The sequence below is a fragment of the Heterocephalus glaber genome, unplaced genomic scaffold (assembly GCF_053883595.1).
Source record: "Heterocephalus glaber isolate CG9 unplaced genomic scaffold, H.glaber_assembly_v1.0 deba00001608, whole genome shotgun sequence".
NCBI classification, from domain to species: Eukaryota; Metazoa; Chordata; class Mammalia; order Rodentia; family Bathyergidae; genus Heterocephalus; species Heterocephalus glaber.
In genome coordinates, this window is record NW_028258379.1 from 32435164 (window position 1) to 32672598 (window position 237435).

At 47.6% G+C, this 237435-nt stretch overlaps 1 protein-coding gene across 4 annotated transcripts; it reads right to left on the minus strand.

Annotated features, from left to right (window-relative positions):
• Positions 1–7772: 7772 nt before the first annotated feature.
• Slc24a4 (solute carrier family 24 member 4) lies at positions 7773–160873 on the minus strand. Of its 4 annotated transcripts, none has more exons than XM_004837023.3 (17): positions 160017–160859; positions 158082–158192; positions 55998–56074; positions 51114–51188; positions 50182–50266; positions 49368–49471; positions 48612–48686; positions 45252–45277; positions 43311–43364; positions 41712–41854; positions 39059–39228; positions 37633–37837; positions 16958–17124; positions 13550–13664; positions 10047–10159; positions 9590–9655; positions 7773–8614 (listed from the first exon to the last, which is right to left on the minus strand). In XM_004837023.3, the coding sequence occupies exons 1-17, from the start codon at positions 160147–160149 to the stop codon at positions 8462–8464; spliced, it is 1872 nt and encodes a 623-aa protein (XP_004837080.1). In that variant the 5' UTR covers positions 160150–160859; the 3' UTR covers positions 7773–8461. The 4 variants fall into 4 exon arrangements, with proteins under 4 accessions (XP_004837080.1, XP_004837081.1, XP_087051632.1 ...); XM_004837024.3 differs by having other exon boundaries at positions 7912–8614; positions 41769–41854; positions 160017–160802; XM_087195506.1 differs by lacking the exon at positions 51114–51188 and having other exon boundaries at positions 7912–8614; positions 41769–41854; positions 160017–160873.
• Positions 160874–237435: the final 76562 nt, after the last annotated feature.

Genomic DNA, 237435 nt, shown 5'->3' on the forward strand with positions numbered 1-237435 from the left:
CGTGCTGCCTGCCTTGGACTCTCAGGTCTGTGGCTCTGCCAGGAAGTGCTCTTTTAGGGGGAAGATCCCTTTAACGCCTTCCTTCCCCATGGCAGCATTTATCTTACACGCGCTGCCTCCCAGGGCAGAAATTCCAGAGAAGGCAGTGCAGAGCCTCCCACCCCACCTCCCTGGCCTGCTGCCTACTCCTCCACAGGTGCGGGGGCTGAGCCAGAGAGTGGGGAGGATCTAGCAGCCTCCTTTGAAGATCTCACTGGCTGCTGGGTGGGGGATGGATTAGGAGGAGAGTGTGCAGTGGAGGAAGGAGGGCCGGCTGGGACTCCTACAGCAGGGACTAGGTGGGCGCTAACAGTGGGGAAGACGTGGCTGAGCAGAAAGGGGAGACATAATCAATAGTTGTGTCCCACACGGGGGGTGGTGGGAGGAGTTGACAACTGGCAGTGAAAACAGTGATTCTCCTGACTCAGTGCATCCAGGGAGAAGGAGGAGGTTTGGGGTTGAAGGATGAATTTAAGTTTTCCCCCTAAATTCTATGAAAACTTTCAAACTATAGAAAAGTTGAAACAGTTATGCAGTGAACATTTACATTCACCAGCTGCATCTACCATGAACATGTTCCTAAACTTGCTGTCCTGTATCTTCCCATCCATCCATCCCTCCACCCATCCACCCATTCATGTTTGGATGCATTACAAAATAAGTTGCAAAATAAGTTCCAGCACACTTTAGCCCTAAATGCTTTTGCAATACCTAGAGTTCAATAATTAAGGGTTTGTTTTCTAAGTATGTAAGTGTTTCTTTTTAGATTTAGAATTTATTCTCTTTCACTCCATTCCCTTGTTGGTATTTGAGCTAATTTTGGGTATTTTTGAATAAATTATTGAGAACATTCACCCATTTAAAAAAAATCAGATTTTTGCTCATTTAATTTTGCTTATGCTGATTTTGGAGGGCTTGGGAGTTATCTAGCTGGGGAGCCCAGGAGGAAGTTAGATATGGGGTGGGGTGGATCAGAACCAGGAAGTCTCAGAACCTTGGTGCTAGAAGTGTTGATCCTGGGGACAGGAGCAGAGGGGCCAGCCCCAGCTCCATCTGGGAGGACCGTGAGCCCAGTGTGCTGAGCTGGATCATTCCTAACGTTGGATACACATTAGAATCACCTGAGGAGCGTGAACTGTCCTCATGTCCAGGACAGCTGGCTCTTCTGTGGGGTGGGGCTGGGCACCTGTGTGTTCCACATGTCTGGGGAGGACTCCAGTGGCAGCCAGGATCAAGAACCTCTGGGTAGAAGGAGCTCCAGGATGGAATGCAGGGAAAGACTTTCATTTATGGAGAAAGTAGAGGAGAAGCCAGAGAGGAGACAGCGGAAGACAGGGAGGAGAACCAAGAGAGAGGGGCTGTCGGGGAAGGCAATCCTCACAGCACTGATCCTGACAGAGAGAACAAGGGCCCAGCGTGTTGAAGGTCTGGACACACACTCAGGATGGAGAGTAGGATGTGGGACCTCAGAGGCAGGGTGTAGCTGAGGGTCAGAAGAGAGTCCATTGGTGAGAACAGAGAGATGGCAGAAGCACTCCTGATCGCTCCTTGCTCCTCCTCTTTGTTTTTCCTGTTGGACACCAGCTAGCAAAGGTGAGTGACAAAAACTAGGTTTCTCCAACAGTGAGCCAGCAGACCACCTGCACCAGGACCTACGGTGGACTTGGAATTGCTTAGAAAACTCTCTCTCCATCCACCATTTATTCACTTGTTTGCTTACTTATTTTTGCAGTTCTGGGGACTGAATCACACCAAACTACATCCCCAGTCCTTTTTATGTTTTGAGACAGGGTGTTGCTCATTTGTCAGATGCCCATGTTGCTAGCATGGTAATGTGCATCTATCACCCCAATACTCTGGGCCACTGAGGCAGAAGAATCACAAGTTCAAGCCCAGCCTGAGCAACTTAGCAACTTAGTACGTTAGTGTCTCAAAATAAAAAATAAAAAGGGGCTGGGAATGTAGCTCAGTGTGAAGGATCTGGGTTCAATCCCCAATACCTGTCCCCCCCCCCAAAAAAAGGATGCCCACATGAGTCACATGTACGTTGAAGTCTGTGGTGGCATTCAGGGCAGTTGGGACTCACAGGATTTTGCAGATGGAAGAAATTAACCAGAACCTCTACCCACCACCCTCCACTTCCCATGACACAAGAGCCAGTGACAGAAACTTTCTTCCTGATGAGCTGGACAGCTACATAATTTAGAGTCCAGTCAAAAGTGCAATGTAGGATCCTCTTTAAAGAATCATTAAGATTTTCAAGACAGTGACACCAAGCTAGGGCCCTTCAGATGTGGGGTGAGGTGCAGTGTGACTGTCCATGAAGCTGACAAGGTGGGAGAGGGGGATACTTGGGATCCATTCATGCCAGTCCACCAGATACAAGTTCTTCTTTGCTTTATTCATTTCCAACCGTTATAATCAAAAGCTCCAACCTCGCATCCTTTTTGAAGTTTATTTTTTCTCAATATGCAAATAGAAATGGTTTCCAATGGCTGTTATTCCAGTGTAATTCTTTCAAAAAATACAAATATGTACGTGTCTCTGAAAATCTGAATGGAAGCTCTACATGGGGCAAGATGAATTGTGCTCCTTTATTTTATTGACAGTGTACAGATTTTTGATATATTGCGTTACAATACTGACTGCTAGGTTTCTTAGGAAAGTTTAGTTCATATTTACTCTAGATTTTTTTCTTCACAATAAAAGTAAACTCATGCCAGTGTTTAGGAACCAGTAATATCAATTCATTCAAATTTGATGACAGTTTTATTAAACTAAGAATCTCATTATCACAGAGCATTCACAGTGCAAGAGGCCACAGGTATTGAAAAAATAAATAGCGGCATAAATATATTTATTATTTACAACTTTCTGACCCATCGCCCCTGCTCTGCCTGTCAAAGAGAATGAACAAAAATGGTGGCACTCAGCCTACCATGCCAGAAATATGTTGTGTGGGGCTCAAGCTGTGTGTGGACAGCCCCAGAAGTTGGGTTTGGGTTGTTTATAAGGATGTTCCGGCTGTGCCCCAATAAGATCCAAACACTCTGGGGAAACCTTGCCAGCCTTCCTCTCCACCCTGCTTGGCCCTCACTTTGGCGATCCTGCATCTGCCCTGGGCCTGGCCCCAGCTGGCCAGCAGCCTCTTTCCTCTCTGGGCAATCAAAGCTCTCTTTGTGTTCAGACACCAGCAACTGCTCCTAGCTGGATGGAGACACAGGCAGAGGCACCCTGCCAGGGTGTCAGTGCTGTGAACTGAAGGCCCAGTCTTATGCACGAAGGGACCCCAGGAGCCAGCCACAGTGGCTCAGCCACAGCTCTGACTGCTGGGTCCCCAAATATCCCTCATGTGAGCCACATGGGGAAGTGGAGAGTGGGTCATGGGGTCTACAGCTCAAAGGCGCCAAGATGCCATGCGAGGCAGGATGCCCTGGGGCCAGAAGAATCCACTGGAACACTTGGGGAAACAGAGCACCCTTGCTCACAGCCAGATCACCTTCAGGAGGAGGAGAGGCCTCTTCCTGTTGGAAGGTGATTCTGTTGGGAATTGTGGAGAGATGGGAGGGAGGGCTCTGTGGTCTGGGACCCTCCTTTTGTATGTAAAGCCTGACTATTCTAAAGCATGCATGTAGAAAACCAAAACCTGCACGGTCTCTCTCTGAAAAAACTGTTTTCCAGTGACCAGATGTAGAGACTATGTGCTTTCTCCAGGAGTGAGGGTTTCACTGGCCTTGTCAATGGAAAAGTCCCAACCAACATTGGTGCATAAGGAGCAACTGTGTGGATTCTGGCAACAGAGTGGGAATAGGTGTGGGCAGGGCCCGTACTTGTCAATGGGCTTTTAACTAAGGAGCAGCCACACAGACAAGGCCTTGCCCTTCACACAGGCAGCGTGTGTTTTCACCTCTCACAGATACTTCCTGCAGCCCCCAGTCCTGAGCCAGGGCATTCAGTCTATAAGACAGCAAGTTTTTAGCCCCTGCTAAGAAGTGAGAGGAAGATACACAACTTGGACAGCTGGACACTGACACCACAGCAGTGGACAAAGTGTCTTAGAAACACACAGGTAAAACATGACACAAAGCAGAGCACATGTCCTTGGCAGTGTGTGCCTGGAAGTGTCTGAGGATTCAGCAAAGACAATTGCAACCTGGAAGCCATTTGCTGTTGAGATTTTTAACCGCTCCCCCCACCCCCCCAATAAAACATTCAAAGCTCTTCTACCACTCATCTGGCTTCCCTGAAAAGACAGCTCCTGTGGGTGGCGGAAGGGGAAGAAAGGCCCCTTCTCTCAATTGTACAGGGGCACCCACTTGCTCACAATGGGCAGTAGCGAGATGAGCCACACATTCTCCTCTCTGCCACCAGACCTGACGTGCAGCTGTCAAGCAACTACCACCTTGGAGCTCCCTTGCCACACTCTGGACCCTGTGCTGTGTGCCCTTCGGGGACTTCCTCTGCTGCAAGTCACAGGCCCACACAGGCAGCCACAGAACCCTCATTCTTGCCTTGTGGGTCGGGCCTCTCTCATTCCCATGAGTGACAGCTGGGGAGGGAAGATTCACCTAAAGAATAGATCGGGCCCTTTCTCCATGCCTAAGAAGGCCTGGCGGGAGATGGCACTCTTGAGGGGCACATGCGACAAGCTGCAGAGACCAAGAAACCCAGAGATCAAGTGCTTGGCCTGGAGGTGTTCAGGGGGTGGGGGTGGGGGTGGAGCTCTCAGACTTCTCAGCCGCTGACTCCCAGGGGGAAAACTCCAAAAGGTGTAACAGGACCCCGCTGGACTAGTGTCTTAGCCCCATGAGCCCACTGCACACCGGAGAAGGAAGCGGAAAGCGGCCTCAGCCAGGCTCTGGGCTCCTCTCCTGCTTTTCCCAGGGGAAATGAATGACCCTCTCCTGGTCCCTCCTGCCCTGGCCCTCCCCCCACATTAAGGTGAGGGAGGGGCTGTAGGATTCAAGGAGGAGGAAGGCCAGGAGGACAGACGGGTACAGTGCAAGGATGCACTCGTGCCCTTCTGAGTCCGCCTGCAGGGGCTCCAGTGCTCTGAGGTGTGGCAGCAGCTAGGATCAGGCTTCGAGGCCTCACCACCAAGGAAGAGCCAGCACCTAAGGATGGGGCAGCCCAGGATGGGGGTCTTTGGTCAGGTCTGCAGGATGCCCTTGGGTGGGATATGGACCTCACCTGGTTCAACCTGGCTGCGGAAGGTCTGTGCCTTTTCAGTGCCGGGTCTGCAAAGGCTGGGGGCAGCTGGGCAAAAGGAAGAGGCTGCCCTCACAGGTGAGGGGGTAACGAGCAGGTGAAACTCCAGGGCGCCCAGGTCTGTGCACAAGGCAGAGACACAGGAGACAAGGCGGACGAGCACAGGGCCAGAGATGAGAGACTGAGTTCCGGGAAGGATGGGGCTGGGGCGGGGCCAAGGCTGACCTGCCCACAGTGCCCTTAGCTTTCAGTCTGTCAGGGCCGCTAACCCAGAATGATCCCCAAGGCCAGCTTCCCAGGACTGTGCACCGTCCACCACTGCGCTCAGGCTGGTGAGGTAAATTCCCAATCAGAAATAGCCAGGGACCACCTGCTCCGGCTTCTAGAGACATTTTCCAGCTGAGCTACAGGCAGTTTTTAACTGTCTATTTTTGTAGCAGAAGTAATTACCCTTGCTAATGAGCTAAGTAGCTGTGGGATAAAATAAAGGAAGTAATCTTGCGTAATGGTGAAAGTATTGTTTTAAAAAATGAAGGCCTAAATCATCAAGGAATCCTTTAAACTTCTGATGGAAAAATATTTAGTTAAAAACAGAATTTTCTGACTAATGTGTACATATAGTTTCCTAGTTATAATAAATGCATAGAGCCTTTAAGGAAGTTACATTGGCACATTGAAGTCCAAAGGAAACTAGCCGAGAGGAGTATACTATATATTAAAAATATAATTTCTTAAACCTCTAACTGCAACTGCAGTATACTTTATAACCTCAAATGGATTCTGCAGAAGATGAGGGTAATTGGGAAATGTTCTCTGAAAGCTATACAAGGATTTCAGAGAATTGAAAACCAGTAGGGAATTCTTCAGAGGTCATGTGGCCTGTGTCATGCCATAACTAAAAAGAGGTTTTGGTCTTTTACAGGAAAAAATAGGAACATTGGAGGACAGATGTTCGGAGATGACCTGGAGAACCAGGAATCAATTAGATACTTGATAAAGTTTTGACCCAGACGAGGGCAAAGGCATAGCCTTCTGCAGCCACACCCACTACCCCACACTGGCTGACCATGTGCCCTGGCTGAGCTAGGAGGGCACTGGGCTGGTGCCTGGCTCAGCTCTGCTACTTACTGGCCAGTAACTAGAGCCACTTGACCTCACCAAGATTAAACTTGTACCTATTAACTGGAATAATCCCTACTTACATCACAGGGTGGCTAGGAAAATCCAAACGGAAACGAAAGAACTCAGAACCTGCATAAGTCTGTGAAATAGGTGTGTGTGTGTGTGTGTGTGTGTGTGTGTGTACCAGGTGACCTAAGCTATTAGCACACACAGTGGTCCCCGGTGGCTCTGAAACCCTATGAAACTACAGTTCATACTGCTGCATCTACAGGCTCCCTCCTTTCCTGCTCAGCTAATTTCTTAGGAAAATCACTCTTACTCCAATCTGAAGGCTGCAGAGCCCAATATCCAGGGAGAGGAACAAAAAGCAAAGCCTTGACTTGGTGTAGCTACTAACACTGATGTGAACCCCGAAGAGAAGCCTGGTGGTGGGAATGAGGTCCCTTGGGGGGGTTCATGCTTACAGGGACTTAAGAGACACAAGCTTGAACACTTCCTCCTTTGGAAACTCAGGACGCCTTAAAGAGCATAGTTATAAATTCCAAAGTGGCTCATGAGCCCTGCGTCTCAGGAAGGGATTAGCTACTGGATTTCGACTCATCATCACCAAGTTTAAAGCAATTTCGGGTGAATCACTAAAACCCTTTCTTCTCACATCATTATGGGTCAGTCCCATACCTCCTTCTGTGCAAAATATCTCAATATTAAAAGTGCATCAGATCTGATAGACTTTTGCAATAGAAACATTAAAAAAATAAAAAAAACCCACTCCATATAAAATTAATTTGTGCTTTCTTGTTAGAACCCAAGAATGGTTTATGTTCATAAATCTTTAAATATATATATATATTTTAGAGCTATGAAGCAGCTTAACATTATTTCATATTTCCTATCTATTTTTGAATCAACTCCCACCCCCCCATTTTTATGTGTTGCAAACTATAAGGTTCAAGAAACTTAGCTCTAAACACTCTAAGATAATGGTTTTCATACTTGCCTTCAGCTAGCCAGAGAGCAATCTGCTGTGTTTCAGGAAATCTCTCTCCTTGTCATGAACCATCACTTCTGAAATTTGTTGGGCATATAAACAACTGGGTCTCTCCAAGGTGACTTTGAAAACAGTGCAATAACAAAGAAACAACACGCTCGAAGGGACAGTGTGTTGCATCACGCAGAAAGTCTGGAATGTTCTGGGATGTCTAGCTGTAAACACTGCAGTTTACCCTACTGTGTCTCTGAGTTAGCACCTGATTCCATGGTGGTCTTTCACCTCTTTCTAAATTCCAAACCAAAAGTCTTAGAGCCAAAGGAGGATGATACACACAGGATTCACTTTTTACAAGGACTACTTTTTTGGTTCCCGTCAAAATCCTTTTGTGTGGAATGATATTTTTCAAGTATGATGATCTATATGACATTTTACTTTTAATAATAATTAATCATTCTCTGAATGCATCAATAAAAAGGATAAGAGTATTTTGTTTGCTTTTCTCTCTTCTGCTGGGGAAAAAAAAGTTTCCATTCTTCCATTTTTTTTTTTTTCCAGAAAAAGGAGTGGAAAGTCAGCCATCATGGTCTCAAACCCCCAGAGAGCTGATGCCTTGCCTCCTCCAAACCTCAAGAGCTGCCAGCTGGTGGCATGTGCTGTCTAAGGGACTCACCCCGTGGCCCACAGGGGACACTTGAGAGCAACTGTCCCATTTTGCATTTGCCCCAGGAGACCTCACGCTCACTGCCTGCCTCATTCCAAGGCTGCCTGTGTGACAGAAAGAAAACTGTACGCAGAGGTCCTCTGACTGCAGCGTGACAGAGATGAGACATACATCTCTGTGGCTGGCAGCTCAGGGGTCCGAGGAGCTGCTCAGCTCAAATGAACCCCCAAACCTGCCTCGAGTGGGGCAGGACCCAAGGTGGCACAGGTGCCCAGCAGGTGGCCTGTGACCACACAAAGACCACAACGGCCCTTCCTTCCAGCTCTTAAAGAACAGACGGTGGCTGCTGAGGCAGGACAGACCTGTGGTGGGGAAGGAGAGAGAGAAGAGGTCGCCAGTGGCACGGGTGCCCAGGGCAGCTCCCGAGGAGGCGACTCTGCTTATTTGTCATCTCGGCACATGGGCAGGTTAACGAAGGTGAAGACGTTAAACTCTATCATTATGGAGAAGCACAGGAAGACGGCGTAGAGGACAAGCACATAGACGCCCAGCTTGCGGTCCAGTCGCCATTTGTTGAAGTGGATGCCGAGGACCTGGGAGGACAGAGTTCAAGAGCTCGGCTTGGGGGGCCAACAAACAACAAGGGCTTTTTGACTAAAAATGGACATGTGCATCCACACCCTTAGAACTTCCTGCATAGTGTGAACAAGTGCAAATGGGCCCCGCCAGGCTTATCCTCAGGTTGACCAGAATCAGCCCTGAACGTTTAGACTTGACAACAGCAGGATGAGTCTCCATGCAGGCCCACTGACCCCGGCACACTCAAGTTACTCTCGTGGCATTGACCCTCCCCAGGCAGCAGGCCACTTCCTCAGGGCTCACAAGTCCCAGGCCTTCTCTAGGGACGAAATGGTCGTGCCCTTTGCTTCAGAGCACTGTGGTCTTTTTCTCTGAGCAAATTTCCCAAGGCTCCTGTAGCCCACTCCTGGCAAACTGCAGCTTGGGTTTTGGGGAAGGGCCTGCTCCCTTGCACTTCCCTCCCTCTTGTCCCCGAATCAGGCTTCCAGGGCTGAGCCATGGTTACCTCTGCAGGGCACAGGGCTATAAAGACAAATTGACCTGGGTGCGAGTCCTAACATTTCCACCTCTGTGACCTTGGGCAAGGCACAGAACCTCTACTTCTTCGAAACAGGGATGATAATACCACCTAGGCACAGGGAGGAAGGAGGCCTTGACGATTGTCAGGTGGTCTTGAGGTCCATCATACCCTCACTTTCAGCTCAGGTGGAAGGGGGAGATTTCTCTCCCACTAGCACTTGAGACAGCAAACACTGGGCCAGGCACCAAGAAGAAAAAAAAGGGAATTCACTTCCCCTGGTGACATCTTCTCTGTGCAGGGAAAAATGCTATGGTGCCTGCAGACGCTCTTGGCAAAACTGGGTTTGGCTGTGTCCCTCACTGACAAGGGCAAGGGATGGGGAAATGTCTGGAGTCATGCCTGGGATGAGGCAGGGTCAGACGCCACACAGCATGCAAGAGGCTTCTAATTTGGGAGAGTAAAGACTCACGGTGAGCGCCACGGAGCCCAGCAACAGCACCACGGAGTAGACCAGACCCCGGCTGTTGATCTTCACCTGGAAAATCAAGCACATGCCTGTGAGTCTCAGGGCTGCTTGGCCAATCCACTCTGAAAGCCCAGCATGCTCCAGCTTTCTCATCCCCTCGTCAGGAAGATATGGGGGTTCTTAGGTAAGCGCTTGGCTGGGGGGGATCAGGACAATGTGGGTTCCAGTTTGGACTCTGCTCATCTGAGGACCTGGCCTAGAAGAGGGACAGCTGCTGGAAGGCACTGACCAACCCTTGGTGAACACTGCCTCCCTCCTGGGGCCACCCATAGGTTGTCCTGGTAGCTGTCAAAGAAAGAGGGTGCCAAGGTGCCAAATCCCTGGGCCAGAACAGGGAAAATCCCGCTATTCTATGTAACCTGCCTCTATCCCATTTCCCTATGTGGTAAAAAGAACTTACCGTGGATCCATAGTTAATAACCATGGTCTGCAGGCCCCACGGGATGCCGAGTCCCACTAGGATGTCAAACACGTTGCTTCCTATGGTGTTAGAGACTGCCATGTCTCCAAGGCCTGGGGGGACAACAAACATATCTCTTTCATCAAGAGCAGGTCACTGAAAACCAGTGTTCTTCCTTATAACTGTTTATCAGTGCTATTGCTTAGAACAGAAGTCCAGCTTCATAGACCCTACATTTCTAAGACCATTTTGTGAGGTCAGAGATCCGTGCCCTTCATGAAATCTAAAGGGCCCCATTATGGATTGAACTGTGAGCCTCAAAATTCAATGTGCAAGTCCCAGAGCACTGTAATGCTGCAAGATGTGACCGTATTTGGAGGCAGGGCCTTTAACAAGATAAAGGGTAAGGATGAAGTCTTTAGGGTGGCCACTTACCCAACTGGTGCCCTTGTGAAAAGGAGAAATTTGGACGCAGCACCCAGGAGGACCCCAAGTGAGGATAAAAACAGCCAAGGAGATGGTCAGGAGAGGGACCTGGGAAGGGTTCTCCCTCCCAGCCCCAGAGAGGGCCAGCCCTGCCTATACCTTGACCTTGGACTTCTGACCTTCAGAACTATGTGATGACACATCTTAGCCATTTATGCCACCCAGTCTGCAGTAAGTACAACCTCAGTGAATGAATACAGGGCCTTCCATTATTTCTCCTGCCAGGTTTGTCAGCTCAGATTCTCTGAGGACCCACCACGTGCTTTGCCCCATTTAATCCTTCCAGTTACACCAAGGAGGGTGGTGACATCATCTTCATGCAGAAGGTGATCGAGGGTACACTGTTTGCAAGTGGCTCAGTCTCAGGACACCTGGTCCAGCATTGTCTGGACCCAGCCATGACGCATATTTGTGGCCAGGCAACAGCACCCATGAGCTTCGCTGTGATAATAGGGCAGCAGATCTTATATTCTGGTAGTTTCTGAAGGGTAAACTATCTTTCTCCTGCCAGACCATCTCAGAGGCTGGAGCCATGCAGCATCCTTCCCTTTCCTGCCCAACCATTCAGCATCAGGCTAGCCACACAGGTGGAAGAGCTCGATCACTTGAGGTGTATTAGAAAGTAGAGAGCAAACCCATACACATAAATCTCATGAGAGCTGAAATCTGTGCTACTTGAAATGCCTGTCTTCAGCTGCACACACACAAGTGTTTGCTGGATGACAGGCCTGAAACACAAACGTGCACACACCCATCACATCGCCTCAGTAGCTGCAAAGCTCAGCACCACTCCAGCCAGCTTTGGAGATGAATGGCCCATCTCTGTCTGCATCTGTCCTCCCTGTGTGCCAGGCCACCTCCTCCTCTCATCCTGTCCTCGTTGCTGGTGTCTGCTGACCCCAGCATGTACATCTTTCAGGTGGGCTGACTCCCTCCTCCCTGCCTGCCTCAGGCGCTCTGTGGAGCAACTTCACACTCTGCAGCTTGGTCCCTTCCGGGCTCCAGTCTGGCAAAACATGGCAACTACGGAGCAGCTATTTGTACTTGGAGAGGAGGTCAGGGTGAAGGGGTAAAGATGGTTGACCACGGACAAAAGGAGATAAACTTTTCAGGCTGATGGAATCCTTGTACTGCACAAGAAGCCATGGCAGCTGTGTGGTCCTTTGAGGACTCTTAGGGCAGTGACTCAAACTTCAGTGAGTGTGCAAATCACCCAGGGATCCAGTTAATCTGAAGATGCTGATTCAGTGCAGCCAGAATAGGGCCTGAGAGTCCATTTCTCACATGAGGTCAGGTCGGTGCTGCCTGGGCCACATTTTGAACTGAGAGTTGGCAGGGAGTCTGGGGCATAGAACCTCCTCAGAGCTCCTGCGTGGTCTCCTGCTTTGTGCAGTGGTTTCTGAGCAAAGTTTCTGTGCTCTCTGTCATAAGGAAGCTGTCTAATCTTAACCGTGTCCGTTGGACTCTCTTATTAGCCACATCAGTGCCACCCTTATGACCACTATACCACCCCTCTCCCAGCCTCAGTCATGCTTCCTCCATCTCCATATACTCACAACCCCCTGTGGCCACTTTAAGATGGCATCCTGCCTCAGAACCCTACCTGTCCCTTGTTCCTAAAAGAGATTTCACTGATCTCACTGGGACCCCTGAAGCCTTTAAGCTTCTTGCATCTCGACCTTCCCCCTCACTAGCTGTTTAAACTGCACATTTTCTTACCCTCCTGGCCTGCCACTGTGTCCCTCCAGTTGGGGATGAACTTGTCAGCTGGAGCTGGCATGACTGATCCCAAGCTGCTGAGTTCACACTGCTGAACATCAGCCAGAGCCTCAGTGTGCATCAGCTTTCCTTTCACTCACTGTACTGCGACGAGAAATCCCCCAATTCATGTCCGCCAAGAACCAGTGGCCCTGACTTTATTTGGAAACAGGGTCTTCGCCGATATCAACACATTATGATAAAGTCACTCCGAATTAGGGTGGGTTTCAATCCTGCAACTGGTGTCCCCATAAGAAGAAGGAAGTCTTGACAGAGACACACAGCAGGGGAGGAACAGATGACATGGGATGACAGGCAGCGACTGGAATGGCAGTCAGTCACAGGAGCTGGAAGAGGCCAGGAGCTCCTCCCCTCACCCTGCAGGGGGAGGCTTTGTCCGTATCTTGCCTCCACAGAGCTGAGAGGTAAATTTTTGTTGCTTTAAGCCATCTAGTGGTCATGGTTGCTCTAGGAAATTAATACACTCTTGTCCAAGGTTACCCAGTTAAATTCCACTCTTTTCAGCGCTGTCCCCACTCTCTGTAAGGCACCTGCCCAGGGCCCGACATCTCCACACACTTCCCTTCCCCTCAGCTCTTTCTCAGGCCCCAGCCAGTCTGTCTCCCTTTGCTGCTCTCCTCTCCTGTCTCCGCCCATGACTTGCCCTTCCCCACACCCAGACTTTCAGATGCTCCTCTTCCCAGAAGATCTGCGGCAAAGCCTGCCATGAAACTACCTCACTGGCAGAAAAGGAGTAGCATGTCATGGCCAGGTTCTTCATGGCTTTTGTTCTACCTTCAAAGACTGTAAATTCCCACTCATCCTGCTCAACCTCTAAATAAAGCAAAAGATTACAGATCTTCTAGAAGTCATAAGAAGAATGGGAGAATAGTTGGATTTATAGGAGACTCTTTCTGCTTTCCTGAGTCTGGGACATGTCTCAGATCATTTGCTACTTGAAGTCTGGGGTTGGGCTCTGTTCAATCTCACACTGACTGGTGATCTCAGGATGTGTTCATTTTTAGACAACCATCTGAGAAAAGGCTTCCAAAGATCTGGAGAAGTTCATCTCGTCTCAGTAGTGTTTTCTCCACAGATGGACTCTAACACACGATGCTTTTAGATGTCATGATCTCCCTCATGGCAGACTTGGCAACTGCCAACCAGAGGAGCCACAACCCAGCCACCAAGCTGGTGGGGAAGATGAGGGGTCAGCAGGCTGATGCTGATGGCTGTGGAGGCTGAGGCACGGTCCCTACCTTGTCTTGCCACAATCAAGCTGGCCATGCAGTCTGGAACACTGGTGCCCGCTGCCAGGAAAGTGATGCCCATGATGACATCGGGGATCCCGAGTGTGTATCCAATGATAGTCACCTGCAGGAGAGGGGGGCGGGCCAGTGAACTCACAATGGAACACCCCTGGGAGCTTCCTGTACCCTGTGAGCTTTTAACTTGAATGTGGTAACCAAGAGAAAAATCTGGAATATGGTTTTTAAAACATTTTTTTGTGCCCCCCCCCCCGGTGACATGAGTAACATGTGTTTATTATTTGAAAATATTTATAAAATAAAATGAAAATAAAAATGACCATTTCTCAAGACCCACGGAGAAGAAAAAACACTTCACATTGGCCAGTGGTTCTCAAATTTGAGAATACAGAAAGTCTCAGGGGAGACTTGTTAAAATGCAGACTGCCAAGCTGTGCCCCCAGATTTCCAGGGTGAGGCGTGAACGCTTGCATTCCTGTTAAGTTCCTGGGAAGTGGCACCCTGACGCTGTGGGTCTGGAAACTCATTTGCAAATCACTGTTTTGGACTGTATGCTTGACCTTGCTTTTGGTATGTGTTAGAAAAAAATGCCATTAGTTTATACCATCAGTATCTGTTTTGTAATTATACATCGTGAGTCCCACTCCATCCAGAATCTTCATCTATAACATATTTTAAACTGATAATTACATTTCATTGTATTTCTATAAAGGTTTCACCAATCCTACATTCTTGTGTATTTTAGACGGTTTCTTTATTCTTACAGTATCGCTGTAAGAACATTTGTTGAGCACTTACTGTGTGCCAGGCATTCTACAAAGTCTTGCTCTCATAATCTCATGTACTTGATTATTCACTACCCACTTATGGAGGAGGCACCTTAATTATGCCAACTGAGGCTCCAAGAGCTTAGTAACAATGCCCACGGGCACACAGCTGGGAAGCAATGGAGCAGGGATTCCTGGCAATGTTTCCGATCCTACTTCGGGAGTTCCAGCCTCTCCATTGTGCATACAACTTTGGCCTTTCATCCTACTACATCCTTGGGATAAATCCCAAAAGATAGAACTCCAGGATCAAAGGATACAGAGGCATTTTAAGATCATGATGCATGTACATGGCTGACACTGGAGAGATAGTTGGGACCTGAGCAGCAGCCAGATGGAAAGCTCTGGAAGCATTTGGCCCTTCCAGTTCACAGCACCCCTCTTCTCTCTTCATCTAGAGATGGGGAATGGTTTAGAGCTGCTCTCATCTTGGCCGATCGCTCAGATCCCAGCAAATGGCTATGTGACTTTGGATAAGCGAGCCTGCTTCTCTGAGCTCCTTTATCTGTAAAATGGGCCTAACAAGGATGAGATAAGAAAATGTAAGGTACCTGGCCTGGCTGTGCCAGATATTCACAGCAGTGTATTTCCCTTCTATTGCATTCATTTGCTTGCAATCGATGGGGGCAAATAAAATAAGGGCAATCAACTTCACAGGGCTCAGGGAGTCCCAGATGAACTACACTTCCTAGGTGCAAAGTTCAGCCCTGGCTTGCAGCCAGCATGTATGACTAGATACTTGTCTATTAGCAGGAAGTTTGCAGAGGGGTCTGATGACATCCATGAAGATCTAAGACACTGCTTAGCTCAGCAACAGCAGTCTGAGCTCACTGATGAGATTTCCCTGGGCCAGAAAAGGGGGGAGACACTCTGAAGGCAAAGAACAACAATGGATCCAGCAGTGCTTGGTCCACACTGTTCACAAAAGGGATTTGCACAAGCCAACCAGGGGTGGTTGACAAGTTTTTAATTCTAAGTGCTGGGGTTACAAGTGTGTGACACCATGCCCAGCTTGTTTACAGATTTCTATTGTCAAGTCTATGCTAGTCCCCCAACTGAGGCCATTTGAAGTTCAAATCCACGGGTCAGAGTGCCCCAGTAAGTGGTTCCTATGACTCCAGGCCTGATGGGATTTGTAAGTCAAAGCAGTGTGCATGGGAGTGTCCCACCTCACTGCTAATTAGAATTGATTTAACACTACTGTTATTTTCAATAATTAGAGAAGAAAGAATTCACACATTCCTTAATTGATCTTCCTAATTCTCATATCTACACAAATGTCATGAAATACCTTTTCTTTTTGCTGTTATTTGGGAACACACATTACTAAGAACAATGGGATAGTTTCCTTAAAATGTAAAGATGGGCTGGCCTCTGTTCAGAAGAACTAAGGTGGGCAAATTCAATGCATTTAGGGTGTGCTTTTTATTATCTGTATCATCTTTTGCTGGGGAGCTTGGATAGTAACTATTTTCAGTTCTTCCCCGATACTGGCAAAATGGCTCCATACACACTCACACCACCCACACTTACACACACACTGCACTCATGGAGGAAATGGGGAAGGTGTATTGAAGCTGGTTGGGCACAGCACTAGGCCTCGCCATGCACCTGCCATGTTGGAGGCTCCCCTTCCCTTCTCCAGTGGCCTTGGGAGGTCAGTGATCACCCTGCTTCAGAGAGGGGCTCACCCTGGCGCAGGCAGTTGGTTGCTTGGGTTTCACGGCTGCTCAGAGGTAGAAGCAGGGCTCAGATCTGTCCTCATGTGACCCCCAGGGCCCTTCTGTCCCCACAACACTGCACGCTTTCTCTGGAGCTAGGGATGGGGCTGAGTGCCTCTAGGGAATTCCCTGGCCTGGCTGCTTCTCAAGTCAGGAACTCGAGCCATCTCAGCACTGGGTCAGATGTAAGGAGGAGAATGGAGTGGCTCAAGGACAGCCACGGAGGCAGGGAAGGCTGGTGGGGTCTCCTTCACACTCACCTGACCCACAGCTATGCTGTAACCGTGTCCCCTCTTCCTCCTCACTCAAGATGAGGAGGAGGAGGGGCCCTGGGGGTGGATCACAGGCACAGGGGAGAGGGGACTTGCATGGCCCGGTCCAGCTTGGCCCAGCCAGTAAAAGGTCTGAACAGGAGCTGGCAGGCATGGCCAGAGGAGCTTACAAGAAGCCTCACCAACACCTCTCCACCTGCAAAACCTCTGCCCAGTGGGATCTGAGGATTCCAACACCCAAGTGACAACCAGCTCAGGACAGTGGCTGAGATGGTGGACAGGAGGCCAATGCCTGCACCCCATCCCACCTCTAGCACTCGCTAGTGGGGTAACTTTGAACACATTGCTTTCCCTATCTGTAAAATGGGGGCAATAAAATACTTATCTCATGAGATTACTGTGATGATAAAAAGGCATTTATAGAAGTGCACACAGCATGGCGCCATGCATCCTCATGAGAACCCTTTCCCCAGAGAAAGAAACTGCAGTCAGTCAGGCCAGCGACTTGCCCAAGGTGGCCCAGAATTTCCCACGGTGCCTTGAGCCCAGGTCCTCCTTCACCCGCCACTCCTCACTCACCAGCCACACCATGAAGTAGGAGAAGATGGCGATCCACAGTGTGGCAGTGATGAAGGTGACCATGAAGAACTTCTCCCAGCGGGGCTTACTGCAGTTGGGGATGGTGATGCACAGGAGGAAGATGAGTGGCCAGGTGAACACCCACTTGGCCTTGTCCCCTCTGGCCTCTGCAGGGGACAGGGGAGGAGCAGGGTGGCAGGGGAGAGAAAGACACTGGGTTACACATCTGCTGGTCTGCCACTGGTTCGTCTGTCAGGCTGAACAAAAGAATGTCACCGATGTGACTCCAAGCAACTGACAACACAGAATTACAGACCTCTATGTCACCTCTATGGAAGCAGACAACTGAGTCTGTGTTTGTTGACTGGATGACTTTCATCGGTTCAAATCCTTCATCTGGCAGTATAAGGAAGGTAAGACCTAGAGCAGGGGAACTGCAGTGGGGATGTGGACAATGGGTGGGCTTTGGAATCAGATGAACTTGGGCTGCAATTCAAGTGACCTTGAGCAATCACCCCCACTGTACTTCTTCCTCTGTCTATAAAGTTTACACTAATGGAAGAGCAACAGAACAAAGACATACAGAATATTTGCCACATGCAGGACAGTGCTGAGTACACTGTATCTTGTTAGTTTCTTCATCTGTAAAATGGAGACATTATCTCTTTCAATGTCACATTGTACCAGTTTCTTCATCTGTGAAACAGGGGTATTATCTCTGTAGGTGCAAGGAAGATACAGTATACATAAAGCACTCAGCACTCAGCCTGGTACACAGTAGCTCAGCTAAGCTCAGCTCCTTTGCTCCAAGGTCATACAGTCACTCTGCAGCAAATTCAAGACTAAAGTGTGGTGTCCTGGCTGGTGGTCGCCATCTCACTGGACCCTACCAAGGAAATCCACACAAGGAAAAGGGGCCTCATTAAGCCACCGGATGCAAGTGTGGCGTCCTTAGTAAGCACAGAGTATGTGTGTGTATGGATGGACTCAGGACCAGGATGCTGGTGATGTTGGTGAGAATGGACAATTCTCTTTGGTGTAAAAGCAATGGGGACAGTGACAAAAATGGCCACAATCTCCTTTTTCAGAATTCTAGAAATTAACCACAGGCTATGGCAATCTGAGAAGTCTATTTAAGAAAATCAGCTGGATCTCAGTAAGACCAGGGAGCTCTACGCATCTTAACTTCTCATTTTCCCTTCCCTCCCACCTGCTTAGGAATAGCCTTGAAAACCAAGAACTGCCGTGCCAGGGAAAAAGGTAGCCTGGAAGCCACCAGAGGAAGCAGACAGGGGCGAGTCAGTTCTGGTTCATGTTTCCAAACCTTCTGTGCATACGGCTGATAAAGAGCCTCTACAGGTTGTCTATGTGACACTGTTGGTGGGAATGTAAACTGGAACAACCACTGTGGAAATCGGTATGGAGATTTCTCAAAAAACGAATAGAAATTCCATTTGACCCAGCTATTCCCTTCTAGCTATCTTCTTGAAAGAATTAAAGACATTGTATTATGGTGATACATGCATACACCCATGTTTATAGCAGCACAACTCAGAATAGCTAAATCTTGGAAGCAGTCTATATGTTTATCAACAGATTAATGGATAAAGAAAATGTGGTAATTATATACAAAGGAGTACTACTGTGCTATAAATAAAGCACATTTGAGTTATTTGTAGGAAAATGGATGTACCTTGAGATCATAACGTTAAGTGAAAAATATCAGACACACAAGCTTAACTATTTCATGGTTCCTCTCATATGAGAAACCCAAAGTATAAGTAAACTAAAGAGCAGAATAAAAGATAGATAACAAGAAATGGAGATAGATCTTTCATAAATGGGAAGAGGACTAAGGGGTGGAGGGAGGAGGAAGGAGAGGAGGGGAAGGGGACATAAAAAGAATTAAGCCGTATTATGTATATGTACAAACTCCCCCTGAAGAATGTAATCATTATGTACTGCAAACATGTACTAATAAAAATAAAAATTAAAAAGGCTCTATGAGCCCTACGTTTGCAAAGCATGTTGGATGCCTGTTTCCACAGAATGACTGTTACTCAGCCTGGAAGTCCCCACTTCCATTCTCAAGATGGATTCTGCCTGACCTGGAGCTCACCAGTGTGAAGAGTCTTTTCCTAGGGGTGGGGTGTTTGTGGAAAGCAATCGGAGGCAATGATTAAATTATGCTGCCTGATGTGGAAGATCACAGTTGGGACAAATGGTAGGCTAACCAGAAATACAAGAAGGAAAAGCTGTGGAACAAAGTTCCGGCTGGCAGGGCCTTTGCAAAGGTCCCTCCTGCTCCTGGGAATCTAGAGACCCTGTTGCCTGGTCAGGGCTGTGTCAGTGGTGGCCGAGAGGCTCTGCACTAGACAAAGGGGAAGCCTGATAAAGAGCTGCAAATTGTCTGCACTGAGTTGAAGGTGCAACCCCAAACACAGAGCCTCTTAGTAAAGACTGGGAGAATGACTAGATCCAGGCATCTGAAGAAATCTCTTTTCAGTCATCAGCTGAGCTGGGTGTGGCAGCACAGGCCTGTAATCCCAGCACTCTGGGAGATTAAGGCAGGAGAATGGCAAGTTCAGGCCCAGCCTGGGCAATTTAGTAGCTCAGAGAGGGCCTGTCTCAAAGAAAACAAACAAAGAAACAAACAAACAGGTTGAGGATATAGCTCAGGCCTGGGTTCAATCCCTAGTACCAAAAAGAAACCTGTAGCTGACTCTAGGGTAACCTAGTGGAGATTTCAGTGACTGCATACACCAGAGTACAGATTTTCCAGTTAGTAACTAAATAAAACAAATAACAACAATAATAAAAAAAAGACCCTAGTAAGGGGGGAAATATGAATTCTGTAACTGTCACATTACATTGTTTAAACTGCTCAGCTTTCAGTAACATTAACAAAATTATGAGACATGCAAAATAAGTATTGCCCATACACAGTCAATAAACTCCTACTGAGGAAGACTAGATGTAGTGTTTATTAGACAGGGTTTAAATCAGCTGTTTAAACATATGTTCAAAGGAGTTTTTAGCGACTCAAACACAAAAGTATGAGAACCATACTTCACCAAAAATCAATAGAAATAGAAATAAAAGTGATTTAAAAAAACAAGCAGAAATTCTGGAATTAAGAAGTATAATAACTAAAATAGAAAATTCATGACAGGGGTTCTATAGCAGATTTGAACAGGCAGCAGAAAAAAAATTGACAACCTTGAAAATAGGTCAATTTAAACACTCCAGTTTAAGGAACAGAAAGATAAAAAGAATGAAGAAAAGTAATCAGGACTTCAGAGAGCTGAGGGTACTCTCCACAGATCAAATATGCAATGGGGTTACAAGAGGAGAGGAAAAGAACGACATAACTATAATACAGAGAAGCAGTATACAATCTTCTCACGTGCATACAGAACATACTCCAGGACAGACCATATGTTAGGCCATAAAACAAGACTTGGTACATTTAAAAGGACTGACATTATGCAAAGTATGTTATCTAACCTCAGTGGAATGAAATTAGCAATCAACAACAGAAGGAAAACTGGAAGCATCACAAATATGTGGAAGTTAAATAACAGAGTTCTAAATAACTCATGGGTCAAAGAAGAAATCACCAGGGAAATTAGAAAATACTTGGAGATGAATGAAAACAAAAATGGAACCTTCCCAAACATATGGGATGCAGAGAAAAGAGGGCTTACAGAGAAATGTGTAACTGTACATGCCTGTATTACAAAAGGGAAAGATTTGAAATCAATGACCTAACCTTCTTCTTTTAGAAAAGAAAAAGAATGCAAATTAAGTTTTAAAAAAAAGCAGAAAGAAGGAAAGATCATGGTAGAAATAAATGAAATAGGAAAAAACAATGTAGAGTATCAACAAAAGTAAAATTTCATTCTTTGAAAAAACTGATTCTGTTTGCACAAAAATGTTCAGAACAAGCAAATCCATGCAGACAGAAAGTAGATTAGTGGCAGCCAGAAAAGGGGAAGATGAAGGAAATGTGGAATCAGTGCTGGTGGGAATGGGGTTTCTTTCCGGGATAATGAAAATGTTTTGGAATTATATATTCATCACAATCGCACAACTCTGTGAACAAAAGAACACTGAATTGTACCATTTATAAGGGATTGTACCATTTATGTGGATTTTATGGTATATGAAGTTTTAAAATTGCAACATAGGCTGGCACTAGCTGTTTTACCTCTGTAAATTTGTGCTTTTTATTTTCCTAAATAATTAAAAGTACATTTAGTAAGAAAAAAAAACCCAGTCTGCTTACAATGAGCCAAGAGAATATGGTTAGCTAGTAGCTGACAAATCAATTCGTGTATCCAACATAGAAGTTGCATCTAAAAAACATCTTCTTGGATCTTTCTGCACACACACCTTTCCGTGTCCTGCCCAATGGAAGAAAGGTTTTCTGCCTCACTGCCTTGTTCAAAGTCCCCGGCTGTCCCCTGCCCATCCACATCCCAACTCCTCTGGGTTTCCAGGGAAGGCTGAGGGCATTTCTAGAACTAACCTCTGTACAAAGGGGAAAAATCCACTTTGGGGAATGTGACCCTGCATACTTGCAGGCCGAGGAACCTCTTTGTAGATATATGCAAACGCAACAGGAGGACAAATTTATTTCACAGACAGGATGTCTTGCATCCGCTGTCTTTGTCTGGTTGGTTTTGACATCCACCACCATCTTGGCCCTACCCAGGTGGCCTGAATCAGGGGCTGCCACTGTCTCCTAGAAATGCTCCTCCAATGGACCCTGTCCACAGCTGAGCTCCTCACTGTGGGCTGAGATGCACTGGTGGTCTAGGAAATCGATGAAGTGGATGGCAACTAGTGCTCTCTTAAAAAGAAATAGAAAATATTACAGCCGTCCCTCACAGGGACAGGTAAATGCTAGTGCATAAAACCTGTTTCGTTTCCATAGATCACGGTGTGTGTGTGTGCACGCGTGTGTATGTGTGTGGATTATTTATGACTGTGGCCAAGTCACGGCCAAGGTGTAGACACATCCATGGCACCCACTCTGGCCCCCTTTGTTCCCTCATTGTTCTGACTCCTCTGCAAAGCCCTGAACCCAGCCAGCCCACAGTGACCTTTCCCTTCTGCAAACACCTTGCATTTTAAGAATGTTTAGGAATGACTCAAAGTCTGCCCCACTGACCTATGTATGGCCTTACCACTGGAACCTACCTTTCCATCTCTCCTGGCTGGGTGCAAACACAGCTGGCCATGGCTCTTGGGGAGGGGATACCCTGTCCTGTTCCTAGGTCTGCTCTGTGAAATTTGGCATTCTGTTGACTGTACTGTTACATAACTGCTCTAAATGTTGAAATTCAGTGATCAAAGGGCAAGGGTGAGACAGGCCATAGCAAAGCGCAGGTGTCTGACCTGGGGTTCAAGTCCAGGCAATTTCTCAGCTGTGAGGACCAGGCAAGCATTTCCCCTGAGCTTAGTTTCCTGCCTTGAAACGGAGGTGACAATAGTCCAATGGGGGCATGGGAACGTGACAGCACTGTATTTGTCAATGCCGTAAAAGAATCTCACTTTTATTATGGAGGCAGTGCATTTATACCGACCTGGTTCAGGTGCAGCCATCACTCCCTTGCTCTTGGTGATTTTATTTTTGTGGCTACACTGCCAGCCCCTCACAGCCAGGCCCAGTGGATCCTTCCGCAGTTGTGGGACAGCAGAGCCTCTAGTCTAATCCCTGACTCGTGGCAGAACTCAGAACTAATTAAATGCATGGGAGGCTACAAAGGCTCCCTGGAATGTGAGGACAAGACCCAGAAGAGAGCAGCTGAAAAAGAAACAAACCTAAACCACTTATAATAGATGCAAAAATCACTGTTAGAAAACACACTCCCAGCAAAGGAGTCCTATGTACTATGTGGATGGAATGAGGTATTTCCTAAACTTCTGCCAAGAGGCCAGAACATCACCAGGAAACACTACCGAAACGGGAAATTAGAGACCCTAATTGCACAGGGCTGAAGTGAAGAGGCGCAGACAGCCTGGGAACACTGTCCTGATTCAAGCCACTGGGGCCAGGAGTTCTGATGCAGTGAGACCTTCAGCAGTGCTGACCGAGCTCCCCTGACTGAGGGCCATCTTCTTGCAGCCTGTTATGGTTTGGGTCTGGATGTCCCCTCGAAGCTCCATTCGGTCAGAGGTGGCTGAATCTGGAATGTGCGATGCTGAGATTAAGGGCGTGTGATTACTAATCCACTACACGTGAGTGAGTATTTTAGTCTGGATGGGACAAAAGAGGCAGAAAGACATGGTCTCTCTTTTGTTGCCTTTGCTACCTTGTGCCATGTTGTTTCTCCTCTTCAATGCTTCTTTGTCCTCCCTGCCTTGGACCCAGCCTATTACAGACTGAAAACTTTAAGAACTATAAGCCTAATAAACCCCTTCCCCTCTAACTCTGGGTGTCATGTATTTTGTCTCAGAAATGAGAGAAAAGGAACACACAGCCCATTTGAACTCTGCCTGTGAATGGCCAGAGGCTGGGGGTGTGCTAATCAGTCTGAGTCAACCACAGTCTATTCTAAAGTTTAGGCCTATTGTGTGTGTGTGTGTGTGTGTGTGTGTGTGTGTGTGTGTCCCCATCTATCTCTCTTGGTTGTGAAATCAAGAGAGGAGGAGGAGAGGAAGTGGGTCTGAGGGGCAAAAAACAGAAGAAGGAAAGAGACAGAATGTTTCCTGGACCCAGCTAGCTCTGACACCCACCTGCACCAGCTCCAGGAAACACCTCTATAACTTTCTCTCAAGACCCCCTTTCCTGCTTAAGCAGACAATGGCTGGTTTTTATTACTTGTAACCAAAGGGTCCCAAGTATAAAGGTTATGAAGATAGAGGCAGGAAGGAAGGGCTTCTTCCATATGCCCCTTTGATATGAGAGCATCTCATATTTGTTTTAATTGAGCATCCTCCTGCCCTAGGATTTGGTCTTCTGAGGAGACCTGACCAGTAGGCTGGGCCTTGACTGCTTCATCTGCAAAATGAAGCTCCAGAAGAAATCAGTTGTGTTCTAAACTAGCTGAATGCCAGCATCACCCTGGGCTTGCAAACACACAGATTTCTGAGCCCTACTGAGATCCTAAAGACTCCTCTCAGACCCTCAACTTCCAAGGCTGTGCTCAGATACACACTATCTCACCAAACCCACATTTAAGCTTTAAAAGTTGCTTGAATTGGGTCTGGAAAGACACAGACACGGAAGTGACTATTGTGGAGGAACATGTGTCCATGCTCACAGTATCCAGAAGCAAGAGGCCATGGTGGGGAAGACCCAGGGCTGGTCAGGAGGCAGAAGGAGCATGGGGAAGTGTGGACATATTTTCTTATTACATATGCCTACTTGTGACATATTCTATACTGCTAACTTTATCACCTGACTTCTGAGTCTATAAAGTTTTGCTAATGGGATCTGGTCTCTCCAGGACTGAGCAGTCCTGGGTTATGGTGGGCTTCCATTGTTCTTGTCTGGCCAGCATCGACTGTCCTTTAATGGTAACTGCACACTAATTTTCCTTTAGGGAACCAACCTTCCGTTCCACATTAGTTCATGTGGTTTAGGCAGGACTGACTCCACCTGTTTTGCTCTATGGGGGGGTGTAAGACTGAAGCTTGGCTAAGAATTTAATGTGTTCATTCTTCATAGCAGGCACTGCTGTAGGTGGAGTTTAGTCAAGTTCTGGGGTGGATGCATGACTCAGTAAGATTAACCCTGGGGATTCCGCGAGGAAAAGATGGCCACTTCTTCCTTACTAACAGAACCCTACTTTGTGTGGGACAGTAGGTCTTAACCTTAATTTCTTAGGCTCACCTGCAAGAATGGCTGACCCTGGGCAGCTAGACAGTGTGATGGAAGTGGAGATCTATTTGATGCACCTTCTAGAAAAATAAGTCTTCCTGATAAGGAGACAGACTGTGTGGCCTGCGCCTCCTCCCCTTTGTCCCTCCTGATTCCTGCCTAGAATGATGATACAGTGGAACTGAGGAGTCACTTGGCAACCAGCCATAGCTACTGGCTGAAGACAGATGGCAGAAAGCCATGCTGTCCCTTGACCATGACATCTCATTATAGGAGCAAAAGAAATCTTTCGAGTTTCAGGCTCTGGCACTTGAGTTTTCTGTTACACAAAGAGCACAATCCTCCACTCAGCGGCACCATCTCTTTGCACCTGATGGCGCCCAATGGGATGAAAGCATCTTGCAGGATGGCAGCGGAAGGGAGTGACAAGGAGAGCAGTGCCAAGAGGCAGTGTCTGGTGACCTTGCCCAAGCCCCGTGCACAGCCCTGCTGAGATGAGCGCTTGGTCACTCACAGCTGCCTGACCGGGTCCCTGACCCTAGAACAGCGGCACTAACGCATGCTCCATATGACAAAGAGAGAGGGGTGAGGGCCAGAGCGGTGACAGGACAACGTCCTTCCAAGAGACGCCCCCAGTGCTCCAGGAAGCCCTTCCTGGTCCCCTCCACCCCTTTAGGTGCCACCTCAGGGAGAAACGCTCATCCCAGACTCTGACCGCTGTGCACACGTGGAGGAGAGAAGGGGTGAAGGGCGGCTGCTGGCGTTTCTTCCGCCAAGCTCTCCAGTTCCCCTTGTGAAGCAGAACATTACAATTTCTGTGACAGAAAGTACTTAAAACGAGCTGGAACAAGACAGATGGCTAATGCTACTGAAGGGACAAAGTAAGAACAGATGCCGCGGCTGAAGGAAACTGCAGATTAATTGGGACAGTTAACTAATTAGACATTCCAATCAAGGCAGGGTATATGGGGGTGTCTATGTCATTGGCTGTTATAGATCTCCAGGGCCCTGGAGCTAGGAGGGTCCACACCACCTGGAGAATAATCTCCTAGAGGACTGCTTCTGACTGCGGGGGAAGGCAGCATTCGGGGGAGAGGTTAGATCCCCAGGGCTGATGATGCGGTGGTTCTGGAATGAGCGTCTGAGAATTTGCATTTATAAAAAATAGGAGAGAGGAGAGAGAGAGAGAAAGAGAGAGAGAGAGGGAGAGAGAGAGGGAGAGAGAGAGAGCGCTTGAACTCCTGAGTTCCTTTTGCCTCAGCCGCCCAAGTAGCTGGAATTATAGGGCTGTACTACCACGCCTGGCTTGAGAATGTGCATTTGTATTTTTTTTAGTACTGGAAATAGAACTCAGGGCCTGCGCACTGAACTACATCCCTAGCCCTTTCATTTTGGTACCGGGGATCGAACTCGGGTCCTTGCACTTGCGAGGCAGGCACCAGAACCACTGAGCTAACTCCCCAGTCCTGCCAGCCCTTTTATTTTGAGACTCACTAAGGTCTCACTAAGTCATCCAGGCTGGGCTCACTTTTGTGATCCTCCTGTCTCAGTCTGCCACAGTGCTTGTGCCACCACAGGTCGCTGAGAATTTGCATTTCTAACAAGTTCCCAGGGGCTGGTGAGGCTACCAGGCTCTGGATCATACTTTGAGAACCATGGCTCTCTATTAACTCCATTTGAAAACAACTGAGATAGAATTACCGTATCATAAAATTTGCCCATTTAAACTGTACGGTCAAAAGTTGAATAACCATAAACAATATAAAATTTTCGATGATTTCCATCTCCCTCAATAGAAACCCGGTGCCGATCACTCTCTCACCCCTATAGCTTCTATTTTCTGTTTTCTGTCTCTCCTGGGCTTTCCATATAAATGGAATCACACAATGCAGCCTTTTGTGTCTGGCTTCTCTCATTTAGCATAATGTTTCTAAAGTTCATTCACATTGTTACACATACCAGTACTTTATTCCTTTTTTTCAGCTGAAAACATCTTTACACACACACACACACACACACACACACACACATAAATATAATTTGTTTTTGCAGTTTTGAGGATCAAACCCAGGGCCTCACATGCACATGCTAGGTAAGCACTCTACCACGGAGCTACATCCCCAGGCTTGGATATACTATATTAGCTTATCCATTCATCACTTAGCAGACATTTAAGTTGTTTCCACTTTTTGGCAATTACGAACAGTGTTGCTATGAATGCTGGAATAAAGGGTGTGTGTGGACACAGTTCCCATTTCTCCTGTGCATATAACCAAGTGTGGAATTTCTGGGTTAACTCTCTGAGGAACTGTCAGGCTATTTTCTAAAGCGATGATAACATTTCACATTTCTACTAGCCATGTATGAAGGTTCTTCTTTTCCCATCTCCTGGCCAGTATTTGTTATACTGTCTATCTTTTTTTTATTATAGCCGTTCTGCAGGCTGTGAAGTGGTATCTCACTGAGTTTTTAATTAGCATTTTCCTATTAGCCAAAGATGTTGAGCATTTTTTCTGGGCTTATTGGTCATTAGGAGAAATGTCTACCAAATCTTTTGTCCATTTTCAAATTCGGTTGTCTTTTTACAGTTGAATTGTAAGACCTATTTTGTATCTATATTCTAGATGCTGACTTCAGATATATGAATTGCAAACATTTTCTCCCATTCTGTGCATTGTTTTTTCTCTTTCTTGATAATGTCCTATGAATCACTAAAGTCTTAAATTTTGGTAAAGTGTAACTCATGTCTCTTATCATTCCTTTTCTCCTCACTCCCTTCCTTCCTCCCCTCCTTTCTCATTTCTTTCTCCTCTCCCCTCCCTCCCTCCATCTGTCCCCTCCCTCCTTCCTCCCACAGTGTCTATGTTGCCCAAGCTGGCCTCAAGCTCATGATCCTCCTGTCTCAGCCTTCTGAGCACCTGCGATCAGACATGAACCACTGTGCCTGGCTTTTATTTCTTCTTTTTTGCTTGTTTTTGGTGACACTTAAGAATCTGCCTTCTAATCGAAAGCCATGAATTCTATACATTTTTAAAAGAGTTTTGTATTTTAAGTGAATATTTAAGCTGTTACATTTAAGCTATTAAATTTTTCATATTGAGCTGACTTTTGTTTGTTTTATGAAGTAGGAGGGTCAATTTCACTTAAAAAAATATGGCTCTCCAGTTGTACTAATACCATTTGTTGAAAGGATTATCCTTTCCCCCACTGAACTGTCTTGGTAGTTTAGCCAAAAATCAGGCAAACTTGGGCCGGGGATTTAGCTCAGTGGCTGCCTGCCTTGCAAGCACAAGGTCCCGAGTTCGATCCCTGGTACCCCCCCCCCCCATCAGGCAACCTTAAAGGTATGTGTCTTTCAAAATTCTCAATTCTATTTCATTAATCCATGTGTCTATGTTAGCGCCAGTGTTTGTTTTTTTGAGACAGGGTCTCACTATGTAGTTTGGGCTGCTTTGAACTCACTGTGTAGCCTAGGCTGACTTTGAACTTACTGCAATCCTCTTGTCTCAAGTGCTGGGATTACAGGTGTGTGCTGACACATCCAGCTTTCAGACAGCTTTGGTTATTGTTTTCTTTGTGTTAAGTTTTTTTTTTTTTGGTACCAGGGATCGAATTCAGGACCTTCTGCTTGCAACGCAGGTAGGGGCACCACTGAGCTAAATCTCGGCTCTTTGTGTTAAATTTTGAAGTCAGGAAATGTGAGTCCTCCAACTGGTTCTTTTACAAGTTTGCTTTATCTATCCTGGGTCCCTTGCATTTCCATATGAGCTCCTGAGAAAAGCCAACTTAAGTTTTGATAGGGATTGCATGAATTTATAGATCAATTTAAAGACTATGTCGAATCTATGAACACTGAACATCTTTCCATTTATTTATACCTTTAATTTCTTTCAACAATGTTTTATAGCTTCAAGTGTACAAGTCTTATATTACTTTTATTAAACTTGTCCTAAGTATTTTACTCTTTTTGATGCATTGGTAAGTAGAACTTTCTTAACTTCATTTTCAGATTAATTGGTAATGTATAGAAATAAAAGTGAATTTTGTATATTGATTCTGTCTTGTATCCTGAAAGTTTACTAATTTTGATAGGGGTGTGTGTGTGTGTGTGTGTGTTCCTTAGGGTTTTCTATACATTTAAGATCACATAATTTTAATAATAATCTTAGAAGTTTTACATTTTCTTTGTTGAAGCCTTTAATTTTTCCTGCCCATTTGCCCTAGCTAGAGCCTCCAGCACAATGTTGAACAGAAATAGTGACACTGTTGTCTTGGTTCTGATCTAGGGGGAAGCTTTCAGTCTCTCATCGTTAAACATGATGGTAGTGGTAGGTATTTCATTGATGCCCTTTATCAGGTTAAGGAAGTTTGCTTCTGTTTCAAGTTTGTTGATTTTTTAAAAAAAATTTTCATCAGAAAAGAGTGTTGTACTCTTTTCCTGTGTCTAATGAGATGATTTCGTGGTTTTGTTCTTTATTCCATGAACATGATGTATGATATCGACTGATCTTCATATGTTGTCTCAAACCTGCATTCCTGGAATAAATCCCACTTGGTAAGCTCTATTTTATAAAGGGGAAAAACGAGGCCAGTGAAAGTTAATGAACTTCCCAGACTTGATGGGAAGCTAGCGGCAGGGCCCCAAGCACACCCTGCTTCCCCAGCTAGTGGGTGCTGGGCTGCCTTTTGTGAGGAGGGCGGAAGGTGTGGAATGGACCACAGTCAAAGTTGGATTAATGAACAACAGCTCGTCACTGCCTAATGTTTGTGTTGTGGCTCACATGATAGAGGCTATTTTTGCAAATACTCTCTTTGCATTTCATATCTCTTTTTTGGGGGTGGGGGGGGTCCCTATTTTATAGGTAAGGAAACAGGTTTGGTGAAATTCCATGACTTACTTAAGCATCTGAGACAATGCGGGGTAGTAAAAGGTCTTGAATGCACTTCTTCAAAATCCAAGTCAGTGATGGGGAACCTTTCAGAGATGAGGGCCCAAATTGCAACCCAAAACCCACTTATCTATCTCAAAGTGCCAACACTGCAATAAAACCTGATTCCTGAGGTTTTAGTTTAGAAAAAAACCTGCTCATGTAACTTGCAATGTCATTGAAGAGAGGCCTCTGTGTGCTCCCTGCGGTACTCGGGCCACAGATTTGCCATTGTGGGCCTAAGTCCTCAGTGCCACTCTGCTTGTCCACCTCTAAGACCCACAGTTCCCAGGCCCATGGAAGTGCCTCTGCTATCCGCTGGCTGGCAGGTGTTGACTGTCAGATTAGAGACCTTTGATCTCAAAAGAAAAATCTGACTGATTGATTGGTTTAGTGGTGTAGGGGATTGGACTCAGGGCCTCTGCACTGAGCTACATCCTCAGCCCTTTAAAAGTATTTTTTAAATTTTGAGACAGAGACTTGCTAAATTGCTAAATTCCCCAGACTGGGCTCAAACCTGTGATCCTTCTACCTCAGGCTCCCAGGATGCTGGGATTATAGACGTGTACCATCATGCTCGACTAGAAAAATCCTCTTGAAGAGGAGAACTATTTAAGTTTTTCCAGTCTTTGAATCCTTGTGGGCAAATGAACTTTAGAATAATCTTTAGTTCTTTTTATTACATCTCTGTGGTATCTTTTATCTTAGATTTATCAAATCGATTTCCTTTGTGATCAGCTAGATTTTCCGGTTTGAATCCCAGCTGACAAACCCCAGCTGTGTGACCCTGAGAATGTATTTAACCTCTCCATATCTCAGTGTCATATCTCAGCTGAAAAATGGGGCCAACAGGAATCTCAACCTCACAGCACTATTGTGAGACTGAACAGAAGCCAGCACAGGGATGAGCCAACTGTACTTGGTGCAGAGTAAGCACTCAAAGTTTGGTGCCTTCTGATGCCCCGTAACTTCCGCTTGCTGAGCATGTACACTGTCAAGCTCTGGGCTGGGGTGTAAGAGGGTGGATTTTGATCTGGAGGACATTAAAGAGTGGGAGGAGGGCCCAGTAGGAGGTAGACAAGGTCAAGCTCTGCAGTTCAACCAAGCTGGCACGCTGAGGACTGGGGGGGAAGGGAAGCCAGCCAGCCCTGGTGTGACAAAGCAGAGGGCATCAGCCAGGTCAGAGCCGGCCCTGCTGAGGGCCCACACACAGCAGGCTGACAGGGTTGGGTAGAAAGGGACACTGATGACCTAGGAAACGCTTCCCTTCCCGCTCAGCACAGAGGCCTTCTGGAAGAAGGCAGCGTCGGCCTGGTCTCCCCATCATACTCCACGGCCGGGACCTCAAGGCTGTGACAGGGAGCACGGTCCTGGCCTGTCATTCTCAACTGCGTGGCACCAAGGGGACCCTTAGCCTTGCTGTGCCTCCACCTCCCCATCTGTGAGACAGCAGTAACTGTCCCCGCCCCTCTGTGAAGAGCTGGGAAGATGAAAGAGAGCTACCCGCTCAGGGCACACTGTCCTGACTCTGAGGCCCAGCCTTGAATCTGGACACCCTGGGGAGAATTAACCAGGAACACAGAGAATCCCAGTGCTTGCTGACCCCCACCCCACCAGCGGCTCTGGGGTTCACTCGTTCAGCAAGCTGGGGTGGGCCCTCCAGGTCTGCTGTTCACCCAGCCCCCTGACCTGGCAGCTGGCCTCCTCCTCCCCTTCCTTCCTGCCGCCCCTCCCAGGCCATCGTGGATGTTCCAGACCAGGATGCATCCTCTTGGCCAAAGTCAACAAAGGAACTGATCAGAGGGCAACATTTTGGGGTCTGGCCAACCTGGGTACCAGCCCTGCCTGCAGTGGCTACTCACTGATGTGGGGCTTCCTGAGCCCCGTCCTCCTCACCGAGGGGACCCCCAGCACCCTAGCAGGGCTGTCTGCAGACTGAAGCACAGATAGAGGATGCTCAGCCAGTCTGCAGATGCAGCAGGGCACAGAGAAAGCTGCTTCTGCGAAGCTTCAGGTACCTTGTCCTTCTGCAGCATCACTAAGAGGCCCGAGCTGCTGCCTGCGTCCCTATTCGGGCCTCGAGTTTAGTCTCAGAGATCCGCTAAGAGGCTTTACTGCTCTTCCTCAATGTCTCTCCAACTCCATGGGAGCAGACAGGCTGGGCTGGTCCCCAGCAACTCCACAGCAACCTCCTTCTAGGGGCCTGCAGAGGCTGTGAAGAAGTTTCCCAGATTCAAATGTTTGGATTCAAAGCAGGTTCTTTCATTTGAAAAGCAGGACGGAGGTGAAGTGGGGCTGCCTTTCTGGGCTGTGAGGCTGTTGGGTTTGCTCCTGCAGTCAACTCACCCCGAAGCTTATTTTTAAATAAGTCCTCCTTTTAGTCTAAGGGAGCTATGTGGCTCCTGTCACCGCCACCTAAGAGGTCGCAGGTCCTGGATGGGCCCAGTGGGTGCCTCCCTGACCTGGCTGGAGGGGCCTCATGGAGCAGATTTGCAGGCCAGGTGGCCCGGTTCTGTCTGCTTGGAAATGCTTTTTGGGCATTCATACTGCCCTTCTCCCAGTTTTAGTTTCCCACTCTGGAATATAAAGAGGCTTAGCTTAAAAATCCCCAAGATCCCCTTTAACTCTGGTATTCAGAACTGCTAACCACAGAGAACTTGGTGAGATCTTGCTTTCCTTGAGATAAAACATTCTGAGCCTCCCTCTATACAATGCCCTATTAGCTCTTTCCAAAGCCAAAAGAGTAGAAACAACCCAAATTTCCGATCCACTGATAAATGGGTCAAATGTAGTATATTTACCTAACGGGACAGTATTGGGCCAGTTTAAAGTGTCAATACCTGTTGCCACACAGATACGCCCTGAAAATATCACGCTAAATGAAAGAAACCAGCCACGAAAGGACGCATATTGCATGATTTCATTTCTATGAAATATTCAGAGTAGACAAATCCGAAGAGACAGGAAGTAGTTTAGTAGTTGCCAGGGCCTGGGGAAAGGGCAGAGAAACTAAAGGGAGGAACTGCTAATGGGTATGGGATTTTTGAAGGGAACAGAAATGTCCTAGAATTGATTATGGTGATGGCTGCACAACACTGTGAACACACCAAAAGCCACCGAACTGTAGACTTTACAACTTCTCTTTTTTACAGTACTGGGGGTGGAGCCCAGAGTCTCTTCCTCACTGTGCAATCTGTGTACCACGGAGTCACACTCTGGCACAGAATGGTATGAATAATACTCTAAGGGAATTATGTCACAATAACGCCATCGTATCAAAAAGTAAAAAATGCTCAGCCAACATTTGTTCATATGAGCACTGACACTTCAGTGATACGAAGAGTAACTGGCTGTGCATCTTTGAAATGCTGACCTCGGCTTGTGACACAGTTGATGAAATGTCTAGGGCAATCTCTAAGGCAGCTGCCACAACTGAAGCAAAAACAAGGTCATTTCCACCCTAAGTGCTGTGTGACTCGGGCTAGGGCCAGACAGAGTCAAGAATGGAATTGCAAGATGTCAATGAGCCACAGAAAGTGCAGCTTCTCTATGGTTTTCCCAGTTGAGAGGAAAGAAAGGTACAAGGATCTGTGAAGGGTCCCATTTCTGTACTACCCGGTTCCTAGGTTTAGAAGTCACCCTCTTCCCAACCAGCAGGACTCTTAGAAGCCATCTAAGCCTGAGGAAGATGGGAGTGAATGCGGAGAAGGACATCTCCTGACTGCCAGTTCTGGGTTTTATTATAATACAGGAAGAGATGGGTGAGTGGTACCATCCAAGCCCCCAGGATCCTCAACCTGACTCAACACAACACAGTGGACTTAGCACATTCACAGTTATCTGTGTACAAGCTGGAAGACACTGGCTTCCTGGACAGAGGCTGATGGCAGCCACAGTCCGGGTAGTGCAGGGCGAACAGTCGCTTCCCGTGTCATAGCTGTGTGACTCAGGGTGCCTCATTGCCTCTCTGAGCCTCAGGTTCTCTCTCTGTGAAGTGAGGATGATGGCACTACACCCTAACAAGGTAGCTGTGAGGAGTAAATGGAGGTGCCGAGGGTGCAGAGGCAGCACCAGAGCTAGCATGAGCCACTCAGGCGGAAACTGCTTTCCAGTTAGTCACTGGGCGACCACAGGCAAGTCATCCAACAGCTCTGCGTGCTTCCTTCCTCTTTTGTAAAATGAAGATAATCGTCATCCCATCTCATGTTATTTTGAGGCTTAAGTGACAGAACACACACAAAACTCTTCAAACAGGGCATGGCACCCAGAAGCCCCCAGAGATCCTGCGAAGGACTGAACTGCGACCCTGCTACCCTAGTGCGTATGTTGAAGCCCTAACCCCTAAGGTGACTGTATTTGGAGATGGGGCTTTTCAGACATACTTAAGGTTCAATGGGGTCATAAAAGGAGTCCGAATCACTACAAGGAGAGAAGAGAGACCTCGCTGGATTTGTCTCCAGGTGCGTACACAGAGACAGCCAGTAAGAGCACAGCCAGCAAGAGGCTCTTAACAGAACCCGACCACGCAGGCAGCCGATCTCAGACTCCCAGCCTCCAGAACTAGGAGAAAATCAATTCTGTTGCTAAAGCACCAGCCCAGGCCATTCTGCGATGATAGCCCCAGTGGGCTGACTCAGAGCGCCATAAGAACAGTCTGTTTTGCCCTGTGCCTGGGACAAGGCAGGCCCCCAGTGGGTCCTAGCTGTTCTAACAATAGGGGACAGGAAGCTCAGCATCCTGGTGAGCCCAGTGTGATTTCCTTTCACTAAGGAGCAGGAGAGGAAGGTCATATTGGAGGGCCAGGGAGAGGTCTCCGAGTACTCACAGGACATCCCAGACTGTAAGTCAGCCACAAATAACAGCTTGTGCCAGGGGCTTTCCCACACTGAGCCCAGGGGCAGAGCCGGGGCTGCAGTCCATAGCTTCCATGGGAGACAAAGCTCCTCCTTTTCCCTTGGAAGCCTGATTCCCAACCTCTGGGACCCCAAGTGGGAAGAGCAGTCCAGCGTCAGACCAGGTGGCTCCCAGCCAGCGAGCCACTGGATGCTGACCGTGGCCTAACCTGCTCCCCTCAGGTCCCGGAAGCCCGGAACAGAGTCTGATAGCTGGATATTTACTGACCAAGAGACCCTGAGCTTGCAAAGTACCTGGCGCCCGGTGCCTGGCACAGAACAGATGCTCAACACTTGCTAATTTCCTCCCCTTGGCCCCTGGAATGACAGCCACAGAGGTCCCCAGAGATTCTGACACCTGTGACCTTTCCAGGACACTGCTGGTGGTCCAGACCAAAGAAGTTGCGTACTGTATGTGGCCAAGGTGCACTTGGGTACAAATGAACATTTACAGAGCACCTGCCATATGTCTGGGCACAGGGACATTGTTCAGGTTATCGGACGGACCACTCACAGCGACCTCAGAAGCTATGTGCCATCACCCCTGTTTCATGGATAGAGAATGGCGGTTCAGGGAGGTGAAGCTGCTGGCCTAGGGCCATGGTGCTGGGGAGCTGGAGAACTGAGATTCTGATCCAGAGCTTCTGGACTCCAGAGCCAGTGCCCCAGGCTTCCTCTAGCAACACAAGAGCTGACATCGGTCTGTCCCAACCCCGCTCCTTGACCCCTTGATGCTCACTGGGCTTCCAGTGAGCCCCTGGGATGGCTTCTCCCACGGCCATGGTCCCTGGTGCTCCTTCCCTGGTGCTATGATCCCACTTAGGGGCCTAGGACACCATCACCCCTAAGGAACACACCAGAGTCACCCTATATCCCCTGCCATCATGAATCCAGAACCAGAGATTAGCTGAAAAGGCAGCTAGGGAAGGGCCTGGGACTTTCTCTGGCCACGAAGCCTCACTGGCTTGCTCTGACTTCCTGTGAACCTCTGCCTAGGCTGCTCTGATTGCCCCCGGCTGCTGTACACCCTGAAACAGCAGCTGCCTCACTCTGTTCCCACCTGCTGCTCTGCCCACAGGACTTGGGAGGAGGAAGTGACTTGTGGTTTCCAAGGGCAACCCTAGAAACACATCTGCAGGACAAAGGGAGCTGTCCCTGGGACACAGGAACCCTGGCCTGTTCCTGAGGACAGGAAGGAAGCTCGCTGCACTTGGCTCAGAGAGGACGGACATGATGGGGCACAGGGGACCATCCCAGAGGCCTGGGCCTGGGGAGGAGGATGGGCCAACCCCAACCACAGCAAGGAAGGGCAGCCTTAGAGGAGGATTCCCTAGAGCAGAGAGCCTGGGAGCAGGAGGACGGGGCCACCAGATCCCCACCCTTGCAAGATAGTTGCACTCTAAGCACCCCCACCCTGGGAGATGACCTGCCTGGAGATGCTACAGCCTGTCTCTGACGAGGACCAGATCCCAAGACAAAGGAGGGTGGCTGGCCCGGGGTCTCCTCACCCACTCCTGCCACACTCCAGGATGGAAGCATACTGAGAGACATCCTTCTACCTGGTGGTCTCACTTTATAGAGCAGGAGCTGACCTCTCCCTTGGTTTTCCTGTAGATGCCTGGCCATGGCAGCATGGGACCAGGGTGGCAGTAGATGGGACCAGGGTGACAGTGGAGGGTGGCAGCTGAGATCCCATTGGGCCCCATGCCTGGGCAATGGGGATGCAGAGCTGAAGAACACGCATGCGCATCTTCACACGGCAGCCTGGACCTCTTCACCCACCGGCTGGCTGGGTTGTTTCTGAAACCCCGTCTGCACCCCCCTTGCTGTGGGCATGGTTCGGCCTTCCCTGGCATTGATCTCCATGCCCCAAGGAACTGAGACTACTTTGGTGACCTCGGTTACATTTCGAGTCCCTTTACTCAGCCCTACGCAGACACAGGAGAGGAACTGGGCTAGCATCAGGAACCACAGGAAGGAACTACCGTATCAGGAGCCGTATCGGGAGCTACCTGGGCTGTCCCTGCTCAATGTCCCCACCACTGGCTCTCTTGGGGGACCTGCTGCCCACCCAGGACCCTGCCCTGTGGAACTCTTCCCTCACCTGTGTGTCCAAACAGCTCACTCAACTTGGGGACTCGGGGTCTGGAGAAGGTGACTCCCTCTGCTCTCAGTGTCCCTGACATCCCTGGAGAAGCCGGTGACCCCAAAGGACAGCTGCAGTGCCCCAGCATGGCATGCCTACACTGTCCATGTAGAGTCAGGGGTACCCTCCAAGGCTGGGTGAGAGGTGCAGCCTCCAACCCTCCAGACCCCCAAATCAGGTACTCAGTGAGCCTGATGCTAAACACAGGGTTTTTTTCAGAAAAACGTCACATTTGGGATTTGAATTCTGCTGCCTCTCAGTATGGTGGACACCAGGAAAGAACCTCTAAGTCAGACCTAACTCAGTACAGGGACCCAGGATCTGAAGACCTTATTTCCTGTCTAGGACTTCGGAGGACCTCATGGATCCTGGGATCTTCTCCTACGTGAACTCCTGAGCTCATACATTCCACAGGTACCTGCTAAGCAGTTACTGTGTGCAGGCACAGGTGACGGGGGTGTGGCGGTGAACAAAACAGACAAAGATGCCTGCCTCTGTGCAGCTGGCATTTTAGTTGGGGGAGACATGCAAGATAAGGAAATATAAAGTGTTTTAAATAAAGTGATCTGGGAAGGCCACACTGATAGAGTGACCTTTAAGAAGAGTCATGAGGGTGAGGGAATGAGCCACACAGGTAACGGGGGAAAGTATGCTCAGGGGAAGGGCAGTGCAAAGGGCCTGAGGCAGGAGAACAGCTGGTGTCTGGGAGCAGCAGTGAGGAGGCTGGTGTGACGGGGGCAGAGGACACAGAAGGAGCAGAAAAGATGAGGTCGCCAAGAAGCCAGCAGCCAGACGACACTGGGCCCACAAGGCTAACTCCAGTGAGAAATGAGGATACTGATACCTGGCTCCATGGCCTGGCAGCCCCCCAAACTTACCTGGCACAGAGAAGGGGGACAGGAAGACAGTCTCCACTGTCTCCGGCTCCGGGGGTGGTGGCTGGGATGGGGGCTGCTGCTCCTGATCCTGCTGAGGGTCCTCGGGGTTTTCCCCGGGGACATTCCCATTCTCCATGTTCTCGTGTCTCCCGTTCTGAAGCGGCTTGGTGCTCACACTGTTGGCCGAGTTGATCAGTCTCTGCCGCTGCGTGGACAGGAAAAGACAGACACGGGGACTGCTGATACAGTGTCACACAGTCACCCGGCTCCCCATGTGCCTCTCATTATTACAGGTTTTTAGAACAATCCCGTCCATTACTTCCCATCCTTTCAACACTTGATATTGTCAGGGCTTTACATTTTAGCCACTTAGGTGGGTGTGGAGCAGTATCAGAATTGTGGTTTTAGTTTGCATTTCCCTGGAAGACTAATGTCACTGGGTATCTCCCTGGGTTGCTGGCCATTTGGATCACATCTAAATGTCCTTCCCTTCTGAGGACTGTGGATGTCCTTGACCTGGCACTGGTTTCCAAGGTGCATGCCCTCAACCGAACCCAGCCCCTTACTTCCCTCCATCCCATAGTGACTGCTGTTAAAGGCGACCTCTGTCCCACCCACCCCAGGCTGCTCTTCCTTGCCTGGCCTGTGGCTTTCTGCTAACATGCCAATAAATCAGCAGGCCACTGGCTCAGCTCATCTTTATCTGGCTTATTTATGGATCAATTGGAAGCCTTGTGGCAATGATCATCACATGATGGACACATAAATCCCTTCTCATCACTTCTGCAGGAAACCAAGGGACAGCAGATGAGCCCCAAGGCAGTGACAGCCTCTAACTGTGTGCCCAGCACCTGTCCCTGTGGTTATGGGAAGAAAGGCCATTATCACTGAAAGTGAAATCCTGTTATTGCTCTAAAAGAAAGGCATTGACCATTTAACTGTCTGCATGTTGGCTTTTGGCAGGGACCCCTACAGCACAAAGTGTAAGGCAGCATGGAAAATTTTAAACTGTTTTCTACAGAGTCCACAGCACTTAGTCTGCCACAGAACAAAGGGACCTACGCCTGAGACCCAGACCCAGGCATGCAGCCATACATTCTGCTATTTAAGCAGGATTAAATGCAAGGTCATCTTGGAGTCCAATTAGCTGGGCAAAGACAGAATTATGGGAGGAGTGCAAGGCTAACGGTGGTGATGGGGAGGGTTGTGGCTCTAGCTTAGTAGCAGTCAACTGAAGATTGTATAAGATATCTTATCTTACACAGATTGTATAAGATAGCTATCTTTAGATGTTTTTCCAGGTACAATCTTCATAACATTCTGGGGTTAACATGACTGAAGCAGGTGCAGGGGAAATGATGAAGGAAGAGGTCTAACAAGCCAGGACCATCCCCAGCCATTGGCTCTTCCCGTGTTGTAGACTCACCTCGTTAATTATGATCCTGCTGGCCATCCGTAGTCGGGTCCTGGGCCCAAACTTATTGGTGATCATGATGCGCAAACCGGCCTCAGGGAAGCTGAACTTGGGAGGGCTGGAGCTCATGATCTCATCCACCATCACCACGGGGTTTTTGCCATATTGTGGCTTCTCCTTCACTATGGAGCACAACGCCATGATTAGTGCTGAGCTCTCTGAGGACAGCACCCCAGGCCTGGGACCACTGGCTTCCCCTTGCCTTGTGAATGTCTAGGGCCCGGGACCAGAAGCTCATGGCTGCCTGAAGGTCTGGAGGCCTGGCTTCAGCTCCTCCCATTTTCAAAGTGGATTACTGGTTCTGCAACCCCCACGTGTTGGACAGAGCCCAGCTCATCCCCTGCTACAGGACCGTCACAGGCAGACGTGTGACATGTGACCTCTCCATCAACTGATGGCCCCTCCCTCTCTTCTGGGCCAGCCTTTTTGATGGTCAGGGCCTTTCTGCTCCTCACCTAAGCCTCACAGAACAGTGTGCTGGCCATTTAGACAGCACCCTTCACCTCAAGGCGGGACCTTTTTCCAGGAGCTCAGATGAAACTTTACAAATCAACCAGGGTCCCCAGGAATCGAAAATGCTGTGAAGCAGTCGACAGCACTGGCTCTAAACTGCCCCTAGGCCCCTTGCTTGGTCTTGGGGTTGCCCTCCCAATGCTGCTTCTGACTTTATTTTCTATAATGCTAGCAGTGAGATGGAGGATTCGGATCCCAGGCCCTACACTGGGCAACAGAGACCCAGGGGAAGAGCCTGCTTATTCCAGGGTGCGCGGTGGCTGCTCTGACAAACCCCGACATACCGGGTGGGCTGTGTTCTCTCTGACCCTTTCCTTCTCCTCACAAGGCTGAACAGAACTCCAAGCCCTGGATCTCTTCTTTGCCACCTTCCCAAACATGCTGAGTGCTGGTGTCCTGAGGGATTTGACGCCGGCCTCCAGAAACCCCGAATTGTTCATGAACACAGTACACAGACACAGGCAGTGATGTCCCCTCTATGGGGCTGACCCTGAGCACTGGTTATCGGATCCCATGTGGTAAGGTAGCCGGGAAGGTCCAAACAGCAAACCCATGCAAGAGTTAATGGCACGAAGATGCACACACTGCACACCACACACACACACACCCCCACCACACAGGCAGCAAGGCTCAGCAGACAGGAGGCGTGTGGGTTAGAAGACACAGCCAGGAGGCCCATGCATTTGTGGAGGTGGACACTAACCTCCAACGAGGCATGTGCTGTTGGGCTGGGCTCGTGGTGGGATTATTTATTGTTTAAATGCAGGTGTTATTGCTTGCATGAGAGCAGATTACTTACAATTTAGAAGAGGAGGAGAGTTAAGGAGTCAGAGGCCGACAGAGATTGCTAGAGATGATTAGCATGTGGTGGAGCCTGGGCAGCATTCTTGATGGGGCGAAGATGCCAGGGGGTTACTGAAGGAGGGTGTTAGTAGCGGGCTCCTTCCCCAGGGAGCCTCAGTGCTTGAGCCTCCATTTCGGAGGGCAAGGACACCAGCAATACTGCAGGCCCTATGGATCCATTCTGTAGAACCAGCCCTGTCAAAAGGGCTGCCTGGGGATGGATAGGCTCAGAACGAAGGAGCCCATGGAGCTCTGTGAGGCAGAACCCATAACACCTACTCATGGGACACCCTGTCCTGGTGCCATCCATCAAGTGACACCACGAGGTTGTGTGTCCAAGCCAAGGGCAGCTGTACAGAGGGCCCCATGATGACAGCATGTTTTCCCAGAAGCTCAACCCACTGAGTACCGCCTCCACCTTCCTGTCCCAACCCAAGTCATGCCTGGGGCAGGCTGTGTGTCCTCTGGTGAGCTCTCTGAGCTAGACCAGCTTGGGACACATGGCAGCTGAGGGTCAGGTGACCCAGGCTGTGAGCAAGGCTCCCTGGAAACCAGCCAGCACCTTGATCTAGCGAGCTGAGCTACGTGATCACTAAGAACATTTCAGGATAAAAAGATATTTTATAAGCGAGGTGGGGAAAGGACTTTGCACCCCCTTCTCCTGCCAAGAGGGTGGGCTCTGCATTTTTAAATTTTACAGGGAAAACACTCCAAATGATAAGGTTGAGTGACAGTAGGTTCTTTTTTAAAAAAAAATTATTTTGTGGTGCTGGGGATTGAACCGAGGGCCTCATGAATGTTAGACAAACACTCTACTCTGAGCTACATCCCCAGCCCGAGAGTGGTTTCCTGAAAGAATCCACCAGCTGGCAGTCCTTGCTCTCCTTCTGGTGTGGTGGCTGTAGAGCCACTTGCCTGGAGACTGAGGATGAGGACAGAGCTTTGATGTTACCTCCAGCCAGAAGTTTCCATAGCAACATCGTTAGAAAAGGCAAGGCCTCTTAGCCCTGGGCAAATTCCCACAGTTGTAACTCTGGGCTTTCTTTCCTGCTGTAGCCTCCCTCCATCCTTCCAACAGCTAAACAGACACCAATCTTAAACTGTGATTCTCCCTCCTCCTTTGCGGTGATTGTGACCAAAGTAAGAGTGTGACAGTGTAGGAGTGTGTGTGCATGTGCACATGTGTGTGTGAAAGGGAAGCAGGTGGCTTCCATGACAAATGTCCCCACTCCTGTCTGCTCAGCCTTACCTTGCCCCAGCAATGGCACAGAAGGGTCATCATAGCTACCATCATAGAAGTCATTACCATCTTCCAGCTCGTTACTGGCGGGGTTGCCATTTGCAATGCTCTTTTTTTTGGTGGTGAAAAAGGCTTGCATCTTCACATTGTACCTGCAAGTCAGGTGAGGCAGGGGGTTAGGAGGGGGTCCCCCTGGACCAGGTGGGTGGCATCTGTCCAGTGGATCTTGCACCTCAACCTGGCCTGTGGAACTGGCATGGTCCAGGCTCTCAGCAGAGGTTGTGGGGGTCTCCTTACAGGAACCCTGGAACAATGTGCAGGGGACACTTGCTCCTATTGAGCTATTAGGGGGCTTCCTGGGGGCGGCAGAGTCCTTTTGCCCAAGAAAATGACTGAGTCCTATTTATGGTAGGTCATAAGCCTGTTCTAATGAAAGGCGTTCAGCTCACCTTAAAGGACAGGCTCAAAGGAGGCATTAGTGGCCTGTCCCCTCGTCCCCAGCAGTGACTCTTGTTCACATGGGTTGCATCATTCACAGCCAATACCATGAGCCCCTGGGAGGCTTCTCACTGATGGACACTCAGAGAGGGGACTGCTTGAGGACAATTCTCTTGCATTGTGACATTTACCACCCATTTTAATAAAACACAGTAAGTGTTCTGTGAAAACATCTAAATATGGGGATTCTCCTAACACCCAGAGTGCTCTTTCTTCATTAATTACCTACCTATGAGGGAGAAGGGAAAGCAGAATGTGGCTTAGTCCATGGATAGTTTTGCGGTGGAAAATAATATATAACCAAAATTGCTGCTATAACTAGTCTCCATTTCTAAGGGTACACTTTGGTGGCATTAATTACATTCATACTATTGTACAACCATCACTAATATTTCTAAGACACATGTATGACCCCAAACAGCAACTCTGTACTCACTGATCAAAACCCCTCATTCCCCGACCCCCCTCTGTGACCTCTAATCTAGCTCTATAAACTTGACTCTTCTAGATACCAGATGCACATGGGATCATGTAGTAGCTGCCCTTTCTAACTGGCTCCTTCTACTTAGCATGGTGTCTTCAAGGTCCGTCTACCCATCCATCCATGCATCCATCCAATCCATACTTCAAGGAATGGGTCAGAATTGCATTCCTCTTTAGGGCTGACTAAGGTTCCTTGTGGGAGCTGTGAGATGGTGGTTTGGGTCCAGGTCCCCAGGACTATGAGTGGGGGCCCCTGTAGTTGGACAAAGTAGTGGCCCTGAGAAGTTAAGCTGCCTGGCCTTTGGAACAGTGGTACTGAATCGGAGTGGTTACCCTGCCAGATGGGGAAGCTTCCCAGAGCACAGTGGGACCGAGGCCCTTGCTGGTGACTCATCTGGGGAGTAGCATCACCTTCACACACTGGCCACTCAGCTTGACTCTCCCGCCTGGCTGTAGACAGCACCTCCAAAACAGTGTCTGATCATCTGTCCCCCACGCTGGCTACCCCGAGCAGAGTTCCACCAGACAGCAGGGGCTGCTCCAGAGGGACTCAGAGATCAGACAGGATTTTCCCTGCTCTAAGCAAAGACAGGGGCAGGATGGGGATGGAGAAGAAAGGGCACTTACTTCATGATTAAAATGTAAAACACGTACAAGATGATGAGCACCAGGCCTTCCCACCTGGAAGAGACAAGGGGGGGTCAGTCTGGGATTAAATGGTGCAGGGCGGGTGAGGGCTGGATGTCCTTCCCTTCCCTGGCTCCAGTGTCCCGCCCTGGACCAGGCGAATGAATGTGGTACCCCAGCTTGAGGCTGCCTTGCCACTGAGACTGAGTGAGAGAGGCTGAAGGGCCCCTTCTCAACACTGGGGTTCACAGGCCTCAGGGAGAGCCCCTACATCCCAGAGACCTAGCAAAAGGAAGAACCAGGGCTGCCAATCCTGGGCTTTGGAGATTCAACTCTAAGGAGACTTAAAGAAACTGGAAATTCTGGTCAGGGCCAGACAAGCTGTGGGTGCAGCAGAAGGGGCCCAAGTCCCCAGGAAAAGGTAGCTCGGGGCACATGTGCCTCACAGTTGGTGGTGAGGGAGGTTTTTCTTGAAAGCGCTATTGCTGTTCTCTTGCAAATGCAGCTCATCCCACGAGTGAGGGTGTCCATGCCTCTGACCACAGCCCGAGCCTGTTCGTTCATCTGACAGATGTGTACTGAAGCCCCTGTGTGCCCCGTGTGGGTGACAGTCATCGGAAGTGCTTCCTTTACTACCACGGAGCCTTCGGACCATCGAACCACCACCTCAACTCCCTCTGCACTTCAGGAAAGCGAGACTAAAGGTAGAGAGGCTTTACGGGGTCATGCAGTAGGCTAGGGGCCCAGATGAGACCAGAACCAGGTTTCTGTGGGTGCACAGCACTCAGCTGACACCGTGGCCCGATCATCTGAGTATTTCCACAAGCAATCACCTACAGGTGCAGATTCTCCATCACAGCCAGGAGCAGGCAAACTGTATAGCACATGAGATGTATTCATGTGCTTCCGAAGAGAGTTCACTATCAACTTGTTTCTCAGAGGTTTGTGCTTTTTTATCTTAAGGAATTAATTCCTACGTGGATGTCGTAAAAAGGAGTTCTTATATTTTCTTTAAATTTTTTTATTTTAATGTAGTACAATATAAAGAAAATTTTAAAAAGTATCCTTACTTCTATGAAAAAATAAAACAAAATTGTATAATGAAATATTTACAGAATAACCATACTTAATCCACCATGTATCATAATCTGAAAAGAAAGGCCAAAGAGTCCCTATATTTTCTTCTAAAATTTCTTTTTTTTAAACCGGGAGGGGTGCATAAACCTGTAATCCCAGCACTCTGGGAGGCTTAGGCAGAAGGATCATAAATCTGAGCTTAGCGTGGGCAATACAGTGAGACCCTGTCTCAAAATAAAAGGGCTGGGGATGTAGCTTAGGGCAAAGACCCTGGGTTCAGTGCCCTGGACCCCCAAAATAAGAAAATTAAAATTTTGATTTTGATGGACCTTTAATTCACCTGAAATTGATTCTCATATAAGGCAGGAGGGGAGATTCGATGTGTGCTGTTCTGTCTGCTCCGCCAGCCGTCTCTGCGGCACACAACCCCAGCCCCAGCCACTGCTCACCCTGACCTCTGCCACCGCCCCATCCCCCAAATAGGCACATTCGTTACTGGGGTCTCCATCAGCTGTGTTAACCTCTGTGCAAAATACCACAATGCCGTCATTATTTTAGCTTTATAATAAATCTTGGCATTTGGCAGGGTGGGGATGCAGAGGGAAACAATTTTTCTCACTTTGAAAGGATGAAGCCAAGATTTCTCAAGATGATACCCTTTCTCAAGTTATAAGCTTAAGTTTATAAAAATAATATATATATTTTTTTGGTACTGGGTATCGAACTCAGGGCCCTGCGCCTGCGAGGCAGGCAGCAGAGCCACTGAGCCACTGAGCTAAATCCCTGGCCCTATAAAAATAATTTTTAGAAAAGATTCAGCAAACACAACAAAAAAGCAATGTGAAATAAACTTTAAAAACTTACCACACAATTTCTTCATCATAGATGAACTAGGAGACAAAAGAAACAAAGGGAGACACATTTATTCCACATGAAGGACAATGCAAATCCCAAAACACCCAGAGCCAACTCACAGTGGCCTTGTGCTGTGTGTTACAGGAAGCAGGGTTCTCGTTCCAGTTCTCAGTGACTGTCCTCAGCTGGAACCCAGGCCAGCTGGGCTGCAGCTGTGGCTCTGGCCCAGTGGGGTCTCCCCAAGAGAAGGAACCTGGGCTGTCCTGCAGTTCGAGCTGCTTCTGGGGACTAATCTGGAAGGACCCTCCCCTCATTATGGGGACAGAGTTGCTAAAATCAAGGAACCTCAAACACTGAAAACCTATTTCTATACATATGGGTGTGTGTGTGTAGGGGGTTAGCTTTCTTAAAAATAAAAGGTAACTCCTTTGGGAATTCCAAAGGGGAAGATCCAGCTTGTATAAGTGAAGGGGAGTGATCCTGGGGACACCGGCATTGTTCACTGTGAAAATTAAATGTAGGTGTCAGCTTGTCTAACTTAAGGAATACCCAGAAGGTCGGTACAGTATTATTTCTGCCTATGTCTGTGAAGGTGTTTCTGGAAGACTCTGGCATTTGGATTGGACCGAGTAAGGAAGACCTGCCCTCACTCAACTGTCTAATCAGTTGAGGGTGTGGAGAGAGGAAAAAGAAAAGTGAATCTCTACTTGTGCTTTTGCCCTCTGTCTCCTCTCTGTCTCGCTCTAGGAGCCTGAGCACCTTCTTGCTCTTGCCTTTGAACTTCAGAATTCCAGGGGCCTTGGTCTTGGGACTCCAGGACTTGTACCTGCAGACCCCTGTGTCCTCAGGCCTTTGGCCTAGGCCATGCTACAGATTTCCCTAGGTCTCTAGCATGGAGAGGGTCTCATGAAACTTCTCACCCTAAAATCACAAGAGCCAACTACCAAACAAATCTGTCCTCATCATTCATCTGTCCTTCCATCCATCCATCCATCCATTTGTTGCTTATTGGTTCTGTTTCTCTGGAGAACCCTAATTAATACACTCAACATTGGGCTGGGGATTTAGCTCAATGGTTTCACCACCTGCTACGTAAGCACAAGGACCCGAATTCAATCCCTGGTACCCAAAACAATACACTCAACAACTCCTACAAAGCACAGATAAATACTCTTTTTTCAGTTGGGGGAGGACTCCTGTGACCACCCCAGCATCACCCAGGATGGACAATGATGGGAGCCTGTTCCCATCAATCTGATCTTGGAAACACAAGGATCCCAACATATGGTGCCAGGATAGGCAAGGGAACATTGTTTGGACTTGTTCCTCTCCCAACTGTCACAGCGGGCAGCACACAAAGGAGCTGGTTCAGGGAGTCATTTCGGAGCAAGTCACCAAGTCAGGCAACTTCTGGACTTGAGCCTTCTGAAGGAACACTCAACAGAACAGAGAACTGGACTATCCCTGGGGAAGCTAGGGGCATTTACAGGGACAGTTTTAGCTGTTTTACCCAAAGGAGGGCCACTGGCATTTAGAGAGAGTGAAGGACAGAGATATGACTCAGTGTGAGGCATGTGAGACAGTTCTTGTGCATGAATTTCTTGGCATTTGGCACAAATCTTAAATGTCCTGATAAATGTTCAGGCAACTGAAAAACAATGACTGGGGCCTTAAACTTGTCTCTAATTTATAAATCAAAGTATTTTTACAGAACTTTAGGAAGTGCTGAATTTGCTAGTAAGGTTACTATCATGTGAAGTAAAGGATGGATGCATTTTGGTCTATTCAGAATCATTGCAGGAGTCATTTAATATTTTGGAAACGTGTCATGATGTCAGGACCACCTGGGGCTTAAGCCTAACCCAGCGGACATCAGTCTGCATTTGTAGTCGAATGGCTCCGAGATTGTACAGGGGCAGCAATTGCTTCATTGGATTTCCTACTATCTTCATGCTGAAACATTTATGTACTGAAAGATGGATTATTATTATTATTATTAATAATAATAATTATTAATATTTTAAAACAGGAGCTGCTTCTTTTATTTATTTCTTTTTTTTGGTACCGGGGATTCAACTCGGGACCTTGTGCTTGCGATGCAGGCAGCAGAACCACTGGGCTAAATCCCCGGCCCAAGACGAATTATTTTACTACAAATTAAATGTATTTCTCCCTTGTGGTACAGTTAGGGTCCTGTATTGATTTTTTGACATTGTCTTTAGGTAGATTATTTTACCTATCATTTTTAATTTGGGATGTGGTAGGCATCCCTAAGATGGCTCATTGACCACACTGCCTGGCATTGATGCCTCCTTAAATGTGGGCCAGACCTGATGACTTCCATTAACAAAGAGAATGCAGTGAAAGCGATGGAGGGATCATGTGTGAGATGAGGGTATAAAGACTGTGGCTTCCACCTTGGGGCCTTTTCACTGTCAATCCGAGGGTAGTCATCTCTGAGCAGCACTATGGAAGCATGGGGCCTGAGGCCTGAGGCCAGCCAATAGCCATGTTGGGCCCTGAGATCCTTCTATCTGGGTTGACACCTTGACTGCATCTTGTGAGAGACCCTGGCCTGGAGGCTCCAGCTGAGCCACTCCCAAATTTTTGCCCCACAGGAGCTCATAAGTGTTGCTGGTCTTAAACTGCTATGTTTGGGGAAAATTTACTACACAGCAGTAGCTAACAAATACACGGGGATGGCTATCACATAAACTGGCTGTATGTCTGGTGAGATTGGGAAATGATCTATTTCCTACCCTAAAATCTACATATGCCCTCATGCCACCACTTCAAAGCTCTTTTGGGTCAAAGATGTTCCCCTGTGGATGACATGCTCCTTGGCAGTGCGCTTCACTGCCACGTGCCACGAGGTCACCCCCACACATGCAGGGACCCTCAGGGAACTTCCCTTTCTGGCTCCTGCCTGGCTTCCAGCTGCCCTCCCTGCTGACTCTCAGCTGCCCTCCCACTCCTGCTCGCCAGTGACAGTGAACCCAGACAGCTCTTCTGAGACCTGGGTCTGGCAGAAGAGCAAGTGGCCTACAAGGGGGTTGGAAGGGACTTAGAGGAGCACAGTGCTTGGGGTCAGCACATGGACCATGTGGTGTGTGCTTTCCAAGGCCTTTGTGCCATGAAGCTGCTTCCTGGGTTTGCTTGATAACCAAGATGTCAGCTATGAGTTTCTGGGACAGGGAGGCAAAGAGGAGGCAGAGGGGCACGTGGGACTGGCCACTGTGACCCCAGGGCGGGGCTGGCACACTTCACTGTGGAGTGCTTGACACAATGTCAGGGACAGAGATGGGCAGGGCTCTGTGCCTTTGCAGGGTGCTGGGCAACCTGCCACCTGGGGCGGGAGGGGCAACTCACCGCGATGAGCACGACGACAGAGAGCGTGTAGTACGCGGAGTCGCGGCACACGGCCCACCACGTCAGACGGACCACCTGCGGAGCAGAGGCAGCAGCTGCTATTGGCGGGGGCTGGAAGTGTGCAGTTGCCACCTAGACCCCTGCAGATGCGGGTCCTCCCGGGCCACCCCAGGACCTTCATGATACTAGTGGAAGAGGAAAGAACCAAATACTGTTCTCAAGCAGTAGTGAAAGTGCCCTAATCCTCTGAGGTGAGGATCAGGCACGTCTGCGGCAGAAGGCGGCTGAGGAGGGAATCAGAGGTGCCACCTGTCCCTTTGGGAACAATGAGCTGGCCACCTCGAGAGGCAGGGCCTGACCATGACCCTGCCTGCCTGAGGTCAGGTCCTTCCCTGGACCTGAGGCTACGGAACAAGGCACCACCAACAGCCAAGTTCATGCCTGTGGGAGGCCAAAGCTGCTCTCCTTGGGGACGAGGTTACAGGTGGCACTGGTGAGTAGTCACTACCAAATGAAAGCTTGCCCTGGGACTAGCCAAGGTCACTGACACTGTCTGTGCCCCTCAGGCCTCCAGACTTTGGAGGGGAGGGAACATTAATTCCACTTCCGCCAGGAGCAAACCAGCTCAGAAGGGGAAGTCAGTGCAAAGGAGTGACTGGCCTGGCCTCAGCTGTGTCCCCAGGGCCACCTCTCCTGAGAAGCTTGTCTCCCACAGTATAAGCACTGGCCCTCCAGGCCGAGAAGTCATCCACCGACCTGGCCGGCGAACAATCCACACACGCCAATGATGCACAGGATGTTGAACACAGCAGAGCCCACGATGGTGCCTACCCCGACGTCCCCATGGGTGATGAAGACACCTGGAAGGGGAAAGACAGGAAACTGGCATGGAGACGCACACCTGTAGTCCCAGCACTCTGGGAGGCTGAGGTAGAAGGATTACAAATTTTAGCTCAGGGTGGGCAACTGAGCAACTTAGTGAGCCCTATCTCAAAATAGAAAAAATGGAAAAGGGGGGGGTGGTTCAGTGCAGAGGCCCTGGGTTCAACCCCCAGTACCACCATAAAAGAGAGAGAAAGAAGAAGGAAGGGAGAGACATGAGTCCTACACCCTTGGCCGCATGGCCTGGCCGCCCATGTGTCAGTGTCTCCACTCTGAGGGAAGCAGGTCCTCCTTAGTGTCAACCACAGCACTGCGAGTGCAAAGGGCAAAACCAGCCAGGTGGAGGGACCCTCAGGAACCAGCCCCCCCAATGCTCCCATATTTTAAACAGCTCTATGGAGATGCAATTCCCATGCCATAAAATTCATCTGCTTGAGGAATACTGTCCAGGGCTTAGTCTGTTCCCAGAATTATGGAAGTAAAATCAGGACCTAATTTTAGAACATCCTCATCATCTCCAAAGGAAACCTCACACCCTTTAGCATCTCCACCCTGAGAAGCCACCAATCTACTTTCTGCCCCTCTGGATCTCGGGATTTACAGACAAGAAACTCGGGGCTCAGAGCTAACAAATGTCCTTGCGGGTGTGGGTGTCGAGTGTGGGCTCTCCCTGGAGCCTGTGCCTTACCAATGACAGAGGCAAACAGCTCTGGAGTCGAGCTTCCCGCAGCCATAAAGGTGGCTCCAGCCACATCTTCGCTCAGATGAAGTCTCTGAAACATAAGGGACCACAGGCCCTTAGAGTGTGACACAGGGGCAGTGGACAGGACACCTAGGTGGTTGAGGAGCTGAGGATGCAGGAAGCCATAGTGGACTGAGCCCATGTCTAGGGCAGAGGTGCAGCCTCTCTTCCCTGAGCCTGAGCACAAGCTTCCCACCCCCCAGGCCTTAGCTCCGAAGCCCCTGTCCCTCCCTGAGCCATCTACTTCCTGTTCACTCTTCCAGCTTCTGACTCAGTAATGGCCCCTTGAAGCCTTTCCTGCATCTTCCCAGAGCCAGCTGCTCCCCCTTGGACCCTGGCCTGTTTTATCCTCCATTATTCAAACACACATTAGAAGATGAGGGCATGTGGTGCCCACACTTGCTTCCCTGCTGGAGCACGATGGCAGGGACTTTGCCATCTTTGGATCCCTGACTCAACAAGAGCCCACCAGGCCACCCTGGGGCCTGTGCCCAGGGCCCCATATGAAAAGATCAGGGTTGTGGGACACCTGGCTCTTGCATCTGGATTTCTTTGCCATGACAAGTGTGTCGCCCAGCTGCTCACAGAGAGTCAGAGCTCCCGTCCCCAGGACTGAAATGCCAGGGCTGGCACACATGGTACACTGATGCCAACATTCTGGATGGTGACTTCATACTGGCAGTGGCTTCCTTTGCCAGGCTCTGGGGGAGGACACCATCCCTCTCTGCTGTTAGGTGGCTTCAGCACCACTGTGGGCCAACACTGCGTCCAGATCACTCCCCACCCAAGACCTGGCCCTCTTGCCCTGTCATTTACATGCCACTTGTCCTTTATCATTCTGGGGCTTTGCCAAGGGTCCCCAAGTCCCTTCCAAATACCTCACAGATCTTCTCTAACGACGGAACAAAGAAGTCGTCGCACACGATGGCCAGGGCGTAGAACATGTACAGAGCCTGAGAAGGAAATGAGACAGACTGGGTTGGTGTGGGCCCTGCCACCGAGGGGACATGCCACCCAAGCGGGCTGCCTGCACAGATGCCAGGGACAGGATGTGGTCGCTATCTCTGCACCGACAGACAGGGAAGCCGAGGCCCAGAGAAGAGAAACAGCCTGCTGAGCAGCAGTGGGGACTAAAACGCAGGCCACACGGGCTTGTGATTCCTCCTTTCCGTGGTACTGTGACCTAGTAAGAAATGCAAATTTGGGAAGGATTTATTGAGAGAAAGACAGCTTCTGTATAAGAGAGACAGAAAGGGGGATATAGGGGGAATAGATGTTACTCCCATCATGATAGATGTCAGATATGCTGCGTTTGTCTACGGAACAACAGAGGTTAAGAGGAGGAAAATTTATTGCAGAATAAGAATGGAGAATAAGAATTAGGAGTAAGAATAGCTCCTGGGAGACAGGAGGGGTCCCAAATAGGATATTTATACACAATGAAGTACCACTCTATTCTAAAGAAGGATAAATATGACTCATTTGTAGAAAAATGGAGGCACCTTGAAACCATACTATTAAGTGAAATACTATAAGTCAGACACAAGCTTAAATATCACATGGTTTCTCTTATATGAGAAACCCAAAGTATAAAAAATTTAAAGAGCAAGTTAAAGATAGACAATAGGAAACAGCTTGATTTTTTGCAAATGGAAAAGGTACTAAGAGATAATGGAGATGAGAGGAAGAGAAGAAGTAAAAGGAATTAAGATGTGTTTGCTATGTACAGGTACCAATTCCCCACGATGAATGTAATCATTATGTACTACAAACATGTACTAAGACAAATTTTTAAAAAATTCTTCCTACTCCTAACTTCCATTGTACCTAGAATTCATTCTTCGAGTTTAGAGAACACGAACTCGGCATTTCGGATGCCTAGGAGGTATTGAAGCCTGCATGCTATGGGGATACCCACATACCCACGTTTACTACAGCACCACGCACAGTGCTGATCACATGGAGCCAGGCGAGGCACCCACGGACAGTTTTAGCAGATGCAAAAAACCACAGCCCTCAGCGAGGACACACCCCTCCTTAGGTGGCTAAGACCAGGTATACGTCCAGCTGTCTCCACCTAGATACAGGTGTGCCATGTCCTCACACACAGAACACAGAATGGATGTTATAGAAAGGAGAAAAGACCACAAAGTCCAGCACACTGTCTTCCTGGTGCCAAGTGAACCGACAACACCCACACATCTGCCCTGACCGCTGGGTGGACCCTGACCACAAATATTTGCTCCAACCCCTGTACGTGCCAGACCCCTTCCCGATCCCCTATAAAAATCTCTGCCTGTTCTTTGTTCACCACTGACAGGTTGCTCGCCCTCAGTCGACCTGCACCCAGGTGAATACAGTCTGAGCCTGGTTGCCTTCCAAACAACAACAACAAAAAGAAATGCAAATTTGGTCTCTGTTCCGGGTCCCCGGCACACAGCTCCTGCGGCCCTTGGATCTCTGGGGTGGTAAGACAGTCTGCACGCTGACGAGATGCCAGGTGGCTGGATCCCCTGGGTAGCTGTGGGATGGCCCTGGTCACCAAAAGGCCCAGGCAGCATCAGAGGCTTGGGACTTGGGGGAGGGGAGAGGGAAGGAGAGAGGGGCTGAAGGCTGAGCTGGTCACCTGTGGCCAAGGATGAAGGCTCCGTAAAACCCAAAAGGACAGGTTTGGAAGAGCTCTGGACAGCTGACCGCATGGAGGTCACCCTTCTCCCCCACCTCGCCCTGTGTGTCTCTTCCGCCTGGCCATAACCCTGTACCTGTGTGACATCCTTTACAACACATGGAAACTTAAGCATGTGTTCCCTGAGTTCTGTGAGCCACTCTAGGACATTATTCACCCTGAGGAGGGGCAGGCAGGGACCCCGGTTTGTAGCCAGTTAGCCAGTTTGCCAGTGTGACCACATGGCTTTGTGACTGAGGCCTCCAGCAAAGGCAGTCGTGGGACTGAGCCTCAGCTTGCTGGGCCTGGCACTGCCTCCAAGTAGATGGCATCTAAATTGAACTGAATGATGGGGTACCCGGTTGGTGTCCGCCTACAAACTTCCTGGTGTGTGGGAAATCGTCCTCCACACACTGGTGACCAGAGTGTGACAGCGGGAGGCACACTTTACCTCTCCTGTCCTTTCTTAGAGAAGCAGCTTTCTTTTCTAGTACCAGGGTCTGCCTTCAAAAGGCCAAAGAGGGAAAGCATCTCAAATGACCACTTAACAAGTCTAAAACACGCATCACCCTGCTGTGCCCACTTTACCTGTAGTGAGAGCACCGTTTCCTTGTTACCACCCACCCATGCCCTGCTGAAACCAACAGCTCCAGTCCCTGGAGGGCCAGCCTGGGGGCCTGCCGGAAGTCGGCTGTCAGCCCATGGGAAAGTACACAGCCTGTTTACATTGGGAGGTACGTGTGCACCGACTCTTGGGCTTACTTGCCCTATGACTTTGGCTAGGTCATATCCATCTCTAGGACTCAGTTTCTTTATTGGTACTTTTAAAATGGTTTTCTAGCTGGAATCTCTGCCTGTTCTGTCATTTCTCCAGACACCCAGCCCAGCTTCAGTGAGCTCGTCCTGCGTGCCAGGCACTATTGTAGGCGGCAGGGTGACAGTGGTGAGGATGCCAGGAAAAGCCTCTGACTCTTGTGACTTACCTTAGTGTGCGACAAACACAAACAGGCAAATGATGTGCCTGTAACAATCCAGAGACAGCAAGTACAAAGGCCCTGAGGCAAGCGTGTGCCTGACGGCTCTGAGGAACAGCAGTATCATGGGTGCACGAGGAAGAGCGTGAGGGAGGTAGAGAATGGAGAATGTCAGGTTGGAGGGAAGGGCAAGGGTTAGGGCTCATGGGAAGGAGATGGGTTTTACTCTGAACAAGGTCACGGATGCCCTGTTCGCAAAAGAGAAAGGCCAGGCAGTTTTAACCAAAACAACTTCATGAATTATAACTGTGATGAAGTGAAGTAGAAGATACAGTATCTTTGGCCACGGCACCTGGGGCAGGTGTCTCCTAAAGTCCAAGAGTGACTGTCCCCAGATTTGACTCATTATCTTTTGGGCCAGAGCAAAAAGGAAATAAATGGTGAAGATGTAAGGGGAGTGAGCAACTGGGAGACCCCACCCCAGGGCTTGGGAGGCTGATGTGAATTTATACCCACAACACTGCCTCCCAGGCAAAGTATGAACAACTTAGCAGGGCTGCAGACAAAACGGCTTCTGTGCTGAAGTTCTCCCGCCAACTAAAGAGGTCAGCAAACTTTCTCTATGAAGGGCCAGAGTGGAAGACTTTGGGCTTTGTGGGCCAAAAGGTCTTTGTTGAAACTACTCTGCTAATGTGGATCTGAGGACTCCTTGTATGGGTATGGCTGTGTTTTAATAAAACTTTATTTATAAAGTCAGGAAGTGGGCTGCATTTGGCCCTCTAGGCATATTTGGTAACTCCTGTTCTAAAAGGTTCCTGTAAAATCTCTGAGGGAGTCAACAAGAAAAGGGGTTTTCTTTGGGGAACTGGGGAACAAACTCAGGACCTTGCACTTGTGAGGCAGGCATGGTGCTACTGAGCTAAATCCCGGCCCAACAAGAAGAGTTTTGCCACAGTTATGCCAAGACTTTCAGGAGCCAGGGCCAAGGGACTATGGGACCAATCAGTCAAACTCACTCTCCCTTAGTGAGAAGGGAAGGAGGGTAAAGCCAGAGACTCTAGGGAGATAATGATTTCATTACAGAAAAAAATATACAGGCCTGTAGTTTAAAATATGCCTGTGACCCTTATTCTAAACCTGCATTTTCATAAGTGGTTTGTTCTGTTAATTAAAAATTCACACATTCATTATTCTGATTGTTGCTCTCTGTGTGAGAATTCCAGATTCCACTTTCTTGATTATCTCTTTAAAAACACTGTTACTTGGTTGGGTTTAAATATACAATAGACAGTGCTGGGTGGTTGGGAATTGTGGTATGGTTGATCCAAAGTAGAAACATCAACCTGGACCAGATGTTTTCCCACACCATTCAGTACAGTCCAATGATGGTTCCCATAAAGGACTAGAAAGTAAATATCTTTGGCTTTATGAGTCACTTAGTCTCTGATAAAACTGTTCTTTCCTGGCACTGAAGCTCAAAAGCCACTATGGCTCCCACAGCCCTGAAAGGGAAGGGCTGCATTCCAATAAAACTTTATTTATAAAAACAGGCATGGGGGGGGGATCTGGGTGGGGCTAGTTTGTCTACCCTATCAGGGTCCGGAGACCTGTAATTTAGGTTCAACTATAACTCCTTTTTGAACTGCTACTGAACTCTACCACACGTCATTAGGGTCTCTCTGACTACTGAGGGAAGTTTTAGAAGCGCATCAAAGATTCCAGCTGCAGTTACAGTGCAGTGGTACAGTTTGAGGGCAGTTGTGGTAATCATGACAAACATGGAGGACTTATGCGCCATATGATATCTGATGCCCTTGGACGCACATCCACTCATGTTTATACTCTGGAACAGGAGGTGACATCCCTATTTTATACAAGCAGTAAATGAGGCACAAGAAAGAGCACCATTCTGTGTGGGCTCGGGGCCACTAGCCACGTGACACTGGGCATCCCCTAACATCTCAAAAACATCGCGGAGAAAGTGGACCAGTCAGCATCTGCTCTCCTCCCAGAGCTGCTACAAACACTAAACAAATCTCAGATGTGCTACGGCTCTGCCACACCACACAGACAGGGTTCACAACACCAAGTTAAATAATGTCACACCCACAAAGACTACTTACACCGAGGATATGCAGCAGGACAGCTCCATGCTGTCGCTCCTTATTGGAGAACAGGTCCGTGGGGAACTCGTGAATCGCTGGAAGACAAGAAGAGATGGCAGAGTGTTAGGTGTCGAGGTCCCAGAACAAATCTCACTTGAGCTCTGGGAGTCCACTGAGAAGTGAGAGTCCACCGGCCTGGATTGAGCAGCAAGAGGGGCAGCTGTTTCCCAGCCCAGGGTAGACCAGTAGTCTTAGGAAAACATTGCCAGATACCGTAAATCCCTGACTTATGAATGAATTCTGTTCCAGAAAAACATTTGCAACTTAGATTCATTTGTAAGTCTGACAAAGTGAGTCTTACACACCTTTGACACAAATACACAAAGTATTACAAAAACAAACGCACTCACAAATATGGTAAATAAATTATTTTTACTTTTGAGCATGGTAAGCAAACAGCAGTGCAACTGTGACACATGCTTCTGTGATTTGTTTGCATCTACAAATGTTTGTAATGCAGGGTCCGTTCATATCTGTGAAAGCTCACAATTCGAATGTTTGCAAATTGGGGACTTACTTATTGAATTACTCACATAGTCTAGTACCTTAGAATGGATCAGGTTTTAGATAAGCTTTGTGCTTTGAAAATAGTATACAGTAAGTCCCTGACTCAGGAATGAGTCTTGTTCCGGGAGAATGTGGTTAAGTTGGATTTTTTCATAACCCAACAATGCGTGTCTTATATAGTGCCCTTGTGAATCTTCTACAGTACACCTCTGAAAGTCTGCAACTCAAATGTTCATAAGTTGGGAACTTATTGTAATAACATTTCACACTCAGTAGGATGGCTATCACCCAAAAATCAGACAATAACAAGTCTTGACAAACACGTGGAGACAATAAAATCCTCAGCCATTGGTGGTGGGAATGTGAAATGGGACAGCTTTGGGGGTTCATCAGTAAGTAACAGTTACCACAAGACTCAGCAATTCCACTTCTAAACACGTATCCCTGGTAAGTGAAAACCCATGTCTACACAAAAATCCGTGCACAAATGCCCACAGCCACATTATCCATGATAGCCAGAATGTGGAAATGAGTGAAATCAAACACTTGCGGTTTCAGTATCATCTCTGTAGCTCCTAGCAGCTCTAGGCAACTTGTCTGCCTCAGAACACCCATGGGTAGTGGAGGACTGATGCTTTCTCACCTGCCCTACCTCCTGAGATGACCGATGGAGAAACACTTCCATGAATGAACACCATTTCCACAGTCCCCAGAAAGACACTCCCAGACCTCTACTGGTCTGTATCACTCCAGAAAGGCTGGAAGCTTCCAGAAGGCAGGGATTCATGCTACCTGGTTCTCCACTGCATCCTCAGTAGGTTCTCAATAAACCTTAATCAACTGAATAACCAACGGTAAAATACTAACCAAAATAATAATCTAGATCATCTCATCCTGTTAGAATGCTCTTACCCTTCCCAACTGTCTAGTACCTGGGATGCCACCAGGTTGGTAATAGGAACTTGATAAATGCCTGTTAAATAAATGTTCAGGACAGAAGTCCCTTCTCTGTAAATATAATTTGATGCTAAGCTCTGAAAATGATAGTTTCTCCATTCTATGGAGTTAAAAAATTTTTTTTTAAACATCAGATTTTTGCAAGAAAAAAGAGAAAACAGCAGCTCCTCAGGCACCCAGAAAATTTTCCCACTTTGAAACAGGAAGCATTTAATGAGGCCAGGCATGGTGGTGCATGCCTGTAATCTCAGCATTCAGGAGGCTGAGGCAGGAGGATCGTTGTGAGTTTGAGGCCATCCTGAACTACACAGTGAGTTCAAGGCCAGCCTGGACTACATAATGCGATCCTGTCTCAAAAAACCAAAACAACAACAACAAAAAAAGGATTTAATAAAAAATAGATTCTTAAAAAAAATAGATTCTGTCACTTCTTTTTTTTTTAAAAAAATCAAACTTCTTTAACAGAATTGCTGTTGCCAGTTCAAGGGCAGGCTTTGCTTCAAGGTTTGTCTGCACATAGATAGAGAATTATAAAGAGATCTGGCATTCTTGTGGCCAGGATCTTGTTTCCAGGAGAAATGGAACTGTCTGGGATGTTTTCTGCCGATCAATAGACACTTCTGCCAGGAGAATTTGAGACATTTCCTGATCTCCAAACCAGTGTTTCGAGAGCGGGTGATTTATCCAATCTTACGAATTCTTTAGGGTAAGAATCAAGTCGTGCTGCCTCTCTGCCACTGAGGATGTATCATCTGGCCTCCAGCAGACCAAGGGTGTGGGTTATAAATGGCTCTGTCCTTGGTAGGAACAGACTCCTCTATCAGCCCTGCTGCCTTGCTCTGGACCTTGGAGTGCATGCTGGGTGACCATGGAGGACAGCAGACACCATCTACGGCCTTGATTTTTCCAGAAAAGACTGCAGGTGACCAGCAGGGCTCCCAGCTGCTTATGATTCTCCACTCTCGGTGTTCACTCACATTCCTAGCACATTCCAAACCCAAGAGGGAGGAGCTGTAGCCGTACATGTCTCTGCTTTCAGGTGAGGCTCAGAGAGGGAAATGAACAGCCTTACACACTGAGACCAGAAATCATGCTGCACTGTGGATTGGGATCTTGGCTCAACTACCTGTGAGCTTGTCTGGCAGAGTCACTGTACCTCTCTGGTTCTCAGCCTCTTCAGTGGCAATAGCTGCAAAAACTCAGTGTGATGACACAGCCGTCCTCAGTGTGGGTGGCACGTCCTGGCATGGACATCAAAGGCTGCAGCAGGCAAAGGGCCACTTGCTCTCCCCAGTTGTTGGCTTGGACTGAGCCCAGTCCACCCACATCTTTAAGGTAGGAGCCTCCATAACCTGGCAAGGTTTGTGGGGGGACCCTGTCCCTCCACCTTTGTCACCAACAGCAACGACTGGGAACTGCCGACAAGTCATGCGTCCAGCACAGAAGCAGACGGACTGAGGCTTCAGGAGGTGCCTCTGCCCCTTTGGCCTCTGTGACCCTGGCATGTTGCTAACAGCTAAGGGGTGTTCCCTCACCTAGGAGTGGGGATCACAGCAGGCCCAGTGCTGTAAGGATTAAATGAGGTAAGTCAGAGAACTGTCAATATATAGGAGCATCCTGTCCCCACGGCTCACATGTGAGGACAGGAGAGAAAACAAAAGTGGCTTCGAGGGGAAAAGAAAGCAAGACACAGCGAGAGTAATAGGTTACCCAGGCCACAAGCGGGAGCAGGGTCACTCCATGTCCCCAGGGAGACCTCTGCGCTCCTCCCACCGCTTGCTGAGGTGAGGAGCCCTGGGCTGTGTTCAAGTGCGTGATGTTCGCATCTCTACTGCCCAAATCCCCACTGGGGAGGAGGGAAGCCTCAGCAGGGCACACACATGGCTTTTGGGGGTCACTCCTAAGCCTTTAAACTGCAGAAATCCAGGGCTGGGGTGTAGGGAAGGGACAGATTTATCTGCAGGTGGAGCTGAGATCAGGGAAGCAGGGATGATCCTAGAACCCTACAGATCCTGGGGCCGGAGGGGAGACAGGGAAAGGGGATGGAGGAGGGGCGGAGGAAGGAGCCCTCTCTTTAAGGTTCTTGCCTTTGGAGCCTGGTTCTGGGGATTGGGTACTGGGAACTGAACCCAGGACCTCCACACTGAGCTATCTTCCCAGCCCTTTTTTATTTTGAGGAGGGTTCTCATTAAGTTGCCCAGGCTGGGCTCCAACTTGTGTTCTTCTTGCCCCAGCCTCTCAGAATGCTGGGATGACAGGCATATGACATCATGCTTGGTGACATTGCAGTTTTTGTTTGTTTACATACAAAAAGGCACATAAGATGATGTTCTGAATTAATGATGTCTCTTAGAGGCTTTACAAGTTTTGTGAATATTGTTGCTAGTTCTCAAAATGAATACATTTATTCACCTAGTACTTGTGAGGTACTTATTCTGCAGGCACTGGGGAACCATCAAATGAGATTCTGTGTATTCTGAGCATCTTGACCAACTTCATCTAAGATGGTGATGTGACTTTCAGAGGGCACCAAAGGTGTTCAAAAAGCAGTGGGTTAGAAAATACCTGGATCCTGAAAGAGTAGCAATCAATGTGTGTTTCTTGAGCATTTACTATGTACAGGTACTAGGCAAGGTGCTGAGTCTCATGGATGTGTACTTACATCCTGTCTGGCTCAGTGCAGATGGACAGGTAAACACATGATAGACAAGCTGGCCGTGATGGTGAGGAGCAGACCAAAGCAGCAGTGACTGACTTGGCGGAGGCAGGTGCGGCATAGCAAGCTCACAGAGACAGCGGCACCCATGTCAAGCTGCAAAGGGTGCGATACTAACTTTTCAAAGCCCTTGGATCTCCTAGGCAATCCTGAGCAGCTTGTGGTCCCTATTTTGCAGATGAGGAAGCAGAAGCTCTGAGTGGCTAAAGGATTCACCTAGTCTTGCAGACAGTTTTGGATGGTGAGAGAGGCAGCTAAGTTGGGGCCTAACCAATACCAGGCTCTTTTTGGCTAAGCTTCTACCCACAATAGGTATGCCTCTCGGGGCCAAGGCCTGCTTTCCTGGAAGCCCCAGGGTTCGTGGCAAGAAACTCTGCTCTGGAAAGAAGTGGTGGACATAGCATCTTGTAGGTCAGTTTCACCCATCACCCAGGAAACATTCACATAGAGATCTAAGGCATCAATCACTCTATGGATCCTGGGAAACCTGTCACTCACCTCCCTTGGTCTCTTTGAAACACTTAATAGAATTGATCACTTCTTATTTACAAAATAGTGAATGTATGTGTGAAGGAATGAATGGAACTGTCATTCACCCACCCATTTGTACATCCATCCATCTACCCACCCATGCATCCATCCATCTATCCATTTTTACAGTTGACCCCTCCCTGTTCCCAGGGCCTTGCACTCCCACGTTTCCTCTCCTCATGGTCTCCCCTCTCCAAAATGTCCAACCAATGGAACCATGTCATATGTAGCCCTTCTGCTTGGCAGCTTTCACTTAGAAAAATGCTCAGGGATTCATCTGTGTTGTGGAAGCTGACCTTGAAATGTTCCCATTTAGCTTCTTTGACCCCTCTTGCTCCTTCCTTGACTCAGTCTCATGCAGAGGTTCCCTTTCCTCTGCAGAATCCCTGAATGCTGGTGTCCCCAGGGCTTGTCCCCAACCCTCTTTTCCCTCTACTCATTTTCCCTGGCTTTGACTTTCCAGTCTCCACAGATCTCTCCCAAATTTCATACTTTGCTGAGCTCAAGACCTAACACATCCAGCATCCAATTAAACATCACTCCTTGGCTGTCTTAGAAGCAGTCCATCTTCAGTGAATGGCCCACCCCAATCTTGGTTAGCAGGAAAGAAATCCCAGTGGTATCCTCAATACTTCCTGCTCCCTCACTACATGAGATGGGTGAACAAGGCAAGAGGCATTCAACATCCATCTCAACATCTTCTGTGAATCCTCCCATGGAGGACACTGGCAATGAGTGCCAGGCTAGGCCCTGGTCATACATATCAGCCCTATTTCTCATTCTGAGGTGCCCCGGCTCCCTTGCAGCTATGGTTCTGACCATAAACTGGGTTCTGTCAACCTGTATGGTTTGAGGGCAGGAAAGAGGCACAGTATTCTTCTTGATGCCATTTCCATGGGCAACCAAGGCCACAGAGTCATATTGAGGGGCTCTATTTGCCATGGCACCCCCTGACTTATTTCTGTGTGGGATGTTTTTGAATTTGATCATTCCATTTCCCTCTTGTCTTTGTCCATTCAGGCTGTAATGATAAAATAGGCTAAAATGGGTGGTTTATAAACAACAGAAATTCATTTCTGACACTTCAGGAGGCTGGGACATTCAAGATCAAGGTCCCACTTTCCATGTCCTCTCTTGGTGGAAGAGAACAGGCAGCTCTTGGGACCTCTTTCATATGGGCACTAATCCCAATCACATAGACAGAGACCTCATGACCTAGTCATCCCAGAGGCCTTGCCTCCTAATGCCATCACCTTGGAGGTTGGGTTTCCCCACAGGAATCTGGGGAACAAACATTCAGACCATGGCACCACTCTTTTGGCTATTCCTGAAAATTTGTGAGCATTTAATTCCCTGAATTAAATGCCTTTCTGTGTAAATTACTGAGGGTGCTTCTATGTCCAACAATGAACATGGACTGATACACCTGCCCCCCTATCACCCAGCCCTCCCTGGGGCCTGGCAATTCCACAGCTGCTGGTGTGTCTCTTACCCTGCAGCATCTCTCTCTATGCCACTGCACAAACTTCCTAACCAGCATCCCAAATCCTTTTACAATCTCCTTCTGTCTGTTTTCAACACAGCATCCAAACAGCTTATCAACACAGGAAGAAGATAACCCCCCAAAACCTTGCCTGTCCAGCCCTGCGGGCCCAACCTGGCTCTTTCCAAACTGCCCCTCGGCCAGTGCACAATGATTCTCCGAGGACAGAGCACTGTCAACACAGATGTGCTTTCTGGTAAAAATTCTGATCTTTCTTGAACCTTTCAATTAGTTGATTCTCTTTACAGAATATAAACTGTGAATTGAATTTTTTTTAAAAAGAAACTGCCTCCAAATTGCTTTTTACCCTGGCTAAAAATAACCTCTCATTCTAAGCCCTGACGTATATTCTGAAACTAGGAAAACTAGATAGCAAGGCTGGGAAGTCATTTAAATAGCTTCAAATTTCTATCATTTCAACTTATATAATGTATGTGTTTTAGAAACCACCCAGGCACCACAAACCAAAAGCAAAAAATTGTGATTTTTTTTCCTCCTTAATTCTCTGATTTAAAATAACTTTGCTAAGAATCTAATACCTTTCATGGGGAACAGCTGGCATGTCTTGGGTTTACCCCATCACTCTCCTGGTCCCAAACAGGAGTAGATATAACTACATTAAATCATTGGCTTAAGCACCATGAAAAGGAGTCTAAAATCCTATCTTTCTTTCAGTACATTCCTAAAGAGATTATGCACGGCAAAAAAAAAACAAAACAATGATCAGAAGCCTCATGGATTGTTCTTTCCAGGAGCAGCCACATGGAATTTTACAACTGGACCAGGCCCCAGGTATTACTTGGCTCAGTTCGCCACCCAGGAGGGGACGAGGGCTCATTGATGTCACAGGAACAGTGGTTTCTTGGCTGTTCCCGACATCCTCACCTCTCCCTATCTGATGCCCAGTATCCTTGCGCTGCCCCATGAAAAGTCCTTGAGCCCCCATGTGAAACGGGAGGACACTGTTGTCCAGAGAGGTCAGTTGCTCTACTCGGCCCCACAGCTGGTGAGCCACAGACCTACAAGAGCCTAAATGTATAAGTGGACAATGGCCCGGACAGGACCACAGAACACGGACCCGCAGCGCTGGCAGCAGCCATGCAGGGGACCACAACCTCTACAGCTGTTGGCCTCGACGGTCACAGCTTGGTCAAGGACACCAGCCTTGCTGCTGTTGGCTCCCACTTCCAACTCAAGACCAGCTGCTACAGTTGGGGAACTGAATGCCCCTGAAGATTCATGTGCTGAAGCCTGGTCCACAGGGAGGTGCTATTGAGAGGTTTGGCCTCCGTAAGAGGTGGGGCCCAGTGGGAGGGCCCCTCATCACTGGGGTTGCGCCCTTGAGGGGAACTGTGAACCCTGCAGCTCTTTCTTTTTCTCTCTCTTTTTGCTTCCTGGCCATGAGGTGAGTGGTTGTGCTCTGCTAAGTGCTTCTGCCATAATGTGCTCATCTGTCACTGGCTCAAAATGTGGAGCCAATCCAACACAGATTAGAACCTCCAAGATCAAGAGCCAAAATAAACTTTTTTTCTTTGTACCCTAATTACCCTAGCCATTTTGTTATAGTGACAGATGACTACCATACCAACCACAGAAAGCTGAAGAGGCCCCCTAGTGAGCTGAATTCTGTCCTCCCAAATTCAGGCCTCCTTTCTTACCACCAAGAACCTGAGACTATGACGTTATTTGGAAATAAGGTGTTAAATAATTTTCTCGAGCTACCAAAACAAAATGCCAAAGACTGAGTATCTTAAGCAACAGGAAAAAAATGACTTTCTCATGATTCTGGAGGCTCCAATTCCAAGATCAAGGTGCTGACAGACTCGGCTTCTGGTGGGGTCTCCCTGCCCACCTGCAGACAGCCACCTTGGCTGCGTGTGCACTCCCCATGTCTCTTCCTCTTCCTTCAAGGGTGCCAGTCCTATTTGATTAGGGCTCCAGCCTTCTGACTTCATTTAATGTTGGCTATCTCCCTAAAGGTCCCATCACCAATATCCTCACCCGAGGGAATAAAGGCTTCAGCATATGAATCGGGGTGGAGGGATACAGTACAGTCGATGACAGAACACAACATAAGGTCTTTGAAAATGTAGTAAGTGGCTCGTACTAAATTTGGGCATCCTTATATGGAAAGGAGAGGACACAAAGAGCTAGAGAGAACAGGCTATAGGACAGCAAAGGCAGAAATGGGAGTGACACATCTAGGAGCCAAGGGACACCAAGAATTGCCAGCAGCCACCAGGAGCCAGGGAGGGGAGAGGCATGAACAGATTCTCCTCCAGAATGCAGGAGGAACAAACCCACGCACATCAGCACCTTGCCTTCCAACTTGAGCCTGCTGGACTGGGAGAGAATAAGTCACTGTTGTTTAAGTCACCTCATTTGTGATTGTTACAGCAGCCTTAGGACAGGAATACACTCCCCACCCAATGAGATGAAGTGTCCTGCTTCCGGTTCACTGCCCCCACTTCCGCATGCCGTCACCCTCCAATCTGTGTACACTGGAGGCCTCCTCTTCACTCCACCAGCTCCCCCTTGCTCTCTGACCCGGTACAGTGATGGGAGCCGACTTCCTTCCGTAATAAACTCTGGATAAGTGTCAGTGTTTGTTTTCATTTCAGTGGTCTCCACTTCCACAATCAGCAGTACACTCTAGTTGTGTCTTACTGGTCTTTTTTCTGTACCAGGCTTAGCACTCTCAGAGGGTGACAGCGATGATTTGTTGATCCCTGTATTGCCCTCACCTCTACCAGATGACATCCAGCTAGAACATTCCACAAGGCAAGTGCTCCATATGTAAAGTGAATTAGGAACCAAGACTCTTTCCTACAACAGACTCACTGACAGGTGATACACAATTCTACTGAGTTTATCAAAAGGGACCATTAAGATAACCCCCTTTTCATGGTACTTGGGATTTTATGGTACTTAGGGCCTTCATACTGAGCTACATCCCCAGTCCTTTTATATTTTTTTGAAGCAGGGTCTCACTAAGTCACTGAATTGTCCAGGTTGGGCTTGAACTTGTGATCCTCGTGTCTCAGTCTCCCAGAGTGCTGGAATTACAGGTGTACACCACTATGCCTAGCTGACAAGCCATTTCTATTTGGAAAAACAGGTACAACTGTTTAGGATGACAAATTATTCTAGGTATAAAATGTAAATAGCAAATACATATACAAGGCTTACCACGTGCCAAGCAGTCTAGGAACCTGGTATGGTTTGGATTGTAAGTGTCTCCCAGGGGTCCCTGTGGTAAAGGCTGCAGCCCAGGGTGACCCATGAGGAGGTGGGACCTAGTGCGAGGTCCTTAGGTCACTGGGACCTGCCCTCACAGGCGATATGGGACCCCAATCCCTTTCTCTCTCTTTTGTTCCCTGGCCATGAGATGAGCCCCATCACGTGTCCCCACTATGACATGCTGCCTCACTACAGTCTCAAAAGCAACGGGCTGACTGATCACAGAGTGGAACCCCCAAAACTGTGCACCAAAATAACCCTTTTCTCTATACCAATTCGTTGCCTTTGGTATTCCATTACAGTGACTGAAAGCTGACTAACGCAGGACTTTACACACAGTATGTCATTTAGTGAGCCTATGAAATACTGTCTTAGTCACGTCCTTGTCATTGCGAACCTGACACCCACAACTTAAAAGAGGAGAGGTTTATTTCGGCTCACATTTTTAGAACACAGATGGCGGGTTCTAAGGCAGGACAGCATGGGAGAGGGGCCTGACGGAGGAGAGATGTTCAAGGCATCCAGGAAGCAGAGAGAGAAGGGAGGAGCTGAGGAGGGAGATGAATACTTCCCAGTGGCCATTCTCTTCTGGCCAGGCCCCACCTCCTAAAAGGAAGTCAGCTACACACCCCATAATCCTCTTAGCTTCCATGAGCCCTGCCTATGAGTGCATGAGGCCTTCGGGAACATTCCAGACCCAAACACAACACTTCTATTAGCTCTATTTTGTTGATTAGGAAAAGAGTACATTTGCTCAAGGTCACACAGCCAGTAAGTTGCAGAACCAAGATTGAAATCTGGATAATCTATCACTCAGGAGTACTTGACTGTACATCAAGAGTCAAAATAAGTTTCTTCTCTTTGACACAACACTTCCTTTGGAATTTATTCTAAGATGTCATTTGTAACATGGGGAGACCATACCAGTGACAGCACTTGTAACCTCTAATTCTAAGACAGCAGACCCCACCAATTGCACAGAAAGAGGCGAGCGGCCAAGCAGTCGTGAGATTGTGCTCTGGTCTTTCTGCAAATGCTCACATGGCCCAGTATTGCTCCAGATTCTGGAACTCCATCAGTGACAAAGCCCCTGACCTCCTGGGGCATCCTAAGTACTGTAGAGTATTGTCTCAAAGGGTAATTAAAGACACCGGAGGTGGAAAGAATGTTTATCACAAACAACAAAACACAACATACAAAATCACTTGTGGTTTGTCTGCAACTCTCACGCTCTGGAGTGTACATCTTTCCTTTTTTTTTTTTTTTTTGGCCCAAACTTGCTCTGCAGAACATGTTTTTTCTCCTACCTTCAATAAATGTAAAACCTTGCTACCTTAAAAAAAAAAAAAAGAATTAAAGCTCAGTTCTGCCCGTTTCAGTGAGTTGAAGGAATACAGTTCTGTCGTTAGTCTGTCGATGGCAGAAAACGTCAGACACACAAACAGCCTGGAAATTCTTTGAGTTCTTTTTCACCTTCTGTACATGTGTAGAATGGGTTATTTTCTGAGGTCAACACTTGGCAAAGATTGAGAAGAAACAAGAAAGTTCTTCCGTAGCAGTATGTTCAACATCCTTCAAAGGAAGCACGAAGATGAAGAATCAGAAGGGGAGAAGAAACATGGCTTTGGTACAATTCAGGAGAATGATGGCAAAATGCCCAGCAATTAAAAAGGCATTAACATGCACTCTCCAGTCCCATCTACTCTGCTGCTGTCTCTCAGAGAAAAAGCTCAGAATATTGTTGAGAAAAAGTACCACGTAGGCATGAAACGTTCAGCCCAAGTGGGGAAGTACATGTCGAGTCTGGACTCTGCCCACACCAGTGTAAGTGGCCCAAGGAGAGAGATAGGAAGACCCTAGTGTCGCTGCCTTGGTTGGCCCATGAGGGGCAGGGGCTTGGGCGCTGTGCCTGTGACAGATGGCTGAGCATGACCCTGTCTTCCCCCTGCCTTCACTCCTCTCCACCTGTTTCCTGTCCAGAGCATCTACTTACACCCATCTAGACCAGGGAAGAATGCTTGAAAGTTAAGCTAGACTCCAAAGTTCTAGCTTGGAGTAAGTAGTGAGTAACAACAGATTCTTTAAGGCTGAGGTTTTTCTATTATAAGAATCATCTTTGGGATATATGGGAAGGGGCAGTACAGAATATTGTTAGGGACTGAGTTTTGGACTCATATATAAATGGTTGTTCTTGGGAATGGGACACCTTTTTTTAAAAAAAAAAAGTGTGACCATGTATTAGTCTTAGCTTTAGTATACACATGCACACACGTGCATGCACACACAAAGGCAACCACAAACACAAGGACAGCCACAACCATGCATCTCAGTCACTGGCCTTACCCTTCAGCTGTACCAACAATTCTTTTCACAAAGTTGCCATCTTGGGGGAGCCATGATATCTCTTCAACCCCTATGCCCTTCTCCCCATTGAACCAGAAGCAAATGCAAAAATCATCTGGAAGAAATTCCTCCCTGATAGAAATAACACAAGGATTCAGGACACACTGGCCTTAGTCATGAAAAGACTATCTCAAACAGCATGTCCTAAAGAACCTGGAACATTCCCTGTCTGTAATCAAGTCCTTGTATATGAAGTAAACTACTCTGACTTAATTTTTTTTAAAAAAAAAGCAATGTTCTTTGACTCAGGTAGTGATTACAGGGTTATGCACATCTGTCAAAACTGAAACTGTACACTTCAAATCTGTGTATATTATTGTATTTAAGTTACACTTCAATGAAGAGGCACCCACTGAGTGTCTCGCAGCCTAAGGAAAGGGGCTGTCATTACCAACAAACCAGAGCTCACCACTGGCGTCCTTGTCTCCCTGTCCTCGAGGAGGATGAGCAAGTGATTGGCACCAGAGCCACGCACATAGAGAGGACACACGACAGCCATTCCTGTGCCTCCTCCTCATGGAGGATCCTGGAGGGATGATGGCCCAACCCCTGCAGCTGCTCCTGGAAAGGTGAGTTTATCCAGAGGTCAGAGGTCAACTGCAGGCGCCTGGGAGGCAGCAGGAGCTCCAACATGGCAACTGTTCTCAGGTACCGTTTGTGTCACTGGCACTCTGCTTTCCAGGGAACAACACTAGTCACCTGAGTCATCTCCCCATTACCGAGGACAGGAATGGGACCCAATTTTCAGGGGCCCAAGCCCCACATGGAAAAATACACACTCACTCTGTCTCCCCTCAGGTAGCACAGGTAGGGCCACCGTGTGAACCTGGGCTGTGTTAACTGGAGCTGTCTGATCCACTCGCAGAGACAATTATTCATTGTCTGGCAAGGCCATATGGCCAGCAGGCTGTGACAAGTCCCAGAAATGGGACTCCTTGCAGGGTGCTTGCATGAGAATGAGCTGTTTCCACTGCTGGTCATGATGTGCTCCCAGCAGCACATGCTGGTCACCTGGGTTAGGGATGTGATCAAAGGTTTTTCTAGGACTGTCGCAGCGAAGTGCCACATGCTAAAAGCATCTGGAACCTATCCCATCACAGTTCTGGAAGTCTGAAACCAAGATGCTAGCAGGGCTGGTTTCTTCTAGAGACTGGGGAGAATCTGTTCCATGCCTCCTCCTAGCTTCTAACAGCAGTTGGCAGTTCCTGGCATTTCCCAATTGTAGCCACGTCACTCCATGGTCTACCTCTGTCTTCACACAGCATTCTCTATGTTATAAGTGACTTACAGTCGGGTTTAGGGCCCACCCTAAAGCCATCTGATCTCTCTTGACCAGTCACATCTGCAAAGACCCTGTTTCCCAACAAGGGCACCTCCACAGTACCAGGGGTCGGGACCTCGGGGAAACAGCTTAACCTGCAGCCACGCTCGGCACTGTGGACTTGCTCACCGAACACAGGCACTGAAAACACCCAGTGCTAACGAGCTCTCCAGAACAACAGCAACAACCACGCTCAGGTCTTTCACATGCTTTGGTTTCTGGGCACAGTCCCGACTCACACCTGCTGTCCAGCATAATTAAGTGTCCCCTTCCCTCTCACAAGTGCCCCAATTTGGAAGATTGTCACTCTACTCATTAGGAACACAGTGACTTGGAGTAGAACTTAAGCCCAATTAGCCAAGCGAGTTCAAATTAACTAATGGCAACATGCCAGGAAGAACCTCCATGGATCCCACACAGACACTAGGTCCTTCCCAGTGCCAGGCAGCCTTCCGTTCGGCAGGGTGGGGATGTGTGGGGAGAGGCAGGTGCTGCAGCTTGGGGCTGGGTCTCAGGAACATCTCTCTTCCTGGAGTTGAGGGAGGCAGATGATCTGCTGAGAGCAAGCGGTCCAGGCCCCCACTACCCGGAGAGAGTCCTGGAGCAAGGCTGGAAAACTCCTCCCTACTCCTCTGCTCTGCTCTGGCCCTGAAGGAGGGCTGGGCTGTGGGGTGGGCAGTTTCTGGAGCTAACGTGGCTTGGCTGCAGCCACCAGTTATAAATGACATGTAAATCTAGGCACTGCTCTGCAGGTATTGTACACAAGTGGCTCCCATCTCCAATCTGTTTAGTTTATGTAAAAGAGACTACTCCTGACAACGTGGGTGTGAATTCAACTCCACTAGAGTTAGTCGAAAGCCTTACAAGCAAAAACTAAGGTTTCTGGGAGAAGGAATCCTGCCTCAAGACTGCAGTGTCCTGCCCGAGTTTCCAACCCACTTTATGGCCCTGCAGATTCTGTTTGCCAGTCTCCTCATCATGTAAATTAACTCTTTAAAATAAATCTCTTTGTGGACACACACACACACACACACACACACACACACACGTATGCGTGCACACATAGCACGCATACACAGAGATATGGCTTGGCTGAGAATCCTGCAAAGGTCCGTCTGTTAAAGGCTAGGTTCCCAAAGTGGCACAACTGGGAGGGCCTGTGGACCTTTAAGAGGTGGGGCTTACAGGGAGGTCTTTAGGTCATTGGGGGCATGCCCTTGAATGGTGGGAGTCATAGGTCTCTTTCTCTTCTTCTCAGGCCTCCTGACCTACATGGTGAGGAGTCCGTCTGCCATGGGTACCAACCATGATGTGCCAACCTCATCAGAGCCCAAAGAAATGGTGCTATTTGATCTGGGATTGGAACTTGTAAAACTATGCTATAAGCTAAGTAAACTTCATCTCCCTCTGAATCTGTCTCTTTTTTTCTGTCTCTGGTAGTACTAGTAGGATCGAATGCCTGCCCTTTTGTGTGCTAGGCTAGTACCCTAGTGCTAAATTATGTCCCCAGATTTTTTTATTTTGTGACAGGGTCTTGCTAAGTTGCCCAAGGCAGCCTTGAATGAACTTGTGATCTGCCTGCCTCAGCCTATGGAGTAACTGGAATTATAGAAGTACACCATCATACCCAGCTTAAACATTTTCTCTTTATAAGTTAATTGCCTCAGGCATTTCATTATAGTGATGGAAAGATGACAAACACACATATACATGCATATCCTATCTCTGTGGATTTACAGACTTGTATATCCATGAGGTGACATAGGACAAACCTGCGTGTACCTCTCATCCTGTTTCTCTGAAGAACTCTGGGTGTTACACTGGGCTACAGAAAGCTGAGGATGGGATGTGAGGAGCCACACATAAGATAAGGCACGACCCAGAGGCCAGGTCTGGTGAGGGGAAAAGCTCATGGAGAGCTCACGGAGGCATGTCAGGGTTCTATTGCCACCTGGAACCACGTCTGTGAGTCAGGGTCACCCCACCTCAGCCCTCTCATCTCTGACCTCACATCCAAGTCTGAATAACCATCTCTTTCCTTGGCATAATCCTGCCTCCTCCCCCACCCAGCTCCTCCTGGTCCCAAAGAGCCACAAGGCAAGAAGTCCCTGGGCAAGACCAAGCACAGACAGGGCCTGAGTTCACCAGGTACAACTGAGGGGGCCCCTAAGAACTTTCTAGAAAGGACAGAGCAACTTCTCCTTCTGCAGAATTGCATGCACAGATGGAGATGGCAACTCCACATGGACCCCAGCTGGACGTATGCGTGGTCCTTCTCAGTGTCTATGATTCTAACAGACCATCTGGCTGCACAGTTCAACCAACAGTGAAGCAAAATCACAGGTAGAGATGAGGAAGCTGCCAGGCTTATTGGGTTTCCAGGTGTGCCTCACACAGCAATGAAACACTTGTTGAAGGGTTGGTGGTTGTAACTGGGACACATAATCTCTGCAACCATTAATCTTGATATGTCAACTTCATTGGATTAAGAGACACCTAGGAGATTAGTAAGCAGCCAATTAATTAGTAAGCTGAGTGTGTCTGGTTGGGTCATAGAGGCGTGACATTGGGTAGTATCTATGGGTCCTTGGTCCTTCCTCTCTAGTGCTTTCCCCTGCTCTGCTTCCCAGCCACCATTAACTAAGCAGCTTTGCTCTGTCATACTCTTCCACCATGTCTCTGCCTCAAAGCCAGCCAACCATGGACTGAACCCATGAGCAAATTAAACCTCTCCTCCTTTAGACTGTGAGTGTTAGGAATTGTGTCCAGCACCAGGGAAGCTGACTAATATTTTTCCTAAAATCTCAGAAAAATGAAAAGTCTACATCATTTGTTCTAGGTTCTGTACTTATGGTTATCTTTTTTTTTTTTTAACTCTGGTATCGAACTCAGGACCTTGTGCTTGCCAGGCAGGCACAGTGCCACTGAGCTATATCCCCAGCCTTTATGGTTGTGTTTGGCTCTAGCTGTCAAAAACACTTCCAATAGTTAGCCGGGTCTGAATTTTATCCTTTATGATAGGATATGAAAGGATATCCTTTATGATACAAGCTCCTTTATGAGCTTGTAGGCAATTCCTTAGCTCCTTGCTTTCCACACAAGAACTGTGAGGTAGGAGGAGGTTCTTCACTTGTTAGACGTGGGAGATGCATCAGAGGCAGAATAGGAGATGCACATTAGTTCACTAAGTCTTTACTGTGGCCTGTTCCTCCCTCAAGTCTTTTTGAACACATCCCCAACTTTCCAAAAAATCAACAAAATCAAGGTCAATAGGATGGGTGAGTCTGACTTTGCACTGGAGTGAGATTCTGGAAGATTCAGCCCTGGCCTCAGTAACACTAGTGTTAGCAGGGCAGAGTGGCTTCAGTTTCCCTCAGTGAGAGGAGGCTGTGCCATGATCTGTAAGATGCCCGACCACAGTACATGGCTTCTCAGCTCAATTGTATTAGTAATGAGGCCTTTGGCATAGAGAGGTAAGAAAGAAGGCCACATTAAGACAGGGAAACACTTCTTTTCTTCCCACCAGCTTCTCTCTTATTCTCCTTCCCTACCCAATGCTGTGAATTCTTCTTCAAGCATACTTCACCTCACAGCTAGCTTGAAAGGCTAGAAATGGTGACGACAGCAAAATGGCTGGTGCATCCCTCACTGGGCCATGCGTATGTGCACATGCACAGTGCTCTGCTTTCCCAGAAAGGGTGGAAGATTGTTTTCTGCATCTCCTCAGAATTTCAGGCTCAGAACTTCAGGCATGCATTCTTCACACCACTTAGGAGCTTGTTCCGAACCATAGGACATAGGTAAGGGTGTCAAACTTCCCAGGATGATCGCTCGACAAGGACAGAAGCTAAGCAACTCCCAGGGGTCGAATGGAGAACATAATCTGCCCCGTTTCCAGCGAGGGGTGGCAGAGGAGTTGTCGGCAGGGAGCCTGAGTTCTGGTGCCAAAGCCAATGGCTTGGGAAAACGGTCAGGGAGTGAAACAACTCATGAAAAGATGGATAGGGAAAGGCAGTGGCAATGACCCACCTTCCAACAAGACACAAACTGTTCTTTTCCACAGTGAGTCTGGCAACCGCCCTCTCACACGCGTCTATCTGCTCAAAGGAAAAAAATCACATTAAAAGATGCTAACAAACATGTCGAAAGCATCACAATAAAAACCCACAATGGGCCAGGGATTTAGCTCAGTGGTTCCGGCGCCTGCCTCTCAAGTGCACGGTGCCCAGTTCAAACCCCGATACCAAAAAAAAAAAAAAAAAAATCCCATGGTGATATCCACACAAGCAGAGATTATCCTCCAATCTGAGTCTGGGGCTGTGCTAAAGTGGCCGGGGGAGTCTCTGTGGCCCGCTCATGACAGGACGAGGACCCGGAAGAGAACAAGCAGCGAAACCCTTGTCAACCAAGCTGACATGGCCACCACAAAGTGTGCAGCCATTTTTCTAGGGATTTACTTTTTAGTATTTTCCAAGAATATTGGTCAAATAAAGAAACAGGGCTTTTACCAAGGAATAGCAGGGGAAGCATTTATGAGAGGAAAAGTTCTCAGTCAGATTTGTGTGTCGCACCTCGTCTGTGACCTCTGGGGAGACATTTTCAGTTGTTACAGCTGGGGTCGGGTGTTGCTGACATCTAGTGGGTAGATGAGGGACACTACTGAAATTCCGCCATGGCATCAGAGAGCCCTCCATAACCAGGAATTACCCAGCCCCACCTGCCAACGGGGGCCAGGTCAAGAACCCCTGATCTGGGGAAAGAAAGAAGTTAAAATGGTGGCTATTGTCTTTGCACACTGAACCCTGCTGCCTGGCTCACCCTGTCTCCTCGGCATTAAGACCTTCAACTCCTGCTCTCTTTCACTTGTGTGTGTGTGTGCGTGTGTGTATGTGTGACACATGTGTTTGCAGCACTGAACCCAGGACCTTGACACTGAAGCTACATCTGCAGCCCTTCTCTGTTTTTCATTTTGAGTCAGGGTCTCACTGAGTCACTAAGTTGCCAAGCTTGGGTTCGAACTTGCAATCCTCCCACCTCAGCTTCCAGAGTGCTGGGATCACAGGTGTGCGCCACCAGTCCCAGCTCACTTAGGGTTGATCTGTGAGTCCTCACGGTGTCAAAGCACATTCTCCTTGCTCAAAGCACTCTGCACCCTGACTGGGCAGCTAGGAACGTGCAAGACAATTCTGTGCTTCTCACCCCTCCCCCTTTGCCCATCCTCTCCTTAAAGTCTCATTAGGTCAACTTCAAGCCACGTCTCCAGCCTGTGGAGATGAACCGTGTGGGATGCCAATGTGTCCCCGCTTATTCTGCCTTGGTTTGATCCTTTTTTTTCTCCACCAGCTCAGATTCTCCAAAGCCTGCATCCCCATAAACCAGCAAATGTCCTAGGAACAGGAGGGACCCCCAGCCTAGACCTTGACTTTCATTCCTTCTGAGAAGCACCGAGCTATGCATCGAGCAGGAAGATCTGTGCTAGGGCTGCAAGGGAATGTGGATGAATCAGCCGATGTCTGCAGTCTGCTGGGGAGGGGAAACACGTGTGGTTAACAGTGACTGCAACATCACACATGCTACTGGGAGAAGCTAAAGCAGAGCGTGAGTGGAATGCAGCAGAGGTGACCATGAACTCCAACTCAGAAAAGATAACTCAGGGGGCGTGCTGGGCTTGGAATGATGTCCTGGGTGGCATCCAAGAGGAAAGGGGGGCTTTCCGGGAACTGACCAGTGCTGAAGCAGGAAGGACAGACAAAGCCCAGGTGACCAGGAATCCTGCACATCCAGGACCCAGGGTGCTCCGGGGGGCGGGGAGGCCACACTGGGAGGAAAGACTGGAACATGGGGCAACTGGACCACAGGACACTAAGTATCAGGATAAGGACTTTGCTGTGTTCAAGGACACCACGGAGCACTAGAAGATCACTGAGCCCGGGAATGACAGGGCAGGGTTAGAGGGCTCTAAACCAATGGTTAACAAACTTTATTCTAGGAGGGGCCAGATCATAAACAGCTCAGGTATGGAAGTGTCCCTGTATAGGACATAAACAGCCAATAAAACCTGATTTCTATTTACTGAAATATGAATTTCATATCACTTTCATGGATCACAAGATATTACTCTTCAAGGATCTTTCCCCCCAATTACTTAAGAATGGAGAAACCATTCTTAGTGTGTGGGCTGTACTCAACACAGGTGAGACACTGGCTTCCAGCCGTGGGCTGGGGCTGGCTGAGTCCTGCTTTAGAAGCATCACTAGGGGTGGGGGGAGGGACAGGGACCTTGGGCAGAGGCTACTGCAGTGACACAGGATGGAGAGGCAGGGTCAGGTATAAACGGCCATCCAGGGGGTGGCAGAAGAGCCTGTTTTCACATTGGAGGAAAACACTAAGTGTCAGGCCGGATACTGGCTGGCTGGACTCAGGGCCAGATCAGCCTGGAGTGGCTATTCTGAGTGCTCCGGCAGGTGACTGAGTTAACACCTGCACCTTTTGGTTCTCCTCGGTGAAGTCAATCTTTCCCTTACTCTGGCCTACGAAGTTTGGGCCACAGAGTTTCGTTCAGACATACAGGCAAATGGTCCAGTCAGAGTGGATTCCAGGCATTTTGTGGACCCTTTTGGGATAGGAACAGCTCTCTTTCTGCTAAACCTGAAAGGGGTACAGTACATTGCAACCTTATACTTTTCAGGGCCCCCTTTTAAAGAGAAGGAAGCAACCCAGCATGGAAGAGAGCCAGGCAGGCCAATCCTGATGCTACCCACTGATGCCTAGATCTAGCCACACCTAAACCCAGATCTGGACTTCTCAGTTCAGGAGCCGATCATTTCTTATTCTCATTCCCTTCCTCAGGCTCATGCCATTCCAGGCTGGGTTTTTGTCACTTTCAGCCCAAAGTCCTTACATGTTTAGCTGCTGTTAGAACAAGCCCTGGAAGGCTGTGTGCCATCGCGCCTCTCTTAAGAGAATGACCTGACAGTCTCGCCTTTACTGACCTCTAGGTGGAGCTCCTACACGCAGCAGATGCTCAATTGCTGCTGCAAGAAATGAGAGCGCATAATCCCAGGGAACCAAACACAGGGAAACCTCTGCAAAGAAACACTGGGAGGCAAAGTGGATTTCCTGTTCCCCTTCACCAGCCAAGGGCTCAGAGCAACCATGAGCCTTGCGGACGCGGGTCTCACACAACAACCATGCCAGGCTCAGGCCAGGAGAGAGCAGGCTCGGGGGTACCGATTAGAAATCCCTTTCAGTGAGAGCCAAAATGAAGCAAGGGAGTTAGCTGGTCTCCAGGGTGGTTAGGAAAGGGGCATGGAAACTGTGCTGAGCAGCAACTCACGGGGCAAACAGGTAGTGGAGCTCTCACTAAGATGCTCTACTCTGAACCCCAGGGTGCAGGTGGGGTGCATATGGGGGGCACGGTTGTGTATCTTGGGACCCCAGATCTGTATTCCCAGCAGAGGCTCCAGAATGGCCAACCTGACATTGAGCTACCGCAGAGTGTGAGCAGAGAGGCTGATGAATGGCAGGCTAGAAAGAGCACTGGACAGGGAATCCACACACTTGGGGAGTGTATGCCCTCCCCTCTCCGAGGCTCAGCACATGAGGTTCCACTGGTGCTGCCGCATGACCAAGGACCCAAGGACTGTTACACTTTACTGCCAGCAGAGTTTTCACCTTTCAAATGTGCCCTGAGATTTCTGGTGCTACAAGTCAGGGAGTGGTTGCCCTGTACCTGGCCTGGGGTGTAGGGACAGGGGTGTCCTGGGGCTGGTGAGACTTTTTCGACCTGGATGCTGGGGACAGGTGAGGATGCCGATGTGCCCAGTGTGCCTTCCACATGTGTGCTTCCTTCAGGGAAAGCTCTAAAGCACAGGAGCCTGATCAAGAAAGGGCAAAATCAGCGGCTATCACTCAGCCCCGAAAACAACATCACTCATCACCTTGGCATTTTCCACACTTGACAGTGGCTGCTCCACACCCATGGGCTTCGTGGCCTCTGATGGGCCAGCTCAGCTCAGTTCTGCAGGAAAGAGGCCAGCGGGGTGCCTGACCCAAACCCACCACCCTGTCTGGTCTTCCGGCCAGTGCCTCGAGTCTCTGTGGCCCAAGCTGCTGATGACACTGTGCCGCACTACCCGAAGTCAGGATGCAGAGACCTGCAGACTGAGACCTCTCCCGGTACTGGGGGGACCAGCGCTTCCCATCCTGGGCCTTTCCAGGGGCCTCTTCCCAGCCCTGAGGCCCAGGTCCTGCTCCCTGCCTCTTCTGTTCCCAGTCAGTGATTCCAGATACTGGGCCCAAAGCCCCCACGTTGTCTCACTGAAGGAAAGGGCCAGCTAGGTAGGCCTGCTCTAGCCCAATGTGCCATGGAGAAACTTCTTGTAGGGGGAATATGTATAGATTGGCTGGCTTCCAGAAAAAGGAAAAGGTGAAACAGTCCTCGAGGGAGCCACAATTTGTAAAATCATCTTACTTCATCCGAGATAACTCTGAGGGAAGATCTCCTTATCCCTATTTTGCAGATGAGGAAACCGAGGCTCAAAAAGGGGATGCAACTTTCTGCAGCCATCCAGCCAGAAAGGTAGACGGCCAGGCTCGGCTCCAAGCCAGGGATGTGAGAAAAAGCTGCCAGCCAATTACATGGTGGTATAAATGGGCCCATTAGCTTTACCTCAACAGTGGGCTTCTCCACCGTGGCCCACTCCTCACTCCTTGAAGCCATCAGTGCCCAGCCCACCAGAGGGGAAACGCAGCAACAGGAGCGCTCGCCAGTTTCTGCCACGGGGGAGCTCACTGTTTGCTATTCTGGGACAATCGAGTAAATAATGAAGGAAGACATTTCCTTAAACAAATAAACCCAGAAGACTCCAGTTAACCACAACACATATAATAATAGATTCTAATCCCCAGTCAATTTAGTCACCACCTTTTTTCTTCCATCCTGACTCGTCCTCCCCTTGTGGATATGAAACTCCCCCAGCCCTCCACTCCAGCAGCAATGTGCATGCGTGGCCTCGAGAGTTTCCTGAGACAGCTCTGCCCTTGGGCTCTCGCGGGAGATCATTTCCTAACAAACCTGGCTGAAAAATAACGTGCACTCAAGCTTCTGAATCCCTCTGCTGTGGCTGTGCTTCTGATGCTGTCTCCGACCCTTAACAGTGGACGTCACTACTGGATGAGGCCCACGCTGGAGGAGAACTGCCCTCACCTCTGCCTGACCAGCAGTCAGGGGCGGACAGAAAAGTTCTGCTTGATGGCTCAAACTGACCTCGTTGCAAACATCGCCCCGAAGGCCTGACCTTAAATGTACTTGTCCTTTCTCTGGAGAGCTTCCGGTTGGAAGGCAGACTCAGGACTCTGGGATACTGGGAAATTTCTACAAGAGCTGCGTTAAGAGGCACTGAGAGGTTCGGTAATTCACCCAAAGTCACACAGTAAGTGGCGAAGTTGAGGCTGTACCTGGTCAGGATGTCATCACTATTGATCCTTTTTGGTTTTTTTTTTGGTACTGGGAATCCAATTCTGGTCCTTGTACTTGCTGGCAGGTAGTGGAACCACTGAGCTAAATCCCTGGGTCTGTCATCACTATTGAATGGCCCATCTACCGACGGAGACAGACATACACAGGACCCAAAGCACAAGGACAGTATCAGTTTTTAAAAACTGTTTCTAGTTAATTTATGTTTAAATGCCCAAGACTCACGTCTTCTTTTCCTTCTTTCTTTTTTTCAGTACCGGGGAACTGAAAACTTTCACACTGGCCCACATCTCCAGCCCTTTTTTCATTCTTTGAGACAAGGTCACACTAAGTTGCCCAGGCTGGGTTACAATTTGTGATCCTCCTGCCTCTGCCTCCCAGAGCACTGGGATTACAAGTGTACACCACCACGCCCAGTAAGACTCACTCTTTTGTAACACAGTCACTGAACTGAGGCTCTGGTAAGCCCAGAATGAATCTTGTTCAAATGTTTTCTTTATACAATTATTTTCCACAGAGAAAAAGCAGTCGGCCAGTATCATATTAGTATTTATCAGCCCCGTCAACTTTACCTCAACACTGGGCATTAGCAGCACTGAAATGAATGGTTTGGCTGAAGAAAAGGGAGGCTCATAATGTAGGAACAGGGTCTGTACATGGAGGGTGGGGAAGGAGGGCCCAAATGAAAGTGTTCAGAAGAATCTGTGGAAAAGAGTATTTGAAGGATGTAGAAGAAAGAAGAAATAGATGAGAGATGCCTCCTTCAAAATATGACTCAAAGGTGGCCCTGTGTATTAGTCACTTTCCCACTGCTGGGACAAAATACCCGACACCCACAACCTAATGGACAAGATTTATTTTGGCTCACAGTTTCAGAGGATTTAGTCCATGGTTGGCTCCAAGGCAGACACAGCATAGTGGAAGGGTGTGACAGAGGACAACTGCTCACTCCATGGCAACGAGGAAGCAGAGAGAAAATGGAGGAGCTGCGAACAAGAATACACCCTGCTTGGTCACACCGCCAGTGATCTGCTCTTCCTACCAGGCCCACCTCCTAATGGTGCATTCAACCAGGAACTCACCAAGGGATTAATCCACTAAGGAGTATCATGCCCCATGATCCAATCACTTTTCAAAAGCCCCACCTCTGAATATATGAGACTTGGGGGACATTTTAGACCTAAACCATAACATTCCACCCCTGGTCCCCCAAAGACTCATGTCCATCTCATTATGCAAAATGCATTTAGTCCATCTCTAAAAGTTGCCCAAGTTTAACGGTTCCAGCACTGTCAGGAAGTCCAAGTTCAAAGTCTCCTCTGAGACTCAAGGTAAACTCTTAGCTGTGAGCCCCTATAAAAATAAAAAAGAAAGTTAAATACTTCAATATAAAATGGTATAGGGCAAATATTCTCACTCTCAAGTGGAGAGAGGGGACTAGAAAGGAACTGGACCAAAGCCAGACTAAAACCCAGCAAGGCATACATTAAATCTTGTAGCTCCATGTCCAGCACCCAAGGCAGGATGTGGTGAGGGCTGAGCTCCAAAGGGCTTGAGCAGCTCCACCCCTATGGTCTTGCTGGGTGTTGCCCACATACAACCCTCCAGCAGCCCCCGGTGGCTCTACACACTGTTCTTGGCCTCACTCTTACAGCTTCACACACTGCCATTTTAGGAGCACACTGCCTGGCCTCCCAGGCCTTCCTTTGGAAGCTGAGTTGAATCCTCCCTGACTCTACAACTCTTGCATGTGTCATACCTTAAAAACCAGCACCACATGGATGATGCCAAAGTCTGCCACCAGCTTGAGCAATAGCCTGTCCTCATGGACCACGGCTACAGCACTCTCTAAGTGCCTGGATGGCTGAGTGCTGGATGCCTGCTTCCCTAAGCAGCCCTGAATGAGCAAGGTGCCCTGGGGCACTCTCCTCAAAACAAAATCTTTCAAAGAAGTCTATCCTTTTACACCCTTGGGCAGATATGCAAGGCCTGGCCATTTCTTGAGGTGCTTTCAAGCCATCTTTCCTGTTATCTTAAGGCAAAATATTTGGCTTTGTAATTTTTTTTGAGACAGGGTCTCATTGTGTAGTCCAGGCTAGTCTTGAAAGCACAGTGATCCTCCTGCCTTAGCCTCCGGAGGGCTGGGATGACAGGGGTGTGCCACCACACCTAGCAGCTTTTCAAAAATACTAATCTTTTCAGCAACAATAATCTCCTTGGCCCACACTTTACAGGCACTTCTTTTCTGGCCACTGGCTTTTGGCCCTGGTTTTTGTTCCTTAATCTCATGATAAATCTGGCTAAAGCAGCCAGTGGTACTCATGCCACAGCCTAAATATTGAGCTACCTTAAAATTTCTTCTGTCAGATTAAGTAGTCTGGTGCCTTTAATCTCAGTCTCCTGCAAAGTCTCAGGACATAGACAAAAAGAAGACAAATTTTCTGCCAGAGTGTAACACACACGGCCTCTAGTCCAAATGCCAATGGAGTCCTTGTTCCCAATGCAAACTTCTTGAGTCTGGCTTTTATGGTCTGCATCTTCTGAGCTCCAGCCAGAATCACCTATCAAGTGCTATTTACAGCATTCTAAAACTTTTCTGACGTACATCTCCAAAGCTTTCCAAACTCCTCCTGCAAAACAATTCCAAATGCTTCTAAGCCACGTGGTCAGGTATAGTCACAGCAATTACCCCACTTCTCTGGTACAATTTTTTGTATTAGTCACTTTCCTGTTGCTGGGAAAATATATGACATCGCAATTTAACAGAGGGGAGGTTTATTTTGCCTCACAGTTTCAGAGGATTCAGTCCATGGTTGCTGGCTCCAAGGCAGAAACAGCATGGCAGAAAGGCAATGGGAAAGAGTGCTGCTCACCCTATGGCAGTCAGGAAGCAGAAAGAGAAGGGAGGAGCCAGGGACAAAAATCCCTTCAGACCATGCCCCCAGGGGCCTCTTCCAACCTGGCTCCACTTCCTAATATCACACTAAGCTATGAACTCATCAAGAGATTAATCCAGGATGTTTACAGCATCCCCATGATCCAATCACCTTCCCAAAGCCCCACCTCCGAACACATGAGACTTCAAGGGGGAATTTCATACCTAAAGCGTAATACCCTGACTGTGTCCAGAAGATGAGGGACAATTCTCTCTCATTTCGGAGGTCACTTCTGACCCAAAGTGCTTCGGAAGCAGGTGCATCTTCTCAACTCTCGGTCCTTCCCCAGCGGCCCTGACCCTCCTGTTGAAGGTGAGTCCCTGAGTCACCCCTGCGGGCAGCTGTGGGACACTCGTGCCGGATGTCACGAGGGGACACAGACTCCTGTGCAGCAGACACACTGAGATGCTGCTGTGTGCTTCTAGCCTCACTCACCTACAAAGGGATGACAGATTCCGGTGTCTGAAGCACACGGCTCTCCGTCTGGGGTCCCCTAGGGACACAGAGAGCCAGCACTTTCTTCACAGCTGTCCCAAGGATGGGCGCCTGGGAAAGGGCAGCAATTTAGACAACAGACATGGAACCCGAGATGTTTCAGGACTGTCATGACGAGGACAGCCACTGTAAGTGCAGGTGCACAGCTGGGTGCTGTGGTGCACACCCGTTATCCCAGCATTTAGAAGGCTGAGACACGAAGATCACAAGTTCAAAGGCCAACCTGGGCCACTTAGCAAGACCCTGTCTCAAAATAAAAATGGGGTTGGGGATGTAGCTTAGTGGTAGGGTTCCAGCCTACCATGCAGGATGGACCCCCAGCACCCAAAATGCAAATAAATATAAAAAGCACACAGTGCTACTCAGAAAGAAATATAGCAACTTTCTGTCAAAACACGGACAAAATTCAATTGAAAAGTCCACACTATGAAAAATTTTCTTCCTTAGGCAGCACCTTGCGTATGGAAAGGAACAGTAACACAAAGTTATCTTCTACACAAATTTGGTGGAAGCCCAACTGTCATTTCCTAATTTCTTTTAGTTATATTTGTTTCATCCCTTGTTGGAGACGAGGAAGACTGCGTTTGTGAGCCGATAATCTGCCCCGTTTGTATCCTGCACACCAAGTGGGAACTCTGTCCCCACCTAGCAGGTGTCAAGAACAAGGCGAGACTTCGCTACCTAAGCAAGATGATGGCAATTTAGGTGCCACAGAGTGACATTTTTGACTCAGTGTGCATGAAATTAACGACATGTTCTCCTTCTGAGAACGTGGGTCAGAACTTGGTACGATATGAAAAATGCATTCTGAGATCAACTGAGTAAAGGAGTGGGGCTCTGCCCAGGCGTCACACGGGAGGGCTGGCAATTAAATGTTGTTTAACAAGGCTCAACAGGATCAGGCTGTTCAGGTTGTTAATTAAGACCCTAAATCTTGCTCGAATCTCCCTGAAGGCGGATGCTTGGTCCTCCGCAAACACTGTCACCACAGAGTGTGTCACCAGATTTAAGTTCACGTGGTCCTTGGCCTTGGAAATCCCACTCTGGCAAAGGGGACGGGAGGGTGTTACCCCGGAGGACGACAGCGTCCCTTCTTTGAGCTCCACCCAGTGCAGCCACAGCCCTGTTTTCCATCACTCTGCACCAAGGCCCTGGTGCCAAACAGCCAGTCATACCCCTCGCATCCATGGCTGGTGTCAGGTGGGACTCACCTGAGTTCGGCACAGAACCAGTCCTGTTGATTCCTCAAAAAAAAAAATTTCCATTTGACTCAGCTATTTCCCTTTAAGGTATCTCTTCCCGAAAGAATTAAAGACATCATATTAGAATGATCCATGCATTCTCATGTTCCTAACAGAACAGCTCCTAACTGCTAAATCTTGGAAGCAGCCTGTATGTCCATCAGCGGATGAATGGCTAAAGAAAATGTGGTATTTACACACCGTGGAGTACTACTCTGCCATAAAGAAGGAGAGGTGAGTCTTTTTTAGAAAAATGGATGTACCTTGAAACCATTTAAGTGAAATAAATCAGACACACAAGGTTAAATATCACATGGTTTCTCTTATATGAAAAACCCGAAATACAAATAAAGAACAGAAATAAAAGATAGATGATAGGAAACAGGGAGATGTTTTACAAAAAGGAGGAGGACTAAGAGATGGAGGGAGTGGGGAGGAAAGGGGAGGGGATGAAAAAAGAACTGGGATGTGTTATGTCCATGTGTCGATTCCCCACAGGGAATGGATCACTATGCACTGCCAACGTGGGCTAGTAAAAAATAAAATTGAAAAGAAAAAAAAGAACCTGTCTGGTCACCACAGGGCTTCTCACGAAGACCCAATAGAGCTGAAGCACGCAGCCTGACCCCCACGGGTGTCAACTTGAGTGAAGGGGGGGGCTGCCTAGGGGCCCAGGAAAGCACTCCTCAGGGTGTGTCTGGGGGGTTTTCAGAGAAGTCTGGAGTTCGGCTCAGTGACTGAGTTCTGGCCAGGACGAACAGGGGGACCGAGAAGGGGCCCTGTGTCCTCTCCAGCACACCTGCTGCTGCTGTCCATGGACGGCAAACTCCAGGACCTTTGCGTGCTGGGCCTTGCGCCCTCTGGGGCCGTCAGCCTTGACCCGGGGCCCTGTCTCTTCCAGGGGCTTCTCTCTCTCCCTGGGCTGAGCTGCTGCAACTCCCCTGGCCTCCTGGCCAGCAGACGGCCACTGTAGAGCTGCTCGGCCTTGTGATCCTGGGGGGCAGTCTGATGAATCCCCTCTTGTAGAAATACAGATTCTACTCATTCTGCTGCCAAAGCCCCAGGAATGTCTTAGAATGAAAACAAGACCTCCACTGGTGTGCAGATGGCATGGCCTTCCAGCCCCACGCCCAGGGCCCGAGAGGACATCACATCCACTCAGGGCTGGGCAGGCAGGGCTCAGCTTCGGTTTCATGGCTTGCTCTCAGTGAAGTCACTGAGAGGGTCAGTATGGGCTCCTGCTGCCCTGCGTAAAGTTTCCTGATCCAAGAACACTATGAAAACAAATTCCATTTATTCTCTAAATCCTAAATGTTAACATGGCCTTTGCTTCTGTGTTCAGGATGCAAAGCAGAACACTGGTAAGAAGAGCCTGTCTCGTAGGTGGGTTCTTGTTTTATTAGATTACATCCCAACCTGCGATGCTAAGTCATGAGAAGAATGTGTGGAGTCTGCATTCCTCCTGAAACTTGGCCCTGGCCAGTGATTCCAGCCTTGCGAGGGGATCTCAAGAGCACGCCTCCCTCGACCCTGCTCGTCTGGATACCACCCCTGTCCATTCTGACTTCCACACACTTGTCACCTGCACGTCCTGCAGCAAGCCCATGTAAACGCCTCTCCGGAGCCAGGTTTAGAGGTGCGTGCCTGTAGTCCCAGCTACTTTGGGGCCAAGGCAGAAGTACTGGTTGAGCCCAGGAGTTCAAGGCCAGCCTGAGCAACACAGGGACACCTTGTCTACAAATCTATTCATCTTTGGGGGCCGGGGACAGCTCAGTGGTTGAATGCTAGCAAGTACAAGGCCCTGAATTAAATCTCCAGCACCAATACTACTAATAATAACGATGATGATGATAACAAATTCCCCTCGAGCCCTGACCAAAGACCCTCTCCTCCACAAGGCTTTGGTAACCATTCTCCTACAAAAAAATTTCTTTCCTCCTCCTCCAGCAGGGGAAAGAGCACTGGGCTGGGAGTTAAGGAAGCTGTGCTTGGCTCATTACAGATTCGTTTTCCAGCCGAAGACAGCAACCCAAATAACTCCAGGCCCTGCTTGCTCCATTAGTCACAGATGGTCGCTCCACATGGTGACTCAGGGCCTTCTCCCCATGCTGCCTGGCCAGGAGCCAGGCGGGAGCAGAAGGCCATGGGCACAGAAGGCCGCTCCCTCTCTGTGAGACTCCGAGAACAGACAGCTCCCGTTCCAAATGCAAATCTCGGGTTCTCTGCTGCAATGGATTTCACACCACCCTCAACGGTTCAGCAACTGAGAACTGACTGTGAATTACCATGGCAAAAGAGGCACGCTGTTCCCTTTTACCGAGTGCTCCTCTATGCTAAGACTTTATAATCCAGCTGGCAAAAGCTGGAGACAAAGAAGAAAACACACACTTTCTACCTTATACATTCTTACCAGACTAACCCAGAGACTCAGATTAGGGTCTACGGGTTGCAACCTTCCGGCGAGATGGTGTCCTATAACCCTTAGCCTACAGTAAGCCTTAGGGGTGGGAGCAAGCCCCCAAAGCTACCCTAATGCCTCCATTAGCTCGCAACACAACAGACAGTCCTGCAAATATGAGGAAAAATTCAGACGAGACACAGGACAAAGGAGAGAAATGCAAAAGGAGAATACAAAATCATGCATGCTCTGTATAAAGTCTACTCAATCACAGATAAAGAGCTAGCGACACCTGGAAAGCAGAATGGTACAGTGAAGAAGCTGCGGGCGCACTGTAAACTGTGCCACTGCGTTGTAGGATGGTGCAGAAAGCCAAATTCCTGCGCTCGGCCTTGGTCTTGCTCCCTCTCACACCGATTCCCACTCCCTCATCTTTGATGAGTACCAAAGGTTCCCACATCACAGATTTTTAAAATTTAAAAAAAATTTTTTTTGGTACTGGGGATTGGATTCGGGTCCTTGCGCTTGCGCAGCAGGAGGCAAAACCACGTATTTTTAAAATTTATCTTTTTTCATTGTTGACCATGAAGGAGGAACGGAAGCACTCAGAGACACCCAACCTCCTCTGTTTCCTCTTCCCAGGGGACAAAGGACTCTGAGACAAAGAGGACTCATCGCTTTCTGTGAGAGGAGGGGGCGGAAAATGGGGAGTGTGACTCAGTCAAAGGAACATTTACACAAGTCTCAGTTTAATGTGCAGCAAATGATAGGCCAAAAACCCCAAAATGGCTAACTTCACCCTGTGATGCAAACGGCCCTCATCACAGGAAACTGGCAATGAAACTAAGTAGTCATTTGCTTATAGAAGAAAAGCAGGAAGAGCAGAGATGAAAAACTACAACCAAGATGCTGCTGCCAAGTCATAGGGATTCCAGCTCTGCAAGTCGACGTGGGCAGATGGGACAGGGCAGCACTGACAGTGACTGAGTGGAATCCAGACTTTTTACAAAATTCTGAATTAGGGTCCCCAACCTCTAGAAATGTACTAATTTTTTGTTTACAAATAAAGTCTTAGCAAAGCAAGCTTAGGTAACTAGCAACCCTCAATTATTTCTGTAGATGAAGTATTTGGAACTAGCTATAGTAAGCACTTGCCACGAGGAACAATATTTTTATTTTTGTTTTCAATCAGCTCTGGCCTATTAGGATGACCCTGGAGTCTCTGGGTCCAGCTTCAGTCCCAGCTGAGAGTCACCTTTTGTGAGCATTCACAGCTCCTCGAAGCAAACTGGGGAGCCTCGGGGTCCACACAAGCCAAGTGCAATAACGTAGCCAAGACTAACTCATAACCCAGCATACCCAGAACCTGTACCTGTAAAAGTCTGGCAAAAAGACAGATTATTACCACTTCCAAAGAGACCCAGATGACAATTTACAAACCTACCTGGAGTCAAGTTCAGAGCTCTGCCGGGGAAGCTTATGCATCCTAGACCCTACCTGCAACCTGTGAGTGTCTGTCCCCTTGTCACACTGTCCCGTCACAACCTGCTCTGGCTTCTGAGTGACCCGAAGTGACCCAAAGCATCTCTTCATGGAAATCTTTTTGTCTTTGGTTTGGGGGAGCTGGGAAATTTGCTCAGAGCAGAAGAGCCTGGGCTAATAGAGGATGATCTACTTTCTCCCCTACTTTATCCACCATTAACATTTTAATATTTACAGAGAACATTTAAATGGTATTGCTGACATCTTACGTGACATATGTATCAACCAGACATGTATGGTTTGGAGTAGTTTTAAAAGTTATTTGAAGAATAATCAGAATTTCTACTGAAATAACACCACCTGATTACAGTCTCCCTTATGAGTGTTTTGAACAAAATTTTACATCAGATGAAATGTTACAGTAAAAACAATAATATTACAATTGAGGCAATTTCCCATTTGGATTGCTATTTAACTGCTGGCAGATGTCTATATTTCTTCTGCATTTTAAAAACATTATGAATGCATGAGATTTCCCCAAGCCAAGAAAAACATTCTAATTAATAAAGAGAGAGGGTGATAAACTATGAGAATTAAAAATAAAAGAAAATTGGAGATCACAGCATTTATTCTATTAACAGCTTGTCTTGTTGGATGGAGTCAGATGCTGTGACCATTTCCTTCAGTGTGTCACCAGGCCCCTTTCAGATGGCAATGTCCACTTGATTCACGGTCCCCTGTACCATTCCTGCTGGAGACACTTGGTAACCATGTGAGGACAGTGACAGAAACTTTCAGAACCACCAGGCAGCAAGTGTTCCTCAGAGACCTGTTCCTCAGAAAAGGTGCTGCCCACTGACAATCTGGATTCCACACAAGAGGGACAGGAAATCAACCCTAACCAATCCTGTCACCCTCTCTGATCTTTGTCACCTCCTTTGCACTACCCCCAAAAGTGGTCTCTGACACTACCATAGGCCGTAGTCTGTTCAGGCTGCTATTATAAAATCCCTTATACTGGTAATTTATCAACAACAGAAATGTACTGCTTACAGCTCTGCAGACTGGAAAGTCCCTGATAAGGCAGCAGATTTGGTGTCAGGTGAGGACCCATTTCTCATAGACGGTGCCTTCCGTGTGTCTTCCTGTGATGGCAGAGGCAAACAGGCTTCTTCCAGCCTTTTCATAAGGACACTACTCCCTCACTTCCCTAACGGCTCCACCTCTCAATGCCACCACAGAGGATGCAGTGTCAATGCATGAATTTACGCAGTGGGGACATCCACACACACTCACACCAAAGCAAGGCCCGGAAGGTTCTGAAGCACAATGCTGGTTTTCAGTGGGGCCTGCACAGCAGCCTCCAGCCCTGACTGAGGAATAGTGTCGGGGCCAGTTCTGGCCACCAGACCCAGAAACGTGAATCCAAGAGATGTTTATGCTGGGAAATAGCCCCCAGAGTACAATAATCAGGGCCAGACCTCTGTGAGACCAGTCATAGGCTGAGGGATCCCCAGATAAACCCTGTGGGGCTCCCAACAGGCTGACAAAACCCAGGGCCTGGGAGGAAGGCAAGCAAATTTTCTGCTACTGTCTCATCTTTCAACGACCCTAGATTATAAATGAGAATATATTTTTCAGCTCAAGGCATAATCATTTCCTACACACTAACCTCTAAATCCAAGACTCCTGCCTTTTATCTAAAAGATGAGACTGTGATAAGTTTCTAGTAATGTGAAAGAGAAGAAGGGAGCAGGAAGCGGGAAGAGCTGACTGTGAAAGGCTCCTGCCGAGGGTCCTCGTGCAGCCAGAGCAGGTGGTTCAATGCCGCCTGGGCTGGGGACTCCGTGGGCAGTGCAGGTGGCTCAGAACATGGAGCTGGGGTCAGCGCTGTCCATGTGTGGAGTCATATGCAGCAGCAGCCGTCAGATGGTGCTGCGGTCACTGTCCTCTGAGGGCTCTGCTCGGCTGATTGCCCACTGGCTGTCCACTGAGAACACCATGTCACTTGGGCTTCTCAGAGCGCGGCAGCTTTGGGAGAGTCCCCAGGACATCCAGACGAAAGGTGCAGGGCTCCTTACGATGTATTCTCCAAAGTCTAGAATGTTGCTTGTACCACATTCAATTGGTCAAGAAAGTGACCAAGATCAGCCCAGACTCAAGAGGAGGGGACCTGATAGGGCGGTGACAAGGTCCTGTGGCAGGAGAGTGTGCATGTACCACATCTCCCAAAGATGACCGGTTACCACCTGCCACATTCCTATGGACACACTCAGGGCCTGGGTGGGGACCATGGTGACCCAGACAGTCTCTTTCCAGGCCCCGCAGGGCTCACCTGGCAGACTGTAGAGAAACCCAGCGTTCAAGGTAGTCATGACCCACACTTGAGACCCCAGCTCCTGGGGATGGCACAGGGGTTGGGCTGGGACATAAAATTTGCAGATGCAACTCAATGAAAGCTGTGTTTTCGGAGGTGACACTCAAAGCCTGATGCAAATGGCAGGTGTCTCTCTACCCTCTGGATGGCACACGTGGCTAGTTGTCCACCAGCATTATCTGTGGCGCTCTCTTTCCCTGGAGAGGTGTTGCTGAGGTGTTCTGATAGGCGGGAATGTTCCTCAAGGCTCTTGGCCAGAGCCTGGGGCCACGTGATCAGCTCTCACCAGCAGTGTGACATGCAGTTGGGAGGCAGGTGACTTTATTCCACCACTTTTCTTTCCCCTCCCACTGGAAGCCTGTGTAAGACCTTGAGCTGAAGAGAAGCCTGAGACACAAGAGGGCAGGGGCCTGGGTCCCTGTATGACCACGCAGAAGACCCTCTGCCAGCCAGGAACACACACTGTAGCATTACACAAGGGGATGTAAACCTCTGTTGTGCCAAGGTGCCAGAATACAGGGGTCTGTCATGCTGGCAGCCACCACTCTCCCCTCCTCTCAAGGCTTCTAGAAGAGGACTCTCGAGGCCTCCCGGGAGAGCTGGTGCCATGGCACTTTGCTTAAAAGCCGCTGGCCGGCTGGGTGGCAAGGTGGGAGTACACTGATAGAGAAAGGCCAGGGAGTAGGGGCGGTTGGCCAGGGAGCAGTTTCAGAAACCGTTTCAATAAAATATACTGTCAGGCCTCAACTCGGGGGGAAACTAACTGGGGGAAGGGTTTGACCAGGGCAGGGTTAGAAGTGAGGGAAAGTGTCTGAAGCGTGATGAAGGTTGGAGCTGAGGAGACTCAGGAGGAGGAGGAGGTGGCGTCCAGGTTCTACGTGACTCTAGCTGAGCCTGCTATGCTTGGGGACCTTCCAGGCTGTGGGCAGGGTCCGGGGGGAGACAAATGTTCTCACTCTGTGACTGAGGCTACAAGAAACAGAAGGGACAGCGTGAAGGGCACCCCAGGGAATGGAGACCTGGGACTGGGGTGGCAGTGGTGGCTCAGACGAGGGACAAGAGAAGGCACAGGTGGTGACGTGATGAGATTTCTGCAAAGCAGATGGGACAAGGGAGGACACTTCTGCTCTGCAAGGGACCAGCTGGCACCAGACCAACTGAGCAGAAGAGGCACAGGCTACAAAACCAAACAAGACAGGGAGGAAAACAAGAGGGTGCTTGGGAATTTGACTCGGCAGGGAATGCAGGGGCCCAGGGGGAGAGGGGATTTGAGCAGCAAAGTTGAGGAGCCCAGGGAAGACACAGGAAATGAGTGCTGCTAATGAGGTGGTGGCAGCCCGGGGACATGGGCCAGGGAGGAGGCAGAGAGGGTGGAGGGAGGGGGAAGAAGCTCAGGGCACAGCTTTGGCGCAGGGACATGGCTTCACGGAGGAGAGGAGTGACTCAGGCCAGGTCACTAGCAGCTTCATTCCTAGCCAGGCCTCAGTCTCCCCTTCCACATGGCCATCTCCATCCGGGTCCTTGCAGCAGGACCTACTGGAGACAGGAAAGGGAGACGGCAAAGCCAGAGGGAGAGGCTCAGGGGAAACCGGGGGGCTGGAACTCCAGGAGTTGAGCCGGCCCAAGCTGTACAGACCCCCAGGGCTGGGACGATCTGTCCAGGAGCAGCAAGTCCCCAGGAAAAACAAGTGGTTTGGGAAGCAGATTGAACTAAGGTTTCAGCTAAGGCACTCTCAGCAAAAATGGAAGGAGCCTCAATTCACTCACCCATAAAATGGGATAATGACACCCACTGCATGTGTGTTGCAAGCGTTTAGGGCCTGGACAGAGGGAAAGCACCCATGCACAAGAGGCGAGCAGGAAAGGTTAGTTTCCTTCCAACAGCAGGATGGAGAGAAAGGCTACATTCATCCTGATGCTTAAAGTGGGAAATGTCAAACATGTGTCAGAACTGAGAGACAACACAAAGGACTCCGGGGGCCATCACCCAGAAAAACTGATGATCAGCTCAGGGCTGACCTGGATTCATCACACACACTTACACACTCACACACCACACACACACACACACACACACACACTCACCACCACCTTTGCTGCCTCCCTTGTATCCCCTCCTCTGGTGGTTGTCATCTTCTTTCTATCTTTAATGGCCCCGGGCACGCCCCTACAATGAGTTATAGTTCAAGGCAAATGCGACCCTGAACTCTGGGCCAGAGAGGTGCACTCCGCTCCAGGAGTGTGCAGGCTGACCTGGGCAGGTGTCATGTGTGTCCCCACACTGGGTTCTGAAGCTCTGGCCCCACACACCTGCACACTGCTGGCCTCGACATCCCTCAGGGTTGACAGCAGGAGTTCCAGAGGGACCAATCATCTGGGATGGGGACCAACTGCCCCAGATGAACAGATACGCAATGACATCTCTGATGTTCCCTTTCCTGCTCCTCGGTAGTACCTGGAGGCAAGTACACAGCCAGGGAGACCGTGCAGGTACAGAGGCTCAGCAGCCAGGAAGGATGGGGCAGCACAGTGCAACCCTGAGGCAGGTGTTGCCAGTCTTCAACCAAAGAGCAAGTCTGGAGGCAGGCACTGGCAGTGCTGACAAAGTACAGAGGACGAACGCTGGTGGGTCCCAGGTGACAAATCTTTCCACTTCAGATGTAAATCCTATGCATGGGTTCTCTGCAGTCTCTCCATGGTTTAAGAGGTGACAATGGAGGACACAATACGAGAACGGGAACCCAAGGGGAGGCCGGGGTGTCAGCACCAGGTTCAAGCAATACAGAGTGCCCTGCATACAAAGAGTTTTAAAATAGGATGGAAGTTCCCTAAAAATTAAACACAGAATTACCACAGGACAGAGCAACTCCATTTTGGGGTATAAACCCAAGAACTGACAGTAGGATCTGACAGGTGCTTGTACATCGATGCCCTTAGCAGCATTATTCACAGCTGCTGAAAGGTGGAAGAAACTGAAGACAGAATGAGCGGATAAATAAGGTGTGGTGTGTGCAGAGAATGGAATACTACTCAGCCTGGATGAGAAAGGGACTCCTGCCACATGAGACAACATACCGTGACACACATGAGCCACGGACGCATCATGCTAAGTGGAATAAGCTATTCACAAAAGGACAGATACCACATGATTGCACTTACCTGAGACCTTCAAAGGAGTCAAGATCACAGGGACGGAAGTGGAATGAATAGTGGTTATCAGGGACTGGGGCAGGGGGAAGGCAGGGGTCGTGTTTAGTGGTACAAAAGTTATTTGGAAAGATGAAAGCATTCGGAAGATGGAGGATACAGAGAGCTGCACCACGGTGTGAATACACCTGTCACCAAGCCGCACACTTAATGGTTACAGGGGTAAATCCTACGTTACATATATTTTACCGTAATAAAAGTTGGATGACTTACGGTCTTCCTGGGCCAGCAGTTTTAAACCCTATCAATGATAAAAACAATCCTCTCCAGGGACAGGGCACTCCCGCTGTGACCTCTGCCTGGCCAACCCCTTGGTATCCATCCCGGCTCCTGCCATTTTCTCTCCTCTCTGGGATGGGCAGGGGCTGGGGGATGTCCGTCTATGAGGCTGAAGATGGATTCGCAAGGCACCGCGTGCAAAACAAGCCAGGGGAACATCAGGGCTCCCTGCCCGAGCCCCTGGGGAGCCAAGGTCCACATGAACGGGCACCTGAGCTCTCTGAGGACACTTTCTCGCAGCCATAGGACCCCTTCCCCATGTCACCATCTTGGGCCACCTGGAATGTGACCACAAGTAACTGAGCCTCAGGGTTTGAAGGGCGGGCCAGCAGCCTGGGCAGCGGCTGCAGGTCATCCACACAGGAGGCCGCGATCTGCTCAGATAATCTGCTTACACACGAAACATGGATTAATGGCCACAGCAAACAAACCCTTTTAGCAGGACGGGCTCCATCATGGCCTTAGCGCTTCTCTGGTTTTTGCTGGCTTAACTGCCCCACTGGCTGCGGGGAGGAGTAACTGTAACCAGTCGCGCTGGCTTACAGCAGATACCCATCCCGTCGGCATCCGAGAGTTTATTATCTGTGGGGGTCTGTGCTAAAAGCTACCCCCTCCCCACTGGAACGGAGACTCCCAGGAAGCCCTGATACTTACAGCTGGATTGCAGCTGGATCACTGCCAGTATTGGCGCAATGTCTGAGCATGCATTCTACTATGTGAGCCTGCTGGGGTGGTCCGCTGGGATCCCCCGCCTGGCTGAGAAAACTGAGGTGCAGGGAGTGCAGGGTCACAGGAGTCAAACCCAGGCCCTGCAAGGGCATGGGAAGCACACCCCTAAGATTGGACCCTGACCAGGATGGGCCTGTTGGGCTCTAAACTTGCTGTTCCTGCAGCCCTGAGCCCTCCTTACCTGTCCTTACACCTAGATCCCAGCAGGTGCTTCTCACCCAGTCCACTCCCAGGCCCAGCCCCCCGGGCAGGTGCAGAGCAGGCCCTGCGTACACTGATAATGGTCCAGAAATCAGAATGGGGCCTTAGAACCCGCTCTCCTTTAACCCTCCTTGAAAACCACATCGGCTCTCTGCTAGGTTTTGTGTTGTAGAGTGCAGCCCTCGCCTTTCAGGCTTGATCAATGTAGCCCTGAAGTTTAAAGTAAATTTTAATTACCGAGGAGAGGCAAAGACCTCTGCTCAGAGGCCTGTCACTTCCTTTCTTACGCTGATAATTTCCACTGTCCCTTCCCCCACAGCCCCTGCCCAAGGCTCCTCTGAGGAACTCTGAGTGTACTTATTTCATGCTTCAGTTGGGGTGAAAAAAAACAAAACACCAGGCGAGACAGAAATCCAATGCCCGGGTGGTGATCAAAAATTCATTTCGTTCCATGTTTACTCCACTCGTATCTCACTGGCATCAAGCCGGAATCCTTAAATGGTTTACTCCAGCCTAATTTTGGCTTACATTTCGGAGCCACTGCTCTCTGCTGAAAGCGCGCTCCCCCGCCCTGCATGTGGGGTCTAGCCACACTGGCCACCGTCAGGGCCAGTGCAGGGCCCTGAGAGTGGGTCAAGAAGGGGCCTCTGCACCCAGAGGCTCCAGAAGACAAAGGCTTCAGGAAAGCATCGTTCATCTTCTACATTGGCATTCGCTCCCTGGTCCACACCGTTGAGCCCGTTTTGTGTCAGCTCTTTGCTGGGGCAGGGACAGTTACTCAGAGGTGGACACAGTCTCAGTTTCCTGCTCTCTCTCTCTCTCTCTCTCTCTCTGCCCTCAGTGAGTCCTCAGTACACCAAGGGAGGCCCGGAGGGAACCCTGGATGTTGGCCTCAGCTTGAGCCTGCAGCCGGCGTCAGGGGTGGCTTAAGTATAGCGGGAGCTCAGACCACCTGCGGTGCCAACAGGGAGTGCTTTGGAACAGGGGAGATGTGCGTGGGGTTCGAAGGCCTTGCAGACCTGTGTTTGAGGCAGAGCACCAGTCCCAGGAGGCGGAAAGCGCACGCTGAATCTGCAACCCTCCGGAGCTGCCTTCCGGGGCATTAGCTCCACATCTGAATCTCATTCCTCTGGGTGCCCTGTAGGGTCTATGCAGAAAGATGAGCAGCACAGGGTCCCAGAGTGAGGCTAGAGAACAGGACAGGGGCCAGGTTCGCAGTAAACATTAGGTCTCCTCTGCTGCCGTGATGACCCAGGGGTCCATACATGTGGAAGTGTCAGGAACATTTCTGCTGGTTGCCAAGACGACTGTCAGGCCACGTGAAGGATGGATATGGCGGACCAGAGGGCCAGGCAACCAGCGGATTACTGCAGTAGCCACACAGGCCTGCGGGGGCCAGGTCCAGGCGGGTGCGGGAAAAGCCAAAGCGGAGATACTAGCCGATGGCCTCTCTGCCCCTGAGTTATCAGAGAGGTCCGCGATACTGATTTTCTAACTCTCCATCCAGTACTCTTTGCAGCCCACCAAGACTGGAAGGGATGCACTTCCTCCGTCCGCCACTGGGGGGCAGAGCGCCCACAGCAGGACCCGGCTAGGTCGGGTGCAGAGGGGACCACAGCCCACGCCTCCCAGCAGCTGGTGGCTTTCTCTTTGGGGTTCTCTACCATGGGTTTACAGGGCTGCTGGTTCCTTGTCTCCCTGTGGGGCCTCAGGAGGAGGTGGCTTGGCCTGTTTTCCATGCCCTGCTGCTCTGATTACAACAGTTCATCTTGCTTCCCTCCCGCTTCTGTCTCTATCTATCTTTTGGAGGATTAAACAATTAAGCAAGGCATTGTGCCTGAAGAGCCGAACCTGGTCCTCGGTGGCACTGCAAATACCAGTGAGCAGAGTGGGGACTTCTAACAGAGGGGGCACTGGGATTCAGCGAGTTTAACTGACTTGCCTAAGGCAGAGTGGGGAGTTATACGCTAAGATTGGTGTGTCTCAGAGCAAGAGTTCATCAGTTTATACATATACTTATATTTAATGTTATACACAAATTATTTTAAATATCTATTAAAGAACTACTAAAATTTATATAGATATATGTATTGTGAATATAGGTATATGCTTATGGTATATATACATCTTTATGTATATATACATATATATATATACACACACACACATCTTTATACAATTTTTTCCATATGTATATATATCCTTTTGTGTAGTGGAGCTTTTTTTGGTACCAGGGATCGAACTCGGGTCCTTGCGCTTGCACAACAGGCGGCGAAACCACTGAGCTATGTGTAGTGGAGTTTTTTACCCACCAAAAAATTGAAAAAATATACATCTCACTTTAAAATTCAATATTCCTGGTTGGACGATATATACCTTCACTATAAAAATTTTTTCAAAATATCAAACAAGCACAAAGAAAAAAATGAAATTCCCTCAACACAGTCGCTCAACGTTTGGTCTATGTATTTACTTTTTTAATAGCACACCATTGTCCCTTGGTGTCTGAGGGGGATTGGGGACAAACCCTGTGGCCGTGCAAGGCCCTGTAGAAGAGGTGCAGGATTTCCAGACTCCCTATGTCCATCCTTCTGCCTGATTTAAAACATCTCCAGATGACTTTGTAACACCTGATACAATGTAAATGCTATGCAAATAGTTGTATTTTTTAGAAAATGGTGACACAGAAATGTACATATTCAGTACAGACACAACTTTTAATAGCTTCAGTTGATTGGTAGAATCTGCAGATGCAGAACCCTCAGCGTCAGATGGCTGGCTGTATCTATGTGACTGCAAACTGGAATTGTGCGCTGCTATCTCGTGACCCACTTCTATTTTCCCTCCCTCTGTAATAACCTAGAGCCAGACAGAGTGCTCTTTTTAGTTTAGATGCTTCATTGTATGAAGAGTTGATGAAAATATGTAGCAGCCCAACCACACCTCCACCCCAATGCCAGGCACTGTGAGAGGCCTCACCAGGCACAATCCAACCAGGGGCTTGCAGACACCCAAGAGGCAGGTCTAACATTCACCCCGTCTTTGTTCAAGAAGCACTTGGTGGGCGCTTCCCATGTGTCAGGCACTGTGCCAGGCAAAGGAAACCAGCAGTGAATGAGAGAGGCTAGGCCAGATCTCAAGAGGTTACGTTTTAAAACAGAGCAATCAGCAATAAGTAAATGAATGGAGTAATTATAGCAGTTCTGGTGCTGTGAAGGGTGATGTGATTGGGTGTGTCAGTGGCAGGGGCCACTTGAGACTGAAACCTTGGGAAAGCTTCTCTGAGGAGATGACATTTAAGCTGGGCCCAGAATGACTCAAAGGATCCATCCTACCAAGACCTAGACTGAGTGTTTCAGAAAGAGGAAACAGCACCTACAAAGGCCCTGGGGCAGAAAGGGGTTGGAAAGACAAGAAATTATGCAAATGAATGGAGATTAAACAATACCTTCTTGAATAATCAATGGGTCACAGAAGAAATCAAAGAAGAAATGACATAGTTCCTAGCATCAAATAATAATGTCAGTACAACATACCAGAACCTATGGGACACAATGAAAGCAGTCTTAAGAGGGAAGCTTATAGCTATGAATGCCTACAGAAAAACAGAGCTAGTCCAAATAAATAACTCAATGACACACTTCAACATCCTAGAAAACCAAGAGCAACCCAAATCCAAAACTCGTACAAGGAAGGAAATTATAAAGACCAGAGCAGGACAATAGCCCCCGACCCTATACAAAGAAACAATGACCTTAAGCTGGTTCTTTGAAAGAATAAACAAAATAGACAAACCCATAGCCAGTCTTATCAAAAAAGAAAAGACACAAATCAATGCAATTAGAAAGGAAAAAGGTGAAATCACAACAGACTGCCAAAATCCAGAAGATTATTAGTAACTATTTTGAGATTCGATATTCTAATAAAATGGAGAATTCCAAAAAAATTAATAGATTTCTAGATACATATGAACTACTGAAGCTGAACTAAGAAGATAGAAAAAAACCTGAATAATTCTATATCAGGCAATGAAGCTAAAGAAGTAACTAAAAAAAAACAACTAAGAAAAGCTCAGTTTCCAATGGATTTACCACTGAATTCTATAAGAACTTTAGGGAAGATCTTAACGCCAATACTCCTAAAACTCTTTATTGAAATTGAAAGGGAACAAGCACTCCCAAAGTCCTGGAAACTACTATTACCCTGATTTCAAAACCAGAAAGGACCCAACCAAAGAAGAGAAATACAGACCAATCTTTTTAACAAGCATAGAAACAAAAACCCTCAACAAGATACTGGCACACAGAACACAATAAATCATCAAAAAGATCATACACCATGACCAAGTAGAATTCATCCCAGGGATGCAGGGATGATTTAATATATGCAAATCAATAAAGGAAATATACCCTATAATTAGAAACAGGGACAAAAATCACATGATCGGGCCGGGGATTTAACTCAGTGGTTCTGCCGCCTGCTTCGCAAACGCAAGGACCTGAGTTAGATCCCAGGTACCAAAAACAAACAAACAAAAAAAATTGCATGATCATCTCAACAGATTCAGAAAAAGCCTTTGAAAGAATCCAATATCCATGCGTGATAAAAACCCAGAGGAGAATAGGTATAGAAGGGCCTTATCTCAGTCTGATAAAAGCCATTTATGATAAACCAATGCCAGTGTCATACTGAGTGGTGAGAAGCTGGAAGTTTCCCTTCTAAAATTAGGAATAAGACAAGGATGTCCACTATCACCACTCCTGTTCAATATAGTTCTCAAAACATTAGCCACAGCAATTAGACAAGAGAAAGAAATAAAAGGGCTATGTACAGGAAAACAAGTTAAATTATTGGCAGGTGACATGATTCTCTACATAGAAGACCCAAAAAACTCCACCAAAAGACTCCTAGAATTAATAATCAAAATCAGTAGTGTAGCAGGATACAAAGTCAACATACAAAAATCAACAGTGTTTCTGTACACTGATAATAAATTATTCACTGAGAAAGAAATTGAGAAATTACCTTTCACAATAGCATCAAGAAAAAGGAACCCTTCTACAGTGTTGGTGGGAATATAAACTAGTATAACCATTATGGAAAGCAGTGTGGAGATCCTCAAAACACTAAAACTAGAAATTTCATTCAATCTAGTTATTCCTCTTCTAGGTATCTCCCCCCAAAAGTTAAAGACATCATATTATATATTCATATTTATAGCAGCACAAATTCATAATAGCTACATCTTGGAAGAGGCCTGTATGTTCATCAACAGATGACTGGATAAAGAAAATGTGGTATTTATGCACAATGGAGTACAACTCTGCCCATAAAGAAGGATAATCCTAAGAAAATAGATGCACCTCGAGACTATAATGTTAAGTGAAATAAATCAGACACATAAGCTTAAATACTGCATGGTTTCCCTTATATGAGAAACACAAAATATAAAGAGCAAAGTAAAAGACAAGATGATAGGAAGTAGTAAGACAGATCTTTTCCATACAGGAAGAGACCCAAGGGTTAGAGGGGAGAAGGGGAAGGGGGAAAACAAAGAATTAAGATGTGGTAGGTGCTTGTACCAACAGCTAGAAAGTTGGCTAATCCACTGCAAATAGAAATTATGTGGATTTAAAAATAACCCATCAGCCAGGCATGGTGGCACACACTTGTAATCCTAGCACTTGGGAGGCTGAGGCAGGAGGATCGATGCAAGTTCAAGGCCAGCCTGGGCTACATAGTGAACTCAAGGACGGCCTGAACTACATAGAGAGACCCTGTCTCAAAAAACCAAACCAAACAAAACAAAACCCAACAAATCTTGGGGTTTTCTATAGCTCTCGGAATGGTGAAGAAATAACGAACGCACATGACTGTCATAAATGTGGGTCCTTCACCTGAGATCCACTTGAGATGCTTTCAAAGAACCCCTGCTACCCAGGCTGCACCCCGAATGATTACATCTTGACCCTGGGTGAGGAGGGCAGAGCTGGAATGCTTCTCAATTTTTGTTTTACTGTTCCCTGGGTGATTCTGATGTGTGGGCGTGCTTGGGAACTGCCAGCCCAACTGCATGAAAATCAAGCAAAATATTGCAGATGCCGATGGACCCTTCTTTCAGGGACCTCTGCATCCGGGCCCGGCAGGCACCTCTGTCCCCACTTTGAGACCACGCACGTATTCCTGGGTGTACACACTCCCCAGGCTGCTGTTCTCTGCGGCCTTGTGACAGGCCTGGGAGGAAGTGTACCTCTCCTTTCACATGAGGGGAAACTGAGGCTCAGAGGGGTCAACGCCCTGTGCTTTGCCTGCAGTTGGCTGGTGCCCACTGGTCCATCTTGGTCCCCAGCAGCCCACAGAGCCCTGGCCTGCAGGCCCAGTGTCCTGGTGCTGGCCGGCCCCGTGTGACCCGGGACAGGCACCACCAGTGCTTTCCTGGAGCCGATAAATGACATCTGCCTCAGCAGCAGGAGCCCACAAAGGTGGTGAATGCACAGCTGTCACCATGGAGGCCCAGAGTCTAGCGGCAGGACGCTCGCTGTGATGCTCAGACAAGTGAGAAGTATCCTGCATGGGGCGGGTGCTGCAAACAAAATCCCAGCTTAGTACCAGCTTAGCCAAGTCTCGGCTGCTGGCTGCATCTGCCCAGATGCCGAGAGCCACCTTCCACCGACCCTGTCCTGCCCAGAAAGGCCGTAGGCCTCCTCAGCCAGGAAGGGACAGAGGGGCTTCCCGGGGAGATTCTGCGTACAGGGCTGGTGGGTCAAGGCAAGACAGCAAGAGCCGTGAAGTCTCTGTCCTCATCTCTAGTGCTGGCTGGAAAGTGGTCCCTGCCCGGAGCACCCTGTGACCCAGCCCCAGGGGCGCTGAGTGCCACAGAAGGGGCCCAGCTGGACAGGGAGGACGAAGGACAGAGAGAGACGGGCACTGGCCTGAGTGGTGTAGTGTGGCAGGAAGAACTTCACTGCATGGCACAGTGTGGTTAAGGCCCTGGGCAGGCCGGTCGGTGTGCACTGGCGAGGTGACAGGAGGCGAGCTGAGTGGCGCTGGACGGAGCGGAAAGCAGGCGAGGCGGCCGTGCGGACGAGCCTGGGCCAGACACCTGCCCAGACCCCGGGAACAGCCAGCATCCTGGAAGCCGCCTCTCCCTAGATTCCTTTACCTCCAGGCCTTGGATGGGAAGGGGAGGCCCGGGGAAAGGAGAGGGGTAGGGCTTCCTGCCACACCCTGACGCCATGGTCCCCAGCCCACCCCACCTGAGGCTGATCCCTTCCCTCCCAGTTATTCAGCCAGATGGGACCCCTGAGAACATCACTTTCAAGAGTCCCCTCACCCATGTGAGTTCAGTGGGTCCCCAAAGAAGTAGGCAGACGGCACCCACCTTTTATACAGAGTTTGGGACCTGCCCAATAAAGAAAGATGCAAGGTTCCAATCGGTATCCACTCCTGTCATCTTCTGCCCCACAAAACCAGAGAGGTGCTCTTCATTCATGCCCTCAAATCCACACTCGCCACAGCCTGGACTTCCTCTCTTGTGCCTCGAAGTCACTTTGTTCCATGTTTAATTAAGACAGTTGCTTCATTGCTGTCACCATTAACTTTCATTTATTAAAATTGAAAATTGCCATGGATTAAAACACTCTATGATGTATTTCAAAGTGACTAGGAAAGTATGAGATTCCCAACACATAAAGATGAATTATGAGCCAGGCAGGTGGTGCACGCCTGTAATTCCAGCACTCTGGGAGGCTGAGGCAGGAGGACCGCAAGTTTGATCCCAGCTTGGGCAATTATCTCAAAATACAAAATAAAGAAGGGCTGAGGATGTAGCTCAGTGTGAAGGACCTGGGTTCATTCCCCAGGATCCCCCCAAAAAGACTAATGTTGGAAGAGGTGGAAGTGCTTATTACTCTAATTTTGTAGCCTCTAAAGATGTACACGTTATGACTCAAAATTTTTTAACTAAATTAAAAACTCCATTCCAGCACCAATAAGAGAGTGAAAATGAAATGTAAAGGAGATAAAATACTATAGTACAGACATCTGACAGAGTACCTCAGATGCAAATCAACCAGAAGAAAGACAATCTGGTAGAAAACTGGACAAAAGACTTAGCTACACCCCAGGGTGAAGATACCCAAGCAGCCAGTAAACACATGAAAAGGCACTCAGCCTCTGTTCTTGAAGAACATACACATTAACACCACACAGTACAAGAACAGAAATGCCGGCCAGGATGAGAAATAATGAGAACTCCCACACATTCAGATGGGACCATAAAGTGATACGCTTTGGAAAACAACTTGGCAGGAACAAAATCAACACAGAAAAATCAACAGCATTCCTGTACAGCCCACAGAGAAAGAACCCAGGAAAACAATCCCATTCATGACAGCTTAAAAATTCAAATACTTAGGAATCAAACTAACCAAGGAAATAAAAGAGCTCTAAAAGAGCTCTGAAGAAAGAGATTAAAGAGGACATTAGAAAATGGAAAGATGTCCCTTGTTTTTTTTTTTTTTTTTTTTTTTTTGGTACTGGGGATCGAACTCTGGACCTCATGCTTGTGAGGCAGGCACCAGAACCACTGAGCTAAATCTCTGGCCCTGATGTCCCTTGTTCTTGATCAGAAGAACTAACATTGTGAAAATGCCTACATTACGAAAAATGACCTATAGATTTAATGCAATCCCTATTAAAATATCAATATTCTTTACAGAACTGGGAAAAAAGAATACTAAAATTCATATAGAAACAGAAAAGATCCAGACTAGCTGAAGTAATCTTGAACAAAACACAGCAATGCTTATTATTATTATTAAGATCACAGTATCTTATTTTAAGTTGTGCTACACATCTATAGTGACAAAACCACCAAGGCACAGGTACAAAACGGACAAGTAGACCAATGGAATGGAACAGAACACACAGAAACAAATCCACGCACCTACAGCCACTCAATTTTTAATAAAGGGTCCAAAACTTATACTGGAGAAAAAAGACAGTCCCTTTAACAAACGGTGCTGGAAAACCTGGAGATCCACTTGAAGAAGTTGAAACTAGATCCCTATCTTTCATACTGTACTAAAATCAAATAAAATGGAACAAGGACCTACAGATAGAAAAACAGAAATTTTGGAACTGCTGGAAAATAACATAAGGGGAACACCTGAAGCCATGGACTTCCTGAACAGGAAGTGCTGTGGTCCCAACAGCACAAGAGAGAGCATCAAGAACCAATGAAGGGGATCACATCAAATTAAAAAGCTTCTGCGCAGCAAAGGAAACAACCATCAGAGTAAAGAGACGGCCTACAGAATGGGAGAAAAAGCTTTTGCCAGTTATGCTTCTGAGGAGTAATATCTAGAATACATAAAGTACTTGAAAAAAATCAAACCACCTCAAGACAAATGATCCAATAAAAAAAATGGGCAAATGAATTGAACAGACACGAATCCCAGGAAGAAGTAAAAATGGCCAATAAATACATGGAAAAATGTTCATTTTAGCCATTAGGGAAATGCACATCAAAACGACTTGACTTTGAGATTCCACAGTACACCAATCCAAATGGCTACCATCAAGAGTACAGAAAACAACAAATGCTGGCAAGGCTGAGGGGGCCTTCTGTAGTATTGCTGGAATGTAAATTACTACAACCACTATGGAAATCACTATGGAGATTCTTCAAAAATCTGAAAATAGAAATTCCATTTGATCCAGCTATACCTCTCTAGGTATGTTCTGTAAAGAAAGGCATCATATGATAGCAATACATGCATGCTTGAGTTTATGATGATGTAATTCACAACAGTGAAGCCCTGGAAACAGTCTAGATGCTTGTCAACAGATGAATGGATAAAGAAAATGTGAGATACAGATATATATATATGTATATATTTTCAGCCATAAAAAGCAGAAATCTGGCCGGGGATTTAGCTCAGTGGTTTCGCCACCTGCTGTGCAAGCGCAAGGACCTGAGTTCAATCCCTGGTACTAAAAAAAAACAAACAAAAAACCAGAAATCATGTCCATTTTCAAGAAAATGGATGGCACTTGAGAGCATCATGTTAAGCACATAATCCAGGCTGAGAGAGTTAAATATAGCATGCAATCTCTTATATGAGAAATCTAAGGTGTAAATAAATAAAAGAATAAAATAAAACAGAGATGATAGGGAACTGGAAGATAAGGCTCTTGGAAATAAGGGAAGGGAATTACGGGGAGTAAAGGGTTTGAAAATGATTAAGATCCGTTATACGCATGCACCAATTTCCCAAAAATGAACATCATTATTCTGTATTACAAATAGGCACTTAAAAAGTTTTAAAATACAAAAACAAATCCAAAAGGCTACTTGGCCATATCTATGACTTATGCACACACACTGCCGTAACCCAGAAATTCTACTATGCACTCAGGAAAAATTACGCACATGACCCTCCAAAGCAGGTTCAAGGACGCTCAGGGAAGCACCATTCGTAATAGCTCTAAACAAACTAAATGCTCAGACTGATGAGCAGACAAAGCAATTACTGTTGTATCTGCAGCACGGAACTCTACAGCGCAATGGGCAAGAGGGGGCTCGCTACCCACAGCAGCCCCATGCGTCCTACGGATAATGAGGCATGAAAGCAGCAGGCTCCAGGCGCACCTGCTCCCCTGAGGCCAGACTCCGCTGTGTGTTCCAGAGTCCTCCTCCTGTTTGTCAAAATCAAGGCCTCACCTCTCCTCTCCACCCTCCCCAGTCTCCTGCATCCTCCCAGTTAGTGAGCCATACATGCCATTCTCCGCCCAGGCTCCTCCTCCTTAAGTGCACCCAGTGAGTGCCACCTCCTATCCTCTGCTTCCCCGTCACTTCGCCCAAGGCTTCCTCTGACAGCTGTCTGTCACCCCGGGAGAGCTGCACTGTGGGAGGCAGTGGCCTCTCCCTTGGTGGGGGTGCCAGGGCCACAGGCTCCCTGAGATAAGCATTCCCAGCACTGCACTGGGGACATCTTGGGCCACACTTCTCGAACTGGTGCTGCCTTGTGCGTCACAGGTTGTGTCAACGCCTTCTTCTACCCCAGGCTGCGACACCAGAAATAGCTATGGACATTGCCAAATGGTCGCTAGGAGGTGGCTGAGAACCAATCACCAACTCAGATTTTGATCACAGGAGCCTAAAGACTGTACACACCTGAGCTGAAGTAGCTTTAGCTCGCAGACCCGGGGACTGGCTGGGAGAATAATCCCAGCACGCAAAGCTGCCTAACCTCGAATGCTGGCTGCCTCTCAGCAGGCGCTGGGCAGGCACGGACCAGACTGTCCCCAGGCAGAGGGTCAAGGCCATGGTCAGCACTGCCCAGGCTCCTCCAAACAGCCTGCCGTGTCCGTTCCTCTGTGGCCTGCAAGCACATTCGGGCGAGAGGCAGCTTCACAGCCTCATGTCGCATCTGCTGCTTTTCAAAGCCCATTCTGCCACTGCACTGTGCTGCCCTGGTGGACCACCCGCTTGCGGGCCCTGCCCAGTTCCTTTATCCAGCTTCATGGTGAGCACAAATGAATGGTGTGTTATGAGAATCTCAGTCTCTTTCTCCCTCTCTCCTCTCTCCTTCTGGTGCTGGCGATCAAACTCAGGGCTCCATGCATGCTAAGCACATGCATGCCACCAAGCTATACCTCCAGACCACCTCTTCTCTTTTTAATGAAGGTGAAATTTATGTGACAAAATTAACCACTTCCAAGTGTACAACTCAATGACATTTAGTATTCACCAACCCATGTAGTTGTAAAATATTTTTCCCCATCTCAAAACAATAGTATGTACCCATTAACCAATTTCTCCCCCTCACACCCTCCATAGCTCCCCACAGCCCTTGATAACCACCCATCTGTTTCCTGTCTCTGCATTTGCCTGCTCTGGGCATTTTGTATAAAGGGAACCATACTATGTATGCTCTTTATGTCTGGCTTCTTTCACTCAGCATGCTCTCCTCAAAATTTATCCGTGCTGTAGCAAGCATCAGTACTGCATTTCTTTTCATAGCTGAGTAACATTCTACCGTACAGCCATACAAACTTTTAATTTATCCATTTAAAAGCTGATGAACATTGGTTTCTATCACGTATAATACTGCTATGAATATTTGTGTACAAGTGTTGTTTGGGCACTTATTGGGGGCAGATACCTAGGAATGGAATTGCTGGGTCATATGGCAATTCCATACTTAACTTGCTCAGGAATCTCCAAACTGTTCTCCCTGATGGCTGCACCAATTTTACATCCCCACCAGCAATAGGATGAGGGTCTGCATCCATCCCAACACTTAAAAAAATAATCACAAATGTCCTAGTGGCTAGAAATTGCTATCTCCCAACTAGCTCTTGAATGTCATTCTCAAGATGCTCAGCTCACTTTGGAGTAAAAGGTTAAACCAGAGTCCATCCCACCAGTCCCAATCCCCAGAGAAGAATTTGGTAAATGTTGGCGCTGTTGAAGGCCAACCTGATCATGGGTTTTATTTCTTCCATTTTCCTCATCTTACAATCAGAAGTCAGGGGGTGAAGATTGGGAGGGGCAAACCTCATTTCTAATCAGAATTAGATTGGTGTTGTAAACCTGCAAGTCACAAGCAATGAAAAAAAAATGTACTCGTTAATCTGTTGACATTTTGTTACCCACAGGGCTCAAAAATACATGTGCGTCTCAAAATTTAATAAAAACCAAAAGAGAGGAGCAAATGTTTAAAGAGAATTAAAGATCTGTTAACAAAAATAGGTCAAGTGTGCAAACTGCAAAACATCACACACCATGTTTAGAGGTCCCTGAACTTCAATTGCATAATAGGATGCTGAAACATCCTATTTTTTTAAATTAATTTTATTGGTACATTTTAGGTAATGACATTCATCATGGAAATTTGCACCTTTACATAATCTCTCTTGGTTCTTATTTCCTATTTTTTAATGTTAAATCTACCGAGAGCACAAATTTAACATTCTGACTCAGACCTCAAATGGTGAACACAATGAGAAACACAGCCAGAGCTGGTGGGGCGGAGGCAAGGAGGGGAAGGCAGAGCTGGGGAACTGCTGCGGAAAACGTTGTCTGGAGTCCCCAAGCCCACTGCAAGCGAGTGAGAGGTGCTAGGCACCACCGACAGGCATCTGCCTGTGGGCCACCTCGGGTCTGGCCATCCCTCAGAGGGAACCTTCCCTTCTCAGAGATCAGCTCTCTGCAAGGGTCTGACGGTCTTATGCTCTTGGCTGGACAAAAGTGTTCTTCAAGATGACCTTCAGTTTGATCGTGGATTTGTCTCTTGCTGCCTGGGGGACCTCAGGATGAGTCATTTCCCTCCCCTGAGGATGCGTGTTCTCATGTAAGGTGCGGCAGCTGCTCCCCTCCACCACGGGAAGGAGGCAGGGCACAGAGCGCTCCCCAACCAGGAGGGGACTGGTCAACACAAGGGTGCCCTGCTTGGCTGTTGGGGTCCAGTGCTGGACTGACAGGGGAAAGGCAGGGTAAAAATCACAAAGTCACGCAGGCCCCAAACACTCCCATCTGACCCCCAAACTGGTTAATCTTTAATCTCCAGGATCTGGGCAGTGAGAAGGGCAAAGGCAAAGAACTTTCTGGGGTTCTCTCTGCATTCTGGCTATGGCCTCCCTATCCACGCAGGCAGCAGAGGCCAGGTCTAATTTGAATTAACAGGGAATTTCCAAGATGCAGTAATTGTATGCAGCAATGGCCACTATGGCATTTTAAAAGAAATATGTATGTATGTATGTACGTATGTGTGTACATATTTATTGACCGCAGTACATGTTCATAGCGGCACAGTTTGTAATAGCTAAAGCTTGGAAACAGCCCAAGTGCCCATCAACTGGAAACTGGATAAAGAAGATGTGGGGTTTTTTAATAAAATGGAGTACTACTCAGCCATAAAGAACGAGAAACTAGAGTCATTTATAGCTAAATGGATGCACATCGAGGCCATACTCCTAAGTGAAATAAATAGGACACACATGTGTAAATACCCAATAGTTTCACTAGTGTGAGAAACTGATAGTGTAAACAAGAGTTAAAATGATTAAAATAAATAATTGATAATTTGAAATAGGAAAAAAGGTCCAAAGATGAAGGAGTGAAGGGAGGGGAAGGGGAAAGGAAAAGAGGGAAAGGAAAAACTATGAGAAAAGAAAAAAAAAATTGAAATCTATGTAAATAGGGAAGGGTGGAGGGGGTGAAGGGCACACAGGTAATGGGGAAAAAATAAGAACCAAGATACATCAGGTACAGGTACAAGCACCCAATGATAAATGTAAATGAATTGTATATACCTAAGATGTACCAATAAAAGAACTTAAAAAAAAAAAAGAAAAAAGAAATACGTACGTACACGTAAGTATGTAAGTATGTGTGTACATATTTATTGATTGCAGTACTAGCGGTTGAACCCAGGGCCTGTTCAGTGAGCTACATCCCCAGCCATTTTTTCTTACTTTTATTTTGAGACAAAGTCTTGTTAAGTTGCTCAGTTGTTGTCCAGGCTGGGGTCCAACTTGTGGTCCTCCTGCCTTATCCTCCTACAGTGTTAGGATTACAGGTGCAGCACCACATCCAGTTGTGTTTATGAATGAAATACGGTAAATGTGATTTCTGTCAGAATAACAACAACAGGAAGGGTAAGCAGAACGGGTATTGATCACAGACAACCCGCTATGATGTGACAACTGTTGAAACTGTGTAATGGGTATGAGGGGTGTTATTACATACACTATTACCATTGATTTTACATTTAAAACTTTCCATAATAAAAGGTGTTTTTCAAAAAGAAAGAAAAGGCTAAACACTGTTAAGCATAGAAAGAGCTAAGGGGAGGGTGTTCTTCTCATTAGAAAAGTCTGGTGTGTGACATGCAGACCCAAGGAGCACACTGTCCCTGTCCCAGTGCCTACTGGAAGGGAGACAGACCCCCTCCAAACCCTTACGCTTCTGATGTATAAAAAGAAGTGGAATGAGAAATCATTCTCTCGGGGCCTGAAAGCACCCGTCTTCTAAGTGCTTATGGGACAGAGGATGAACCCAGTAGGGCTGCAGCCACCACGAGGGATCAGAACCCAGACACCATCCCAGACTGGACAAAGCTCTCGCCCCCAGAGCCACCATTTCCTTCTAAATATCCATTTCTCCTAAAGATTATGATGACCCCTTCTGTTCCCAGGAGCCTGATGCATGTGCCAAACACCCATCTCCTTAAAACCCACAGGTGGATGCCATTCCCAGCCACTCATGAGCAACAAGAGTGCAGGAAGAAGGGCCAGGAGGCTTGAGGAAGGCTCTAGGGATTAGCCAGATCCTCGGCTTGCTGCAGAACATGAGCTCGTGGCAAGAGGCGTCTCTGCTGCTGTCACAGCCCTACTCTGTCATTGCACTGTCAACAGAGTCAGCATGTGCCATGGTGACAATGGGGATGCCAGATGAGCAAAGCCCCACTCACTTCTGGCCAGTCCCCTAGACACCAGTTTCCAAGGACATGTCCACTGTGCCCAGGGAGGGACCCGCATGCATTCTCCTCTCTGTGGGTCAGGATCAGGATGCCAGCAGCAAACTCCTGCAGACTGTGGCTGGTCAAGGTCAGAGTCACTGGTCAAGGTCAGAGGCTGGCCTCCCTGCACCCTGCTGTACTCTTTGGCCCGGGACAGAGAGACAGGGTGGAAGGTGGATCAGGCTGGTGACACTCACACGCCTCCTACCCAGGTCCCAGGAGTATCAGGGGCCGGGAGGAAACCTGAACAACCTAGCAACCCCTTGCCCCACAGCCCTCCAGAGTCTGTTTGTACCTCTGGGCTCCCTCCTGCCCACCTCCAAGATGCAGGTCTGAGCCCCGACTGCTGCAGGCTGAGCTGCACCATCACCTGCATTGCCCTCCCTCCTGCACTCATGTCTCTGTTCTCCATGCAGGCATCCACAGGTGGGACAGTCTGGGTGGTGGGAAGGGCCACAGCCCATACTTGGACACTTCCTGAGACTCAGCTTGAGTCTAGAAGCTGCAGAGGAAGAAGCAAGCGTGTGTCACAGCTCTGAAGAAATGCTTAGAACCCCAGGGTCTTCTCCCTATGGGGCCAGGAGTCTGGTGAGGGCAAGACCCAGAGCCCAGCCCAGGGGTGGTCAGGAAACATCTGCAGAATGGCACAGACAAGACGCCACTCGGAAGGAGGGTGGGAGCCTGAGCCCAGGCTCCTGGCCGAGTCCTGCCTACTGTCACTTGGCGAGACCAAAGGACAGAGAGAAAGGCAGATGCGTGCAGAGCCGCAGTGATCCTGAGACACGTTCGAGTCCTGCACACGTGGAAATGTCTTTCTCTGCTTTCAGACTCGACTGGTGGCTCAGCTGGGTTGGGGCTCCCAGGTGGGGACAACTCCCAGGTCTCCAAGGCTCACGCTGTGGCCTCACAGGGTCCACACTGCTGCAGCGAAGCCTGGTGCCACTCCGTCATGGGTCCTCTGTGCGACCTCGTCCTCCTGCTCTTCTGGACACCCTTCCAACACTGAGGACAGTTCCACAACGGGAAGCCTAAGGGAGGCCTATGTTCACCTAGTTTTTCAGAGGCTTAATGGTTTTGTCATTCAAAATACACTCCTCGTGTTCCCAAATTATTATCTTTGTTTTTTTCCCTCCATTTTTGTCTTCCCTTTCTCGACTATTCTTACTATTCCGATGTTAGACTTGATCTTCTCCTCTAATTTTTTAACCTCTTCTCCCCATTTTTTGTTTTAAAGCATGGATGTTTATACAAATAGTTTCAAATACTGTTTTTCAGAGGAATACATAAAACATGTGAATGAATGCAACCAGAGCAAAAAGCACACAAACACTATTCACCGACAGTAGGGATTCTCCTACGTGTCAGAGAAATTCACTCAATCGTAAAGATAGCATCCTTCTGTACATTCCTGCAGGAGGCAGCTCCACTTTCAGACAGAGGGACTGAAACCCACCGGGGCAAGTTGTCCCCAGAGCCACGCAGCTAACATGTAGCCAGTCCAGGCACCTGCTGTCCTTACCTCTTTGCCTTTTTTGTTTCACAATTAGGGAAACTGTCGCAATTTTATCTCAACCATTTTCTTTTCCTTCTTCACTTCAATTATGCTTAAATCCTATGGGTTCTCTTTTGCAATTTTAGATCAACTTACTTAGAGACTTATCAAGCCAAGGAAAAGTTTGAGTAATATAACCAGCACCCACAGCTCCTTATCTGGATTCATCAATTCATATTTGCCATAGTCACTTTCTCTGTATGGCACGTTCATTTTGCTGAGTCATTTGAAGGTAGATTTCTCACATCATGAAATTCAATCATAAATACTTTGGGACTTTTTCTCTCCTTAGAACAAGAATATTCTTAGGGCTAGGGATTTAGCTCAGTGGCACCATGCCTGCCTCAAAAGCACAACGGCCTGAGTTCAATCCCTGGTACCAAAAAGAAAGAAAAAAAAGAATATTCTTCATACCAGCGGATCGCAACCGAGGGCAAATCTGCACAACACACACACCCCCCAGGAGACCTTTGGCAATTCTGGATTCACTTTTACCCACCAAGACTTGAAAAGGAGCAGTGTCAAGGCACCATGGAGGCCAGGGAGCCTGCTGAACAAGTCCACAATGCACAGGACAGCACCTCGACAAAGAATGGTCCTGTAGCCACCATGTCACTCACGCCAGAGTCAAGAAATCCAGCTCCTACCCCCAACACTGTCATGATCATCAAGGAATTTAGTCTTGATATAACATCTCTTACACAGACCTCACAATCAGATTTCTCTAATTATCCCCAAAACATGTTCCACAAATGCATATCATCCCCAGGTTGAGATCCAACCATTGCATTTGCGGGTATATCTCTGCCATCTCCTTTGCACTAAAGGAGATTTAACTTTTTCTTCTCATTGACATCTTTGCAGTCTGCAGGCAGTACCTTGTAGACCACCCCACACGTGGGTTTGTCTGATGACCACCCCTCATGATCACGGCGAGACAACTCCACGGGAACATGACGCCTGCTTTCGTATGTTGGGGGACATATGCCTCCCCCAGCTTTCTCCTCCCTCCCTGAAGAGTGGGTTGCTTCCAAGTTGCTTTTCTTCTGTTTGTCTTGGACTCATGGGGGCCAAGGCCTCCCTCAGTCATCTGGCTGGTATTTCTTGGCTACTGGGTCTCAGGTAGGCAGCACAAAAGGCTACCTGGAAGCTCTGGGCATGAGAGCCGGGCTGGTGGCTGGAGGGCTCATGGTAGGGGGATCAGGTGGAGGCAGGGTCGTTAAAGCCCTGTTCTCAGGCTGACTGGATCCCAGAGAAGAGCTTTCAGGTGTCCTGAGTGGGTCTAGAACTGGCTGCCAGCCAGCTGAGTGGGGTAAAGCAGATTCCAGTTCTACTCTCATACAACACTTTCTTCTAATCCCTTTCTTCCACGGACCTCAGGTTCTCTTTCTCTCTCTCTCTCTCTCTCTCTCTCTCTCTCTCTCTCTCTCTCTCTCTCTCTCTCTCTCATAAACCCTTATTTTCTGCCAAAGTTGGGGTGATGGAGGATATACTGCTTGTGCTGACTGGGAGAGGGGAAGGGAGGCCTTGACCTTCACCAGCTCTCAAGTGTTGACTCCCTTCCTGCTCACACTTCTGCTTCCAAAAGCCTGAACATTTTTGTTTTCTTTTCTTTCTGGACTTTAATTAAAAACAAAATACAAAAAGATTTTTTTTACTGTTTTTACAATGGGCTTCCCTGTGTCCTCTACTTCTTACAAAATGGCTGGAGCCCAAACCCATTTACTAGCAGAAACTCCAGGGCAGCCCTCCTCCAGATGTCACCAGAGGCTTGTAGGAAACAAGTCACCTAAGTCACAGGGAAGCCGACGGACATCTAGCGTCCCATCGGAGCCCCATCTAAAGTCCAGCAAAAGGCTGCTCGGCTCCCTGGGGGACGTGACCTCCATGACTCTCTCCTGACTGCAGCTCTGTCTAGGTGAAGCCAGAGCTAACTAGTTGAGATTGGTAAACTGCCCTGGCTCCCGTCTGAAGAAGTAAGAGGTAATCCCTGTCGCTGCCCCATGGGATGCTCACTCCTGCAGTGTCCCACTGACACGTGTGCTCCCCAAATCTCCCCTGGACCCAGCTTTAGCCCCTGCTGCTTCCCTCATCAGTGCATTAAGCCCTTAACAGATTCTCACTTGCTATTTCTATGAGAATTCTGTGTTTAACTTTTTCAAAAATACATTCTGAGGATTCTCCAAGCATCCCCCTTTCTGTTTCCACTGCCTGCATGCTCATTCCCTACTCTCCAACACTCAGGTAGCAAATCAGCCTTTCTCTTCCTCCACATGGCCCCACATTTGATGTCACCTCCTCTGTTTCCTCCCCTGGGAAGCTTTCCAAGCCCTCAGGGGCAGACAGGGGTCGGAGGTTTGGTGCCACGGTGCAGACCAACAACCCAAGGCTGCACGCCCCACGGCCGCCCCGTCGGGATGTGTCCTCTAGCTCCTGGAGGGGCTTCCTGCCTCTTCAGTCACCTCTGCTTCTGCGCCAGAGAGCTTCTCTCTTCTCCATTCCCCTTCAACCTCATTCATTTCTTGGGCAGAGCACTTCTGCTCGCTACCTCCAATCTCATCCTCCAAGCAAGGCTGGGGCTGTCCCTGGGATCACAAAACTGTTCCCTCACTCTGCCAAAAGCACGAGGTCCAGCGTACATCTAGGTCATGGGTTTGAGTCCCAGCCCTACTTCTTAGTAATCGGGCAACGTGGACCTCATCTGCTTCGCTTGTCACGAAGATGTCCATGCCATGTGCAAAGTTACCACAGCACCCGGGACGGATAAGCTCTGATCTCTAGCCCTGCATGGCACAGGGCTTGGACCCTGGTGCTGCAGCACACTCTGCCTTCTCATGGTCAGCGAGTGCTGTGGAGCAGACCCCCAGCCTCGAGCCAAGAGGTGCATGTCCCTTCCTGATGCAGCACTGGTCGGTGTTGAAGTGACAAACGATGGCAGCAGGGCATCCACCTGTGCCCTCACTCCACTTCCAGGAATGTACCACCCCACAGCCATGCAGGGCTGGCAAGGCACTGACCCCAGAACACGGGGCCCAGCCCTTCCCAGCTTGGTTCGTATCCGCTGTGTAACCCTGGGCAAGTTACTTGGGCTCTCTGAATATTGAAATGAAACAGAAACAGAAGTAAACACCCCTTTCCCTGCCTACTCCAAAGTTGTTTCAGATGTCTAAAAGATAACAACTGTGAAAACCTACAGAAAAAAATAGGGTGAGGATTATCACCAGGCTCCCCATCCCTTGGCTGGCCGAGGGCTAATACCACGTCAGCGGGCATCTGTCACCCAAGGGAAGATGTTCCACGGTGGCACCGGTTCCCTTGTTCTATTTCTAAGCCTCGGAGGAGATGATTCAAAGAGGTACGACTTCAGAGCAGGGAGATTCCACCCTCCATGCCACCGTCCCCAGGGAGCCCCATGCATAGCACCAGTGACATCCAACATCAATCAACAGATCCTCCTCTGCAGGACGCGAGGTCGGTTCCCCACCACCCCTGGCTCCACAACCATTCTGGCTCAAAAAGCCTGCTGTGACCTTGTCTGCTCCAAGACCAGAGCTGTGTTTATCCCGAGCACCTGCCTGGCAGCTTCCTCTGCTTTCAGGGATGCAGCCCAACCTCACCATCCAGGGCCACCTGCCCTCCACCGTGGGCTCAGTACGCTGGCAGGACCGTGCCCTCCCCACGCACTGTCTCACCTCCTTCCCAGGGTCCTGCTTCTCAGATGGGGGTACCAGGGAAGGCCAAGGGAGCCAGCACTAGGTAGCACCCCGCACCCTGCTCAAAAAAGCAAGTCTTCCCCCCACCCCCCCTTTCTGCAGTTACTTGACTTCTCAGGGGCCTGACTTCCTCCGCTGTAAAATGGGCGTGCTGTGGGACCTACACCACAAAGGCTGGGCAGCTTAAACCAGTTTATGAGCGTGAAGGATTTTTACTGTGCCTGTCACCCACCCAGTGAGCTCTCAAATGTTACTATTGGTATTTGCCCCTGGAGCACAGTAGATGCTTAGACGTGTCATGGCTCGGGGCCAAGTGCCTGGTTCCAATCCCACTACTGCCCTTACACCATGTGACCTTGAGCAAATTGGAGACCCTCTCACTCTCTGCCTCTGTTTCCTCTAGACCTGCTGTAGGAATTGAGCACTAGTACACACGTGATTCCAAGGACAGCAGCCAACACAGTCAGTAATTGTGAACCTGAGCTGTCGGGTCGTTCTTGTCGCCTTTGACTTGCCTGGGTCCTCAGCGTCAGCACACACCACCCAGGGGATCTTCTAAGATGCTAGGCAGAGCCCGGGGAGTGTCCAGCCGAGACAGAGAAGCATGACCAGTACCCAGAGGCTCCCACATGTCCTCGGATGTCAAAGACCTGTAGGGTGCCAGTCTAAGTCCTCCTGGGCTGGCCCACTCAGACATGAGGCCTTTACCATGAGCTAAGAGCTCATTCAGAAAGCTCCACTCCCCGACAAGGCAGCACAAGGCTCGGGGCTGCTGTAGTTACCTTAAGAGCCCAGCTACCCTGCCGCCCAGAGTCACCAATCCTCCAACAGCCTGGTGAGGTGAGTTTCAGTTTAATGAAACTTTTCAGCCCCAGCACATGCCAGGCCACATGTGCCCAGGACAAGCATGTGGCCCTGGCCTTTGGGACTCCCGAAGACAGGCCAGGCTGTGAAGGCAGTGAAGTCTGCAGACTTCCAGAATGTCGATGGCGAATGGCCTGGCTGTACACAGAGGCGACGGTCCATACCAGACAAGGTGTCCAGGGACTTCGGGGGCTGGTGCTACCTAAGCTGAGCTGTAAGGAGGGGGTGGGAGGAGTCAAAGGAAAAGGCAGGCAAGAAAGGGAGAAAGAGTCTGAGGCACACTTAGGAGTGTGAGGAGCGGGCTCAGGCAGAGGGAGATGAGCAAGAGATGATCTTCACTCAGTCAGTGTTCACTCAGCACCAAGTCAGTGCGGGCTATGGTTTGAGACTTGGTTGGATGCTCTCAAACTGGAGCCACCTGTCCTGGTCACTAACACAGCCTGTGGCCCAGAGGGGCCCATGGAGAGGCTCTGGGTGATCACGGAGGGAACACCTGGAGGAGCAGGGGCCAGCCCTGCAGAGACAGGGAGAGCTTTCTGGCCGAGGGATCTAATTTATCTTCCTTCCTTCCTTCCTTCCTTCCTTCCTTCCTCCCTAGCTTCCCTGACTGCTGTGACTACGGTGGGCCCTGAGAGGGAAAAGCTGTGTTCTACGGGGCTGCGCGTTCCCAAGTCACCTCTCTGTGCCCACAGCCACCATCCCATCTCCTTCCTCTGTCCCGTGCAGCTGCTGCTGACTGTATACACTGTGTTCATCCTGCGTGTTTATGGGTAACTATTTGCACTTTCTCTGACCCCTCCTTTTTTTGTGTTTATGGCACTGAACCCTGAGATGCTCTACCACTGAGCTATGTCCCCAGTCTCCCCGACCACCTTTTAAAAATGTTGAGACAGGGTTTTGCTAAGATGCCCAGGCTGGGCTTGAACTTGCAATCCTCCTGCCTCAGCCTCCCAGAATGCTGAGATTATAGGTGTGTGCCAAGGACAGCCATCCCACCTCCTTCCCTTCATGGCACCCCCCCTCCCTCTATCCTTCCTACCCCCCCTGCCCCCAGGAGCCTAGCAGAGCCTCATTCAGTTCATTGACAGAGGTTTGGGCCCATAACGTGCCAACCACTGGCTGGGCAGTGAGCTGAGACACTCCCAGCCTGTTTGGAAAGACAGCTAATTATGATAAGCTAATGGTGTGACACTATTAATTATAATCTAATTATGTCACAAAAGCAGTAGTGGAAAAACAGAATAACTCCGCCTGAGCAAGTCAGGAATGTTTCTGATGGAGATGCCGCATCCGATGCGTACTGAAGGACCCAGAGCCACCAGGTAGAGGATGCTGGCAAGCCAGAGGCAAGGACACCCGAGGGGGACGTGGACACAGCATCGAGGGGACCAGCCTGGCTGGGGTCATACAGGGGTGGACCAATGGCACCTGGCAGTGGGGCTTCCAGATCACAGGCTGAGAACTTCCCTCTCTACCTCCAGGCGATGGCGAATCCTGGAGTTTTTAATCAAAGGCAGGAGGTGGACAGTGAGGACTTTCAGGAGGTCAACATGATGGACACACGCTATCCCGCATCGTCACCGAGTTCTGAGGGATGCTGGGCCACAGTGGCCACTGCCACTGCCTCTGACCGTGCCTGGGGACAGCCCGGGGAAAAGGTTTGCCTGTAGGCTGCAGATGTCGGGGCTTTGAGCTGGCTGCTCCATCTTCATGTCCCTGCAGTGGTGTCTCTGACTGGGGTAGGAAAAGCCAGTCCTGAAGGCATGGAACGGGAAGGAGCTGGGCAGTGTGTATGATTCTTGGACTCCATGTCACAGCGCAGCACCACCCAGAGGGAAGCAGCTGAATGACTGAGAGTGGAAGGAGCTTTCCCTGCCTGGGGTTGGCTTCTCTCTTCCTCTTGGTTAGCAGATAAAACCCACGGCTGCACTCTGAGCTTCATTACTCAGGGCTTGGTCACAGACACCAGTGAGAGTCCTCCCAGGCCAGTGTCTCTTCCTGTGCGTGCCCAGCAGTGTCTGGCATACAGCAGGTGCCCAATGTTTGCTGACTCACTCACTATCAATGGCACTGTGTACACTGCCTGGAGCTGCAGCATCTCTGCACGTCCGTTCTGCAAAACCTTTTCTGCAAAGCATGTGACCCAGGACGAAGCCAGGCACCAGAAAACCCTGCAGACACAGCAAAGGAGCAGCTGTGGACAAGCAGATGCGTGACCTGGCACGCCAGCACTGCTCTGGGGCTAGAAGACTTCAGAGAACATGTGCCTTACTTTTTAATTTTTAATACTGGGGATTAAACCCAGAGCCTATTCACTGAACTACATCCCCAGCCTTTTTTTATTTTTTATTTTGAGACAGGATCTCACGAAGTTACCCAGGGAGGGTTTGATCTCACAACCCTCCTGCCTCAGTCTTCCAAAGTGCTGGGCTTGCAAGTATGTACCACTGTGCCTGGCTTAACTCCCCCCACTTTCAGCCAAAGTTTCTTTATCCCTGATGGCGTCTAAGCTAGCAGCCTTCTCTTTTGTGACCCCCAATCCTTCCTATGAGTGCCCAATTTTGTCAGCAGCCAGGCGGATGCACTGGCTTAGCGACTTGACAGGAATTTTCAGAGGGGTTCAGTTCAACCCCCAGTGGCCTGAGTGGCTCAACCAGTGGTGGGAGGTGGACAGTGGGAGAGCATGGAACCTGGGATCCAGAATCAGGAGACAGGAAGTGCTAAGTCCCCGCCATCTAGGCACCCCAAAACGGAGGTCTAAGGCTCCCTCTCCAGAGCCTGGAGACAGAAGAGGCCTGAGCCTGAGGTCAGACACCAGGGCTGGACCCAGCTGGGGCTGCACAAGGGAGCTGAAGCCTGCAGTGCACATTTTGGACCAAGCAAGGGAGGACCTAAAATCCCACGCCTCGAGCCCCAGCACTGAGTTAGGGAACCACACCTGCTCTGACCACCCTGTGCCCCAGGCTATGAGCCGCTTCAGGACTTCAATGAACACCTGGGCTCCAGGCCCAGCTCGGGGTGCTCTTCCCGTAACAGGGTGTTTCCCAAGATGGGGTCTTTGCCCCTACAGCCAGCCAGTCCCCATCCCCTGATCTCCGAGGCTTCCCTTCCGACCACCAGTGAGACACCTTCCTCCTTGAAGGACCCATGGAGGCCTCCACGTAAATCTCCAACAGCTGAGCTTGTCATACTCACACCCACGCCAGCCACCTGCCCCCTTACAGACACCCCTGCTCCAGGAGCAGCCATTCTGGCCCCCTGAATGACCCCCAATCACACAGCATTTATTTACTGTGCCCCCCCACACTGCGACAGCACACAGTCAAGGACTTCATTCTATTTTATTGCTGTCACCATACCCAGCAAAGGCCCAATCTGACTTTCACCGAACAAATCTAGCCATGCTGCCTTCCTTGGGAAGCTCTCCCCTTTCATTCCTTTCCTTTCTACTTTGAGCTTCACTGGCTTTAATTTTCATTAAGGGCCTTGGATGGCAACCAAAAATTCACACAGCTGAGATCTTATGGTTTCAAAAAAGTTAATGCAGCAACCACCTCCCTCTTCCCTGCCTCCTCCTTCCCCCAAACTGGCTTCTCTGTTCCCATGTGCTGTGTTCCAGGGAGAATACATGAAGCTCAAGATTATTTTTTAAAAAATTTTTTAGCTAGTACAGGGAACATTTTTGCACTTTCAAATGCTATCTTGAACAACAAAAAAAGTTCTATTACATAATCAGTCAACGTCCTTGAGCTGAGGCATATGTGGGGAACAGTGCTAACCACACGGATACTTTCTGCAATACTCGTGGCCCTGGGCTCATCTCGGCCACAGACATCTGGGGCTTTGCACATCCTGACACCCGGGACCTGGAACCAAGGCTCCAGGAGCAGCATCTCTGCTTGGACATTAAAAATGTTCCCTTTCATTCCAAAAGTGCGTATAAAAGACCTGACTGCTTTGTTCTAATTTCATTTGAACACAGAATATATCAACCTCTGAAATGCGAGGACAGCACCATGCAGCTGAGCTGGAGATCTGAGATTCTGTGTAGTTGTAACTCTGAGAGGAGGCAGATCCAGAGACTGAGTTTGCAGCCTACCAGCTGGGTCACTCCAGAAAATTACTGGAGTCAGATGCAGGGTGTGCAATGAGTGAGCATCACACACATCACCATCTTCAGGCAGCGTACACATCTGGAGGTGACAACCAACAGTCCAGCAGGTGCACACTTAACTTCTCCATGAAGCCACCTCCCCGCCAGCCAAACAGGGTGTGGATTCATCTATAAAATGATACAGTGGTTTTATTTCTACCAGGCTTCTTCAAGGATCAAATGGGGAAGGAGAATCAGTGTATCCAGGTGGTGAGCGCTGTACTCAGTACACAAATATAAAGGTTTCTTTTTTTTTTTGTACCAGGGCTTGAACTTGGGACCTTGTGCTTTAGAGGTAGGTGGTGGAACCACTGAGCTAAATCCCTGGCTAAAGCTTTCTTAAGTATCTCTGTCCAAAATACCTTTTCCACCAACCAGTGAAAACCCCTCTATGTTAGATTTTTTTCCATTTAGATTTCAGAAGTTTGGGTTCTTCAAGAAGCCATTAAAATGCAGGCGACTGGGGGGAAATTAAATGACATTCCCTGTGAGTTCAACTGTGAACAGGAGGAGAAACTGTGTCCAGACCCTTAGGGATCTCAAAGTTGGTGGACTCAGCCCAGAAGGGGATGCAGCCCTATACCCAGGACCAGTTCTGAGGTGTCCCTACCCCAAGCTTAAGCCCACCCCAGCAGCCATGACATAGCTCAGAATCTGGTCAGCTTTCCTTGGTCTGGTGGGCAACACACGATACACATTTGCTTGGATGACCACAGAATCCTCAGACATGAAACAAACATGCCAGCTATTCACAGAAATCAGAAGTTATAAAACTAAAAATGAAGCAGAATGAGTCTTTGACTAATAAAGAGCCTTGCTTTTACATGCAGAAAGTGCAATTAATGAGGACACAAAAAATTCACAGCACCAATTATCTAACTTGTAATGGAGTTTTCTAATTAAAAATGGGTCACCAAAGTTTGTTTAAAAATGAGAAATTGTGTATCTCACAGATGGCAAACTACTCTTTTAGAAAGGAGTTGGACAGATCAAGCCTTAAGAATGTGTGTACACTGCCCTAGTAATTCCATTTTTCAGGAAGATGGCCTTAAGAAGCTACTGTAAATATTTTTAGCAGAAGATACTTATTTTGACACAATTTACTTATAATAGTAAAAGAATCGGCCAAGAAGTCAAACAACTCAAGTAAACAGTTTAGTTTACTTCATAGTATAATCACTCTACAGGGTAATGCAATTAGGAAAAGTAATCTTTCCCGAGATGATAAAACATAGTTTATGAATCAAAGGTTAAGCAGACAGTCAGGATAGAAAACTATTTGACATAATCAGCTATGTTTAAAAATACTCCTCTATAACAGAATTGCCGTAATACCCAAATTTTAGCATTAGTTGTATTTCAATATCTTCCTCCCTTAAAATATATATAAAGTGTTTGTTCATTTGTTCATTCAACTCGACCTCACTTTTCCCCTGAACGTGCTTGGGTGTGGATCTCAGTCCCTCCAAGTCCCAGTTAGGTGACCTTGGGTACTTAATGTTTCTCTTCCTCACTTTCCTCATCTGCAAAATGGGGGCGAGAACAATAACATCTACCCCACAGTGTTCTTATAAGAATTAAATGAGCTCATACTTTGGAAGCACTTTCAAACAGTGCCTGGTATGTGTCAGTACTAGGTAAACGTTTGATCAACAATAACAACAAAACTTCCTCACAACAAGCAACACAAAAGTCCTTTATTGCATTGAGTGGCTATTTTTTCACAGAACTTTTCATTTAAAGAAATTCAACAGTGACTGAGTGCTTACTAGTAGTTAGGCTGTTTTCAAGCCTGGGATATAGCAGAGACAAACACATCTCTATTTTCAGAGAACTGCTATTCTAGTGTGGAAGGAGAGGTATAAATTAAATAAAAAATAATCCAGAGGGATTAATGCTTTTAAAGAAGAAGAGAAAATAATAGAGAGTGGATGTATGCCTAGTGGGTAAACAGGGAAGGCTTTTGGCAGTGATATTAACAGGAAAGATACAAAGGAGACAACCAAGCAAAACTCTGACAGCAGGCCATAATAATGCCCCCAGCGCAGAGGAAGGGGCTTCTGGGCCACTGTACCATCACTCCCAGAACAGAGGAAGGAGCTTTTGGGCCACTGTACCACCGCTCCCACCAGAAAGGAGGTGAGCCACACAGGGGGACCAACAGCACACACACCCTGCCCCTCCCCTCATGATGAAATGAGAAGACACATAAACAAGTCTCAAAATCAGACTTCCAGATCACCTACAGCAACCCCAAAGAGAAATGAGATGGAACACTCTGATACTCAACTACCTGGACTCCCTGAACTGGAAACAAAAGAGGATCTGGAAAAAATGAAATCAGAAATAATTTCTCAGATAACAGCAGAGATTATGCTCATAGTGCAAGACATGATTAATAAATCTAGAGAGGAGCTGAGGAACATGATGGGATCCCAACATAGGAAACAAATGGAATCCATAAAACAGATGCAAACAGATTTCCAGGAGATTAAAAACTCCATTGAAAGTTATGCAGCAGAATGAGCCAATGTGAGGACAGGATTTCAGATATAGAAGATAAGATTGCAATTAGTGACCAGGAAAAGAAAAATTTCTTTAAAATTGTAAAGGATCATGAGAAAGCAATCCAGCAACTGCTAGACAATGCAAAGAAGAATAACATAAGACTGATTGGAGTCAATGAGGAAACAGGAAACAGGAGAGAGTGCAGATGACATAAAAAACTGTTCACAGAAGTGATGGCAGAAAACTTCCCAAGCAGGGGAAAAGAGCTTGACATACAGATAAGTGAGGCATATAGGACTCCAACTAGCCTTGATCCAAAAAAAATCTACACATAGGTACATAATTGCTAAGATTCCAGAAACCCAACAGAAGAACAAAGTTCTACAAGGAGTTAGAGAAAAGAAACAAATCACACACAAAGGAAAGCCCATGAGAATCACAGCAGACTTCTCAACCCAAACCCTCAAGGCAAGAAGAGCTTGGAGTGATGTATTCCAAGCCCTAAAGGAAAACAGCCTCCCACCCAGACTGATGTACCCTGCAAAACTATCTTTCAAAATTGATGGAGAAATAAGATACTTTCATGACAAAGAGCACCTTAGGAAATTCATGAATACCAAACCAGCACTCCAAAAAATTTTACACAATATCCTAGGAAAAGACAATGAGGATCACAACCCCAGGAAGCACAGCACAATGAATCCACTGGGCACAACAAGAAATTAAATATAAAGGGGGAGAATCCAACAAAAAAAGAGTCATGACAATGATAAGTCAATACATATCAGTTATAACCATCAATGTTAATGGGCTCAATTCACCAATCAAAAGAAACAGACTGGGAGAATGGGTCAAGAAGCAAGATCCAACAATATGCTTCATACAAGAAACACACTTAATTCAAAAGGAAACTCATAGATTGAAAGTTAAAGGGTGGAAAACAATACTCCATGTGACAGGAACCTGAAAAAAGGCAGGAGTAGCTATCCTCTTTGAAGATCAAGTGGATTTCAAACCAACACTGATTAAGAGAGACAAAGAAGGACACTACATCCTTGTAAAGGGAACAATCCAATAGGAAGAGATGACAATCTTAAATATATATGTCCCAAATGCTAGTGCACCCAACTATATAAAACAAATACTAACGGACATGGAAAGTCATATATGCACTAATACAATAGTAGTGGGGGACCTCAATACCTCACTGTCACAAATAGATGGATCAACTAGACGAAAAATAAGTAATAACATACTAACCGAACTCTTGATCAAATGAACTTAACAGATGTTTACAGAGTGTTTTTTACTCCACAAAATCAGAATGCACATTCTTTTCAGCTGCACACGGGTCCTTCTCCAAAACAGACCACATACTCGCTCATAGAACATGTTAAAGTAAGTGCAAAGGAATTAAAGTTATCCCCTGTATATTATCAGACCATAGTGTGATGAAATTGGAGATCAATAGCAAAACAAACCACAAAAATTTCATAAACACATGGAAACTGAACAACACACTTCTGAATAACCAATGGGTTACAGAGGAAATTAAAGAAGAAATCAGACAGTTCCTTCAATTAAACGACAATGACAATACAACATATGGGAATCTATGGGACACAATGAAAGCAGTCTTATGAGGGGAATTCATAGCAGTGAAAACTCATATTAGGAAAACAGGGCAAGCCCAATTAAACAACATGATGCTGAATCTCAAGCTTCTAGAAAGAGAAGAACATGACAAACCCAAAGCTCATAGAAGGGAGAAAATTATAAAGATCAGAGCAGAAATCAATTCAATGGAGATGAAGAGAACGATACAAAAATCAATGAAGCCAAGAGTTGATTCTTTGAAAGAATAAACAAAATTGACAAACCCTTAGTGAACCTTATCAGAAAAAGGAAAGAAAAGGCCCAAATCCATGCAATTAGGAATGAAAAAGGTGAAATTACAAGAGAACCAGCAGAAATCCAGAGGATCATCAATACCTACTTCAAGAACCTACACACCAATAAGATGGAAAATACAGAAGAAATGGACAGATTCCTAGATACGTATAAATTACCAACGTTGAACGAAGAAGAACTAAAAATTCTAAACAACCCAATATCAACTGATGAAATTGAAAACGTAGTTAAAAACTTACCAACTAAAAAAAGCCCAGGTCCTGATGGCTTCACTGCTGAATTCTACAAGACATTTAGAGAGGAACTACTTCTACTACTGTTTAAACTCTTCAATTAAATTGAAAGGGAAGCAATACTCCCAAATTCATTCCTGGAAGCAAGCATCACCTTGATCCCAAAGGAGAGAAAGACCCAACCGAAAAAGAGTACTATAGGCCAGTCTCACTAATGAACATAGATGCAAAAATCCTTAATAAGATACTGGCAAACAGAATGTAGAAGATCATCAAGAAGAAGATACACCTTGACCAAGTGGCATTCATCCCAGGGATGCAGGAATGGTTCAACATACTCAAATCAATCAATGTAATACACTATATCAATAGAGCCAAGGACAAAAACCGTATGATCATCTCAATAGATGCAGAAAAAGCATTTGACAAAATCCAACATGCATTTATGATAAAAACCCTCCAAAAAATTGGAATAGATAGTCTCTACCTCAATCTGATAAAAGCTATCTATGAAAAGCCAACAGCCAATATCATACTAAATGGTCAAAAACTGAAATCCTTCACACTGAAATCAGGAACAAGACAAGGATGTCTACTATCACCACTCCTGTTCAATATAGTTTTGGAAACATTAGCCATGGTAATTAGACAAGAGAAAGAAATAAAAGGAATAAAGATAGGAAATGAAGAAGTCAAATTGTCATTTTTGCAGATGACATGATACTCTATAGAAGATCCCAAGAATGCCACCAAAAGTCTTCTAGATTTAATAACCAAATTCAGTAGAGTAGCTGTACAAGGTCAACATGCAAAAAATCAATAGCTTTCCTCTACATGAACAACAGACTCACTGAGACAGAAATAGGGCAAACAATTCCTTTCACAATAGCAACCAAGAAACTGAAATACCTAGGAATCAACCTAACAAAAGAAATCAAAGACCTCTTCTCTGAAAACTATAGCACTCTGAAAAGAGAGACTGAAGATGATATCAGAAAATGGAAAGACATCCCCTGGTCTTGGGTAGGAAGGATCAACATAGTGAAAAGGGCCATACTTCCAGTACTGCTATATAGATTCAATGCAATCCCAATTGAAATCCAAGCAGCATACTTCACAGACGTTGAGAAAACAATGCAAAAATTCATTTGGAACAAGAAGAGACCCAGAATAGCAAAAGCAATTCTAGGTAAGAGAGACATGGCAGGGGGTATCACAATCCCCAACTTGAAACTATACTACAAAGCTACTGTGATAAAAACAGCATGGTACTGGCAAAGAAACAGACCTCAGAACCAGTGGAACAGATTAGAAGATGCAGAAACAACTCCAGACACACTCAGCCATGTCATCTTTGACAAAGGAGCCAAACACCCTCACTGGAGGAAAGGATAGCCTCTTTAATAAATGGTTCTGGAAAAACTGGGTTTCAACTTGTCAAAGATTAAAACTAGACCTATTATCTCGCACCATGCACTAAACTAAAAACAAAATGGATTAAAGATCTAAATATTAAAAGAGAAATGCTGAACCAGCTGGAACAGAGGTTAGGTACAACTCTTGAAGACATTGGCATAGGAAAAGATTTTATGAACAAAACCTCAGTTGCCCATGAACTAGCACAAACAATCAACAAGTGGGATCTCTTCTCAAAAAGGTTCTGCTCAGCAAGAGAAACCACCAGCAGTGTGAAGAGACAACCCACGATGTGGGAAAAAATCTTCACCTGCTGTTCCTCAGACACAGGTCTACTGTCTTGAATCTATAAAGAACTTTAAAAAATCAGACCTCCCAAATTTAAAGTTGCAATCCAAAAATGGGCACCTGAAATGACAAAGAAGTAGAAATAGCAAGTAAACATATGAAAAAATGTTCAACATCACTGGTCATTTGTGAGATGCAAATGAAAACAACCCTGAGATTTCACCTCACTCCAGAAAGAATGGCTGCTCTCATGAAATCAACCAATAACAAATGCTGGTGGGGCTGTGGGAAAAGAGGAACACTGCTCCACTGCTGGTGGGAGTGTAGACTGGTGCAAGCACTGTGGAAATCAGTATGGAGATACCTCAAAGAATTACGACTGGGAATTCCATTTGACCCAGCTATTCCCCTGCTGGGTATCTTCCCCAAAGAATTAAAAGAATCATACCACAGTGATATATATGCACCCATGTTCACAGCAGCACAATTTGTAATAGCTAAAACTTGGAAGCAGCCCAATTGCCTGTCAACAGGAGACTGGATAAAGAAAATGCAGGTTTTTTAAAAAAATAAAATGGAGTACTACTCAGCCATAAAAAATGAGAAATTAGAGACATTTATAGCTAAATGGATGCACATTGAGGCAACACTCTTAAGTGAAATAAATAGGATGTACATGTATAAGTACCAAATAGTTTCTCAAGTGTGAGAAACTGAAAGTGTAAATAAGGACTAAAAGGTATAACAGATAATGTGAAATAGGAAGAAAAGGGGCGAAGGGGAAGTAGGAGTGGTAGGGAAAAGGAAAGAAGGGAATGGAATTAATATGAGAAAATGGAAAAATAAAAACAAAGTCTTTGTAAATAGGGAGGGATGGAGGGGTTGAAAGGAGGGCAGGGGAAGGGAAAAAAATAAGAACCAAGAGAGACTCTGTAAAGGTGCAAATTTCCAATGATGAATGTCATTATATTGTATACCTAAAATGTTCCAATAAAATAATATTAAAAAAAAAACTCTGAGAGAAGCATATTCCAGGGAAACGGACTTCCAAGCACAATGGTCCAGAGGCAGGAATGAGTTTGTCCTGTTGGAGAAACACAACTGAAAACTAAAATTAACACAGATGCAAAGCCATCTGAGGATTTAATACACCCGAATAAGTGGAGGAAGGGAAATATAGTGACATAACAATTTGTCAAATTTTGTGTGTGTGACACTGGGGAATGAATTCAGGGTCTTCACACTGAACTACATTCCCAATCCTTTTAAAAATATTTGTGCTAAGACAGGGTCTCGCTAAGTCACTAAGTTGCCTAGGCTGGGTTCAAACTTATGATCCTCCTACCTCTGCATCCCAGAGTGCTAGGATTACAAGTGTGTGCCACTGCATCCAGCTTACAATTTCCAGGTTTTAAAGAGCACCCTACATTGATAGGATACTTGATTTGGTCTACCAGAAAAAGTGGCATTCACAGAAATCAAAACCAGAGTTGTGAACTGTGAAACGCCAAACTACAGAGCTTTTGGAAGACCAAGGAGATGAGTATCTTCATGATCAGCATGAAAAATCAATCTTTAATGAAAGACTGATGCATTTGACTCTATTGAAATAAATCTCTCTTCTCATCAAAAGACACCCTTAAAAGAAAAAGATAAGTCACAGAGTGGGAGATATTTGTAGCAAAAAATCAAAGAATTCATATTGAAAATGTCTAAACAACTTCTCAAATCAGTAAGATAGAGAGACTATAGGAAAACGAGCAAATGATATAAAGAGGCACTTCACACACATCCCAGTGGCCGGGAGATGGGTAAAAATGGTACAGTACTTAATCTAATTAGGAATCAGAGAAGAGACATGATAAATATAGGAGATGGACAGGCCAGTCACCCTGATTTGATCATTACACATTGAACACATGTATTGAATTATCACACAGTACCCCCATAAATGTGTACAATTATTATCCATCAATATAAAAAATAATTTAACAACCTTAAAAAAGGAATCAGGGAGACGTAACCACAGTGAAATACTGCTACCTCCACCTCCCCAAGGATAGAAGGGGAAAGGCCATCAGTAAAATTGCGGGTGAGTTACAGAGGTCCTGGGACTCAGGCCCTGCAGTTGGGAATAAAATTGATACAGTTAGGAAACTGCTGGGCAGTGTGATCGGACAATTTCTCTTCTACATATTACTCCACCCAAGTGCAGGCAGGTGTGCCCGGTGTCAGGAACAAGGACATGTGCAGGAGGACACAGGAAGAAACCATCCCCAAATCCAGCAATCTAACTGCAAATGGATGAACTGTTACACTGTCCCATTTGTGAAACAGTCACAACCGGGAGCAGCAGCTACAGCCAACCAAGTGCACAAGGATGAAGTTTCTTAGAAGAAACATGAAGTTACTTTTAAAGGTAAAATCAAACTAATTTTACCTACTTTAGGAATGCAAGGCAGGGATCACGTGCAGGTAGGATGGTGGTTATGGGGGAGCTGCGGGGGTGAGTCAGCTGGTTTCCGGGGTTCTGGCCAGGCTGTTACTTGGTCTCAGTGGGTCGTTACAGGAGAGTTCACTTTGTGATCCTCGCTATAATGACATTTATGTTTCAGGCATGGGAACACCCAGGACTATTTCAGAAGGGCTTGCAAGGGTCATCCTGGCTGGCCTGGATTGTGGAGAAGGCAGGCTGGGAGCACAAGGTTTTTGCACTCGGGCTGGCCTGTGCCTGGAGTCGAGACTGGAGCAGAGGGGTCCCTTGCGCTGGCCTGGCCACCCTGGCTAGCTCTGCCCTCCAGATGAAGGTGGGGATGTGTTGTGGGGTAGATGAGCCAGACAGATGTGAGGGGAAGCAGGACAGTGACAGCTTTGGCCATGCAGCTGGACAGCTGGTCATGTCACTGAGATGGTAAAGGCCTGGGGCAGGCTGCAGGAGGACATCAAGAGTGCCATGTGGATTGGGTTAACTTGGGGACGAGTCTGGGAGGCCAGTGGATATCTGAGCCTGACACTGCACCATGATGAGTAGGAACCAGCTATGCAGTGCTCACTGCGGCTCACCCCTCCTGCACCCCAGCCCCCAGCACCCACAGACCATGAGGGCCTCCATGGAGTAGATTTCAGCACATGCTCACCAACAGCCGACCCCACAAGCATTATATCTATCATTGCAGACAGTCACCTTAATCAAAAATAAATGTTTCAAAATGGGTCACCACCATTTGCTCTTTAGATAGGAAAAAAAACTATCATAGTTGCATGGATCTAACTGGCCTATCTGACTATCCTATTTTTTTTTCTTTTCTAGTTCCTTATGGAGTATTTTCCATTTTATGTCTGCTCCAGGTAGAAATGAAACAAGTAACTTCAGGAGGAGGAGAGTTTCTGAGTAGAAAAGAATCAACTGTAATCTCCCTCTCTCTACTCCACTGTTTGACAAAGCAGCCTCAAAGAATAAACCTGCCAGGAGCGGGTCCTCAGAAGCTGATTTATTGAAAGGAAAACCCTGCCAAGGCCGAGCCTTGGGACTGAAGGAGTTCCCTCTGCAAGACTTCACTTCCGCCCACCAAGGGCAGCTGAAGATGGCTGGAAACCAGCTTAATTCACCAGTCAGTTTTGAAATGCACCCTACATATTTTTATTTTTGGAAATTATAAATTTATAATTGTATTTCTTACATAATAATCATATATTACCTATGATACAGCCATGGTTAAGCGCACAGTTCAATGGCATTAATTACATTCACAGTGTTGTGTAATCATCACCACACTATCCACCTCTCTGAGACTTTTTCATCTTCCCAGAGGGAAACTCTGCACCTTATAAACACTAACTCCCCATTCTTCCCTCCACCCCTGGCAACCCGCATTCTTCTTGCTGCCTATGAATCTGACTACGCTAGCTAACTCCTGTATGTAAGTGCAAACATATAGTCTACCTCTGTATGTGGCACCTCCATCGGTCTATGTCTTTTTCTGACTGGCTGGTTTCACTTAGCAGGATTTCCTCAAGGTTCATCCATATTGTAGCAGGTGTCAGAATTCCCTGCCTCTTAAAAGCTGAATACCATACGATCGTTTGTGTGTGACACGTTTGTCCGTCTGTTCATCCGCCAGTGGACATCTTTTGGTCACTGTGAATAAGCCTGCTATGAACATGGATGCCCAAATCTCTTTGGGTGCTGAAATGCAACATGCATTCTTCAAAGTTAAGTTTCCTGTGTAAAATTTAATCAAGCCGGATGGTTTTTGTTTTTACACCAGGATATCTGATTTTTTTTCTTGCAGTGAAATTTTCTGTGGAGATATTTATGGACTTTAGACACTGCTCTCCCCGGATCCTAATGGGCACAGTCCTCTCAGCTGACCCCAACTCACTTCCCCCAGGAATGGCTGTCACATCAAGCTGGCCTTCACTGACGGAATAGCTCAAGTCTACAGCAGCTGACAAGTGTGGCTCCTCCGATACTGAGGGGAGACTGTGATGAGCCAGCAAATGCATTCCAGTAGAGCTGGAAATATGACTGAGATACAAAGGAAGCAACTCTGCTTTGTCCTAACACAAGCCAATGTCCCACCTCCAACTACCTGAAACCGGAAATCCCCTACACCTGCCCTCCCCATCTCTGTACCCTACCTTCCACCTGTCCCCCACCATCCTCCAGTCACACTTGCCTTGCTGTTCCCAACTAATTGGCCTTGCCTGCCCCTCCAGGCCTCAGAGCCAGCTGCCCCTTGTGTCTGCAAACCTCTCCCCCACTTCCTGTCTCCCTGCCTCACACAGCAGATCCTCAGTGAGGCCTTAGCTGCGCCTAGATCATATTCCCCCTCCACCAACAGCATCAAGGGGCCATCACATCCTGTTCTTCCAAGGTCTTGCCACTCACAGCATGGTCTAGGGCCAAATCATCAGTGTCCCCAGCAGCTCCTACCCTCTGGGTCTTCTGAGGCTGAACTTGCATCCTTGCAGAGCCAGCCCTGGGGCTAGACATACCTCCCCAGCAGCAGATAAGCTCCCCAAGGTCCTAGACCCAGCTCTGGGGTTCTGACAGGCAGATCGCCTTGGCTGAGCTCATGGGAGGAGCATGGAAGACCAGGAGGTTCTCTTAGCAGTGACGGGGGGTGACTAGCACTGTGACAGCACATTGGCACTTCCTCTGGGCCAGCCATGCAGGAAGCTTGCTCAAGGACTGTGGCAAGTACAGGCAGGACAAACAGAGTCAGAGCTCTGATCCACTCCTGGGTCACAGGTGCTGCGGAAAATGAACACTGAGGCCAAGCTAGGCTTTCCTTTGAGGAACCTGACCATGAACCTGACCATGATCCCTTTCTGACAACACCAAGCCCAAAGCAGGGTGCAGCTGATTAAATGTCTGCAGAGAAAAGGACACAACAGCAAAGAGAGTGGGAACAAAAGGAATGACTCACATAGGAACAAGTGGCCAACCTGGCTCAGAAGTGAAATTAAAAACTACAACTGAGATACTATGATTTGCCCTCCAGATTGGCAAACTCAACAAATCTGCTAACACCGCCTTCTCATCTATGACTGGTGGAACAGCAGTGGCCAACTGGTACAAACTTGATGTGAAGCCATTACAGCCATTTGTCAAAATGTCAGGTTCACCTGCCCTCTGACCCAGCGATTCCATCCCTAAGCCACTCAGTGCAACATTGTTTTCTGCCCTCTTTTGCTACAACTTGAATTGTACAAGTCACTAAGAACCAGTTAAGTAGATCACAGCCCAGCCATACAACAGAATACAATGTAGCAGATTAAAGCATGAAGAAATAGGCTACTTTTCTTTGTACCTGGGGAATGAACTTGGGTCCTTGCCCAGGCAGCGAAACCACTGAGCTAAATCCCCGGCCCAGAAAGGCTACTTTTTACTAATGACCTGGGCTGGTCTTCAACACTCAAGAAAATGAGGTACAGACCAACATGTCTGTCATGCTCCTAACTGTAGCATAAAAAAATCTCTGAATCACAGTGTATGTGTATGTAAGTATCCCTTATGTAAAACGGAATCAGAAGTATTTCAGATTTTAAAGTTTTTCAGGTTTTTGGAATATCTGCACAAACTTTACTAGTTAACCATCTCAAATCTGAGGGCCCCAAAACCAAAATTCAAAACTTTTGAGCATCATGTCAGTACTTAAAAATTTTGATTTCAGAACATCTCAGACGTCAGATTTCCAGGTTAGGATTATTCGACTTATGTATGCAAAAATGTAAAGCACTGCTTTCGAGGGAGGGGTGGGGTACCTGAGAGGGAGATTATTTTGTTATTTTCTTTATTTTTGTGGTACAAAGGATTAAACCCAGAGACTTCACACTGAACTACATCCCCAGGCATTTTGGTTTTGTTTTTCAGACAAGCTCTCACTAAATTGCCCAGGCTGGGCTTAAACTTGAGACTCTCCTGCGTCAGCCTCCCAACACGCTGGGACACCATGCCATCTTACATTATCTTCTTTAAAAGTTTTTTTTCTGAATCCTGTACATGTATTAGCTGTTCAAAGACTCTACATTTAAAAATAAAAGTCCCATCCTGAATTACGCAGTTCCTCTCCAGCGTTGTCTCAAAAGAACCACGAGGAAATCCTCATCAAAATGTGGGTGGTTCCCAATCAGAATCACAAGCTAAGGCAAGTGGACTTCTTCCACTGCTGGCTGATGGTATTTGCCAGATACCGACCTCATGGCTCAAGGTCTCCCTGGCAGACCCCTCCTTTTCCCTAGGGATCAGGACTCAAGTTCGCTACCACCTGCAATAGTAGTGCTTGGGCAGCAGGGACCAACTGTGGGTTCCATTCCTCCTCCATCACCCCCATCAGCCGCCATTCTTATTTCCACTCCCTTAACTAAAATGAAGCCTAACCCTTTCATATAAGAGGGAGCCCTCAGAATGGCTCTGTGAGCCATGACTTGCTAAAATCAAGCCAAGACAGAAAGAAAGCTGAACAGCTTATTTTTTTCCCCACTTAATAACAACAGCAAGTGAGTTTCATTGTGCTCTAACAGTAACCCTTGAGAGAGCTCTTATCATCCCTATTTCATGGTGGGGACACAGAGCAATTAAAAATTTTCCAGGGTGTCACGGTGTATAGGTGCTAGAAATGCATTCTAGAGCCCTGGCTGACCTGCCAATCACGTCTAGGATACATGTCATTAATATTGAGCTTTCAGCGTCAGAAATATGACAAAGGTGTGTGTGTGTGTGTGTACATCCATATGTGTGCACACATAGTTTCAGCTAAGTGCTAGGGACAGGGTTAGTTGGCTTCCATGATCAGGAATCTGCACCCCAGAAGTGGTACCTTAATCCATGCAGATATAACAAAGTACCACATGTTGGGTGGCTTTGAAGTGACAGAAATATGTCTTTCACAGTACTGGAGGAGATCAGGCTGGCTGGGTTCTGGTGAAGGCCCACTTCCTGGCTGCAGAGCACTCACTTCTCATTGGATCCTCCCATGGATAAAGAGCTGGTGCTGGCTCCCTGGCATCTTCCTATAAAGGCACTGATCACATTGGTGAGGGCTCCACCCTTGCCACCTAATAACCTCCCAAAGGATCCGCCTCCCAGAGCCACCACACTGAGGGTGTGACAGCCAACCTGACTCCATCTTGAGCCTCACTACCATTGTGTGCTTGTGCTTGGACAAAGCACCCAAAACCCACATCCTGCTTGGCAGAAAACTTGCTGCAGTTGCAAGCTGTTTTTGTGTAGCTCACCTAGTGTGTGAAACTTCCTCTTACCCCCACTAACCTGGCATAGTTCTGGTTCTGTAAAATTCCACTTGCTCTCCCCTTGAGCCCTCCCAGACTGAAAGCAGGGTTTAAAAGGAGAAATCAAACCGCTTCTCGGTGCCAAGAGATCTTTCCAGGCACTAGCTTCTCTCGGATGCCAGCTTTGAATAAAGAGACTCAAATCTGACTCAGAATGTGGCGCATCTCTGTAGTTCCAACTCACTTGGGTAGCACAGGGGTTGGGGCTTCAATACAATGAATGCGATGGAGGCACAAACATCCTTCATAGGGAGAATGTCATCATGATGACTAGCCACACTCCAGTCTTCTACTTCCACCAACATCTGGTCCTCTGCTAGTATACATCATCAATTGGGTTTTCTGGTAACTTAATGACTGGGTAATTAGCATCCTGGATATTAGAAATGGGCTCTTACTGAGTTATCAGCATTACTTGAGACGTGGATAGGCTACGACAATTTAGAGGTTGTGCCCAGCCTGGGTGACCAGGGGGAGAATCCTGCATCTGTGTCCTCAGGGATGGGATTCAAAGCCTTTCACCCAAATCGTCCCTGAGTCCCTCACTGAGTGGGGAGGCTGTGGGTACCTGCTCCCAACTATATGGTGAACTGAATCCTGATGCCTGAATATTACTGATTCTATCTTAAGTTGTGGTCAGAATCCCTGAGTGGATGGAGGGCTGGGGTTTCATCTATCTTTATGTGTATGAGGCACAATTCGACTGGCAACTTGCTTTCTTTATAAACTGATAGCCAGTTTCTGGGGAGCAACTATTCCTGCTGTGTCATTCTGAGCAGCTTCCAGAAAACTAACTTGCATGTGGTCAAATGGCATAAGCTGGTTAGCAACAACTATCATTCTACATCCTCTCGGTCCATAGAGACTCTCAGAGGGTTCAATGCAGTCATAAGCCTGTAGCTGACAGGTATAAGTGCATTCTACTGAACTCCACCAAGTTGCCCACAATGCTGTTCGATTCTAAGGGACAAAGACCTCTACGGTCAGCCCCAAATGACTCCTTTTGCTCCAATGTCTGCAGGGTAGAGTGGTGAAAGCCTGCTCTGTGGGACCAGTGTGGTGACTCATCCTCAAACCCACAAGAACTGCCACTTAGGATGACAATTAATTACAAAGCTCTTTGGCTCAAAGCTGAGACATTCTGCTCTTGGAAACAAGACTCTGAGCCACAGGTGGTATTTGAAAAAGCAAATCATTAAAATGAATGAGCCACTCTGCCTGTGGGCCACCCTACTGGAATCCCCTAAAAGTCAATGGAAGTCAATAAAATTACATTTTAAAATGCCAGGAGCAACATGAGGTGTTCCTGAGGTGATGGAAATATTCTGTATCTTCACTATCAACACCAACATCCTGGATGTGATACTATACCATAGTTTTTCAAAATACTGCCATTGGAGAAATAAGGCAAGGTAAAGGGCTACAGTCTCTCAAAATAAAATGTTTAGCCTAAAAATACTAAGGAAGAAAATGTCCTATAAACTTAAGAAACATCTTCCTACTGTTATTATTCAGGACAATGAAGGTCAACAGCAATCTGTACATCAGCTTCTGGGTAAGAAAGCTGGCAGAAGAGGGTGTCCTCGGCTCTCCCTTTTGTTTTGTGATGATTTCTTTTATGAAATTCTTATAGCTCACAGAATCCTTAGTTCAGAGTCTCACTCCCAAGTAGCAAGGAGTGTCCTCAGTAACCAATGGGCCCGCCTTGATAGAGCCGGGCTCCGCTCCCTGCTGGTTCTGGGTTCCAAAAAGCCTTCCCCAAAGGGGGCTCTTAGAACACTTTGCTACAGAAGGATTTCCCTCATGTACATCAGAAGGCTAGGGCCCAGAAGAAAAAAAAATGGGCATCCTGGTTCGATTTCAGGTTCCTTGGCATGACACCTTTCCTAACTGTGAATCATAGGGGAAAATCAACCCAGAAGAGAATAGAAAGAGAGCACAGAAGTCATAGGGTGGAGAGGACAGTCCCAGGGACTATATGCCTAGAGCACCACTGTGGCCTGGAGTTAATAAAGTTTTATTGCAGCACATTTGTTTACAGATTCCTCCTAGAACAGCAGAGTTAAGCAGCTGCCACAAAGACTGCATGGCCCACAAAGCCTCGCATAGTCAAATACTATCTCTGTGGTAGGAGTTCATTGACCCCTGATGGAGAATGACACTCACTGTAAAAATTCCATCATGTCCGGGTTTACTAAGTACCAGGCACCATGCCAAGTGCTTCATATGCCTTAGCTTATCCAGTCTGCTTGGGGATCTACAAGGCTAGGATCCTTTCCATCTCCTAAATAAGTAAACTGAAGCCCAAGTTCACACATTCAGCAAACAGAGCACCTGGCCCCTATGTCATCTGCCCTCACCCCTGAGGAAGTCCTTCTTCCCTGGAATGGACTCTCACCTGGGGAAGTCAGGGTGACAAAAGAAGCCCTGACACCTCTCCTCTTAAATATGACAAGAACAGTTCTTTTCCAGTCAGATACTTATTAAGGCATAATTATTTTCTTTAAAAGTATTTTTTCAGTTTTTATGTATTAGTACATGCCTGCGGTGCCTAATGATTACACTTCATTCTGTGGAGTTGGTATGCATACGTAACACATCTCAAATCTTTTTTTATGCTCCTCCCCTCCCCTCCCTCCCTCTCCCTCATCTCTGGACCCCTCTCCCATCTGAAAAAGATCTATCTCCCTGTTTCCTATTGTTGATCAGCACAGGCAAAGACTTTCTGAACAGAACCACAAAAGGCACAAGAAATAGTATCAAGAATCAACAAATGGGATTGTTATCCAATTAAAAAGCTTCACAGCAAAGGAAACAACCAGCAGAGTGAAGAGACAACCTACAGAATGGGAAAAAAATTCTGCCAGCAATTCTTCAGACAGAGGGCTGATATCTTCAATATATAAAAAAATTTTAAAAAATTAGACCCAGCCAAAATAAAAAAGACCCAATCAAAAACGTGGCTACTGAAATACATGAATAGGCACTTCCTAGAAGAAGCACAAATGGCCAATAAATACATAAAAAAATGTTCAACATCATTGGCCAATAGAGACATACAAATCAAAACAACACTGAGATTCTGCCTTAACCCAGAAAGAATGGCCATCATCAAGAAATCAAATAATAACAAGTGCTGGTGAAGCTGTGGGGGAGAAAGGAACCCTCCTCCATTGCTGGTGGGAATATGAACGAGGACAACCGCTAAGGAGATTCCACAAAACTACACAAAACAAAACCAAAAACTGAAACTAGAAATTCCATTTGGTCCAGCTATTTACTGTCTAGCTATCTTCCCAAAAGAGTTAAAAGCATCACATTCTAGGGATACATGCATATTTGTGTCCATTGCAGCACAATCATAACAGGTCAACCTTGGAAGGAGCCTGTGTGTATCCATCAACAGATGAATGCATAAAGACAAGGTATTTACACACAATGGAGTACTACTCGGCTATGTAGGAGGACACTTAAGTCATTCATAGGAAAACGGATGCACCTTGAGATGATAATGTTAAGTGAAATAAATCAGACTTACAAGCTTAAATATCACAATTTCTCTTATATGAGAAACCCGAAAGATAAATAAAGGGTAAAAGTATTTTTATAAAGCAAATATTTTCTAAAAGGCTTTAAATCAGAGAAAAAGAAGTCAAGTAAACATGAGATAGGGATGGCTAACTACATTTTTAAAAATTCTAAGTAAATCAAAGGCAATTAAGCATTAAACACTTGTGCAAAGCAATAAAAGAAACAATATGAGGAACGAGAACCTCACTATCTAATGAGAAGCATCATCCCTTCCTGGCTGCTATATTGCCCTGAAAATTCAGTCCTCCTGGCTCCGCCTTTTGCCATTAGTAAGTTCGTATGTCAAGGATGGACACACCAGTCAGCTGGGCCTTCTGGCTGTGACAGATTCAGCACCTTCTGGCACTCACAAAGCCCCTTCCAAGCTCCGTGAGGGACCCCGAATGCCATCGTGAATGCACCACACTGATTCCCTTTGGTACACTGGCTGAGGCTTCCCGCTAACTCCCCAGGAAAGAGAAACAGGAGGTTAACATCAGAACCCATTGGAAAGCCTGCCCTCAGCACTCGCTAAGAACGGAGAGCCAACTGTAAAGCATCTCATTTTTATGAGCCTGCTTTTAGAAGATTAAAAGCATAAACCTATGTGCAGCTGCATAAATAAACCACAGTAGACCAGACACAAAGTGGAACCTTGGTCTTGGGGTCATTCCCACCCGGGCCCCCCGCACAGGGCCGAGCCCCTGGGACCTGGCATGCACCGACTGTTCAGAGCAAGAGAGGCCCTGGCCTCACCCTGCCCAGCTCACTGGTTTTTAACCACAGCCTCACGTTTTCATCAGCAGGGAAATTTTAAAACCCACACAGACTGGGCCCACGCCCAGGGATTACAGCCTGTCTGGGGCTAGCTTCAGCATCAGGACCTGTAAGTGCTCCGCAGGTGACTGAGCAGTGGCCACCATGGAGAACCGCAGCCTCAGCTCAAAATACCAGCCGTCACGGTCACTTTCCCTCTTCACTAGTGAAATCGCCACTGCGAGCAGCCACCACCACAAACAAATCACAGCCTGAAGCTGTGAAACCCTTTCATTTTTTAAAGTAGATGGTTGTGGTTACAGCAGTTATCATTACTCCCCATGGCCGCAGACTTCACCCTGACGTGTTACCTGGGAGAGACACTTCTGCTTTCGACCTCCGGTCACCCTCTCCCAGGGCTCAGTGATTTGTGCTTACTGAGCACTTGTGCAGAGAGGCTGAGTGTTGCCCACAGCCATCCGAAGAGGGAAGGAAGACTATTCCCACTTTACAGATGGAAACACCGAGGCTCCAACAACAACCTGGGGCCTCAGAATGACCAGACATTCATATTCCTGTGCTACTTTCCAGAGCACTGCATCTGCTACAAAACCCTAAGCTGAATGGGAAGCAGAAAGCTTCGATTTCCTCACAAGGAAAAGGAAATAGCTCAAAGAGCTCATTCTGTTCCAGTCACACTGTGCCATGCCCAACACAGACAAGCACATGTCTCCTCAGGCCCTTTGCACGTCCTGTTCTCTTGGCTGGAAACAGGAAGTGCAAAGTCCCCATAATCCTCTTTCCTCCACAGACATCAACAAGGCCCTGCCTCACTTACTCTACCGAGAGGCTTCCCAAACACTTTCTTTTAGATTCCCAAACCTTCCTGGTCCCTTATCCCAGTATATTTTTCTTCACAGTATTTACCACCTGACATTATACATCTCCTTATTTGCATGTCTATTTTCTCCTCTATTCTTCATTAAAACAACAACTCCCACAGGCAAGGACTTGTGTCCGCTGCTGTCTCCCCAGTTCTCAGAGCACTGCCGGGCACAGGAGTAGGTGCTCCATAAACATCCCCTCCCACTACCCCAGACCCGTCTAAGCCAACCCACCTCAGGGGTGTCATCTCCCTTCTGCAGTGGGCCTGGTAGGGCTAACAAGTAACTCGACCCTGGTCACTTCCAGGAAGGGGCAGAGGCATGTTCAGCCACAGGCAGTGCCCACCACAGCTGCCACGCTCAGCCACAGCTGGATGAGAGATCAGTGGCCAGTGAGTGCCGCCCCTCTGACCCATAAGGGGCCAGCTACAGGGCTCAAGTCCCATGTGGGGGCTGAATTTCACGCTGGGGCTCAGTACACTCTCAATAGGCCCATTCCAGGCCACCCCCAGCAGCCATCTGTGCCCGTGGACAGTCCTCCACCCCATACCTTCAACCTCTGACCGCCTGGATGGCAGCAGAATTTCAGGAGGTTTCAAAGCAGGGAGAGAACTTGAAATCCACCCACCGCCTGACCTGTCCCCCCGCCTCCGCCAGCGTCTGTCGTGAGCTGGCAGAGGGCTGCGCTGTGGAAAGGGCACAGTGTGGACAGGCTGGCCAGCAGGGTTCAGCCCCTTCTCCCTGCATGAGGAGGGCCCAGCAAGGCCGAGGTCCTCCCTGGAAGGCACTGGCCCTTGTTCCCACTTGCCTTCGGGCACTCACCTTGTCTCCAACAATCTGACTGAGACCCAGTCCCTGACTGGGGCCTCGCTGCACTTGCTGCCTCTGCCCTCCTCTCCCTGGGCCTGGAGGCCAAACAGCCTTGAAAACCTCCACAGAACCAGGTCCATCCACCTTTTGCCCCTGAGGTCGGAGTTACTGTCCCGAAGCACCTTCCTCTTCATAGCAATCCTTGGCCAAGAAGCCATCCGCAACTCTGGCTGCCACTCTGGCTGCCTCGGTAAGAAATTCAAACTCCCAGTCTGTAATCCCACACCCGTAAGGTACACACCTGTAATCTCAGGACTCTGGGAGGCTGAAGCAGGAGGATCACAAGTTCAAGCCCAGGCTGGGCAACTTAGAAACTTAGCAAGACTCTGTTTCTAAATAAAAAATAAAAAAGGACTAGATTGGTAGTTATGTGCAAAGGTCCTGGGTTCAATCCCTGGTACTGTGGGTGGGGTAGCAGGGGGGAAGAAATCCAAACTCCTTCGCTGGATGATAGAAGCCTGCCCTTACCTGATTCCAAGATGACCCCTCTCCCCAGGTGGCCCCCCCTTCACACTGCACTGGAGAAGCCCCACCAGTCCACCACTGAAAGATACTCCAGTGCTTGCACATCACAAATTGGTGACTGAAGGATGGCTTCTCCTCTCCTCCCATTCTAGAGTCCAGGCAGAAGGATAAGTGCCCTCTAGGACATTCCATCTTCAGGAAGAAGGGAAAAGAGTTGGCAGATATGCACCATGTGGCTGCCATGGCTGCTCACATGCCATTGGCCAAAGCAAGTCACGTGCCCATACCCAGTGTCAACAGCTGGAATGCCCTCACACAGAAGTTACTCCCCTACCTCTCTGGGATGAGCTGGAAATAAAGCAAACAAGAAGGCAAGGGCTCCCCCAAAGCCCTGCCAGGGAGTTCCCACCACCTGTAAGGTCAAAGGTCACCCACACCTCCAGAACCAGTTCCTCCAGGAGGGAATGGGGAACTGCCTCTCTCTCCTCTGGACCATGACCTGGCTTCACCTGCCTGTCAAGTATGTAGATCCATATCTCTCTCTATCCCTAGAGCACATTGTAGTTATTGGCGGTTCACAGTTCACCTTTCCCATCATGTTATAATGCAGGATCCCGGCCTGTGGAGCCAATCCTCCTACCTGTGGTATTCTGCACAGAGGAGGCACTGAAGCGGTTTGTCTAGGCGTGAAAGAGTTTATGGAGTAGAGAACAGACTTCCACCTGGCTTCAGAGACTGCGTGTATGTGTGTGTGCGCCCGTGTGTACCTGTGCATACATGTGTGCACGCGTGTGGCAGTTACTTGGCTATGATGCATGTTCTAATACTCGGGTTCATGTAATTTCCTCCCTCTCGTGCTGTACGCTCCTTGGGGTGAGCCTCATTCCATTCATCTACGTTTGGCAACACGCTTCTCACATCAAAGGCCCTCAGATTTGTTGGATAAACAAACAAATGAGTAAATACAGAGTGAGCAGATGCCTGAGCAGACTTCAGCCCCAGAGGTGGCACGAATGGTAGAGTGGAGAGCTGTACCAATCCGTTTGGGAGTCAGGGAGAAGCTGGCTGCCAAAATCTGGCCTCCAGGATTAGGTAAACTCAAAAGTAACCATTATTCAATCCTATGGAGAGTCTCGGTGAATCTCTAGTAAGTCTGCAAAGGGCTCCTCACTTGTCTGCCAACTTCTGAAGAAGATATCAAGGACTACAATGTTACGACACAGCCTGCATGCAGAAAGTGAGTCTTAAGATACAATTACAGATGAGGGGGACAGGTGAGCCGTGACCAAGCCATGTCAGGCAGAGAGGCTTCGCATCCACCTTGTAGTTTCCAGGGTCGCAGCTGCCACTTATTGCTACTCAACACCGTCTCTTATGAGAACTGGGAAGAATGGGAAGCTGCAGTGTGGAGGAAGAGGAGCCGGACAGGCAGGTGCACGGCAGTCAGTGTGAGCTAAGAAAGGCCACGGGTGATGGCTCCAGGGCCAGAGAGCCAGCTGCTGGATGATCCATCCATAAACTCGCAGAGCTTCAGAAACCAAAGGCCAACTCATCCGGACACCATGAGCCCACACTGACACATGAGATCCAGGATGGCCAGCAGCCTTGGCCCGCCGCTCTGCCCTTTGTGATGGAATTTTACACCCAACTCAAAAGATGAGCACATAGAGCCCTCCTGAGAGAGAAGGGGAAACAGCTTGTATCTTCTGTCTGCATGGGGGATGGAGGCCAAGGCCACTGGGGATGGAACCCAGGGCTTCGAACTCGCTAGGCAAGCACTGTCCCACTGAGCTACATCCCCAGCTAAAGGCCATCAAGAGTTAAGGATGTAAGTCATCATCTCCGCTGCTGTTTGATTGTTACCCTGGATATCACAGATCTCGATGGCATGGACCAGCTTGGGGATATTTCTGCCAGTTTGTTCAAACCATGTTTGTCACACTCTCCAAGAGAAAAGAAAGGACAGTCCAACCCGCATGACACTGCAGCCAGATGTGCGGAACCAGAAGGGGGTTTTCTTGTCCCCAGGCTCCGTGGCTTGGCTGGGGACTGGTTACTAGGGAAGTGCAGCCTGGTCACCATGGGTTCTGACCTCAGAGGCCCAGGAAACAGATTCCCCCAGAGGGCACCTCGACCTGCCTGAAGGATGTGGCAAAATGCGTGGGTCTCTCTGGGGTTGACTGCTTTATGGTCGGTGACTTCCTTACAGAAGACCTCAGGATCAGGATCACACACTCCTAGGGAGAGATGACTACACTGGAAGATTTAATTTGGAACAAAAACATACGTTTTTGGCTTGTTTTCCAAGGCCTGCCATATACTTTAAAAATAATAATTTACAGCTCTGTAAGTCATTCATCCACACTATTACACATCAAACCAAAGTGAGATCAGGCCATCTAAGCTGCCAGACAGCACTGGCAGACCATAAACAGTGGCTCCTGAGGTCACACCGTGCTGAGACAAATCCCTGTCTCAAGGGAGGGGCGCCATGTACAAGCCAGGGCCAGCCGGCAGGGAACACTGAAGCCAGAGGTGTCATCTCTCAGCTGCTACAGAACAAGGAGAGGCGACAGCAATCCTGCATGAGAAAGCCTAGGACCGTGGTGCTCTTAGCCTCCTCTGTAAACAAAATCTCAGCCTCAAAATCAGAAACACTGCTTTGAATTTGCAGTCAGCCTTGCCCGCCATGGCAGTGCTGGTCCCGATGTTGGCAGCTGATGTCTGTAGATACTTGGTGACTTCCCGTGGACGCAGCCTGGGCCCTCCCCAGCCTCCCAAGGAGATGGGGACAAGAGACACCTGTGCACAGGAGGTGGATTTATGGGTGCTAGAGGCCAAGGTTGCCACCAACCCAAGGCCCTCCTTGTTCTCCCACACTCCAGGACCACCTCGCTGTCCTCTGAGTGGCCTGGAACCCCCAGGCAGGTGGCTGATCTGACGCAGGACCAGAAGGGACTGTGACATTATGCTAAGCGGCAAAGGCCAGATGCAAAAGGGCAAATACTGTGATTCCACTTATGGGGAGATCTGGAGTCGTCAAATTCTCAAGAGACAGAAAGCAGAAGGGTGCTTACCACAGACTAGAGGAGAGAGAATGCAGAATTAGGGTTTAATGGGAACAGAGTTTCAGTTTGAGAAGATGAAAAACTTCTAGAGTTGGATACTAATGAGGGCTATATGACAATGTGAATGTACTTAATGCCACAGAATTGTATGCTTTAACAGTTAAAATAGCAAATTTGGGTACATTATCACAATAAAAAAATTACTTTTAAAGCTCAAAGGTCTCTTGACTTCGGAAGAGTTCAGAACCTTCGATATGTTTTTGTGGCCCAAAGCATTTCCAAGAGAAGCCTGAGTTTGCAGTGTTCCCCAAATCTCTCTGATCTTAGACACTGTTTTGAGCAGATGAGGAGCAGGGGAAAACCACTGTGTGGACCAGTGCTCCTTGCAAAAGTTTGGGGGACGCTGGACCAACCTCCAAGAGTATAAGCGTTCTGTCGCTGAGCTCTGGCTACGCCTCGGTCATGGGGCTTAGCAGTCGACAAGGATGATCTCAGGTGATTACCAGAATCCCGGCCAGGTCAGGCCTGGACCTCATTTCACTAATGGAGACACCGAGGCTGGAGGAATCTAAGCATCTTGCCCAAATCCACCAGCTTACTGGTCAAGCTGGGACCCAAACCCAGGACAGGCAGACCCTGCACCGTCACTAATCAGAGTCTCTGGGAAGGCAGCACTGTCAGCATGGGGGATGTTGTTAAAAGTGCAGACCCTCAGGCCCCACCCCATACTTCCTGCACCTGCGTTTTAACAAGGACTCGGGCGACTGTGTGCACAGCCATGAAGAAACGCTGTCACACGCTGCCTTCCCCGACCCCACAGCACCCTCCTGACTTGATTGTGTGATTCTAAGTACCCACAGTGGACTCAGGGGCTGGAGAGGCAGCAACAATATCCTCCAAGTACAACTGGCCTGCAAATTAAGTACCTACCGCCCTACCTCTCCTTTCTTCCTCCTAATGCATATGGGTCACCCAAAGCCCGCAAGTCATTTAGCTACTTGTCACACCACACTACATCGGGATTTTCACCAGCTAAGGAAAATATAAGCAAGGTTTAAACGATCAAAGAGATTTCAAAGCAATTCTTCCAAAGGCTTGCTCCCTTGGAGGCCCACACAAGAATTATCCAGAAATTAAAGAGTGGAAAGATGAAATCACGCAGCGAGCCCATTCCGTCCTGGTACAGCATCTCTCTCAAATCAGCCCTCCAGCTTTCTGCCCTGTCTAATTGAAACAGCCGAGGTGATGGGATTTCCCTGCAGTTTCCTGGGGAAGTGGACTCAGAAGCCACGGTTCATTTCAGAGGCAGTTTAGGACCAGAGTGCTGCCCCTGGGCTCTACTCACAATCTCCTGAGCGTGGCCCTTCACAGCCAGGTGAAGCACCTCAGGTGTTCCTCCTCACACAGCCTCCTTCACGGAGGCTTAGCTAATCAGCCGGAGCCGCTCAGCTTCTCTAATCCTGCTTATAAATCATTCTATCTACTCCAGTAATCACCTTTATCAACACTCTTGTAGATCCCTGGGGAGCATCCACTGCTCTCTGGTACTGAGTTTCTGCAGGCTAAAGGCTTCTCAGAGCAGTGACCCCTATTTCCGGTTCTCAGCCACATCTTTTGAGTTGGTGGGTCCCACCTTACCCCAGTGCCCAGGCCATCGTGTTGTCCGTGCCCCCATGGTCAGGTGAGGTCAGCTGCCTTCATGAGGAAGTTTGTTTGGCAATATAAAGGCATTTCAGCATCACATCAGGGGACCTCCATGCCAGGTGTTTCTCTCCAAGTAGGGAAAGTCACAATGCCGCCAGGCCACCAAAGGCAGCTGGACTGCAGCTACTTTACTGGGTGTGTTGAGGTATGATGGCTCCTCTTTCAGGGGCACTGGGCTGCTTCCTTGCAAATTCATGGGAGGGGGGACAGGCAGAAAAGGAGACCAGGATGAGACCCTGAGCATGGGTTTTCCCCTGCAGCAAGGGCCTCATGTCCTTTCCTTTCCATGTTAGGTACAATGCTCTATATTCATATACTCTTCCCTAGCATTTTGTTTAAATGCCTCCAAGGTTGCTCCAAAGGCATACAAATTGTTTTCGCACTGGGGCCTCAGCAAACTCCCACAGGGACAAAGCCCTGCTGGTATAAAAAGTGTAATAAACAGGATGCGTGCACGTGCACGGTGACATGGGAGAGGACCACAAGGATTAGAGTGACCCACACTTTCTTGATATTGTGCTTTAGAGGGTGGAAATCACATACACACACACACACACACACACACACACACACACACACGCACTCTGTCCCAACTGCCAGGTGTTTAGAGGTGGGAGAAATCTTTTCTACTTCTCAAACCTCTTATAAGCCAGGCAAAAACCCAGCTTCTGGAGTACCACACAAAACCTGGCACAATCTAGTCTCAGGAGCCCAAAGGCCTGAACCCTAAACACTTCCCTCAATCCTGATCTGGCCGCATTCTCTCTTCCCATACTATTTCTGCAGCTGCTCACTATTACGCACCAGCAGGAGTGTCCCACCCAGCCTCTCTGACCAGCAAATAACCACTGGCATCACAGCACAGCTCAAACGCTGTAAATATTGTACAGCCTTCTAGCCATGCTAGGTACCTGAGTATGTCATTCCAAGCTACAGGTAACAATTCCAAGCCTACCTTTTTCTTCCCAGCTCCACTGAGGACAGGGATTTCTCTCCTCGGTCCCAGCAACCCCTTAGAGTCCCTGCCTTTCATGCTCAATAAGTATATCAGACGCACACTTCAAAATGAGAATATGGGACCAAAACCAGCCACCATGCTCAAAAAAGACTCTTCTTGGAGGCTCACCATAGAAGGGTCTGAGTCAGAGGAAGAGAGGGAGGAAGGAAAGAAGGAGGAAGGAAGGAAGGAAGGAAGGAAGGAAGGGACTTCCTAAATTCTCATGCCAGAAAATGGTGGTGCCATGGAGCATAGATATCATCTGCAATCAGAACTGACAACTGCCACCTCCCATCTTGGTCATCCAACAGATTTCCCTCTCTCTGTCCATTCCCTGGCACCCCGCACAAGACTCCCCTTTGCCTAAATCTCTCTTCGTGGTAGCCTCTCATCATTCTAGCTCCGCTTTCTTCTGCCCTGAGGCGCTTATGAAGCACAATGAGTTATTCCCCACATTGCCAGCAGAGCTGTCTTCCTAAAACACAGAACTGTTGGGAAACCATCAGCGGCTCCCACGGCCCACAAGGTAGAACACAAAGGCCTCGGGTGTTTATGGCTCTTAGTCCCCTCCTACATTACAGGGTGAATCACTGACCAAACCCACCTACACACCTTATGCCCCAAAGTTACTTACTCAGTGCTTATTCTCCCTCAGCTGGGAGGGGGGTTCATTCACCTTTCTCTCCCCAAGAGTCATAGGCTCTGGAGCCACGCCGCCCAAGTTCAAAGCCCCGCCCTACCAATTCTGAGCTAGGAGATCTTGGGCAAGCTATTTGACCTCTCCACGCCTTGCTCATGCTTTTTGTAAAGTGCAGTTGACGACATCACCCCCACTTGTCCTCCAAGGACCTTCTCAGTGAGGTGACTTATGTAGAGCACTCAGAAGGGTGCCGCCTAAGGGTCTACTGCTAGTGTCCTGTAAAGCCACCCTTCCCCATCTTTACCACCTTTTATGTGATGCCCTCTATGATCTTGACATTGAAGTCTTAACTCCTTCCTCTGTACTCACATTACAGACCAGTTTTGTAGATCTCTGTCCTCTCATCTAGCATGGAAGCTCCCTGGAGGCAGTGTCTACACCAAAGTTGGTTTTAATTTCCTCACAGACCCAGCAGACAGGTTTGCTGGATCAATATGCATCCCACAATCACGTAGTAAACCCACAGTATGGAGCCAAATCAGCTGGCAAGGGATCAGGCCAGCTCTCATTGAATTTGGCATGCAAAACAGAACCAAAATCAGACATCTGCAGTGGGAAACCAGATGAATCAATGGTGGGGTCATCAGCACTGTGTGAAGAGATGGTGTCAATGACTTCCTTCATCCTCTGTTCATCATCATCTGTTCATCTCATTCATCGACCTTCCCTCAGTGGGGTCTTTCCCTAGGAGCGATACTTCCACCAAATCTTACTCATAAAAAGATCAAATCTGAAAGTCCCCAAATAACTCGTTTTCTCTGTGTCCCATGTAAGGGATCTTCCTCAAAGAGTTCAGTATCCACTACAACATGCAACCCACAGAAATCATATTTGCACAGCACACTGTACTTAATGCTTAGAAGCCCACAGGATAAACTATTTCATCATTATACCCATTTCACAGCCAGAAAACCAAGGCTCAGGGAGTCAAAATGACTTGCATAAAAATCACACTGGTTGTCAGGGCCAGGGCACAAACCCTCCCCCCTAAATTTGAGATCTCATTCACCAGGTCACCAACAGGAAGAACCAGATTTAGAAGAAACACAGTGAGGACCACCCCGGCATGCGCTGGTCCTTTCTGAGCTCAGCCCTGCACTGTGCATCGTCAACACCTCTGGTCTTCAATGAATAATAAGCAAACACAAGCTCCAGATAACCCTTCTTCACTTTCACTCAAAAAAAGCAGCACTGCCTTTACAAAATTCATCTTCAACCCTTCATCAGAGACCAGTCCTAATGCGTATCCTAAAAAGTTACAGTTCAATTTATCTTTCAGAGGTATTTTCAGCAGCAAATGCTGGGATAGTGCTCGCCATGTGACAGGCACTCACATAAGCACTTTACACAGATGAACACACAGCTTCTGACCCTGCGGGGAAGGTGCTGTGTGACCATCACAAGCATGCGTTCATGCGCAAACCCACACAGAGCCTGGAACACATCAACGAATGAATCAAAGCTTGCCCCTTCCCTCAAATTAGAAGATAAACTAGTTCAGGAGCACAGAACTGGTAAAGGCATAGCCGGATTGGAACCCAGTAGCTTTGACTCCACAGTCCTTGATCCTAACCCCCAACTCCTCCTGATCCACCCAAGGCACCAACAGGCCAGACAGGACAGCGGAGAAACCACAGCCGTGTTTGTGGGGTGCAGCTCCCTGACAGGAAGGATGGGGGTCTGTGCAGCCAGTTACTGTGAGTTGGGAGCTGAACTGACTTCCGGCTCCAGCTTCTACCCTTGAGCTAAGCGCAAACAAAGCTCAAAGGCATGGGACAGGGTGGGGTGGCAAATGCAACCTACATTATTAGAACTGCAATCCACCCTGAGCAGTCACTGAGCCAAGCACACCCAGGGAACTGGGCTGTCTGCCCTAACCATGGCTTAGCGCAGCCACCAAAGACCAGTGTGCAACTTCTTTCTGGACCAGCGGCATGTACTGTACCCACCTTTCCAGCCACTCCCAATCCTCACCGCTTCTGCTTAAAAAAAAAATTACAATCAGCCGTAGCCCTGCCTGAGCACTGACTCTGTGATAAATCCCCAAAGCCTAATTACTTAGCATCCTGCTGGTGCTCCTAGCTAGTGTTTGTTTTCTCTTTCCCTTCCGATAGCCAATGAGCAAGACACAGCGGTTGCTAGTAAGCATCCCTCCAGGTACAGGGATGACTCTGTGATTTCTTGGGGAGCCCTTTCAAATGGACAGTGGCATCTCTTAGGCACCTTTCACAGCCACAACTCTCCCTCAAGGCCAGGTTCAGAGGTCATTACCTCCTGTCCAGAGGGGACCACGGCCCTGACTGACCACCTGACTCTGCTCCCTAACACTCTCCTTGAGGGATCCCCACTGTGTATTTTCCACAGGCAAGTTGTCTGTCATTTGAGCCCTGGCCTGTCCTTCACCGTTCCATTTTATGTTCCGCATCAGCGTGGACTTGTTCCCGTGAGCTCAGAGCCCAGGCTAGGACGCTGCATACAGACATTTAAGTAACGTGTTACATTCAATTTCTTGGGCAGTTACTATGAAAGGCAGGTCAGAGCCATGCACTGAGCTGAGGCAGGGCAGAAACCAACTGGTCATGGTTCCCATCAGCAGAAGGAAGACCCACTGGGCAGAAGATGCCTTCCCTTCCCAGCCGCACAATGATCTTCTGTTCCTTTCCCAGAGGCAACAGCCACTGCTTTCTTAGGAGAAAAAGTCAATTATTCCAGCACAGTGATTTTCTTCCATTTTAATGAAACCCTATGTGCCAATGGGCTCTTCGATAATGGCCGATGATAAATACAAAGTCCCTCTCTCAAGCGTTCCCCTCTTGTGTTGAGTCAAACGGCTGGATCTTTTCCACCCGAGGCAGCACATGGCAATGCTTAATGATTTCCATTTTTAACTCAGGGAGGAACGTTCCTCAGAGTTCAAGAGGAAGCCGAGTGGGCGCACTCTGGATTGCGGGAGGCCCGTGTGTCGTTAAGAGCGAAGGATCTGCAAGTTGGGGATAGCAGATGGCCCAGCAAGGAGGAGCGATTGCTAGCAGATGGCCCTGATAGTTTGAAAAAGGTGGGGAAACTTTTGATTGCAAACAAATTGGTATTAGAAACATACCAAGAAGTGGGTCCACACCCGTGTCTGCTGGACACATATACTCTGATCATGGGAGGGCTGGCAGGTTGGAATACGCCAGGGAAGGGCTCCTCTCTAACTTGTCCTTCTCTGCCCCATGTATTAATAATTATGGATCAGAATATGGGCTTATGATTCAGCCACCCAAATATTAAAAACCTGGTTCCCCAGGGAATTTGCAAGGCAGTGGAACTATTCTGTGTGTCTATCAAAACCCACAGACTGCACAACACAAAATGAACGCTAATGTCAACTGTGGACAAGAGTTAATAATAAGATTATCAATATTAGCTCATCCGTTGCAACAAATGTACCACCCTAAGGCAAGATGTTAAAAATAGTGGGAACTGCTGGGAGGTTGGGTGGAAAATAGAGGAACTGTGTTTTCTGCTCAATTTTTGTAATGACTTAAAATGCTCTAGGAAAATGAAGTCTATTAATTAAACACAAACATGTACACACTCTACGTGGCCCGCTTGTGTTGGCCAGATGAACTTGGACTAGTTATTTAATCTCTCGGGTCATGATGAGAAGCTGGTGAGTTAACACACAAAAAGCACTTAAGAGTAGCATGCTGGGCTCAGCCAGAATCACAACTGCCACCCTGCGCTGTAAGTGTGGCTTAAGTACTTCTACACATCATGCGGTTTAAGTCTTGCAGCTGCCTGCTAAGGCAGGTAGGAAGGGCTGCTAACATTTTACGAAAGAGAAAGCCTGAAGCTTAGAGATTATGTAACGCATTCAAGGTCACACAGCCAGCAAGGGGTGAGCTGGGACTCAAACCCACACGTCTGCCTTCACACTGTCAAACCACTATGTCCAAGACAGATAAACTGAGCCCCTTCTGGCTACTGAAAACCCTCATACTTTTTCAGGCTTCGTTTTCTTATAAGAGAGACAGAGAAAGAGAGGGAGGGGAAAAAGTCCCCAGTGCCAGCAGGAAGGATCTTGGCACATCCAAGAGAAGAACCTAGACTGTTTGCTCCCAAGCCACAAGATCTACCTGATCCCACCCCACCTTCTAAAGCAGAAAGAGCAGGTACACTGGTAAAGGGCTGCCGTCTTCCCCAGCCTGCCTTGGTGGTGAGGATGGTAGCTCTGCCAGGCTGTCACCACCCCAAAGTGGTTGGTGCCACTTTCCCCAGGCTCTCTGGAGGCTGCCCTGCCCAGCAGAGCCCCTGCCCAGGCTGGAGCTTCCACGCTTGCTGTATGGAACACGCACTGAGCTCCCTGCCCACAGTATGCAGTTCAATTCTGGCTTTTCCAACTCAGAATTTGCCTTTATGTAACAACCTGAAAACTTGGGGTGTACGACTTGTCTCTCAAGCTCTCTGAAGCAGCCCTCGAACAGACGTTTGTTCAGAATCCAGACGCTCTGTCTTGCAGTTGCCGTACCTCAGCACCTCCCCGCCCACTGGCTCTGATGTACTTTTTGCAGCTCCAGCTCTGTCCTCCTCTTCCTCCTGAGCTCTTGTGATCTGCACCTTGGCTCCTTGCAGGGGGCCCCACAGAGACCCGCTGGCCTCATCTCTTCCCGGGCCAGCCTCAGCGCAAGCTCCTGTGCTCCAGATCCCATCCTACTGGATCTGCCACCCTCTCTCTTCCTGTACCTCAGCCTGGTACAGAAGGAAAAGCAAGGGGGTGAGCGAGCCCAGTGCATCCCAGAACATGCACTGTCTAATGTCTGCATGAGTCTCCTCCAGCCCTGAAGTGCTCCAAGCCACCTTCATCTTCAGACTCTCTTAGGGGTCTCTCCCCTTCAGACCCCTCCATTAGCCTGCTCCTCCCACCCCCTCTGCTGCATACACAGCCACCGGGCACTTCCGAAGACACATCTGCGAAGAGGAAACCCAAACATAAAAAAGCAAAGCGTAAAGGAGGACTTAGATCCCTCCTGAATCTCCCCTCTCTTCTTCCTCTTCTTTTTAAACATGGCACACGGAGCAGTTCAGGAAACCCAAGGACCAACAATAACATAATGGAGGGTGAATCCCTTATTCGATCTCCAATAGGGGGGAAGCATGAGAACAGGAGAAGTCATTCATGCTAACCCCAGTTAAATAGCGTAAGTGTAAAATATCACCTGTGAAGAAGCAAGAAGGGTTTATATAAAGCAAAGTTTACAAAAGGTTTGGCATCTGCCATCATCCCCAATCCTCCCAAGATTTTTTGTTCAAAAACCACAAACCAAGAGATTTTTCTTTCCAGAAGAAGAATAAATGGTGAAATATTTGCTTGTTAAATTTTCCTCCACAAATACTTTTTCAGTGCGGTACCTACTGTACACAGGCTTTGTGATCAGTCCTAGGGTAAGCAGATGAGAAAATAATAAAAACAGAAGCTAGAGTCTAAGCACGTGTTATGGGCCAAACAGTGTTTAAAGTGCAGATGGGTATCACTCCATGTAATTCTAACAACCCTAGATAGTGATGTAACTACTGCCCCTGCATCCCGTTTTACAGATGGAAAAACTCAGAGACAGACTGTGGTTTTACAAGGCAAATGGGGCATTTGCCTTTTATATTCTAGCTGAAGGAGGCAAACAGTATAACAATGGATAGAACTGGTATCAGCAAGGAGCTAGAACAAGATGCCCTGATGGCCAGTGACTTAGACGGCTACTTTGGAATGGGCGACCAGGCAAAGTCTTGGGGATGTGGTAGTGACCAGCAGGAAGCCACTAAGGAAGCTCTAGACAGAGGTTCTGACTGCCAGAAGCTCCAAAAGTCATCCATGGGAAGCATCTGTCACTGGTTCTATTTCACAAGCTGGGGCATCTGAACCCTCCGGACTCCCCAGGCGTCTCTCACCTGCAGACTAAGGTATTGATGCACCAAGTTCTAAGCTCCGCTGTATACAGACACTCTAGGCTCTCTCACCAGAGATGAGTGGAAACTTACTGGTTCTGCCAATGGCCTGAATGTCTGTTTTCCCTAAATTCAGAGGTTGAAGCCCTAACTCCCAATGTGATGGTGTTGTAGGTGGGGCCTTTGGAGGGACAGAAGGGTTAAATGAGATCATGAGGGTGAGACTTCACAATAGGGTTAGTGCCCTCACAACAGGAGGAAAAGACAGAGAGCTTGTGTTCTGTCTCTACCTCGTGAGCACACAGAGAGAAGCAGGCCATCTGCAAGCTAGGAGAAGAATTCACTGGACACCACCATTCATGGGCACTTTGACGCTGGACTTCCCAGCCTCCAGGACTGAGTCTGAGAAATAAAAGTCTGTTAAAGCCCAGGCTGAGATCGTGCCCAATGACTGACTCACTGTTACCCATTTCTACTCCATACATGTGGTCACAGGTACCACCTCCTATTTTATTGCTTGCTCTGCACAGACCATGAAAACAAACATCTAAGGCCTAATGTTAACCCAGGCCATGCCTTCGCACCTCTGGGGAAAAACTAATTATGATTTTTGCATAGGTATCACTCATCAAAATGAAGCAATTTTTTTTTAGCTTCCCTACATCAAAAAAAATTTTTTTAATTGGTTTGCAGGAAAATTGCTATATTAAACCAAGACTTTAGCTTTTGTTAAACATTAAAAAAATTTTTTTTTAGTGCTGGGGATCAAACCCAGAGCCCTGTGCATGCTAGGTAAGTGCTCTGCCGTGGAGCTACAGCCCAGCCCAACATTCAAATATTCACTGAACACCTACCAAGTCTCCAGCACATTCAACCCAGGGCCTCTTGGCCTTTTGGGTGTACGGGAATCACCTGGGGACCTTGTTAGGTTGTAGATTCTAATCCAGCAGGTGATGAGTGTGCACTCAAGGCCCAGCACTCCTAGCAGGCGACCACACTGACACACTGAGCAGCGGGGCTCTAGCCCAGTAAATACTAACTCTGGCTTCCCTTTGGGATTGTCTAGAGAGCCACTAGAAAGTACGGATACCCAGGGGCATCCTAAACCCATTAGGTCAGACCCTCTGGGGCTAGGGGTTGGGCATTGAAAAACTTATCTATAAAGCTCTTGATCCATTTGCATGTGTGGCCAGGACTCTTCTAGGCACAGAGCAGGTAGCTCTCAAGGGCTGGCAGAACAAAGTTATTTTAGACAGTGGTACTGGTCATCGTGGGGGGTGGGGGTGGGGACTGGGCCAGGGGTGGATGACAGGGCACTTAAGCTGAAACACAAACGATGAGATCAAAACACCACCACTGAGGTCTGAGAAAGGACCCTGGCAGATCAAAGAGCCTGAGTTCCACATGGAGTTTCCTGGGGAGACCAGGACCATATTCATGCTTTGAGGAAATGAAGCTACTCCTCTCTCAAGCCAAGAAGAACTTCCAGGAGGCACAGGGAATGAGACCAGCCCCTACCCCAGAGGTTCTTAGGAAGATATGTGCTAACATTTGCCAGACACTACCTGGGGCTGAGGCATGGACACAGTCAGACTCTCAAAGCTCTCACTTCCTGTGTCCCTAAGGAACGTATGTGGAAGAGCAGCATGAGGAGCCTCCAGCCGTTGGAGATGGTTGTAAAATAGGAGCCTCCAGAGACTGGGAGAGCCTCCAGCAGCTGGGTAGAAGGGATGCCACTCTTGTCTTAGCCCTGAAACTTGGAGCCCTGGCCCACCTTTACCATAGCAGCAACCCCAGAATGGGAGTCTCAGTGAACAGTTACAAAGAACTGAGTACCTGCACCCCAGCTGCCCAGAAACCCATTCCTTGGTGGAATTCTGGAGCAGGGGTAGGTGGCTTCATCTTCTCTCCAGAGGTGGACCCTGCGACCCAAGTCTAAGCCAGCCCAGCACTCCTCTGGCCCAAGCAATTGGCCTAGAGTGCTCATGTGGACCAAGACAACCCAACCCATCAGAACCCTGCAGAAGCAGCTCAGCCCTGGGTATGCTCTCTTTCCCAGCATTTCTGAGTCTGGGAGGACTTAAGATTGGACCTTGGATGGACCTAATCTTCCCACATTGGAACAATTCAAGTTCAACAACAGAGAAAAACTGAGTACTGGACACCACTGTCTTAACTTTTGATCCCACACTTCCAGTTATTACGCCAGTAATTTCTTTTTTTCCACTAACCTCAGTTGGAGGAGGCTTCTGTTACTGCGATAGAGGCTGCCTCCTCCACTCCCACTACAGCAGACCAGAACTGTGTTGGGCCATTCCCCTCCTCCAGGCACCGCAAGTGCCTCCTGCAAGGCTGCTGAGTGGGAGCTGGCAGTTCATCATCATCACCTGGGAGATCTTGTCTGCTCCATTCTGTTGCTAGCTCCTCGACGACAGGGGCTGCATTTGGCAGCTGCTCACATTTCCCAATCCATCCTGCTCATGGGCTGGACACACAGCACAGGGGCCTGCTCTGGTGTGGAATGCAAAGTGGGTGGAGAGTCTCACCTGCCAGGGATGAGGAGGCCGGAAGGGAAGGAAGGAGACCGGGGGCTGGTGTGGGGAGTAGGGAGGGCATGACAGGTAACTGAGGAGGCTCCTCCTGGCCAAGAGATCTCGGGAAGCACTAAACTTCTGAGCTTTGTGTCCCTGCCTTTGGAAAAACACAGTAGAACTGAAGTATGTGATATAGCAACATGCACTTTCCTTCTCATTTGACCCGTATTTACTGAGCCCTTTCTATGTGCCCGGCTCTATTCCAGAAATAGCCAACACAAAGCATAATGCAAATGTTAATCATTGCTAAAGACATTGCCAATTTCCCTTCATTTCTCTCTCCATAACAGGGACAAGGTCAGGCCTTCCTGCCTGCTTTAGACGTGTGTCAAACACTTTTTGATCAGACAGGACCCTGGAGATATAGAGGCCATGATGGAGCACAGGAGAACTGTAGCATTAGAAACGCTGTACCAGTTTCGGACAACATGCTCAGGCTCATGGGGCAGAAGTTACCCAGGGAACAGCAGAGGGCATGGCCAGCCCAAGATGACAGCACCAGTGAACCAGAACAGGGCCAAAACTCCCCTAACCGATCCCTTCCCCAGAGCAGTGATGTCTTATTTACCATGACAAGGTCAGGGCAGCCTGTACATTCACCTCCCTGGAGAGGAAAGATCTGCTGGGCCAGGTTAAGGACAGCAAGGGCTCTACCACTTGTGGGGTCACCAGCATGGATGGAGCCACTCAGGAGCAGACGTCCAAGTTCACAGGGAATCCCAGCATGCGATTCCTACAGTGGTGGTGCTACTCCTCTACATCTCAAATGTCTTTCTTAGAAGGCCTCTGGGGAGGGAGGTTGATGGTACAGGAAACTATCTGACAGCTCTGAGGGATGACCTTGGCCTTCATAAGCTCAAGGAACCAAAGAGATATCTGGTTCCAAAGCCAGCTTCACCACTTTTGTGGCTTTGAGCAATCTGTGTCTCCCTCCCCAGACCTTTCCTACCCTGTAAAATGGGCATACTTGGTTCACAGAGGGTGACAATAAAACACATGAAGACTGCCATCAAGACCTGCTCCCTTAGCCCACAGTTCCATCTTTACACACAAGCCCACAGAGCCTTACCAGGCTCTTCTGATGCCTGAGCCAGCACGTGCTCTTCCACCCATTTCACAGGAGACAAAGCAGAGAGCCTAGAAAATTATGGGATTGGCCAACAACTTGGCAAAAAAGCTGTCTATAATAAAACCTCATCATTCCCTCCACACTTCTGAATACATCTTCCCACTGGATCCTCCTCATAAAGACCCCAAGTGCTGGAGCCAGACTTAATTCGTAGAAGAGCTTTTGGGGGCCTGCCTGCTGAAACTCTCTCCTCCTGAGAAGAGAACCTTAACCTTCTTCATTTATTTAAGCGAAGCCTGCTTATGGCAGGGGAACAGACAAGGCATCATCATGTGTTGGGAGCAATGCTACATAATTCTAGGGAAAAACCATTTGATTAGGCCTAATTCTTCCACCTACAGGCCAGCTATGGCATTCCAAGACATAATTCCATTTTGGTCTCGGGTCACAACTGAGATCTCAATGATCCCCTGATGTTGTGATGCTCCAGGACAAGACCACACCAAATCTTCATCGGTGTAGTTCCTGGGAGGAACCAAATCTTCATCTGCATAGTTCCTCATTGGTCTTAGATTTCCACCACCACCCAGCCTTTCGTTACACCTTGTTTATCTCAATGTGAAGTACTGAAATCTACATATTCATTTGTTACATTTGTTTCTCCCGATGTACAGGGGCAGTAAGCTGGGGTCTTTGCTGCCCAGAGCAGCACTGATCAGACCCAAAGCTCAGCTTCTTCTCAGTCTCATTTTTCTACCTTTCCTGTAATTCCTCGTGTGCTGCTGTGGCTCGCAGGAGACTAGGACTCACTGCAGAGGTTCTGGTAATGTCCCTTTCCCCTGTTCCCTACAATCATGGGTCCCGCCCGACAACCAGTGACTGCTAAAAGACTTTTGAAGAGGAACAGGGCAGACGCCATCTCCTGGGCAGCATGGCACCTCAGGGACTATGGTTCCGGAGGAAGGTCACACATCCCACAGTGTCCCCCAATAGCTGGTCCAATGTGCTCTGACCCTGGAGGGTCCTCCCAAAGTGCCATCTGCCAGAGCAGCTGAATCTGCTGCCCCTAGAGCTCCCCCAAATGTGTATAGTGAGCAAAGGGGGAAGAAAACAAAGACACTGGCAAACCAACAAAATCAAGAGAGCAGGGGAAACACAGTCTTTAGGAGCGTGGTGAGAACAAAAGACAAAAATTGTCAACTCTTGAATGTGACCTTAGTTGTTGGGTAAAGAAAGCACTTGTGTTGCTTAGCAGCCTGGCTGATGAATGTCTACAGTTGCCTCTCAACGCCATAGGACTGACTACCCTTTCTCACTGTTTCCTAAAACCTAACTTCCCTCCGGCTGGAGCTGTCCATATAAGCACCATCTCCAGGCCAGGCCAAAGAATGTGGAAGTAAGGGGATGGGCTGGGGAGAAGAATCTACTTCTTACCAGGATCCGTGCAGTTCTTAGCCGTATGAGTCCCATTCACTGGTGCCATCAACTTTCTATTTCTCCAGATGTCTTGTAGAGTATGTCTGCTGGAAGAAACTGTTTTGTGCCCTGGATCAGAAAATAAGTCAGAGACACCATTAGTCAATGTGATACCTGCATACTCAATGACCTCTCCTATGTATGTGTATCTAGCTGTGTCAGCAACAGCTCTCTTTGGCTGTTTAGAGCCACCTGTAGGGAAGCCATACAGTGATTCCTGCTTACTCACAGCAGTCTGGACCTTGGATCTAATTCTTGTTTCTAGTCCCAGATGGGTCAGTATATAATCCGACCTTGGATAAGACTGAGCTGGTCTCAGGCCTCACAGGTGCCACACAGGGTTTAATTAGGTGACCACTAAGCTCTCTTTCAGTAAACATGCTCAAGTGGCCCAGCCTTGGAGGAACCACAAGCATACGGTAAGTTAGCAATGGCCCAGGGCTTCTCCCACCTGAATGGACACATGGAACACCAGGGGATCTTGGTCAAATGCAGATTCTGATCCAGCAGATCTAGGGTGGGACTTGGATTCTATGCTAACAAGCTCTTGGGGCTGCTGATGCTGCTGACCCAAGGGCCGAAAGGCGCGACATGGGAGGTGAGGATGTGAGGATGTCCGTCACCAAAGGCAGTCAAACTCCTGAAGGGAATTCCTGACCCAGCAAATAAAGATGACCCTCACTCTAGACCTCCGCAGTATTCATTTCCCTCTCCCGGTGTGCGTGCACTTTCAGGAGCGTACTTCTTTTAGAATGCTGATACCTAGGAACCTCTAGGCATTTTGTTATTTGTGGTGTGGAACTGAAGAAAAACAATTTGCCCAATTGCAAAGCAGCAGATATTAAGGTGTTCAAAACAAACTTTCTGGCTTTCTTTTGAAAGAGAAATTTTAATCCTCTATCCTCACATCACAAAGTCTGGACTTTGAAAGGCAGTATTTTTTAAAAAGTTTCATCAATTTCCACCTGATTTTTACATATGGTTGTAAATGTCTCTAAATAGTCCATAGATGCCAAGAGCCTATCTGCTCAAGACAGTACCTTCTGCTGTTCCTCCGTGGCTCAGTTGCTAAATGACTAGCATTTGTTTTGTCTTTTACATTTAAAAAATAAATAAAAGATTCGTAGCATCTAATTCAGTGAGAGTATGGGGCAATGAACGTTACTTGTAGGCTCAACTCCCCCCACCCCCAAACAGACATTTGGGTAAGTTTCTTCTCTTTCCCATGCCCGCTGAAAGGAGAGTACCCTAGGGGACTCCAAGACCTTGTCTCCTCTTGGAGGAGACAGCATGGACGGTCGGTCAGCGCAAATCAGTCCTCCCGTTCCGTGGGGATTAAGAGGAGTTGAGGGAAGCGATGCTGAAACATGGCAGCAATCTCCCGCGGGTACAGACTGCCCGGTCCATTTAGGGTTTGGGGGGATCCATCAGAAAACCCAACACATCCCTGTGGACCGGGGCAGGGAAGGGAACGGGGAGAACCGAGACCCAGGGCCAGTTCCTACCCTCGGAGTCCGGATCTTCCAGGTACTCAAAGCACAGCCCTTGGGGCTCTACAGAACCAGAAAGCGAACCACTCAGTCTCACCTACCCAGAGCAAGAGAACCCCCGCCCCGAGTCTTGCCCTCCAGGGACACAGGCTGTGCTGGCTCGCGTCTCAGTAACCCACACCTACAGCCGCGTCCTGAGCCCCCGGGGATCGCGCGCAGCCCTCGGAACCAGCGCCGCAGCTCAGTGTCCATCAGCCCTCGGGGTGCGCCCTACTTACCGGCAGAGAGGGGACTGGAGAGCCCTGGGGACCCACCTGACGAGGACCGGGTGGGAGCTGTCCCACGGCTTCCCAGCTCAGGCCCCCCAACACCCGGGGCGGAGGGGGCCGGTACCAGCACCTACCCAAGCTGCCCAAGAGGCCGGACGCACAGCACACCAGGGCCAGCACCGCGCACATGAAGCCAACTTGCTGCGGCAGCATCTCTCTCCGCCCGCGAACTTTGTGCCGCCGCCGAGGAGTCCCGCAGAGCGCCATCTCGGCGCCCGAGTGCCGTCCCTGCGAGAGGATGCGGAGCTTCAGGGCTCGGAGCGCTGCCTGTGCCCAGCGGCGCTGGAGCTGGAGCGGGAGCTGCGCAGCTCAGAGGCGTGAGATTCCGGGCCAAAGCTTCATGGCCCGTGAGAAAGGCCGGCGAGGAGCGAGGTCTCCAGCAGAGATGGGGGGCGGAGGCGCCCCGCGCGGTCGGAGCTCAGGGTCCCGCGCGTGGCGTGCGCGCCGCGCGCACCATGACTCCGCGGCGAGGAGGCGACGCCGGCACGGTGGCGCTGGCGGCCCCGGTTTGGAGGCTTGGCGCAGTACGGGCACTAGAGTCGCTACCTGCGCGCTCAACCGAGCCCTGGGGAGCACTCAGTGCGCCCCCGCGCCCCGCGCCGCGGCGCCTACTCGCATCCTCCTCCTCTCCCTCCTCTTCCTCCTCCTTCTCCTTCTCCGCCTCCTCCAAGTTTAGCCACGGCCACTGCTGCCAGCCCACTATGCTCCACCGTTTTCCGCGAGCCGAGCCCTGGCGACCAAGTGCCCGAGGCGCGAAGGGACCTGCAGCCCCTCGCGGCCTCCACGTCGGCCCTCTCAGGGGGCGCGCAGTCCCCAGGAACTTTCTCTCCGACTCTTCCACTGCCGTCGCTGGCGTCTGCGAGGCCGCTGCGCCTCCCGCTAGCTGCTCTCGCCTCCCCACTCCTCCTCCCACGCCCTCCTCTCCCCGCCCTCTCCAGCACGTGCGCTCCTCCCCTAGGGCGCACTCGCCACCGGCGTGCGCCTCCCTTCCCCGCTAGGCATAACTGACCGACGTGCTCAAATCCCCTTCCTTCTCTCTTTTTCTCTCCCTCCTCCCCATGGAGCCTAGTGAGTCCTTTCTTTATCGCCCCAGGCTGCTGCAGAGAAAACAGGTTATGGCACGGGGACCCTCGGAACAGCAGTTTCTACAGAGCAGTAGCTGCTGTCTGGATTCCCCACGACCCCCAGGGCGACCCCAGGGCACCACTACCCCTGGGAGGCAGGAGACGCGTGAGAAAATTAATTGCTCGCGCACAGCTAACAAACAGGCTGCACCAAGCCAACAGGCTCCCGCGCCCGCCGGGATCAGCTTCTGCGAGGCTCCTGGGGCTGGCGAGGACCTGGATGGCGCAGACGGACACGCGACACCGACCTGCGAGACCCCGGCGACGCGACAAGGCGGAGCGAGTTCTGTATCCCTGCCCCCCCCCCCCCCAGACCTGAGCTTTTGATATTCCGGAGCCTTCGGGCCCTCGCAAGCCTTTCTGGTTTTGTTTTGTTTTACCTCCGCCTTTCACATGGGCCCTCTGGTGTAAACCGCTTTAAAAATGGGGCAGGAATAAAATTTTCCGAAGAGAACGGAAGGTGTAGTCCAGGTGGAGGGGACTTTTATAGGGAAGAACTCCAGGCCTCACTTCCTCTCCTGGCCAACTCATCACGTGCCCATTTAGAGTTTACTAGGGGTTAAGTCCGCTTATAATCCTTTTTGGAACAAGGCCAAGTCTGTTTAATTAAATAAATACCCACCATGCACGGGCCCTGAGCCAAGTGCCAGCCAGGAAACAAAACAAGAAGAAAATGTTTAAGAGTCTCTGTTTTCAAGGAACCCTAAATCAAATGAGAGCTAGACCCTTAGGTAAATGCTGTAAAGCAGAGGTCTAAAGTCACTGTTTTGCAGAATGTGCAATATTTCCTCACTGCTCATTATGCCACTCTGTGCTTGCAGCAGCCTTGCCTGGGAGCCTGGGAGACATGTGGACTACATTTCCACCTAGACCTCCCGAGCCAGAATGTGCATTTTGAACAAGATCCCCTGGAGATTTGTGTGCACATTCAAGTGTGAGAAAAGTTCCCTGTCTCAATGCCGCTACCACCTGCAGGCTTCCCTCTGGCCTGAATAAGCAGGGATCCCTTTGCTTGTATTTGCGTGGCATAGAGACGCAGGTGAGAGATGCCTAGAGGGCAAGGAGAAGGTTCTCTAATTATTTCCAGCAGCTTCATTTCAAGACCAACAGAGATACTGAAGGTATGAACACAAAACCAATTGCAGTGGGAACCCCTAGAGGAGTGAGCTGCAGCGGTAGGGTTGGCCTCGTATAGCAGAGCCTGGGCTTCTATTTCTGCTTCAAGTTGAGTGAGACCACTCTGCAGTGTGGTGTCCTCTACCAAATATGCCCCTGGCAAGGCACTTTTCTCCACATTTGCTGCTTTCCTTCTCATTAACTGGGTGGTGGCAGATGCAGTCATCAATAACAAATAGAAGACCGTAAAATAGTCCTACATATGTTACTTGCAAAGCTGCTTGGAAAAGGCCCTTGGCATCAAATTTAAGTCAAAGGAGAAAAGTAAAAGTGATAATAATGGGCCGTTGTCCTGTTCACAAGACAGTGTTTGGGTCGGCCTGGTTAAAGCAGTGCCGGTGAAGAAATTGGCATCTTTTTTTCTAGAATTCAATACTTTCCTAAAACTCTGTTTATGAAGCTCACCTAGGACTGGTGAAAATAGATATTTTTTAATCCATAGCAGGTCAAAGGAGTTATCAGGTATTTGTCTTGAAACATTTATCTAGCTCTTTAATGGAACATTTCTTCTCCTCTTTGACATTTTTCACCTGCTTCAGTTAATAGAACCCTTGGAATAATTTCACATGCCCAAATGGATTTCTTTTCTTTGACAGTTTAAAAAGCAATTTGAAATTGTACTTTTTGCTACATTTAAATAGTGCCCATTACCACACTGCCTCCGCTGCAGCTCTAATGACTAACCCTGTGGAAGAGCGAATTGGGTCTTACCTGCCTTTCAGATTCACAGCATTCAGGAGCATTTTTCTAAATGAGCAAGGCTATGGGCACAAATGGGAATTGCATTCCTGAGTAGATCTTGGTACCTAGCCCCAATGCCATTGGACTTGGAGTGTCTCTTTTCAGCCATATGCTTTCTTCTGACTTGACACAGTATGGGACTACATGGCCAATTTTAGCCATTTTGGTAGAATGGCTCAGTCCATGGATATCGGCACAATATTATTTTCTTAAGAATCCTTTTCTATGACATATGAGCCTGACTGTTTAATCAGTGTCTTCCTTGGATTTTTGAAGTTTGCCAGAATGACCTTCTCTGTGACTTTGCATTCTGTCTACTCTGTGAGACAACTGAATCAGTCTGTGCTGGCTAGGCAGTAGTTCTCAAACTTGCACATCCCTGTCTCCTGCGGAAGGTTTCTTAAAACTCAGATCGCTGACTGGCACCCCAGAGCCTCTGCTTTAGTAAACTGGGGCTGAAAACTTGCATTTCTAGCACATTCCATGAAGCTGATACGTCTGGTTTAGGGACCACACTTCAAAAACCAGGGCCAGCTTCTGCTGTAACAACAGGGACGACTGACCTCAAACAACAGAAGTTTGTTTCTGGCCAGTGCTTCTCGTCTGTCAAGCACAGTGTACACTGAGGAGACGCGTGCAAGTACCTGAGAGCAGCCAAGATCAGCCTCAACCAGACGTGTGGAATTGTGACTAAGTGACTTGTCCAAGATCCTTCAGGAAACAGGTCACAAATCTAAGCTTCCGGCCCGAGGTACAGATCCCAGAGTGTCCTCCACCCACTGGCCCTCTGGTCACTTGGTCCTGTCAGTCTGATAGTGGCGACAAGACAGGGAGGGGCTCACAAGGACAAGAGTGGGGCGATTTGACAAGGGACTTGGCTCAGAAGGTGGCTCAGAAGGTCCCTCCGGTTCAGACACTTGATAATATTCTGTGTTGGATTGGCCTCGTCTTGCATAGTGGACTCCATGACATGGTGCAAAAGATGGATTTTCCTCAGTGTTCAGCATAGTGCACTGCTGAAGGCGAGAGCAGTGTGGGTTTTGTTTTTCTGTGACTATGCGCTATTGAGTTTTCATATTTTGTCATTTCTTTCTAGTGGCTCAGGACTCAAAAGCGCTGGCCTCCCTGCAAGTCTGGAAGGGCCTCATCACCTATGTGGAGAGATGACTGCACCAGGAGGAAAATGCCAAGTCATGGAAAGAGAGACGTGTAGAATGGTGGAGATTTTCATCAAAGAGAGGGAGAATCTACCATAAGGGGTGTTACTACTGGTTTATGAGGGGGAACAGATGTATCTTTGTCTCAGGCGCACATCTGCCAGTTCTTCCCCATCAGAAGCCAGCGCCACATGGTCAGCCTCTTTTTGGCCCTCTGCTTTATCAGGCAATGTGTTTTGTCCTGAGTTTTAATGGGAAAGGTTTCACTTTGCCCACTTGGGAGGCAGCATTCCTTCTAATTGTCTCTGTAGGGATGGCTGAGCCTGGGAAGACAGGGGCAGACAAAGCCCTGCAGACTGAAATGATGTATTTTGGACCGGGGCTACTACTGCCTGGGTAATCTGAGTAGTTCCCTGTGGCATGCAGGCAGAAATGCTGCCCCATTGTGCAGAAAGCAGAGACAGTCAGCTCAGGTGGCCAGCTTGGGCAGCCGTCTTCGGGGAGCTTGCCAGATACCAGGCATTTGCTAGACTTATGAGCTCTTGTCCCTGTCTAGAGAACTGACTGTCCTTTGGTCCTTATCCAGATAGCATCAGAAACTTGGAGTTGAACAACCAAATAATTACAACCAGGTTGGCCCTTCTGGGAAGGTCATCCCCCCTCCCACCCCCAGCCCCAGCCATGGGATTTGGTACCTAAGGTGGGGCCTTGCTAACTCTCCCCAAAACTCACTGACTTTACACTTAGGAAGTTTCTCATCCACATAGAGTGCAAACTGTGACAATCAGCAGGTTGCTCATTTCCATCTGGTTGTTGAAAGATTCTAGTTCCCTGCATCTGATGGCTGTACCATCTTCAATATGTGGCTTCCAGGTCACCAAGCTTATCTGTACTGAAACAGCAGAGGAGGAAAGATGTAGAGCCCCCCGGGAATGGTTTTTATGGGTCAGATTTGGATTTGGTGACATTGCTTCCACCTCCATTCATGGGTTGCAACTCAGCCACCTGGCCATGGCTCAAGGAGGCAGGGAAATGAGGCCTAGGAGAACAAGAGATGGCTTGGTGAGCTGTTTCTGCCATGTCCAACTGCCATCTTCCCGAGGCCTCCAGAAGAATAATCAGAACTCTAGGTCACATTTATCATTTCTTCCCCGGGCCAAGCAGTGTCCAAAACATTTGAAAAGCTGAGTGTGGTGGTGAACACCTGTGTATCTAGGAGACTGAGGCAAAAGGGTCACAAGTTTGAGGCCAGCCTAGACAATTTAGTGAGACCCAGTTCAAAATAAAAAATAGGCTGGGGAGGCAGCTGAGCTGAAAGGCCTTGGGTTCATTCCCCAGTACCACAAAAAAAGAAGAAGGAGAAAGAGGAGAAGGGGGAAGGGGCAGGAGAAGAACTTGATATCCATCCATTAACCCACTTAATCCTGCCAACAGCTCACTGTGAGGCAAGTACAGTTACACTCAGTTTGCAGATGTAGGACCCCAAGGCTCTGAATAGTTAGTATTTTGCCAAACTCACACAGCTACTAAGTGACAAAGCTGAGACTCAAAGCCAGATAGTGTGGGGCCAGGATCCCTGCTCTTCACCATTCTAACAAGAATGAGCATTCCTGTCTCAGCCCCACCAGGAAACCGACCCAGAAAGACAGACGAAGCCTGAAGCTCAGATCTGCCTGAGTTCAGAGCTCACTCTCCTGCCCCTATGAGCTGTCCATAAACACTTGTCAGATGAATGAACTGATGGTTCTGCCTTTGCTACCTTTTAATATGATCAGAAGGGTTAAAAATATCAACTTCTTTTTTAATGCTAGGTCCCAACCTTTGCATGGTCCACCATCTTTTTGAGGAAGCCAAGTGCCAATCAGGAAGCTGGGATAAACACAGACTCAGCTCATTTGAAAATAAATTAGCAGACTGCAACTCTTTGGGAGAATTTTCTAAAAAGGCCCAAAGGAGATTTACCACTGGGTTGCATAATAAAGTGTCCCCCAAAGTCATACTAATACTGAAATGGCTGTTATGCAATGTTTATGGGTCTGTATGACTCAGCTTTTAAATTAATTTAAAGGATTTCTGATGAGTGTTGTTGGTTACCTTTGAGGGCCTCTCCTTTCTCCCTCCTCCTTTTTTTTTTGATATGGGGGATTGAACTTGGGTCCTTATGCTTGCGAGGCAAGCGGTGGAATCGCTGAGCTAAATCCCCAGCCCTTCTCCCTCCTCCTTTTTACCCAAGTTCTGAAAGCAAACTCTGGCAAATCCTTACCTACAAGGTTGAGCTATTTCAGTTAGGAAAAAGGAGATATTTCCAAAGATATCAAAGGAGAGGCAGAAAAGAACTCTTTGGTCATGAAAACAGAATATAGTTATGTCCTCCCCTCTGCCTGCGGCCAAAACTGTCCTCTTGTAGGTTATGCGTGTGAGTAGGCATGAGGCTGTTCAAGCCCAGAGAATTCTAATCCCTCAGGCTGCTGGTAAATAATAATGTCTAAACTTATGATGAGTATTCTGTTTGAAAGGGCCGTGATCAAAAGACAGCGGACGGGTAGGCTGGTGAACTTTAGCACTCTGCTTTTGAATTCTCACTTCACGATCACCCTCTATGGATCTGGACATCTCATCTCTTCTTCTTAGTTCCACCAGAGTCTTCTCTTGGTCACCTCAGGCCTTGTCTGTCTGGGCAGGGCTGTGCTCTGTCCTGAGGGGTGGGTCCCCGCCACTACTTCTCAGCTTCGAAACGTGGCTCTCCAGTCTGCGTGGAGGGAGCTCACGGTAGAGATGCTGGTGTCTTCGAACAAGAGTAAGTGTCTGCCCTTGAGGAGACACATACTTTCAGGACACTTGTGCCCTTGAGCAATCATTTAATAAATGGAGCCTTGGTGACCTGTAAGAGATGGAGACTTTTGGATACAGCAGTAATTTTCTCTCTGCCACAAACCATTAATATTCAGTAGTCGTACTTCATAACAAAGAACCACGTGATGGTTTTTAGAGGCATACACACTGGGACCAGGGGAGAAATGAGGGGGAGATGTCTTGCCCAATGTAGAGCTACTGCTGATCCCTCTTGCTTTTCACATCTTTCCTTTTTCTGTCATTTCTGTTCCCCCACTTTCCTTAACACCCATCGAGACATCAAAGTCTCATCTGGTATGTTTTTGCCTACAAATTCCCATGAAACCAAACCTCACTGGGGTATTAACTGCAGTGGTCCACCATCTTGGGGGTCATAGATGTCTTTGAAAATCCAGTGGATGGTACAGTCTTTGTCCTCCAGGCCAGTGTATGAAATACCTACACTTTGAAAATAATTTCTGGAGAAATGGAAACTTCTCCCCCAAACCCACAACTTACCTTCTAAGGGCTTCCAAGAACCCCTGGTTTTAGGTTCCTCACCTACCCCCAAGACCTCACCAAGGGCTATTTCTATTTTAGAAATAAGCTAAAAGATCAAACAGACTTAGACACTCAAAGATGCAAAGATTAATTTCTTTTTGCTTCTCCAAGGAAAGAAGAATTGTAATGCTGACGCTAAAATAGTTTAGGGGTTCTATGGTTGAATAGATTTTGAAAACCCTGCATGCTTACCCTTTTGGAACTCTGTAAGGCATATTAATGCCTCTGAGAACACCCACAGTGGAGTGTCCATTTAAATTGCGGCACTTGGCACTTCTCAGACTCTTTCCACCTGGAATCCTGTTGCCCTTATCATCCTTTAATATCCTGCATAGAACTGGTATTTTGAGCAACACTGATTATAGCCTAATTCCTGCATTTTACAGATGGGGAAACTGAGGCTCAGAAAGGGACATGACTTTCCCAGGGTCACAGTGAGGCAGTAGTTAAGCCAGTCCTCTGAGCTTAGGCTCTGGCCTCATAGTTCTTTTTTCTCAGTAAAGGCAGATGTGAGCATAGGAAGGGGGCTGTCTTCTAAGAGGAGACTGAAGAACAGAGCACAGAGACAGCTCTGTCTCAGTGGCTGGGGTGGGAGGGGCATTGTCCGTGGCCTAGGTGAAATGCTCGACCCCTTGGGTCATAGCAGCGCAGAATCCTGATATGCTTGTGGCTTTTTTCCAGTGGGTAACACCCCGAGGGCCTTGGGGGCTCTCAATGGAGACCCAGCAGACTTGGATCAGAATAGGGAGCTGGCGGGGGCGCTGCCTCTCAGGCATGCTGTTACAGCCTGTGGCCACAGCTGGCACCCCTGGGGAAACCTGAGAGGTGTCCTTACGAGTGCAGACAGTGGGCAAACCCTCACCCCAGCACATACTTTTGCAACCAAGAGAAGCCAAGTTCTCAGGTCTAAGTGAAGCAAACCATGGGGCCCTTAGACTAGGGATGAGGCTGGCTTTGGGCTTCTGTCTGTTTAAATCTTCAAATGATGCTCCCTGTCCTCCCTCTGCTCTGAAGCCTGGTTAGCAGCTATGGGGGGCACCACCACCTCCCAATACTACCCCATCCTGTAGGGCATCTGCTGGTGGCACTTTCCCAAACACACTCTCTAAACCTCTCTTTAACTTCTTAAAGCTGTGTCATTTGGTTCATTGCTAAAGACGCAAAAATCAAGTGATCATTCACTCAGAAGTCACAGGATACTAAAGCTTGCTATGAAGTTGAAAGAAAATGGTCTGAGGTTTTCCTGTTTAAAAAAATGACAGTCTCCTTGCCTTGTTTATAACTATGTGGAAGTTGCGTGCATTACTATGTGTGCATAGGGACTGGAAATAAAAACAGTTCCTTTGGTTAAAAGAAAACAGTGATGCCGCTAGTGGGTTCCTGTGCTGTTCCCAGGATGCAGGCTGAGTCCCTGCTTTCCTTAGCAGAGAGAACCACCCAGGGAGGGGCGGGGGGTGGTGGTTCCTGGCCAGGCCACCAGACATTGTGCTGACATTGAAAATGACTGTGTCCAGGCTCAATGGATAGAAAACCAGGACACACAGCAATGTCCACCATGAGCATGGGGTGGGGTCTGCAAAGGAGCACATACTGGCTGAGCATTTGCTGTTCCTGGACCACCCCTTCTTCTGGTCTTGACTCTATCAGCATCTGTGTGACACTAGGAAAGTCACTTCGCTTCTCCGTGCTTGAGGTCTCTCATATCAAGTGTCCCTGCTAGTCCTATACATCACTCCAAGCTCCTCCTATACTAAATGCCCCCCAAAGAAAGAGCAGAGTACTTACTGAGTGGTTTTATGATCCCCCCCAGCCGTCATAACCTGGTGCAGGCACCCCTTGGTGAGCCTCCCAGTCTCTTGACCTTGGTGGCTCACCTTCTTTCCCAGTGGCAGGCCTGTGGGCTTTGACTCCAAACCCCTAAATTGGGAAATGTTCAACTGCAGATTGTTTACATTGTGTATTCAGAGTAGGAAGCGGTGTTTGAGAGGTGTTGTCATGGCAACAGTGAAGTGAGGCGGCAGCTAACTATGAAGAGAAATAATCCAATATTAACACGTACAAGCTACGCTCTTGGGCTGCTCTAAATGAAATGTCACATTACTGGGCAGGCACCCACTATACCTGTGCCTGACCTTCGTCTTAAAACTAAAGAAACGACCTCTTGGGTTCAGCTGGTTGAAGACACCATAGCACAGGGATGGCGAACCTTTTACAGCTTTCAGTGATACAAACAACCTGCTGCAGCACGCGTGCCATAGGTTGGCCACTGCCGTAGCAAACCCTGAGGCTTCCTGACTTCAGGTGCAAGGCCCCTCCCAGCTTAAAGAGCTGAGGTCTTCAGGCTGATAGCTCTTAAACTTTGTTGACTGGGGATCAACTTTGGGCAGGACGAAAGATCCCAAGGTCCACTGCTCCATGCAGTCCCGATTTCCAGTGGGAAAGGCACAGTGTGACAATATACTGTGACACTATAAAGCAAATTTGGAGCAGTCGGAGGTGCATGCACACATCTATGTTGGCAACAAGGATGTGGGTGGCTCAAATACGAATCACGATATCCATAACATTAGTTTAGTTACTGAGAAATTATGGATTCCCCAAATGGTTGATGCAGAATCGGCATCATTCACACTACAGAGCCAACCAAACCCCTCACCACATACTCCATGGAGACAGCTGGAGCTGAATTTGCCGTAACGTACCATCAGCAGCAATTGGAAAGCCCAGTCAGCTGGAGACAGCATCCGTGGATGCTAGTGAAGTGAGTCCTTCCCTCAAATTGCAGAATTCCCAGCCATCTCTGTTGCCAAGAAGCTGGGTGGCAGCCAGCTTCTCAGTTGAATGCTGAATTAGAGTCCTCAGTCAACTCTAGCCATGGACTCATTTTAGTTTATAAATACCAGATATTAGAAATCTCCAATACTCACCTAGTAAGTGATCTTGGCTGTATGTGACATTGAGAATTCTGAGTAGCAAAGTCAGTAGCAAAGTCAGGTAAGTGTTGCCTGTAGTTCCACCCTCATTCCTCTTGGTCACCTGGTGCAGCAGGTGCAAGATTTATTCCCCACCCCTGTCTGGGGACCAGCTGCATTAGTGTCACCTGGGGAGTTTTGGAGAAAGTGCATTCGTAGGGCACAGGTTGGCAGTTCTGATCTCCAGGGTCAGGGATGGAGCTCAAAGACTTACACTTCTGAACATGTACTCTGGACGAGTGGGGAGCAGCTAGATGTGGAAGCCTCTGGCTCTGAGGGTCAGAAATCAGGGCTGAATTTCCATCTGCTACATTCTCTTGCTAAAACCATGCCTGGTTGGGAACCTCAGCACCTCAGTTTCTCTAATCGAATGTTTAGGTGACACCCACTGAGGGAGATATGACAGTCACAGGACAAATGGCTACAGAGCACTCAGCTCAACTTGGTCCCAAGAAACATTTGGAAGTCTTGTGATCCCAGGGGAGCCAGGTACACAGGGGATGGATTTTATTGTCATGCCTTACAACCTACACTTACATTACCTATATCCTTTTATGTGTATCAGTGTTTCCTTGCTTTATTTTTTAAGTCTATTCAGAAAAAGAGGAACACAATTTGGAATCAGAATGACCCATGTTCAAACCCCAGTTCTGCCATTAGCTGTTCCCACTGGCTGTGTTTCTTCCCCTTCTCTAAGCAGTAGTTCATGGGCCCTAAAATGGAAACAAGAATCGCTACAATCCTTACCTCATAGGATTTTTGTGAAGGTTGAAAAATAAATTTTCCTTAGAATCTTTTTGAGACAAATCCAGATATAACCATATGAACGAAGTCAATGAATGGATAACAATGGACAAAAGTACACCGAGTGCTTGGCGCCGTGCCCTGGGCAGAGCAGAGGTGGCAGTGAGTGGTGGCTGCTGCTCTTGGATGGGTCCTCTGAGCAGAGCCAGTATGGTGGGTGGCTTATGGCCAAATGGGCACTGGACACCCAAGATGGATAGAATGTGGGCTGACATCTGAGGCTCTGCCAGCCAGCCAGAGGAATCCAGGTCAAGGGTGGCCAGCACCCCAAGTCCACGGGGAGAGTCCCAGCAGGTGAGCAAAGTTCAGCATCAAAGAATTGGAAGGAACAAAATCTGGAGTCATGGGCATGTCATGCTCCCCAGGCTTAGAAGTGCAAAAGGTGTCACGATTTGCCGCAGGGGCCAGCATGCAGCTCACACTTTTCCATGCCAACTTTGGCACAGGCCCGGAAATCCTTCTGAGGTACCTCTGTGTATCCAGGCTGAGGTCTGGTTCCGACTGCCTTTACCTCATGCCCATGAACTTGAGGTGGTGCCTCAGTGGGGACAGAGTCCATAGTGGTGCTGGGGATGTGGGTGGCTCTGGGTCCTGGGGCTGGCAGAGGTGAGTCCCACCCAGTGCACTGTGGCTCTTCCCAGAGTGAGGCAGGGCATGCCTGTGGACAGTTACATGCAGATCTGGCCTGAGTGCCCCACATTTGGGGCCTTCAAAGCCACTTCTGCAACCACTATCCTGGGGCACAACCCCTCTACAGCTTGTCGGGACTGTGTCTTTAGAGCTTAAACTTCTGTTCCCCTTTGATCTCGGGAGAGTAGGATGTTTGATGCTGTCTCCACCCAGTCTCCTAGAGAGTTCAGTCACAGGGGCTCCATTGCCATTTCCTCCCAGCTGACCTGAGGTGCCCAAGGGGAAGAGCTGGAATCTTGGTCCTTTTCCTCAAACAACGCTCCTTTGCTTATTGCCTAGTTTTCCCAGTAACTCCCAAGTTCAGCACTACAGTAGGTACAGTGGTGGGGAGGGATGCAGTTAGTTCCTTGTGCCAGTGCAGCCTGAATGCAAGCCTTGAGTGAGCAGCTATGCAGGTAAGTCTGGAGCCCCTGCAGGAAGCCAGCTGGACACAAATGTTTACTTCACAAACCAGTATTAGTAGCTATCTTAGTCTGTTTTCTGTTGCTGCAGCTGGATACCACAGACGGAATACTTTATAAAGAGTAGAAGTTTCTCGGGCTCATGTTTCTGGAGGCTGGGAAGTCCAAAGGCACAGAGCCAACATCTGACGGGGGGCCTTCTTATTGCCTCATAACATTCTAGCTCAGGTCTCTCTTCCTCTTCCCATGCCCTCATCCAATTCTGATTATCCCCCAAAGGCTCCTCCTCCAAACATCATGAGCATAGGAACTGGGGAGAGTTTCCAACAATGGACTTTTGGGGGACCATTCAAACCACAGATGTGACTTACTCTCTTCCAGGACCTGTGCTAGCTCTTAGGGCTGCCTCTGCCCTCAGGATATACACAGGTTAAAAAGGGAGACGCAAGTATAAATAATAACAGGAGGAGAAAGTTGGGGCTGGGCCCAGTGTCTCTGGACCATGATGACTTCTGCTCTATCAGAGACTGGGCTTCCGGACAGTTACTAGAGCAGGACTTTGGTACAGAGAAAAGCACAAGCCCAGTTAAGAGAACTAAGGTCCAGGAGAGATAAGAAGGAGCAGAAAGGTTCCCGTGATCGCCATGGGGACCGCAAAACAGCGAAGGTGCTCCAGACCCTGCGTGAGATCCAGGATAGCCCTGAGTCTTGTACCTGCCTACAGTACAAAGAGCTGGTTGCCAGATTAAAACACACACACGCACGCACGCACGCACGCACACGATAGCCAATCACATTTGAATTTCAGATAGATAATGCTATTTTACCAAAAATAGGTCCCATACACCATTTGAAATTATTCATTGTTTATCCAAAATTCAGACTTAACTGTGCACCCTTTGTATTCATATGCTAAATTGGGCAACCCTAGAAAATGAGTTTGTTTGTCTCTTATTTGAAAATCTGACTGGCCTAGACTGGTGAGGCCATTCTGCTCCACAAAGCCTTTCAGGGACCCAGGTTTATCTTCCTACTCCCCATTCATGGAGGGAGATGTTCTCAGACCTGCAGCAGTAGCAGCTCCTGGAAACTTGTTAGAAATGCAATTATTGGGCCCCTCTCCAGAGAGAGTCAGAGGGTAGGCCCAGGAAACTGTGTTTTATGTTTTTTGGGTTTTTTTGGTACCAGGGATCAAACTCGGGTCCTTGCGCTTGCGCAGCTGGTGGCAAAACCACTGAGTTAAATCCCCGACCCAGGAAGCTGTGTTTTAACAAGATTTCTGTGTGAGGTCTCTGAAGTTGGGGGCCCTGTCTACTTCTACTATTTCACAAGAGAGTTTTAGGAACCCAGTACCTCCAGTAATTTCCAAGAGTGGAAATTATTTCATTTCAGGCAAGAAAGAAAGTTGTCAGAGGGAGAAAGATGACATTTTTATCTAAACAGGACATTGCAAACCATCTCAGGTCCAACTACCTCCTTGGCCTACGTTGACTGGAACCGTAGAGCCAAGGCAGGCTGTGTGTGTACCCTCTGCTCCCACCTATAAATTCACCTGACTTTGAGTGTAATGGAGGAGATTCTGCCTCTGGCTCATGTTCAGGAAACCCCCCTTGTGTTACAGCACGGCTTGGCTGTGCTGAGACCTCTTTCAAAGTTCCCAGCAGGGATGGGGGTGGGAGTGCATTGATACGTGTTTCAAAGTGGGCTTTGAATAATGCTGCAGTGCAGAACTGAGCCATTGTCAGGCAGATAAATGCAGGACTGACATCTGTGGGCCTATTGTCTGAGGTGCTATAACTACCCAGGGAGAGCCAGCTTGCTGGCCATTGTGAGGGCTCACTTGACCAAAAAGCAGAGGGCAGTCAGGGTGGCTGGCCAGCTCTGCTGATCATTCTGCTGATCCTGTAACGAGGGTACCCTAGAAAGTTCCCCCAACTGGTGCTGTACACTGTGGCAGAGCGAGCAATGGGGGATTCTGTCCCTGCTCTGTCTCTGACACCCACACCAAAAGAAACAAGTAAACAAAAGCAGACACTTCTTCTATATATTAGTGTCTCTATCTTGTTGGATTCTTTATAGTAACAGCTAGCATCATCTGAGGCCCATCAAGTATATGGTGAAATTTTAGAAACCGTGATATTTATAACCTTTCACTAGGTGGGTTTCTCTCATTCAGGAAGATGAAGATATATGAGGGTGTGACACGGAACTGCACATGTTCAACATTATTAGGATCAAACCTTTAAATTTTACTAGGTTAAGAAAGTCATTTGTAGAGGTAAAGAAACAGATTTGTTTCTAGTCAGAGTCTGAGATTCAAGTGCAGGTGTCTGATATTCTTTCCATTAAAAAGGAACAGTTTTCTTTCATTTATTCCTTCATCTGGAAAATAGTGATCAAGGCCCCTACTACTCACTGGATACTGTTAGAAAGACCAGCAATTGAGCAGTGAATCCGACAAATGAAGCTTCCGCTCCATTGAGCTGACATTCTAGGGGGGCAGAATTTATATTTCCCAGCTCACCGAGTATACCTCCTCCATCTTGCCTGGCGCTGGACACCTAATCAGTTGTTAATAGCTATTTAATAAGTGAAAAGACAAATGCCCTCATAGTAACCTTGGTAAATGACCCTCCTTTCCTTTTCCCAAGGCCACATCAATGGAGTGTTCCAGCTAATAATGGATGCACCCAGGTGAAAGTGAGGTCACTTGTGGATGGGTACATTAGCTCCATCCCAGGCAGCAATTTGTGACTTTTCTCACAAAGCATGAACTTGGAGTGATTTACAGATTATTTCTCCAAGGAGAAGACAACTTCATCTTCCCACTTTTCATCATGAAAATCTTCCCACCACGGCTGGCAATAAGTAGAAATAGGTAAATGAGATCTGAAATTCACATTTAGCTATTTGGAAGAAACAGTTTTACTCAAAAAAGGACTTGGAACAGGACAGGGTGCCGGGAGGACAAGCTCTGTCTCTGAGACATAGGTGAAGCTCAGTGGGTCAGAGCAGGCAAAGCAAGAGATCAGAGTTTTTTCAATCTTAATACTAGAAGTTTAGTATTCAAGGTGTAGGGCCTAGTTGTTATTTGTCTCTGTTCAAGGCCCTGTGCCTATAGAATAACATTGAATAGTCTTGGCAGGGTATTCTAGCCCTTCGCAATCCAGCCCCATCCACCTTCCTAACTCCCCCAGCTACCACCTGCCACTGTGCTCAGTCTAGCCAGCTCCAGCTCTGTCTTCTCCCAGCCAGGGTTCTTCCATAGCAGGCCCCTTTAAGCCCTGGACCCTTGCTCACACTATTTCCTCTGCCTGCAAGAACTCTATTGCGTCCTTCAAGGAGTGGTTCAGTTGTCACACTTCTTCAAAGCTTCCCCTTGGACCAGTCAACATTTCACCCTCCTTCCTCTGCATTCAGATTTTTAGTTCCTTGAGTCTTAATTACTTTCAAATAACCCACGGTACCTGTAGCTGTGCTTGGCATACACGTATGCTGCAACAAGAGTACTCAAAAATCAATTCAATGTGAGATTTGGGTTGGGGAAAATGCTAGTTAGAAAAGGGTGGACTTTGTATTCAGTTATTAAGCGGGGGTATGGAATAGCCTTTTGGGAATATCTTCAAGACATTCATTTGTTTCAGGTACAGAAGGGCTTGAGGGCGGGAGAATCAACCACAAGCAAAACAGGGATGAAAATGGGTGATAAGTCAGATATCAACTCTGGGAAAAACCAATGTTCCTCTCTCTTTCTGGTTTGGGCACTGTCATTAAGGTGGCCATGTACTACTCCAGCCACAGCTTCTGCCAGGTGACTCCACTCCCAGTGCAAGCTCACGCCCAAGCTCCACAGATGGAGACCCTGTGGGTCTGTAGGTGGTGATGGCTTCCTGTTGGGTTCCCTGCGGGCCTCAGCATCCCTTGTTGTTTTCCTTATTGCACTCAAACTTTCCAACTTTCAGCTGAAGATTCTGATACTCTATGTGCTTGTACCCTAGCTAATATAGAATTCTGGTGAAGAAAATGCTGAGTGCCAGCAAACCAAGACCCATAGGCCATATCTGGCCCACTGCCTATTTTTATAAATAAAGTTTTATTGGAACACAACCATTCATTTACAAATTGGCTGCTTTTGAGCTATTACACCAGCAGAAGTACATAGTGTTGTGACAGAGACAGAAATGGATAATAAACTTTAAACATTTACCATTTGGCTCTTTACAGAAAATTTTTCCCATTGTTGTTCTGTACTCACTGTACATAACTAGGTCACTACTTTAATATCCATCTCAAAGGTGTTTTCTAGGGATTTCTGCTTCTAAAGTCTGGTTCCCACTCCTGTCTTCCTTCCATTCTCATTGTTTTCCAATCCATTTTTCACAGGACTTCTGGCCAGATCTTGGTAAAACACAACTTTGATCTTTCCCATTCTCTTCCAGGGCTCCACCGGATAAAGTCTAAATACCAGAGCAAATCTCTCCTCATTTCCCCCTGTCTCTTGCAAAACATTGTCTCTCTGGCCACTTGTTATGCTGGTTCCTCTGATCCAAGCTGTTGTTAATTATATTGACTTCCCAACAGCTCTTCAAAGGGCAGGTAACTAAGTGTATATGTCAATCCCATCTGGATTTCAGAAATGTTAACCAGAGAAAATAGGGCAGACATCTGAGCCGAGGAAGCTTAGTAGTATGGCAGAAAAGACTGTGAAGGGGTGATGGCAGCAGGTGTCCCTGGAGAAGCCCCCTGTGGCTGGGTCCTGAAGGGCCCTGGGTATAAGGAGTTTGGAGGAAAGAGATACCCAGGGGGTCTGTATAGGTAAGTGACACTGTCAGATTTGGGTTTAACAACCCATTGCATGGCCAGAATGGAAGGATGGGTTGAAGAGGGGCCAATTACAGGGGGTGGGGGGATCAAATGAAGGACAGTGGGTATGGACAAGTGTGACAGTGGGGCCAGACACCTGGGCATAGACTCCCACGATATGGAGAAGATGGAGTGCACTGGAGGGGTTGAGAGTTGAAAGAAGGCCTGTGGTAGCAGAAGAAGAGGGAGGAGTTGGGATGCATCCCAAGCTCCTGTCTTGAGAATCCGGAAGAACCAGATATGTGCTGAATGGAAGAGCTTATGGGAAACCTTATATTTCCAAGATCCTTAAGTCCAGGTTCAGTTCTTGCCCCTTGAGCAGGCCCCAGTGTGACCAACATAGCTGTTCTGATTTTCTGAGTTTCCTGATGAAACCCACCTTCTAGAACTGGATCGGGGAGGAGCTGGCCATGGACACTCTTCACGTGCCCTGGAGGCTGGCCTAGAGCTCCTAGTGGAGGGGAAGGGCTTTTTCTTCCTGCTGGAAGTTTGCACTGAGGGCTACAGGTGGATGCAGGCATTGGCAGGAGTGAAAATGCCTGGCTGTCCTTCTGAAAGGCTGTCAGCAGACTAGTTTCCAAATTTTCCTGGGTCACTGTGACCTACTGCTTCTCCCCTTAGCAGCTGTATGTGACAGGGTGCTGATGAGGGAGACCTGGGTGTCAGCGACAGCACCTCTGAGGAATGGTTTCTCCAGCCCTGCAGAGGAAGATTGAGTCAAAACCCCAGAGCAGGGACCTCTCGCTGCTGGGATGGATGTTCTGGGATCTAAGGGTCCCTCCTTCCCGGGGCAGAGCATGGGCTCTTTCATTTCCTCAGCTCTTAGAAATGAATAGGGATTTGACAGAAGTAAGGTGTGCCCTGGGGACAGGGCTTGTTTTATTGTGACCTTTGGGTCAAAAGCAGAAATGCAAGAGTGATCTGCACCATCCGTGAGAAATTGTCACACAAGAGGCAGCAGCTGAGCATGGACAACAGGTGGGAATTTGTGCTCATGACTGGAGCAGAGAGCTGGGGATCCTGGAGGTTAGGGCCCCCCACGCCTCATCTGGTCCTCTGAGGCTTTGTCTTCAGAGAAGGAGACCTGGGCAGCTTCAGGAGCAGCAGACTCAAGGTGCTGTTGAGAGACAAGCATGCAAAATCAATGAAGGAGGAAGCCAGGTATGGCAGTGCATGCCTATAATCCCAGCACTGAGGAGGCTGAGGTAGTAGGATCACTGTCAGTTAGAGGCCAGTCTGGGCTAGTGAGCTTAAGTCCAGCCTAAACTACATAGTGAAACCCTGTCTAAAAGAGTAAAAAAAAAAAAAAATTAGAAACTTAATCAGGGAGGGCCTGGCAGACAGTCTAAATATCTCATTTGGCTGACGCATTCATCCATTTTCCATTACTATAACAAAATGCATGAGGGTTGGAATTTTATATAAAAAATAATTGATTAGCTCATAGCTTTGGAGGCAGAATCCAAAGAGCATGGCATCAGCTCTGCTGAGAGCCTTCTGGCTGTGTCACCTCCTAGTCAGTGCCAATAGGATCAGATGTCTGTGAAGGGGAGGGGTCACATGGCAAGGCAGGAAGCCAGAGCACAGGGAGGAGCCAGCAGTGACCTCACTAGGTCCCACCTCTTAAAGGTTCCACCATCTCTTGACATCACCATGCAGAGGACCAAGCTTCCTGTGCAGGAAGCCTTGGAGGGCACACTCAAAGCACACCCACACCACAGCAGTGGGGATGTCAAGGCCTGATCCTGAAAGGACCGGGCTGGGGGCCAATGTAGAGTTCAAGTTAAAGAAGTAACAGTACAGGGGACCTCCTCCAACTCCATTCCTATTTCTCCAGCATCACTGACTGCGTGGAGAATAGCCCTTCCCATTTCTATAGGGTTTTGTGATTTGCTTTTGAGACTGTTCACACTCATTTTCTTGTGTGGGTGAGGCAAGGAAGTGGGGATTATTATCCTCACATCTCCTGATGAGAGCATAGTGGCTTCCACACTTTTCCCAAGTCCTACAGTTAATAAGGGCTGGGGCTGAGGTTCCAGTCTGGGATGGTCATTATTTCCTCCACGGAAATATGGTCATTATTTATTTCCTCCATGGTCATTATTATTTCCTCCACTCAGTCTAACCCATCAGTCTCTCCCATACTCATCACCCAGCCTTAATACAAGTCCTCTGGAAACAGCCAAGCTTCTTGTTGCTCCACAAGAAGCTTCAGATGAAAAAGAAAGATGCTTTCTGGGCTGGTTGCCCACAGTGACCAAGTCTGCCATGATGCTGGTGGCTCAGGTGTTCATTGGCTCTAACCCTACTGCAACATGCATTGTATAGGACCCAGCCAAGATGTAATTTTTTAAATCACAGCAATGTCAGAGATAATTGCCTCCCCCCCAAAACTTGAATCAATTATTCTTGAATATTTGATTAGTCCTAATCACCAAATACTATTTAAAAAAATCACCCACCCAATTAAGTAAGCAACCAATTATAAAGAAGTTGCAAGATTCTCTGGATGCTACTTTAAAAAGGCTTTTAGTTTGAAGAGTATTGTGTCATTTTGTTCTAACACCACAAAAACCTGCTTAGGAGGAGATTAAAGTTGAGATTCTTCAAAGGAGATAATTTCTGTTGAAGTGCATAGTGAGTTCTTTATGCCCAAGACAGCTGGGAATTCTGAATTCATTCTTCTGGAAACTTTTCAAAGGTAAGATGGGGTTTGAGAGAGAGAGAGAAAGGAAAGGGGAAGAGAATGGTAGAGAGAAAGAGAGAAGATTTGAGGAGGGAGAAGCAGAGGCAGACATTTCCCCAATTATAGAAATAATTTAGAGAAGAAAGTATGTAGGGCAGGTTGGAATGTAGGAGTCAGAGAGAAGGCAGGAATGAAGGGCAAGTGTTCAGTTTCAGAGACCCCTGGTTTTACTGGTTGACTTGGGCAAATAAATCCCTTCTTTCTGTGCTCTGCAGGAAACAGGCACTGATATTCAGTCCTAGTATCTTCTCCCTCCCTCACCAACAGATTGGGTTTTGAGGTCAAGCTGGTAAAAGCAATGCCTTACATTCATAGGCAATTTCCACATAAAAGTGGCTTACTTGCATTCTCTCACATTTGATCTCCAAGTAACCCTAAGAAATATTCAGGGCACGAATGATAGACCCTTTTTATAGATGAATAGCCTGAGGTTCATAGAGCTTAAATGTCTTCTCCAAGTCTCCTGGCAAGTACAGGGCAGAGACAGGTCTTGTAGTCAATGTCCTACCTCCAGATCATGAACATTTTCTTGGGCCCAGGAATCAATTCATGCCCAGAAACACAGATCCTGTATTGTTTCTCTGTCTGGGTCTCTCCTTTTCTAATTAAATTGTATTGTGTAGTTGGTGGGAGTTAATTCAGAAAATTGAGAGTTCTTTTAAATTGGGATTAAAAAAAAAAAAAAGTGACACAGTGACTCTGGAAGATGGCCTTAGCATGACAATGGCATATTTGTGAGCTCACTTTGAGTCAGTCTTCAGGTTCAAGCTATATGTTTCTCTGAAGAGCCAGGGAGGAAAGGGTGGGTCTTGCTCTATCTAAGACACCTTCGGACCCTCGTGGCTATTGTACTTTTCTAGGCCTGCCGTAACAAGTTACCACGATCTGGGGGGCGTAAAACAACAGAAATTTATTCTCCCACAGTTCTGGAGGCTGGAAGCCCAAGGTGACAGCAGGTCATGCACTATCTGAAGGGTCTTGAGGAGAATCCCGCCTTCCTCTTGGCTTCCGTGGTTGAGGGTAATCCTTGGTGTCCCTTAGCTTGCAACCCCCCCCATCTCTACACCATTGCATGTCATCCTCCTCTGTGTCTAGGTCTTCATAGACAATAATCTCTTCTTAGAAAAATGCCAGACATTGGATTAGGGCTCACTTCAAAGTAGTGAGACTTCATCTTGATTGCATTTGCAAAGACTTTACTTCCAGTGGTGTGGTGGTGCACACCTTTATTGCCTCAAGTTCAAGGCCATTCTAGGCTACATAATGAGTTCAAGGCCAGCATAAATTACAGAGTGAGACCCTGTCTCCAAAAACAAAAAAACAAAGACATTTTGAAAAAGACTTTAATTCCAAACAAGGTCACAGGTCTGAGGATTTGGATTTTTAACCTATCTTTTTAAAGAACATAATTTTACCCATGACAGTGGCTGCCCCCTATTTCACTACTTCTCAGTAGTTTCAGAAACAGTCATCAGGAAAGCTTCCTACCATGTACACATTTCAAATGCTTTGGCTTTGAAATAAATGATCTTAAGCAACTTCAAAGAAAAATATTTTTCTGTATTTTTACAAGAAGGGAATTTCAATATCCTCTAGCCCATTTTCTCAGCACCACATTACTTATGAAAAAATTGGAGGCCCTCTGTTGGAGACTCTCCAGGGGTGACAATCTACTTAAAGCTAAGTGGGGTTGGTAAGGCTCTCTGAATAGAGTAACTGTTGTTCATAGTGTTTGCAAGGCCACTGTTAACTCCACATTTAAAGTGCTCCTTGTATGCTGCTATGAAAGGAAGCGGCTTTGGTCCATTTGCATACTAGTCTTGATTCACACCTTCTGAAAAGACAAGGCTTTACCAACCTCTGCCCCACAAACCAAAGGGAATTTTTGCCAGGACTTTTAGGAATATGATGCTTTTGTTATAGGTAATACGGATTAGTGGCAAACAGTGTAAAAATTACAGAAAAGGTCTCTGTTCTGATTTTGGCACATGTAATAATTTCTTGTGCTATCACAGAAGTGGCTTCACTTGTCACCAGACTAAACTGGAGGTGTGTGATACTGTGTCCACTTGTGTTTTCTCTTTCTGCTTTCATTCCCTCCTTTGATTTTGTATTTCTTTCCCCATTTTGAGAAAAGATCTATCCTAGAAAATGTTCAATACACATGATCTCCACCCACTCTACTTTGAGTTTTGAAAGAAACACCCAGTTTCCTGGTTCTCTGGACACTGGAAGCCATCATTTCAGCAGCTGAGAAGCAAAATCTTTCCTTTAGGAGAATATAAGATGGAAGGAGCCAGGCCCCGCACTGAATCTACAAGGGGTTACATAACACGAACACGGTCTTGGTGTAGCTGTTGATCGGCTTTCTTCCAGTCAACCCAAAGTGCACTAAGTCCCCATTCTAAAATGTGAAAAGAATGGAGATTCAATATCAACTCTACTTTTTGATCTCCTGGTAAGCCCATACCTTCCACCTCCCATTATGCATCTTTGGATCATCCTCAACATGTTCCTCTTCTTTCTCCTTAGCAGCTCCCAATTTCTGCCTGAAGATCTTTGTGAATTAGGAAAATCTTATTCTACTTGATACAAGCTCCAGGATCTGACAAGGCACGAGGTCCCACAATGATTTCCATGGCCCTAGGCAGAGTGTGGTCACCAATGATCCAACCAGAGTAGATCTCAAGACTTTCATTGAAAATGCTAAGACAAAGATACTCTACCCCCATTTGGACAGGAAAGAAGAATATTGTTACCTTGGGGGCTTCTGAGAGCCAATATACATCCACAAGTGGTGCTGGCCTTTGGATAAAGACAATGTTGTGGATGGATGGTTGAAAGGAGAGATGGCCCTTGATAACATCGCTGAGTTGGTGCAAAAGCCTCTTGTAAAACTCATGGACCATTTAGTTGTGTGCCTCTATAAATTCCCTTCATTATTTAAGCTTGTTTGGCATGGGTTATATGTTACTTACCATTGCAATTATTTTTTGCCCACTCCCCTGTTTCTCTTTGCTACCCCTTCCCACATGCACACCAACATTCTGCTGATAATATATTTAAGAAATAATGAGTTTGAGGTGTGTTTGTCACTGTCTCATCTCTGAACCCCAATACCCAACACCTACAATTTAAAAGAAAAAAAGTTTGTTTGGCTCACTGTTTGTAGAGGTTTCAGGCCATAGAGGGCTGGCTCCAAGGCAGGACAGCGTGCACAGGGACATGGCAGGAGAATGCTGCTCACTCATGGCAGGGAAAAGAGGAAGCAGAGAGAGAGTCAAGAGAGGCGCTGGGAAGGGAGATACTAACCTTCCAGGCCATGCCTACAGTGGCCAGACCCCACCTCCTAACAGCGAGTCATCTATAAACCCTCAAAATCTAATCATCCTCCAAAAGCCCCATCTATGAATGCATGAGGCATATATAGACATAAACCCTAACAAGGTACTTGTGAAATACACAAGTGCCAAAAACTAGAACAGTCCTAGCTAATAGAACTTTCTGTGGCGGTAGAAATGTTCTCTAGCTGTGTTGCCTGACACAGTAGTCAGATGCAGCCTTCAAGCTCTTACAGTGTAGCTTATGCCAATGAAGAAATGAACGATGAATTCAATTTTATTTTAAGAATTTGAATTTCAGTAACCACATAGAGCAGCAGCACCTGTAGTGAGCAGCATAGATCTGGAAGGAATTTGAAAACACTGAGTTAACACATATATGGGGTAAAGACAGAAATTTGATGGTCTTGAATGTGCAGAGTGTATGAATAAGAGTGAAGGGTGGCCCTTAGGAAACATCAACATTCAAGTGCAAGTAGAAGAAAAGGGTACTAGGATGTGGGCACAAGAAGTAAGAGGAAATATATTAGATATGGGTACCCTGAAAGCTAAGAGAGGCAAATTATAAGGAAGGAGGGATCAATGACAGTGCCACACGCAGCAGGGGGGAAGATAAGACAAGTGTCCCTTGACCTCACAACAAGAAGGTCATTGGTTGTCTTCAGTGGTGAGAGGAGGGGAAGCCAGATGGTTTGCAAGTCAGAACTGAGATGCCTTCAGTCATGGTCATTAACAATCGTAAATTCAGATCAAGGAATGCCCAGAAAACATCAGCCAGGTAGCAACTATGTTTGTAATTCCCTGGGTCTTCTCCTTGTTCACTTTGATTTGTTTCCAGAAGGCATAGCAACATTTTTCCCCAACTACCCATTTATAAATTTCCTCAAATCCAATAGGGCTCACAAGGAAAATGGTGGTATCTCTGTGCTTGTAATCATGATTCCATTTTCATACTGTTGGCTTAGGCCATCAAGCAGCAATTCTTTTTTTCTACCTCTGATGTATATTTATTTGAGGCTTCTATTTTTAGCCTGACTGAAGGGGGAAAAAGCAATGGGAATTCACAGGATTTATTGCACAAATTACTTCTCTGCTCCCTCCGACCTCCATCAAGACTTCTGACAGTGGCATTGTATTTCTTATTTATTAGATATTTAAGCGTTCTGTTAGGTTGTTTATAAGCTTTCCTTAATGTTTCTGCAACCCAAGTGCACAACAGTTTCTGAAAATTGATCACAGGTCTTATCTGTTCCATCTTTAAATTTAGATCACACGAAGCCTTTGTCTACTCCATACCGGTTCTCATAGAGGTTGTTGTGAACCTCACATAAAAACGCAAGGAGATTAACTTCAAAGAACAGCTTCTAAGTTGTTTATAAGATACATATATGGAGAGTTGTTTATCCTCCATACTAATGGTCAAAATGAAAGCCAAAAAGAATCTTAATCATTTCTGCAAAACATTGTGCTTCCTACAACCAGTTATAAGACATGCAGCTCACTAAGTTTTAATGAGGTTTGTGAAAGAATTTATCCTGAAATGGATTCACTTTCCAGGCTCTCATTGTCCAGAGTCTCATCAGAACCTAAGAACAGATAATCATGGAATGGCTAAGGTCATGCCACACCACTTCTTGGTGGGCCTTTGGGGGACTTTTAGGGTTGTAGCCCTGGCTCGTCTAAGTAGTGACATCCCATACCTGATCCTGGACTGTAGCTGATACTGGGTCTTTTAAAGCTTGTTGCCTTAGCAAGTGACTTTTCTCTGCTTCAAATGCCTCCCCTATTTGCATTAGCAAATTCCTATTGACCCTTTAAGACCACTACTGTGGTTTGAATGTGACCCCAAAGTTCATGTGCTGGAAATGTAACCCTCTATGTAGTGGTGTTGAGAGTGGAGCCTTTAAGAGATGAGTACCCCTCAAAAAAAGAGAGATGAATACCCTTGCAAATAAATTAATATTATGGCAGGACTGGGCTCCTGAGAAGAGAATGAGTTTGGTTCCCTTTGTAGTCCTCCCCATGTGATATCGTCCACCATATTAGGATACAGCCAAGGAACCTCACCCATTGCAGCCCCTTGATCTTGGACTTTCCAATCTCCAGAATCCTAAGCCAAATAAATTTTAGCTCCCTATAAATCACCCAGTCTGTGGTGTTCTGTTATAGCAACACAAAAGAGACTAAGACAAATCTTTAATTGTTATCAAGGCTGGAAAGCTTTTTCTGTGTCTCTAAACTGAGATAGCCACTCCTTCTCTGGTACCCACATCCCTTGTATAGCCTGAGCACATTGCCTGTTGTTTAGTATGGGTTTTCTCCCAGCTAGATTCTTCCATGAAAGGAGCCATGTCTCATTTGTCTATCCCCAAAGCCTGGCATAGAGCTTGATTCATGATAGAGATGAGCTAAGTGTGGCTGGGTAGAAACTGAGTGAGTGAATGTATGGATGTTGTCTATGGCATCCAAATCCAGGTCTTCAAGGTCAATGCAAAACAGACATTTTGGAGCAAATACAGAAGAGATTTGGATTAAACCAAAATAATTTTTGAGCAAAGAATGCATGCCAGAAAGAGATGCTTAATTGGAAGTGGAAAGACAGGATCACAGCACTGGCTCTGGCAATAATGTCCTGTATGACTCTGGGTAAAGCACTTCCATCTCCAGCTTCTCACTATAAAATAGAGGGTATGACCAACTGATTGCGAATATTCCTGCTAGCTCTGACTTCTTTCAATCGCCAATTGCTAAAGCTGCTGGTGACTTGCTATATGACTGACGTCAATAAATATTATCTCCAGAGAGGAAAAAAACTGTTTTCACAGGTTTGGGTCTAGACTGTTTCTAACATCTGGATAAAAGTTGTGATTGTACCCCTTGATACACAACTCATTTTCTCCTGAGTACTTCTACCCAGTGCAATATTTGTATAGAAGAGGTCTCATAGATATTGCTCTACTATTTCCAAGCCGCCTTCCTCCACTTACTAAATCATTCATTCATCCATTTATTTATGTATTTAACCACACATCCAACCAGCTTATCCACTCATTTTTGTATCTATTCAGTAAATATTCAAGTACCTCAATGTGCCCACCACTGTGCCAAGTCCTGAGGTAGGGGCAGTCGCCATTTTGCTGTGATGGCTGTGGATGACAGTCCTCATGTGGGAGAGAGCTATGCCACTGGGGAGCTCTCTTCAAATAGCTCCTTGTCATAAACATTTAGAAAAAGTAATAATAATGTGGGTTCCCACCACCCACAGAGGTAGTATATGGGTACCAAGGATAGTTAACCCAGTCAAAGGAAACACTTCAAAGCTTTGAAGACTTTCCATACATTATACAATCAGGCACCAGCAAGCCCATCCCTAGAAGTCATGGAAGTAGATATCACCTTGACATATGAAAAGCTGGCTAGGAAAGCAATCTGAAAACAGAATGGGCTGTCCAGGAAGGTAGTGAGTTTTCTTTCACTGGAAGTGATCATGCAAGGGCTAGATGATCATAATTTGCTAGGGATGTCATAAAGAGAATTCGAGCATAGAATGGAAGAGTTGGACAAGGTGATCTTCAAAGTTCCTTTCCCACTCTGAAGTGTTAGAAGTTTAGGAGCAAGGCTATTGTTTGTGTCTAGCTCAGCACACTATTACTCCATTCAGTGTTTGCCATCGTGATGGTTAAAACTTGATCAGTTTGAGAGACACCTAGGAGATAAGTACAGCACTTCTGACTTGACTATATTTGATCCCTGGCTCCTTCTTGTTTGGCTTTTCCCTGACTCTCTGCTTCACAGATGCCATAAATTGAGTTGCTTTCCTCTGCCCCACCCTTCTGCCATGATGTTTCAGCCTTGGAGTCAGCCAATGATGGACTGAATCTTTTGAAACTGTGAATCAAAATAAACCTTCCTCCTTTAAGTTTCAGGTGTCAGGTAGTTTGTCCCAGCAGTGGAAAGCTGAGCAATACATACTTCCCTCCCCCAGGGTCCCTGAATCCTGATGGAGATCAGTTAACTGAGCCTCTCCACTAGGTCAGTTGGTTTGCATTTGAAAATAGTGTAGCAGCAGGAATCCTTAGAGACATGACATTCTCAGCTAGGAAAAACAGAAAGGAAGAGAGATCTGTCCTGAGAAATCTCAGGTGGGCTTCAACGCTACCCTCTCTTCAGGCAGAATATTCCAGCAGTCTTGGGTCAGCAGGAACTGGGAATTCTCTCTAGCATGAATTTCTATGGCTTGGAGCCTGTTGACCAACCTGGCCCTGATGGAATTATGAGTTTGCTAACAACCGTGCCAGTCATCTCTACATCCCTGACAGGTGAGCCACTATCTTAGAACACAAATCTAAGATTGAATTTTTTCATATTAAAAATTAAAGCTGGCAATGGAACAAAGAACAGAGTTTTTTCTGAGTTGGCCCCGCCCCACACACACCACCAAGAATCTCATTTAATCCTGCAAGCAAACACAGGAGACAAATGCCAGGGAAGCAACTTTGATCACCAGCTGGGAGTGAGACTTAAATGAGTTTCCCTGGCCCCTTTTCCTGCCTTCACTCACACAGGGGTTCTGGGTGCATCCTGGGCCTCTCTTTCATTTCTCTGTAGCAGAAGCAGATGAATGTGGCTGCCTGGAGAGCGGCATTTATTGGAAGAATAAATCTCTTTAGCTAAATATGAACCTTACTGAGAAAACAAAGGAACTGCTTTTTAATGACCAAGGTTTAAATGAAGCTCGGCAGCCTAATACAGAACCCCAATTAAGAAGAGATGGGAAATTAGGGTCCTAGAGACCACTTAAATGTACATGAATATTTACCAAGCACCCACTGTGTACCAAGAATGGCATTTGTTGCTGGGTTTTAAAGATGAATAAGGTACCTTCCCCTGCCCTCCAGGGGCTGGTACTGGAGGGGGCTGTGCTGTTTAGGGCTACAAGAAGAAGACAGAGCAAGGTGAGAGATGTATAATCATGCTATGACATAGTGCTGGGGAACAGATACCCAGGAGGGAGGCAGGAAAGGCTTCCAGAGAACGTGCTGTTTGACCTTGTCCTAAAAGATGTTAAGAGTCTGGAAGAGGGAGTAGAGGGAGAGTCCTCCAGACAGAAGGAAGGGCATGTGTAGAGGAATGAGGCAAGGGCAGGGCTCATGATTTGGGAGAGCAATGGCAAAGGCAGAAGGAGTCTGATTGTGAACAGAGAGGCTGGATAGGTGGACCAGAGCAGACAGTGAAGTGTCACAGGCACCACAGGCTTTGGGACATTGTTCTGTGGCCATGGGCTCCCAGACACACAGACATAAAACCATCTAGGGAGCTTATATCTCAGTACTGATTCCAGGGCTTTACCTCTAGAATCAGGGCTCTTGCAAGTCTGGGGTGCACCTGGCAATCTGCTGTTGGACAGGCAGTACTGCCAGGCGTGGAGGAAGCTGAGAAATGCGGGAGAAGGGGTGTCAAAGAAGGGGCATGGCTTTGTGTTTGGGGCCTCTCAGGTGAAGCCCCAAGGGACATGGCCAGCAGAAGGACAGGGGTTGAATGGACCTCCAAGGTGTTTGTGAATAGTGGGTGTTGACTGACAGGGCCACCCCTGGAGAGGCACGCACAGAGGCTTCTGGCCCAATACTGTTCTGGAAATCTCGGAAAAAAAATACAGGGAGACACAGAATTCAGGTAAAATAATAAAAGTTCTACTTGCAAGCAGGTGGGACAGCCAGAAACCGGTCTGGTTAGTATCCATGCACCCTTTTGTTCAGCATTTTTCTTTTTAGATCCTTTTCAGCCCTTATCTCATCCCTAGTGGTCTTTGATGTGTAAATACAATTCCAATTCCTATTTACAAGTCACAGACACAAGAAAGGCACATATACATTGTAAATTCACCCAGGCATTGCAACTTTGTTAGGTTAATGAAGTTACTGGTTAAAGAGTCAGATTACCGGGGCATTTTGGCATTTTAAACAACGAGAGTTATGAGAGTTACAGGAAAGCAAATCTTAAAGGAACACATTATTTATTTTGCTTCTGCAACTATCTTAATATTCAATCTACTAAGTTATCTAAAACTTTTCCCTATCATACTAAGGAGGCCTTTCTCAGAGGACTTGCCACATCACCTGGTGTGACACGCCCAGGAAAAGTAACCTGGGCCAGGGAACCAGGCGAGGCAGAATCTGCCTGCTCAGCAGTAGCACCCCAGGGACGGTAGCTGTCACTGGGGAGCCAGACCTCATTTATGTGTTGTGCCACTAATTAAGCCTGAGGTCCCAAGGCAAGGCAGGGGCTGGCTCCCAGGCCTGGAGCAAAGCTGGAACACAAACAAGTGTCAAGGGAAACAAGTGGCCTACCCAAGTGATGCTACCACCCTGTGACATCGCTGTGACGACCCAGTCCCCAGGGGTCTGTCCCAGCCTGCGCTCTGGGTGTTCCGGCTTCTCATGTTACCAGCTGCCTGGCACAAGTAACCAAGCTCACAGGGTGTGTTCTTTCATCCATGTGTCCTCACCCTCAGCTCCTCTGTGCCAGCAAGCAGGGCAACAGAAATTCAGGAGCCTACATGGTGATCAACCTGTGATCCACTGTGATGCCAGGGCCTTGCTGCTGTTTGAGGCAGGAAAAATGACAAAAACAAAGAAGTCCCCTTGCTGTTACGGGAGTTCTCTGCAATCACACCACCCTGGGCTGCGCCAGCTCCAGCCCAGGAAGCTGAAGACTTGCCCGATCCCCAAGACAGCCACTGTTGGCCACCCCCTGCCAAAGCTGGCACCTGAGTGGTACTTTAGGGACAATCTCACAGCCCCTGGCTAATTGCTCCCATTTAAAAATGTCTTTAGGACTCCCTGTACTATCTTCAAATGGAAATCATGAATAAATACCAGACTCATCATTTCCAGAAAATATGTAATGCCCTGACTGCAATGGAAAGGATATAAGGAAAGGAAATTGAAATTGTATATATGTGATAGCTATCCTGGCAGACAGAGGGAGGCAGCCACCTCTCTGCACAACTAGAATCGGCCTGGCTGGGATGTGTGGTGATGCTACCTGGGGACCCAGACCCCCTGAGCAGCACTGCCATTAGAGACCCACTTTCTAACCTGTGTTATAGGAAAATGTTTTCCAAGCTGGTGAATAATTTCTAGTGAAGTTCTGAACAAAATAAAACATAACATTCTCTCAATCTAATTGGCTACACATTCCTTTAAAAAGTGAACATTTACAGTTTGGAAAAGAAATAGTCACCCCTCAGTACCCTTGGGGGATTGGTTTTCCCCCCCAGATACCAAAATCTATAGATGTGCAAGTCCTTTATGTAAAATGGTGCAGTATTTGCATATAACCTCCACACATCTTCCTGTGTACTTTAAATCCTCTCTAGTTACTTGTAATGCCTAATATAATGTAAATGCTATGTAAATCATTCTTATACTATATTGTTTAGGGAATAACAATAAGAAAAAAGCCTGTACATGTTCATTGTACATATTTCGCTATTATTGTCTACCTGAGGTTGGTTGAATCTGTGCAAATAGAACCTGTGGGTATACAGGGTCCACTGTACTTCATTTATATGTAATATAGAATTAGGTGCTGGCTTTCCATGATTGTATATTTTTTCTACCTACATGAATGTGCAGAGGATACTAGAAAGTTGTGACTGTCACCGGGCAGTTAGTTGTGTGGGGCTGCCCCTCACGTCTCAGGGCTTCTTCCTGGCTCCTACCCACTAACCATCATGGGGCACCTCAGCTATATGGACAATCCATGCATGCACAGATTTCTAAAATGCCCCTGAGGAAGTGAGGTCCCTCTGAGGACCCTTGCTGTGGAGTTTGAAAAGCCATTTCTTACACATTCATCGATTTGAGTTTCCCCCTTAAGGGAGGCAGAGCACATGGGAAACTGAGGTCCAGTAGGAATCATGCCTCATTCATAGGGAGTTAACAAGGCGGGAAGGGAGGGGACTGGAATCTCAGAATCTTGATTGGATGCAGTTATGAGTCAAACAGTGTCCCCCCTCCAAAATTACCTGTTGAAGGCCTAATTCCCATTGTCTCACAATGTGACTGGATTTGGATATAGGGCTGCTGTTAAGATGTGAATAAGGTTAAGTGAGTCATGTCAGCGGGCCCTGTTTCAGTATGGCTGCTGTCTTTATAAGAAGCGAGCAGGACACAGATGCATAAGAGGTGGACCCTGCAGAGACACAGGGGGAAGACATCACATGCAAGGCAAGAAGAGGAGCCTCAGAAGAAACCACACCCTGCCAACACTTGAATCTCAGACTTCTAGCCTCTGGGATTGTAAGAAAATAGATTTTGTTGTGTAAGCCACCCAGTCTGTGGTTCCTTGCTACGGAAACCCTAACAAACTAATAAGACAGGACTTTTCAGGTCGTCTAGCCTGGCTGTCTGCCCCTGTCTAAATTCCCAGGGATCACCAGGAGCCAATCTCAGGGCTTCCCATCTACTGTTCTCCACACACCGCAGAGCTGAAAACACAGACTTTGCATCTCACTCTCTAAACCAGATGAAGTAATTCACACCCCACCTGGTAATACAAAAAGTCTCCTCCAAGCAGAGTCAATAGGGAAACATGTCACAACTTCTAATTGTGTCTCAAATGTTAACCAGATCTGCATGGTTCAGAGGAGACCAAATCAGGCCAATTAATTACTCAAATTATGTTAATGACCCAAATCTCTGCCCACTTGACCAAAGGGAGACTTAGTCATTGCCTGAGGGTCTCCCGTGTGCTGACTCATGTCTAGAATCCAGCACTTTTGTTTTCACCTATTGCTCATGCTGAGGGTGGGACAGGAAACCAGGTGACCCACATGTCACCCACTGTTGCCTCTGGTGTCCATGCCTAGTGCCCCAGGCACTGGCCTCATCTCCAGCCCACTGTCCTGAGACAGCTCTGAGTTTCTTTTCTAAGCAAAGTTGCCTTCGCTTTAATGCTCTGGCAAGTTCCACAGCAAAGTGACCTGACTCCCACTGTGTTCCGGCTCCTTTCCTGCCCACAGCCCAAAGATGTGTCCCCAGAGTCCCCAGAGCTGGCCTCAAAACAGGCTCCTTGTCCAGCTGTTTCGGTGTCTCCATGCCAAGCCTCCTACTATAGTTTGGGTCTTAAATGTCTTCAAAGGCTGATGTGTTACAGGTTTGGTCCCCTGACCATGGTGCCACTGGGAGGTGGTTGAACCTTTAGGAAGCAGGACCTTGAAAGAAGTTAGGTCCTTGGAGAGGAAGTTGGGACCTTGAGGGGAATTGGGGACCTTGGCTCCTCCTCTTCCTCTCTTTTGCTTCCCCATTGCCATGAGGTGAGCAGTGTCCTCTGCCAAGTGCTCCGACCACAATGTGCTCTTTCACTACAGGCCCCAAAGCAAAGATGGTGGGTCTGAAACCATGAATCAAAACAAACCTTTTCTCTACAAGCTGATTATTTCAGGTGTTTGTTGCAGTAACTGAAAGCTGACTGATACACTTTGCCTCCAACCCCATCACCTGAGTTTGGTGACTACTGGCAAGTTCAGTGTCCTCTGTGGTTAGCTCCTACTGGACCGGGGAAGGGGAGGGGTGAGTGCTGCTAGGAAAAGCCATCTCTTTTAGCTCTGACCAGTGCATGAGACGTGTGCCTGTGCCCAACCCACACAGGATTTGGAATCCTCATGTCCTCAAATCCCAGAGGCCTCCTGGACCCTCCGTGTTCCTCTGCTCCATAGGCTCAAAGGCACAGTGGAGCCCACCACCCAGCACAGCCAGGCCCATGGCCTGGTTGCTCCATGCATGGCGAGTTGCTGAAGCTCGCTGTGGCTGACTCAGCAGCAGTATTTGTCACACCAGACCTCAGTTCCCCTCCGAAACACTTGTCCCCTTGGCTGACAGGCCACCACCCTAGCCTCACCAGCCTCTCTCTCTCCCATGCGTGTGTTCGTTCCTCATTATGACAACCATGGCATTGAGGGAGCTCCAGAGAGCCGTTCTGGGTCTCCTCTTGGCTCTCTGTGAGACTCATGGATTTAAACCCCATCTGAGCACTGATGGATTTAAATTCCCACTTCTAGCCCTGACCTCCCCTTGGTACTCCACCTAGATTAACCCCTGCGTCCTTGATGCATCTGGGCCCTCCACCTTGAATGTGCCCCTGTACTGCTGCTTCTCCTGCTGCCAACCCTCTTGGCCATTCCTCACCATTCTCTATGCTGACCCTGCTCATCCAGTTCCTCACAGTCTCCCGAATGAGGGGCCTGAGGAAAGTGCCTTAACATTTCCATAGCTCAGGGTTTTTTTTCTGTAAAATAGGATTCTTCATACATCGTTACGAGGGTGAAATGAGTTACTATTCGTAAAAAACTTAGACCAGAGTCTGTGACATAGACAATCTTCTAAGTTGTTTACCTAAACCAACCCTTGTTCCCTTTCTTCCTCTCATGCCTCAAGTTGAATCCATCAGCAAATCGTGTTTGGTGCATATCCAGAATACATCCACAAATACTTCCCACCACCTCCCCTGCCACTTGTCTGATCTGAATCAACCACTCTTAGTAAGTTTGTGGAGTGAGACAAGCACTGTCGCAATCTAATTTTAGAGCATGTCCGTCATGTGTCCTCTGGACATTTTGCATAAATGAAGTCAAACCATATGTGGGTTTTTGTGCCTGGTTTTTTCTACTGAGCTCCCCGTTTTTCTCCACGTCCGTGAATTGGATCCACTTTGAGGCTGAAGAAGGTCTCATCGGGTGGACTTCCCCTGAGGTTTGCAGCAGCCTCCTCTCGGGTCTCCCTGCTCCTTGGCTGCCCCCAGCCCTCTATTCTGAGCACAGCAGCCAGAGTCTTTTAAAGCAGAAGTTAGTATGGGCCAGTCTGCACCCAGACCCTCCCATGGCTCCTGTCTCAGAGTGAAAACCGAAGTCCTCGCCGAGGTATCTTAGTCCGCTCAGGATGCCATAACAAAATGCCACAGTGGAAATGTACTTCCTTACACGGCCTTTCCTTGATGTGGGAGTGCTCCCTTTTTAAGACCACATTTCACCTTCATTATCCTTCCAAGTCCTATCTCCCAGACAGGTGTGGTGGCACACACTTGTCGTCCCAGTATTGTGGGAGGCTGAGGCAGGAGGATGGCAAGGTCGAGCCCAGGCTGGACAACTTAACAACTCAGTGAGACCCTGCCTCAAAATAAAAAATAAAAAAAGGGCCAGGGATTTAGCTCAGTGGTTCCACCGCCTGCCTTGCAAGCAGAAGGATCCGAGTTCAATCCCCGGTACCAAAAAATAAATAAATAAATAAAATAAAAAATAAAAAGAGCTGGGGGTATAGTTCAGTGAGAAAGCCCTAGGTTCAATCCAAAGAATTTTTTCCTCAAATATAATCACATTAGAAGTTAGGGCTTCAACATAAAAACGGGGGAGAGCCTCACCACTCAGCGCATAGCAGGAAACCTACATCACTCTGCCCAACCTGGCCTCAAACACACCCAGCACCCTCCCACCGCGGGGCCTTTGCCTCACCGACGCCTTTGCCTGGACCACTCTTCCCCAGTGTCCACGTGCTTCCCCCGCCTCCTGATTCTGGAAGCACAACTCGATTCACTTCCCCCTGGGACTTCGGGCTTCCTGCTTAAAATTGTGCTGTGCTTAGCACCACTCTCCGAACTCATCTTCACTTCCCTTCCCGGCTTAAACACACATCTTCCTCCTTTATTTATTGTCACTTCATTTTGTTGAGAATGCAGACTCCGTGAGGACAGGGATTGCTTTGCTTGGTCAGGCTCTAGCCCCAGTCCTAACTAGAACAGTGCATGGCACGCAGTGAGCACCTAAGAACTATTTATGGGAGGGAAGAAGGAGGTGCTGCTGAGCTCTAGGCCCTACTCAGCCAAGGTGTCCTTCCTCAACACTGGGGACAGACGCGAGCATTGTAGGCAGCCTCACTGTCCAGTAAGAAATAGGGACGGTTGCTGGGCACAATGGCATTGGCCTGTAATCCCAGCACTCTGGAGGCTGAGGCAGGAGGATCACCGTGAGTTCAAGGTCAGCCTGAACTACATAGCAAGAGTCGCTCTCAAAAAGCCAATAATTTAAAAAGAAATTAAAAAAAAAAAGAAATAGACACTGAGCCGTGCTTGTGGGTGGGTCAGTATGAGTTTGCTCTCTTTTGAGAATAGGATGTTGTACGGCCGCATCCAAGTTCTGTTCATTCATTCCACTACGGTTCCTGTCCTGTTTGTGTGCCCATCCTACAAAGATAAGAAGACCTGTCCTGCCCTCTCCAAGCTCACAATCTAGACTCACAGCAAGACAGTTAAAGACGGTTAACACTACAGCAAAAGATACAGAGAGCAGCCAGGCTTGGTGGTGCACACCTGTAATTCCAGCACCCAGGAGTCTGAGGCAGGAGGATTGCAAGTTGGAAGCCAGCCTGGGCAACTTCATGTGACACTGTCTCCAAGAAAAGAAAGAAAGAAAGAAATGCACAGAGCATGACCATCCTTGTTTGTTGAGCTGGGTTTGTCTCGTGGCATTGGAATTGGGTTCTGGAAGATGAACACAGGTTAATGGGTAGAGAGGACTGAAGAACATACAGTATTCTCACAGTACTGAGAGGGGCAGTGGGAAGCTAGAGTCAAGGAAAACAACCTGGACAGGCTGGGCAGGTTGTCAAGGAGCACATGCAAAGCAGTCAGAGGGCTAGTCTGTGAACCAGTAGTTTGGACACTGCTCTGAAGGCCTCAGTGGTTCCTTACAAGGTCCCAGAGGCCTGGCAGGCAAGGCGAAGGACAGGCAGGACTCTGAGATCCCCATCTTGTTTCAGCCAGAATTTTCCCTTCTATCTCTTTTGTGTAGAGAACTGTTAAGGTTTGAGTACATCTCCCAAAGTTCCCTGAGTTGGAAGCTTGGTGTTCAGCATGGTGATGTTAAGAGACAGAGGGACCTTTAGGAGGCAGGACCCATGGAGAGGCAGTTAGGTGATTGGGGGCGTGTCTTAGGAAGGAATAACTTGCCTTCCAGTCTCACCGTGTGATCTCTCCCTCTCCCATGAACTCCCACCATTGTGACAGCATCCACCATAAAGTCCTCACTGGCCCTTGAACCTCCAAACCCAAGAGCCAAATAAACCTCTTTTCCTTACGAATTGCCTAGCATTGGGTATTTCATTATAGTAACAGAAAATCAATGAAGTCAATGCCCTCATCACAAGATGTCACTTGAACAAAGGATTTGAACATTGGTGCCATTGGAGGCTGATCAGCAGAGCTTTCTGATACAGTAGCCACCAGTCACACATGGCTGTCATGCCCTTGAAATGTGGCTAGTCTAGCTGACAGAGGAACTGAATATTTAATGTTATTTAATTTTAATTAATATAAATTGAAATGGAAGTACCCACATGTGGCTGGCAGCTTCTGTACTGGGAGGCACAGCAAGGCACTGAAGCCCATGAAAACTTTAAAGTGAGAGACTGAGACCTGAGCTGAGCTTTGGAAGCAGTGTGGCTCCATAGCAGTCTCAAGAGTAGGTCAACTCATTTCTGTTTCGTTGATGAGGAAATTGAGTCTCAGAGCATTAAAGTGACTTAAGATCACAGAGTTAGGAAGTACATACAGTACCTGGGCTGGGTCTAAAAGCTCGGCCTCCTAACTCTAAGCCTGGGAGCTAGCGAGGGACAGGGTGCCGCAGGGGCGTGTCCAGGGAATTTGTGTTAGTTCCATCGCTGATAATCACGACCTCACGGGCACCTCTTGCCGGGTGAAGCACAGCAGATTCCATGCCGGATTGCCTCAAACTCTCTGGGCCTCTGCTTGGACCTCAAATCCGGGCCCCTCCCCCAGCCTCTTTCCCTCCCAGTGCCCACCCCCACCCCGTTTCCCACTCCATCCTGGGCTCCCTGCTCCCAGGCTGTATCCCAAACTCCTCACAGCTTCTGCTGGGCACGCAGTGAATGCTGCACAGATATCTGTTAGATTGATCTGTTCCAGGGGAGCGAGGGAGGAGACAGCAGCTATCTCCGCTCTAAAGCCCAGGGCTGCAACTCGCAAACTCAGGGCCTCAAAAACATTAGAGTCCGCTGTTTCTGGTGGTCCCTGGGCCCTCCTCGGGGTATAGCCTGGGGATTTCTAGAAATCATCTTGGCCAGTTCTGATACAAGTTATCCACAGACTGTCATTTTGGGAAACTCTGCTTAGTGTGGTTAGGGTTAAACCAGTGGCCTGGACAAAACGGTAGAAAAGGCCAGAGATGGCAAGTCTGAGGAACAGGAAGACTTTCCGGAGGTGGTGGTACTAGAGGATAAACAAGGGGCTTTTTTAGGAACTCAGGGAGAAGACACCTTCAGAAGGCTGCCCTTGGAAGTGGCAGTGAGGTAGGGGATGGCACCAGAGAAAAACCCAGCAGACACTCGGCTGCCATTTCCTGATTCTGCAGCCCCGGCTGTGGAAGGGGAGGATCCCTGTCCTGGGACTCATTCTCCCGCCCCACCCCACACAGACTTCACCCAGTCACTCCTGGGGGAAAGAGCCAAAAGCAGAGACATAACAGGGACCCAGTATCTCTGAACTGGTCAGACAGGCTAACAGTAATAGAGGGCTGTCTGGGAGGAGCTTTTGAACTCAAGGGCAAAGACAAGGATGGCTACACGCCACCATGGTGCTGGAGATGGAAACCAGATCCCCCCAAACTGTAGGCCCAGTCCTGTACCCAGCCCAACCTGGGACCCATAACCCTAGCCCTAACCCTAACCCTAACCACTCCTAAAGCTCCTCCACTCATTCATTCACTGATCCATTCCTTACCCAGGGAACAGAGAGGCTATTTCCCCTTCAGCCCTCAGGGAATGCTTATTTTAGGAACTCGGTTGGGATACAGCCACTTGCTCTTCTGATTCACAGATTTTCTTGGTCAAAGAGAATAACCTCTGGGGAATAAACATTTTAAAAGCTGGGTGCTATTTTACTGTTGCCTTTATGATTCAGGAAGGCCCACTTCACAGATCGCAAAGATCACCTCTACTGCAACCTCATAAAGTCCATCAGAATTTCCAGCAATTTGTCAGAGCCCCTGGAGAGCCCAAAGCCCGGAGAAGATAAATATTCGACATCAGGAAAGGCATGTTGCAGCATTTGCAAAAGATTTGGAAACACTTGTGATTAAGGCATCTTGGCTTAGTGCTACTCCTTCTCGCCAATCAGAGGCAAATTGCCCTCCTTTGGTGGAGTGGGAGAAGTGCTTTCAAGGTGAAGATCTCCCCGATATGAAGTAAGGAGTGGGGCACCCAGCCTGGAAGACATGTCAAACAATAATCTTGTTACTTCAAGCTGAGTTGACATGCTCATTAATGCCAAGAGGCCTCGTGGTGACCGATGGCTCCATTCTCCAGCCAGGGAATCAGCACTGACTGATGAGACCATCTTTTTAAAGCATTGCCAGAAATGGCTTGGGAGAGTTCACCTGTGTCTCCACAAGTGAAAAATATCTATTCAAACAGTGTTGGCCACATTAAATTAGCGCCCTTCCATCCAGGAATACACAAATTGACTGGCCGATACTCAGCAGAGGTGGTTTGGTTTGATGCACAGCCTGAAGCCAGCCACGACCAGCTGTTCTACAGGACAAGGACGTGCTAGTGCATCATGGAGGATCTAGGCAAGTAGCCTGGGGCTTCAGAGGGTACCGGGCTGTCTCCTTCCCACCGCCAAGCTTCAGGAGTGACTGCCGCATCCCTTCTGCACTTCCTCAGCTTTTGCTCCCTCTGCAGCCAGTTGGGTGTCCCCACACCTCCTCCCCTGACTCACATCTGTGACTCCACTGGCCACACTCCCTCCATTTCCTGCTGTGAGCTCTTGACTGCCATCACGGCATGCTGCCCCCAGCTCCCCAAACCCGGGCTGCTGTCTGTCCTCTCCCACTAGTCTTCCATCTGCTGCACAGGTCTGGGTGCTCCCAGGACACTGACCGGTCACCCTTCTCACTCCCGCCCCTAGAAAGCAAAGCATGACCTCTGTGCCAAGTGGGCATCTTCGGTCATCCCAGACCGCCATGTGCCACGTCCAATGGAGAGCTCAGACCCCACGCAGAGCCACGCTCCCCACTCAGGACCCACGGCAGGGTGTAACTGGCTCTGCCAGCCACCCTGGGCCAGGCAGGTGTAAGGCCTAGCTGCACCTCTCAGGGTCAGATCCCTCCCGGGCCTCCGTTACCTCCTGAGGCCTGGCCTCATCCCTTAGGAGAGACTGCTGCATGTTCCCCCAAGCAGCTTCTGCCTCCTTGCTCCCTGTTCCCTTATCTCTGTCACTGCTGCCCAGAGTCATGGTTAAGAATGCAAATCCAGTCTTGCCGCATCCTCCCTCGTCTCTCAGCGGCATCCTGCCCACCTCCCAGCATATGGAAACCTTTTTAAGACTTATAAAGTTTCCAGGCTCTGGCCCCACCTGAGCTCCTATCTACTCCCCACACCCTCCCCAGGAACCCCGAATTCCAGCCACATAAAATAGCCAGTGCAGGTTCATATCTCCGGGCCTTTGCCCACTTGGTTCTCTCCACCTTGATGTCCTTGTCTGCTTTTCTGTTTCGCAGGTGTTTCCTGGTCCCTCTGGTCTCCTTCCTTAGTGCAGCCTCTGACTTTGGTCCCAGAAGCAGAGTCTGAGGAGGGTTTTTTGCTCCAGCAGTTTACTGGGGTGCAAGGGGAAGCAGAGGGAGGAAATGAGCCAAGCTAGAACTCGGACTCCGCTAGGGATGCATGGCAGTCTGACCACGCAAGGAGCTCTCAAACTTGACAGCCCTCAAACTCCCCAGTGTCCTGATCCAGAGGTCCTGCTGTGGCTGACAATTTGCATTTCCCACCATCTCCAGCTGCTGCTGATCCAGACAGAGCATTTGAGAGCCACACTGTCCGTCTCCTCCTCACCGTCCACTCCTCACTTGGGAGACTGTGCCAGATGACGCTGGTGTGCCCCATGATGGGTGCTACTGATGGGCTATCTCCCTTACCTGGGGCGACTGAAAAATTAGCAAGGGATGGACTTGTTCATCTCTGTCTCCACACATCCCAGCCCAGTGCCAGCACATGGAAGGAAGCCTTTGGGTGAATAAATGAATGCCCACAACCATGATTCCCTACCGCCTCAAGGCATCAGAAGCAGGTTAAACCGCGATTTTAGTGCTGCTGGCTCGGGAATGGGTGCAAAAGTCATCCTTGGAAGGAAAGAAGTCCTAATCGTTTTAGCAAAACACTTCAGTGCAGAGGGAAAGGCAGGTTGGGAGTGTGAGCCAAGCCTCCCGTGTGAGGTCAGAGCCAGCGGTGCTGCAGACTCGAGCAGGATGGGAAAGAGGACAGACTGGGAAGCCTGACATAAGATGGCCAGCGATGGGCTCAGGATGAGGGTGGGCAACCATCTGTTTGTCTGGGGTGGAAGGCTTTCCCAGGACGAGGGCTTTTTAGCACCAACACTGGCAAAGTCTCAGGCAAACCAGTACAAGCTGGTTACCCCGTTGGATGGGGTCACCAGGGAGACGTGGGAGGGAACCAGGACCCATCTGAAGAATGTGTAAGTAACCCTCTGTGATAGTCTCTAATGTGTCAGGAGAGGGCCTTCCTCCCTGGCTCAGGAGGAGGACCAGGCTAGTTGGCCATTAAAGGAAAAGGTGACCCTCAAGGCTGGACATTTGGGGGATATGCAGGGTCTCCTAGTAGCCTGGAGATGTTGAGATTCCATCATGCCTAGTGACTATATACCAGTCCTCGTGTGGAAGAACTAGAGCAGGCATGATAGAGTAGATCAAGTTGCAGCCTAGGAGTCATGAGGCCCGAGCCCCAGTCCCAGCCCTTCCGTAACCAGCTGTGACTGTGGACAAGTGAATTAATTTCTCCGCACTCCATTTTCCTCCCTTGTATGTTTAAACTAGGTCCAAGGTTCTTTTTTGTGCCATGGATCCCTTTGGCAGTTTGGTAAGGTTTACAGACCCCTCTCAAAGCAGTGCTTTGAAATGCATAACATAAAATACAATACATAAGGGAAACCAATTATACTGTCATATAATTACCAACTACTGGAACATGAATTTGTCATACAGTAATACATATACTCCTGAGTAAATGTGGTAAAGCACAAAACCCAGCAGAAGGTATAAAAACTGTAATTTTATTCTGCCACCTGCCTCGAAAGCACAAGGTCCCGAGTTTGATCCCTGGTACCAAACAAAACAAAACAAAACTGTAATTTCAAAGTAGTTCCAAACATAAACACTATTTTAGGATGTCTGTTGTAACGATGACTTGATGTGAAAATATCTGTGATTTCTATGAATGGCAGTGTCACGGGTGCTGTGATTTATTGTCCACATTTGTAATGCAAGAAAAAAGCGTTATACTTCAGCTAGAGTTTAGTGAAAATAAAACCATAACCTTCCATTCCCTCCCGATTTTATCCATGATCCCTCTTAGGGGTCGAATTATTTCCCCCTCAGAATTCATATGCTAATGTCCTAACACTTGGTGCCCCAGAATGTGACTGTGTTTTGTAGAAAGAGCCTTTAAAGAGGCCATCAAGGTAAAATGAGGTCACATGGACGGGTGCTAATCCAACAGGACTGGTGTCCTTATAAGATTAGGACAGACACACACAGAGTGGTGACCATATGAGGACAGAAGGGGAAGGCAGCCATGTGGAGGCCAAGGAGAGCGGCCTCGAAAGAAATCAACCTGCCCACACCTTGACCTGGGGCTTCTGGAAGTCAGAACTGTGCAAAACTATATTTCTGTTGTTCGAGCCACTCAGCCTGTGGCACTTTGTTACCTCAACCCTAGCAAACAAATGCAAAGCCCTAGTCACAGGCTGCAGGTTAATAATTGCAGAACTAGATAACTTCTGAGGTTCCTTGGGCCTACCCAGGCTGGCAGAGTTCTCTACCAGACAAGTAGGGCTCTAGGGGTGCAGATGGAAGGGTGCATTCTTTGGATCACTGCAGGACCGGTTAAGATGAGAAGCAGCTGGGCTTGGCGACACAGGCCTGAAATCCCAGGATGCTAGGAGGCTGAGGCAGGAGGACTGAGCCCAGACTCCCTAAGCAATTTAGCAAGTCAGCAAGACCTGGTCTCAAAATAACAACAAAAAGGGGGTGGCTAGGGATGTAATTCAGTGTGAAGGTTCTGGGTTCAACCTCTAGTACTTAAAAAAAAAAAGAGAAGACCCAAGTGCCTCTGACTAACTGTTGCTGTCCCTGTGTGAGAGAAGAGCCCACCGCGCCCACCCCTGAGTGTATAATCAGACAGGTCTCAAGGGCAGCTCCCAGCACTTCACCGTGCGTCTCCAGAGATCTTGGGCCCAGAGAGCTGCATGACTTTGATCCTGAGGCCCAGTGACGGTGCCTGAGAGTGAAGAACAGGGCCCAACGACTGAGGCCTCCTGCCAGATCCTGGAGAAAAGCTGCTGTTGATTTTCCCACCAGGCGCCTTCCCCTGGAGAGCGACTGCCTGGCCAGGGGACACTGCTGTGTGGGCAGTGAGACTAGATTCCCTGAAGCTCTGGAGGAAGAAGGACAGCAGAGGGAGGAGAGAAGGAAAAGACAACAGAGGAAGAGTGGGTACTTGGGGAGAAGAGAGGCAGGGAAATGATGGAAAAGGGGAAAGGGAAGGAGGAGAAAGATGGAAGAGGAGAGAAGAAAGAAAGAGAGGGGGAAGGGGAACGGGCCAGGCCACTTTCTCACCTCCAGCCAAGGCTCTCTGAGGGCCCCTCTGAATCTCCAGGGTAACTCACCCTGGTCGAGGAACACTGGAGAGGGACACAGAGAGGACCCACCAAGCCAGTGATTCCTGAGGACTGGAGCCCAGCTAGTTTGCCCATGGCTGCCTCAGCAGTCTGATGGGGCAGCAGCTTTGCCCAGCACAGCTCCAGCTTCTAATTCTGGAAGCTGAGCCTGGTGGAAAGAGGATGCTGCTTCAGCCTGACCTGGGTCTGCCGTGGAAGGAGCTGCCTTCTTGCAGGCGAGGAAGCTGCCTGACCCAGGGTGGGCAACTCCTTCATCTCCCCGGAGCCCAGCCTCTGCTTTCTCAGGAAAACCATTGACACAGTTTATTTTCTTGATGCTGGTTTGTTTTCTAGTCCTATCAGCCCTGATATGATGCTTAATACTTCCCTGGGGAGCAAGGCGAAGCCGTTGCAATCACTGCAGTAAATACCTAATTAGGATACTTCTGAAGGGTGTATTATTTACTGGGGAGAATGTATCTTGGGTCAGTGTGTAATTAGGGAGGTTATTATTTTCTCTAGTTCCGGCAGGTCCTGCACTTAAATATGTCATTAGGTGCCGCTTAAAGCATCTGGGGTACCTGGAAGGCACCCTTCATTTACTTTTAAGATGCTTGCTTATTGAAATAACCCCATGGCAGAGCCCCTGGGGTGAGGAGAGATGAGTTCCGATTTCAACAGTGTGGTTGAGGCACAAAAGCAATACTCTGGGTCGCCATCCAACTAACAAGCAGCAATTAATGATTTAGAGCCAAAAAGACTTGAGGATTCAACTAAGAATCTGGTCTATCCTAGAGTGTTCAGGGTTTCAACTTAGTATTCCATTCAATCCTCAGCTCAGGCCCCTTAGGGATATGATTCCTATTTTATAGGCGAGAAAAAAAGAAACATTTCCAAAGTCATAAAGCTAATGAGAAACAAGAATGCCACACCAAGGATCCTCCTATCTAATAACTAACTGTGTTATAGCTAGAAAGGTACAAGACAGACTTTTTTCTGAGGAGGAATCCTTAGGCAAGCCTAGTGTCAAGAGAAGACAAAAACAAGGACACTGGAGGAATTTAAAGGTTCTGGAGCACATAACTTCATTAAACATTAAACATCGCCCAATTCCTAGAGAGACTAATAGAAACCCTGACACCGACAGGCTGTTTAATTTACTACCTGATAAAATACACCCAACTTTCAACCAAAAGTTACAAAGCAAGACAAAAGGCAAGAAATAATATACAATCTGAAGACATACATCAATCATCAGAAGCAGGCTAGACAGGACAGATGTTGGATGCCAGAAAGGTTATTTAAAATAAATATGGTTGGGCCGGGGATTTAGCTCAGTGGTTTCGTCACCTGCTGCGCAAGCGCAAGGACCAGAAGAGTTCGATCCCCGGTACCAAAAAAATATATAAATAAATAAATAATAAAATAAAATAAATGGTTAATATGTGTTATGGTTTATATCTAGATGCCCCCCTCCCAAAGCCTGATGTGCTTGTAGGTGGGGCTTAGGGGTGGAAATTGGATTGTGGGAGCAGAACACTTGTCAGTGGATCAGTCCACAGATGAGTTTATAGCTAAAAGTGATACTGGGAAGTGAAGCCTGGTTGGAGGAGGTGGATCACAGGGACCATAGCCTGGAAGTGTGCATCTCCCTCCTTTTCCCTTGATCTCTCTCTCTCTCTCTCTCTCTCTCTCTCTCTCTCTGCTTCTCACTGCCATACCATGAGCTGTTTCTTCTCTGCCATGTCACCTGCCTTGGAGCCAGCTAACCATGGACTGAAACCTACAGACTGTGGGCCAAAATAAACCTTTCCTCCTTAGAGTTGTGTCTCAGCAATGAGAAACTAAGACAATATGTTAAAGGCTCTAGTGAAAAACTAGACAATGTATAAGGACACATGGATAATGTAAGCAGAGAGGTGGAAATTCTAAGAAAGAATCCAGAAGAAATATTAGAAGTAAAAAGCACTGAAACGGAAATGAAGAATACCTCTCATAGGTTCATCAGGAGACTAAATGTAGCCAAAGAAAGAATCGGGGAGCTTGAGGACAGGTAGCAGAAATTTCCCAAACTGAAATGAAAAGAAAAAAAAAAGAATAACCAAAACAGAACAGAATGTCTAAGAAATGTGGGACAATATAAAAAAGTATAGCAGATGCATATTTAAATGGCAGAAAGACATGAAAAAGAATATGGTGCAGAAGAAGTACTCAAAGCTACCAATAACCACAATTTCCAAACCACCGGTCCAGGAAGTTTAGAGAACACCAAGAAGAACAGAGACCAAAACAAATAAGCAAAAATCAACCAGGAAAACCCCACACCCAGAGACAGTATATTCAAACTATAGAAAACCAATAAGAAAGAGAAAATATTGAAAGAAGCCAGAGAGGAGTAACATGTCTTATTCATGTAGAAACAAGAAAAGGAAAAAAACCCCACCACAAACCCATAATTCTATATCCAGGAAAATTATCCTTTAAAAGTGAAAGAGAAATAAGACTTTTCTCAGACAAGCAAGAACTGAAAGAATCCATTGCCAGCCATCTATCTTGCAAGAAATGTCCAAAGAGATTCTTCAGGCAGAAGAAAGATGATATAAGCCAGAAACTTGGTTTTATGCAAAGAAAGGAAGAATGTCAATGAAGGAATAAGCAAGGGTAATATAAATAACATCACTTGTTTTCTTATTTTTAATTAATCTAAAAGGTAAGTGTTTAAAGCAACAATAGTAGCACAATGTGTTTAATGACTAATGCATTTGAATAAAGGAATTAAAAGACAGCAGTATTGGGCCGGGGATTTAGCTCAGTGGTTTTGCTGCCTGCTGCGCAAGTGCAAGGACCCGAGTTCGATCCCCGGTACCAAAAAAAAAAAAAAAAAGACAGCAGTATCACAGGAGATGAAATAGAAAGACAGAGAAAAAAGTACCTGTATGCATGGAGTAGTAATTGATAGAAGAAGAGAAATAAAAATTAATGGACTAAAAGAGTCCACAGAATAGACAAGGTAAGTTCAATTGATTTTTCACAACGGTGTGAAGGCAATTCAATGGAGAAAGAATTGTCTTTTCAACAAAAGGTGTTAAAACAAATGGTTATCCACATGGAAAAAAAAAACAACCTAGACACAGACATACCCAACACAAAAATTTATACTCAACACAAAAATTTACACACAACACAAAAATTTGCACTCAACACAAAAATTTGCTCAAAATGGATCATAAGTCTAAGTCTAAAATGCAAAACTATAAAATTTTTAGAGGAAAATTTAAGAGAAAAATCTGTATGAACTTAGATTTTGTGATGAGTTTTAAGATTCACCAAAAACAACATGTGCAGTAGAAAAACATAGTTAAGTCGTTGTAGCAGGTTGAACGGTGCCCCCCTCACAATGTCCACATCCAAGTTTCCTGGAATCTCTGAATGTTGCCTGATTTGAGAAAAGTATCTTTGTAGAATGCTAAGGATCCTGGGTAAGATCATTCTGCTCACCATGATGAGTCCCGAGGCCAATGCAAGGATCTTTGTAAGAGACACACAGAAAGGATTCGAAGGACAGAAGAGAGGACCACGTGATCACCAGGACACAGGTGGCAGTTGCAAGTCATGCCTGGAGTGAAGACTTTCATGTGATGTGAGGAGAATGTCTGCTTCTCTGCTCCTCCTCCCCAGACCTACAACCCCAGTCTGGTTATGAGAAAAGCATCAGGCAAATCCCAGCTGAGAAATAGTCTACAAAATAACTTAGCAATACCCTCAATATTGTCAAGGTCTTCAAAAGCAAGAAAGCCCCATCTGTTACGGCCATGGAGACATGACAGCTAAACGCAATCTATTAAGATGGGAGTGTGGAACAGAGTTCTACATTACTAAGGAAATCTTAATAAAATACAGACAGTGAATAATAATAGCTCAATACTAGTTTATTCCTTGTGACAAATGTACCCAACAAATGCAAGGTGTCAGAGTAAGTAAAGAGTAAAGTAAGAGTGAGGTCTATAGAGACCTCTGTATTATATTCAAAGCTCCTCTGTAATTCCGAATCTATTCTAAAATATAGTTGATGTAAAATTTTTAAGAAGTTAATGCAATGAGTTTTGTTATTTATGATCTTAAAAATGAAAAATAAATGAACAGTCCCTGAAAAATAAACTCCCAAACACATACATGTTCCAAGAATAATATGCATTAAACATATGCAAGGTTTACTGGAAGAATCTATGTTATTTACTCAACACCCACAGGGGAGGGGACCAGGACTGGGACATGGATGAAGGAGCAAGATGCTACCAAGATCATCTTCAAAGAGGATTCAAGCATAGGAAGCTGGTGGTGGAGTCATAAAAGGGGAGACATCAGCCCCTCCCCATCTGGGCACCCGAGGTCCTTTAACAAAACGAGGGAAGGAAAGAGTCCCATCCAAAGACACCTGGCTCATTCTGTGTGGCCTCAGGGAAGTCAGTCCAAAATCTCAATATGGAGAGCACTTTTGGAAGTGGTAGGGAGGAGAAGGCCTCCACGGGCAGCTGCTTTCGGTGGAAGGTGCATGGCTTGGGCACATGGACTGAGTCTGCGGCCACCACCTCCTCTGGTTGGACCTCAGGCAACTTATTTAACCATCTATACCTCCGTTTTCTTACCTGTGAAGTGAGGATAATTATAATACCGACCTGTGAGGGTTACTGTGAGGATTAAAAGAGGTACACCGTACAAAAATTGCTTACACAGTGTCTGACACAGAAAGCCTTGATAAATGGTCGCTATTATCCTTTTAAATGCTTTTCCAGATCCAATTTTCCCCTTAGGCCAGATCTGTAATTATTTCTGGCAGAGAATACGTTTCATTGCCTGCCCTGTCAGAACTTGTTCCCTGGAAGGGCATCCCATGGGGCCCCCTCCTGTCCCCTCCCTGACCTGTTCAGGCCACCATGATGGACATGGAGTCTACTCCAGTGAGCTGGTCAGGTGAGGTTCTAGCAATAATTTGATCAAAGAGGCTGGTGAATGTAGCCATTAGCCAGGATGTTCTGGGTGCGTGTGGCCTCAAGGACTCAAGATCTGAGTCTCCTGACACCTTGGAAAGTGAAAAGTCACCCAGAGTTATGGGGGAGCAGGAACAATGTGCCACCCAGCTGGCATTGTGGGTGGAGATGTTCAGATGGGGAAGAAAGATGGTGCAGCCTTGTGAGGTCCTGGACTTGGGTCCCAGCAGATCCATTCCTTTTCAAAAAACAAAACCCTGTTAGCTTGAGTTTTTAAATGGGTTTCTCTTTATTATAACCAAGATATCCCTAACTGAAATGTTGGTTTACAGGTCTTTCTTCCTAGGGTGGTTCTGGATGAATAGCTGCTTTTTAAAAAAGAAAGGGAAGAGGGGAAAGGAAGGAAAAAGAGGAAGGGAGGGAAAGCAGAGAGACAGCCCAACTGGGTCCTTGCTCCTTGCCAATGTTCCTGCATTCAGCCTCGGGCACTTCCCCTGGCCCCTGGCCACTCATTGGTCTTGGGAGTCTTTTCCTCCATGCTGCAGGATCCCAGCACCCGTGGAAAACACAAGGAGGGTGGGGAGAATTGCAGGCTGCCAGGGGTCAGCCTGGCAGACACAGTTACTCAGCGAGGCTGGCTGTCTCTTGGGTCAGCTGGTCACTGATGTGGCCAGCAACCCAATCAGGCATCTTCCATGCCTTCCCACAGCCTCCTCCAGCCTGTGGAGCAGGGCCAGAGCCTGCTGACCCTTAGAGCCCTCTCGCCCCCTTTCCCATCCTGCTCTGGAGGGGAGAGGACCAGCCCCTGCCAACATCTCCCAGTTTCCTGCTTGGTGCAGCCAGAGGAGGCAGTGGCAGCAGAGTGGAGGATGGGGAAAGGGAGAGGCTGGGCATGGCTCCTCTCCCCTCTGCCTCGGACAACATCCTGGCCAGGGCTATGTGGCCCCAAGGCCAGCCATCACCCAGTCCGGCCCTGCCAGGTGATCACACACTTTGTGTGCGTTTGTTTGTGGTACTAGAGATTTGACCCAGGGCCTTCACACTGAGCTACATACCCAGCCCTTTCTTATTTTTCATTTTCAGGTCTCACTAAGTTGCCTGGGTTGGGTTCAAACTTGCAATTGTCCTTCCTCAGCCTCCCAGAGTGTGGGCCTACCCCCTGACCAGGGTAGCCCCACCTCCTTCCTGGGGCTCTGGTCCACGGTTATCTTCCTGCTGATCTCTGGCTTGCTTCACCTTCCCCTGTTGGCTTTGCAGCCCTGCCATCACCTGTGAAACCAATTCTCTGCCTTAAAGCCAATTTCTTTAAATTCTGCAGGAATTTCTGCTTCTTGGTCAAGCCTGGGGACTTTTATTATATCCATGCTATCCTGAGAAGACAAACACAGCAGTGAGTAAGTTGCTGCAGGTGGATCAGCTCGTGAGGGGCAAACTGGGATTAGCATCTAGCGCTATCTGAACCTAAGGCCACATTTCATCCGTACAGCTCCTTCCAGGGCTCCTGAGCACCCTCCACCTCCAGGGAGCTGGCTTCATTTCCACCTGGACCTGTGGCTGTCTTCGGAGGGTGCCACAGCCCTCCTTGGAGAGTGGATTCCGGGTGACTGGGCAGCTGTTATTGGGCTTCCCAATGAGCCCAGCTGCCCAGCCCCAATCTGACGCTCTGTTCCTGATGTTGCACAGCGTTTGCCTGCTCCTTTCCTGGGGACTCTGGGGTCACACTGTCATGAGACTTCAAAATCTTCCTTTGTCACCCCTTCAAAGAAGGCCAGTCCCAAGGACCTGTAATTCCATGACTAATGGAAAAGGCAAAGTTCTTTTCCCCATGTTCTCCCCTCCTGTCTCCCCCAGCAGGGCCTGGATCTTCCCTCTGAGATGACACAGTGAGTGATGTAGTTCTTGGATACAGAATATGCTCTGCCTACCACAGCGCTGTCCAGGCATTTTGGGAAGAGTGGAACTCCAGCCGCCCCAGGCCTGCTGAATCAGGATGGGGATTTGAACAAGATCTGGCTTCCCCGATGATCCCTGAGCACATTAGAGATGAAGAGGTGCCATTCAAGACAGCCACCCCTGTTTACTGCCACCTGTGATGTACACTTTCATAATAGCACTATACCTTATGGGATGCTGTAAGGATTACATGAACCAAGTGTGTGATACAGGCTATATGCTTTATAGTATGATAATCATCATTTTTATAGCTATTTGCTGGGCCTTGAATCAAGCACAAGGGGCCCCAAAGATGAATAGATGAATAGAGCCCTGTTGCCAGGCTGTGAAGAGAGGCACGTATAGTATAGGCAAATAACCCTGATCAAACATAGCCTGTGCCATAAGAGCTACACACCAAGCTACTGGACCTGAGGTTTGGACAGTACTCTGTGATTTACAAATGAAATCCACAGGGGATATCATTTGAGTATGCAGAGGCTTTATAAAGTAAATAATATAATTACCGCTACCTCTATAGAAACTGAACTCAGGGGAGCAACACCTAGGATTCCACAGCAACTTGAACCCAAATCTTATAATCAAATCTAATGCACTTTCCTATAGCCCACACTGCCTCTGAAAGAAAAGGCACCAGGCACCAGCCAGTTCCAGGTAGAAGGAAAATTGGATACTGGATCCTTTTTTCTTGGCTAGACTGGGGATAGAAATCAGGGCTTTTGCACTGAGCTATATCCTCTGTCTCTTTTTTTGAGACAGTCTCATTAAGTGGCCGAGTTGCTTGGGATGGGCTTGAACTTGCAGTCCTCCTGCCTTAGCCTCTCTGAATGCTGGAATTACAGGCATGCACCAGCATGCCTGGCTGACGAGCTGACATCTTAGGTGACTGCTACAGCTTGGATATCATTTGAGTGTGTCCCCAAAGGTTTGTGTGCTGGAAGCTTAGTCCCCAGTGTGGCAATATTGAGAAGCTTTGGGATCTTTAAGAGCTGGAGACCGGTGCAAGGTGATTGGGTTCTGAAGGGACTGAGGCTGGTCTCGGGAAGTAGGTCAGCTCTGGCAGGACCGATGACTTCCTGTGAGAGCAGGATATTATAAAAATGTCAAGGCTGGCCCTCCCCACTATGGTTTCCTGTCTCACTTGTGACCTCTTCTGCAAACCCTCCCACCACTGTCATGAACGCGGAGCAGATGCTGGTGCCATGCTGTTGACTTTCCAGAACTATGAGCTACATAAATCATTCTTCTGTAACGTACCAAGCCTCCAGCATTTTGTGACAGCAATGGAAAACAGACTAAATCTATGACATTGGAGTGTGCTCCTCGCTGGCCTTGAAGGAGAGTCATTAGGATTGGTACTGAAGCTGCTGCTTCTCAGAAGTTATGACAAGTGGAAACAAAGCCCAGGGAATCTGGGGATTATTTTGCTGGGATCTTTGTTGATGAAGTTGGTAGGCTGGATGAGTGGGGAGAACTTTTGGCTAATCCAAGAATCCTGCTGTCCTGCTAATGTCTGCTCTAAGAAAGCTGGTCCCAAGCTCCTTTTTCAAGCCCAGCTGAGGAACCGTGTCCATCAGATGCGACTGCTATCGACCCCAAATTGGTACAGGGAGTCTTCTCCATGGGCTCTCCAGTTGGTGAGTAAAGAGCAGCTGTTCTCAAAGTGTGGTCCCTGGCCCAGGCGCTGAAGCAGCACCTAGAAAATTCTTAGAAATGAAAATCTTCCTGCTCTACCCACAGCGAGCAGAGGTAAAAACTCTGGGGGTGAGGACTCTAGCGTTTGGTGCCTGGACAAGTCCTCCAGGTAATTCTGTTGGGAACCACTGACACCATCCAAAGGGGACCAGTCATGGCAACACTCTCACCTGCACTGTCCCCTACAGAAGCCATCTGCGGCAGGTGAAATGTGGCTTGGGTGGCTGCAGAACTGAGGGTATCATTTTATCTACTTTGCTTAATTTGAATAGCCACATGTGACAAGTGGCCACCTGACTGGACAACACAGGTGTAGAGCATGCTGTCCTCAACTCAGCTCACAGATTGGAAATAGCTCAGGAGTCCTCAGCAAGCCAGAAAGGTGGGGAGGAACGCAGACATCTGGAAGGGGACACTTCCCTGCCTGATCCACCTGAGGCTCCGTGGAGATTACGCAAGTAGACTCTCCCTACAGCCCTGGGTCCTCTTGTCCCTGGAGGTGACCTATGGAGTCTTGGCCATGTCCTCAAGGAGAGGTGAAGTGGATCCATGAGGTCAAAGATGGCAGGGCTGGAAGCAGGGAGATGGGTCACAGCTGGAGACTCAAGTAGACCAGGGAAAGGCCTCTACAACTCAGCAGAAGCAATCGGCACAGATTAAACAGGTCTTGGTCTAACACAAGGAAGGACGTTCGCTGGGGTGGTTGGGCAAATCCTGCTATTGCAAGGTGGGAGCTGCTGTCCCTGTAGAGGAAGTCTGGGGTCATCAAAGAGTCCTGCACATAGGTCCCGCTGTGTTGACTAGCTGGGTGGCCGCAGGCAAGGGGCTCTGCCTTGCTGGAACTACACTTTGAGGGAGTTTTTGGTTTTGCTTTTTTTTTTTTTAAGAGAGGAGCCAAGAGGCAGAAGCCACGTGGTAGGGCCAGAAGGGGAAAGTGCAGAAGAGCTCTGGCTCCTAGAGGCAGCGGATATGGATTTGAAGCTCCACGTGGCCTTGGCCTAGGTCACTTAGCACCCAGTGCTTTAATTTCCTCATCTCTGCCGATAAGAGAGGGGTCGTAAAGACTAAATGCAAAACATTGAACACATCCCCAGGTGCACAGTGACAGCACAGAAATAGAGTCCAAGTGCTCTGAAGCCTTTACATGTATTCACTCTTTTACTCCTCACAACTTGCAAAGGAAGTGGTTCTGCAATCATACCCATTTCTCAGAGGAGGAAAATGAAGAACTTTCCCAAGGTCACTAACCTGGTGGGTGGCTGAGCCAGGAGTCTGGCTCTGTGGTTGATGCTATTGTCACTTTGACCACCCCAACCAGGGCTTTTGTAAATGTCCACTTGGAAAGCAGCAGGTATGGTGGAGGGGGTGACAAGTCATGAATCAGGAGTTGAAGGTCCTGATTCAGTCACCCCACTTGGCCCTGTCCTGCCCCAGCGCTCCCATCTGTGCAGGAATCGGGGTAGATTCACTGGGTCTTGGAGTGTTGAAAGCAGAGACTGTGTTGGGGAAGAAGTGAGCTGGCTCTGTCTGGAAGTTTAAACCCATCTTCACCCAGCAGCCCTAGGGAGGCTGGCTCTGCAGTGCCTGGAGGCCCCCAAAGTGAAGGACCTCTGCAAGGTGCCCTCAGCCTAAGGACTCAGGCACGGAGGGAAATACCAAGACTGTAAGGTGGAGCCGAAGGCGCCAGGCCCGGCTGGGACCATGTTCTTCTCTGGGTCTGTGTGTGGGCTGCCTTCTCTCTCATGGTCCCTGTTCCTTGCTGACTTGGTTGGAGGTTCACGCTCACAACCACAGGGGATGAGAGTTACCTAATTCAAGTCAATCACGGTAACTGTCTCTGTCCTCAGGGATTGGCTGGAATCCAAGCATAGAATTCAAACCCAGCCGATGGAAGGAAGTCACCAAGGGGCTGCTGAGAAAGACTTTCCTCTCTAATCCCACAGGAGAGCTTACCTTCCATGAAGGTATCATGGAGGATGCCTGGAACTGTTGCAGCCACCTTGTGATCATGAGGAGCTGGGGCCTCATGTTGTGGAGCTCCTGATTGAACCAGCACTGTAGCCAGCAGGCTTGCTTTTCAAGGAAATCACTTTTGTTCCTATGTTCTCTTTCTTACAGCCAAATGTATTTAAATTATGGATTTCATTTCTTCATTTGCCACATACAGATAATACCTTCCATTTTATCTCAGGATAAAATGACGTGAAAGATTTGAAAATGCTAAACCATCCATGAGAGTGTTATTTGAATGAGCTGAAAACTAACAACCCAAACTAAAGATTGGGGTGCATTGCTATAACCCACTAATTCATGATCTAACACACTGGGGCTTTTCTATGGTGGGAAAGAGCCCCTACAATTGTGTAGACGGCCCTTAATGTTTCACTTGTTACACTTATATCTAATTAACAGAACCATAAAAGCCAATTTTTCTCAATTATAAATTTGATGAATTAAACGTTCTTAAATTTCTTAAAATACAATTACAACCTGCATTTGATTCTTGTGAGCTCTTCAGGTATCTTGAACAGTAGGCAAAAATTCAGAAGTGCAAGGGTTACATGATTTATTACTAAGTACACTTCTGCCTGCTTCAAGTCAGCCACACCATGGCCATAATCCATTATTCTGCAATTGATATATTACATTCGTTGAATTATGGCTACATTTATTTATTATTTGCTACACTATTTTATATCATCCCCAAGTTTCAGTCATATTTTATTTCTTCCAGTGGGTGGGGGGAGATCATTAGTCTTGCTAGGTCAGAAAGGCTGAGGATACATCTCAGGTAGAGGACACAGAATTGGGTTACCAACCAACTGATTTTTGGTTGGGGCAGGGAAACTAGAGGCAAAAATAAAAGCTGATTCAAACATGCATCTTGGTTCTCTCATCAAGCTCATTTCTTTTTTAAAAATTAAATTAAATTTTATTTTAGTAGTACAGGTTTGCAATTCATGCATTTTACAATCATCTTGGAGAGTGGTTACATGTACATATTACAGCTTGTTTTTTCTAATCTCCTTTCCCTTCCCCTCCCCGCCTCCCCTCTCCTCCCCTGGCTCCCCTAACCCTTTTGCATACTTGTTGATGTTATTTGTCTCAGCTCATGTTATGGCATAGATTGTTTACACTGATTGGCGTTATTAGGGTCCTGTACATGGCGCGTCCTTATTCCTCTCGCTTCCCCTTTCCCTCCTCCTCACCCTGCATCCTGCTCCTTTCTATATGTAATAAAGGATTGCTTGTGATGACCTCAGCACTGAAATCATCTGTCTTTTTAACAGGTGGTTTAAAATTTGATGTTTTCCCAGGTCTGATATAATGGAAAGGGCACTTTGCCTGTGAGAGACCTTCTTTCCCCAAACCCATCACTCCGATCTAGTCAGAAGAAAGCTCATCAGCCAAACTCAATCTGAGGGACATCCTACAAACTGTCTGACTGGGATACCTTGTCTCAGTCCTGCCAAACAGGAGAGATAGGGAAGGCAGAAGAGACCAAGGAGATGCTGATTAGATCCCATGTGGTTCCCTGTGAGTACCCTGGAACAGGAAAAGGACACTTGTCAAAAACTTGGTGAAATCCAAATACAGTCTGGAGTTTGCTAATGGTGATGCACTAGTGTTAATTTCTTAGTGTTGTCAAAGGTACTGGGGTCCTGTAAGAAGTCAACATTAAAGGGAACTGGGCCAGGGTTACACCAGAATGCCCTGTGTTATCTTTGCAACATCAAAAATTATTCCAAACGGAGTTTATTTTTAAAAATGGTATCTTAGGCTAGGGTTCCCTCGAAACAGACACTGAAATAAGGATAGGAGTGGAAGTCATTTCTCCGGGAAGCGTTGCATTGCTAAGACTCACCTGGCTGGAAGTGGGGATGTGAGGCAGACAAAGGGAGGAATCAGTAGGGCTGGGCTGGCAACCAGGTCACTGCCTTGGATGCCTGGGGTGCTGTCCTATTGGGAAACATAGGAGCCTGCAACTCAGAGTTGGCCCAAGGGAGGCAAAGGTGCTGGGATGTTTATCCTCTGTTCCCGGCAGACCCCGGTTGAGGGCTGCCCCTCATGAGCCATGCAGGCTCAGGCGGCCAGAGACAGCATCCAGGAGCTGCAGAGTTGTGCTGAAAGCTGTCCAGCCGTGGCACAGGAGATGATGTATGCCTGGGAGGCAAGATGGGCCCCTGAAATGCCTCTTGGAGGATGGCATCAAACCCATCATCCCATCATGATGATGTCTTGACCGGATCCAACCATATTATTTAAAGCTTCTATATTCTTTATTAGAACTTTATTATTATTAATATCAAGCCAAGTGAAACTGTTGTTTCCTACTGGAGGAAGGATAGAATCAGCAAAGTCTGTCCTCCTCCTCAGGATCTGTGACCGACTTGTCGCTGGGAACGTCCTGCTGAAACCTGTCCTTGCCTATTGTTACCCTTAACCCTGCTGTTGAGCTCTGTGTTCCTTCCTGCCTGGATTTCACGTGTGACCCTTTCTCCCCAGGACTCATTGACACTTCTTGTCCTTGCTACTGTGTCTGTTTTTTCTGGGATTATTTGGTTTACTCACAGTTCTGGTTGTTTATTCTTTTCTGCTCATGTAGGTAGAGAGAAACAATGACATCTTCTATCAGATACTAAGCAGCAAGCTGGAGGTCATTGCAGTAGTTTGCAGAGGACATTTATGGAACGGTATGGGTTATATAGCAGAGAAGCCAAGCAGGGGACAATGAAGTGACCCAGATTTTAGCCACAATGAGAAGCTTCTAACATCCTTGAGCTGGTGGGGCAAAGGAGAGATAGTACTGGAGTGCAGGGACTGGGGTCCCCTGGAATAAGCTGGTGCCACAGTGGTTCCAAGAACAACTATAGCCACAGAAGCAATACACAGAGGAGGCTGAGCCAGTGCCAAGGACTCTGCAGGAGACAGCAGAGGTGGGAGCTGGGGCTGAGCTTCTCCCTTCCAACCTCCAGTGTCCCTAGCCACTGTCCACACCCCCGAGAAGCCTGGGAGATGCAGTCTGCAGGGACCAGTCCCCGTGTGACCCAGGAGGGGGGGTGGGGAATGAAGCTGAGGGTCACACACATGTTCTGATCGATATGAATGGTTGCACACTTTGTAGAGAAACAAAGTGCTCATATCTATTAATGATCCTTCAGTTTTTAGATGAGAACGTAAAGCATATTCTACTAGTCATCCTCCTCAAATAACCCAACTGGCCTTTTGTACATTAGACTAATTTTTAAAATTTGCATACTGTTATGAACTCATGACCTTTCCCAATTTCGTTGCAATTAACCACATTCATAGACAGTCAAGTTGTCAAGCTGATTCATGAGAGCACATTTGGGATGCCCCTGGCATCTTTCAAAGCCTCTTCCTTTCTGCCAATAGTACTGTAAGATGATCCAGAGCTTCCCATCCTGAGTCCCTCCTGCCCAAATATAGAGTCAGCAGAGCCCTGGTTCCACTCACTGAGAACAGTGTTAAAGATCAAAATCCAGCTGTGAAGGGTTTACTGTTGGTAGTGGCAGTGCTGCAAGCATTTCTTTTTGAGACTATGAATTTATATCGGTAGTTCCCACTCTGCATAATGTCTTGCTGATCTGCACTTTAAAAACATTAATATGTAGTTCCTGTGACCAAGACTTTGCTTACCCAGCAAGACCAAAGTGCCTCGAGGAAGAATGGGGAAGCTTTAGAAAGGATGAAAGCAGCAGCCAAGTCCTCTGTGGAGCGATGCCCATGAAAAACCAGGAAGGAACGATGTACTTTCCACCTGCCAGTCACTGCTCTGAGCACTTTCTCTGCATTACCAGAACTGCAAACAAGGTCACACTGCCTCTTTTACACACCAGACAGCAGACTTAGACAGGTGAAAAGGTCAAGGTTGCTGTTGTGTCCAAACCTGGCTAATCCACCTGCAGGGTCTGCACCATAGGGCCAGACTGGGGTCACCTCTGGTCCCAAAATGAACCACTCAACTCCACACTCGTACCTTCAAGGCTTTGTCCACGCTGCTGGCTCTCCCCTCCTGGGCTCGGAGCGCCTGCCTTCAGATGCCAACTTGAATGCTCCTCCGCTGTGCTCCTCTATCCTTGCACATCTCAACACTCATTAGAGCCGTGTGTGTGTGTGTGTGTGTGTGTGTGTGTTCCTCATTAGACCATGAGCCCCTTAAGGACAGGTTCTGTGCTTCATTTGTCTTCTCATCCATGCTGCAGTGTTCAACACCGGGCAGGTGTTCAAGTCATGACAGATGGAGGAAGAAAAAGGAAACCTGGGTCTTGGGAGCTCAGGGAAACACTGCCAAAACTCAGCATGCACTGAGGGCTCCTGGCCCCCACTCGCTGCTTATTGAAGAGGCCTGGCCCCCAGCTGCATCTTAAGTATACACTAGGATTAGATGACTGCATTTCTTCAAATGAGCCAGCGTTTCTCTGCTAAGGAAAACAGTAGCCTGATGTGTTCCTGTCCTCAAAGTTTCAGGGAATGATCTGAGAAGCCACCAAAGAAAACTGGAGTGGGCCAAGGACAAGGACTAAGGTTCCTTTCAAGACCCTGAAGACTTGTGAGAAAGACCCATAAACAAGAGGCAAGTGGCCACTGTGCTTCTCTTCCCCTTTCTGTCTCTCCCTCTTCCTCTCCTTCTCTCTTCCCCTTCCTTTCTGTCTTTCTCCCTGTCTCCATCTCTGTCTGGTACACGCATGCATGCACATGTGCACGTGCACGTACACACACACACACACACACACACACGCACACTGCCCTGGTAACCTGTGGTTACTAAAGAAGCCCAGATCCAGCCAGGATCCCTAAAATGAGAAATTCTCTGAGCATACACAGGTCACACCCAAGCCTCTTCCAAGGCAGCTCATCTAGGTTGCTTTGGAGCCGCCTGTGAGGTGTGAGCCCACTGCCTGCCCTGCTAAGCTCCAGGCCACATGCCATGGAACCCGCTTGCTCATCAGGATTCCTCAGATTTGCCATTTGGGTAGTGCGAAGCCTGCTCTAATGAATGCATAATTGGCACCTCGTTGTTCTGCCAATGGTCACTGCTCCTGTCCTTGAAAACAGTTTGTTCCCTGAAATAGGTTAACCTCCCCCTCTACCACAACTGTTACCTCGTTTACACTATTGACTCAGCCACAATGCCTATATGAAGAAAAAAATCCCAAAAGAAATTATTAGGGTTGGCATAGCAACAATATGTTAATTGCATCTTCCCTAAAGCAGCCCAGCAGGTCTCCCCCACCCCCACCTTGGGGTTGGTCTGCTTACTGTGCACTTGACAATAGAATAAAACTGCCTTCCTTGGACTAGATGCTATATTTCAGGCTCTCCCCTCCATTTAACACAAGCTAATAAGGGTTAGGAGAGGTTTAACCCTCCGGTGCTAAAATGAAAACAAGCTAAGACCTGATCTATAAAATTGGTTGAGGGCAGGACATTGAACAGTCCTCTTCCTGTTCCTGTGTCCCACACCTCGACTCCTGGACTACACTGCTGAAGTTTGATTAGTCAAGGAAGGAGTTTGATGAGGGAAACACGTATCACCTACTCTGCTTTGGGATGTAAACAACAGAGTGTCCAACTCAGACTAAATGAGACAGGAAAGATCAGCAGCAGCACGAAAGGACGTTCAGGTAGGGGCTCAAGGTGGTAACCAAGGGCTCGGGTGTCTCCGGGTCTCTTGTTCCAAGGCTGGACTCCAGTGGGTGCAGCTACTGGCACTCCAGCAAAGGGGGAAAGAGGGACAGAGACAGACGCAAAGAACAGATAGGGAGAGAATGAACCTTCTCTCATCCCTCCCCCAAAGGAAGACCTTTTTTCCCAGAATCCTTTGGCAAACCGCTTCTTGTGTGTCATTGGCTGAATCAGGTCACATGCCCATATTAAACCAGTCAGCAACACCAGGCTCCAGCACATCCAGTCACTTCCTGAGCTGAAGATGATTCTTCCAGCAAAAGTCCTACTGTCTGCTGTGGGAGGAGGGCATATGCCATACTCACTACATTAGTACCATCTATGTTGCCACTGTTGTGTCCTTCTTGTCACTCTCCAGCCTGTGCTGACGCACAAAGGAACCACAAAGCAAGGGGACCGTGGCAGGTGGAGCCCCGCAATCCTCCTTTCATTTGTGGAAGAGGCAAACCCACTCTTTAGCTCATCTCTAACTCTTGGTTAGCCACTGACTATTCACACAACCTCTACTACCAAAAACAGAGCCAAGAACTAATAAATAAATGAATTGTAATCACACTTCTAACTAACCCAAATATCAGAGGTGATCTCTTAATCAATCTCCAATATTTCACTTGCCTTTTACTATTTGAGCCTTAAAGTAACATTGTGAGGCAGGGAGAGAAAACTGCGTTAGCCCCATTGATGAGGGGAGAAGCTGATCTGGGTATGGTGGGACTTGGCTGTAATCCCAGCACTCTTAAAGCTGAGGCAGAAAGGTTTCGAGTTTGAGGTAGCTTGAGCTACATAGAGAATCTGAGCTACATAGTGAGACCTTGTTTCAGAAAACAAAACAAATAAAAAAAATTTTAAGTAAAAAATATGAGAAGTTCAATGCTTTAGGTATTGCTGAAGTCCATGTCCAACAAAGGACTTGTACTGTATTTTAAACATTTAAAGAGCTTTCAAAACTCAACAATAAGAAAATCAACCATCCAATTTTTTAAATAACAAAGGACTTCAGTAAACATTTTATCAAAGAGGATGTAAGAATTGTTAATAAGCACATGAAAAAAAAGATGTTAAACATCATTAGCCATTAGGGAAATGCAAATCAAAGCCACAATGGAATATCAACTTATACCCACTATGATGATTATAATAAAAAAGACACAAATCACTTGTACATTGCTAGTGGAAATTCAAAATGATACAGTTTCTCTGGAAATTTGCTTGGCAATTTTTAAAAACAAATTAAACAATATACTTTCTGTATGCTCTAGCAATCTCACTCCTAGATATTTACTGTAGAAAAATGAAAATTGACATTCTTGTACACAACTGTGAATAGTGGCTTTATGTGTGAACAAACAGTAGATCCCAAAATCTAAATGTTCTTCATGGGTGAATGTTTATAAACAAAAGGATAGAACTCAATTCAGTGGTAAGAAGGAATGAACTACTAACACCCAACAAGGTAGATGAATCTCTGCTGAGTGAGAGAAACTGGTCTCAGAAAACTACATACCGTATGATGTCATTGAAATATAAATTTGCCACGAAATAAATTTGTCTCAAAATATAAACAGATCCTGATTGCCAGGGCTTCCAGGAGGAGGAGGGGAGGAAGAGGAGGTCTGTAAAGGGAGTTCTGCATCCTGACCATGGTGGCAGTTGTAAAAATGTATGCATGAGTTTAAATTTCTAGAACAGTATACCAAGAGGGAAAAAAATGCCAATTTTTACTGTACGGATATTTAAAAAATTTTTAAACGGTGTTTTCAGATCAGGCCAACTGGTCAGCTGCTGCTGCCTCCAGCTGAAAACAGCTTGAGGCTTTGCCTATGGCACAGCCCTCAGATCTGAGCTCTAAGCTTTATTTTTAATAGAAAATTCTAGTAAATTCCACACCCAAGGAAGCAAGGGGTTAGAAGGTTCTGGAAGCAGGCACAATGATAGTAACAAGAAGCAACAGCTGGTGGTGGAGGAGAAGGCAGAAAATGACAAAATGCAAACAGATGAGCTCAGAAGATGCCAGGGTCAAGGCCATTTTCTTTAGGGGATCACAGCCCTGGATGTGCCGCTGAGACCTGTGAGGATGCCTGCACCTGGTCACAGTGGTGGTTAACTGGCCTGCTCCTGACGGAGAACCTGAACCAAAGAGGAAGGCCAAATTGGGCTCTTGGCTCTTTCCCTGCCTCAGAAAGGCCTAGGACAGCACATCCCTCATATCTACACCGCTCACAGGCAACCCTGACACTCGGATGTGCAGTGATTTGCCTGTTACTTGGGACAAAAATTTGGCCACCAAGATGCCCATGGAGCATACCTGCCAGGGCCCACCATCTGCCTCTCTCTTCAGCCATGTTGACATCTCTTGGTTCCATGACTGTGGATTGTGACAGCTAAGCAATATGCTAATTTCTGAACATCTGAAAGGTTCCAGGTAGCTTCCTAGCTTCCTGTGAACCATCCCATCAAATCTTCACAGCAGCCCTGTGAGAGAAGGGACCCGAATAAGCCCTGTTTTACAGATGAGGAAACCAAAACCACCAAAGTTAGGGGATCCTCTCACCATCACACATCTGGACAGTGCAGAGCCAGGACAAGGCAGTGCCGCAGCCCCCCTTGCAACTGGGGGCCTCAAGCACAATGCACAAAATTGTAATGGGAGTGAAGACAGAGTGGGCACAGCGAAGAAGGTGGTGGCTCTTTTACAGGACACAGATGTTTAGAGTAATTTAAGGAATGAAATATTTAATTCAACTGTGGCTCATAGCTAGGACATAATTAATTCCTTCGAAAACAAGGAAAACTATTTGCTCTTTTTGGTGGTGGGACATAGGGTTTCACTAAATTACCCAAGCTGGGCTCAAATGATCTTTGTGCCTCAGCTTCCCAAGTAGCTGGGACTACAGGGCCTACTGTACCTGGTTTATGAGAAAAATCTATTCCTGGAGCTATTTCAGCAATTGCTTCCACTAGCACAAATATTGTTAATCAACTGAGAGAGGATTTTTAGCAAAGCCTAAAAAGCTTGCAATAAATAGCTTACTGTGTGAGAATGTTTCCAGGAAACGGGGCCCCCATTTAATTCTGGTTATTGCTGTGACACAGTCACAGGTACACACTTCCTTTGTAACCTAGGTGCTCTCCGTGGCCTGGGGACTGCACTAGTCCTGGATGGTATGAAAGAATGCGGGTGCTGAGTGGGAAAAACAGTCGTCTAGAAAACCCACCCTGTGGAACATTTATCCCAAAATCATGGCAATGCAGGCTAGAGTTTCCTCTCTAACCCCAAGACTTAGATTCCTGAAAGTTCCCTTGGCAGGAGAGTATGTGGCTGAGGAACTCCTACTCTGAGCGGAAAAATGGTAGGGACATGATGGTGATGAGTAAGCCAAACAGGTCCCAGGAGGATTTAACACGCAGGAAGGAAGGTGGGGAGGGGGGAGAGGGACGGGGACTGGACTGGAGGGGGAGGGAAGCGGAGGGGAGGGGGAGGGGCAAGGAAGGAGGGAAGGAGAAGAAAGCAACTCTCTGAGAGGTGGGAGGTCTCCCTTAAGGTGGCCCCAGGGGTTCCTGCCTCCTGATTTCCACAACCTTATTTAATCTCCTACCTCTGAGTGTGGCCTGGAGCCTGTAACTCACTTCTCAATAGAAAACCGCAGAGCCAATAGGCTGTCACTTCCAAGTTGGTTAGAAAAGACCTTGGCTTGTGCTGTGGTCCTCAGTCCCTTGGGGTACTTAGTCTGGGGCAGGCTGCAGAGAGGCCAGATGATGAGGACTGAGGCTTTCCAACAACCTTGGGAGTGAGGCGACAGCGCCCCTGCCTCTCCTGACTTCCTGGAGACTGCAATCCTAGCTGACTGCTTGCCTGCTGCCACAGATAAGACCTTGAGCCCCAAGCTCTGTGCTAAGCCCCTTTTAGATTTCTGATCCACAAAACTCATGACATAGCAATGTTGATTTAGCCCACTAGGCTTGGGGGTAATTTGTTATGCAGCAAGTGATAACTAATACACAAATTAAATGGATCATCAGTGACTGTACATTACAAATCGGTAATAAAAAAATACCTTTTCCTTATAGTTCATGTACCATCTCTTACCTATAAGGGATTTTTAAGATTCTTCTCTCCAGCCCAGTTTCAAAGAGACATTGTCATTTGTTCCGGGGTTGTATTGCACATTCAGGTCACATGTGACCAGCAGGTGATGAATACATTCTACGTGCTGCATGGAGAGTTGAGCACCATAAAAAACAAATCCTGCCCAGTGAGTACCACAGATAATGGGGATGCCTGTTGGGCAAACTCTCCCAAGCTACAGCACCAACACCCCATGTACCATCTCCCAAGTTACCATTTAATTTTCACTTGCATTCAAAGTGTAGCATAGGAGAGTGCTCTAGAAATATCTAAGACTTTCCAAAACTTAATCTGTAAGTTTCCCAGCCAAGGGTAAGCGGTCACTTGTGATCCTGTCAGGAAACCTTGTTCCCTCAAAGGAGTGAGGCTTACAGGGCATGGGGCTGTGTCTACTTCAGATGCCACAGGTAAGTGCTTCAGGAGGGAAGGACCAGGGACAACTCCACAGCGAGTTCCCCTTGCCTGAGCCTCCTCTGGCCTCAACAGCAACTCCTCAGAGTCTCTGCAAAGCAAAGGCCCTCATTCCTAAGACTCCAGGGAGGAGAAGGAGAGGACTGCAGGAACTGGGACAGGCAGACACTCACTGGGATCTGACCCCAGAGTCCTCTGGGGAGGGAAACCAGGGGGAGGGGAGACCAGGGAGGAATGGCGAGGACTCCTGAGGCAGGGAGAAGTGCGCTTCCCACTTTTAGCAGAGACGTGGAAGAAGCCATCTCTTGACTTGGCCCTGTTCATTCTATTTCATTTGTTTGGGAATGTTTTTATTCTCCTTTTCTTTAGTTCAAGTTCATTTAATAAATTGAATTCCTACACTTGGCTAAGATCTGATTTCCTGCTGACACACAAATGTAAAAAAGCGAAAGTCATTCATTCTAGCACCTGTGAGTCTAATAAGGAGGCACCTCAACCACTGCTTGGATTTAGGGTGGCCCACAGTGGGTGGGGGCTCTCCGCAGGTCCTGGGGTCCTGAGGTCCAAGGTAGGGAACCAGGACACTGTGGGCTCCTTGGGATGAGTCAGAGTGGATTGTGGGAACACAGTTCAAGCATCGGCCGTATGGCTGGTCTCTCCCTGTTTCAACCCAAGTCAGTTGACATTCTTAGTCCCTCCTAAGGAGAGGGGCCTCCATGTCCTTCCCAGAGGACCCGCAGAAAGTGTTCCTGGTTGATGGGGGCTGCTTCAGGAGGGTCCCAAAGGAGAAGCAAGGATGAAAGTGCTTTTTAGGGAGCCAATCAATTCCTGGCTGCTCGTCTGGAATTGACCCAGCGTGGAAGGTGTTGACTACCTTTGCACATAAAGGAAGTGGAGATTGCTGATTTGTATTGAGCCCTGTGTGCTAGGAACTGTGCCAGACCACGTTGTAATAATAGCTACACTCTCAAGAGTTGCTCCATGCGCCAAGCACTTTGCATATGTTGTGTGGGTCCCAGCGTGAGGTGAGTGAGATTCTGGTGTGCCTCATCCTGTCTGGAACATCGTGGGGGAGGACATGGAAGAGTCTATTTGCATGAGGACACAGAAATCTCCTGGGAGAAAATTCCCCTCAGGGGAAATCGCCTGGCAACTCCATCCATTAGAGTTGGTTACAGCTGAATAAAGGGTGGGAGCCCTCCAATGAATGGTAGCTTAAACATCACTGAAGACATTTATTTCTTCCATGTAAAAGAATTCCAGAATCAATAGTCCAGCAGTGGTCTGGAGATTCCACAATGTCTTACATTTCAATCTTTCTGCTCCCCGTTCAAGGATGCAGGTTCCTGAGCGAACCTCTCCTCATCATTCAGGATGGCTATTGAAGCACCAGCCATCACAACTCGAGCTGTTGGCTGAAAGAGGGAAGAGGGTAAGAGAACATATGCTTCCAGCTGGGTCCGAGCTGTGAGCACTTTTACTTACATCTTGTTGGCCAGAAGTCAGTCATATGGACCCACTGAGCTGTGAGGGAGGCTGAGAGAGCTTGTCTTTTGCTCTAGGAGGAAAGGGCCCTGCTGAAAATCAGGGTTCACATCTTAAGGAGAGAGGAGAGGATAGATTCCTAGGTAGCAAAGACCACTGTCGGTGATAGTGACCCCATACCCAGTGGGCAGAGGATCCAAACTTAAACTCGGGCCCTTTCTCCTGGGCATGTGACTCTTAAGTGGACATTCACAATGATTGACAGAAGCTGAGCAGTTATGCCACACTGGCCCATAAAGTGACTTTTGTGGGTTCTTTTTTTGTTTTGGTACCAGGGATCGAACTCAGGTCCTTGTGCTTGCGAGGCAGGCGATGGAACCACTGGGCTAAATCTCTGGCCCCTTTTGTGGGTTCTTATACACCCAAATTCACCCTGATCTTTGTCCTTCAGTTCGATGAGCTACCCAGAACCCCAGGAAGGCAGGGATGACAATATGCACATTTCCTTTTCCCTTAGCAACATAACATAGAGTATGCTGGGTGTGGAAGTGTACCCGACTTTAAAAGCATTAAATCATCTGGGAAGTGCCTTTTTTGTCCCATCTGCTTCCTTTTGATCTGCCTGAAATGTGTGGTGCTATGGCTGGAGCTATAGTGATCATATCGCAGCCATAAAGTGAGCTTGAGTATGGAAATCAGCCATAAAGAGGGGTGGAGAGAAAAGCAGAGGGAACCTAGGCCCCTGAGGAGCTTGTGAGAATACCACACCAACTCTGTATCACCTAACTTCCAGCTTTAGATGAAAGAAAAAATAATCCCCTCTTTTATATAAGCTCAGTAGTTGGAATGAATTCTAAGCAACATGTCCATTTGTATTCTTAAGTTACAGTCAATAACTTTGCTTCCAACTAGAGATGAATCAGGCTTTTCAAAGTTGAGAGAAACCAGGAGCCCACAGTATAAGGCTTTGTCTAAAAACTGTCAAGATAATTATGAACTCCTGACTAAGCCCCGTGCGGCTGACTCTCCAGAAGCAGGTGGGAAACTGGGGTCCCCTGATCTTGCAGGTGCAGGGACAAGTGTGTCCAAGGTGACCCAGGGTGAAATGCTTAGAACTCTGCTCATGGGGCTGGTTCTAAAAACCTTAAAAATGTATCAATCTGGCAATAAGCACACCCAAGGCAAGCCCTTGGTCTGCAATAATGATTCTAAGATCTTCACTCCTCTCTTAGTCTCAATTTCCCTATCTTAGAAATGGAAAGGAAGTAAAATCCTATCAGAGACTAGCTGAGGCTTTCAAATTAGCCAGTCTAGAAATTCCTTGCTCACCCTAATGCTCCTTACGTGGCATTAGTGGCATGCTTTACTTTGGGATTTAGCTATGTGAAGAGGTAAATGGGCTTGGAGGCTAGCTCGGGAACTCAAGCAATATTTCCAACACTGCTTGTGTTATGAAAGTGGTCCTGAAGTTCCAAATGACTCACTTGTTTGGAAATCCTCCACTTACGGAGAAGGCTGGGCTGTCAAGCTAGTGTATGTGCTATTGTACATTTAACTATTTAAATAGCTATCCAATGACGGATGTTCACTCCCAGATGCTCTCTGGGGGTGGTCAAATTTAAAGGTTTTATAAATTCATCCTTGGATTAAATAGGACCCACACCAAAGTAGTTTATCATTTTCATCATTCTCCTCATTCATTTCACCGCACCTGTAGCAAAGACGCACTAAATTTAGTTTTTTGGAAGTTGAAACAGAAAGCTTTGCCATAAGCTTTCCTCTTTTCAGATAATCCTTTGTATCTGCAAATTTCCAATTTCCAAAGTGCTTTCGGACGCAGTGGGTCATCCAGACTCAGAATGACTCATGATGAAGACAGACTTTATTTTTCCCGTTTTACAGATGAACAGATTATTTTAGAGGAATTAAACAATGTGAAATGATTTTCCCAGTGTCACAGAGTCCCAACTGTGGAAGTGGGGACTCGGCGTGGACAGGAGAGGCTCTGAAGCCTCAGGAAGAGGCTGTGTGTGCCGACCGGCTGAGTGACAGTGAGGTCTCCTCCCGCCTGCGTGGGCTGCAGCTTGCATGTATTTAAAAGGCAAGAATTAAAGCAAAGACAGAGAGCACAGCTTTCAAACTTTGGTTTGTTGAAGGTTTGTGGAGGAAATGACAGGAAAGCTCTGAACAGGAGCAAGGACTTCTCCAGAGAATATTGTCCTAGAGTTCTCACTACTGGATGTGGTCCGAGACCAGCACCACAAGAAGCAAATTTGCAAATGTGCAAGCCCTACCCAAGCCCTAGTGTCTAAAAGTCTACAGTCAAACAAGATCCCCACGTGTCCTGTGCATATTAAGATGTGACAAACCCAGTCAGGCATGGTAACTCATGCCTGTAATCCCAGCACTCAGGAGGCTGAGACAAGAGGATCACCAAGAGATCAAGGCCAGCCTAAGCTGCATAATGAGTTCAAGATCAGCCTGAACTACATAATGAAACCTTGTTTCAACCCCCCCCTCAAAAAAGATTTGAGAAACCTTGTTCTGAGTGATGCATACATGGGGCTTCTAGATCCCATTTTCCCAAACAATGTCCTAAAAAAGTATCCTAATTCATTCAGTTAATTTACCCAATTCTACAAACAAGGTAAGTCAAGCAACTAAAGCTTTTGTTGTTTTGGTAGTGGTGGTCCTGGGGTGGAGCCCAGGACCTCACACACTCTAGGCACAGGCTGAACCTACTGAGCTACACTTCTCACCCCTAGAACAACTTTTGAATTGGTGCCGCAGAAGCGGACAGGCTCCAAAACACAGATTGGGAAATTGCAGATGTGTGCAAAGGTCAGATGCCACCTGCCCAGCAGCCCTGAAGACCAGGGCATCACCACCATTCTGTGGATGGATCTCAGAGCATGGCAGGGACTTACCCAGGATCATGCTGCTCCTAAGGGGCAGAGCCGGCGTGAATCCCATGGCACCTCAGTTTTAGCCACACTGCAGCAATGGTCCCCAGGCCAGCAGCCTCAGCATCACCTGCAAAGTTATACAGATGCATGGGCTGCACCCTGGACCTACTGAATCAGACGATCTGGGAGTGGGGCTGGCAAGCTGTGTTCTAAAGACTTCCAGGTAGCTCCCATCTGCAATAAAGCTTGAGCTCCAAGCCCAAGACACAGGGGAGGAGCACTAGGGACCTAGGGACCCATCAGGGTGGCCAGAGGCCATGGTCTCAAAGCTACTGCACCTTCCAGGCCCCTGAGATTTGAGCACAGGGATCCCTCTCTTAATACAACGCAGTGCGCCCTTGACACTCAAACCTGCAGCAGCTGCTGTAGCCCCTGGGAGCTTGCTGGAGCTCACCTAGACATGTCACAGCAGAGCCTGGGTGTCAAGAAGGTTCTGGTGCCTGAGAAGTGCTGTCGCAGAGTGAGCACTGGGTGTGATGCCTTCGTTCCTGAATGTACAGTGTGTGAACAGAGAATACGGAGGATGTTAAAAAACATTTTAAAATTTTTATTACAGTACAAGATACATTGCCATGAATCCCCCTCAAAATACTCTCCCTTCCTGTGAACAGACTTATCCCATCATTCTTGACACTTGCTGAAGCAGTTCTGGAAGTCTTCTTTCATGAGTGTCTTTAATTGAACTGCTGTGGCTGCCGTGCTGTCCTGAATCAATTCAAAACATTTGTCTTTCACAGTCATTTTGACTTTGGAAAATAGCCAGAGGTCATACAGTACCAGATCCAATGAATAAGGTGGTTGAGGACACACAGTAATGTTTTTATGAGCCTGCATTTCTGTTGGATGGCAGCATTCACTGTATTTTTTATCACATCTCATGAAGACATTCATGAAAGAGGACGTCCAGAACTGCTTCTTAAAGTGGCAAGAATGATAGGATAAGTATGTCCAAAGTAAGGGGAAGTATTCTGAGAGGGATTAATAGCAATATGTCTTTTATTGTAGTTAATTTTATGTAAATATTCAGCATGTATTTTGATCAAACCTCATAAATTGTAACTTCACGGCTCTCTTAGACTTTCCAACTGGAATCCTGATCCTACCCAGTTCCTTACTCCACACTGAAACCTTCAGAGCCAGGTCAGTCTCTGCAGTCCCTACCTCCTATGGGGATCCTGGTTTTGACTCTAAGAAGTCCTGGGAGGTAACATGAAAGTCTCCAGCAAGCAAAGCAAGAAAGAGAGCTGGAAACTTACCCAGAAAGAAACTGAGCAGGACTGGACAGGGGGCCAGGCACCGGCAGGAAGGAAGGTGGGCAGCAAGGCGGGGGCTGGAGTCCAGGAGATGGAGCAGAGGATGAAGTGCAGCAAGGATAAAGTCTGTGGCTTAGAAGATTCAGTCTGTAGACACCAGCTGCTGTACCAGGCTGCACAGCCCACATGGGGTTGAACTCATTCCTATACTGGATTAGAGTTCTGCCTCGGTGTATCACAAAGCATTCTGGCCTCTGCCTGAGGCACAGCCTTAACAGCGAGCCTGATGCGCAGCGACCATCCACAGCTGCACTTACCTACTTCTCTTTCGCACTGGCCTTTGTCAATCCCCTTTGTGGTTAAGACTATCTGCAACATCCCAAAATCTTACAGATATAAGGGACCTTAAGATGATCTGATGAAGAAAAACAGTTCATTTGGCAAAGAGAAGGAAACACTGACCTAAGAGGAGAACAGAAGAAAAGTTCAAAACCAGTGGTAAAACCATGTGCACTTGGAAGGAAATCTAATATGCACACATCTAAGACTTTTAAATCATCAAAATACTTTCTGGTGAGAGCCATTTGATATCCAGGAAGCCTTTGGAATTATTTTAATAGTGTTTGTTAATCTCTTTATTTTCAACATCAGGAAGTTGTATTGTGCTAGACAGGATTACATGGACATCAAGTTGAAGTCTGAGATTCCAGAAAACTCTAATGCGGCCCTAGCCTGGAGGACTCCGTCAATTTGACCACTTCCTTGGTGGCCCTGGTGTTTCTCTCCAGGATCTTCTCCATCTGTACTTTCTGAATCTAAATGGCATGGTCAGCTAAGGTTGCCATAACAGAAAATCACAGACTGGGTGACTTGAACACTAGAAATTTATTCTCGTGGAAGTAGGAAGTCCATGATCAGGTGCCAGCAGGTTGGGCTCTGGTATGGGCTCTCTTCCTGGCTCTCAGACAGTCACCTTCTTGCTGTGCCCTCAAAGGGCCATCCAGGTGTGCCTGCTCCTGGTGTCGCTGCTTCCTCTTCTTGTGATGACCGCTGTCCTGTGGACTGGGGCCCTACCCTTGTGACCTCATCTAATTTTCATTTGTTCCTTTCACGTCTGTCTCCAAATACAGCCACCTTAGGGTCAGGACTTCAACATATGGATTTGAAAGGGGAACAATGGAGTCCATAGCCTCAGGGCTGAGTAAGGAAGCTCTGATCACTCCGCATGTGAATTGAGCCAGTTGGTCACGGCTCTTAGGGAGTCTTCTCACCTTCTCAGACTCAGTCTCCTCCTCTGTAAAGATTGAATTAGAACAAAAATTTCTCTGGGGTTCCTGGCTTGGCACAATCCACCTGAGTATCACAGAGCCTGTCTGTCTGTCTGTCTGTCTGTCTATCTATCTATCTATCTGTACCGGGGATTGAACCCAGGACCTTCACACTGTTTTTTTCAATTTTGAGATGAGGGTCTCATTAAGTCACTAAACTGCCCAGGCTGGGCTTGAATTTGTAATCCTCCTGCCTCAGCCTCCCAGAGTACTATAGTTAAAGGCACACACTACCATGCCCAGCTTTTTATGATCCGTTTTTCACCTATTTGAAAAAAGACATCAACTCAACAACAACAACAACCAATCCAATTAAGAAATGGACAAAGTACCCGAACAGACAGTTCTCTAAAGAGGATATACAGACAAGAAGCTCATGAAAAGATGTTCAGCATCACTAATTATTAGGGAAATGCAAATCAAAACCACAGTGAGATACCATTTCACACCCATAAGGACGGCTATTATTAACAAACAAAATGACAAGATTGGAGAGGGTGTGAAGACATTGGAAGTGTTGCTCACTGCTGGTGGGGGTGTGAAATGCCAATGTGGAAAATGGTTTGCCAGTCTGTCAAAAAGTTAAACATTTAATTACACACCACCATCACTTCTGGGTATATGTCCAACAGAATTGAATTCAGGGACTCAAACAGATATCGTACACCCAACTTTACAGCAACGTTATTCACAACAGACAAAAGATGGAAACAACCCAAGAAAAGGAGATTCTGGCCCGTGCAATGATAGCAATGAAACTTGAGGACCTTACACTAAGTGAAATAAGCCAGCTTCAAAGGGGTAAAGACCATAGGATTCCACTCAAACGAGGTACTTAGAGCAGTCAAAGTTTAGAAACAGAAAGCTGAATGATGGCTACTAGAGGCTGGGACAAGGGTCTGGGGAACTAGTGTTTCAGTTTCAGACAATGAAAAAATTCTGGAGATGAATGGGTGTGATGTTGCACAACAGTATAAATGTACTTAATGCCACTGAGTTGTGTGCTTAAAAATGTTTAAAATAGCAAATTATGCATTATATACATTTTACTGTAATTCAAAAAATAAATACAAAGGGGCCACTGGACCCAGTGTAATGTGTCATCCAGCTCTAAAATTCCATGCCTCTTGGTGCTAATGGAGCACAGAAGGAGGTTCCCTTGTTTCCTTTAGAAAATGGCAAAATTGAATCTTCAGTCTCTTTCCAGCCTGTGCTACCCAGACCTGTTTGGAAAACAAACAACCAATCGGAATCTGTGAGTTTGGCCATCCCCTTATCTAGCGAGCCAAAGCCTGGAGCTGCACTTGTAGGCAATCTGCAGCAGGTATTTTGTGAGCTTTGAGGGGAAATTTCTTCTTTAAAATTCAGTGTTCTTAGTCTTTTAGGTATTCCTGCTTACTGCATTTCTGAGCTGGGAGGGGCTTCTGGTATTTACATACCAGAATTTACATTCAGTAATTGGAGAAAAACCATGGGATGTGCTTAGCCAATAATTGATTTAGGGATTTGATGGTTGTTTAAAAGACAAGAACTCCTTCAGCCGCCATGCAGATAAAAGCTAGTGTCTTCAAACACACTGCCTCGTGATAGCACACTGAATGCCATCTTCCGCTTTCCTGATCTTGGGCGTTTAATTTCAGATGTCTGCCCTTCTGATGAGATGAGGGGGTGTCAGCTTGAACACTGGATTCTTGATTCAGGATCTGCATAAGAGATCTGGGGTGGGAGGGTGGTTGCTACTCAGAGGAGTGGTTTCGGACTTGGTGTCTACAATTGCTGGTGCCAGTTTCAGAAAACTCTCCAACCAGAAGACACATGGGAGTGTGTTGGGGTGGGGAGTGTCACAGGTCTTGTAAACCCACCTGATGTGGTTTGGATCTGAAATGTTTCCCCAAAACCCATGTGTTAAAGGTTTGGTTTCCAGCTTGGCACTTCCAGGGCCTGACGGGAGGTCTGCCACTGAGGTGTGCCCTTAAGGAGAGTGTGTGGGGCCACAGTCTCTTCTTCTTTTTCTACTTCTCTTCCCAGTCAAACATGGGTGGCTGTGTTCCATCACACATTTCTGCCATGATGTGCTGCCATAAACCCAAAGCAATGGGCCAACCAACCATGGCCTGAAACCTCCCAAACTGTGAGCCCAAATAAACCTTTTCACCTTGTAAGTTCATTGTCTCAGGTATTTGTTATAGTAACAGAAAGCTGACTAACACACCATCTCTTTCAAACTCCAGGACAAAGGATACAGTGGTTGTCAAGAGCCTCTGTGAACCCAAAAGATGAAAGTAACTATCTCATTTACCTCTGTATCTCCAGTGTAGGGTCCTTGTTAGGGACCCCAGTGCTTAGAACAAAATAGGAAGTCAGTAAAGATCTACAGAATCTGTGAACTGAGTGCCATGTTAGCTAATATGAGTTGAACATTCAAATCAAACTTTCTTGACTCCAAATGAGCCAATTTGCATACAATCCTTCACCTTTCTTGTTAAGTAGCCAAAGAAAAAAACACCCAAACCTATTTATTACACTTATTAATAACAAATGATAAAATCTCATGCAGCATACTACTTGCATGATTTGGGGCTTATTATCCTGAAAAACAGGCAGTTATATAGTTCATCTCCTGGTCACCTTGTCCCTAAATATTGAGAGCCTTGGGGCCGAGGATTTAGCTCACTGGTTTCGCTGCCTGCTGCGCAAGTGCAAGGACCCGAGTTTGATCCCTGGTACCAAAAAAAAAAATATTGAGAGCCCTCACTTTTGCCATATATTGAGAGCCATCAGGTGTGCTTTGCCATCAGGTGTGTTTCTGAATAAACCCTTATATAAATTAAGTAAGGCAAATTGCTTGTATTTTGTATTACACTGTGTACTTTTCAAAGCATATCTATGTCATTTTAGTATTACAACCACCTTGTAAAATCAAAAGGATTCCTACTTTACAGAGCATAAGACTGAGGCATGAAGAGGTGAACTGCTTTGCTCACTCAAGCTAACACAGAGAGTTAGGGTCTTAATCAACTTCCCTACTTCTCTGGTTGAGTAATTTCCTTGTTTTGTTTTGTTTTCCTGAGGATTGAACTCAGGGTTTTCTACATGCTAGGTAAGTAAAGTTTCAGAAGAGCTGAATTTTGTCCTTCAAAGTTCTTTAAATCTCCCAGTGAGGACAGTGTATGTAATTTTATACACATAGTTCTATTTAGTAATCTATATTATACCCAGAATGCATAGATTCTGATACTTATAAAACCTTTATTTTTATATGGCATTGTCCTTAAATCATAGGAGCTATCTTTCTCTTTATCTCAGACAAACATTTCTGGAAAATCCTTGATCTCTCTCTCTCTCTTTCTCTCTCTCTCTCTCTCTCTCTCTCTCAGTGTGTGTGATCCTGGGGATGAAACCCAGGGCCTCATGCATGCCAGGCAACTGCTCTATGACTGAGTCATACCCACAGCCCAATTTTTTAATTGATATAAAAATTTATGTAACATAAAACTATCCTTAACCATTTGAAGTGTGGTATTCAGTGACATTTAGTACATTCACACTGTTGTGCAAACACCTCCTCTATCCACTTCCAAGACATTTTCATCATCCCAAAAGGAAACCCTTTCCCCATTACCCCCATCCCAAACCCTGGCAAACACTCATCTGCTTTGTCTTCTATTCTGCATGTTTCCTATAAATGGAACTATATAATGTGTCACCTTTAGATCCACTCCTTTTACTTAGGACAGTATTTTCAACTTTCATCTACATTGTACCAGAATTTTATTTCTTTTTGTCAACTTTTTGACTTTTTGCTTACTCTTTGATTTCAAAAGTCCTATGGTAACTTTCTTTCTTTGGAAATATTGTCTTAGAAACTTTTCTCATTGCTGAGACAAAATACCCAATACCAAAACTTAAAGGAGGAAAGATTTATTTGGGTTCACAATTTGTAGAGGATTTAGCTCATAGTTAGCTGACTCCAAGGGAGGGTGGGATGGCAGAGGGACATTGCAGAGGAAAAATAGTTCATGGTGTGCAGAAGGCAAAAGGCACCAAAATAGCAAAGTAGTGAGCAAGCAGCAGCAGCAGCAGCCTGCCTTTTCCTTCCAAGCTACCTGCCCTTTGGGTAAGGCCACCCACACCCAGGGTGGAGCTTTCCATTGTCCACACCCAGGCTATGCCAAACTAATCAGTGAACTGATTTAGTAATCACACACCCATAATCTCAGCATCACACACTTAATCCCAGTGTCACACACCCTAGATCCAGCCGCCTCTGAAAAACCCCACCTATGACCACATGAGGCTTTGGGGGGACATCTAGACACAGGCTCTAACAAATATCATATGTTATAGCTTAGATCTAAAATGTCCCTCCAAAGTCTCCTGAATTCAGAGATGGGATTTTTGGAAGGTGGTTGGACCATGGAGGTGCTATAGTTATCAATAGACTCATGCACTGATGAGTTCATGGCTGAATGTGCTGTTAGGTGGTAGGACTTGGTTGGAGGCAGGTCACCAGGGACCTGATTTGGAAGGGTGTATTCTTATCCCTGCTCCTCTCTTCTCTCTTCTTCCTGGCCCCATGATGTGAGCACTTGTCCTTGAACGTATCCTTTCACCATGCCATTTCTGCCTTGTGGCCAGATGACCATGGTCTGAACCCTCTGGAACATGTGAGCCAAATAAACCTCTTGTCCCTTAAGTTGTGGGTGTCAGGTATCTTGTCCCAGTGGCAGGAAAGTGACTAATATATCATCATCTAAGTCAGAAAATCAAATGTCCAATCCAGACCTCACTTTTGTCTTGACTCAAAGGTGAGACTTCTGCACCTTCTCCTGCCATGGTCAGCAGAAGGAAGGCCACCTCTGTTGGCAAGGTGTGGGGGTGCAGATTGAGATCTTCCTTCTCTCATTTGCTAACTTCAGTTTCTGGTTGTGGTCTCTGTGGGTTGGAGTATGGAAAGGGAAAGCAGAGAAAGGGGGAAGGAAAATTCCCACTTGATTGGCCTTATAGTAAAAAGGCTTCAAATTCTCTGTGCCTGGTGGGTATTTCACTACACTTCTCATCTGGGAATGTCCTTGGGTGTCTAGGTGACTCCTGCAGGTGGCTGCAATTACAAACACCTTGAAGTGGGCTAGGTGTTCCTTCCTTTCTCCTTTGTCTGTCGAGTCCCAAGGTCTTTCCAGTCTGTCTGCTTCAGCACAATTTAAACTTTCCAGGTTGGTCTCTCCTCCTGGAGACTAGGAAGACCCCCAAATAACTGAAATTACATTGAAGTGTTTATAGATTGACTAGCAATTGGTTTTATGATATTAGTAGTTCTATAAAACATTTCTATTCAAAAACAATGCTTAGAATTCTTCCTCAAGACAAAAATAACAAATGTATGTAAGTGCACAACTTTAAAGATATTTATCTTAATCAAAGAAACATTTTTAAAACCTAAGTTGGACATTGTTTTTGGCACAGAGTCAAGTACTTCCATTTTGTGGCTATAGTTTATTCTAATACTGTGTCAGAAACATTCTTCTGAGGAATGTGTTTTGTTTTGTCTTTTCAATTTGTGCTCATTGTTTTTAGATTTTCATAAAGCAGACATTTTCCTCAAAGTTGCATTTACTTTTTCATAGATTTCAAATTGCTGACACATTCATTTTTTTTTTGACACATTCATTTTTAATTGAGAAAATATTCTTTGAAGGTACTGAGATACCTGGTGAGCATAAAAGAAATTCTGCTAAATTAAGAATGTTCTCATTTCTAATTTATTTCATATTAAAAAATATAAATATTTCAGCCAAATATTTTCACAGGAACTATCTTTTCACCTGTTTTCAGAGTACCTTTCCTTGATAAGAAGTATTGCTATAAGATTATTTTAAATCATCAAATAAAACATTATATGATTCTTTTAAATGTTTTGCCACACTTACATTGCACACCTTTCTCAATTTTACTCTATTTTGGCAAACAGTATTAATTTGTACAAGTAAAAATAATAGCTCCATCTAAATATTCTCCCCTCAAGTTTAGATCGTACTCTGATGTTCTCATCCTTGAATTTGTTCAGTTTCTGCCTTGTTTTCTGCAAGTCTAAGTCTCCATACATTCTTATTTGTGAGAGATATTTTCAATCATTGCCAATTTGCTAAATTTCCAAGGTTCAGATTTTACCTTAGTGCATTCATTGAGAACTTTGATGAAATAGTTGCAAATAATTGTTGATCAAAATGTACAGTTGAAAAGTCTGCTACTATTATAAGACTCAAGCTTACTTACAAAGCATAAGTAGCCATCCGTATCCACAGATTCTGCAGCCAAGAATTCAACCAACTGCAGGTTGAAAATATTTGGGGGTGGGGGGGAATTGCATCTGTACTGAAAATGCATAGATATTTTCCTTGTCACTATTCCCAAAACAAAATAGTATAACAAC

What these genes read in the sequence shown, in the direction of transcription:
- Slc24a4 (XM_004837023.3), bottom strand. Translation starts at nt 160,149, where the DNA reads ATGGCGCTCTGCGGGACTCCTCGGCGGCGGCACAAAGTTCGCGGGCGG. An exon ending in CTGTCGTCGTGCTCATCGCG is followed by an intron (nt 45,278 to 48,611) that starts GTGAGTTGCCCC and finishes TTTGTCTCCTAG; the next exon opens with TTCATCTATGATGAAGAAAT. An exon ending in GCAGGATCATAATTAACGAG is followed by an intron (nt 37,838 to 39,058) that starts GTGAGTCTACAA and finishes CTGTCCACGCAG; the next exon opens with CGGCAGAGACTGATCAACTC.